At 44.4% G+C, this 288,358-nt stretch overlaps 1 protein-coding gene across 2 annotated transcripts; it reads left to right on the plus strand.

The window, feature by feature from the left end:
• Window positions 1–49,607: 49,607 nt before the first annotated feature.
• On the plus strand, window positions 49,608–180,742 carry CNIH3 (cornichon family AMPA receptor auxiliary protein 3). Of its 2 annotated transcripts, XM_019976977.2 has the most exons (6): window positions 49,609–50,762; window positions 106,348–106,416; window positions 114,306–114,353; window positions 163,639–163,751; window positions 170,441–170,584; window positions 179,432–180,742. In XM_019976977.2, the coding sequence occupies exons 1-6, from the start codon at window positions 50,682–50,684 to the stop codon at window positions 179,457–179,459; spliced, it is 483 nt and encodes a 160-aa protein (XP_019832536.1). In that variant the 5' UTR covers window positions 49,609–50,681; the 3' UTR covers window positions 179,460–180,742. The 2 variants fall into 2 exon arrangements, with proteins under 2 accessions (XP_070624133.1, XP_019832536.1); XM_070768032.1 differs by lacking the exon at window positions 114,306–114,353 and having other exon boundaries at window positions 49,608–50,762.
• Window positions 180,743–288,358: the final 107,616 nt, after the last annotated feature.

Raw genomic sequence — 288,358 nt, forward strand, 5'->3', positions numbered from 1 at the left:
CATGCAGAAGATAAATCTGGTCCCCTTTACTCCATTTTAGCTGCAACTGGAAGTCAAATAGTCTACAGTTATCTTTTTATCTTTAAGTAGTATATTTAAATTTACATTTCCTAGTCTATCAACTCCAAAAATGAATCAGTGTCTTAACTCTTCCTAAGAAATTCAAAAACATTTGCACTCTGATAGTACCTCCCCCCTGGATCTCCTGTTTTTGGCACATTCTGAAATTTTTTCCCTAATGTATTATCATCAAAAGCTTATTATTTTAAAACTGTGTAACTCTTCTTCCAAGATATTTATAATGATCTCATAATGTGTTGTAACTCTAGTTACCAGTTAAGATTCATTTCTATGTTTAACTGAATTCAGATCATCCTAGTTTTTTATTTAGGAAAAAAAGCTACTTTGGCTTCTTCCTGCATAAGTTCATTATTTTGATTGCAAAATCCACTGTTGAAGGCAGCTTGTGCCATTTACATCAGTGAATTTGCATTGGTTTCTATTATTAGCTTTTAGGCTAAGCACACCTAGAATGGATCCGTCTCTCTGGATAGACTCATATTGACCAATTTCATGAGCGATTCAAAAGGAATCTAGTATGATATTTTGTTCATTTATAATGAAAAATTTAAGTCCTTTTGGGACCAAGGTACATTCTCTGGTCAGTGTGTTGTGTCTCAATAGGAAGGTATACTCAGAAGGTCAAATTTTTTCCAAAGCTTCTAGGTTATTCTGTAATCACAGCAAAGTAGTTGTGGGGGTGAGCTGCACTTTTAAAATAGTTAAGGATATCAGGTTCAGAGCACCAGTCTCTACTGGAGAGATGTCCCCACTATGTGCACCCAGAATCTGTGGGCCAAGGTGTCTGCTTTCCTGCGTATCTTGGGTGGGTCCCCACAGTTGCCTCTGACATTTGTTTAGTCTGTTTCATTGCTAATTTAATGCCTTCCATGTATATACCAATTTAATTGCTTCAACTTTGGATCTGTAACAATACTGAAAGAATTTCCTTATTTATCCAGTGTTTGTTCCTAGCAATATTTTATCTTTAAGGTATTTTTTAAAACATGCTGAATCTCATTAAGACTTGAGTGTTAGTTTTACACTTTCAGTTTTGGGGGAACTTTGCAGTTGCCTCTCAGACAATGATCTCCTTTCTTGGAATGCCTACCTGTTATTTGTGACTTGTTCCCACCTTATTCTGCTTGTTTCTTTTTAAACAATGGTCTTATTGTTCCCAATTGTCAGGATCTTGAGAGATGTCCTATATGTATTTGCATTCTGCTTAATAGTTAGTACAGCATCTTATACAGAGAAAGTATTTAATAGGTATTTGTCAATTGGAATAAAAAGATAGATTTCTTGATCTCCTTCTGTTCTTTGCCATCTTAATGCCCAGATGTAGACTGATGCCCTATGTGTTTTTTAAAAAGGAGATTTGGAAACCTATTTGAGTCCACTTGATATTACAAGGTGGGTTTCCTGGATGGCTCAGAGGCAAAGAATCTGCCTGCCAATGCAGGAGACACGGGTTCGATCCCTGGGTCTAGAAGATCCCCTGGAGGAGAAAATGGCAACACGCTCCCATATTCTTGCCTGGGAAATCCATGGACAGAGGAGCCTGGTGGGCTACAGTCCATGGGGTTACAAAGAGTTGGACATGACTTAGCAACTAAAACAGCAAAAAGCAATGTTATAAGGCATGAGTGACTCAAGTCATAGGAGAAGGCAGACGTGGGTGAATGGGAAGGAAGGGAACTACTAGTTCAAGAAGGAAAATACAAATGAAAATGCCAAGACAGGTATTACTATATTGAGCATAAAAGTTTAAGTTTTTCAAATAAAGTCATTATATCGATGGTTCAGAGTCTATCAGAGCAGCATTACTTAGTCTTGCCCACCCTAAAAGCAGCCTCCCTGACAACAGAACCCAATTATTTCAGCTACAGTTTAGAGGTGGAGTGAGGTGACAGGCTTCTAATAGGGGCTAATCAGTTCTGCCCACGTTCCTGTATGAAACTGTGTTCAGATGAAACTCAATGGGTTTCAGTGACAATGAATAGTGAGGTAATGCCCACTGTGTGTGGCAAAGAGACTGCAGTTTCACTGGCCATCAGTGAGGTCAGGAAAGCTGGCAGAAGGGGATGTAGGAACGTGGACATGCATCCCCATTCATTCACATCAGCTCTGGCCTTCTCCTTGTTCCCCCCTTTCCAAGGCTCTGCCCAGGGTCAATCACCTCCTGACCCACGTCTTCCACTCCAGGTGTGCTGGGGTAGGTGTACTTGTTGTACATTCCCACACCACGCTATGTTTCCATACTACCCCGTGCTTCCTGAGACTGTAGCCCTAAAACCACTGAACCGTAACTGCCCATTTACTTCATTGTCTCTCTCAGGGGTAGGACTGTGTCTTCTTCATCTCTGAATAAAATGCTGTTGGGCTGCACCCCACAGGCCTGAAACCCTTGTCACTGCCCAGCCACACAACCGAAGGAAGAGCCTAGAGATGGCAACTGAGACCTCAGTGATCTATTGGATAGGGAATGTTTAAACTTCTGAAGCAAGGTCCTGGGGTGACCGTGTAAGGCAGACAGCAGACAGGACACAGCAGCAGTCTTTGCTGCTCTGGTGGAGGAGAAGGAGTCTATAGTGGGAACTGACATCAGGTTGGCTCACCAGTTACCAGGGAAACCAGCAGAGTGGCACATCCCTCATAGCCCCTCCGGTTAATCACCTGGGCCAATGTTTTCCCTTTGATAAACTATCGTAGTGGCGCTGTTCTGATCTGAACAGTGATTGATGAGGACAACCCCTGGCTGGGGCCAGAGGGCAAGTATGCAGGCAGGTACTGATTAGGAGGGAAGGTCAGTCGTGTGACTAGGGTGCAGGTGAAGCAGAGACTGGTTGGGAAGGGGATGCACAGAGCGCAAGAGAGCCACCAACTTATTTATTTATGGCTGTGTTGGGTCTTTATTGCTGTGTGCTGTGTGAGCTTTTCTCTCATTGTAGCAAGTGGGGCTACTCTGCAGTTGCAGTGTTTGGACTTCTGATTGCTGTGGCTTCTCTTGCTGCGGAGCACTGGCTCTAGGGCGCACAGGCTTCAGTAGTTGTGGCACGTGGGCTCAGTAGTTGTGGCTCTTGGGCTCTAGAGCAAGGTTGTGATGCATGAACTTAGTTGCTCTGAGGCATGTAGGAGCTTCTGGGATCAGGGATCAAACCTGTGTCTCCTGCATTGGCAGGTGGTTTCTTTACCACTGAGTCACCAGGGAAGCCCTGAGAACTGCCATCTTGATTGGCCTGACTGTACAAATGCTTAGCACACTGTGGTGGTGATGAGTGTTCAAGATGTACCTGTAGGAAGACCATGAGGATTACAGGAGGATGGGGTGAATTTGAGATGCTCGCTCACCTGGCTGTTATAGGACAGGCACATCCTTGATGACAGAGATGCTAAGGCTTTCTCCAGCCTACAAATATTACACATCTGGAACTCTAGGCACAGGTAAGTTGAATGCAGACTACCCTGGGATTTTTACTATCGTAGATACTCGGTTGGAGAGAGATGTGAAAGTGTGCTTGCTTTACGGGGGCTCTCAGGAGCTTATTTGGCTCTTCTGGACACGTGGACTTCTCACCAGTTGGCTTGTTTCCTGCCATCTTTGCCTAGTGGTGCTGCTTAGCCTGTAAGATGCAGATTGGTTTTCTTCTCCCCTGGCAAGAATTCCTTGCTGTTTCACTCCCACACCCAGATCTGGTTGGGAGGCCTCCAGTGGGGGGTGGCCATGTTGTGAGTTAGTTTGAGGTTTGGGGGACCCAGCTCATTCACCAGGTTTTGCTCTCTTTAGACTGTGGGCATCTCTCCACTCCCACTGTCCTCCTACCATAGCGCCCCCTACTAAAAATCTGTGCTCCTCTCCGAGGTAGTGCTCCCTAAAATTGGGTGTATGTTCTTCCAGTCTTTTTTCTATGCATTTACACATGGAACATCAAAAGTGGAGTTCAAATTCTGTTTTTTCTTCTTTTTACAAATGAGGTCATACTACAGATTCTTTGGTTCTAGGGTCTTTCTTCCTTCTTTTATTTCCTTTCTTCCTCCACTTCTTTCCTTCCCTCTCTCCCCTCCTTCCTTCCCTCTCTCCCCTCCTTCCTTCCTCTCTCTCTCCCTTCCTTTCCCTCCTAACAAAATGGATGTTTATAAGGAATTATCTCCCTCTGCTAAGGGCATATAAACTACTTAATTTGCATTCAAATAATTGTCACCTCTGTAGGAAGCATCCATTTGCTGCAGGTCAACTATGCAGTTTGTTGAGGATTAATTAACCGTGTAGTTTTCCAAAGTTTCTCTCTTTTCTCTCCATAGGCACAAATAATCCACCTTGAGGGGAGGGATAGAAAAGCATTTCAGAGACCGAAGGGCAAGAGTCTCTGTTGTGAACATGCTGTTTGTGCCCTGGATTTCTTGTTCTCTGCTCAATTCCTATCTGTTCCCTGGCCTTGAACACCCACTACTGTTCTGCCTGGAAGCACGGCCTGACCTTGCCTGGGCGAAACCTGATTGAAGAAGCGTCTCTGCCTGCCTTTGTGCACATTCACCTTGGAAAGATGTAAAAATGATCAAACAGTTGGATAGGGTTCTTAGGGCAGATCCACGTTTCTGTGAATGAATAACATTTATTCAATATTTACTCTGTGCCAGGCATAGTTATAAATGCTTTACATGTATTAACTCAGTTAATCCTCCCAACCTTTTACAGTGGATTCTATCATGCTCCTTATTTTACAGATAAGGAAAATGAGGCTCAGAGAGGTTGAGCCACTTCCCTCAGGATGCACAGTGAATTATGGAGAAAAGATCTGAACATGAGCAGTCTGACTCCAGATCCTGTGCTCATAGTGTGGAAAGTGTTGCCTCCAGATGTAATTACAGTTTAATGAAGACCAACAACATTTCAGTCACTGTGGGAAGAACTTGGATTCGGTAAGGCCTTTAATGGTCCTTTTTTGCAGATTCAGGACAAAGCTGGCCAGTGCTGTTTTAAAGATCTAGGAACACTTCCTTTGGAGGCTCCATCCTACATCATTTAAAAAAATAAAATGTTACAGGAAATGTAATTTTTTTTGGCTGTAAACACTTGGAAGACCTGTAAGAAATAATTTTGCTTTCAAAGCAATCAAGCTATGAACAATTTACTTAATTCACTATTGGCTGTAGTTTCTCATTTACACTTGGAATTTTTGTGAAGAAAGAAAGCCTAAACTGCAGATTGTTTCTAAGCATAATGAAAATTTTATGAATATTAATTTAACAAATGAGGCTGACATAATATTACATTTTGTAGGCATGTAATTAAGTATTTATTGATTGTGGTGTTGTAGTATTCTTTTCATAGTTCATATATATATATACATATATATGTATATATGTGTGTATATATATATATACACATACATACACTTTTAAAAAATAATCCTAAACTTTTCTCTTGCCCTTGAATGGACTTGTAGACCCAACACTGTGGCTGTGAGACCTAATGAATATTTTGAATCATTCATGTTCCTGGCCATACTCCATATCTGCTTGTTCCTCGCAGCTGATCATAAGTAGGCAGAATAACTGCCCCTCCACCCCAGGTGGCTCTCTGTAAGGCCCCTCCTGCTCCAGATGTGTTGCTCACTGGCAGCTGGTGAAGTTTTACAGGGACTCAGCTACGACTGGTGAGGAAGAGTGGCTATAACTTACAGCAGACCCAGCGTGTTGATTTTATCACCACGTGCTCCCTCATTCAGTTCTTCCAATCCATTGCCTGCAGTCTTGAGGCATTCGCTTTCTTTCCTTGAATCACGCAAGGAGAAACTGCCCCACCCGTCGCTGGGTTTTCCAGTCTTTTTGCATCGCTCGCCCCTGTCTTTGTAATGGCTCCTCTCTGCTTGACTGTGTCCTCTGCCAGGTCGTCTGGAACAGCACAGTGGTTGCAAGGTGGCTTTGGAAATCAGACATCCTAATCCTCACAGCCCACTTGGTGAACGGTCGCAGAGGTAGAATGTGGGGTGGAGCCTGTGAAAGGAGATGAGGAGCACCCAGGAACCACTTTTCTTACTTCATATTATCATTTCAACCCTGTGCTGCAATTTCTGAAAGATGGAGGTATCATTTTCAGCTTTTCAAGTCAGCTAATTACACTGCTGTGAGCTAGTAAAATAATTAATAAATGTTAACATTTGCATGTCATTTTAATTAAGAAATAAATGTCTTTAAATGAAAAAGTGCCTGCCAGCTTATACATTAATTACCGGAGTACTGAAAGTACCCTTTGCAAGGTGGCTCCCAAAGTACCCTGGGAAAATGAGCTGTCAATCACTTTTTGCTTGTATGAGTCACAGTGATGTCTTTCTTTGGAGTTCAAACTGCCAGCCAGGTTATGAGAGGGGGTGCTAACCCTGATAAGAGGAGAACAGTCATCTTAATTCTCTATATAGTTGGGGTGGTAGCAGACAATTGGGGCTCTATGCAGTTTTACTTCCATGGATGTTTCTGTTAATAATACCTTCTGATTTCTACTTTTTTATCATAAAAGGAAGTGATAGGGTCTTTCCTGGTGGTCCAGTGCTTAAGAATCTGCCTGCCAACGCAGGGGACGCAGGTTTGATCCCTGGTTTCGGAAAATCCCACATACCGTGGGGCAATTAAGCCTGTGTACCACAACTGCTGAGCCCGTGCTGTAGAGCCTGTGCTCTGCAACAAGAGAAGCCACTGCAAGAAGCCTGTGTACCACAGCTAGAAAAAAGCCCACATGAGGAAACAAAGACCCTCCTCTGTCCAGGAGATTTCCAAGGCAAGAATACTGGAGTGGGTTGCCATTTCCTTCTCCTAGGATCTTCCCGATGCAGGGATCAAACCCAGGTCTCCTGCATTGCAGGAAGTGTCCTGCATTACAGGAGGATTCTTTATTGACTGAGACACCAGGGAAGCCTGATGAAGGCCCATCATAGCCAAAAATAAATAAATAAATAAATAAGAGAAAGAAAAGTTGAAAAAGAGATGGCAATGCTTTGTCATATCATGAAATTAACTTCTCTGTGCTTGGTCTTCTATTCTTTACATTTTGCCAGGGTTTTCACACAGTCCCTATTAGATAATCAAGTGTAGGCTCTCAGGAGCAGGAATTAGGTCTATCTAGATTGCTCCTCTTTTATAAGATTTTCTCATTTTTTATTTTAAAGAAACATTTTAAAAGCTGTGAAATATAACACAATTAAGAAAAATGCATGAAAGTTAAAAGATTTTAAAAGTTATTATATGGCAAATACTCAGGTCAAAAGTAGAGTGTTGCTAGCATATCAAAACCTCATGCTTATCTCTTTCTAATTTTCTATCTCCCTGAAGGTAACCATCATCTTGACTTTGATGGTTATCATGTCTTTGCTTATTTTTCCCCAGTAGTTTTGCCACTTAAGTGTGAATCCCTAAACACCAAATTTTACTTCCACTTGTTTTTGAACTTTGTATAATCCTGGAGTAGGTTTCACTCAGCACTTGAGAAATTCATCCATATTGTCAGCTGTAGCATTGACGTATTAATTTTTACTATAGTACATCATGGAAGAACTCGACCACAATTTATTTATCCATTTTTACTCTTGGTGGACATTTGCCTCATGACAATGATGCTGCTGTGAACATTCTTTCTTGTACATGTCTTTTGGTGTGCATCTTATGCATATGTGATTCTATTTCTAGGTAATTCCAAACCTATGATGAAATTTTTGGGTTACAGGCTGAGCCTATTAGTAGTCAAGATTGTAAACGGTTTTCCAAAGTGACTGAACCATTTTGCACACTCTTCAGTAACATCAGGGACCTTCTGTTGTTCCATGTTTTCTCCAGCACTTGGTGTTACCAGATTTTTTTAGATTTAACCATCCAAGTGAGTGCTTAGTGATATCTTGTTGTGATTTTAGTGTATATTCCTGTCTTGATTAATGATATTAGGCACCTTTTCATAAGTTTATTGGCCACTAGGGTATCCTCTTTGGTGGAACATCTTTTCAAGTCTTTTGCCCTTTTTTTCTACTCAGTTCTTTGTTGTTGTTTTTTTTTAATTTTTAACTGACTTTTAGTAGTTTTATTTATAGTCTGGTTATGATCCCTTTATCAGTCAAATGTATTGAAGCTACCTTCTCTCACCCTGGTTTGTCTTTTCACTCTTTTCTGCCTTCCAAAACAGAAGTTCTGAATTTTGATAAATAGAAGTTCTTAATTGCAATGTATTCCAATGAATCCTTCTTTTCTTGTGTAGTCTGTAGGTTTCCTTTCTTGGTCGTAAATGGATTCTCTTATATTATTATTGTTATTTTTAAAAATAAATTTATTTTTGGCGGCATTGGGTCTTTGTTGCTGCACGTGGGCTTCCTCTACTTACTTCCTCTACTTCCTCTAGTTGTGTGCGTGGGCTTCTCTTGTTGCTGATCACAGGCTCTAGGTGCATGGGCGTTAGTTGTTGCAACATGTGGGCTCAGTAGATGTGGCTTAAGGGCTTGTTGCCCAGGGTATGTGGAATCTTCTCGGACCAGGGGTTGAACCCATGTCCCCTACATTGGCAGGCAGATTCCCAACCTCTGGACCAGGGAAGTCCCCTCTTGTATTATTTTTAAAAGTTTAAACTTTTTTGCCTTTTTCTTTTCATATTTAGATCTACAGTTCACCCAGAACTAATCTTAGTGAATGGTATGAGAGGAAATAAAGTTTTTTTTTTTCCTTTATGTCCAATTGATCTAGTCCCTTTATTGAGAAGACTGTCTTTCCCCCATAACTCGGATATTTATGCTGAGGTCACAGTTCTCCCAGGCTATTGCCTATCAGTGCCTGAGCACAGAGGGTACTAAAGCCTAATTTCTGTCCATGTGGGATACCTCTAATGGGGGTATTTGCTTGGAGACTACTCATCGACCTACTGAGACTTTCTCAGGACCCCACTGTGGTCAGAGGCTCTTCGTACCCAGGCTTCCTTCCACCCCTCACAGGTGTCAGACCTACAGGGGGTCCAGAGGCTCTCTCCACCTTCTGCCACTCCCTCCCTCTCTCTTTATCCTTCATATGCTGCTGTCCCTCTCCCTACCATTGCCCTCCCCCCACCCCAGTCAACATCTTGCAAATCTAATCCCATCTTGGCTTGGTTCCTTGGAGGACCTGAACTGATACAGAGTGGGAAGATCTTCAAGTAAGAGACAGTCATAATTCAGTGTCAAGATGACAAAAAACTGGGCTGAGTTCAGGGCAAAAGAGACTGGATGAGGAGAATGAATTGAAGGACTTTCTGAAAATAGAGTGAGTGGAAACTGTGCTTGACAATGTGAAGGGCAAGGGAGGGGGTGGAGTTGAAGGTGACTAAGACTGATACTAAATCATTGCGTCATGGAGGTGGAGCTCATTCCAGGGAACCAGCAACGACACTTCCCTCATAGCTCAGTTGATAAGGAATCTGTCTGCAACGCAGGAGACCCCAGTTCGATTCCTGGATCGGGAAGATACACTGGAGAAGGGATAGGCTACCCACTCCCGTATTCTTGGGCTCATTTCCTCATGGAGGTGGAGCTCATTCCAGAGAACCATCAATGACACTTCCCTCATAGCTCAGCTGGTAAAAAATCTTCCTGCAATGCGGGAGACCTGGGTTTGGTCCCTGGGTCCGGAAGATCCCCTGGAGAAGGAAAAGGCTACCCACTCCAGTATTCTGGCCTGGAGATTGTATAATCCATGGGATCTCAAAGAGTCAGACACGACTGAGCGACCTTTGCTTTCACTCAATGACACTAGTTCTATGCTAATTAAGGGATTATTTTGTGATAAAAAATTAATAGCAATGTTAAATTACATTTGTATTGGATCTAACAGTTTACTGAGTGCCTTTGTACTTTATCTCCCTTTTTAACAATAGGGGAGGAGGGGAAACGTGTAAGGGAGGTCCTCTTTGTCTTCCTTTTCGTGTGGTCTTTACTGCCACCCCTCTCACTTCTTTTTCCAAGGGCTGAAGATTCAATTGAAGGAATTGATCAGGTAAGGCCATTTCTAGTCAAGGTAGTGTAGTTGCTACCTTTTGGTCAAGGTAGTGTTAGCTCATGGCAAGCCTGTGTATGGTGGGAGAGGTCTTAAGGCAATGTGATGGTTGGAGAGGGGAGGAGGGTCTGGGATCTATGTTGATTTGGTTGGGAGACACCATATTTCAGAATACTTAGGGATGGTGACTTCACATAGGGAGCTAAAATGCTGATTTTTAGGGGTCATTGTCAAGAAGTGGAGAGAGACATGAAGGAAAGTGGAAAGTGTCAATGAGAGGGAAAGACCATTATAAGTGGATCAGCAGAGGGACAGTAATGTATTAAAATGTTTAAACAGGGTTGCATGGAGTATGCATGTGTGTGTGTATACATATATTCTAACCTCAGGTACGGTAATGAAAAAAAGAATTAGATGGAGAGAAGAGAAGTGTGAAAGATGTATGGAATTAGAAAGATTCCAACGAACTTTAAGATCCTTAAGACTGGCAGCCATTAATGTAGGCTCAGTCAGCTGGTCCATCTCAAGCATCTCCCGTAGCTGCTAGGCTCTACAGATGCTGTGTCTGGGAAGAAAGCTAGATTTTGAAGTTCCTTTCCATTCTAGGATTGGACAGACAGGTATTTATTTAAAAGAGCCATATGGTTCAAGGGAGTTTCTAAGTTTATACAGTTGGGTACCAGGTTTCAGTCTAAATTTGAGCTCTGGCTTTCTGCTTTCCTGTTGGCCCTGGATTGAGAATAGCCTTTCATTTACCAGCCATCTGGTCCCTCCAAAATCTCTCCTGCTGAGTGGTGTCTCCAAATATCTTCCCAGAGAGAGGACAGAATCTCCAATAAAATCTGGAAGGTGAATGTATATTTTTCCACTAGGGGATCCATAGGTGGAATCCTGGGGCGGAATAGGTCTCCATGTTGAAAGGGTCCATGTGACATGAATCACATTGATATTGATTTGATAGAGTGGGCTCCCTTGAGCAGTCACATGTTGAAGTGTGCCCTGTATGGGGAGTTCATGCCTATGCAGGCTTGGTGCTAATTATTCATCATCTAGCATCAATAAACATTTATAAGTGCCTGCTATGAGCAGGGCAGTGGTGGCACAAAGGGGCAGAAGAGTCCCATCAGAGATTGTACACATATTGTACCGTATGTACAACGTCACACCAGATTGTACCATATCATTTGTTAGAAAAGATGACAAAACTAGAGAACAATTTAGCTTTGGCCGTAACAATAATTATTTTCAGGAAAATAATTCATTATTATCTCCATCAGTACCACATCTGGATAGAAGAGGTAAAGTTGTCACCAGGGCTTGTAGAGATGAAAGTGAAAGTTGCTTCATTGTGTCTGACTCTTTGCAATCCCATGGGCTGTAGCCCACCAGGCTCCTCTGTCCATAGAATTTTCCAGGGAAGAACGCTGCAGTGGGTTGCCATTGCCTTCTCCAGGGAATCTTCCCAATATTTCCTGCATTGGCAGGCAGATTCTTTACCACTGTGCCACCTGGGGAGCCATCAAAGGGGCTTGTAGAGATCAGATCAGATCAGATCAAATCAGTCGCTCTGTCATGTCCGACTCTTTGCCACCCCATGAATCATAGCACGCCAGGCCTCCTTGTCCATCACCAACTCCTGGAGTTCACTCAGACTCACGTCCATCGAGTCAGTGATGCCATCCAGCCATCTCATCCTCTGTCGTCCCCTTCTCCTCTTGCCCCCAATCCCTCCCAGCATCAGAGTCTTTTCCAATGAGTCAACTCTTCGCATGAGGTGGCCAAAGTACTGGAGTTTCAGCTTTAGCATCATTCCTTCCAAAGAAATCCCAGGGCTGATCTCCTTCAGAATGGACTGGTTGGGTCTCCTTGCAGTCCAAGGGACTCTCAAGAGTCTTCTCCAACACCACAGTTCAAAAGCATCAATTCTTCGGCGCTCAGCCTTCTTCACAGTCCAACTCTCACATCCATACATGACCACAGGAAAAACCATAGCCTTGACTAGATGAACCTTTGTAGAGAACTTAATGTTAATTACGCAGTTAACTTTCTCTGCTTTCCATACCCTGGCCTTGACAACCCAGCATTTTGGACCTGGTGAGAGCAGGTCAAAATGAATTCAAGGGCTAACTAGAAGAGGATGCATGGATGCTTAATTGCTTCAGTCATGACTGATTCTTTACGACCCCATGGACTGTAACCCGCCAGGCTCCTCCGTCCATGAGAAGTTACAAAATGGGCCCATGGGGCCAGAGATGCTGAAAAGAATTGAACGGAGCTGTTACCACGTGGTTTGCTGGGGGAAGTCTGGAGTTTGGGGGCTGGGGGTGGAGACGTGAGTCTCAAGCCCGTCCTTCTAAGCACCAGATGGCAGAGCCACCTCACTGCACTCTGCCTGCTGCCTGGCCCATGTGCCTGCATGGTGCTGGCCTGCTGTGTCTCACACCAGGATGCCTTTATCTGCTAGGAGGAATAAGTATAGTTGAAACAAATGCATGGCAATACCTGGATGGATACAGCTCAATTGACTCCTGACAGGTCTCTGGCTAAGAGAGCCTGAAGCAGTTGCAGTTCTAGAAGAGCAAGTGGGGAGCAGAGGGGTGAGTGGGTAGGATAGTGTAGGACTAAGCACGTGATGGGTAGACTCTTTTGTCTCCTCTTACAGATGCCCCTAAGTCTGTGTGTGGGCAGGTCTGGAAATGAAAAAAGTAATTTCTTCCATTCAGTAGAGGTATGCTGTGCTGTGCTTTGTTGCTGAGTCATGTCTTGATTCTTTTTGACCCCACAGATTGTAGTTCGCCAGGCTCCTCTGTCCATGGATTCCCCAGGCAAGAATACTGGAGTGGGTTCCCATGCCCTCCCTCCTCCAGGGGATCTTCCCAACCCAGGGATCAAACCCAGGTCTCCCGCATTGCAGGCGGATTCGTTACCAGCTGAGCTACCAGGGTAGCTCTCAAAAGAGGTATTCTCATCACCAATAGTCAGGCTGTCAAGCTGGTGACCATTCCCGGATATATTCTTTGCAATGCTGGAGACTTCTCTTCATATACGTGTGTGCATGCTCAGTCGCTTCAGTCGTGTCCAACTCTTTGTGACCCTGTGGACTATAGCCCGCCAGGCTCTTCTGTCCATGGGATTCTCCAGGCAAGAATACTGGAGTGGATTGCCATGCCCTCCTCTATGGGATCTTCCCAACCCAGGGATTGAACCTGTGACTCCTGTGTCTCCAGCATTGCTGGAGGATTCTTTACCCACTGAGCCACAAGGCAAGCACCTCTCTCTGTACAGCAGGGGAGTTTCTAGGAGTTGAAGACCTGAGTGTATGGGAGGGGCCACGCTGCAATAGTTTTTCTCTTGCAAAAATTTTAAACCAGTCTTTACTTGTAATTTCAGTTTGTACTGTCCAGCTGCATTCCTTGAATCACTGTCAGGTCCCAACCAGACCTCCCAGCTGGCATCATCCTTGCAGCCAAGCGCAGGAGAGGGCGGTGGATGGATTATGCCCTCTGCTCTCCAGGACTAAGGCTGGACATTTTCTGGGCTTGTCTGGTAGGCATGATCCTAAGGAGAGCATGAACGCAGCTCCACCCTTCTTGCATTCTTTGCTCCAGGCCCTCCGATCCATCTAGTATCCAGAAGGAAACTTAGCTCGCTCCAGAGCCTCCACACCTGCAATTCCCCAACTTGGGGCTTTCTCTCCTTGCTTCTTATACCCACTCGGTTAGGGGAAGCACACTGACTGAAACCACCTACCTTGGCCAGGCACCTTGGTGACCATTTGCGTGAGTTATTTTATGACAGGAGGTCCTCGTAAGGAACATGGAACTAATATGCCACCACCAACCAGAAGAGTTTGGGAAAGGTCAAAAGGTGACACCACTGTTTGACTACCTCCCAGAATCCTTCTCGCTGACATCTGTCTTGGCTGAGCAATGTGTGCGCCACTAGGAAGGACTCAGTCAGAATGATTGGCCAGAAACAGCCTGGAAACTAACACCATCGCCATAAAACCCGAAACTTTGAGCCACGTGGCAGAGCAGTTCTCCTGGCTTCCCTTACCCTCCTGCTCTCTGCTTGTGTGCCCCTTTCCCATTAAAACCTCTTGCTTTGTCAACATATGTGTCCCTTCAGACAATTCACTTCTGAGTGTTAGACAAAGCCCAATTTGGGGCCCTGGAAGGGATCCCCCTTCCTGCAATGATGTCACCACATCGGGTTAACTCCTACTCCTCGTTAGAACCGGAGGTTAGTATTGAACCCTCTAGGAAGGCTGAGTCAGCCGGCCCGGGGCCTGTGCTCTCATGGCCGCCCTGCTTCTCCTCTTTGTGTGCCCAGGTGCTCAGTTGTGTCCACCTCTCTGCGGTCCCCTGGACTGAGCTCACCAGGCTTCTCTGTCCATGGGATTCTCCAGGCAAGAAGACCGAGTGGGTTGCCATTCCCTTCTCCATGGGGTCTTCCTGACCCAGGGATCAAACTCGGGTCTCCTGCATGGCAGGCAGAGTCTTTATCATCCGAGCCACAGGGAAGCCCCGTTTTACACATGACAGTGCAGATATGTCAATGCTGTTCTCTCAATTTGTCCCATCCTCTCCTTCCTCCCTCCCTTGTATCTTGTCTGGGGCTCTTTGTATGACAGATGTTTTCAAACTGATTTAGGGACTTCTAGCATGTGGGCAATGGCACCCCATTCCAGTACTCTTGCCTGGGAAATCCCATGGACAGAGGAGCCTCGTAGGCTGCAGTCCATGGGGTCGCTAAGAGTTGGACACGACTGAGCGACTTCACTTTCACTTTCCACTTTCATGCATTGGAGAAGGAAATGGCAACCCACTCCAGTGTTCTTGCCTGGAGAATCCCAGGGACGGGGGAGCCTGGTGGGCTGCCGTCTGTGGGGTCGCACAGAGTCGGACACGACCGAAGCGACATAGCAGCAGCGGCAGCAGCAGCAGCATGTGGGCCACAGTACAATCCAAGAGCAGGCATGGAGCAAGCCATTGGCTTTCCTCCTTTCTTGCCTGTTGTGTACCGTGTGATGCTGTGGAGGACCAGGCTGAGACTTGCAGGCATCCCTTATGCCTTGATTTTTATTCCTTTCACCATTCAGCTGTGGCTTCTTTCATAATGGTTTCACCAAAGTACCATTTTCCAGTTGAAAAGAGAGCTAAAGAGGTAGAAATCAAGATACAAGAGAGAATGAAACACTTCTGGATACTTATTTTTAGTAAAATTGGCATAAATAACTAGATTGTAAGATTGGGGACTGGGAGCGAAAAGACTTATTTGTCTCTGTCTTTGAATAGATCTGGAATCTGATCCTATAGTCTTCCATCTACCAAGTAGTATTGGAGTTACGAGAGAGCCACTATTTAGTTTTGCTCAATTTTTTTCTAAAATATTTATAGTGAAACAAGAAGTAGAAGAAGAATGGGCACCTAGCATCTGCCAACCACTGTGCTGTGTATTTTACTGGGTCATCATCTCATTTAATTGTTTTGATTAAATATTGAGTAGCTTCAAAGAGTTGGCAAAGTGTCTCTGCTTTTGAATATGCTATCTAGGTTGGTCATAACTTTCCTTCCAGGGAGTAAGCGTCTTTTAATTTCATGGCTGCAGTCACCATCTGCAGTGATTTTGGAGCCCAAAAAAATAAAGTCTGACACTGTTTCCACTGTTTCCCCATCTATTTCCCATGAAGTGATGGGACTGGATGCCATGATCTTTGTTTTCCGAATGTTGAGCTTTAAGCCAACTTTTTCACTCTCCACTTTCACTTTCATCAAGAGGCTTTTGAGTTCCTCTTCACTTTCTGCCATAAGGGTGGTGTCATTTGCATATCTGAGGTTATTGATATTTCTCCCAGCAATCTTGATTCCAGCTTGTGTTTCTTCCAGTCCAGCGTTTCTCATGATGTACTCTGCATATAAGTTAAATAAGCAGGGAAGAATTGATGCTTTTGAACTGTGGTGTTGGAGAAGACTCTTGAGAGTCTCTTGGACTGCAAGGAGATCCAACCAGTCCATTCTGAAGGAGATCAGCCCTGGGATTTCTTTGGAAGGAATGATGCTAAAGCTGAAACTCCAGTACTTTGGCCACCTCATGCGAAGAGTTGACTCATTGGAAAAGACTCTGATGCTGGGAGGGATTGGGGGCAAGAGGAGAAGGGGACGACAGAGGATGAGATGGCTGGATGGCATCACTGACTTGATCGATGTGAGTCTGGGTGAACTCCAGGAGTTGGTGATGGACAGGGAGGCCTGGCGTGCTGCAATTCATGGGGTCGCAAAGAGTTGGACATGACTGAGCGACTGAACTGAGCTTCAAAGAGTATTCATAAAATATATGTGATGTGTAGAGAACTATAATAGTGGACACCTGTGTTCAGCTTTACTTTTGAAATCCCCTGTGTGCCTCCCCTGGCAGCATCCTGCTTCTTCAGATGTAGTCATTTTTCTTTCAGCTTCTGCCAGTCTGGGAGGTGTGAGATGTTATCCTGTTGTGGTTTTAATTTTTCTTTTCCCTCATTATGAATGACGTGAGCACATTTTCCTTTGGCTATGGCTATTTGTATTTCTTTTTCTGCAAAGAGCAGGTCTTTTGCCAATCTTTTTCTATTGGGATCTGTATCTTTTTGTAATAGATTTGTGGGAATTCTTTGTGTATTTTAGATACTACGGGCTATAGACTGAGTGTTTGCTCATGCTCAGTCACTCAGTCGTGTCCAACTCTTTGGGACCTTTTGTACTGTAGCTCGCCAGGCTCCTCTGTCCATGGGATTTCCCAGGCAAGAATACTGGAGTGGGTTGCCATTTCCTACTTCAGGGGATCTTCCTGACCCAGGAATCGAACCCATCTCTCCTGCTTTGGCCAGTGGATTCTTTACCGCTGAGTCACCTGAGAAACCCAGATTGAATATTTGTGTCCCTTTAAAATTCAGATGTTGAAGCCTAATCCACAGTGTGATGATGATTGAGGTAGGGCTTTTGGGAGGTGATTAGGTCATGAAGATGGAACCCTCCTGAATGGGATGAAAAAGATATCCAGGAGAGAGCCCTGGTCCCTTCCATCGTGTGAGGACGCAGGGAGAGCATGACTGACTAGGACTAGGAAGTGAGTTCTTACCAGGCAGAGTCTATAGCCACTTCAATCTTGGACTTCACAGTCTCAAAAATGGTGAGAAATTAATTTCTGTTGTTCGTAAACCATTCAAACTGTGGTATTTTGTCACACAGCCTGAATGGAGTGAGACAATAGCCCAACTATATGTTGCAACAAGTAGCTTCTCTTTTCACTCTCTTTACATGTTTTTTGGTGAACAGGCATCATAATTTTAGCTTAGTACATTTACCAAACTTTCCCTTATATGGTTTAGCTTTTGGTGCCATTTCTGTGCAGTTGAGGTTATGAACATATGGGCTGTATTATCTTCTAAATGTTTCATAGTTTGGCCTTTCATGTTAAAGTCTTCAGTTTATCTGGAATTGATTTTTTTTTTTAAGTTGAACTATAGTTGATTTACAATAGTATGTAAGTTTCGGGCATATAACATAGTGATTCACAATTTTTAAGGTTATATTCTGTTTATAGTTATTAAAAATATCAGCTATTTCCCCTGAGTTGTACAGTATGTCTTTGTAGTTTATTTATTTCGTACACAGTAGCTTGTATCTGCTAATCCCCTGCCCCTATTTTGCCCCTCCCCACTTACCTCTCCCTTCTGGCAACCACTAGTTTGTTCTCTTTGTGAATCTGTTTCTTTTTAGATTCCACATATAAGTGATAACATACAGTATTTGTCTTTCTTTTTCTGACTTTTTGCATCAAGCATAATACCCTCCAAGTCCAAACCCATCCATGTTGCAAATGGAAAAATTTTCTTCTTCTTTTTTTAGTGAAATAATTAGAAAGTATTTGCAAGTTATTGCAAATAGAAATCCTGCTGTGACTATTTCAGTGAATAAACGAGCATTTTCAAAATAGTATATCAGATAATTTCATTCTTTTTTGTGACTGAATAGTATTCCTGTGTGTGTGTGTGTGTGTGTGTGTCTAAGTATTCCATAACCCTAACCTGGTGGCTCAGTGGTAAAGAATCCACCTGTCAATGCAGGTACATGGGTTTGATCCCTGGGTCGGGAAGATCCCATGGAGAAGGAAATGGCAACCCACTCTGGTATTTTTGCCTGGGAAATCCCATGAATAGAGGAGGCTCATGGTGTACAGTCCATGGGGTCACAAAAGAGTTGGACACAACTTATGGACTGAAAAACAACAACAATTCACAACTGAGCCATGTAGTATGCTATGATTACTTTTTCTTTGCTGTGAAACTTTTTGCCTTGTTGGGCTGGTTAACATTCTTTGTACTTAACATTAATTCATTCTCCCTACTTGCTCCCAGTGTATGAAGCTACTCTTACCATGTAACTACATGAGGTAACTTTTTCAGTTTCCTCTTTTTGATGATTCTAGAGCCTCTGGCCTTCTCTAGACTAGATTACTTATGCCCTATGTGTACTGAACAGCCACTATCTTGATGACTTTTTTCACCATCATCTCAGAAATTTCCTTTGTCTTTCTTTTGTGTCTGCTGTCTTAACCAGGATCCTAAAATTTCTTGAAATAAAAAAGGCATGATCATAGGGGAAAATGTAAATCATTGCTCCAGTTCTTTTACTCCATACTGCTGCTGCTGCTGCTAAGTCGCTTTAGTCGTGTCCGACTCTGTGCGACCCCATAGACGGAAGCCCACCAGGCTTCCCCGTCCCTGGGATTCTCCAGGCAAGAACACTGGAGTGGGTTGCCATTTCCTTCTCCAATGCATGAAAGTGAAAAGTGAAAGGGACATTAAGGTACTCCATACTATCTCTTACTTAAAAGCCTTTAACTGGGATTTCTCGAGTGGCCCAGTGGCTAGGACTTTGTGCTCCCAAAGCAGGGGGCCTGGGAATTGATTCCTGGTTGGAAAACTAGGCTCAACATGCAGCAACTAAGATGTGGCAAAGCCAAATAAAAAATAAAAAATAAACTTTTACTTTTGTGTCCCACTTTCATAGGTCTCTACCATCTGCTAGTTAATCTGACTATAGATTTTGACTAATTGACTGGTACAAATAATAATGAGACACATAAATTACTCATTGCTCTTGAGACCATGATATGAAGAACCCAGAGCATTTGATTACCTCCTAATGTGGGGATGGAAGAGAAGTAAATCATACTTCTCTTTTGAGGCCGTGCTACTGTATAGGGTTTGCATCATGGGGAAACATAATTATCACTCTTACGAACCCACTAGTTTGTTATTGAATAGATGGCTTTTTAAAGGTGACATGCATCATTTTTCTTTTCTTGAAGGATGATTTAAGGTCATATTTAGCTAATCTACTTTGCTAAGGATCTTTAGGGATAACATTTGAGTCATTCTAAGCCTGGAGTTTGAGACAGACTGTTCATATCCAAATCACAATGGGATAACGAGGACTCTGGGAAGCCTCGAGAGGAGGGAACTGGAGCTGCATGTCCTGGATGCCTTTTCACATCTCTGGAATCAGACGAAACTTGCCAGGATGTAACATTAAACATTTATCCATACAGAAGATAGGGTAGGCGTGTATAAAAAGGGAATGAAAATTGATTAAGGTGAATTGGGCAAAGGGATGTGGGAGGATGGGAGGAGCTGGTTCTTCTTCAGAAGATCTTCGCATTTTCATTCATAAAGTTAGCTTTCTATCTGGTTATCCTGATATCCTGAGGTTCTGGGGTTTTCTTTATCCTCTCTCTGCACTTACTCCAGCTGTGCCTGAGTTTATTTAACTGCTTTTTATAGTTGATAGATAGCCACAGGTGGACAGGTCTTAAAATGTGTTAATGTACTGACATAAAGTTTTAGAGGCAAGCGTTTTCTTATTATGATAGAGATAGGTGTGGCCAGGCTTTTCTTTCATAGGTTTGGCTGTGTTAAGTATATTACATAAAAATAGAAAAAAAAAAACAAACATAATTTTTTTTCTCCCTGATGTAGCTACTAACTACTTTAAAAAAAAAAAAATCTAATCTCTTGATATACTTTTTTTTGCCATGTGCAGCATGTGGGATCTTAGTTCCCCAACCAGGAATTGAACCCACGCCCCCTACTGTGTAAGCATGGAGTCTTAACCACTAGACCATGGAGAAGTCATGCAACTGATTAGTTTTAATCTGAAATAGTGGTGATGGGTATTGAAACATCTGGGGTGATGTCCTTTATGCAACAGACCTGAGTGAATCACCACAAACTTTTCTCCTTACATATATATGTAATGAAATGAAACTTTATTCACCCAAATTCCTTTTGGTATGAAGGAATATGTCTTTAGAAGAAATATTTTGAGAAGCCTGTTGAGGTCAGGGTAGTGGACCCCAAATGGCCTTTCAGGAATCAAAAGATATTTCAAATGCTTTCTAAGGAGGCTGAGTCCTGCTAATAAGAGGACATTCTTTTTCTGAATATTGGGATGGTCAAGCTGAATGTTAGAGATTAAGAGCTATTCTTAACCATAGAAGGGAGAAAAACTGGACTTTAATACAGTTTTCATTTATCTGTTTATTAATTCAGACATTTTTTATTGAGTCCTTCCTCTCTTTGTAACTCAGATGTGTGACTTCAACTCATGTATTGCTGGGTATACAGCATGTGCCCAGTGTAACAGAGGCCTCAGAAAAAATGTAGCACATCTGCCTGAGAGATTGGTGGTCTCCATAAATAGACTACAGAGAATTCAAAACTCACATACATTTTAAAAAACATTAAACTTTAAAGAAATTGCTCTGGGTCCCTTGAGTCTGGGCACCTAGACACTTCCACCTTCATCACATTAAGTACTTACCTTCCCTAGGCACACACGAAGTGCTCTGAGAATGCAGAGGACAGAGAACATTTCTGGTAGTGGACACACTGCAGAGTGACTGATGCCAAAAGCTCAGCTTCTCTGCACTGGTCAAGTCAAATCTCAGAGACAGAGTTTTAGGTGAAGTAGGAAATTGGATTAAAGATTTACTGAGCATGGCCCCGCCCATCAGAACAAGACCCATTTTCCCCCTCAGTCAGTCTTTCCCATCAGGAAGCTTCCATAAGCTTCTTGTTCTTCTCCATCAGAGGACACACAGACTGAAAACCACCATCACAGAAAACTAACCAATCTGATCACATGGACCACAGCCTTGTCTAACTCAATGAAACTATGAGCCACGCCATGTAGGGCCACCCAAGACGGACGGGTCATGGTGGAGAGTTCTGACAATATGTGGTCCACTGGTGAAGGGAATGGCAAACCACTTCAGTATTCTTGCCTTGAGAACTCCATGAACAGTGTGAAAAGGCAAAAAGACAAGACACTGAAAGATGAACTCCCCAGGTCGGTAGGTGCCCAATATGCTACTGGAGATCAGTGGAGAAATAACTCCAGAAAGAATGAAAAGACGGAGCCAAAGCAAAAACATCACCCAGTTGTGGATGTGACTGGTGATAGAAGCAAGGTCCAATGCTGTAAAGAGCAATATTGCATAGAAACTTGGAATGTTAGGTCCATGAAAATTGCAAGTGGTCAAACAGGAGATGGCAAGAGTGAACACTGACATTCTAGGAATCAGCAAACTAAAATGGACTGGAATGGGTGAATTTAACTCAGATGACCATTATATCTACTACTGTCGGCAAGAATCCCTTAGAAGAAATGGAGTAGCCATCATAATCAATAAGAGTCTAAAATGCAGTACTTGGATGCAATCTCAAAAACGACAGAATGATCTCTGTTTGTTTCCAAGCCAAACCATTCATTATCAAGGTAATCCAAGTCTGTGCCCTGACCAGTAATGCTGAAGAAGCTGAAGTTGAACTCTTCTATGAAGAACTAAAAAACCTTCTAGAATTAACACCCCAAAACGATGTCCTTTTCATTATAGGGGACTGGAATGCAAAAGATGGAAGTCAAGGAACACCTGGAGTAACAGGCAAATTTGTCCTTGGAGTACAGAATGAAGCAGGGAAAAGGCTAATAGAGTTCTGCCCAGAGAATGCACTGGTTATAGCAAACACCCTCTTCCAACAACACAAGAGAAGATTCTACACATGGACATCACCAGATGGTCAACACTGAAATCAGACTGATTATATTCTTTGAAGCCAAAGATGGAGAAGATATATACCATCAGCAAAAATAGGACCGGGAGCTGACTGTAGCTCAGATCATGAACTCCTTATTGCCAAAATCAGACTTAAATTGAAGAAAGTAGGGAAATCCACTAAATCATTCAGGTATGACCTAAATCAAATCCCTTACGATTATACAGTGGAAGTGAGAAATAGATTTAAGGGACTATATCTGATAGACAGAGTGTCTGATGAACTATGGATGGAGATTTGTGACATTGTACAGGAGACAGGGATCAAGACCATCCCCAAGAAAAAGAAATGCAAAAAAGCAAAATGGCTGTCTGTGGAGGCCTTCCAAATAGCTGTGACAAGAAGAGAAGCAAAAGGCAAAAGAGCAAAGGAAAGTATACCTGTTTGAATGCAGAGTTCCAAAGAATAGCAAGGAGAGATAAGAAAGCCTTCCTCAGTAATTAGTGTGAAGAAATAGAGCAAAACAATAGAATGGGAGAGACTAGAGCTCTCTTCAAGAAAATTAGAGATAGATACCAAGGGAACATTTCATGCAAAGATGGGCTCAATAAAGGACAGAAATGGTATGGACCTAACAGAAGCAGAAGATATTGAGAAGAGGTGGCAAGAATACACAGAAGAACTATACAAAAAAAATCTTCACAAACTAGATAATCACGATGGTGTGATCACTCACCAAGAACCAGACATCCTGGAATGCAAAGTCAAGTGGGCCTTAGGAAGCATCACTAAGAACAAAGCTAGTGGAGGTGGTGGAATTCCAGTTGAGCTATTTCAAATCCTAAAAGATGATGCCGTGAAAGTGTTGCACTCAATATGCCAGCAAATGTGGAAAACTCAGCAGTGGCCACAGGACTGGAAAAGGTCAGTTTTCATTCCAATCCCAAAGAAAGGCAATGCCAAAGAATGCTCAAACTGCTGCACAATTGCACTCTCTCACATGCTAGTAAAATAATGCTCAAAATTCTCCTAGCCAGCCTTCAACAGTACGTGAACCGTGAACTTCCAGATGTTCAAGCTGGTTTTAGAAAAGGCAGAGGAACCAGAGATCAAATTGCCAACATTTGTTGGATCATCAAAACAGCAAGAGAGTTCCAGAAAAACATCTATTTCTGCTTTATTGACTATGCCAAAGCCTTTGACTGTGTGGATCACCACAAACTGTGGAAAATTCTGAGATGGGAATACCAGACCACCTGACTTGCCTGCTCAGAAACCTGTATGCAGGTCAGGAAGCAACAGTTAGAACTGGACATGGAACAACAGACTGGTTCCAAACAGGAAAAGGAGTACATCAAGGCTATAGATTGTCACCCTGCTTGTTTAACTTATATGCAGAGGACCTCATGAGAACTCTGGGCTGGATGAAGCACAAGCTGGAATTAAGATTGCAGGGAGAAATATCAATAACCTCAGATATGCAGATGACACCACTCTTATGGCAGAAAAGTGAAGAAGAACTGAAGAGCCCATTGAAAGTTAAAAAGGAGAGTGAAAAAGTTGGCTTAAAACTCAACATTCAATAAAGTAAGATCATGGCATCTGGTCCCATGTCATCACTCCATGGTAAATAGATGGGGAAACAGTGGAAACAGTGGCTGACTTTATTTTTTGGGGCTCCAAAATCACTGCAGATGGTGACTGCAGCCATGAAATTAAAAGATGCTTGCTCCTTGGAAGAAAAGTTATGACCAATCTAGACAGCATATTAAAAAGCAGAGACATTACTTTGCCAGCAAAGGTCCATCTAGTCAAAGCTATGGTTTTTCCAGTAGTCATGTATGGATGTGAGAGTTGGACTATAAAGAAAGCTGAGCACCAAAGAATTGATGCTTTTGAAGCATGGTGTTGGAGAAGACTCTTGAGAGTCTCTTGGACTGCAAGAAGATCCAATCAGGAATCAGTCCTAAATATTCATCGTAAGAACTGATGATGAAGCTGAAGCTCCAATACTTTGGCCACCTGATGGGAAGAACTGATTCATTTGAAAAGACCCTGATGCTGGGAAAGATTGAAGGCGGGAGGAGAAGGGAACGACAGAGGATGAGATGATAGGATGGCATCACTGACTCAATGGACATGAGTCTGAGTAAACTGGAGTTGGTGATGGACGGGGGTGGGGGGGCCTGGCGTGCTGCAGTCCCTGGGGTCACAAAGAGTCGGACATGACTGAGTGACTGAACTGAACTGAGGAAAGGATAGCTTTACTGCATTGCCCGGCAAAGGGGGGCACAGTGGGCTTCTGTCTTGAAAAACTATGTGTCTCAACCCTGAGAGGATTTGATGAGGGGTTTTATGGCAACCCAGGCTTGATCCCTGGGTTGGGAAGATCCCCTGGAGAAGGAAATGGCTACCCACTCCAGTATTCTTGCCTGGAGAATTCTATAGGCAGAAGAGCCTGGCAGGCAACAGTCCATGGGGTTGCAAAGACTAGGACAGGACTGAGTGACTTTCACTTTATAGCAACAGTTCAAGGGTGGGGTTGCTCATAAGATTAGGGTGTGTGTTAGTAGTAGCAGGTAACGCTTTTTTTATTCTGGCTAAGTTCCCCTACCTGGGATCAAACCATGCTCCGGCACTGGGAGCACAGAGTCTTAACCACTGGTCCGGCCAGAGAAGTCCCTTAGGTAATCTTAATGGTTCCTTTAATCTCTGGTGCCCTTGATCCTGCTTCAGGTGCTTTCTTGGCTGCTCCTTCTTTGATTAACAATAACTTGAATTTGCGCTTTGGAACTCAGGAAGGTCCTGGAGGCTGGAGTTTTGCCTACAGGAAATGGTGGGGTGAAGACGGGGAGATAAAAAGATCTCCTTGCCTGGGAGCTCCACAGGGCCTCATTCAGTTTCATGACCAGAGAAGTCTTTATCAAAGCAGAATTTGAGGTGAGTCTCAAATAACTAGGAATGTTTGTTAGGGAACAGTTGGTGAGTGGGTGTTGGGGTGGGTGGGGACATGCTAGGTGAGGGGAGGCAGTATTCCCAGCTCAATGGTTGAAATGCCAGCCAGGGAGTAGACCAGTTTGGCCAGACTGTGAAAGAGTGAGAGAAAAGATCAGAACTGAGTATGAGATCAGTGGATGGGAGCCAAGTAAATATCAATTTTCCTGTTCACTACTGGGAATTTCTGAAGATTTGGAACATTATTAAAGAGATGCTCTAGACAGGTTAACTGAGAGATGCTATGCAAAGGTGGAGGGTGAATTTAGAGATCAGATTGTTTGAATCTGAAAGTTGCTCAGTTGTGTCTGACTCTTTGTAACCCCATGGACTTAGCCTGCCAGGCTCCTCTGTCCGTGGCATTCTCCAGGCAAGAATACTAGGGTGGGCACCCATTCGCTACTCCAGGAGATCTTCCCAACCCAGGGACTGAACTCAGGTCTCCTGCATTGGCAGGCAGATTCTTTACTACTGCACCACCTGAGAAGCCCTACAATTGCAATACCCTACTTTAAAAAACATCTTTTAAAATTAGAGTATAGTTAATTTACAATGTTGTGTTACTTTCTTCTGTACAGCAAAGTGATTCAGTTATACATATACATATATCCACTCTTTTTAAGATTCTTTTTGCCTGCGGGTCATTACAGAGTATTGAGTAGAGTTCTGTGTGTTATGCAGTAGATCCTTAGTAGTTATCTATTTTATGCATTGGAGAAGGAAATGGCAACCCACTCCAGTGTTCTTGCCTGGAGAATCCCAGGGACGGGGGAGCCTGGTGGGCTGCGGTCTATGGGATTGCACAGGGTCAGACACGACTGAAGCGACTTAGCAGCAGCAGCAGCAGTGTGTATGTCAATCTCAGCCTCCCAATTTATCCCCTGCTACCCTTTCCCCCTGGTAACCATAAGTTTGTTTTCAAATTTTCCATTTCTTTCTTAGATTGACAGGTTACTTTTTTCATCAACATCATTATTTATTTATATATTTTTCAAATTAGAACACGTTAGTTTTTCCAAATCACTTGCAAGTGCCTTAGCCTCACTTATTACCCTTTCTTGGGAAATAAATCCACTGAATCCTTAGTTCTTTGAGATCTTTGTGGGCAAATTTTAAAAAGGATTTTTTTTTTGTACACTATTATTGCTTGCATCACTCAAGGTTTCAAAAACATTTTATTATAATAATTTCCAGCTTCTTTTTTTGTCCTATTGTCTTCTTTAAAAGAGTTAAAATATACAGAGAAAAGACATTAAGGAAAAAAAATCTCAAGTTTACTTTGTATAGAGGCTCACAATCCCCATAAATGCTGTATGATTATTTGTCCTTGGACATCCTTAGAATAATGGGAAATTCAGAGATAATGTTATGCCTGGTGATATTTAAGATAGTAAGGTACTTCTTGATCTTAAACAAATTGAATTTAAGTCTTGTTTGGGGACTAGAGGAAAAAACCACTGGTTTTTATCACAAATCCTTCATGTCAGAGCAAACAATGTTTCATTAAAAGGCAGAGAAAAAGTGCTGATGTAGATCCTTCCTTTTTGGGAAGCTGATCCTTTTGGTCATAGAACAAAGACTGGTAAAAATATTCACATTGTAGTCAACAGGACTGCAGCATTTGAATTTGATGAATAGTATCTATCATTTGAGATATATATGTATATATCTGGCTACATGATTCAGCAGTTTGATTTGCACTGACTCTTTTGAAAAAAGCGAAGCATTCTTTTGTGGTTGAATGTGTTTCTTTGAAATATTTCTAGTTTGTGGTCTAGTTGCTGGCATGGTGTTTCCTTCAGCCTTATGGGAACCTCAGAATGTCAGTGTGGATTGACCCAGCACTAAGTCTATGATGATAAGACCATGGGACTTAATTAGGGTGGGAACAACACAGCTGCATCTGCTAACATCAGTCTCAGTGGGTCAGGGAAGAACCCCCAGGCCTGCTGGCGTCTCCTGTAATCTGTTCAGTTCAGTTCAGTCAGTTCAGTCACTCAGTCACGTTCGACTCTTTGCGACCCCATGAATCGCAGCACGCCAGGCCTCCCTGTCCATCACCAACTCCCAGAGTTCACTCAGACTCATGTCCATTGAGTCAGTGATGCCATCCAGCCATCTCATCCTCTGTCGTCCCCTTCTCCTCCTGCCCCCAATCCCTCCCAGCACTGGGGTCTTTTCCAATGAGTCAACTCTTCGCATGAGGTGGCCACAGTACTGGACTTTCAGCTTCAGCATCATTCCTTCCAAAGAAATCCCAGGGCTGATCTCCTTCAGAATGGACTGGTTGGATCTCCTTGCAGTCCAAGGGACTCTCAAGAGTCTTCTCCAACACCACAGTTCAAAAGCATCAATTCTTCGGCCCTTAGCCTTCTTCACAGACCAACAAAGCATTAATTCTGCCGATAAAAAATTGTCAAACTCTCCACCTGGTTCCACAAGAATGAAGTCGCTAGGCACTGCAGCTGTTGACCTTCAACACCCACTGAAAGGAGTTCAGAGTGTAGATCAGAAGAAAAGAGGCACTCTGTGCTCTACAAAAAACTGGCAGAATAGGACTTCAGATAGTTATATTTTCAGGAGAAGATTTTATGGACCCAAATTCTTGCATCTCCTCATATCTAGAAAAGCACTAAAACAATTAATGGAGACATCTGCTCCTTGTGGCTAGCATCAACCTTCTGCCAAAATGTGTGCTTGACTGCATGCAACTCCCATCACCAAAATCACATATATACTGACCTCCTCCTACCTCATTGGGGCAGTTTCTTAGAGCCATCTGAGAGTCTGTCTCCCAGGCTATAGTCTTCATTAGGCCTTAAATAAATCTTAACTCACGGCCCTCACGTTGTACATTTTTTCGGTTGACAATTCACACGAAAGATATTGCAGCACCCTCTACTCTCAGTCTGCAACACCATTTCCTTCCCACTAAAATCTCAACTCAGTGGGTGGCATATCACTCAAGTCCTTTAGAATTTGCTTCAACTGAGCTTTCCAGCCTCACCTGCCACCACCCACCAGTCATGCCAGACTCCTCACCATTCCTGAAGATCCACTCTCTTTTATGCCTCTGTTCTTTTGCCCTTTGTCATGTCATTCCTGCCCATGTCCCTTGGTCAAAATCCTACTCAGCTATTTTTCAAGGCCTGACTCAGTGTTGCCTCTATCATGAAGCCTTCCAGACCCCCATAGTCATTCAACACATACATAATGAGCATCTACCATGTGGCAGGCATGATGCTGATGTTGTGAACAAAGATGGATAAGACACAGTTCCTTCAGGGGATCATATATGTGCTGCCATAGCCCATACAGTAGATGTGCTGGGTAGTATATGAATGATATTCAATTAAAAGGCAGTTCTTTCATGACTAAATGTCCTGAGCTTCTGTACAGTTTCTGTGCAGCTACAGCTGTCCTGTAGCTACACAAACACTGAATCAACATCTCAAGAGAGGCTGTGGGGGGGTGTGGGGGTGGGGGTGGGAAGGGGATAGCCTATGACAGAGGATCATGGTTCAGTTCTAAATTTCATATTAGAGTTTTTGAATCTATAACCAGGCAGTAGTCTTGAAGGCTAGACTTTGCTGAAAGGGCTAAAGACTCACATTTGGCCCTTGCTTAATAGGAGGGAGCCAGTCTGAACCTCTGCAGATCGTGGACTTTTTTACTATGAATATAGAAGGAGCTCAGGATAAGAGGTAAGGAAATCCTCACCTCATAGAAAAAAGGAAACTCCCCTCTCCCCCACCCTGCTCCCCAGTGCCTGGGGAGGGGGGAGAGGGGAGAAATGGGGCAGCTGATATTATAACTTATAATAAAAGACATGTATCTTGCCTTTGTCCACATTTTCTGGCTCATAGCTCCTCAAACACTTGAAATTTTCTAAGCAATACAAGCAATGAGAACATTTTATGTTACAATATATACACACATACATATATGCATATTTTGCCCTCAGTTCCTGAAATGGCTTCAGAGATATAAGGATGAAATAAATGTCTTTTTATTCATTACCAGCTCCTTTATTTATTTAAAAAGTATTTATTTATTTGGCTGCCCTGGGTCTTGGTTGCAGCATGGAACATCTTTAATTGCAGCATGTGGGATCTAGTTCCCTGACTAGGCATTGAAACCCAGCCCCCGGCATTGAGAGTGTGGAGTCTTAGCCACCAGATCATCAGGGAGTCTCTACAAGCTCCTTTGAACCACAGCTGAGTTTAGATTAACAGGGTGACTTTTGGAAAGCCCTCTGGTAATCTAGGGGTAAGGGCTGGTTGGCAGGGAGCTAACCATGTGATTAGAGGGTTAGAACTTCCAATCCCACCACCTACCTTGGGGAGGGCAGAGAGGCTGGAGATTGACTTTGATCATCAGTGGCTACTGATTTAATTAACCATGCCTATGAACTATGCCTCCACAAACATCGAAAACTTCCAAGTTGGTGAACCAGAACACATTCGCGTGCACCCCACACTGTGGAGACAGAAGCTCCTGTGTTTGGGATCCTTCCAGATTCACTCTATGTATCTCTTCATCTGTTCATTCATACCCTTTAGAATCCTTTGTAGCAAACCGGTAATCTAGGAAGTTAACTGACTTCCTGGGTTCTGTGAGCCACTCTGCTAAGTCGCTTCAGTTGTGTCTGACTCTGTGTGACCCCATAGACGGCAGCCCACCAGGCTCCCCGGTCCCTGGGATTCTCCAGGCAAGAACACTGGAGTGGGTTGCCATTTCCTTCTCCAATGCAGGAAAGTGAAAAGTGAAAGTGAAGTCGCTCAGTCGTGTCCTACTCAGTCGTGTCTGACTCCTAGCGACCCCAAGGACTGCAGCCTACCAGACTCCTCCGTCCATGGGATTTTCCAGGCAAGAATACTGGAGTGGGGTGCCATTGCCTTCTCTCTAGACAATTAATTGAACCCAAGGAGAGGGTCATGGGAACCTCCGATTTATAGCCTATTGATCAGAAGCACAGGTAACAATTTAGACTTGCATCTAGACTTCCCCATCTGAAATGGGGAAGGCTTGTGGGACTGAGCCTTCAACATGTGGAATCTGACACTATCTTCAGGTAAATAGTGTCAGAATTGACTTGAATTATAGGACACCCAGCTAGTGTCTGCAGAAGAATGAAATGAAGGCTTAAAACTCATAACGATCATCTTAACAGCTGCAGAAAAAGCATTTGGCAGTATTCTGCAGAACTGCTTAATATGTGGAAATCCTCCCACCCTCCCTATCCCTGACCTTGCATTTGGTGATCAGAAGCGGCAGTAGCATTCAGAGTATAGTGTACAATGTATATGAAAACAGTAGGCAGAGAGGGAAGTTTACATGGGAATGATCTGGTTCTCCCAAGTGGGCTCAAGATCTGGACCTCAAACCTCTAAAGGGAATTGAGTAATTACCAGGTGATCTGGGGACTCTGGGAACATTAGAGCAAATACTCTGTCTGCTTCCCTGGGAGACTGCAAATCTCTTAGGAGCCCTGTATCTGATAACTGGTGTTTTTATAAGAAGAGAAAACAGAGAAAAACACAGGGAAGAAGGCCATGTGAAGGTCAAGGCAGAGATTGGAGTGTTGCTGCTGAAAGCCAAGGGACACTGAGATCTACTAGAAACTGGAAGGGGCATGGAAGACTCCTCCTGCAGGGACTTCGAAGGGCCATGGCCTTGATTCCAGATTTCTGGCAGTCCTAGAAAATGACTACCATGTAGAGCTGTGGAGCAGTGTGGCTTATGAGAGCAACCAAGGTGAGTGGCTTATGAGACTTGGCATTTACATGGGCCTGAGTGAGAATATAGACAGGCTGAAGGAGCCAAAGATAGAGAAGAGTCAGGGATGGGATAAAGGAGGCCGGAGAGGAGGGCCAGATACCCAGGACTTCAGCCCTAGCAGGGAGCACTGCAACCCAGAGCACTAAGAGAGGTCAGTCACAGCAGTGGACACTGGGGTAAGAAATAAGTGTCCAGAGGAGACCAGAAAGACCTCAGTAGAGGACACCAACAGGTTAGGAAGTTTCCTGCTGCACCTGGTGCCATATTGAGAAGGAATTGGGTATGTGGCTAGACTAGAGCTCCTTTGGAAAGGGGAAGAGAACTGAAAGGGAATTTGAACTTGGAAAGTGAGTGAATCTTTACCTGAAAGTAATGTTTTTAACCTAGAAGAACCTGAGGTTTTTTGTTGTTGTTGTTATTTTTTGATTGCACTATGCAGCATGCACGATCTTCATTCCCCAACCAGGGACTGAACCCAAGCCCCCTGCAGCAGAAGCATGGAGTCTTAACCCTGGACGACCAGGGAAGCCCTGGGCCTGAGTTATCTCTTCCTGAAAAATTTAAGATTTGTGTATGTGTATTGTCACCGGGAATTGAGCGTAAGGTAAGACTACTTATAGAAAGTATATTTCTAGTTTCTGCATATTTGAGTTTTAGTGTGTAAATGTCAACTTCACTCCCACTCCACCATACACACCTACTTCACTGTGTTTTTCTCCCCGTGTTTGTTTCCTTCCCTGAACTGTGAACTCCTTGTAGGCAGAGGTGATGTGATAAATCTTTGAATACGTGTCCCCAAGACCTAATGGTACAATATGACACAAAATATGTCCTCAGGAAACATTTGTTGAATGAATGAAAAAATTCAAAATGATTAAATGATATTTAAAAAATTTTTTCCTCAATGTGTTTTTGTCAGTTTTAGTTTTTAATTATTTTTCTAGTTTTATGGAGATGTAATTGACATTGTATTAGTTCTAGATGTATACCATCACGATTTGATATTTGTATATGCTATGAAATGATCACCACAGTAAATCTAGTTAATATCAGTCAACCTCACATTGTTATTGGAGAAGGAAATGGCAACCCACTCCAGTATTCTTGCCTGGAGAATCCCATGGATGGAGGAGCTTGGTGGGCTACAGTCCATGGGGTCGCAAAGAGTCGGACACGACTGAGCGACTTCACTTTCACTTCACATTGTTATACATTTTTTTATTATGATGAAAACTTTTAACGTATATATTGGCAAATTTTGTATATGCAGTATTGTTAATTATAGTCACCATGCTGTACACTGCATCACCAGAACAGATTTGTCTTATGACTGTAAGCTTTAACCCCTGATCACCGTCACCCATTTTTTTTTTCAAGTTTTAATGAGTGTCTAGATTTTCTTAGAGCCTTTGCATTGGAACTGTGCACTGCAAGAGTAGAAGTCTGGGGATCAAGTTCATGGTCCAGGCAGAGCCAGAAGGATGGCAGTGGCTTTAGCTGTGATGTCTGAGTGTGAGATCCATTTACGATCTCTCCACGCTCAAGAGTCATGGCTCTATGGCAACGTGTCCTATACCTGTGAATAAATCAGGAATGGAGGAGAGGAAGTTTTCTAAAACAGCACAGTTTCTGGTAATATCTTTGCTGCTACTTAAGAAGTATTTAAAACTTCCACAAGTGCAAATTAATGCAGATGTAAACAACCGTACAGACAACCAGGAATTTGACAAGCAGAGGTGTCTGCCAACATGTCCTGAGTAATTAACTAGATTTTTACACTTTCTTTATTTTGCTGGCAGCACGAGGCAACACTTACTTATTTCTTAGCTCTGACTCGATGCTGCTGATTCTGAGTGTTGAAAGATTTTGAATTTTATTGGCCAGATTCTCAGGTTGTGGAACTTACTGTGAGAGTAAAGGCTGATTCTAGAAACTTCTGTTCTCGATTCTGAAGCTGGTTTAGCATTAAGCCCTGGGCCAAGCCACTAGCTTCTTCCTGATCCTTTTTTTTTTGCGCGGTGGGGAGGGGGGGCATTTTACATGGGATCATTCTGTGTATCAGTTTTCCAAATCTCTGTGAGAATTGATTAAAAAGGCTGAGCTCTGGTGATGAAAGTGGCTGAGTGAGCACAATCATTGCTGTTCAGAAACCTTGAAAATGCCCAAACTTCCTTTTCTGAGTTTGGATCTGCTTTTGCCTCACCTTTGCCTGGACATTAGAACAATGGAATAATTCTCAGGGACGGAAACTCAGTGCATTGCTCTTCACAGGCTCTGCCACAGAGGGTCACTGAATTCCTAGCATCTCTGTGCTCACATCTTGTTCAGGGGCACTTTGAAGGTATAACAGATCTCGTTATTATAAGTCTACATTCTGAATCAAAATAACGGTTTAGTCTCCTTAGAGGAGATGGGGTTAAATGAAAACGAGTTATATACCTTTCAATGTGCAGGCAAAAGTGATTTTTGTCCCATAAACTGCAGGCTGCCCCCTTTTCGAAGCCATCTCTTGGAGAGTTTGGCCAGGATTGCTTTTTGGATTTTTTTTTTTTGCCAACAGTTGGACACATATCTCTGATGGCTGCTCTATAGCTTAAAGTGATATTCTACCCCAAACTCAAGTTATCTCAGGGAGGAGAGAAGATTTTTAACCCAGAATACACACACAGCTGCCCAGCCCCAGGGAAGGACTCCTTGGCCTGCGTTAGAGAGCTGCTGAGGCCAGCGCAGCAGGTAGGGATTAAAAGCGGTCAACACACAGTTTGGGAAAAAGAAACTAGAGACAGAATTAAAGTTTTAAAGATGGGAACAGGCAACTCAAGACCTCTTGGATCAAGAGCCCTGTTCCTCGGAGCCACATGACTTTTACTTAGTGTCTTGGCATGCAGAAAGTGCATCTGCTGTGCTATGATAAAATCAGCCTCCTGTGTCCCTGGTCATGTCTCCCATTTTATTGGTTACTTTGAACTATCTTTGTTATTTTCTTGTTCAAGGGGTGTCACCCAGTTAGAGGTCATAGACCCGCATATGCTTTGGGAAAACATCTTGGTGTGTGCACAAGCAGCTTTCTGAACTTGCGCTGATCCGGCATTCCAAGGTCCACACTGTTTTTCCTTAGCTTAGCAGGGCACAATGACCCCAACTAATCAACCCGATGTACTTTTGTTTAGATTATACTGTATTGGTGTATTTTGCTTTTATTCTTTTCCCATGGTGTGTTTTTTCACGGCTTAGCCAAAGCAACAGGTGGCTGATTATTAACCCCTGCAGGGAGCTCCATGGGGTATTTCTTTGAGTCTCTTCCCATCTCACCTCCACACCTCAGTGTGGCACGGGGGTGGACAGGAGTTGAGGAGTGGTTTCAGGCAACTCCAAATGGAGGCTTGCCAGTGGAATCTTATTCTTTTGCTTGGAGGTTTGAGAATTACCAGTATATCAGCATATTTACTTTTAAATGCCAACACAGTACTTGGCAGATGGTAGACCATGAATAAATGTTTGTTAAACAAATGGGAAAATAATGAAAGCCTAAATACTACAATTGGCCATTTGAAAGATTTTGAGGTTACCTGTTCTTTGGGGTTGTTTTACCTCTATAACTTCCTCCCCTCTCCAGGTAACTGCTTCCATCTTTTAAACAATTAAAAAAAAATTTATCTTTTGGCTGCACCAAATGGCATATAGGATCTTAGTTTCCTGACTAGGGATTGAACCTGTTGCCCGCTGCATTGGAAGTGCAAAGTCTTAACCACTGGACCATCAGGGGAGTCCTGTCCATTTTAATCTTCAATGTGAGGGTGTACTTATGCCACAGAGTCTTCCTTTCCATGGCTTTGGCTCTTCCCTTCCATCTCTCCTCCCAGGTGGTAGGTACTGGCTGAATTTGTGATGGCAGTTTTCAGAGCCTCTGGGGACTTCTGAGGCTTCATTTATGCCTTACATTTCCCCATAACATTTACAGGGGTCTTGTGCAGAAACAGCACCTCTTCTAGAGTTGTTTGTACAGAAACATGATGTGGGAGGCACTTGGAAAAGGTAGACTCTAACTTCTCTTGAACTTGTTTTTATTTAATCCAGCTTGGCACTCAAGGCCACCAAACCTACTTTTCTAATTAGGCTTCCCCCCTAAATCCTCTATTAATAAACTCACAGCCAAGCTAATCTGCTCAGTGACTAATGAAATAGCACACAGGTTGGCATCCTCCACTCCATCACCTCCATAAATCCTGCCTCCCTGCTCTTCCAGGTGTGGCTAAAGGATCAACTCTTTACCTAGCTTCCCCTCTCTCCCAGCCACCGCCCTCTCTGAGCTGTGAAGTCATTTAGGACCTGCACTAATCTGAGGCAGTTAGTCCAGGCCTTTTTTTGAAGTGCAAGGTTTGAAAACCAGCTCTGTGCTCAGGTTGCCTGGGTTTGAATCCCAGCTCTTCCACTTACTAGCTGCCTGTTGTTAGTAAAGTTACTTAACTTCTCTGTACCTCTGGGCCTTCCAGATGGCATATGGGAGGAGATTGGTCTCACTGGGGCAGATGGGTTTCTTCGAGGCCTGTTCCAGAGGATCAGCAGAGACCATAGGCTAATCAGGTCTAACTGTCTTGGCATCTGCTCCCTGCCCTGCACACCAGGACATGAAGGTTGGCACAGTCCCAGCTGGAGCCCTTCTGTTTGTGAGGCTCCCTGGCCCTGAACTGTACAACAGCCCATTTTCACTCTCAGAGGCTGAGCTGCCAGGTTTCCTCAATCTCTATCCAGGAGGTCCACATCCCTCGGCCTCTACCTCTGAGGCTTAGTGAGTGGGCTTTAGAGTCAGAGCTGGACGTGGATCCTAGCAGACCCTGCTGTCTGCTGTGTGACCTTAGGTAAGGGCCTGACCTCTTTGAGGCTCAGTTTTCTCATTGATAACATGGAGACGATAAATACCCACATCACAGAGTGTGGGAATGAGAGGAGAGAGTGCATGGCAAGTACTTGCTCAGGATCTGGCACCCCTCTTTTTTGAATTTCCTTCCCTTTTAGTCACCACAGAGCACTGAGCTCCCTGTACTATACAGTAGGTTCTCATTAGTTATCTATTTTGTGCATCAGTTCGGTTCAGTTCAGTTCAGTCGCTCAGTTGTGACCTCATGAATTGCAGCACGCCAGGCCTCCCTGTCCATCACCAACTCCTGGAGTTCACTCAGACTCACGTCCATTGAGTCAGTGATGCCATCCAGCCATCTCATCCTCTGTCGTCCCCTTCTCCTCCTGCCCCCAGTCCCTCCCAGCATTAGAGTCTTTTCCAATGTGTCAACTCTTTGCATAAGGTGGCCAAAGTACTGGAGTTTCAGCTTTAGCATCATTCCTTCCAAAGAACACCCAGGACTGGTGTATATATGTCAATCCCCATCTCCCAATTCATCCCACTCCTCCAGCATTGATTATTAATAACCACTATTTATCAATACATTCACAGAATATCAGATATCAGAATATTTTCAAAGAATATCAGTACTTTCACAGAACACATAAACAGTTGCTATTGTTATCTGGTGGGGTCATTGTCACATGTGGTGCTCATTCAGATGACACTTCAAGGACTTGTTTTGTCCAAAAGTGAAAGAACTTCATTCCAAGTATGTGCATGATGGTGTGTGCATGTATGTTTACAAACACTCTGATCTTTGTAATGGTTTCAGATATCCTTTATAAGAATCAACAAAATGGAATAAGTGACACAGCTTTAATCAATAAAAATGAAAGTGTCAGTAGAGCACAGAGGTGTGGAAAGTTTCAAGAAGAGACAGGACTCTCAGAGCACAGTGAAGAAAGGAAATCATGACAGTGATATTCAGACTTCATAAAATTAGGTCTAACATTAATCTTGTGAGTTACAGACTCATTAGCTGTGGGGCTAAACTTAGTAGCCTCAGATTTTCTGCAGAACGCCTGAAATTGTTATTAAAGACAGCACACCCGCTCACAGCAGGTGGGAAGCATGGGAAGATATTTCACATCTGATGGAAACACTCAGGCCCTCAAATCTATCTGAATTAGCAAATGGAAAAACAGGAATGGCAACACATAGTTTCCATGTTAGTAGTAACGCTGGCCCTGTCTGGAGGCATCCACTTTTGTGCTTTACGAGGATAAAGGCAGACTCCAGCATGTACCATTAACCGCCTCCTGAAATCTCCTCAGTTTCTGAGTAAGACAATTTCCCCTGACACCACAGCTGCCTCTTAAGCAGTATTGTTAAAATAGGTGTTGTATCTCCAGGTGTGAAAGGAGCCAGGGCCAAGAACAGAATGGGGTGTTTCTGACAAAGGCTCATTGTTTGCAATCTGTTTACAGTGCCTGTTTAACAGAGCTAATAATAGCAAAATCACAATTTCCACAGAAGGCCGCGTTGGCAGGAAGATGACATTTCGGTGAGTTCAGAACATGAGCTGGAAGCTGCTTCCCATTCCTCTCCCTCCCTAACCCAAGGACTCTCTGGAACCAGTTCTGTGGTTTCCCAGTCCCCCTGGTCCTCCCTGGTCCCCCTCTGTCCTTCTCCCCACCATTTTGGCGAAAATGTGGCTTCTGTGAAAGGCTGGCTCCTGTCTGCACAGGCGAAGCTGGCTTATACCTGGCGTTCTTGTCAGAATTGAAACACATCTGCAGGGCGTGATGAGATAAATTAATTTGCCTAAAGTCACATAGCTTCAAAGTGGAAATTGAAGCTCAAAGCTTCCTGGCTAGTTTGTTGTCTGATTCAATTCAGTGAAAAATACTCCTGTTGAACATGTTCTATGTCCAAAGCCTCGTGCTAGGTGTCTCTATAAGTATTTGCAGTTCTCTGTTAGGGTTCTTATCAAAGTCATAGATGGCTCTGTTCGTCTCTGTTAGATTCTTACGGGCATGGATTGTGCAATGTTTTGGGGGACAATTGGACTGGTAAGTGCTCTTAGGTAAATAAGTAGGAAATAGACTCGATCCATCTGCATGTCATCAGTGGGCAGACTTAAGTCAACTACTCGACTCGTGACAGTGGTACTTGCATCAGTCCATCCACCCATCTATCCATCCACACACATACACATCCCTTTCTTGAATCCTTACTAGACATCTATTATACGCCAGACACTGGGAGGGATAATGGTGATTCAAAGAAGAAAGTCTGTGAATCTTTGACATAGAGAAAATCTTTATGGCAAAGATGTCCCAGTTTATAGAGGGAGATAGATATTCAACATGTAAAGAGTTGAATTAAACAATATATATATACATATACATATATATATATATATATATATATATATATATAACTCATATGTACGTGTTAGTCACTCAGTTGTGTCCAACTCTTTGTGACACCATGGACTGTAGCCCATGAGGCTCCTGTATCCATGGACTTTTCTGGGCAAGAATACTGGAGTAGTTTGCCATTCCCTTCTGCAGGGGATCTTCCTGACCCTGGATCAAACCCAGGTCTCTTGCATTGCAGGTGATTCTTTACCACTGAGCCACCAGAGAAGCCCCTAAAACTCATATATATATATAACTCATATATATTATTATATAACAATATATATGTAACTCAATCCCTTTGCTGTACAGCAGAAACTAATGTGACATTGTCAATAAATTATACTTCAATAAAATAAAATTTTAAAAATTGAATTATAAGACAGTGTGGTTCAGTTCAGTTCAGCTCAGTTGCTCAGTCATGTCTGACTGTTTGTGACCCCATGGACTGCAGCATGCCAGGCTTCCCTGCTCATCACCAACTTCCAGAGTTTACTCAAACTCATGTCCATTGAGTCAGTGATGCCATCCATCCATCTCATCCTCTGTCATCCCCTTCTCCTCCTGCCTTCAATCTTTCCCAGCATCAGGGTCTTTTCAAATGAGTCAGTTCTTCACAACAGGTGGCCAAAGTATTGGAGTTTCAGCTTCAGCATCAGTCCTTCCAATGAATATTCGGCACTGATTTCCTTTAGGATGGACTAGTTGGATCTCCTTGCTGCCCAAGGGACTCTCAAGCATCTTCTCTAACACCATGGTTCAAAAGCATCAATTCTTATGCATTCAGCTTTCTTTATAGTCCAACTCTCACATTCATACACGACTACTGGAAAAACCATAGCTTTGACTAGATGGACCTTTGTTGGCAAAGTAATGTCTCTGCTTTTTAATATGCTGTCAAGGTTGGTCATAACTTTTCTTCCAAGGAGCAAGCATCTTTTAATTTCATGGCTGCAGTCACCATCTGCAGTGATTTTGGAGCCCAATAAAGTCTATCACTGTTTCCATTATTTTTCCATCTATTTGCCATGAAGTGATGGAACCAGATGCCATGATCTTAGTTTTCTGAATGTTGAGTTTTAAGCCTACATTTTCATTCTCCTCTTTCACTTTCATCAAGAGGCTATTTAGTTCTTCTTTGCTTTCTGCCATAAGTGTGGTTTCATCTGCATATCTGTGGTTATTGATATTTCTCCCAGCAATCTTGATTCCAGCTTATGCTTCATCCAGCCAAGCATTTTGCATGATGTATGCTGCAGAGAAGTTAAAAAAGCAGGGTAACAATATACAGCCTTGACGTACTCCTTTCCCAATTTGGAACCAGTCTGTTGTTCCATGTCCAGTTCTAACTGTTGCTTCTTGAACTGCATACAGATTTCTCAGGAGGCGGGTTAGGTGGTCTGGTATTCCCATCTCTTGAAGAATTTTCCAGTTTGTTGTGATCCACACAGTCAAAGGCTTTGGCATAGTCAATAAAGCAGAAGTAGATGTTTTTCTGGAACCCTCTTGCTTTTTCTATGATCCAACGGATGTTGACAATTTCATCTCTGGTTCCTCTGCCTTTTCTAAAACCAGCTTGAACATCCGGAAGTTCAAGGTTCATGTACTGTTGAAGCCTGACTTAGAGAATTTTGAGCATCACTTTGCTAGCGTGTGAGATGAGTGCAATTGTGCTGTAGTTTGAACATTCTTTGGCATTGCCTTTCTTTGGGATTGGAATGAAAACTGACCTTTTCCAGTCCTGTGGCCACTGCTGAGTTTTCCAAATTGTACTTATATGAAGTATCTAGACCAATCAGATTTATAGAGACAGAAAGTAGAATTGTGGTTGTCAGGGCTGGGGCAGGGAGAATGGGGTCTTACTGTTCACTGGGGGTGGAGTTTCAGTGTGGGAAGTTAAAACAATTTCTGGAGATGAATAGTGGTGATGGTTGTATACAATGTGAATGTACTCAGTATCACAGAACCAAATGCTGAAAGATGGTTAAAGTGGTGGATCTTATATATGTTTTAAAAACAACAACATCCTTTACACAAACAGGGTGGTAAGTATTCTGATGTCTGAGGACAACTGAGCCCTGGAGCCCAAGCCTGGCCCAGACCTCAGAGCCTTTGTGTCTCTGATTGTGGAATGGGGCTTGGGTGGCTGTGGGAATCAGAGCAAATGGAGGTATAAGATCTGGAGGTGTATCTTACCTAAGCTATAAGGGAGTTTGCTTCATTACACACTTCTTTCTAGAAGCCATGAGTTCTATCTACAGTGGACACCAAATTAAAAAGGCCACTTAGTGGATAAAGGGACATTTGCAATGGTCTATCACTACAAAACAAACAACCACCAAACTTAGTTACTTAAAACAATAACCACTCTTTCTTTGCTCATGGCTCAGCCCTGGGCTAGGCTCAGCTGGGTATTGTCTCTGCTGTATGTGGTGCTGGATGCAGTTAACCCATAGGTCTGGGGTTGGAAGAGTCAAGTTGGCCTCCCCAAAAGTATGGGGAGAAGTGGGGACTGGCTAGGCCTCTCTGTTATCATGAAATAATATACTTAATAATTCAGATTGATTTTTTATTACTTTCAATCCATGGAGCTTTGCAAACATCATTTGGCAGAATGACAGCATTTAATAAATAGAAACAACTTAAAAATTCATTACACTGCTGACTCTTGTCATCCCTCACTTTACATAATTTACCTAGATGTTTGAACAGCCTTCTTAGAATTTATAATTTGTTTTGTTTCAAGTGGTATATGATATTTCTTTGTTTCTCTAAAGCTTCCTTTATTTATCCTTATAGGCTTTATTACTTTTATTAATTATAGAATTAAATCAATTTAACAGAAACACATTTCTTATAAAGTCATGGAAAGTGTGACTATCACTATTAGAATATGGTTTATTAAGGCTAATTCTCTAATTTTTTTCTACATGTTTACTTTCCTTTTACAAGATACATCAAATGAATATAAAAATTTTAAATTCTGTGGGGGTGGGATCAAGATGGCAGAGTAGAAAGATCCTAAGCTTGTCTCCTCCCATGGACACAGCAAAACTACAACTACATATAGAAGAGTTTTCCAACACAATGTTCCAAAGTCTGAGATGCAGCAAAAGCAGTTCTAAGATGTAAGGTTATAGTGGTACAGGTCGAACTTAGGAAACAAACAAAAAATCTCAAGAAAATTATCCCTATACCTAAAGGAACTAGAAAAAGGTAATCAAACAAAGCCCACAGTTAGTAGAAAGAAGGAAATAATAAAGATCAGAACGGAAAAAAATGAAATAGAGATTAGGTGGTCAAGAAGTACAAACTTCCATTTATAAGATAAATAAGTACTAAGGATAAATCAGTACTAAGTACTTTACATCCTTCATTACATCATCCAGGGGTAATTGAATACAATGACAGTGTCAAATTAAAAACATTTAGAAATATTTCTAAAAGTTTGACTGAAATAGGGACTTTCCCCTAACCTACAGGCACTAGTACTGTCTGAACAAAATGTTTCCATGAAACTATGTCTTATTGACACTGTTTTTCTTAAACATCGGCAATAAAGTTTGGTTATTATTTTAAATATTATTCTAACTCCACAAGATCAACAAAATTTAAAATTTCTTGTTTTAAAATAAATTTTGATATGCTTTTATATGAAACAGTTGAAGGTTCATAGAAAGTGCATGTTTTACTTTTTTGATTTATAACTTTTAAAATAAGCTGTTTTCTCATTTCAGTCGGTATATGTTTTCCAATAAGTGGGAACATAAATCTAGAATGTAATGTATTCTTATATAGATACTGTTCTTTTTAAAATGACTGTTGAATATTTCATGCTGGGAAATGCTTGATTATGCTCAAGCACATGCTGGCTAGTGTTAATCTTTTTTTAAAATATGTATATTTATGTGTTTACTTGGCTGCGTCCTGGGGGATCTTTCGTTGCCTCACAGACTCTAGTTGTGGCACACAGGCTCCAGAGTGTGGAGGCTCAGAAGTTGCGGCGTGCAGGTTTAGCTCCTCCGTGGCATGTGGGATCTTAGTTTCCTGACCAGGGATTAGACCCCTATCCCCTGCACTGCAAGGCAGATTCTTAACCACTGGACCACCAGGGAAGTCCCTAGTTAATCTTTTAAAAGGTACTTCCTGAATATTTTAAATCATTTAATCAATATTTTAATTTTGAAGATACTGTTCTTTCAAATATGTTATAGCGTGAAACTGATCTTTTGATTATTTCATTGATAATTACAATTCTTTTTATTGAACCTCAAGCTTTGGCAAAACGTGATTGCCACTCTTTTGAATATCTAAATCTTTTAACAGTCAACTCAGAGCACCATTTGCATCCTATATTTATTTTCCTAGCACTGATGAGACACTCATATTTTGAAACAATCTATTTTGCATTAAAGAAATAAAAAGTATTATGTGAACTTGTACCAATTCTTGCACAGTATAAAAATGTTCAGGTCATTTTGAAATCTACACAGTAGATATTCTAGGCTACATTTCTTTATTAATATTGTTTATTCTTTGCAGACTCAGAAGATTGAGTTGTATGATATTTAAATGGAACATTAATGAATGTATCCATTCTTGGTCCTCTTTTTTGTTCTGAGAGTTTTAAAAGATATTTATTGATAAATTCTTGAGTTTATAAATATTGAAACACTACATTTACCACTTACACAAACATTACTATGCACAAATATGACTGAAGTAGCAACTAATTAGAATCTGTGGCAACCACATGATTCCAGTATAGTGATAAACAGGGATGTCACCTGCATGGTGTGCTTTGTGATAAATAAGCATCTGAGAGTCCTGTTTATCAATGGTCCTTGTGACATCCTATGACAATTGACCCAAATGAATGAGTTTAGTTTAGAATCTTTAATTATTTATTAATTTTACTGTTTGCTGCAGTAACTGTCATTGTACTTACCAACTGGAACAGAAATCTTTCAAGAGTATCACAATCACTACAGTTATACCAGTGAATATTGGCCAAATAAGTTGCAAAGTGGAAAGTAGAAGGTCTTTGAAGTCAAGTCAAGGGTTCTTCCTGATTTGGGAGAGATTCTGCGAGATGTCCCTGAGGAGAAAAGATGAGAGAGGAGAGAGAATGGCTTTGGCAGTAGCAAGAAGGAAGCAGGAAGCAATGTCCTGCAGACAGTGAAGAGGCAGAAGTGCGTGTTCTGGAGGAGAGGAGACCCATACAGTGTTCATGCCAGCAACTCATGGAAGCGGCGGGACCTTAGAGACATGGCAGTGTGGTGCCCAGGGAGGCTGGAAAAGCCAAGCAGAGGAGCTCCCAGACACACCACCTAGGAAGAACAGAAGGCCAGAGGTGAAAGAACCCATGACCAGTTCAGTTAGGATGTCTCAGCAGGAACCAGTTGGGCTGATGACCAAAGCCCGGTGCTTTGATGCTACGTAAGCCCCGCAGAAGCTCTATCCAAACTCGTGCGGGAACCCCACTGAAGGCTGATGGTGAATTTCCTACTAGTCCTACAAGCTAGACAGGAAGTCCAATTGGATTTAAATTATTTTAAGGAAAACGAAGAAGTGATTCATCTACCAGTCACGAGTCTACAATTGATAGCCAGCTTCTCCACATGTGTGAATGTGTGCCAAGCAAATTAAGTAGACAAATTCCTAGGCTAGATAATGCTAACTTAGATTTTTGAGGGCATACAGAGCAGCAAACATTGGAAACCAGTGAACAAAGTCACCATGCTCAGCCCAGAGCTGTTAATAGCAGGCATTCAACTTAAAAAAAAAAAAAGGATTGGTGAATAAACTATATGCAAGCAAAAGGTTATAATGCTTTGAGAGATGAGGGGTGAAGAGAAAATCTTTAGATCGCTGTTTGAACAAACCAGCTATAAAATACAATTTGGGGACAATTAGAAGCACATACAGCAAGACATTAACAGTTGTTGAATCCAGGTGATACATAGTTGAATATTCAAGCTTCTCTTTTCTTTGCTGTTCTATATGTTTGAAAATTTTATAATTTGTTGTTGCTGTTGTTTAGTTGCTTAGTCGTGTCTGACTCTTGTGACCCCATGGACTGTAGCCCACCAGGCTCCTCTGTTCACGGGATTTCCCAGGCAAGAATACTAGAGTGCATAGCTATTTCCTTCCCCTGACCCAGGGATTGAACCCGAGTCTCCTGCATTGGCAGGCAGATTCTTTACCACTGAGCCAACAGGGAAACCCCAAATTATATAATAAAAGCCATTAAAAAATCCAAATTCTCAGGGCATTCCAATAACCAAATTCACCAAAGAGAGAGAAACAGAGAGTCTTGGTGAGGTGGATTAAGTGGGCATATCCTCTGTCTGGTAGGGATTTGAGGAGTATTTGCATAGTGGCTGGGGGAAAAGCTGGTGAGTGGGGTTTACAAAGGAGGATGGGCAAAGCTTTCTGGGATTCTGACAGTTTGGCTGGGAAGCAAAGGAGTAACTGGAGTAACCACACCAGCCCTGAAAGGTGCAGAGTTCATTTATGTGAAGCAGTGAGGACATGTCCTGTGCTGTGCTGAGTCACTCAGTTGTGTCCTACTCTGTGCGACCCCACGGACTGTAGTCCGCCAGGCTCCTCTGTCCATGGGATTCTCCAGGCAAGAATATGGGAGTGGGTTGCCATGCCTTCCCGTTGGGGATCTTTCTGACCCAGGGATTGAAACTGTGTCTCTTATATCTGCTGCACTGGCAGGCATATTCTTTACCACTGGTGCTACCTGGGAAGCCCCAGTAAAGAGATACTTTCAAAAAATTTTATTTGTTTGTCTGGGCTGGGTCTTGGTTGCGACCCAGGGGACCTTTGACCTTTATTGAGGGATATTTAGTTGTGGCATGTCGGATCTAATTCCCTGACGAGGGATTGAATCTGGACTCCCTGCATTGGGAGCACCGAGTCTTAGTCACTGCACCACCAGGGAAGTCCCAGGATATACTCTTGAATTCTGTGCTAAATGAAGTCTGGTCAGATTTTCCTATGAGTGGAATGGGGTTGGTAATGGGATAGAAGGGGCTCACAGCCCACTTAACTGAGCTTCCCATGGATTCAAAGACATACTTCTTTAAACTTTGACTGCTTCTCTGACTGATGCTTATGGGTCAGGTGGAGAGGGAGGGTCAGGGGAGGAAGAAGCAGGATAGGGCTGAGGGTTGGAAGAAGCTTCATGATGAACCAAGTCTTCAGTCATGTGGGGACATGTTATATGCCTTCACTCTTGAGAAACTGAAATGTTACTATTCATAAGAGAAGGAAGAAAACCAAAACTAACCTATATACATAAGCTTGGGAAGAGGTTAGGAGGCTAACCTAACCTGTATAAAGAGGTTCAAGGTCCATTGGAAGTCAAAGCTTCTGCCATCTTGGACCTAGTTGGTTCTAACCAGTTTATATCATATCCTCAAGGGCTATGTCATTCATTTATAGGATGTGTCCTGCCCACTTTCTTCTGTTTCAGGAGGCCCAGCTATGTTGTCAATGGTACTTGCTTCCTCTGTCTCTTTAGCTTTTCCATTCTTAATGAGATGATTTCCTTCTTATGATCATGAGACTGCTGGTGTATTTCTAGGCATCAGGTTTGCATTCCAGGCAAAAAGAAGTCTATATCTTAGAGGTTCAAGCTGCGTCACAACGGTCACTCTTACCTGTACAGAGGCTGGGGAAGAAAAAAATCAAGTAATTGGCTTTTCAAATATCTACAGCAGCTAAAACAATATAGGTTGGCAGGATATTATGATTTATAAGAAATATATATATTTGGTCATTCAAATGTCCACTGTCCTGACTCACTGCTCCAAAAACTCTTAAAATATCCTGAGAGATAAGAGCAGTGTGAGCATCTTTTGTTATAATATTTGGTCTCTTGTCCTCAGTTCCTGAACTCACTTCAGAGCCAGAAAGGTGAAATGGTGTCTTGCTATCCATAACAAGCTCCTTTCTACAATAACTGGCTTATGTTAATGATGTGACTTTTGGAACACTCCTAAGAAAGGGGGCTAGTCGAGTGGGGAATCAACTATGATTAGTTTCTGACAGTGGGATTGGTCCTACTCCCTGATTTCTGGGAAGGGGAGAGGGGATGGAGGTTGAGTTTGTCAAAAATGGCCAAGAGCTTCCAGGTTGCTGAACCAGAACACATCACTGTGGGTGGTGCATCCCAAACTCCATGGTGACAGATGCTCTTAAGTTCGAGAGCCTTCCAGATCTTGTTCTATATATCTCTTGATCTGGCTGTTCATTCATATCCTTGAATATCCTTTGTAATAAACTGGTAATCTAGTAAGTAAACTGGATTCCTGAGTACTGTGAACTGCTCTAGCAAATTAATCAAATCCAAGGAAGGGATCATTGGAACCTCCAATCGGTTGCCAGTTGGCAGAAGCAGAGGTGATCGTGTGATTGGCATCTGAACTGGAGACTGGCTTGTGAGACTGAGCCCTTAACTTGTGGAATCTGATGCTATTAAGATTTGAGTTGAATTGTAGGATGCCCAGGTGGTTTCTGAGGATTGCTTGGTGATATGGGAAGACCCCTCACATTGGAATTGGGTACAGAACACTTTAGTTGGTCACTCAACACCCATTCCTAATCACTTTATTCCTTGCCTTCCTGTACTGTGTCACATGCACATTTATTTTATTTTTTTAAAGACATTGGCTTGTGGAGGAGTTATGTACTACTTCAGCAATCAGCCTGGGAACTTTATGGGTCCTTAGGAATGCCCACAAGAGATGGGGACTAGATAGTTGTTGAATAACAGTAACTGCCTGGGATCTTATTTTCTGAAATTCTACCACTGTAGTCACCTTTACTAAGATACCACTTTATAACTGATAAAATGAGATACAGCACGGCTGAGGAATGGGCAAGAAAAATAGAGCCTGTGATATGGATGGATACTTGAAAGTCAGAGTGGTAGGATAATTAAATTTTCCTTTCATGTACAGGCTTCTGATTCTGGTAATGCTGGGTTAGATAATTCAGACCAATCTTCCTGCTGCTGCTGCTGCTAAGTCGCTTCGGTCATGTCCGACTCTGTGTGACCCCATAGACAGCAGCCCACCAGGCTTCCCCGTCCCTGGGATTCTCCAGGCAAGAACGCTGGAGTGGGTTGCCATTTCCTTCTCCAATGCATGAAAGTGAAAAGTGAAAGTGAAGTCGCTCAGTCATGTCTGACTCCTAGCGACCGAGTGGACTGCAGCCTACAAGGTTCCTCTGTCCATGGGATTTTCCAGGCAAGAGTACTGGAGTGGGGTGCCATTGCCTTCTCCGGACCAATCTTCCTACTGAACACAATTTTAAAAGCTGAATGAAATATGTGTATATATATATATATTTATATATTTTTAAAAGCACCAAACTCAACAAAGGAGTAAGGAATTACTGAAGCCAAGTTCTGAGTGGTCAGGAACCCAGAGAGGCCAGACTAGCACTTCGGCCAGTTTTCTCTAGAGACATTTGCTAACCTAGAGGAGATGGCTGACAGGCTGGGTTGTGCTTTTAGTGCTTTCCAGGGTAGGGGCAAAAGTCAGATTCCAAGGACCACCATGGTTTAAAACTTGATAACCCACTTGCTTTGGCTTGGGATCTAAAGTGATTGCTCCACTTGAATAAGACTGAACCAGAAATAAAGACATCCTTCACGCAGATCATAGTTAGTAGGTTAGTCCACAAAATCTCAGTCTCTGAAACTGGATCCAGGTAATTTTAGAGTGCTCATTTCCCCCAGACACTTGGCAAAAGAAGTATAAAATTTTCCTTGGAGAAGGATAACATCATCTTAGAAACCTCAAATTTCCACAAAGAACATCTCAAAACAAAGTTTGACATACAATATAAAATTACTAGAGAGATGAGATGCTAGGATTCCATAAGAAGGAACCAGTAGAAACAAAAGATAATACATTAGCCTTACTACTACTACTACTACTACTACTACTACTACTAAGTCGCTTCAGTCGTGTCCGACTCTGTGCGACCCCATAGACGGCAGCCCATCAGGCTGCCCTGTCTCTGGGATTCTCCAGGCAAGAACACTGGAGTGGGTTGCCATTTCCTTCTCCAGATCAGCCTTAAGGGTCTCGAAATATTTGAATGATCAAATTTCCCTTTGAGATTGTTGTATTGTTCTGGTGTTACAAAAATTTATGAAGCATAATCACAACAATTAAAAGAAATAACTGATATAAAATAAACAGCAAAAAACAGAGCTAGAAATACACCACTTTTGTGTTAGTGGCGTCTGAGAGTGGCAAATAGCGTTTGCTTCATTTTTTTCCATCTCTGTATTTCCAAATTTTCTTAAAGAAACTTTATACTCAGAGACATATTTAGGTGAAAGATAAAGTGGCAAAAAATATAACAGGGCAGGGCTGAAGTCACAGGTGTGCAACTTCTACAGTTGCAGGGCTTGGGGGAGGGTGTCCTGTACTCAGACGGGCCTCAACCTTGGTTTAATAATCTGCTGTTCCTATGTTGAAAGTCTCTCTCTGTGCTGTGCTTAGTCTCTCAGTCGTGTCCGACTGTTTGGGACCCCATGGACCGCAGCCCGTCAGGCACCTCTATACATGGGGATTCTCCAGGCAAGAACACCGGAGTGGATTGCCATGCCCTCGTCCAGGGTTTTTTCCCAACCCAGGAATCGAATCCAGGTCTCCTGCATTGCACGCGGATTCTTTACCAGCTGAGCTACCAGGGAAGATCCCCATCCCCCATATATATTTAAATAAGAAGCCCCATATTTGCATTTTGCACTTGGCAGTGCAAAGTATGTAGACCCAGAGGCAATTAAATGTTGACCCTTAAGCAGATAAGAAGACCGAGATTTACAGAGGCTAGGAAGGGTGCAGTTAGAATGGGGTTTGACTGCAAAAGCACAAGCTTTTGACAGATCCACTAGACCAACGCCAATATACACCGAACCATTGCTGCCGCATCTCCAGCCCACAATAGTCCTCAAAGTCTAGCTTCCTCAATCCCAAGGTCAGACGGCGGGGGAGGGTGAAGGATGCGAAGGAAAGATGCTCACAGAGAATTTGCAGGGATGCGCTGCAAGCGCAACCTGAAGCATTATGAAATCCATAGCTGGGAAAATCCACTGGACAACCCTGGGGTCCAAAAGATTTTCCTGTCTCCCCAACCAACACAACATCAGCATCCTCAGCCCCTACAATGCCCACCCCAGAGTAACTGCGAGATCCGGGAGAAGCCGCAGCCTTTAGGTGCGAGGTACACACATACCCTTCCGCAGCTTCCCACCTCCTCCAGACGCACGTGTTTAAAGAGTCCCTGCTCCTCCCCACCCCGCCCCACCTCGGCACGGCCGTCCCGTCCCGCCCCGCCCCACCCGCGCTGCTGGCCTCAAGTTTCCTCGGAGAGGCCGGCGCGCACAAGTGAGGCAGCCTCGGCGACCGAGCGCCCAGCAGCGCTTGGCCGCCCACCTTTCCCCGGCCCCGTCGCCGCCGCAGTCTCCACCCGCCGGGGAGGGCGTGCTCGGCGGAGCCGGAGCCGAGGGTGGGGCGCCAAGAGGGAGGGGACCCCGGCCGCGCAGCTTCAGTGCTCTTAGCGGCACAGGCAGCAGCAGCAGGTGGAGCGAGCTTCGCGGTGAGCAGCTCTTGGCCTGAGATCCACTCCAGCGGGCCTGCTGGGCTGGAGCCTGTGTGGCCGGGCTCCTGTGCCGCTTAGACACAGGAGACACTAGAGTCCCACCCCTAGTTTCCGGGGAACTTGGATTACCAAGGTTGGTGGGCCCGGGGGCCGCCGGAGCCTGGCGCGCCTAGGAGCGCACGGCAGCTCTGGAAACCGCATCCGGGGCGCAGGGCCAAGGAAACCTCGCTCTTCTCGGCTACCTAAAGACCTGTTTCCCCGGGAAAGAGCCTCTGCTGGATCTGGGATTTGGGAGGAGCTCGGGGTCGCCCCCCTCCCCCGCCCCCTTCCCGGGCACCTCGCTGGACGCTCTCGGTTGGCGCCCAGGTGGCGCGGGAGGGTCCTGAGAGGCGCTCTCGGCTCTCCTGTGCCGCTCAGACGCGGGAAGCAGAGGGGGCTCTTCCCTGGGATTCCGTGGCTCGCGTGGTCCTCCGAGGAGTCCTCGCACCCCCGCGTCGTGTTGTCTCGAGAAGCTGGCTGGTTGGCACTAACTGCAGAAGTTCGCTATTGATTTGGTTTCTTCTTCGATTTGGGGACAGTTCCCGCCAACGACGCGCGACGCACCTGTCTTCGCGGAGGAGCTGGCGTCTCAGGTCGCCGGAGCCTGCGGGAATCCTGCCCCTATCCCAGCCCCGCACGGCTCTCCGCTGGCGTGCCTCCTTCCTAGCCACTGGCCTCGAGCGGAGGGTGCAGACCTGGCTCCTTGCTGTCCCCCGCCTTTTGAGGGAGTGCGGTCCTCCAGAGGGACTTCGGCCTCCTAGGCGCTGCTTGGTGTGTTGGTGTTGGGGTGCGCGCGGCCCCCCGCCGGCCGGCCATGGCCTTCACTTTCGCTGCTTTCTGCTACATGCTCTCGCTGGTGCTGTGCGCTGCCCTCATCTTCTTCGCCATCTGGCACGTGAGTAACCGGCAGCGGCTTCTAACTCTTTTCTTGCGCCCCTGGCCGCCTCTTTCCCCAGGTCCTCTGGAATGCCGCCTCACTTTCTCCACATCGCGAGTGTGGGCTGAGAGGCGGCCGGCCGCTGCGCACCCGCGGTTAGACCCTCTGCCGCCGCCTGGTTGTCCCGGGCGGGAGATGGTTCAGAGCATCCCGAGGCCGGCGCGCCTTCGGTGCCCTCCTACTGGCGGCAGGCGGAGGGACCGCCGGGCCGCGGGGCAGGGCATCCTCGCCAGGGCTTGGCCTTGTGTCCCAGGCCCCGGGATGAGCAACCTTCCCCCAACTTCCCGTGCCCCCTCCTCTCCTGCCCGCGGGGAGGCGAAGGAGAAGCGCCACCATGGGCCCGGCAGTTAGTCAAGTAACTATAACAACTAAACATTTAAAATGTCAGCATCTGTGGTGGGTTGCGTTTCCGCATAACTGGAGGCAAAGTGGAAACACGACGGGAGCGCCTTGTAAGAGGAAGTAGGGAGAGGCCGGGCCAGGAAGGGGAGTGGAGGGAAACCAGGTGATGCAGGTGGACAAAGAAGGGGGTGGGCCAGTGAGGATGAGAGAGAAAAGCGAGGACCAGGGAGGGAGATCGGAGAAAGACACGCATGAATGAGGCTGTGGAGGAAAGTCTCGCAGAGACAGGTGGAGGGGAGAGTTTCCTCCATCGCCCTCCTGGGGTCTGAGCCAGTCAACTCCTGAAAGGCTTTGCGATGGCACACCTCCTTTCCTTTTGGCGAGATCCCCGGCATCCCCAGTGGGCACACACTTGCCTGCTGCCCTTCCTGGGGCTGCATCAGGTTGAGGGCAGTCATAATGAGTCCCGACTCTGCAGGTGTGGCTTGGGAATAGGGGACAGAGTGCTTCTGAATAGAAGGAGGGAGAGAGAAATGAGGAACGCTGGTTCTCTTACAGAGATGCACAACATGGGACATGGCTAGTTACTCTCAGAGCTTCCTTCTCTGAGGTTGTTTAAGCTCCCCGCCCTCACCATCAGAGACTTGTTGGGAAGAATAGCTAACGTCACACATTTTAGGAACACCCCGGTGCTGCCCAGCAAGTCAGGTGCCAGGGAAGGATGCTGAGATGAGTTCCTGGAGTCATGGTTCCCATGAGCCTCAGAGAACATGCATCTGGTGGATTGAAGACCAGGAGAGAATTTCGTGGTGGGTGGGATGAAGATGTTTTGTACAAATGGTTTCCAGAGTGAGAGGATTTCTTTGAAAACAGAACTAAGTAGCTAGAGCAGCCTCTGTTACAAGGCTCTCTGACAGGGAGGAGCAGGAACCCCAGGAGGGGGAAGACTTCTGACTGTGTCATCCTAGGGAAGATGTTTAGGAAAGGCATCTCAAAAGTGAGAAAGTTGACCTGGATGATCTCCAAGCTTCCCCTTAGGTCTAAGAGGGGTTAAGTGTGTGCATCAGTTGACCTATTAATCTAGGGATGAGAGAGAAGAAATTCATACGTGGGAATTTCGGGGCTGATCAAAAATCCTGCGAGTGAGAAGTGATGGGATTTTGCATCATCTCTTCCTCTGTGGGGAAGGCTGGCTCTATCATACAGTGCAGAATGGAGCCTTGAAGTTGCTGGCACTCATTAAGGGAAAACAAAACTTAGGTTAAAAAGGGGTGCAGAACAGATCATGCTCAAACATGCAACAGACCTTTCCTAATGTGCTTTAAAGGAGCTTGCGGTACTTCTTGAGATCAAGGGAGTTGTTTGCATTCTAGAAGACTAACTACCCCTCTTTTTAAGAAATACTTCATTTGCTGTTTCTTTACATTTTTGCCTTGGCCAGGGGGTGGCAGGTACCAGAGAGCTTCATCAAACTTCATCAGGCTTAGAGAGCTTTGAATTAGCCCCTGAAGCAAAGCAGGTAACCAGAAAGAATAATTTTCTCTCACTCGGGAAGATAATAAATAATTCAGGAGTAGGTTAATTAAATGGATGGTCTGAGCAGCTGGTTGACTGATAGACATTTGACTCAAAACCGAGCATTATTGCAATCCCATGTTGGCCTCTACTCTTCTGGTTTCCAGTGCCCAGCCCCCTGTCGAGGGGTAGCTGGACGTGGTCAGGTTCAAAGTCTGGGTCAGGTCCGGACCTCCTTCCTGACCTGGCAAGATTCCAGTTTCTGATGATGAAAAGAGTTTGTGCTCTTTGAATTCAAATTACAGTAACAACTCCCAAGTCTCAGCCCCTTTTCCTTTCCTAGTCTTTTCTGTCACCCTCTCTGCAAAGAAAACAATACAAAGCCACAACTGCATTGCTTTGGTTCCTGAACACTGAAAGGGGAAATCTGAGACACATCTACACAATCTGTGTACCCATTGTGTGTGGGGGGGTGTTGGTTATATGGTGATGATTATTTCAACCAAAATTTAGTTAGCCTGTGTTATACTGTGTTTTCTTTTTTTCCAGCGTCTTATGTTCCTTATACATTTCTTGATCTGACAAGCCATATTGATTGCTTACTACATATTGACATCCTAAATAATGACTTGGGCACTTAACAATTTACAGCAGTTAAAAGACCTGTCCCCCTGCCATGTCTGGGCTGAAGAAAAGAAGATGGTTCTTCTTACCTAATTGTACATACTTAGGGACAGTAAGAGTAGTTGCTGTTTGCTGAGTGTTTGTTGTAGGCCAGTCTTAGGGATTTACAGAGGACTCCTCAGGTGTATCTTCAATTGCTTACCTGTCTCCTCTTGCAGACAGGAAGTCTGGAAGCAAGGATGGATGTGGCCAGTCATAGCACAACTCAGTTTTTAAAAGTGACTCTAGGTATTTTTAAAAGAAAATTTTAAAGCCAGAATTTTTAAAGCTTTCAAGTTTTGCTTTTTACTTTGAAAATTTATCTGCATTTGTTTTCAAATGGAAAGATTTCACATTACTGATTAATTTATGCTATACGAGCCACTGTCTTTGAGTATATTTGTTACATTTAGAAGATGCAGAATAAAACTGAGGATTTTTTTGTCTGTGTGGCTTTGCATACCATCAGATACATGGTCCCTTATTGCCCAGGCAGCCTTTTTGTCCTTGCAACTGACATTTTACAGATGAAAAGACTATATGAAGAGGTTATGAAACTTGCCTAAGGTTGCACAGCTGGTGTGCATTAGAGCATTAGAGTGTTTAGCAGAGTCTCAGGCTCTTATGCCCATGTCCCTTTTCTAACTCTCGTCACTGTCTTTGGATTGTTTAGCTTTGATAATAGTGAATAATATTCCTATCCAAAGAATTATCTTTTTATGTATAGATGAAGTATTTGGAGTTGGAATTTCTGATTAGAGTCACAACCACAGGAAGACGACACCAAACATACTGTATATCCTTTTTAAAAAGAGAAAATTCTATTTCATTTTTTGAAAAAAATATATATTTTTTCTGTTTATACAAGTTCATTGCCCCGAATTTTGAAAGGACAGGTACATAGTCATGGACCAAAATCACTGCTAATGTCATCATCCAGAAGAGGTTTGGATGTCTCTTCTTCCAAATATTGTGTGTGTGTATTTTTAAAAATGCAGTTGGGTGTTTAGAAGGGGAAAAAGTGTTCTAAAGGGTTTCAGATGTGAAGTGATGTCTGTTTCCAGCCAATATCAAATGAACAATGTTACTCGCAAGAGCCCTCTCAGCTCCAGCTTGGTTGAGCCTGTTTGCAGACTGTCTCATTTATATAAACACAGATGAAACCATTCTTTGAAAAGATCGAAGATTCATACCAGTTATTTCAGATTTTTAGTTAAAAAAAATGTTTTTTAAATATCTAGAGTCACTTTTAAAAACCGAGTTTTGCGGCATACAACTAAAATTAATTTCCAATGATATTTCTTTGGATTCACAGCAGCATTTGCCATTGGAGAGTTTTAACAGGCCCCAACAGAGGATAACAAATAATGCTGACTGAGGGGCAGTTTTTCTAGGTGAAATATCTTTATGATTGAGCCTTCAGCCAGTTCCAGCCTGTGTCACAGGGAACTGAGCAGACCTCTCAGTTTCTCAGATTATCCATCTGGAAATGAAAATAATGGGTTTACGTGATATGGTTGGATGCCTGGGCCTGTCCCTTGAGGATCCTGCTTTGATCTGTCCAGATGGGGGTGCTGCCCTCTTCGCTCTGCCTTACTGGTCTCCACTGTCTGGAGTGTTTGAGGCATCCCCATCTCCTGCGGTATGTCACTCTTAGATGTGATGTTCGCACATCCTTCTTCCCCCACTCCCCTCCTCTCTCATCCCCCACCGTGTTCTTCCTCCACTGCCTCACAGCTAACAGGACGACGCTCCGTAAGAGCAGGGGACCCTTACTGCTTATCATGGTTTCTCTGGAGCCTGGAACAGTGCCTGCCATGTAGAAGGGGCTCAGTAAATCCTCATATAGCTTAATGATGAGGCTGGCAAATATTTTTAATTTGGTGTAGAAAGGCAAATAGAAGACTTTTTTTTTTTTTTTAAACGTGTTGGCTGTGTGGGATCCTAGTTCTGGACCAGGGACCGAACCTGTGCCCCTAGTGACGAAAGTGTGAAGATTCAACCAGTGGACTGCCAGGGAAGTCCTGAAGACGTTCTTACATATACTAAAATACAGCCAAAATATAAACTATAAAACTCTAAAAAAGATCTCTAAACCGAGATTAAGCTCTTAGACTCTAATGGAGCCACCAGTGTTTCTGTGCACAGCGTCAGAGGCATTGAGAGCCTTAGAGAATCTTGGTTGGCACATGCCCTGCTACAGGGCACGGGATTGCAGACTGAGGCTGGGATCTCAGGAGAGCTCTCGGGACAGTGTCCACAGCAGTTTGGTGCTGGGGGCCTGCCGCATGGTAGTGTCTGCCTGCCTGCAGTTGGCCTCCGACTCTTCCCATCTCATGGCCCCAACTCCACAGGTAGACTCTGTTGCCTCCCAGAAACGTGCATTTTATTCCTCTTTCCACAAGGAAAGACTTCTACCCTCTTAGGTCTAAATTCTGCATATTCTTTCACTGTCTCGTTCAAATCTCACCTTGTCAACTCTACTCACTCCAGCCTACCATAGGCTTCTAAGAAAGCTCATGTAGCTCACTTTCTCATGTGTGTGTAGGACACTTTCACGTGTGTGTCCCGAACTCTCTCAGTAGGCACTGTTAGACGGGAGGGTCCTTATCTGTTCATGTCATGCATTCACAGAACTTAGGAGGATACGGTGACCACATGGGGATCATGTGGCTGGCAGTGGGTGGTCTTCAGATTGACCATGAAAGGAGGAATGAAAATCACCTCTTTGGTAGCCTCGTTTGGCTCATTGACTCAAGAGTTTACCCTTTGAGATGTAGTATATATATATTATGGAATATTACTCAACCATAAAAAGGAACGAAGTCAGATCATTTGCAGAAACATGGATGGACCTAGAGACTGTCATACAGAGTGAAGTAAGTCAAAAAGAGGAAAACGAATATCGTGTATTAACTCATATGTGGGAAAATGGTACAGATGAACCTATTTGCAGGGCAGGAATAGAGATGCAGATGTAGAGAATGGATGTGTGGACAGGGTGGGGGGTGGGGATGAATTGGGAGATTGGGATTGACATATATACACTACCACGTGTAAAATAGGTAGGTAGTGATAGCACAAGGAGCTTAGCACGGTCCTCTGTGATGACCTAGGTGGATGGCAGGTGGGAGGGAGGTCCAGGAGGGAGGGGATATATATATTTATATACGTGTGGCTGATTCACTTTATTGTACAGCAGAAACTAACAACATTATAAAGCAACTGTACCCCAATTAAAAAAAAAGATCTTACCCTTTGAAGAAAAGAGGAAGCCTGTGGCTCTGGTGACTGTGGTGGCCGGCCTTGAGAGCAGGGCCTGGGCCACAACCCGGTGGCGCTCTGGCTGGGTGCTGTCAGTGCTGGTGAGCTGGCAGCTGCTCCTTATATTTGCTCCGAGACTTGACCTGGAAGGGATGCACCAGCCAGGTACCGCTGTCACAGAGGTTGGCTTCATCTTTGAGGGGCTGGCCTCTTACTGCAGGCTCGGCACTCCTGTCTGTGTTGGGGCGCTGAGAACAGAACCATCACCACCTGACCCTGAGGCCATCGTCACAAATAAACAATTCCATCACTCTAGCTGCAGGGCTTGTAAGGGCCTCAGTTACACACAGGCAGATAGAGGGCAGGGACTATCTTCTCTCTTACCTGAGCTTGTGTAGACACTGATTAAGTGTGTGTTGAATTGGATTGGAGATTTCTGTCCAGTCTCCATCATTTAGTTATACCAACCCAGCTTTAGACTCAGGCTGCCTGGTCAAGCTGTTTTCTCTAGTTCTGTCCTGTTGCTACCTTTTGCTCAGCCTTCTCTGTGTTTCCCTGGTTACCTGAGAGAGAAAATGGGATTACACCTAACCCTGCAGTTTCTACTTTGGACTCTCTCTGGCTCCTCTCATTGTTCAAAGTGATTAAATTTTTTTATTGTGGTAAGATAAATTGGCCATTTAAAAATCATTTTTAAGTTTACAGTTCAGTTGCATTAAGTCTCTTCATGTGATTGTACAACTGTCACCACTATCCATCTCCAGAATTTCCCATCATTCCACACTGAAACTCCATACCCGTTAAACAGTAACTTCCCGTTCCCCTGTCCCCTCAGCCCCTGACAACCACCATTTCACTTTCTGTCTTTAGGAATTTGACTATTCTATGCACCTTATATGGGGCTTTCCTGATGGCTCAGACAGTAAAGAATCTGCCTGTAATGTAGGAGACGCGGGTTTGATCCCTGCGTCAGGAAGATCCCTTGGAGGAGGGCATGGCAACCCACCCCAGTATTCTTGCCTGCATAATCCCATGGACAGAGGAGCCTGGTGGAATACGGTCCATAGGGTTGCAAAGAGTCAGCTTTGACTGAAGCGGCTTAGCACATGTACCTTATATAAGTGGAGTCACATAGTATTTGTCCTTCTGTGTCGGCTTATTTCACTTAGTGTAACATCCTCAATGTTCATCCATGTTGTAGAAGGTGACTACAATTCATTACTTTTTAAGGTGGAAGATATTCCAGTGTATGTGTGTACCACATTTTGTATATACATTCATCTGTTGGTTCCACCTTTTGGCTGTTATTGTGAATAGTGTTGCTGTGAACATGGGTGTGCAAATATCTCTTTGATACCCTGTTTTTCATTTTTGGTGTATACTTTATTGACTATGCCAAAGCCTTTGACTGTGTGGATCACAATAAACTGGAAAATTCTGAAAGAGATGGGAATACCAGACCACCTGATCTGCCTCTTGAGAAACCTGTATGCAGGTCAGGAAGCAACAGTTAGAACTGGACATGGAACAACAGACTGGTTCCAAATAGGAAAAGGAGTACATCAAGGCTGTATATTGTCACCCTGCTTATTTAACTTATATGCAGAGTACATCATGAGATAGGCTGGGCTAGAGGAAGCACAAGCTGAAATCAAGATTGCCAGGAAGAATATCAATAACCTCAGATATGGATGACACCACCCTTATGGCAGAAAGTGAAGAAGAACTAAAAAGCCTCTTGATGAAAATGAAAGAGGAAAGTGAAAAAGTTGGCTTAAAGCTCAACATTCAGAAAACGAAGATCATGGCATCTGGTCCCATCATTTCATGGCAAATAGATGGGGAAACAGTATAAACAGTGGCTGACTTTATTTTTTGGGGCTCCAAAATCACTGCAGATGGTGATTGTAGCCATGAAATTAAAAGATGGTTACTCCCTGGAAGGAAAGTTATGACCAACCTAGACAGCATATTAAAAAGCAGAGACATTACTTTGTCAAAAAAGGTCTGTCTAGTCAAGGCTATGGTTTTTTCAGTGGTCATGTATTAATGTGAGAGTTGGACTGTGAAGAAAGCTGAGCGTAGAAGAATTGATGCTTTTGAACTGTGATGTTGGAGAAGACTCATGAGAGTCCCTTGGACTGCAAGGAGAACCAACCAGTCCATCCTAAAGGAGATCAGTCCTGGGTTGTTGAGGTCCTTTAATGGACTGGAACCTGGTGGTCTGGAGTCAACAATAAGACAGTAAAGGAGAGAAAGAGGCTGATATTCCTTGGTTTATGCAGAAAGCCAATGAAGCCCCTGGTACGGGGCTTGCTCTGTTCACAGCGCCCTCTCAATGGGGTAAAGGTGCAGAGCGCCTTCTCAAGAGGGTCTTAGAAGCCTGGGCAGGAAAGTGAACTCAGAGGGCCTCTGCGCTCCAAAGAAATAGCCTGAGAGAGAGAGAGAAAGAGAAAGAAAGAGAAAGAAAGACACAGGGACCAGAGCTCTGATGGAGCAAAGGTGTTTTATTCAACATTGTGTAGGTATTTATACTGTCTTACAAGATAGCTATTTTTAGAAGAGATAAAATCAAAACTTACAAGTTATCAAGAAAACATGAGGTCATCCATATGAAAGAGAGAGATGTAAATAACCACTTTTACCATATGGTTCATAAAAAGGAAGAGGGTACTTATCACTGTATAGAAAAACTAACAAAGGAAATGCCTGGATTCCTCAGTCCCGGGAGAGGCTTGCCTCTCCTCTTAATTCCTGAATATTCAGATCCAAATATTCAGATCCAATTCAGATCCAAAACAGCACACAGGAAGCCTCCTGTTAAATGCTTCCTGACACTGGGTGTTCATTGGAAGGACTGATATTGAAGCTGAAACTCCAGTACTTTGGCCACCTAATGCAAAGAGCTGACTCATTTGAAAAGACCCTGATGCTGGGAAAGATAGATTGAGGGCAGGAAGAGAAGGGGATGACAGGATAAAATGGTTGGATGGCATCACCGACTCAATGGACATGGGTTTGGGTGGACTCAGGGAGTTGGTGATGGACAGGGAGGCCTAGCGTGCTGCGGTTCATGGGGTTGCAAAGAGTTGGACATGACTGAGCGACTGAACTGAACTGATCCCACAAGTGTGTTTAAAAGCAGAGACATTACTCTGTGATCAGAGGTCCATATAATCAAGGTTAAGGTCTTCCCAGTGGTCAACATGCAGTTGTGAGAGTTGGACCGTAAAGAAGGCAGAGTGCCAAGGAATTGATGCCTTCAAACTGTGGTGCTGGGGAAGACTCCTGAGAGTCCCTTCGACAGCGAGGAGATCAAGCCAATCAATCTTAAAGGAAATCGACCCTGAATATTCATTTGGAAGGACTGATGCTGAAGTTGAAGCTCCAGTATTTTGGTCACCTGATGAGAAATGCTGACTCATTGGAAAAGACCCTGATGCTGGGAAAGATTGAAGGCAGGAGGAGAGGGTGTCAGAGGATGAAACAGCTGGATGGTGTCACTGATGCAATAGACACGAACTTAGGCAAACTCTGGGAGATGGTGAGGGACAGGGAGGCCTGGCATGCTGCAGTCCATGGGGTTGCAGAATTGGACACAACTGGGTGACTGACTGAACAATAACCCACAAGAGGAAATGCAGGAACTTTTTCAACCAGGAACTTCCAGTCCTCAGTCTTTTCGGCACCAGTTCTGCCTTTTCTTGACTCTCTGGCCCCTGTCTGTTGCTGCTGTCCTCCTTGCTCTAGGATGGACCAACAGCAGTGCCCCAAACATCCTGGGTTTATTTGCTTGCTTAAAAATCTGGTCTGTTTTGCTACATTACTCTGGAATCCTCAAGTCTTCTAGGTGAATAAAATAGTTGCAGAATCTTTCTTCAAGCCTTAGCATGGAGTCCTAGTTGAACCTTATTGAGAAGTCGTAAATGCTCCTTAAACAGATTTTACCGGATCTGGGGTTTTGCTGTCGCCCCATGACCACAGCCATTTCTTCCAAAGGATTTCATCAGGAAGAGCTAGCAGTGTGTTCTGAGACTTTCAGCCTAGATGTGTGAGGACTGAGAAATGTACCTGATGTTGAGAACAAAGGGATCTTGTGCAAAAATTTTTTGTTGTTCATTTAAACCTTTGCATTTCTGCTCATAAATCTATGGGAAGCCCAAAGGCCCAGCACTTCTTTCGGTGGCTGCCAGGGAGGGGAACCAGGCAACTTTACCTGGGCCGAAGACTCAAGTTCAATTTTACCCCTAAACTGGGGACTGCTGGGTCATGGAAATGAAGAGGTTTTAGCTCACTGGAAGACAGTTTGGGGGATGACTCAATTTCCTAGTTTCTTTAAGTTGTCTTGGGTCACAGAAGTGGTTTTAAAAAGCAAACCAGACTTATAAAAATGTAATACACAGACACACACACACTTGTGCGCATGTGCATACAGTTACCACCACAACAAAAACTCTCCACAGCAATGCAGATCCCACCTTTTCTTGGCCATAAATTTGGGGAGGATGGAATTTGCTTTCCTCTATCTCTCTGGGGGTAAGGGTGGCTGCGGGTGGTGGGCATCCCTGTGTGTCCATTTGCAGTCCCCACAGTTGGGGTGGAATGCCTTAGTGGGAGCTGTTAACCACACATCCATACACAACCGGTGACTGCTGCTTACCACCCAGAGGCTCGGGATCAAAGGCCCCCATGCCTGTTTGCATGGTCTGCTCTTGAGTACGTACAGCACCTGGGACTGCCTGTGGGGTGAGGTCCAACTTCTGTGATGCCATCTGGCTGGCTGGAGCCATGACCTCTGGCCCTTTTCAGTGTCTGTAAATACCATAGACAGGTACTCCGGACATGTTTCCAACTGAATGACACACCCACTTCCTTCCTTTGGACTTCCACTTCCTTCCTTCTTTCCTCCTGGAGAGGGAGACACTGCAGGCCAGGCAACTATGAGTCCAGGGTTCACCCCTTGCCCACCCTCATTCCTCAGCTTCCCCATTCACATCCTTTTCAGGTTTTGGCTTCCCATTTATATTGGTGGTTCAGACCGTAAAGAATCTGCCTGCAGTGCAGGAGACCTGGATTCAATCCCTGGGTTGGAATCCCCTGTGAAGGGAATGGCAACTCACTCCAGTATTCTTGCCTGGAGAATTCCATGGACAAAGGAGCCTGGTGGGCTATAGTCCATGGGGTCGCAAAGACTTGGATGTGACTGAGTGACTGACACTTTCACTTTCACCCTCCCTGGCCTGGCACTTGGAGCTCAGCCCCTGGACTGCCCGGGTTGCTCTGGGCTGGCTGGAGCCTGTGGTGGTTGGCGAGTCCCTGGCGTTAGGGATCCAGGCCTTGATGGCTCTGTCTCCCTCCTTCCTTCTTCCCTTTCTCTGCAGCTTCCTTCTATTCCTTTTCCTTTGCATAGATCTTACTCTGCCAGAGCCCGCACAGTATTTCTTAGCTCAGCTGGAAGGCCTGAGTGCTGGGATGTTAGCTGACACCACCTCCCTCCCCCAGGGCATCTAGAACTGTGGGCTGATATTTCCAGAACATTAGCTTTAGGTATCTTTTCTGTTTTTGTGTTCACATGGTCCATTTTGACGATGGGATATAGCTCTCCTGCTGGGGAAAAATGCAGGGGAGGAGAGCAGAGTCTTGGAGCTGACTTCCTTTTCTTTTTTTTCCTTATTGGTAACTGATTCATGAACCCTAAAAAAAGAGTTGATAACAACATAGCCAGCTAGCAATAGCAGCCCAGATGGTCCCCTATATAATAGAGGCATTTGTATCCTGGATAAAAAAAATATATTGAAATGTGTTCTGCAAATCTTACTGAGAAAAGGAATTAGCAGCAACTGCATTCAGGTATTGTGGGTATGAAACTAGCCAAATGATTCTAGTTTTCCAGAATGCAGAGATTAAGGAATGGGAACTGGGAGGTGGAAGGCTCAGATATGGAGACTCAGTGGGGGAAGATGGGTTTGAGGGCATGGCACTGCTCTGGCTGTCGGCCTGAGGTAGCCCACCCTCGGGTTTGTCGGGGGAGAGGGATCCGATCTGATCATGTGTGTGTGGACTTGGAGCTGCACGTCCGGATTTATGTACACCTCCCACCTGGGAGGCTTCAGAGCAGCTGTAGGCAGACCAGGGCCAAAGAGAACAAGTATGCTCCAACTGTCTCTAAATTCTACATGGACTGGATACACAAATGATGCTTCCCTTGTTCCATAGGCCCAGTGAATCCCCTAGGCCTGCCTGAAATATTTTTTTCTTATAAGTATTTATTGAATCTGTTCCAGTGTTGCTTCTGTTGTTTATGTTTTGGTTTCTTGCCCCTGAGGATATGGAATCTTAGCTCCCCAACCAGGGATTGAACCTGTACCCCCTGCATCTGAAGGCAGAGTCTTAATTAACCACTGGACCTCCAGTGAAGTCCTGGGCCTGAGATCTCTATGGAAGTTTTATTCTTATCAGATATCCTAAGCAGGCCATCGGGTGGGGCTTGGAGATCTTTGAGAGGCATTCTGAACTGTGGTGGCGTCAAGGCTACCTTGGAGGATGAGGGGTGGGGGGAGGGCATCCGTAACCGTCAGTGAGTGGGAGTGTGTGAGGGGTGGTGGCTGAGGAGGGCCGGCCTCTTACTGCACGTGGAGTTGCTGTCTGGAGTTGGGAACTGGGGCCAGATGCCGAGGAACCTAAAGCCACTTCATCATTAGCAGACCGTGACTTCTTTGGGATAATTTTTCTTGGAGGTTCTGGAGAGTGATGAGGAAATTGAACTGAAGCCAATCAAGCATATGTGCTGACTGGAGAAAAATGACTGGAGAAAAATGTGTCTGGGCTTGACATCCTTTTCTCTCACTGGTTGGCAGTTTTAGAACCGTAAAGCCTGCCCTAGAAAGGGGCTGGTGGCTAATGGGGCTGAAGCTGCTGCTGAGTGGAGCTCTCAGCAAGCTGCTCTGGGCTTTAGAAAAGTCCCCGCATCTCCCCAGGCCTCTTGTTTTTCTGTGTGTAAAATGAAGATGCTGAGTAAAGTGATCTCTGTCTAGCCTCCTATCCAGCTCCAGAATTCTGTGGTTCTTCCATTGCCTGATTCATGCATCTCATCTCGTCTGAGCAAGCACATACTTGCCACGTGCATCTTGTATTTCTCTTCTTTTTCTCTTGTCATGGTTTTTCTTTTCTGGTGGCCTTCCTGGGCATTCAGTGTCAGATTTCTATGGAGGGAATAATTAGTTAAGGTTCTTAGATATCAGGGCTGCTGCTGCTGCTAAGTCACTTCAGTCGTGTCCGACTCTGTGCGACCCCATAGAGGGCAGCCCACCAGGCTCCTCCGTCCATGGGATTTTCCAGGCAAGAATACTGGAGTGGGTTGCCATTGCCTTCTCTGAGATATCAGGGCAGTCCCCCTTAATCAAAGAAATACTTTATGGAAATGGAATTGGAATTCTCGTAGGATGGACAGAAAGCCTTCAAAACTAGATTTGAAGCAATAAGATAACTTCGATTTTGATCACTGCCCATCTTTTTTCTGTCCCCGATACTCCGGAGAGGGTTATAGACTGAGTCTGGGTCGGTGCCCCTGTGGGCTGTAGTGGTGAGTAGAAGTAACACAGGGATCTCCCAGCCTCCCCAGTAGAAGGACAGGCACCTGGGTTTACCCTCCCACCTGGACTCTGCAAAAGGTGTGTGTGTGTTTTAGTTGCTCTGTCATGTCCAACTCTTTGTGACCTCATGGACTGTAGCCCGACAGGTTCCTTTGTCCATGGAATTTACTAGGCAAGAATACCAGAGTGGGTTGCCATTCCCTTCTCTAGGGGTTTTCCTGACCCAGGGGTTAAACCTGGGTCTTCTACATTGCATGCAGATTCTTTACCTCTGAGCCATCAGGGCTCTGCATCAAAGAGAGAGGTAATTCTCCAGAGGAAATCAGACTGGTGTAGAAAAGGGGGTGTGAATGTTGAGTGACCAAAGAAGTGACTGATGTTCACTACTTGAGCCCTTCAGTTTAACTGTCACCTCCCCTGTAATCAGAGAAAGCAACATTTTCTCTAAAGTAAAGGTTAACTTGTTGCCATAGGCCCCTGTGATATGTTATCCTAAGTGAGCTGCCGAAAAAGATCTTATTTATCTTCATTCCAGCCTGATGAGGAGCTGCTGTGCGCTGGCCAGGAGGATGGACTTACTAGACTTGTGGTCCTGAGTGTGTTTCCCTGACTTGGGTAATGACCGCCCACTGCCTCTTAATAAAGTCTCCATTGTCTCACTGTTAAAACATTGGAGGCAAGGTGATGGAGCCTGCAGCTTTCACAGAGACCATTTGGATGAGGACTTAGCAGGAATTTAAAAAGCACATGCTCTAGAAGGAGGAACAGCAACTGTGTGAAGGAAGACTTCCCTGGTGGTCCAGTGGTTGAGAATCCACCTTCCAGTGCAGGGGACGCAGGGCCGATTCTTGCTTGGGGAACCAAGGTCCCACTTGCTGCGGGGCAACTAAGCCCTCGTGTCTTAGCTAGAGAGCCCAAATGCTGCAAAATAAAGAGTCCATGAGCTCTGGAGCCTGCGTGCCATGGCTGAAGAGAAGCCTGCACTCTGCAATGAGGATCCCAAGTGCCTCAACTAAGACCCAACTCAGCCGAACAGAAACATAATAATAAAAAAATAAAAACAAAAGTGATGTCTTGCCAGTTTGGTGTCTTCCAGGCTGTTTAGCCCCAAATTCTGAGCATACATGGTAGAGTGAGGCCCAGCTATTCCTTTTCCTCTTGGGAAAGCAAACCCTTCCCCTCAAATGCCTTCCTCTTTCTGAAAGCCCCCCACGGCCCCCTATCTAGACTGGGCTGAGCAGATGTGTTCAATTACCGTTCCCTGCTCCATACAGAGCCAGGACAGGGCCCCCTCCCAAGCCCTGTGTGAACCACTTAATATGCCCCCCTCTGCATTCCTACCAGGAGTCACTCTCTTACAATTAGCAAAGTTGGCAACTTCCACCCCTCTACAGAGTAAGTTATTTTGCTCTGTAAATGAGAGGCAGCATCAGTTGTCTCCCGAGGGGAGAGGTGATATTATGGCTCAGAGCTGAGTTGTGTGCTGGCACCTCTGTTAAAATTAGCTGCTCCGCTGTTTCAGGGTTGTCGTGAAGGAACCGATGAAGTTTGATGTGGCAGGATTATTAAAGCCAAGGGAGAAATGATTCTAGGACCAGCATGGTGTTTTCAAGAGGTCAGTCCCACTGAGCTGTGGGAGGCAAGTGAAGTGCTGGGCCTGGGGCGGGGACATTGACCTTGGAGAGGAGATGCTGGCAGGACCACACGGAGAATTTGATTGCTGGACCTGCTTTTTAGTCCATGTTTTCCCTTAATTTTTCAGTTTTTCCTTTGTTATATCAAAACTCCGAGTGAAATATCTTTTTGTTAAAATGCTTTTCTTAAAGATTTTTTTTCCGATGTGGACCATTTTAAAAGTCATTATTAAATTTGTTACAGTCTCATTTCTGTTTTGGTTTTTTGGCTGCAAGGCATGTGGAATCTTTGCTTCCCAGTCGGGGATCTAACCCACCCCTGCTGCATTGGAAGGTGAGGTCTTAACTACTGGACTGCCAGGGACGTCCCTCAAGGAGAATATCTTATTTAAGAGAAAAAAAAAAAAAAAAGTGGAAACCTGAGCCAGTAAAGAGTCTGGAGTCCAGGCTCAGCCAGTTGTTGCTGCTGCTGCTGCTGCTAAGTCACTTCAGTCATGTCCCACTCTTAGCGACCCCATGGACTGCAGCCCACCAGGCTCCTCCATCCATGGGATTTTCCAGGCAAGAGTACTGGAGTGGGGTGCCGTTGCCTTCTCCGCAGCCAGTTGTTAGGAAGAGTCAATTGCTATGCATTGGCCCTCGCTGCCCTCTACCTTGCTTCGCCTGGAAATAAGGCAGAGTAGGTTGGGTTTCGTTTACAGTTTGCTGGTTTGTTTTCTATTTGACTTACATTGATGACAAGGGATGGAGCCACATACTCGGATAGGCCTGGAATCCCCACACCTAAAGGCACCTAAGATCATCTGGTCTGTCTGTACGTTTGGAATGAGGTGCTTTAATGTGGAGAGGTGAGGTCATGGCCAAGCCCAAAGCATACCTCTAGATTTCCCAGTTCCCCAGCCGGTTCTTCCTCCAGTCCAGGAGGATTTGATCATGCAAACCTGTCCTGTTTTTATCACAACTGAAATAGAGAATAACAGTGTGTCTCCTTGACCTTCCGGAGAAGGCAATGGCACCCCACTCTAGTACTCTTGCCTGTAAAATCCCATGGACGGAGGAGCCTGGTGGGCTGCAGTCCACGGGGTCGCTAAGAGTTGGACACGACTGAAGCAACTTAGCAGCAGCAGCCTTGACCTTCACAGCTGTGCAGACTAAATCTTCATACTTCCCCCACAACTCATTATCAGATTTTATGATGTTTGGTTGTTTTCTAGGTGGGCTAAAGAGAACACTGGTAACTGAATTAAGAAAAGAGGGACACGTGATATTTTGTCAGTCCCCATATTTAAGATATTGCGTAGCTCTGGGAAGATGTGAGTTAGAGGGTTGTTTTAAATTTTTTCATTTACTAAAATTACTTTAGGGACTTCCCAAGTGGTCCAGTGGCTAAGACTCTGTGCTCCTAATGCAGGGAGCCAGGGTTCCATCCCTGGTCTGGGAACTAGATCCCACATCTAAAATATCTCACGCTCTGCAGCAAAGATGGACGACCTCACATGCACAACCAAGACCCAACACAGGCAAATGAATAAGTGAATAAATAATTAAAAAAGAAAATGAAATACTCTGGGGCTTCCCCAGTGACTCAGATGGTTAAGAATCTGCCTGCAATCCCTGGGTTGGGAGGATCTCCTGGAGAAGGGAATGACTACCCACTCCAGTTTTCTTGCCTGGAGAAATCCATGGACAGAGAAGCCTGGAAGCTATAGTCCATGGGGTTGTGAAGAGTCAGACATATTTTTTAAATAAAATAAAAATTAAAAAAATATTTAAAAAACTATGTTAAGAGGTGTCTTTTCCCCTTGTGGCCAGAGGCTTATTTCTGTCTATGAGGCCCAGCCTCATATATATTGTCATCCTGTTTATTTAACTTATATGCAGAGTACATCATGAGAAATGCTGGACTGGATGAAGCACAAGCTGGAATCAAGATTGACAGGAGAAACATCAATAACAAGATATGCAGTTGACACCACCCTTGTGGCAGGAAGCGAAGAAGAACTAAAGAGCCTCTTGATGAAAGTGAAAGAGAAGAGTGAAAAAGTTGGTTTAAAATTCAACATTCAGAAAACTAAGATCATGGCATCTGGTCCCATCACTTCATGGCAAATAGATGGGGAAACAATGAAAACAGTGACAGACTTTATTTTTTGGGCTCCAAAATCACTGCAGATGGTGACTGCAGCCATGAAATTAAAAGACACTTGCTCCCTGGAGGAAAAGCTATGACCAACCTAGACAGCATATTGAAAAGCAGAGACATTACTTTGCCAACAAAGGTCTGTCTAGTCAAAATTTTGGTTTTTCCAGTAGTCATGTATGGATGTGAGAGTTGGACTATAAAGAAAGCTGAGCACTGAAGAATTGATGCTTTTGAAGCATCAGTTGGTGGTGCTGGAGAAGACTCTTGAGAGCCCCTTGGACAGCAAGGAGATCCAATCAGTCCAATCTAAAGGAAAACAGTCCTGAATATTCATTGGAAGGACTGATGCTGAAGCTGAAACTCCAATACTTTGGCCACCTCATGCAAAAAGCTGACTCATTGAAAAAGACCCTGGTGCTGGGAAAGACTGAAGGCAGGAGAAAGGAATGACAGAGGATGAGATGGTTGGATGGCATCACCGACTCAATGGAAGTGAGTTTGAGTAAGCTCTGGGAGTTGATGGTGGACAGGGAAGCCTGGTGTGCTGTAGTCCATGGGGTCTCAATGAGTCAGACACAACTGAGTGACTGAACTGAACTGAACTGAACAAGGCCCAGCCGCACGTGTCATCCTGATTTAGCATCTGATTCATAATGTGTGCTGTGCCTGGTGCCTCTCCCCAAGCCACCTGACATGTCAGTTCATCTCTCTTTGCGTTGTAGTCTCTTTAGTCATCACACAGGGGAGTCTTTTCTTCTTCATGGTGTCCTGAGTTGGGATCACTTTTTCTCCAGCTTTCATGCGAGACATCTTGGTCATACATTCTCAGGGTTTTGTTTAGCTCCCGTCCCTCCCTTGCCTTGAGAACGTCTTTGTAAACCATCAGTGAAGCCACACCCTTCCTCCCTTCCTCTGAGTCAGTATTAAATTAAAGGACAGTATTAAAGGACACAAAGTCCTGAGAACAGTGACGGCTGGCTTGCTGGTCACACTGTGACTGTGTGACCACCACCCTCCCAGCTGGGTGTGGACAACGCTGTGGTGGTGTGTTTTGGGGTGAGGGTGAGCCCTCTGAGACCCTTTGCTGTCCTAGATTTTCAGTTGATCCCTTTGGTCAGCAGCACGTGTGACCCCTGCCTTTCAGAAGACAAATTGGATTGCTTGTGATTATCAGTGCTTTTCAAATGGATGAATAAGAAGGACATACAAAGCAAGTGGTACTTCCTGTTTGGTGTTATGTCTCTGGGCTTCCCTGGTAGCTCAGCTACCTGCAATCAGCTACAAGAATCCACCTGTAATGCGCGAGTCCCGGGTTTGATCCCTGGGTTGGGAAGGTCCCATGGAGAAGGGAATGGCAACCCACTCCAGTATTCTTGCCTGGAGATTTCCATGACAGAGGAGCCTGGTGGGCTACAGTCCATGGGGTCACAAAGAATCAGACATGACTGTGTGACTTTCACTTCACTTCATAGTGTCTCCAAGATAGAAACCCTGTTTTCAGAGTGAGATGGGGAGACTGCTTTGCAGCCATGTCTGGGGAGGGGGTGCCAACATGATGATGGATGAGGAGGGCCTGATCTCCGTCTTAGACCCAGGACTCATGAGTGTAGGCTCTGCTTCATGAGGCTTTACAGTCAGTCTGGGTGATGCTGAACCACCTGGAAGAGGAAGGGCAGTGTCTGCAGAGGATGTTGAACAGTTGAAAGGCGCAGGGAGATGCTGAAGGGGCAGAGGAAGGTGATGGGGCTTCAACCTGGCCCCTGCCTCCCGGCTGGACAGGGAGGAAGGGGTCAGCCTTCTGTGGAAAACCCGGTAGGCTCCACCCCCCACCCCTAACTGTGCTCTGCCTACCAGGGTGCTCATCCCAACAGTCAGGGGGATTCCCTCCACCTGTTGCGGACCCTTCTTCCCTGTGTCATGTCAGGCCTGACCTTCTGAATCTGGGCTTCAGAACTTGCCTCCTCTTTGCCTTTCCCGACTTTACCAGCCTCGTCTCACTGCTCTGGGTCTCACTTTCCGACTCTGTGAAAGGAGGTGCCTGGGCTAGTGGTGCCTACAGATGCCTGACCCTGGGGTGTTATTCTCAGCAGCGAGGGGCCAGGACTCGGAAAGCTCCCAGGCGACTTGGACTTTCAGGCAGCATTAGGAAGCTGCAGCAGGCACTGGATGGGATCTCCCTGATGGTCCATGGCTCTTTTGAGTCTTATTCTAGAAAGATTCCTTTCCAGAGCACCGTGTTAAATAAAGTTAATCACCTTGTCATTCCTTTATTCTCAGTTTGGTCCCACATGTACACTTCTAGCATGTAATCTTTTTTGTTTTTTGAGGATAATTGCTTTATAAATTGTGTTAGTTTCTGCTGTGCAGCAGTGAGAATCAGCTCTGTATACATATATATCCTGCCTCTTGCGTCTCCCTCCCCACACCCCCATTCTACTCCTCTAGGTCACCACAGAGCACTGAGCTGAGCTCACTGTGCTGTGTACCAGCTTCCCATTAGCTATCTGTTTTACACATAGCATGTAATCTTTCTATTTGCAGTTCTATTAATGTTTTCTATAGCTCCATTTTTTCCCTTCTCCAGGAAGTTTCCCAGAATTTGCTTCTTACCTGCTGGTTTCTGTTTTGACTCAGGTTCTCCCTAGGCCCTCCAGGTGGTGTATCTTGTTTCACAACAGAGAACAGCTTTTTCTGTTTTGTTTTTGCTTTATGTTTAAGGATCTACTTGCATTTTCTGCCCCTTATTTATTTTTTATGACTTTTTGGGGTTGTTGTTTTTTGTTTATTTATTTATTTTTCGGCAGTGCCATGTGGCAGGTGGGACCTCAGTTCTCCTACTGGGGATTCCCTGCATTGAAAGTGCAGAGTCTTAACCGCTGGGCTGCCAGGGAAGCCCCAGCCTTGACTGTTTTGATGAGGAGATGTGTTCTCTCAGTTGTTTGGTCTGTGAATTTTCTTTCCCCTGTAACAGAGTGAACTCCTGACTGTTCTCCCCTCTCGGCAAGGGGCCTGATCATCACTATTGATCCTTGACCTCTGTCTTTTATGGGACATTAACAGCACTGCTCTGTTCTCTTCTTGAAGTGGACTTTCAAATACAACAAGCCCCCTTATCTGACACTTTTGTGAGTCAGACATTGGTGGGGTCCACCTGTCCCCACCCCTACCCAGTAGCCCCAGGCCCAAGTGGCTTCAATAGGAAAAGGAGTGACATCGGCTGCCTGCTTTGTGGCCTACAGTTTCTTCTCCTTTTTTAAAAAATAATTTATTTATTAATTTTTGGCTGTGGTGGGTCTTCATTGCTGCTTGGACTTTTCTCTGGTTTCACCGAGTAGGGGCTCCTCTTTGTTGCACTGTGCAGGCTTCTCGTTACAGTGGCGTCTCTCGTGGAGCACAGGCTCTCAGGTGCTCAGGCTTCAGTACTTGCAGCACATGAGCTCAGTAGTTGCGGCTCCTAGCCTCTATCGCGTGGGGCTCAGTAGTTGTGGCACACGGGCTTAGTTGCTCTGTGGCATGTGGGATCTTCCGGGATCAGGGATGGAACCCGTGTCTCCTGCATTGACACGCAGATTCTTATCCACTGAGAGGCCTGCAGTTTCTTTTCGCTCTCCACGTGTGTTGAGTGCAGGCTGAACACCTCTGCTTTGTGACAGTGACCTACCTCCCCAGCCTCAGCCCACCTCTCTGGGCTGTGGTTTTTCCCATCAGTAAAGTGAGGCAGTGGGCACGGTGACAGCTGAAGCCCCTTTCAGCTCTTAAGAGAGTGAGCCCCACTCACTGTTCGGCGCCCTTAACAACAGGTGCCTGCAGAAGCGACTGATGAGAGCTGCTTAGAAAAGGCCTTTCTTTGCAAAGGATGTTGGTGTCAAGTCTGTCTGGGGAAGCCACATGTGCACTCTGGTGATTCAGACTCCTGGAGAACCTTTGTGTCTCTTGGTTCCTGTGATCCTCTGAATAATTTATTTACCCCTTAGCATCCCCACTGCCTTTTCCAGCTCTTCTCTGCTCGTTAGTGTCTGTGCCCTGAGCGGGCAGGGGCCGGAGGAGCCAGGGAAATGAGGATGAATTGGTGGAGTGGGGGCAGCACTGGGCCCAGGGACAAGAGGTTTGGGTGACGATGGAGGATCTCCTCCATCATCTGCTGGGATGCTCAGGGACCCTGAGTGGTCGTTAACGGGCAGGGCTGTTAGGGGTGGGCTGGAGGCTGCTGCTTGCTATTTCCTAAGCAGCAGATCCAAAGGTGAAGGGAGAAGGAACACTCAATTGTGAAGAGGAGTTGGAGGTGTCACGTTTCCCAAGAAATAGTTGACATTCTGGGAAGATTACACTGAATTGTTGTACTTTGCATGTGCTATATTTGCTTCCTTGATCAGGCAAGTGCAGTTCCCTAGGGCCTCTGAGACTTACCTTCGGTGCAGTTGGGATATGAAGATGCTGCAATTAGAGTCTTTGGGGGAACAGTGTGGTGGTGGCAGAGTCACTGAAGGGGGCAGCCTGGGCTCAGCCTCTTCTGCAGACCCAGGTACCACCCAGAGGCTGCCTGGTACCTGCTACATCGAAAGTGGTTTAGCCCCGCCTGTAGGGTAGGCCTGCAGCACTTTTGAAAGGAAGACAGAGAAGATTCCCTTCCCGGGGAGCATGCCTCCCTGCTCACCAGTCATTTCTCAGGGCTGTGCCCAACACGACCATGTACCATCCAAGGGGGAATCCCCCTCCATCGTCCCCAGCTGGGCTCTGGAGTCCTGCTTTTATTTAGTGATGCTGTCTTCTTCCCAGGTACGCTGGGAGAGCTCCTCCTTGCCTCTCCATCCCCCAAGCCTGTGTACAGAGAAGCAAGCCCTTCCGGTACCTCCCAGCCTTTGCTTCCTCTTCCAGCCACCAGCCCAGGACCCCAGTTTGGACCACCAGCCCCGTGACTAATCAGCATCGTGACATCTGAGTAGAACGTTGCTGAGAGCACGGTTTCCACAGCCGTGGCCTCTGGGCTGGTCTCTGCAGTGGCACATTTCTCAGATGAAGGGCAGCCAGCTGTCAGAGGCCATGGGGCTCTCCCCGAAGCACGTCTCCTTTTCCCTCTGTCACTTCTCTTATGTTCCAGCATCTTTCTCACAGGAGGGGGTATTGGCCTGTCCCACCTCCAAATTCGAAGCTGCCACGCCCCACTTTTCTTTCCCACCAGTAGTTAATGGAAGATAAATGGATTGCATTCGTGAGATTCATGGTGACAGCTAACTCCCCTTCACATTACCTGAGATTAGGACCGTGAGCCCCCCGGTCTAGTCTGCTCTCTTTCCCCTGCTCTGTCTCCTTCTCTGATGATGGTTACTTGATGAGAATGGAACACTGAGTTGTCTTTGTAAAACTGATGAAAGCTATAGGTTCCATTTCTCCAGCATCTTGTAGTCATTCCATGTGGGGTCTCCCTTATAGGCAGAGTAAGTCCCTTACATATGAACCTTCAAGTTGCAAACTGTCAATGATGTGAACATGCATTTGGTTCCAGGAAGGAACCAGAACCTGTGCCATCAACATCAGGCATGGGTGAAATTAACAGCTTGCCCTTGGTCTCCTGTTGCTGACGATCCTTCAGCTCTACCAGCTCCCACCTCTTCTCCCTCCTCAAGTCAGTAACTCTTTTTGCCTGTTCACTTGATGTCAGCCCCTGTATGCCAGCTAATGTACTGTACTACTGGACTTTTCGAGGTACTGTTCAGTTCAGTCACTCAGTCGTGTCTGACTCTTTGTGACCCCATGGGCTGCAGGACGCCAGGCCTCCCTGTCCATCACCAACTCCTGGAGCTTGCTCAAACTCATGTCCATAGAGTCAGTGATGCCATCCAACTGTCTCACCCTCTGTCGTCCCCTTCTCTTCCTGCCTTCAAGGTACTTCAAGGTACTGTACTGTACTGTAAGATTAAAATGTTTTATTTTTTTTTTTGTTTTTGATGTTTGTGTGAAAAGTATTATAAACCTGTTACAGTACAGTAGTATGTAGTTGATTGTGTTAGTTGGCTACCTAGGCTAGCTTTGTTGGACTTATGAACAAACTTGACTGTTCTCAGAACAGAACTTGTTTATATGTAGGTGACTTACTCATATTCTTATATTCTCAAATTTGAGTGTGCATGTGAGTCACCAGGAAATGTTCATGAAGTTCGGATTAATTCCTGCCCTTGGGGATTCTGGTTTGGGTGGGAGGACTGATCATGCTCAGTTTGGGTATAAGGATTTGCTAGAAAATGAGCTTTTACCTGGATTGCTGTTCTCTGCGAGGATGGGAGGATATTTGCTGTGATGATGAGCTAATATTGATTAAGTACTTAGTCCACCAGGCAGCATCCTAACTGTAGTGACTCATTTAATCCCCACAGGGTCCTCTTGTGCAGATCCTGTTGTTAGTTCTATTTTTAGATGAGGAAATGGAGGCACAAAAACCTTGCCTGTGGTCACACAGGTAATACGCCAAGCCAGTAGGGATTCCAGGCAGTCTGACCCCGGAATATGGCTCCTTCTCATGTGCTACCCCACCTCTCTGCTGTACCTTTTGGGTAACTATGCCAAACTCTCTGTGTTCTGTAGGGAGAGATTTTTTTTTTTTTTTAAAGAAAATGATTGGTATTTCTGAGGAAGATCCCCTGGAGAAGGAAATGGCAACCTGCTCCAGTATTTTTACCTGGGAAATCTCATGGACAGGGGAGCCTGGTGGGCTACATGTCCTGTTCTAGCAAAAGACTCAGACGTGACATAGCAACTATACAACAACAGCATAGTCCTAGAACTGTATGTACGTGTGAGTATCTCTGATGAAAGAAAATGCAGAGGTGGTTAGGTCATCCGTCTTGAGATAGAAAGCCTGAGCCCTACTCAGTACTCTGTAATGACCTATGTGGGAAGAGAATCTAAAAAAAAGTAGATGTGTATGCATATGTGTAGCTGATTTACTTTGTTGTACACTTGGAACTAACACATTGTAAATCAACTATAATCCAATTAAAAAAAAAAAAGAAAAGCCTGAGCCTATGAGGTTAGAGGTGGGCAGAAGGAGTAGTCAGGACAGTGTGAGCAGATTCTACTCTGCGCTCTCTCTCGAGAGCTCTTGTCAATACAGCTGGACATAAAAGTCAAGATGCAGGGCCCCCAAAGGGTTCCTATTTTTGCCAGTGTCAGCCAGCTGCCACCTGGCAGCTTGGACCAGTCTGTAGGCCTTTTGTGGTCTTGGTGGCTGTAAGGCTGGCATTTGGAGAGTGTGCATTTTGGTTTTAGCTTTTATATTCCTTTCCTTAAATGCATATAGTCCTTCCACAATCATCAAGTACCTACCAAGGGTCCTGGGCCTCAGGAATATAGGGAGGAAGAAAATACAGCCTGCCCTGAAGGAGGTAGCAGTCTCTTGGAGAAGACATATATAATAGGAACAGTAGCACTCCAGGGCGCTGGTTGCTGCCTCCACAGGGAATCTTATTTGCAGTGTCTCTGGGACACTGGTTCCAGCCACATCTACATGGAGCTCATTCACACTTAAGGAAACTGGAGAAAATGCAGAAAGATGTTAAATATAACCACACTGGGCCTGCCTTGGGCCCTGCAGGCCCATCAGCTTGCCAGGAGTGATCCAGGCAGGACAGTGAGTCCAGGAGGCAGGACCAGGTGAGGCAGGAGGCCAGGCGGCCTCCCTTCTGTGACCCCCAATGTTGGGGGCACCTGGGATGGGAATCCAGCCCAGATTAGCAGCTCCAGGGTTTCCGTAGCTGGAAGGTGGGTACTGGTGCAACCCTGGTGAATGCTGCTGGGGCCTTTGGTCTGGGTTGGAGGCTGAGTGACTCTGGGGGCCTCTTCGACTGGACTTTCTTCATGAATGTGGGGCCGATTCTGCCTTGCAGGCTCTCAACATGTGCTTGGTGACTGAATGTGTAGAAGAGACTGTAAATATCTCTACTGGATAATTTCACATCCAGCGTGGCAGCTATGGAGATGGATTACAGCATATCAGAGAGAGTGGGGTTGGACCAAATGATGTCTAGGGGACCTCTTGACTCCAACATGCTGCCTGGCACACAGCAGCATGTGTCTGTTGAAACAAATTCTACAGTTTCTGGAAGAAAAAAAGCATCCACATAACCCTTCCCCACTTATCATTGTTCTCATCCATTTTTCATTAAATTTCTCCTGGCTGCTGCAGGTGGATGACTATCCTTTACGCTGAAGACACCTGACTGTTCAAAACAGCCTTGCCTTCAATTTGAAACCCATGTTTTTTCTCTGAAATGCTGTAATGCCTATCCACTGCCACTAGAGGGCTGAGGTTTTTCCAGAGCAGCCTCCAGTTCAAAGGTTTGCCTACTGGGAAATCTGGACCGTGGGCAAAGACCCTGATGTTGGGAAAGATGGGAAAGATAGAAGACAGGAGGGGACGGGGATGACAGAGGATGAGATGTATGGCATCACTGATTCAATGCGCATGAGTTTGAGCAAGTTCTGGGTGAAGGACAGGGAAGCCTGGCGTGCTGCAGTCCATGGGGTCACGGAGAGTCGGACACGACTGAGCGGCTGAACAACAACAACAAGGCAAAGGCCAGTTCTGAAAACTCAAATGAGCAATAGATGTTTAAGCAGCCAAACGCCTACACATCTGAGCTGGAGGCGCAGGGGGATGGCGGGGGCTCCTGTGTCAATAGCCCCTGTGTGGCGGTAGCTGAGGTCTCTGTGCAGCTAAGGGAAATGGGAACATGTTAGAGAACTTGTGTGGGCAGTAGCCACGGGGGTGGCAGTGGCTGCCTCACCACTTTGAGCCATGAACAAACATCCGAAGTTCAATTATTTCCACCCCCCCCCCACTGCCTCTATCCCCAAATGGAAGAGTTTATGTTGTAGCTCATGTATATTTATTTTTTTCCCCCAGTCATCCTTCCCTGAAGGAGTTAATAAGGACTGAAATGACCAATGAACAGAAAGCAGTGGGGGAGATGTGAGGAAAGAATGGACCGTTTAATTCATGGATCAGATAATCTCTTGCCCTTGGCAATGTGCAGGATGTTTTCAGCCCTGAGCTGGGCAACCCTTTAGGGAAACCAGTTTTATTTAATTCTGTTCATAGTTATGTTGAGCACTTGTGTATCTGTCACTGTGTTTGAACTTACAGGAGACATAACATGTAAGATTAAGGCCCCATCCTCAGGGATCTTGGAGTCGAAGATAAGGCGGCTGGGGATCAAAGCAAAGTCGCTGAGGTGAAACAGCAGTGCCTGGGCCTGAGGATTGGGAAGAGGCAGAAACTGGCTAAGCATTTGCTGGCAGAAACTTGGTTCTGTGTGGCCAAGCCTGTGGCAGGAAGTTCTCACCTGAGACTGAACTGATGGCAAGAACCAAAGTGGTGAGCTGGGTCAGAACCCCTAGAAGAAAGTGAAGCTGAAAAACTTGGGAGACCCTATACGAAATGCACTATCAAGCCATGTAAACACTTGAAGGAAAATTTTTTTTTTTTGACCAGACTGTGCAGCATGTGGGATCATATTTCCCTGACCAGGGATGAACCTGTGCCCCCAGCATTGGAAACATGGAGTCTTCACCACTGGACCACCAGGGAAGTCTCAAGGCTTGAAGGAGACTAATGCGTATTACTGTGTGGAAGAAGCCAATATGAAAAGGCTACATACTGTACGATTCTAACTCTGACATTCCAGGAAAGGCAAAACCATGGAGACATAAAATCATCATTGGTTGCCAGGGGTTGCAGGTGGGGAGGGATGAATAGGCAGAGCACAGAGGGTTTTTAGAGCAGAGAAACTCTCTGTTTGATACTCTAATGTGGACCCATGACATTGTACATTTGTCCAAACCCGTAGAACGTACAACGCCAAGCATGCACCTTAGTGTAACTGTGGACTTTGGGTGCTTATAATGTGTCAAGTGGACCACTCTGCTGGGGGATGTTGTTAGTGGCGGAAGCTGTGCATATGTAGGGACAGCAGGGAAACCTCTGTGCTGTCCACTCAATTTTGCCAAGAACCTTAAGCTATTCTTAAACAACAAAGTCTTAAACAATCTGGGGGAATATGTGTTAACCTCAATTCTGGAGAAGACACAGGCTGGGATGGGGTGAGACTCCCCCAGAGCCAGAAGTTTATGGCTTGGTAGCAGAGTGATCAAAGAAAGAAGTTTGGAACCAAGTGGGGTGATGGAGAGAGGAGGAAACATCTTGGAAGATGGTCAGACCACCAGTGTAATGAGCAGGTACAGACTGGGTCTGGGTGGGTCAGGCTGGCTTAAGGGACCAGTGGCAGGTGAAATAGAGAAGAGTTAGAAGTAGTTTAAGTCTTGGAGCCCCTCTGAGGGCTATGAATTCAAAGGTAGGACGAGATTTCAGAGAGGTGTGCTGATGAGTTCTTTTCTGGGCGTGTTAGGTTTGAGGTTTTGAAGGATCCTGGGAAGGAAACTTTGAGTCTGGAGCTGGGGAGAGGGTGAAGATGTCCAGCTAGGAGTTATCAGTCTAGAATGGTAGTGGAATTTGTGGGAAGAGATGAGATCACCAAAGGGAAAGAGCATGAAGACAGGATGTTTTCTGTTCCTTTATTCATTCACTGGATGTTTGTGTAGCACCAGGAATTGTAATAGGCAATCCTCATTCTTCAGAAGCTAAGAGCTAAGAGCACTTTTTGGGCTTGAGGAGAAATTTGCCTTATTGAGGTGATGTTGGAGCTAGTGATGGGGGAGTATCTGAACTTTTCATCACTTCTCCCTGGGATGTGGATATGAGGAACAGTAAAGCGCACCGGGGAACGAGGATTCACTTTATGAGGACTCAGGCCTGTGCTCAGGGCTCCCGGTGCAGAGAGCTCCAGCACAGCTGTGTGGGGGCCCACACCTCGCGGTTTATCACTGAACTGGGAATCTCTGCCTCCTCTTAGCTCAAATCCAACTTTGATCACCAGTGTGCGTCCGCACCCACAGGGTGTGATGGAGAACTGAGTAAGACAGCGGGGCGTTCGGCTCCGGAGAGAGGAACGTCCTGTGAGGGCTTGTTGAGCTTTCAGTGCCCAGTGACCTGGCCTGCCAGGAAGCAGGGCCTGCTCACGTTCTGCAGTCAGGTTGGTAATTGTTCCTTCCTCGGTAGGAGGAGCAAGAAAGCCCTCAGCCGTTCTACAGTGTGAGCTCCAACCACCACTACGAAATGTGGGAAGTAACAGGCTCAGAACTGATTTGTTCTGAGTTGTGAACAAGCCACTGTTCGTTGTTTCTTGAGTTTCTTCCTTTCAGAATCCCTGAACGTCTTCCTTTTCTTTTTTTAAATTAATTAATTTTGGGCTGCACTGGTGCCTCTGGTTGCAGCGCATGGGCTTCTTATTGTTGTGCCTTCTCTTGATGGGCTCAAGGGTGCTCTGGCTTCAGTGGTTGTGGCACACAGGCTTAGTTGCCCTGCAGCATGTGGGATCTTCCCGGACCAGGGATCAAACCCGTGTCCCCTGCATTGGCAGGCAGACAGAATCTCTCACCTTCTTAGCCAGTGTGTAAGTGGTAGGGCTTTCCATATTTATTGTGCTCACAGATTGTGGTAGAAAGAGGCCCCAAAGATGTCCATGCTCCCTCCCTGTGACCTGTGACTGTGTTACCTCACGTAGCAGAAGGGACTTCCACAGATGTGATTAAATTAAGGATGCAGAGATGAGGGGACTGTCCAGGTGGGCCCAGTGTAATCACAAGGTCCCTTTTAAGAAGAGACAGGAGGACCAGAATCAGAACAGGAGAAGTGATGAGAGAAGCAGAGTTCAGAGGGATGCCATGGCTGGCTGAAGCCCACAGCTGGGGATTGCAGGCGGCTCGACACGGGGAGAGAGAAGGAAGCAGATTCTTCGCTAGAGCCTGCAGGACTCTCAGCACTTGATTTTAGCCTCTTTGTGACCCATTTTAGAATTCCAGCCCTCAGGACTGTGAAATAATACATATTTGTTGTTTAAGCCACTAAACTTGTGGTCATTTGATACAGCAGCTATAGGAAATGAATATACCAGCATGCACCTAATTTCCAATATATACCTACATAGGTGCTCAGTTTATTGGATGAATACTTTAAGCCCCAAGCTACGGTTCTCAATGGTGTTTTCTCAAATCTATTGTTCTGCTATAGTTCAGTTGCTCAGTCGTGTCTGACTCTTTACGACCCCGTGGACTGCAGCATGCCAGGCTTCCCTGTCCTTCACCATCTCCTCGAGCTTGCTCAAACTCATGTCCATTGAGTCGGTGATGACATCAACTGTCTCATCCTCTGTCGTCCCCTTCTCCTCCTGCCCTCAATCTTTCCCAGCATCAGGGTCTTTTCCAGTGAGTCAGCTCTTCACATCAGATGGCCAAAGGATTGGAACTTCAGCTTCAACATCAGTTCTTCCAATGAGTATTCAGGGTTGATGCCCTTTAGGACTGACTGGTTTGATCTCCTTGCAGTCCAAGGGACTCTCAAGAGCCTTCTCCAGCACCACAGTTCGAAAGTATCATTTTTTTTGGTGCTCAGCCTTCTTTACAGTCCAGCTCTCACAACCGTACAACAACTACTGGAAAAACCATAGCTTTGACTATACCGACCTTTGTTGGCAGAATGATGTCTCTGCTTTTTAATACACTAAGTGTGTCATAGCTTTCCTTCTAAGAATCAAGTGTCTTTTAATTTCATGGCTGAAGTCACCATGCACAGAGATTTTAGAGCTCAAGAAAATAAAGTCTGTCACTGTTTCCATTCCACCCCCCCACCCCGTTCTATTTGCTTCATTTGGGTGGGTAGAGACTTGGGGGAAACTGCCCAAGCAAGGAAATCCCCAGGTTCAGTTCAGTTCAGTTGCTCAGTTGTGTCCAACTCTTTGGGACCCCTTGAACTGCAGCACACCAGGCTTCCCTGTCCATCACCGACTCCTGGAGCTTGCTCAAACTCATGTCCATCGAGTCGGTGATGCCATCCAACCATCTCATCCTCTGTCATCCCCTTGGATCCGTTCTCTAATCTGGGCCACCCAGCGGAGCAGTCCTGAGAGGGCTGTTCAATTGCCTTGGCTCTGTCTTGCCCTTCACTGCTTCCACACTCTCTTCACTGCAAATCCAAATCCAGGAGATTTCCATGAGTTCAGAAAGCCAGGTGGAGTGATAGCTGCACGCGAATGTTGTGCTTAACAGAATCTTAGTCGTCTGGGAATTGGCAGGAATTTAGTGAGCGAGGTGTAGCGGTGAGTGGAGTCAGATGGGCATTTGGCTCAGGAGATAGGAGCAGTGGGTAAGGGCTTGTTGAACAGATGTGCTTCCTGCACTCAAGATGCTCACACAGGCCAGCAGCTGATGCTCGGAATGATCTACAGAAGTGCTCTTGTGTCTGGGTGGCGGCTGAAGTTCTGCTTTGCACAGAACCTAAGTGTCCTGAAAAAGGTGAAGCCTCCAACACAGGGCCTGGGGCCATGCTGTCCACACCCTCAACCAGCTTCTGAGGCCAAGGAGCTCTTCTGGGTTGGGCTCAGGGTAGGGGATCTGGGTGGATAAGGTGGGGAGCTGGGAAGGGTGGGAGAACCTCCCCCCGGAGGACTTTCTGGAGTGTAGAAGAGGCACTCCCTGCTTAAGTAGTGCTTTTCAACAGGCTTGCTGTGTCCCTGGATCCAGACCAAGCAGGGCGGTTCATTGAACACACACTTCCAAAAAGTTGCACAAACTATGCAATTTGATTTTAAAAACTTAGAATTAGGCCTCTTGAGATCCACGTGTAAATTTTTGCAAATAAGCACCAGAGCCACATGACCTGGCCCAGCCGCCTCGCTCTGGACAGCGGCCCCTGACCCTGCTGCCCCTGTGTGTAGCCCTGTTTTTGGCTCTGGGACTCTAGACTGTAATGTTGGCAAAATGTGGGTGGTGCAGGGAAGGACTGTTCCCACAGCCACGACAAAAACAATTCTTTTAGAGCCTTGGCATGCTGTTCCTAAAAACTTTCTATTCACATGAGGTTCCAGAGGCCTTAGAATTTTCACTTATTTATTTGACTTATTTTAGGCTGTGCTGGGACTTCATTGCTGCACTTGGGCTTTCTCTGGTTGCGGTGGCTCTTCTTGTTGCAGAACATGGGTTCTAGAGCCTGGGCTCAGTAGTTGTGGTGCTACTGAGTGGGGCTAAGTTGCCCCACTGCATGTGGGATCTTCCTGGACCAGAGATTGAACCTGTGTCCCCTGGATTGGCAGGCAGATTCTTAACCACTGGACCACCAGGGAAGTCCCAGAGGCCTCATAAACTCTCTTCTTGGAAGTAAGAGGTTAGGAGATTTGCTAGAACCCCACTCCTGGGATGGTGATTGAAGAGGAGGCTCTTTGTTGGTGCTAGAATTCGGGCAAGTCTCCCCCAAGCTTTGTTTAAGATCTGGGCTCCCTTTTCCTGCAAAGGTGACTAGGTAGATATGGACCCACCTGCCTGTGTTCAGTGTAGACACTAACGTGATGGGGTCTTCTGGCCCAAGTCAGAGAGAGAACACTTTCTCTTTCTCCCTCTTCTCACACATGCAGGTCAACATTGAATCCAATGCAGATCCTCTATGATGTGGTTTACTTGGTTGGAGGTAGGGAGTGTGGCATGATGGTAGAATTAGAAAAGCAGGGGAATAAAAAAATTAACATAAAATAGCTTTGAAGGGTATTTTTTCTGACTATATGAATAATTCATACTTAATAAAAATGCAGATGATGCAGGCATGGTATAAGGCCACCGCACAGTGATAACCTGTATTAGCGTTCTGGTGACTATACTTTCATGTATCTTTTTATGGACACACATAGCATAATTTTACATAAAAGGAATTATATGAAATTACATCATATATTCTATTTTTTTCATCTCCACTTTAGAAAGTTCTATTTTTCGCCTCTGTTCTTGTTCTACTGTTCTGTCCACCCGTGGGCACTTGCCTTCCCTTCCCACCACTGTCACCTCCCATACTCAAGGTCACTGGTGTTGGCAGCCTGGTGGGCATCTGCCATATATTTCTTCATGGTCATGTAATCACATACAAACACAAATACTCCTTAAGGGAGTGTCTTGGATTTGGTTTGAAGTTTTTCTGCATCCTGCTTTTCCTGCTGAGTAACAGCTCAAGGAAGCCGTTCTCAGTTCATCTGTGTAGCTCCAGCTTGGGGTGGCATCAAAAGCCATGAATTGGACCCATCACTGCTTAGGCAGCCATTCTCTTACTGATAAGCATTCACTGTGTTTCCAGTTTTTTTGCCATCTCAGACAGTGCTTGGACATCTAGTCTTACCTAGTGGTGCCTTGATTTCAAGAAGCTAGAGCCCCAGAAGGAGAATTGCTGGGTGAAGGGGGTGTTTGTTTTCATTAACAGTAGATGTTATCAGATTGCTTTCCAAAGGCTGTGTCAGTTCACATTTTCACCAGTAGTGGGTGGGGGTTCCTTTTTCTCTGCTTCCCCAACAGCAGTTTACTTATCATAGTTAAATTTCTTTTTCAGTTTGATAGGGGTCAAATAATATCTCACCGTTACCTTCATTTGCATTCCTTTGCTTATCAGTGAGGTTGAAAAACTTTTTTAATGCTATTGACTTGTCGGCTATTTCATCTTCATTTAAAAAAAAAATTAAATTTATTTATTTTAATTAGAGGCTAATTACAATATTGTATTGATTTTTTTTTAATGAATGCTTTCATTAAAAAAAATGTATCTATTTATTTTTGGCTGTCCTGGGTCTTTGTTGCTGCGTGGGCTTTTCTCTAGTTGTGGTGTGCAGCCTTCTCACTGAAGTGACTTCTCTTGTTGTCGATCATGGGTTCTAGAGCACAGGCTTAGTTGCTCCCTGGCATGTGGGAACCTCCCAGATCAGAGATCGAACCCGTGTCTCCCACATTGCATGTGGATTCTTTTACCACTGAACGACCAGGGAAGCCCCTGTTGGCTATTTCTGCAAAGAAGTATTGCATGGAATTTTGACCTTTAATTTTCGGGTTTTGTAGGGTTGGGAAAAAACTGGTGTGTGACCTCACCCAGACCTTTCTTCCCTGGTCAAGAGGCTTGATCAGATAGGAGCATGCAGGTGATGTCTGTGTTGAAGCAGATCAACAAGGGAGACTGGGGTCAATGCCTGGACTGGACTCGACATCAGGGGATCGGGAATAATGTGGCTCCAGTCCTCAAGGGTCTGCTGCACAAGAGTCAACAGGTTTGATGAGTTCAGCAGCTGTAGGCAGGTTGCTGAAAGTGAGGTTGGAGCAAGTGTCCATTCCAGGTAATCAGTCCTTTTGCAGTCAGCTGGACTCTAGCCAGTTGCTTGGTATAGGAGGAAAGGGTGTGGGGTAAGGAAACAGAATTAAAGCCCCTAGGAGCAGGGAGACAAGGGCTAAGCAGTGCTGGGGCCTTGGCAAGCACACTCCTGTTACAGCAAGCAAGTCCTATACTGGGCAGGGTGGCTGAGGAAGGATCCTTGTTGTACACACCATGTCCCCAAAGAAAGAACAGGAAAGACATCAGAGCTGCCCCACACAGTCAGCTCTGGACTTCCTTTAGAAACCAAACCCAGGGAAGCAAAACTTAGTCCAGGTTGCAGCAGCTGATGTGGCTGGGGCTGCTGATGTGCTTCATGACCCTGGTGAGGATTGCTTAGGAGGACCTGAGCTTCTGTTCTCCACTCAAACCTATCTGGGCAGGTCTTAGCAGCTCTGGCTGTGCAGGGGTGGAGAGGACAGAAGTGATGGAAATGACGCAGAAGCAGGAATCACTGGAAATTTCCTTTGCTCATGGCGAGGAAAGGAACATGAGGAAGGGAAAACATTTTGTGCCTACCCAGTTGAGTGACTGGCCACATTTCTGTAGCTAAAGTAAATTATTAATTAGGTTACATTTCCCTTCAAAATCATTTTTTGGCTAATCATGTTTCAAACCGGGAAGACCTCATCATTTGAAGTGACTGAGTTTATTAGACATTTCATTTACATTTTATGTTTTTCTTCCTTAAGTTGTGGGTTTGCATTTCTTAAACCAGTATTTTACATGGGGAGCAACTGGGTTTCAGATATTTCTATCTTTTTATTGATCACTTTTAACACTTCTCTCAGGAAGGCAGCTGGTAAAGAAAATATAAGACTGTCTAAGGCTTTTGCTCTGTGGATGGTGAAATTGTATGAACTCAACATAAACTCTCAGTTACTGTTGTCTTTCAACGCTATTGCAAGTCAATGTGAACCCAGAGGCTTCTACTAGGTCATATATTTGTTTTGAACAGAGTAAGGCAGCTGTGTTCCAGCCCCTCTTCCTTTTTAACCTAAGCTCAAAGATTTGAAGTTGCTTTTGGATAATCTAGGTGCATGTCTCCTTGGTATGGAGCTTGTCTTTTTTTTTTTTCAATAGGATTTTCTGTATGCTGATGATACAGTTTTTTCTTTTTTTAACTTTGGTCATAAGCTAACAGTGGCCTCAATAGGCACTTATTTTAGTCATTGTGTGAAACCTAGTTCTAAAACCAGCATCAGCAGATGTCCTGTAAAATTTAATTGGTTACATTCAATAGCGCCATAGAGCGGGTCACTTCCTTTAGTTACTTTGGGCACACTTTGCAAATAACTCATCCTGGAGAATTCATTAGAAAGATGTTTTATTCAAAGGCTGCTATTTCACAGGTGTGTTACTGAGATTTAAAAAACAAACAAGCAAACAAACATATTCCTCTGCTGAGCAATTAGTTAACTAGTAGTACTGGCTTTGAAATTTATCTAGGCCAAAATGATTCCATTCTGTATGACATACAGAATGTTGAGAACTTGATTAACCATCGATTCACATGCTGGAATGTATCTAGAATATTTATTTGTTTGTTTTGGTGCCAAATTACTTTATTTGAAGGAATGGTACTGAGGAAAGAGTTTAAGTAGATGTTTTGGTACTAGAGTGTTTCCTTGTTTAATTTTTAGAAGTATGCGTGTGCATTTAGTTGCTCAGCCGTGTTTGACTCTTTGCAGCCCTATGGACTGCAGCCCACCAGGCTTCTCTGTCCATGAAATTTTCGAGGCAAGAATACTGGAGTGGGTTGCCATTTCCTTCTCCAGGGGATCTTCCCAACTCAGAGATCCAATCTGAATCTTCTGCATCTCCTGCATTGCAGACGGATTCTTTACCACATTAGACCTGGCCTAACCCTCAGGTCTCTTGTTGGCTCTATATTGGTCAGGATTGCAGTAGAAGACAGATGACACATTCAGAGGAGGTGATTAAGGATGGTTTAAAATTTATAGAAGAGGAGTTGGGTTAAGAAACCAACACGGATAGTGAAGCACCAGGGTCAATCAGAAGGGGAAACTTACCACTTCCAGTCTGGAGGGGCAAGTGGGGTGCAGTTGCCAGAACTTCATGAGAATTGTGGAGGTGAGGGTGCCTCCTGAGGGGCCTGTGGCCTCAGGTGGAGGGGCAGAAACACTGCCTAACGCAGGTCCAGCAGGAAGGGACCCTGGGAATAAGTACCCTGCCAGTGCCTCCTATTGGCCTGAAATAATAAGAAGCCAGAGGGCAAGGAGAGCCAGGTGGTACATTTCTTAGTGACTGAGCATAGGGTGGAGGAGAGCTGAGTGGGATCTAGAGGGGTAGATGGAGACTTTTCAGCACAGCTCACCTTCAGGTGGAAGGAAAATGGACATCCAGGCAGGAGAGAGGAACCTGGCTAGAATCCTTGGTTTTCACAAATCATTGTCAGTGTTGCTGGTGGCCACTGGAGCTCCATGTAGTAGGAGAACCACAGGATACCTGCAGTGGGGGTCCCTACTGGGAAAACCAGCCTCTTCTTATGTGTTCTCCATCTGTTCAGATGCCTCAGTGGGAGATAGATTCATGGAAGACTATTTGCAGAACATGCAAAATCTGGACAGTATGACTTGTTTTTACTGAGTCACACTTCATGTTGAGTTCTCAGCCATCACTGAGTGTGGCTCCAATGCCAGTCTACCTATTGCTGTGTATGCCCTCTACTGTGACTTAAAATATGTGCGATAAATAACTTAGGTGTGAGTCTTGGGGATAGTCTGGTTCCCCTGAAGAACCCTTTTTCTTTCTGGACATCGAGAACTGCGTAGCTGATTTCTCTTCCTATCTTAATTTCGGGGAAGCCTAGATCCAAATTTTCAAGCCCCCTAATTTGGCTTCCTTTGGGTCCTAGAGTTTGTGTATGTTTGTGTGTGTGCATGCACATGTGTGTGTGTGTTTCCTTCTCTCAACTTTTACCTTTCATTCAGATTTGAATTTTTTCCTGGATCTAACTTTTATTCTCATTTTTTTAAACTATTTTAGGTAGTTCTGATAAGCTATCTGAAATAACTTCCTATAAGGTAGAGTATTCTTACACATTTTGAATATAGGTAAATTCAGTTAATCACTTAGGGAGTCTGGAGGAGAATGGTCTAGACGGAGGTTCCGAATCCTGGGACCTGCCTCATGATGGATGGACATGTGATTGCCCTCAGGAAACTGACCTCTTGAATGCTGGAGTTCCCTAGGGCTCCATCTTTGGTGCAGAGATAATATTTCCTTAAGTGTATGTGAGGGTAGGAGAAGGATGTCCCTCACTTTGTCTGCAAGAAGCATTGGGTGGGTGAAAGTGAAAGAAAGTGAAGTCGCTCAGTTGTGTCCGGACTCTTTGCGACCCCATGGGCTGTAGCCTACCAGGCTCTTCAGTCCGTGGGGTTTTCCAGGCAAGAATACTGGAGTGGGTTGCCATTTCCTTCTCCAGGAGATCTTCCCGACCCAGGGATTGAACCCGGGTCTCCTGCATTGTAGGCAGACGCTTTACCATCTGAGCCACCAGGGGTGGTTGTGCTCAGTTAATGAAGTATTTATGTAGGTATCTTGAGAAGTTTAAAATGCTTCCTATTTGTCCATGTGCTCATTTAACATTTATTGCAAGCACTGGGCCATGGATACAAAGATGGGTAAACTTGTTCATTTATCCTTTCGGTAGAGATTTGTTGAACATCTATTGTGTTGGCCCTAATCCAAATGGTGGGAAGGCAGCTGTATAAGGAAAAACTGAGATTTTTCCTTCTGTTGTGTTTCCTTTACAACTTCATTTCTGGTCACCAAGTGTGTGGAAGCCCCCTGCCACACACATCCCACGTAATTCTCTGCAGAAATCAACTGGGTGTCCTACAGTTTAACTCAGTTCTAGCACTGACTGCCTGGAATAGTATCAGATTCCACAGGTTCAAGGCTCAGTCCCTCAAGATGAGGCTCCCTGGTGGCTCAGATGGTAAAGAATCTGCCTGCCAATGCAGGAGATGCAGGAGATGTGGATTTGATCCCTGGGTTGGGAAGATGCCCTGGAGAAGGAAATGGCAACCCTCTCCAGTATCCTTGCCTGAGAAATCCCATGGACAGAGGAGTCTGGCAGGCTACAGTCCATGGAGTTGCAAAGAGTCAGACACGGTGACTTAGCGACCAAACAACAACCCACAAGACGGTTGCCATTTCAGATGCCAACTGCAAGTAGTGGTCCCCAGTTTATATGTAAATTACCTCCTACTTGGCTACAAACTGGAGGTTCCCATGACCCCGTCCCCCTCAGGTTTGATTAATTTGCCCCAGCGGCTCACAGAACTCAGGGAAACACTTCTTTTATTTACCAGGTTATTAAAGAACATGATAAAGGATATAGATGAACAGCCAGATAAAAAGATAACAAAAATCAGGCTCTGGGAGGGCCCCGAGCACAGGTGCTTCTGTCCGTGTGGAGTTGGGGTGCATCACTTTCCCAGTGTGGATGTCTTCACTAATCTGTGAGCTCTCCAAACCCTGTACTCTTCGGATCTTATGGAAGCTTCCTCACATAGGCATCATTAATCATTTACTCATTCCCAGCCCCTCACTCCTCTCTGCAGAATGAGAAGCTGAAAGTTCCAAGCTTCTAATCATGACCTGGTCTTTCTGGTGGCCAGTCCCCATCCAGGAGACAACCCAGAATTTCTTCAATAGAATGAAAGTTGCTCCCAGTCACTTTGGAATTTATAAGAGTTTTAGGAGCTCTGTGCCAGGAACAGGGGCAGAGACCAATATATTTACTTTCTATTATCTCACAGCAATGATGAACAGAACAGCGTCTCTTCTCACAAAGCAGTTCATCCTGAAATCCCAGAGGCACTCATAACCAATGGGGTTCTTTGCATGAATTATTTCTGTATGGGGGATGTGTGGAGGCTCACTGTTGAAATCAAAGCTATGTCTTCAAATTAGGGTTTATAGATCTAAACTACTGTTAAAGGGGACTTCGCTGGCAGTCCAGTGATTAAGACTTTGTGCTTCCCTTACAAGAGGTGAGGGTTCAATCCTTAGTCGGGGAACTAAGGTCTCACATGCCGCTTGGTGTGGCCAAAACATAAAATAAATTTAAAAGAAACCAAGATTAAAAATAAATAACTTTGTTAAGGTTGTTTGTATTCACACAGAGGGGCTTCCCATCCTAAGTGATGCTAGTGGTAAAGAATCTGCCTGCCAGTGCAGGAGACATGAGAGACACAGGTTCGATCCTGTAAATAGGAGACCTGGGTTTGATCCCTGTGTCGGGAAGATCCCCTGGAGAAGGGCTTGGCAGCCCACTTCAGTATTCTTGCCTGGAGAATCCCATGGCCAGAGGAGCCTGGCAGGCTACAGTCCATAGGGTTGCAAAGAGTTGGACATGACTGAAGCAACTTAGCACACACACACACACATTCACAAAGAGATTTATAGGTTTTTTCCCATTCTCTCAACACCATGGAATGGCATCTACAGGTAAGAGTTAAAGACAGTGATAAAGTTGAGGACTATGTCTGTAGTTCCTGAGGAGGCTAATATGCTGGGCTTTTCTTGTACAAGGGATGCTGCAGGTACATGATGTGATAACATTTTCCAAGTCTCACATAGCACGTTAGAGCAGAGAGAAAGGTAGTTTTCAAGTGGTTCTGGCCATGCTATCCTCATTTTGACTTGGCAGATCAAGGGCAGGGCTTGTGTTTTGACAATGTCCCTATAAAAAGCCGACATGCTTACTGTTCCTATCCAATGTTCAGAAATGCTATCTGCCCCCATGTGCTGGTTTGGCATACAAGGAAACTGAGGCACGATCAGGCAAAGAGATTACCCAACATCATAGTCAAGAGCAAAGCCCGGACCCAAACTCAAGTTCCTGAGTCCCACACAGGAAGGTACCCTTTCCCTGAGCTTGGGCTGTTTACCTTGTATGTGCCTGCAGGTACTGAGGGTGGGGAGGTGGGCTATTGATACACGCTTGCTGTGAGGTTATCCACCCGCTTTCTCCCCTGCTCTGGAAGGACTGCCAGCAGAGGCATGGCCTGGGCGTTTTGGTTTCATTCCCACTTGATACTGTAGTTGCTATTCTTCCATTGAATTATTTCAATTATTAAATGTATAGTGCCTGGCTCTTAAGACTTCTCAAGGCAGATGGTGCTGCTTTGAAAGCCTTAATAAATAAAGTGTTTAGGTATTCCTCTGGTGGGGAAGTCTCTCTGCAGGAGAAGATCATTCCAGCAGGCATTTGCTACCTGAAGTGTTGTTGCAAGCCCTTGGAGGTTTCTACAGAGAGTTATGGCTAAGCCTTCCTTCGCTGAACTCATTCATGGGTGTGTGTAGTTATGGAGGAAATGACTCCCAGAAAAAGGCTTTCCAAGGAAAGAGTCTGCCCATTAGGTGCACTACGGAGGCTGAGTTGAGGGCATTTGATCAATTTTTTCTTCATGATTGATTCCACGTTTGGTTTTGAAGACTTGATTGTTAAAGCCTAACATTCTAGTCCTGGTACAAATCCTTCTAGATTGGGGAAGGAATTCTGCCTTTGTTTTTTTTTTATTGAGGTATCACTGACTTACAATATTGTGTTAGTTTCAGGTGTACAGCAAAGTGATTCAGTTATATATATATATAGTTTTATGTATATATATAAAAGAGTACATATATTCTTTTTCCTTATAGATTATTACAAAATATTGAGTGTAAGTATCCTGTGCTACACAGTAGATCCTTGTTGGTTATCTATTTTATATATAGTAGTGTGTATATGATAGTCCCAAACTCCAATTTTATCCCTCCCACCTCCTTTCCTCTTTGGTAACCATAAGTTTATTTTCTATGTCTATGGGTCTGTTTATGTTTTGTGTATAAATTCATTTGTATTTTTTTTAGATTCCATATATAAACAATATCATATGGTATTTGTTTTTGGCTTACTTTACTTAGTAGGACAATTTCTAGGTCCATCTATGTTGCTGCAAATGACATTATTCATTCTCTTTTTAATGGATGAGTACTATTCCGTATTATTTATATATATATTATAATGTGTGTGTGTGTGTGTGTGTGTGTGTGTGTGTGTGTGCGCGCGCGCGCGCGCGCATGCGCATTTGTGGCTGTTCAGTCACTTCAGTTGTATCTCTTTGTATCCCCATGGACTTCAGCCCACCAGGCTCCCCTGTCTGTGGGATTCTACAGGGAAGAATACTGGAGTGGGTTACCATGCCCTTCTTAATATATACATATGTATGTGTGTGTGTATCTATCTATCTATATACCACATCTTTATTCATCAGTCAATGGACATTTATTTAGGTTGATTCCACATTTTGGCTATGGTAGTTAGTGCTGCAGTGAACAATGGGATGCATGTATCTTTTCAAATTATGGTTTTCTCTGGATATATGCCCAGGAGTGGGATTGCAGGATCACATGATAGCTCTATTTTCAGTTTTTTAAGAAACCTCCATACTGTTCTCCATTGGTGGCTGCACTGATTTACATTAGACTGGGAAAGGAATTCTAAAGTCCCAAGGATGTTCCTCTCTGGGCTATTCTTGGGATATACAAATATTTGCATAGTCATTTTCATCTGACTTGCATATGATTTACACATGCCTTCTGAGACAAGTCTCATCCAGGCAGTTTGCAAGTTGAAATTTAATCTCTTCAAGTTAGGGTTGCCCTTCCCGGATTTCTCTCATCTCCTGTTATGTCACATGGAGTTGCTATTCCACTCCTGTCATTGAGTCCAAGGACAATGTCCTATTGTCTATCTGCTGCCCCAGGGACAATGTTTTTTCTTCTGTCTGCAGCTCCAAGCATAATGCCTCACAGAGTAGGGGCTCATTAAATATTCAGTGAATGAATTAATAACTCTGATCCCTTTTAGTTGACTCTCCATAGCCTAGTCACTGGGCTTTCCTGGTAGCTCAGTGGCAAAGAATTCGCCTGACAATGAAGGAGATGTGGGTTTGATCCCTGAGTCGGGAAGATCCCCTGGAGATGGAAATGGCAACCTGCTCCAGTATTCTTGCCTGGGAAATCCCATGGACAGAGGAGCCTGGTGGGCTACAGTCCATAGGGTCACAAAGAGTCAGATGTGACTTAACAACAAGTGAAGTCACTGGTGTTGGAGGACAGGAAAGGACTAACTAGACAACTAAAATCTCATAAAGAAAATGGAAAATAACATAAGAGTCTATCTGTGTGTCTTGGGAACAAGGAAGAACTCCTTTTTTAAAAAACTTCAAAAAATATAAAACATAAAGGGAAAATTTGATTTCCACTCAATGAAGGATACTACAGTTAATAGGTGATGGATGAGAGGAGGTATTCAATATGTCTAAAACTGAAAGAAGATTCACATCTACAGCACAGTAGCAACAAGTTCGAATCAAAAAGAAAAATAGCAACAACCACATAGAAAAATGGGCCTAGCAGCTAAGCAGGCAATTTACAGAAAAGAAATATAAAAGGTCTCCATTATATGGAGAGAGGCTCTATCTGGAGAAAGCAAGTTAAAACAACAAAAAGATCACTTAAAACCTATTAGACTTCAAAAGGGGGAAAGCTGGATGCTGCTAGGTGTTGGCAGGCAGGTAGGTTGAAGAGTCCTTAGCACCCCACAGCGGGGTGCAGCCCCTTAGGAGGGTGGTGGCGGAGTGTGTGCGTGCTTAGTTGCTTCATTGGTGGGCGACTTTTTGCGATCCTGTGGACTGCAGCCGCTTAGTACTTAGTTCTATTAAAAAAAGCCATAAACCTCATGGCCCAGAGGTCCCATTCCTAGGTATAAAGCTAGAGGAAATGTCAGACCAATCCCTAAGGGAACATGCATGGGGATTTTGGAGCATTATTCGATGTGCAAAGGTCATTAGTCTGTGTCTCTCCCTGGGAGCACCGATAGACAAATGGTAGAGGCTATACCTGTGGAGCCCTGTAGCTACTTTGCTAAGTGCAAGAGGTAAGCAAGAGAATGCGATACAGTTAGGTACATTAAAAATGTGCACACACAGGGGACTTCCCTGTTGGCACAGTGGATGAGAGTCTGCGTGCCACTGTAAGAGATGTAGGTTCGATCGATTTCTGGTCCAGGAAGATCCCACATGCTGTGAAGCAATAAGCCCATGCACCACAACTACTGAGCCAAGCTCTGGAGCCTGGAAATTGCAGCAACTTAGCCAGTGTGCTGTAACTACTGAAGCCTGAGTGCCTAGAGCCCATGCTCCACAAGAGAAGCCACTGCAATGAGAAGCCCTTATATCACAATGAAGAGTAGACCCAGCTCACAACAACTAGAGAAAATCCTGTGCAGCAGTGAAGACCCAGCACACATGCAAACACACACACACACACACATGTACACAAACATATGCACATTTTGTAAAGATATAACAAAGAGAAAGATACCCATTAAACATAAACTGATAACCACCTCTAATAGAAGGAAAGGCTAATGGGAGAAAAGGAAACGAATAGATAAATTAGTAAAGTAAGAGAGGGCCTTGCTCAGATCCGTGATGACAGTGTGTTATGAACCAAGGAGTGTGGTTAATTCACCCTCTGCTTCTGAGAATCTCAAGCCAAAAGAAGCAACCCACCACCACCAACTTAGAAAATTTTAAGTTCTGTCCTAGAGCTTGGGGTCTTGCATCCCTTTATATATATCCCACCTTTAATTTGATTAAAGAGTTCACACTCACATTTGGAAAAGTCAATGTTTTGCTTAATAGGCTGTTGTGCCCTGAGGCTGTTGCTTTTTCGAAGTTAACATGAGAATGAATAAATTTAGTGCTAAAGAAAAAATTATTCTGGCACTTGTTAAAGTGGTAAGGGAGGCTTAATCAGGGCTATTGCAATAAGGGAGATAGAGTGGGCTCAATTATGAATACAAGGACAACAGAGATTTTTAAAAATATTTATTTTAGTTTTGGCTGTGTTGGGCTTTAGTTGTGGCACATGGGATCTTTTATTGTGGTCGGTGAGTTTCTCTCTAGTTGTGGCTCACAGGCTTGTTAGTTGTGGTGCAGACTTAGATACCCCGTGGCAGGTGAGATCTTAGTTCCCTGAGCAGGGGTGGAACCCACATCCCCTGTTTTGCAAGGTGAATTCTTTTTTTAAAAAACTAATTAAATTCATTGATTTTTAATTGAAGGATAATTGCTTTACAGTGTTGTGTTGGTTTCTGCCAAATGTCAGCATGAATCAGGCAAGGCAAATTCTTAACCCCTGGACCGTCAGGGAAATCCCTGACAATGGGGATTTGTAGTCAATAAGCATGGTAAAGGGGTTGGTGATGAAAAATCACTAAGATGAGACCTTATGGGTGGGTGGAGAGGTTTACTAAACTGACTTACTAGCATTCTTACTGAAGACAGGCCAGGGTGATCAGATATCTAGAGTAGGGATTCTCTCAACCAACTTAGCAAAACTAGACTTGGTAAGGATAGACGCAGAGCCCAGGACTGAAGCCTGGCTGAGAAGAGGACTCAGGAGACCTTGGTCAAGTGACCTTGGTCACTGGGAGAGCCCTGTGCCTTGTCTGCTTTCCTTTCTATGGCATCTCCAACTCCTACCATGGTGCCTGGCAAATGGTAGATCCTAGTAAGTATTTATAAGGAAGAAGAGTGATGGATTCCCTGCTGGCTGGGTGGTGAAGAATCTGCCTGCCAATGCAGGAGATGCAGGTTCCATCTTTGGGTTGGGAAGATCCCCTGGAGAAGGAAGTGGCACCCCACTCCAGTATTCTTGCCTGGAGAATCCCATGGACAGAGGAGCCTGGTGGGCTGCAGTCCATGGGGTTGCAGTGAGTTGGATACGATTTAGCTACTAAACAACAACAGCTGTGATAAGGATGGATCTTCCTGGAAGATTCTCCGGGGTGTTAGAGCCTCCCTGATGCATGTTCACACTTACCCTTGGACATGTGCGCCCCCAGAACTGGGCGCACTGGCTGTGGGGCACTGCAGGCCTGGGGGCTGGAGGGGGCACTTGCTTGCCCTAAGAAACAGAGGACATTGGAACCAGAAGGGAGGAGCAATTCCAAGAGCTGTGTGGGAAGCTGATGGCCAAGACCCAGAAAGGTGTCTGGAAGGTCACCAAACCCTTCAAGCCAGAAATTGCTCCTGAAATCTCAAGTTTGAGAACCAAGGATGGCAGAGCAAGTGCAAGTGTGGTAGGAGAAAGGGGGAACCTGAGGCTGCCAACAGTCACTTAGACTCTGTGGTTCCCAACTTGCATCACATAGCAGGTTATGGTACTGTGGGTGCTGGCTGGGTTAGGGGCTGAGTGGAACAGGGGCCTGTGGCCTGCTTGAGTGAGACCAGGAAGACCTCAGAATGCTGCCCGCTGCTGCCCTCCTGTTACCGAAGAGCTTGTACTGCTTGCTGTGTGACAGGCCAGTAAATTCAAAGACAAGTCTTTGGGAAAAGGGATAGTGACTTTATTTGAAAAGCCAGCAGACGGAGAAGATGTTGGACTAGTGTCCCAAAGAATCATCTTTTTTTTCCCTTAGATTTGTTTTTGATGTGGACCATTTTAAAAGTCTTTATTGAATTTATTACAATATTGTTTCCATTTTATGTTTTGGTTTTTTTGGCCACAAGGCATATGGGATCTTAGCTCCCCAACCAGGGATTGAACCCACAGCCCCTGCATCGAAAGGTGAAGTCTTAACCAATAGACCACCAGGGAAGTCCCCCAAAGAATCATCTTACCCAAGTTAAAATCCAGGCTTTCTTTTATACTAGTGGAGGAGGGGGTATGGCTGGTTATTGCAGACTTCTTTGTGTAAGAATCTTTTGTTCTTGAAACTGTCCCTGTAGGTGTTTAAAGATCATGACTTTCCGGTAAACCTCCAACAAGACAAATGATATCCTCTGTTCTGCAACTTTTTATCTCTGTGTGAATGAAAAAGGGTTATGCCTCTAAAGGTCGGAGCCTTGAGGATGGGCTGTCCTGTACATCCCAGGCTACATGCGGCATTCTTGTAGTGAAAGCAGAGTGGAATACAGAGATTAAAGTAAGAGAAACATTCAGAATGGAGTGGGATTTGTTCTTCCCTGTTCCACTCCCACCCTTCCCTCACTGCGTGTGTTCTTCAGAGGGGCTGCCTCGCCCACCCCAAGTTAGCAGAACGTGGGGGCCTTCTCCTGACCTCCTCCCTTCTGGAATGTCCCCTGGCTGAAGCTGTGCCTGCCTGGTCTCCTGTTCTCTTGGCTCCCATGCCAGACATACCTGGCTCTGGGGCGTCTTTGTTTTTTGTTAATTAGATGAGCACCGGGGAAACAATGTCAAAACTGACTGTGTCTGCACTGGCACAGGCAGTGGCAAATAGGTTGTGTCCTTGTGTCCCCAAGTGTACTCGTCATTTGGGTCCAGGGGTTGGTCTGGGGGCTGATGTCTGCTTTCGCAGCTGATGTGCTGATCCCAGCCTCCTTCCCAGTATACCAGTGCTCAGTCTCCCACCGGGGACAGGATGGGCCCTGCCACTTTCTCATCCATGTGTAGCCTCAGAATGGTTCCACACCTACCTACATCCTCCTCCCCTAAAGTGGCTGGGTTTTTCTGGATCCAGACTGTGCTCAAGGCCAGGGAAGTGGAGTCCTAGCATCTGCATGCTGGTAATAACTACAGTAATAAAAATAACAATATTTACTCTTGCCACTAGGCATTGTGCCCAGTGCTTTTATGGACATTATTTCCATTAGTCCTCACAGCCACAATAGGAAGTGGGAACCATTACTGTCCCGTCTTTATATTTGAGGACACTGTGGTTGGAAAGGTTAAACAGTTTGCCTGCCGTCTCACAAATAGATGAGGTGGAGTTTCGATTTGAACTGAGACTTTCTGACTCACAGGCATAGGCTTAACCATTCTACCATGTGGCGCCTTCTCTGTAACGGCAGTTCACTCCTCATCCAGCCCCATCTTTATCTCTCCTGCTCTGATGCTGTGATCTGTGGCACCTCATTTCACACTCATGGTGCCGTGTAGAGGTAGGGATGGTTATTATTTCCATTTTCTGAATAAGGAAACCACAGTCTGGAGAAGTGAAGTGAGATTTGCCCAAGGTCACACAGCTAGTCTTTGCAGGGTTAAGACCCCACTGAGCCCTCCTCCAGGTGTGGGCTTCTTGCCTCTAAAGAGACAGCAGGAGGCGTGGAGTTGATGGTGGCTCACTTAGCGATGGTGCGGAGCGGGCTGTGGGGCCGGCAGAAGTGGTACCCATGAGTGTGGAGCTGATGCTGCTTTCTTCCTGGGGGTTCAGGTGTGGCTTAGCAAACTGTTGCCCATAGCCATTTAGAATCCGTGAATAGAACCTTTAGGATGCTTCAGCTGCTCCAGCGTCAGACATAAAACCAACACTAAACTGAAGCCATCTGTGTTACAACCAGTAAAGCTGTTCCCATCCCCCTTCTCCCTCCCATCCAGTTGAACTCCTGACTCTCAAAAATGGCCCCAAGGCTTGGGCAGTGGTTTGAAGGAATTACTCCTGTTGGGACAAGACGTGGAGAAGAAGTTAAAAAAAAAAACCAAAAACCTGACTTCTTTCTAAATTAGAAGTATATTCTAAGCATGACTTTAGGGAACTTACAAGGCATGTGGTGAGTGTAAATGCCTGTTTCCCCAGGGAAGGTATATATTTTGGGTTGGAAATGCTTCTGTTGGCTTCTTTCACACTAACCAACTTTCACTGATAGCACCCCATGCCCTTCTCTTCTGGTAAACATCTTAGGTCACAGCAGCAACAATTTCAGATATTTTGCAAGTAGAGTGTATTGGTTTCCCAGGGCTGCCTTAACTAATTGCTACAAACCCGGTGACTCAGTAGGAATTTATTTTTTCACAGTTCAGGAGTCTGAAAGTCTAAAGTCAGGGCATGTCCCTGCTCCCTCTGACAGCTCTAGGCAAGCTCCTTCCCTGTGACTTCCAGCTTCTGCCGGCTCCTGATCATCCCTCGTGCTCCTTGGTTTGTAGCTGCATCATCCCCACCCGCCATTTCTGTGTGGCCTTTTCTGTGTCTTATAAGGATGCTGTCACTGGGTTTAGGGCCTCTAATCTAGTATGACCTCATTTTAACTGATTATTTCTGCAGCAATTCTATTTTCAAATAAGGCCATGGGGACTTCCCTGATGGTCCAGTGGTTAAGAAAATGTCTTCCAATGAAGGGAACGTGGGTTCGATCCCTGGTTGGGGAACTAAGATCCCGCATGCCACGGGGCAACTAAGCCCGAACGCCACAACTACTGAGCCCATGTGCTGCAGCTACAGAAGCCCGCAGGCCACAGCAGGGACGCAGCCCGGCCAAAATTAAAAAAACACAAACAAAAACGAAATAAGGCCACATTCTGAGGTTCAGCCCACAACATGGAGAAATCAAAAAAGAAGGTCTGCCCAGGTGGCCCTACTGCAGACAAGAGTCTGAACACATATCTGGGTGAAAGAACTGTCCCTGTTGATAGATGGTCAGTAGACAGAACTTCTGGGGGTCTCAGGCCATGTGCCCTCCCGTTAGAAAACTTTGAACAGCTCTTCTCGTGTCCAGTCACTCTCTGGGTTGGGTTAACCCAAAGTCACCCTCTGGCTTTCTGGGTCTGACTAGCCAGGATTCCTGGTCTTTCCTCATACTGCCTCTGAGCACTGACTTTACATTTGAGTGATTTAACGGCCTCGCAGGAAGGACCAGAAGATCATCAGCTTGCCACCTGCTCCCCAGTGTGCACACACGGCACTGCTTTCCCACACTGACCTGTCTCGTATCGTCCCTCTTGGTCACACCCCTTCGTTGGATTGTGAACCACAAGCGGCCAAGGCACTTAGTTCTGAGAGTCACGTAGAGGCCACGTCACCAAAGGAGCAGTTGGGCTGAACAGGGTCTCTCCTCTCAGGTCTGCTTTGAGGAGTGGGTTATTTGAGTCCCACACAGGTAGGATTCTTGGTCAGTCCTGCTCTGGGCCCCATCCCCTCCCGCTGTCTCTCTCAGTCACTGGGTTTTACCTGCTGTGGCCTTTCTGCCCCTCACCCATGATGACCTTGTTCCCCCCTGGGGCCTCTGCAGCATAATAACTTCCTTCTTTTGAAACTTTCTGTGTCTGGTTCCTGATCACTCAGTCTCTCAGCTGAGATGGTACCTCCTCCAAGAGGCCTTCCTTGACCACCCCCACCCCCCCAGTTTTATGTCTCCATATCACCTTGTTCTTTCTTCACACAGCCTGGCATTTTCAGATTTTTGTTTGTTTGTTTATTTGTTGATTCTGTCTTCTGCCCTTGTCTGTGATGACAGAGACCTTGTCTTCTGGTTCACTGCTATATCCTAGAGCCAAGACCAGTGTCAGGGACATCGTGGGTGCTTAGTGAAGAGTCTTTGGGGCATCTTCAGTAACTCAATACTTTCTTTTTAGGATTTCAAGTCACAGAGAGACAACCACATGGAGTATGTAGACAACTGCATGGTGCTACATGGAGCATCAGCTGATCAGGATTCAGAAACATTCTGTTCTGCTCAACATTCTGTCCCTCTTGAGCAGCGTCCCCTGCACAGCGCAGTCCCAGGCAGGATTGTAGGCAACCTGATTGGCTAAAATGTTTGTCATGCAGCTGGTGGAAGAGCTGCTTGTCTTGCTGTGTCTCCACTGTCCTGCTGCTGCCTTGTCTAGTCTTTTCTGTGTTCACTCAAAGCTCCATCTCAAAAATTTGTCAAGAGAACAAGGAAGGAAGATTCCCTATACAAGAAAGTGAAATAAGCAGTGAAGGTGACTCTGATATCAACCTATAAGTTTGACAACTGTGATGAAACTGGCTAGTTATAAGTCACACACTATCCAAGCTCATGTAATAAGAAATAACCTGGTAGTCCTAAATCTATTAAAGAAACTGAATTTTTAGTGTAAACTTTCCCTTATGAAAACTCTAGATTTTAGGAAAAAACCTAAGAGAAAATCTTTGTGGTCTTAAGAGTTCTCAGATCCAGCACCAAAAATACAATCAATAAAAGAAAAACTGATAAATTGGATAAACTGATAAATATTAAAATGAAAAACTTTTGCTCTGAGAAACATCCAGTTAAGAATGAAAAGACATGATACAGAAAAGAAGAAAATATTTGCATATGATACGAATGAACTTATTTACAAAACAGAGACAGACTCATAGAAAACAAATTTATGGTTACCAAAGGGGAAGTGGGGAGAGGGATAAATTAGCAATTTGGGATTAGCAGATGCAAACTACTATATATAAAATAGATAAACAATAATGTCCTACCTGTAAAGCATAGGGAACTATTTTCAATATCTTGTAACAAACCATAATGGAAAGAAACATGGAAAAGCATATATCTATATATGTATACCTGAATCACTTAAACCAGAAACTAACAACATTGTAAATCAACTGCTGTTGCTACTGCTAAGTCGCTTCAGTCGTGTCTGACTCTGTGCGACCCCATAGATGGCAGCCCACCAGGCTCCCCCGTTCCTGGGATTCTCCAGGCAAGAACACTAGAGTGGGTTGCCATTTCCTTCTCCAATGCATGAAAGTGAAAAGTGAAAGTGAAGTTGCTCAGTCATGTCCGACTCTTTGCAACCCCATGGACTGCAGCCCACCAGGCTCCTCCATCCATGGGATTCTCCAAGCAAGAATAAATCAACTACACGTCAATTAAAATTTTTTGAAAATTTCAATTTGCATAACTGACAAAGATTTGTATTCAGAATATACAGAGAACTCTCAAAAATCATCAATAAGAAAACAAAGAGATCAATTTTTAAAAAGTTGGGCAAGTGATTTGAACACACTTCACACATCACCAAAAAAGACATACATATGACCATTAAGCCCACAAAAAATTGCTCAATATCATTAATTATTGGAGATATGAGATATCTCTACACTTCTATTGTCATGGCTAAAATAAAAGAAACCCAAACTGACAATACTAAGTTTTGATGAGGATGTGGAGTGATTGGAACTCTTTTATGTTACTAATGGGAATACAAAATGGTACGGCCACTTTGGAAAACAGTTTCTCCATTTCTTATATAAACATACAGTTAGTTACCACATGAACCAGCAATACATGTCCTATTTACTCAAGAAAATTGAAAACACATTTGCATGAAAACTGTTACGCAGATGTTTCTAGCAGCTTTATTCATAACTGTAAAAAAACTGGAAAAACCCACATGTTCTCTCTTTTTTTTTTAAAGAAGTTATTTATTTGGCTGTGGTGGGTCTTAGTTGCAGCACGCGGGATCTTCAGTCTTTGGTGAGGCATGCGGGATCTTTGGTTGTGGCATTCCAGTTCTTAGTTGCGGCACTTGGGGTCTAGTTCCTTGACCAGGGATCGAACCCAAGCCCCCTGTATGAGAGTTTGGAGTCTTAGCCATTGTACCACCAGGGAAGTCCACCACGTGTTCTTTAACAGGTGGATGAGTAAACAAACTTTGGTCATCTCTAGTGGAATACTACTCAGCAACAAAAAGGAGCAAGCTAATGATGTAGCTGGGTTGCACGGGGGAGCAGAGGCTCAGGTAAGCTGGCCTTTGGATACAGCTGAATTAAACCGGTCATCCTTTGATCATGGCATCGTCATCATGCTTTTCTCACAGTCCATCACTGATGCTAATGGCATGGCTCCAGATAGAAATCTGTGGCACCAAAGGGCTCCACTATCCTGTACTGAGTGTTCTGTTCTCAGATACTGGCCAGGAGTCTGGGAGTGGTAAACTAGGAACTAGTGCTAAGAAGCTGCTGCTGCTGCTGCTAAGTCGCTTCAGTCGTGTCCAACTCTGTGCGACCCCATGGACGGCAGCCCACCAGGCTCCCCCCAGAGGGTAACCCAAACCTCACAGCTTCTGGGAAGCTTTGTTTTTGTTCCACAGAGATAGGTGCTCATCCCACCTGTCCTTGGACTGTGTTTCCTTCTCTCTGTGTGTACTGGAGGTAGGGTGACTTAATGGTAACTGTATAGGTTTTAGTGTCAGAGAGGCTTTGGTTTAAATCCTGGCCCCAAAGCAGTGATCTTGGACAAGTAATTTAATCGCTTTTGGTCTCAGTTTTTTAATTTCTGAAATAGGGACAAAACTAGTACTTATCTCATGGGGTGGCTGAAGACTTAAATGATAAAAAGCATGTTTAGTGTGAAGCCTAGAGCCCAACATGTAAGCATGCACTAAATGGTAGATATTATTATAGTTGTCTTGTTAATAGTACTTATCGCATTATAGCATGATGATCTGTTTACATGCTTGTCTTCTTTTCTAGACTTGTTGAGGACAGGAGCTGTATTTTGTTGATTTTTGTACCTGCAGGGGCTAGCCCAGTGCCTGTGGGTAAAAAGTGCTCACTGAATGTCAAGTGAATAGATGGATTGTTTAGTTAGTAGTTAGCGGAAGGCAATGGCACCCCACTCCAGTACTCTTGCCTGGAAAATCCCATGGACAGAGGAGCCTGGAAGGCTGCAGTCCATGGGGTCGCTGAGGATCGGACAGGACTGAGCGACTTCACTTTCACTTTTCACTTTCATGCATTGGAGAAGGAAATGGCAACCCACTCCACTGTTCTTGCCTGGAGAATCCCAGGGACGGCGGAGCCTGGTGGGCTGCTGTCTACGGGGTCGCACAGAGTCAGACACGACTGAAGCGACTTAGCATGCGTGCATGCAAGGGAGGGGATACTGAAAGCCTTTCTGTCCATTACCATCACCATTATCAGAAAGCCCATGAAGTAATTGTTATCTCATGGAGCTTGAAGGCATAAGCTTCACTCTGGCCTTCCTTTTTTCACAGCTTCCTTCAAGTCGGGTCCTGAGATGGGCTGTGGTTGCCTGCTGTCAGACTCAACTCAGCAGCTTGAAACCCCCTGGGGCTCCTGTCTAGCTGCTTCAAGCATCAGCCGCCTTTGTTCCCTTCAGCCCAGACTCACATCCCTTTACTTAGATAGGGAGCGGTCTGGAGGCAGGAATCACGCGGGTTTGTGTCTTCAGTTACAGCGGTGATGTGGGGGGCTTGATCCCTTTTCTGAATGGACTACCAGCCTCTTTGGGGAGCTTATATATGTTGTATCAACAGTAATGGGGTTCTAACGCCATCCAGAGATTTTTAGTTGACTAGATGAAATCTGATGAATTGTCTTTATAATTAGGTACATAATGAGTGGAATGCTTGCTTATGTCAGCCTGCTGGGATCTAGGAGGGCGATCTTCAGGCTCTGCCCTTGGTTCTGCTCAGTTTGCATTTATATCTGGGGATATAGATGTAGATGTTGAGCACATTATGTTCATTAACATTTGTAGTTTGGAGACATATCTCAACACATTGGACCAATAGGGAGGAGTTAAAAGGGATAAATGTCAGTTACCGCTTTTAGGGACCAATAATCCAATAATGGGTGTGTGGAATGAAGTGGGTTTAGTTTAACTGAAGCACATAAAAAAGACCTGGGCTGTTATGTAACGCAAGTTCAGTATGAAACCAGGCATATGATGTGTCTACAAAAAGGCTAATGCTATCAGGTCACGTTAACAGAGGTACAGTTTACAGAACAGAGGAGGTGAGTGGTGCTTTTACTCTCTGAGCCAACTGACCTCACCTTGAGTATGGTGTTTAGTTCTGACAGTCATGTTTTAGTAAAGACGTTTACAACTGTAATGTGACTGAAGGACAATCAGAAGGGTGAGATAATTTAGTGCCAGTTAACATAACGGCTGCCCACTCCAGTATCCTAGCATGAAGAATTCCATGGACTGTATAGCCCATGGGATCACAAAGAATCAGACATGACTGAGTGACTTAAAAAAAAAAAAAAAAAAAAAAAAATATATATATATATATATATATATATATATATATATATATATATATAATGGTTGGAGAGATTTAGCCTGAAGAAGGATTTGCTGGGTTCACCATAGCTGTCAATACTGATAGGAATTCCTTGTGGAAGAGGGATTCAGTGATCCTCTGTGTCTCTAAAGCAGTGCATTACAATAGAACCTTCTGTGATGATGGAAATGTGTTATATCTATGCTGTTTAATAGCTACTAGAAAGATGTGACTTTAAGCAATTAGAATGTGGGAACTGAATTTTAAATTTAATTTTAACTAATTAAAATTAAAATAGCCAAATGTGGCTACCATATTGGACAACATGCAGCTCAGAGGAGAAATAAAAGAATAGAACAGAGGTTAGCAAGTTTTTTTTATTAAAGAGCAAGATAGTAACTATTTTGAGCTTTGCTGCCCATATGGTTTCTGTTGCAGCTACTCAACTCAGCCATTGTGGTGCAAGAAAATAGACCATGTATAAAAGAATGCATGTGTCTATGTTCCAATGAAACTTTATCGATGGACACTGAAATTTGAAATGATCTAATTTTAATGTGTCACAAAATATTATTCTTTTAATTTTTTCTGTTATTCTAAAGATGTAAAAACCATTCTTAGCACACAGGTTGTGCAGAAATGAGTGGCCAGCTAGATTTGACCTGTGGGCTGTGGTTTGCTCACACTGGCTTAGCATGTGGGTGTAAACCTTAGGGAGTTATATGTGAGTTCAGTTAAGGAAGATAATGATTAATTAGAGGTAGCCAGGGATAGAAGGAGCATCTTCAGTAACTGGTGAGTTTCTTGTTACTAAAGCTTCAGGTATCAGCTGGATAATGAACTATCTGGCAAGGGATGATACAGAAATGTGTCTCTCTAATATTACTTACACTAGAATTCTCCCCTAATTCTGTAGGAGTATTAAAATCAGAGTGACATGTGACTGAGCTAAAATCATACCTGCTTTTTTAAGGGAAACAAGTCATTTTCCCTCACTCGGTACTTGCTCTCAACCCCTGCTGCTGGAACAGGGACTATTTTGGACAGGGGCACTAGCTTCACCATTTCAGCAATTCTCCCGAGTGTTCAGGGACCCCTGGGATATGCCTTCCTGGGGGAGTTGGTTTGTCCATTTGTGTGCAGCCCAGGACAGGTCCTGAGACCCTTGCACCCTAGGAGAGGACACCCTACTGGCTGTACACACCTTTGTTCTGTTATTGAGTCCCTGGTGACACCTGGGGGACAAAGTGGTGGGGGTTAGGAAGCGTCCCTTCTAGCTAGTTCTTTCTGTGGCTGGGTCATGCCTCACTCTGTGACTGGAGAAGGGCACCTCTAATATTTTCCCCTCCAGACAGATAGGGAAACCATTGCTTTCTGGGGACCTCTGAGCTTCTGTCCAGAATGACCTTGAGAACTCAAGTCCAATGGAGTAAGCTTGACACCTTGATTGTCCAGGAGCTGATCATCCAGCCTTTGAATGACTAAAGATTCAATTGTTCCTAGTATTGTCAACTCTGCTTTCTTAATTTTCTCTTCTCCCTTTTGCCTGACTTCTATCCATTAAACTTCTAATCAGCATCTCTGCCAGAATAAACAAAAGTAAAAAATAAACAACTTTTTCCTTCAGGAGAAAATGGAAAGTGCTGGTTTCAAGTTTTAACTTTGTGAGTGTGTGTACCTTTATCCAAAGCCCAGCCTGCTCTCACTGTAACAAAGTTTTCTCTACATTTTTATGAAGCACTGGAAACTTAAAAAAACCTTTATTTGGGGGATTTAAAAAATTCAGATAGTTGACATACAACATTGAGTACATCTAAGGTGTACAGTGTATGGATTTGGTATATTTATGTTACAATATGCTTGCCCCTTTCACCTTAACTAACACCTCTAGCCCATCACAGTTACCATTTTTTCTAGTACTTGAAACAATTAAGATCTAGTCTCTTAGCAAGTATAATGTTTATAATAGAATTTTGTTTTCTGTTACCACTGTACAGTGTATTAGGTCTCCAGGACTTATTTATCTGCTATTTTAAATATGTACCCTTAAACAACATCCTTCTCATTCCCCATGTAGGGGATTTTCAGGCATATACAATGTAGACAGGAGAGTACAGTCAACCCCAAGTGCCCCTCACCAGCTTTGACAGTGATTCCTGGCCAGTGTCGTGTCACTGGCACCCCTCTCCTGCCTCCTGAGTTATTTTGGACCACATCTATAGGAAGCTTTCCACTTGGTGAACTGACTCATCTTTGTACTAACATCTTGACTCTGTGTTTTCCATTTCAGATAATTGCCTTTGATGAGTTAAGAACGGATTTTAAGAGCCCCATCGACCAGTGCAACCCTCTTCATGCGGTGAGTTGTGGGTGACTGGAAGGGTGGTGTCCTTCCAGGCCACCCAGGGCCTGTGAAGGAGGGTAAGGTTTTGATGAGTAGGGTGAGTGAAGCACATACTTGGCCCTGGCTGCACCTCCATGTCTGGTTCAGGGTGGTAGTCCCTGAGGCTGCAGAGGTCTCAACTTATCCTGAAAAGTCAAGTATAGCAGTCCCAGTACCTGGGTGGGAAAGCTCTGTGTGCCGTGGCTGTGGATTCCTTGTGGCCCCGTGTTAGTGGGTCTTGAGCAGGGAGAGCGGCTCCAGGCTGTCCATCACATTGGTGGATGTGGGAGCATCACTGTGGTCATCCCCACTCTGTACTTTGCCAGGTTTCTCAGAGGGAAACTTGCAGGGGGTTAACATGCACAGCTCATTTCACTGTATCCATCACCCAGGGAGCATTCATCTTGGGAGGCTGTCTGGGTTTGAGGTCGGTTCGCCTTCCCCTGGGAACCTGATGTAGTCCAGTTGTCTGGCCCTGGTTCAGAATATGAGAAACCCCCTGCCCCTGCTGCTCCCTGAGTCCTCCTGCTCTGTCTGGCTTGTCAGGCCATGACCACTGCTTCCACGTGCCTGGAATGGATGTAGGAAGAAGCCTCGACATGAGCAGAGGAAAAGGACCTCGTGTCTGCAGAGTCGGGTGGATGCTGGCTATCCACTCCTTGGCTCAGTGCAGCCCACGTCCCAGAGCCAGGCACCAGCCAGGCCTGTACAGAGCCTTTTCCAGACTCTTCTGGACCAGAACTCAAAGGATGGAGCTCATAGTTCATGCAGGTCTGTCTCTCAGTCTAATAAGCTCAGTGAGCCTGCATTGTGTTGAACTTCCCTCCAGGCCCTGGTTTCCAGGACTAAGGCAAGTTTTTGTTTGAGTAGTTCTATTGATAGTTTCAGTTAAAAGTTGTAGAGTGAATGCCAGGATTTACTAGTGTGACTATACATATATACACACACACACACATATATAGTATATATCTGTGTGAATATTAGTATTAACCTGGAAGGCTTTAGTGGCATCATTTAGTGACATAATTCTCTAGTGATAGGGACAAAGAGGTCTGTTCTCCTTAGCTGTGGGCCCCCTGAAGAGAGTTGTATTCTTCGGGAGGTACTAAAAGACCAAGGGAACAGGCTTTGGTGTCCACTTGTAAAGTACAGGGTTATTATTGGATTATTATTTAACAGTTATTACTGTTAAATTTTGGGTGGGTTTTATTACATTCCAACAATACAAGAGAAGACTCTACATATGGACATCACCAGATGGCCAATACTGAAATCAGATTGATTATATTCTTTGCAGCCAATGATGGAGAAGCTCTATACAGTCAGCAGAAACAAGACCCGGAGCTGACTGTGGCTTAGATCATGAACTCCTTATTGCCAAATTCAGACTTAAATTGAAGAAAGTAGGGAAAACCACTAGACCATTCAGATATGACCTAAATAAAATTCCTTACGATTATACAGTGGAAGTGAGAAATAGATTCAAGGGATTAAACCTGATAGACAGAGTGCCTAAAGAACTATGGATGGAGGTTTGTGACATTGTACAGGAGGCAATGATTAAGACCATCCCCAAGAAAAAGAAATGCAAAAAGGCAAAATAGTTGTCTGAGGAGGTCTTACAAATAGCTTTGAAAAGAAGAGAAGCAAAAGGCAAAGGAGAAAAGGAAAGATATACCCATCTGAATGCAGAGTTCCAAAGAAGAGCAAGGAGAGATAAGAAAGCCTTCCTCAGTGATCCATGCAAAGAAATAGAGGAAAACCATAGAATGGGAAAGACTAGAGATCTCTTCAAGAAAATTAGAGATACCAAGGGAACATTTCATGCAAAGATAGGCACAATAAAGGACAGAAAATGTGTGAACCTAACAGAAGCAGAAGATATTAAGAAGAGGTGGCAAGAAGACACAGATGAATTATACAAAAAAGATCTTTGTGACCCAGATAATCACAATGGTGTGATCGCTCACCTAGAGCCAGACATCCTGGAATGTGAAGTCAAGTGGGCCTTAGGAAGCATCACTATGAACTAAGCTAGTGGAGGTGATGGAATTCCAGTTGAGCTATTTCAAATCCTAAAAGATGATGCTGTGAAAGTGCTGCACTCAATAGGCTAGCAAATTTGAAAAACTCAGCAGTAGCCATAGGACTGGAAAAGGTCAGTTTTCATTCCAATCCCAAAGAAAGGCAATGCCAAAGAATGTTCAAACTACTGCACAATTGCATTCATCTCACATGCTAGCAAAATAATGCTCAAAATTCTCCAAGCCAGGCTTCAGCAGTATGTGAACCATGAACTTTCAGATGTTCAAGCTGGATTTAGAAAATCCAGAGGAACCAGAGATCAAATTGCCAACATCAGTGGGATCTTCGAAAAGCAAGAAAGTTCCAGAAAAACATCTACTTCTGCTTTATTGATTATGCCAAAGCCTTTGACTGTGTGGATCACAACAAACTGTGGAAAATTCTTCAAGAGATGGGAATACCAGGCCACCTTCCCTGCCTCCTGATAAATCTGTATGCAGGTCAAGAAGCAACAGTTAGAACTGGACTTGGAACGACAGACTGGTTCCAAATTGGGAAAGGAATACGTCAAGGCTGTATATTGTCACCCTGCTTATTTAACTTATATGCAGAGTACATCATGAGAAATACTGGACTAGATGAAGCACAAGCTGAAATCACAAGATTCCAGATCACAAGCACAAGATTGCAGGGTGAAATATCAATAACCTCAGATATGCAGATAACACCACCCTTACGGTAGAAAGTGAAGAACTAAAGAGCCTCTTGATGAAAGTGAAAGAGGAGAGTGAAAAAGCTGGGGAAAAAACTCAACATTCAGAAAACTAAGATCATGGCATCTGGTCCCATCATTTCATGGCAAATAGATGGGGAAACAGTGGAAACAGTGACAGACTTTACCCTTTTGGGCTCCAAAATCACTGCAGATGGTGACTGCAGCCATGATTAAAACATGCTTGCTCTTTGGATGAAGAGTTATGACCAACCTAAACAGTATATTAAAAAGCAGAGACATTAATTTGCCAACAAAGGTCCATCTAGGCAAAGTTATGGTTTCTCCAGTAGTCATGTATGGATGTGAGAGTTGGACTATAAAGAAAGCTCAGCACCGAGGAATTGATGCTTTTGAACTGTGGTGTTGGAGAAGATTCTTGAGAGTCCCTTGGACTGCAAGGAGATCCAACCAGTCCATCCTAAAGGAAATCAGTCCTGAATATTCATTGGAAGGACTCATGTTGAAGCTGAAGCTGAAACTCCAATACTTGGGCCACCTGATGCAAAGAACTGACTCATCTGAAAAGACCCTGATGCTGGGAAAGATTGAAGGCGAGAGGAGAAGGGGATGACAGAAGATGAGATAGTTGGATGGCATCACTGACTCAATGGACACGAGTTTGAGTAAACTCCGGGAGTTGGTGATGCACAGGGAGGCCTGGTGTGCTGCAGTCCATGGGGTCGCAGATTCTGACATGACTGAGCAACTGAACTGAACCGAACTGAAGAAACTATATATATATATATATTCAGTGGTGATTTAGTTGCTAAGTCATGTCCAACTCTTGTGACCCCATGGACTGGGGCCCACCAGGCTCTTCTGTCCATGGGATTCTCCAGGCAAGAATACTGGAGTAGGTTGCCATTTCCTTCTCCAAGGATTATTCTTGTGTTTCCTACATTGCAGGCAGATTCCTTACTGCTGAGCCACCAGGGAAGCCCCATATAGACACACACACACACACACACACACATATAAAACCTAAAATTCTCATAACTCTGTGAGACAGGCCTCATTTGCCCAATTTAGACTCTTATCCAAGGACTCAAAGTTCATGCGCAGTGAAGTCAGAATTGGAACCCAGGTCTGCTTGTGTTCTTACCACTTACTCTATGTTGTAGAAAAAGAGATAGATCTGATTCTTTAAACACCTGTTTTTATAATCCCTTGATTCTGTGAAACAGAGCCTACCCTTTCTAAGTCAACCGTGTGAAGCAGAGTTTTGTGGCAAGTTGGAAGAATCCCTAAGATCTACTTTAAAACTGACCTGTCTTGTGAAACTTGTCATTATTTAAAATTCATTTTGTTTCCATCTGCCAGCCTCACCACCCCCCAGGGGTAACTTGGCTCCTCCAGACCTGAAAGGGTTGCACCTCGGGCCTCCTTTCACTCTGGATGTTTTTGTGGTTGGCACCAGCATCGCACACCTGGCCCGTCAATATCGACCAGGTGCACAGAGCTGCTCTAGGCTGAGAGGGTGCTTCTGTTTGGAATGTCAGGGAGTCAAGAGCCTGTTTTGCTTCCTTCTGGTGGCTTGGGCTCAAATGAGAAAGTGGCTCACTTAGAATACCCAGAGTTCCTTGTGTCCTGCCCCTCAAATCCAATCATGTGAATTCAACACCAAGGTGCAAGAGGGTTGATGAAACCAGGAGACAGGTTCGTGATGCCCGTTTCCATCTTACCTTGACAGTTTTCTTAGTTCGGGCAGAACAAAGAAAATTAGGACCAGTGTATGTCCAATGGGAAGCTTCTGCACAAGGTCAGTGCAAGGACAGAACCTGCACACAGTAGGTGCTTAATAACTTTGTTGCTGAAAGAATGAATGACTGTTAAAGGGTGAGGTTGCATAGCAGAGAAGCTGAACCTCAACTTTTTATTCCTATGATGAAAGCCACACTTGTTCACAGATATAGAAAACAAATTTATGCTTACCAGGGGTGGGAAAGAGGGGGGATAAATTAGGAGGTTGGGATCAACATAAATACACTACTGTGTATAAAATAGGCTTCCCTGATAGCTCAGTTGGTAAAGAATCCACCTGCAATGCAGGAGACCCCAGTTCGATTCCTGGGTTGGGAAGATCCCCTGGAAAAGGGAAAGGCTACCCATTCCAATATTCTGGCCTAGAGAATTCCATGGACTATATAGTCCATGGGGTCACAAAGAGTCGGACACGACTGAGCGACTTTCACGTTCATATATAAAAGATAACTATTAGGACCTACTGTATAGCACAGGGGACTCAATATTTGTAGTAATGTGGGAAAAGAATCTTAAAAAGACTGGATATATGTATGTATGTAACTGATTCCCTTTATTGTACACCTGAAGCTGACATAGCATTGTAAATCAACTATACTCCAATAAAAGTTTAAAAAAATAAAGCCACACATCTAATCAGTCAATGAATTAATTAAGGAGTCTGGGTCTCAAAGACCAGACATCTTATAGACAAACTAAAGCCCTTAGCTTTGTAAAGGACTCCTGTCTGATACTTTTTAAAGCCCTAATGCAAGAGTATTAGGCACATTCCCCCTGGATTTTATGATGTTACTCCCTGGCAGGAACTTAAACTTTGGATGCCTAATTTAACTCATCCTTAAGCTCTCTGGGCCCCCATAGAGCCTCTGCAGCAGCATCTCAGGCTCAGGTGGCTTGACAAAGCTGCTTCACTGGTTGCTAACTGTAGTCCTGGACAAATTTGTGCAAACAGCTGCTGATTGGTGTGGAGTATTTCTAAATGAACACACATGAGGTCCACTGGTTCTTTAGATTTAAGCTCTAAATACTGTGGGACCCTTTGGTTGACCACCAGTCCCCGCTTCCAGCCAGTGAGAAGAGGAGGAATGCTTTGTTTCTACTCTGAGTTTCTCATGGTAACCCTTTCCCTTTCCTTTTATCAGCGGGACATTTAATATCACTGTAAAGTAAGGAGAAATGTTGTCCTTCAGAGGATCTGGCTTGCTGGAGAAAGAGCTCGCGTGTGTCCTGAACTACCCACCCCTTTCATCCTTGGGATCTCACGTCTTTTCACATGTTCTCCATTTAGGCAGCCTCGATGCCCAGCTGTGTGTGTGTGCATTTGCTTGTACACGAGCAAGCACACATGTATGTTGAGGAGGATGTGGTCTGTCTTCCTAGCCCTGTGGACGCTAATTTGTCCTGATGTGGGCTCTTTCCTCTGGGCTTAAAGGATGCACAGGAATTGCTATATTTGTGATTTAATTAGAGAAATTGAAGTGGCCCAGCCACCTGTCTTCTCGAGATCCAGGAGGAGCCTCATTATCATCATGTCTACCGCAACCAAATTGCCTTGGTAATGAAGCACCAGGAGATGCCACAGCTGTGTTCAGGGTGGTTTCAGAGATCGCGAAAGTCACTGCAGGAAAGGGGAGGCAACGTTCAGTGTGTGAGCCTAGCATCATCACCTGCCCACCCCTGGGGCATTTTTCCATGGCAGTGAGCCAAACTCTAGAGACGGCCATCTTGAAAATTCTTAGCCCGGGGGCACTGCTGGTGTCTAATGAGTGGGAAGATTGCTTCCTCTAAATACAGTCACTTTAGAAAAATAAAGTCAAGGGCAGAGAGCTTCCCCATCTTATTCACTAATCAGGCACATATGCTCTTGGAGACTTGAATGGGAAGCCCTCCAGGGGGTCTGACTCCAGGCTTCAGGACATTCATGAGCACGTGGTCCCTATTCTTTAGTTTGATTGTCTTACAGGGACATGGAGGTTGTAGGAAAAAGAAATAAAGAAACCTGTGCTGGGCTGAAAAGAAAGCTGAACCCCATGCTGTTTGCTGGGGAAGTTGGGTTAAGAGCAAATAATTGTGACAAGATCAGTAGAGAAAAGCTTGAAACTCTTATTTCTTTCAGTTTTATTAAGATATAATGGGCAATAGCAGTATATTTAGTTTCAGGTGTATGGCATAATGACTTGACTTGCAAATGTTGCAAAATAATTGGTTAACATTGCAAAATAAATGGTTAGCATCTATCATGTCGTATAGACGTGAAAGAAAAATATTTTCCTTGTGATGAAATTTTGGGGATTTATTCACTTAGCAACTTTCAAATATGCCACATAGCATCTTAGCTATACGTGTTATGTTATACATTACATCCCATTATTTGCCTTATAACTGGAAGATTTTAACTTGTGATCACCGTCAAATTCCCTCTCTACCTCTGGTAACTGCAAATCTGATCTCTCTTTCTGTGAGTTTGTCTTGTTCTTATTGTTTTGTTTTTGGATTACACAAATAAATGAGACCACACAGTATTTGTCTTTCTCTGATGTTTTATTTAGCATAGTGCCCTTGAGGTCTGTCTATGTTGTCACAAATGGCAAGGTTTCCTTTTTATGGCCGAATAATATCCCATTGTTTATGTATATACAACTGATTTATCCATTCATCTGTCAATGGACACTTAGGTTATTTCTATGTCTTGGCTACTCTAAAAAAGCTGTTATGAACATAATGGTGCAGATATTTCTTCAGTATAGTAATTTTGTTTCCTTTGGATATATCCAGAAGTGGAATGCTGGATCATGTGGTACTTCTATTTTTAATTTTTTGAGGAACCTCCATACTGTTTTCCATAGTGACTGTACCAATTTACACTCCCACCAACAGTGTAGGAGGGTTCATTTTTTTCCTCACAGCCTCACCAGCACTTGGTATCACTTGTCTTTTTGATGCTAGTCATTCTAACGGATGTGAGGTGATATCTCATTTTGGTTTTAATTTGGATTTTCCTGGTGATTAGTGAGATTGAGCACCTTTTCATGTGCCTGGTGGCCATCTGTATGTCTTTGGAAAACTGTTCAGATCCTCTGCCCATTTTTAATTGGTTTATTTGTGTGTTTTTGTTTTTTTTTTGCTCTTGAGTTATATGAGCTGAAATTCTTCTTAGCAAAAGGTCGGAGCTTGAAGGTCACGGCTGGGAAGGGTCTGTAGTGGACTCTGCCTCCTCCACTAGGGGCTGAATGAGGGGTTTCTCGTGTTTTTCCAGCAGAAGACCTAACCTCCCCTCTCTTTTCTTTCTTGTGCCTCCTGATAGAGGGAACGGCTGAGGAACATTGAGCGAATATGCTTCCTTCTGCGAAAGGTCAGTGCAAGTGCCCCATGCCAAAGCGTGGATGATCACATGGTCACGGGTGGTCACACAGTGAAAGGGACTGGTGAGGCTGAACGCCTGCTTCGGTCCCTGTCTCCCCACGAAGGCAAATGATGGTGGGGGAGAAGGAGGTGGGAGCAAGTGAGTTCTTTGGAAACCTCCAGAGACAAGAGGCACTAATTAAAAGGGGTGGCCATCAATCAAAGTGTCAGGACAGCACTGGATATTTGCAAGTGCCCTCTGGTTGGATTTTGAGGTTCTTTATCTTTGCTTGATGATGGATGGCCTTTACAGCTGATAACTGCTTCACAGCCTTTGTTCCTGTCTGATGCTGGGCTCAGAAATGCTCCCGCCTGGCTCAGCCAAGTTTTTAACTGGTTGTTGGGTTTCATTTGAGGTTTCAACCTGCCACTCAGCTTTGCAGTTTGATTGACAGCATCATCAGGAGTGTTGGAGGGGTGGGATGGGAGATATTATTAAAGGGGGAGCCAGACATTCAGAGAGTTTCTCTGAATGAATGGTCAGTAGGTCACAGCTGCCCTCAGCGCATTCAGAAAGCACACGTGTGCACGCATATTCATGTATGCATGTACAGCTTAAGCTTAGTATTTAGCAGGGCTCTATGATGTAGCTGGGAGACCCCTGTGACAGAGAGATCAGTCTGCCACTCTCCAGTAAGGAAAGCATGTACTTTTTGTAGCAAAGTGTGGAGAATAGCAACTTGCATGTAAAACTAAGTGTCCATTACCTTGAGCCAAGGGACATCCCTGATCTCTATTCAGAGTGGATGGGCTACAGGCTGTAGGAAAGCCACCCGTCCACCCAAAAGGAGTTTTTGAGCTTTATGTGAATAGGAGAGAAATCAAATGCCATGCCAACATTGATGGAAGGGAAACAATTTTGCAAGCTTTTGATTTTTTTCCCTATATTTCAATAATGATGCCTTTCATTGGGAGAGAGAGCTTAATCAAGAAGTCAGTTATTTTTCTAGCTAATTACTTGTCCTTTACTGTTTTTCAAGAAACTCAGTATGTCAGGGTTCTGCATCTGCTATGACAGAGCAGGGAAGTAAGCTCAGATAATGAAAATACTAGTGATCCAAGGAATAAAGAATGATTAAGAAAATAACATATGACATTTGGTGTTAAGGGGCTTCCCCGATGGCTCAGTGGGTAAAGAATCCACCTGCCAATGCAGGAGACACAGGAGATATGGATTTGATCCTTGGCTTTGGAAGATCCCCTGGAGGAGGAAATGGCAACCCACTCCAGTACTCTTGCCTAAAAAATCCCATGGACAGAGGAGGCTGGCTGACTACAGTCCAAAGGGTCCAAAGAATTGGACACGACTGAGCACACGTGCATGCATTTGGTTTTAAGGGTGATTCATGAATTTGTAGATTATTTTCACAGAGAATGTCTTAGACACCAATAATCCTCTCCAGCTGTCACTTCCATAGTCTCCAGTTTATTTTTTAAGGCTGATACCCACGGTCTTTCAACTCCAAGTCCCCGCCCACCCCCCACCCTTTTAAAATGTACCATCCTGAATTCTCTGGCAGAGCAGTAACCTCAATCAGTCACATTTGAGCCTTGCTCACTTTTTTGTGTTGCTTGACCGTTGACTCTAGCCAGACAGCATGCAGTAGCCTGTGGCTGCCTCTGCCAAGGTCCTATCTTCCGGCCCTGTGCTCTACAGCCAACCGTTACTCACCTATTTCATGCTTGGTTGTTTGTATCTGTTAATCCCATGCACCTAATTTGTCCTTCCCCTCCTTCCTCTCTCCTTGGGAAACCATACATTTGTTTTCCATGTTTGTGAATCTGTTTCTGTTTTGTATATAGGTTCATTTGTCTTATTTTTTAGATTCTATGTAGAAGCCATATCATACAGTATTTTTCTTTCTCTGTCTGACTTACTCAACTAAAGTATAATATTTTCTAGGTCTATCCATGTTGCTGCAAGTGGCAATATTTCATTTTTTATGACCAATTAATATTCCATTGTATACATATATATATACCATATCTTCCTAAGCCAGTTGTTTATCATTAGGCACTTAGGTTGCCTCCATGTCTTGGCTATTATAAATAGTGCTGTGAACATTAGGGTACCTGTATCATTTTGAATTCGAGTTTTCATTTTTCCTAGGAGTTGGGTTGCTGGATCACATGATAGCTCTATTTTTAGTTTTTTAAGGAACCTCCATACTGTTGTCCATTGTGGCTGCACCAATTTACATATTCCCACCAACAGTGTAGGAAGATTCCCTTTTCTTCCTTTTACCATCTCCAGCATTTATTACTTATAGACTTTTTAATGATAACTTTTCTAACAGGTATGCGGTGATAACTCATTGTGGCTTCTTTTAGAGAAATTGTATTTAAAAATAGTTTATATTGGCATGTAATTGATTTGGGGGGCTTCCCAGGTAGCTCAGTGGTAAAGAATCCACCTGCCAGTGCAGAAGATGCAGGAGACGTGGGTTCAGACCTTGAGTTGGAAAGATTCCCTGGAGGAGGAAATGGCAATCTACTCCAGTATTCTTGCCTGGGAAATCCCATGGACAGAGGAGCCTGGTGGGCTACAGTCCATAGTGTCACAAACAGTCAGGCACAACTGAGCAGGCATGCTCAGTAAACAGTTGATTTATAATGTATTAGTTTCCGGTATACAACAGAGTGATTCAGTTATATATATATAACTGAATATACTGAATATACACGTATCTATTCTTTTTCAAGCTATTTTCCCATTTAGATTATTACGGAATATTGAGTAGAGTTCCCTGTGCTATATAGTAGGCCCTTGTTGGTTATCTATTTTAAATACTGTAGCATATATATGTTAATCCCAAGCTCCTAATTTATTCCTTCCCCCTTTCCCCTTTGGTAACCATAAATTTGTTTTCTGAATCTGTTTTCTGAGACTTAGAAAGTTCATTTGTATCATTTTTTTAGATTCCACGTATAAATTATATCATATGATATTTGTCTTTATCTCTCTGAGTTACTTCACTTAGTATGATAATCTCTAGGTCCATCCATGTGCTGCAAATAACATTATTTCATCCTTTTTTATGGCTGAGTAATATTCCATGGTATGTATACACACACACACACACACACACACCCCTTCTTTGTATATCCTTTCCTCTGTCAGTGGGCGTTTAGGTTGCTTCCATGTCTCGGTCATTGTAAATAGTGCTGCAGAGAGCATTGGGGTGCATGTATCTTTTCAAAGTATGGTTTTTTCCAGAGATATGCCCAGGGGTGGGATTGCTGGATCATATGGTAACTCTATTTTTAGTTTTTTAAGGAACTTCCTTACTGTTCTCCATAGTGACTATACCAATTTACATTCCCACCAAACAGGGTAGGAAAGTTCTGTTTTTGATGATGGTTAACCTGACAGATGCAAGGTGATATCTCATTGTGTCTTTGATTGCATTTCTCTAATAATTAGCGATGTTGAACACTTTTTCATGTTCCTGTTGGCTATCTGTATGTCTTCTTTGGAAGAATGCCTATTTCGGTCTTCTGCCCATTTTTAAACTTTTTTTTTTTTTTGCTACTGCGTAGTGTGAGCTGTTTGTATATTCTGGACATTAATCCCTTGTAGTTCATATCATTTGCCCATATTTCCTCCCATTCCATAGGTCGTCTTTTCATTTTGTTGCTGGTTTCCTTTGCTGTGCAAAAGCTCTGAAGCTTGTTTAGATCCTGTAATAGTCTTTTCATTTCTTCGTTTCAGCAGTGTCCATGACAGAGCACAAAACTTAAATCTTACCACATTTGCTACTTACATCAGGTTTGTATTTTAAAATCGAATTTAACTCTTTACTGTATTCATTATTGACACAGAAGGTCTCTAAGCTCCAAGTTCTATCCCCTTCCTTTCCTCTGTGTTTCTGTCCTCTCCCCTCTTTGTAGTCTATATTTAACCTTACAAATAAATTCTCTCTACCTGTTCTGGACAGGCACTGGGCACATGATGTAGGGCGGTGGCAAAGTGTGCAGGCTTCTGATACTTCCCGCCTGTGCCCGGATTCTCTGTGTCACCCCCAGTGTGACTCTGAAGTGGGGGTGATAAGTTCATCACCCTCCTCATGGAGTTGTGAGAATTAAATGAGATGATACATGTGCGTCTAGCTCATAAATACTCAGCACATACTAAATGTTACTCTTATTATCCTGACCCTTAGCTGCTGCCTAAAACTTCTTATAACATCCCCAAGCATACCCACGGTGCTGAAGTAACCCGGGACTGGCCACAGCCCCTCACATTTTGTAGGGGTGAGGGTCACTTGCCATTTAAGCGGAGTCACGGGGCAAGAAGGCCTGCCTCCTCCCTCCCTTTCTGAATGGGCTTCCAAGTTCAGATTCCCCAGCTGTGAGGACGTGCTGGGGGAGGTGGGGAGGGTGAATGGGTTTCTTTAGCACCACCACCTTCTGGGAACTGTACCTTCCAAGAAATTTCTTGGAACTCGTCTCTTAAGTACCCCGGACTGTGATGTATCTCAGCAGTTGATTGTTGTTAAACCACCTCCTCAGCTTTCTCGGGAGAAAGGAAGGAATTTTCAGAGTGGATCCATTTTTAGCTCTATAATTATCAGAAACTGTGTTCTTTGGGTAATTGTCTGAACTGCAGGATTCTTGTGTCAATTTGTGCTTATGATTCATCTTCTCGTGCCAAGAGCCACTTGCCCTCCCCACCAGGCGTGCAGTCCCTCTGAGGGTCACTGTCAAGTGTAGAGAGCCGGGTGGAGTATGGAGAGCAGAGGTTGGTTAGACGGCTCTTCTCAGGAAGGGTTCTCGTGTGGGGGAGATTGACTAGGGGCCTCCTGTTGCATCTCCAAGTTCAGGGACTGGTTAGAGGAAATGAACTTAAATGAGAGCCTGAGAGTGGCATAGAATGAAGAGAAACTTCGTTCATAAGCAGCTGTCATCTAACCTTGGGGTTGTTCATCTCAGGGACTAAGAGATGTTCACCTCCCTCAGATGAAGTTAGCCTGATGTCTGGGATGGTTTTGAGTTAGACTGAACCTGCCTGAGAGGCTTTGGGATGTCCCTTTGGTTTGACAAACCTTTGATTCTCCGTTTCACACCCCTGATTTCCCCAAGACTGTGTCTAGTCTCTCTGCAGGTTTTCTGACTGTGGTGGATGTGAAAAGCTCTCACAGATGGATAATTTTACTCTTTCCATTGAGCAGTCACAGTGGGATGTGAAAAAAGAGGATAAGTGGGGCGGGGGGGTTGGGAGTAGGTGGGGGTGTTGAGTTCACTGCTGCTACTGCTGCTGCTAAGTCACTTCAGTCGTGTCTGACTCTGTGCGACCCCATAGACGGCAGCCCACTAGGCTCCTCTGTCCCTGGGATTCCAGGCAAGAATACTGGAGTGGGTTGCCATTTCCTTCTCCAATGCATGAAAGTGAAAAGTGAAAAGTGAAAGTGAAGTCGCTCAGTCATGCCCAACTCTTAGCGACCCCATGGACTGGAGCCTACCAGGCTCCTCTGTCCATGGGATTTTCCAGGCAAGAGTACTGGAGTGGGGTGCCATTGCCTTCTCCGGTTCAGTTCACTGGGGAAGTATAACCAGTCTGGTGCAGGGGGCCAGGTGCTCCAAGTTTAATTCTGGAAAGAACAAGTGGTGGTAAGGCCCCAAGTGTAACAACTGATGACCACTTGGGCCCCTCCCTGTTCCATGCTTGTCAGAACCACACCTCTGTCTTAGGGAGGGCATCATGGTGTGACCTGAAGCCGAATGGTGTGAACCTGGGTTCACTGCAGAAATTCTTCCACGTGGTGCTGAATGCAGGATCTTGGAGGAGTTGGGAAATTAATATGACACTTCTGTAGTCCAAAGTCAGTTTGTTAAGTAGGAAGATTCCATTATTGTTCCAAATTCTTTATCCTCCCCCATATTCAAGTCTGGCTCTATAATTGGCAGGGCCCAGGAAAAATGAAAATTTAGGGATCCATGACAAAAATTTATTAGTAATCTTACACAGCTGACAGCAGAGCGTTCAGCCAAAGGTGGGGCCCTCCTGAGGGTAGGGCCCAGGTGCATCTGCATGGGTGGCACGTTCTGAAGCTGGCCCTGCCTGCATCCTTTGCAGATGATTTTGCAGTTCTTCCTGCTGGAAGCAGAGTAGATTTCCCCTCCCTGCTGATGTGGGGTTCAGCCATGTGACAGGATGTGTTCACTGGAATGAGAGAGGACTTGTGAGTGTGTACTGAGACATTAAGAGTAACTGGACATTTCTTCTTCCTTTCTTGCACTTCTGACATCACCAAGGCCAGCCCACTGGTGCAAGGAGCATGGGAGACATGAGATACAGCCCTGAGCCTACCTGTAGCCCAGAGCCAAACCAACTAGGTGACGTGACACCCAGTCAACCTCTAGACGCATGAACAAATATAAATGTTGTTTTAAGCCACTGAATTTTGGAGTGATTTGTTATGCAGCATTATTATGACAATAGCTAGCTGATACTACTATAAGCATCTCCCATTTTTATAAGGTGGTGGGGGGGAATCTTTTTATTTTTTAAGAGATTTCATTCTGTGGCAGAGATCAGCCATTTGCTGACTCTACAAATTTATAAATAGACACTTTCAAACTCTGTCCCAATTTCTTTGACCTAAGAGGAGGCTACTAAATGCGTTTATATACCAGAACTTGGAGAAAGACTCATGTCACTTTGGAGCACAAAATTTGTCATTCATTAACTATGTGGAAGAAGGGCAAAGGTGATGCCTTTTCTGTAATCACTGGCACTCCCTGCCACAAGGGATTCGCTTGATTTCCAGTCTTTTTAGCTGTTAATGTATTTCTTCCTGCAGGGCTCTGGAGGGAATGGTGTATTTTCATGGAGAGACATACTACTGAGAAAAGGGATGCAGAAACTCAGAGGCAGATGAGTGGAATGCCTTGGAGAGACCATCCTTGGCTCAGACGTTTTCCAGATGAGAATTCTCTGTGGCTTGGGGAATGTCCAAGGCGTGACAATACTGCTTACCTTTCTTGAATGACTACTGTGTGCCTTTAAAAGGATTGACTCTCTTAATCCTCACAACAGTTCTATGAAGTAGCCACGATTAACAGCCCCAGTTAACAGGTGAGAAAATCAGGCTCAGAGAGTTTCAGTACATGTTTCCTGGAGTGTTTTAGGTCATAGTTGGTAGAACTGGGATTTGAAGGCAAGTCTGTTTGGACACAGTCCACAGTTTCAGTCTCCACACTGAAGGAGGAATTGTCAGTTCTCTTTGAAACACACTCCTTAAGGACCACCACTACAGCAATACTGCTCAGCTATTTTAAAGGGAAGATACAAATACCAAAGCTCCAGAGGGCCTCAGGGACCCTATCATATGCTTAGCTCACCGTGATGGGGCCAAGCGGATCTCTTTAAGGCTCTTTTCTAATTCTATTTAATTTCTTGGTGGGATTGTTCACCCCTGGAGGGAATGTTTGAAGAAAAGTAAAAATATCCTGGAACAGAACTTGCAACTAGTTCAGAAACTGTGTCTCATGTATAATTTATTTTCAGATGCCTTCTGTGGCAGACTCCTTGTTAGTCAAAGGGAAAGGGGGAACATTTTACTCACTGTGTAGATAATGGTGCTGTCACAGGGTTGCTGAACCAGAAGCTGGAGGAAGAGCTCTGTCCTCATTTCACTCCACTCCCAAGCCCGCAGCTGGAGAAACCAAGGACTTCACGACAGCTGCCTTACACACTCTTGTTGTTCAGTTGCTAAGTTGTGTCTGCCTCTTTGCAACCTCATGGACCGCAGCACACCAGGCTTCCCACATGGGCCCTGTCTTCTCACTCTAATCTGGAGGAGCTGGTTGGCCCTGTCCTTATTAGGTCTCCATTGCCACGATGATAGCTGCTCACGTCAACCATGATTTATCTTTTTTGTAAGTCCTTGAGTGATCTGGTAGTTCCACTGATCTTGGCTGGGCTTGTGGGGAGAAGAAGGTGTTCTTCTGGTCTTGGCTGGGCCTCATTCATATATCTGCCTGCAGTCAGCAGGCTGGTAGCTAATCTAGGATGCCCTCAGCTGGGGTGGCCCATCTCATTTTCCAGAGACTATTCCAGACTTATTCTTGTGGTGTCATAGAGAAGCAAGAGAAGTGGAAACACACAAGCATTTTTTCAAGCTTTGGTTTTCATCAAATCCTGTGCTCAGTTGTGTTCAACTCTTTTGACTGCATGGACTGCAGTCTGCTAGGCTCCTCTGCCCATGGGATTTTCCAGGCAAGAACACTGGAGCAGGTTGCCATTTCCTTTTCCAAGGGATCTTCCTGACCCCAGGAATCAAACCCATGTCTCCTGTGTCTCCTGCATTGGCAGGTGGATTATTTACCTCTGAGCCACCTGGGAAGCCTGCATCAAATCTTCTAGTGTCTTATTATTGGCTAAAGCAAGTCACATGTCCAAGCCCAGGGTCACAGTGGAAGGGACTACAGAGTTCCAAGGCAATGAGCGTGGATCCAGGGAGGCCATTAATTGGTACCATGACAGTGAAAAGTGTTAGTCAGTCAATCATGTTGACCTCGTTGTAACCTTATGGAGTGTAGCTCACCAGGCTCCTCTGTCCATGGAATTCTCCAATACTGGAGTAGGTAGCTATTCCCTCCTCCAGGGAATCTTACCAACTCAGGGGTGGAACTGAATCTCTCGCATTGCAGGCAGATTTTTTTACTGTCTGTGCCACCAGGGAAGCCCAATTGGTGCCATAAATGCCATCACGTCCTTGCTGCTGCTGCTGCTAAGTCGCTTCAGTCGTGTCCAACTCTGTGCGACCCCATAGACGGCAGTCCATCAGGCTCCCCCATCCCTGGGATTCTCCAGGCAAGAACACTGGAGTGGGTTGCCATTTCCTTCTCCAATGCACGAAAGTGAAAAGTGAAAGTGAAGTCACTCAGTCGTGTCCGACTCTTAGCGACCCCATGGACTGCAGCCTACCAGGCTCCTCCATCCATGGGATTTTCCAGGCAAGAGTACTGGAGTGGGGTGCCATTGCCTTCTCCGATCACATCCCTACTACTTAATTATCTTATAAACTGGAAGTTTATACTTTTTTGATCACTTTTATCAAAGTCACTCTCGTTCTTCTGATAATCAAAAATCTGATCTCTTTTTATTAGTTTTTTGTTGTTGTTCTTACTGTTTGTTTTTCGATTACACATGAAAATGAGATCATACAGTATTTATCTTTCTCTGTTTGACTTATTTCACTTAGCACAGTGCCCTCAAGTTCCATCATGTTGTCACAAGTGGCAGAATTTCCTTCTTTTTGTGGTTGAATAAATGTGTTGTTGGAATAGACTCTTGAGAGTCTCTTGGACTGCAAGGAGATCCACCCAGTGCATCCTAAAGGAGATCAGTCCTGGGTGTTCACTGGAAGGACTGATGTTGAAGCTGAAACTCCAATACTTTGGCCACCTTATGCGAAGAGCTGACTCATTTGAAAAGACTCTGATGCTGGGAAAGATTGAGGGCAGAAGGAGAAGGGGATGACAGAGGATGAGATGGCTGGATGGCATGACCAACTCAATGGACAGACGTTTGGGTAAACTCTGGGACTTAGTGATGGACAGGGAGGCCTGGTGTGCGGCAGTCCATGGGGTCACAAAGAATCAGACACGACTGAGTGACTGAACTGAATTGAACTGAATATTCCATTATAAACATATATCCTGGAGGAGGGCATGGCAACCCTTTCCAATATTCTTGCCTGGAAAATCCGCATGGACAGAGGAGCCTGGTGGGCTAGAGTCCATGGGGTTGCAAAGAGTCAGACATGACTGAGCGACTAGACATATAAACATATATACTGCAAGTGCTTTATCTGTTCATCTGTCAGTGGACATTCTGGTTGTTTCCATGTCTTGGCTATTGTTAAAAATGCTGAACATGGGGGTGCAGGTATCTCTTTAACATAGTGTTTTTATTTCCTTTTGGATACATACCCAGAAGTAGAATTGCTGGAGCTCACTTATGTGATAGCTGCATTTTTAACTTCTTGAGAAACCTCCAGACTGTTTTTCATTGTAGATGCGCCAGTTGACAATCCCACCAACAGTGCACAAGGGTTCCCTTTTCTCCACATCCTCTAACATTTGCTATCTCATCTTTTTTGATGCTAGTCATTCTAACAGGTAAAGTGATATCTTATCCCTTCCCTTCAGAAATATGGTAGATTGATGGCAAGGTCAGCTAGCTCACGGGTCTGGTTCCAGAGCCCATGGTTCCACTCCCTTTGCATTTTGCTGTCTTGGTCTATGGGAGCTGGTAACCTTGCTCACCTTTTACAGAGCTTCTGTTGACCCCAGGAATCAGTCTCTATGAGTCACTCACCAAGAATGACCATCACTTAGTTCCCCTGTAGTCTCCATGGGCCACGTAGACCAGAAAAAAGAGGTTAGTCAACTTCTTTAATTCATCCGCAAAGCAGATTCTCGAAGGCTGACCCAAGCAGACTTATGGATTCTCAGTAGTTCTGCTATGAGAAGTCACAAGTCATTGACCGTACTGATAGAGGTCATTTGGTTTTCTGCCACACCTTCTCCTTTGTTTAATATACAAAGAAACTCCAGGTACTTTAGGATGTGATGGAGGCAGGTAAGCAGTTTACAGGTCTGACTGTGAGTAAAAGATACAAGGGAGCCCGCTCTGTCTGAGAGGAGCTCGTCTGGGCTGAGGGTGGGATGGGAGAGGACCGTGCTTCACAGAGGTGTCTGGGGACCCAGGCTCCTCCCGCCTTCGGAGCTCTGCCATCACTAGGGCATTGTCTTGTCCATGTGGTTCACGAGGGCATCACACCATGATGTCATTTCAAGCAGCAGTGTGGGTGGGTAACAGGAAAAGGGCCGCTTCAGAGAAGGGCATGACCTGGAAGCTGTGCACATCACTTCCACTGAATTCACCAGCCAGTTCGCAGGCAAATGGCCGTATCCGGTCTTTTCTAACAGGTTGGGGGCGGGCTATATGCTTAGCGGGGGGCAGGTTGGGGGCGGGCTATATGCTTAGCTCCAGATCAGGGATTTTATTTCAGAGAGCAGGGGGAATGGATGCTGGAGGATAGCTGCCTTGGTCTCTGGGAGAAATTCAGTCAGCAGAGTGGCCAGTGCAGGGCACCCAGCCAGTGTCCGGCACCCTGGAATTCCAAGGGCAGTGTGAGGTGGGGACTGGGGACGGGGGCAGAGAGACTCAGCATTAGAGGTTGAGGTGACGTCTGGTGGTACCTAGAGGAGCCTGGACATGGTGGGGGTAGAGAAAGGAGCCAGGGAGTCCTGGGTATTGGCCTTGATGAGCGCCAGTGAGAGCAATCTGAATTTCTTCATTCATTCAAGGAATTCATTTAGACCTGCTGCGTATGGAGTCCTGTGTTATGTGCTGATGAGTGTTTGTGCGTGTGTGTATCTGTGAGATGTGTTGCTTGTGAAGACATCAGTCCAGCTCAATTTTTCTCTGATTTCCTGCCTGAGTCTGAAACCTCTGATCTCACAATGCCTCACATTACAGTCACTCATACACCTTGTCTTCCACGGTTGATTCTTGAAGGCAGGGATCATGTCCTCCTAATTTTTGTGTCTGCTGCGTTGCCTAGCATGGTGTCTGATTCATGTTAATTAGCTAAATGGATTAGTGAGCATGAGCCCAGCAACCACACAATGGCTTGGATTATTATTTTCTTAATGTATGCAGTAGAATTATCACTGCTGAGCACGGGATTAAGGCAAGTGAAGGAGACCAAAGGAAGGTCTGTGGCAGGTGTGACAGGCTTTGTCTTGTCAGAGCATCCCACTGAGCACAAGAATGGATGTTTTGGGTTGGCCAAAAAGTTTGTTCAGGTTTTTCCATTATATTGGCTAGGAAACCCAAATGAACTTATTGGCCAACCTGATGATTAGTGGGCTGGTTCTCAACCTTGGCTGCACGCTGGAATCACCTGGGGAGCTTAAAAAGTACTGTTCCTGGATCCCACCCCCAGCGTTTCTGTTTCAGTGTTCTGGAATGCAGCCTGGGCATTGGCAGGGGTGGAGGGGGTGTTGAAAAAGCTCCCTAGGTGATTCTAATGTGTAGCAAGGCTGCAGATCACTGAGTTGAAGGGTAGACCAGGCTTCAGCAATGCAGGTGAGGAGGCATTTTCTCTTGCTTGGTCCCCCAGAGTATGATTTAGAGAGCCGTAATTTTCTAAATGGTACCAGAGTAAAAGCAATAATTTACCAGCAGGTGCCCAGGTGGACTAAAGGAGTGAGGGCCTAACTTCCTGCTTCCTGGGAGATGCTCAACCCAGTGGGAGATGCCTTGCAAGTAACAGGCATTTCTCCGTGTGAGCTTTGCTTCTAGCTGCTGCCTTTTGCAAAATGCAATAAGTGAAAATTCTGGTTTTCAGCCCCCGAAATGTTCACCCTTCCAGATACTCATTCTTGCCCTTTCCAAACTGCTGAAAAAGCAATAAACATTTCTGGGTCACGTTTCTGGGCCACAAAATGTGCCAGTGTTACCAAATCCTAATGGTCTCTGATTCCCTGTGGTTGCTGTCCAGTCTCTGTCTCTCCCTACAGTTAGAACCGGGTACCAGCCTCCGCCCAGGCAGGGCCCACAGGGAGAGCCCTGAGACTCAGAAGAGAACTCCTCTGGGCTCCCCGGCTTGTGCTGAATTGATTCCCATGCTCCAGATGCATCTGCTCCCCACGGAATAGCTGTATTGCTGCATTATCATGCTGGCTCCATTCGCAACTTCTGTGGGATTTGTTATTCTTTAAGAGATTTGGGGCATCGGGCCTCCTCCAGCACAATTTCACTGACTGATTCGTAAGCTGTCTCTACGGCACAGACAATTACAAAACACATGGGGTTTTGTTTCATTAGGATAAGACCAGCCAATAGACAAGAAAATGCACTGAATACGGTAAATGTGCTATACAAATGCAAAGAGCCATTATTACAAAGGGACAGAAAAGCCATGCTGTTCCCTTTCTGTGTCTGCCACATGGTCCGAGCAGTGATGAAATTCTGGAAGACAGTGGTCCCCGATTATAGCACAGGGAGGTGGGTGGGCAACACACGGCAAAAACAGCTCTGCTATTGTGGCCTTTCTCATGGTGACATCACTGCCCTTACCACTCAGCGCATCAGCATAAAGTGGTATCACTGGTGTCCTGGTAGGGACTGAATAAGGGGGCCACTTAAGCAAGATCCCCGCTCTCGGGAATGTATACACTGTTCAGATGACGTCAGCAGGATGGACTGATGAAATATCCAACAACGCCTCTCCTGTGAGGGTCTGTATAATCCTCTTTGTATTAACCATCACACAAATGTATAACTGTGCTACTTCAAATGCCTTTTGATAGTGTTGATGCCAACTGTTAATAAAAACCAAAAATGAGGGACATTGGATTGTTTTGGAGTATTTAACATTTAAGTTATTCAGTTATTGACGAAATACTTCGAGCCCCAATATTGTGAACGTGAAAGGAATGCAGTGTGGGAGGGCAAAGTCAGAAGGACGATTCTTTGTAAAATGTTTGTTTTCCTTAGTCAACTATAATGTTGGTGAGGGCGGGGCCCTTGTTTCTTGTTCCCTGCTTAACACCTGACCTAGAAAACAGCACCTTTTCAGTAATTCTTTGCTGGCAGAATGGCTGGATATGCTCTGTACTTTACCCACAGTCTTGGGTTTATTCTTGGATTTATTCATCAACTCTGTGAGGTGGCGATGGGGACCTGAGGCCAGAGGGCTTACATCACTCAGGTGGGGAGTGCTGGGTCTGGATTCGAATCCAGCTGTACTTTCAAACGCCTGCCCTTTCTAGTAATTTTTATGTCTCCGTGCACTAGGGATTAAAAGCATGTTTCTCTGCATTTCCTAGGACAGTTCCATACATGGAGTTTGCAGAGCACACTTGGATACCGCCCTCTGACCACTGGCATTTATCCGTTCAGGCGATCCCCTGTCAGCCACAAGCATGTGTGTGCCCTGCCTTTCTCCAGTCTGACTACAAGAAAGAGGCAAAGGTGTTAACAGGGTGGGCTTCTCCTGAGGCCTGTCTCCTTGGCTTGACTTCTTTTTGCGTCCCCACCTGGTCATCGCTCTGTGTGTCTATGTCCTAATGCCTTCTTCTTGTAAGGACACCAATCATATTGGAACAGGGTCCACTGTTGTGACCTGATTTAACCTTAACTATGGCTTCCTGGATGGCTCAGTAGTAACGAATCTACTTTCCAATGCAGGAGACATAGGAGATGTGGGTTCAATCCCTGAGTAGGGAAGATCCCCTGGAGGAGGAAATGGCAACCTGCCCCAGTATTCTTGCCTGGGAAATTCCATGGACAGAGGAACCTGGCAGGCTACAGTCCATGCGATCCCAAAGAGTTGGACACAACTGAGCAACTGAGCACACACACGTACACACACCCATTGATTTAAAGACTTACCTCCCCAAATCCAGTCACATTCTGATCTGATTACTGGGAGTTAGGACTTTAACATGTGAATTTGGGGGGAAAACACAATTCAACCTGTCACAGGATCCATATGGGTACCAGGAAAGAGTTTTTATGGCAGCGACATTCCCTTGGTTAAGAGCAGTGATTGGCCTTCCCTTGAATTCTGCTCCTTGACAAATAGCAGAGTGAAAGGTGAGCCCCTGGGTTTAGATTTCTGGAGCATTTTCTTACCACGCACAAGTATTATCCAGGGAAAGAGAAGGCAAGACTGATTCTTTCTGTTGGATTTTATTGGGTGTTTATCAGAATAAAAAGCAAGCTTGTTCTGAGCAAAGCCTGTGAAGAAGTGCTCCTATCATTGTCCAGGAGAGATGCTCCAAACAGAAAGAACAGGGCCTGGCCTCTTCGAACTGTCACACCCCTTGCAGGGAGGTGCGTGTGGAGCCAGTCATCCAAGCGTAGAGAGTTGACTCAGCACACGCTGGACAAGGCTGGGGTCGTTCATCATTCTAATTAGCTTTGGCTCCTTTCTCCTCAGCGGGCCCAGGGTCAGGACCAAATCCATGTATGCACTGTGAGCATTTACAGAAGGGCCAGTTACTGAGGATGGCTGAAGTTTTATAATTATTGTAGCTATTTTTTGTTTGTAGGACATCTTTTCCCAGGAGATCCCAGGCACTTCCCTGCCCAGAGGCTGTCACTGGGTAGCAGGACAGTGTGACCCGTTCCAGAGCTGGAGGAAGTCATAAAGAACACTGCCCACCCGTAGTGCAGGCTGCACACAAAAGTCACTATATGCACAGCTCTAGGGAAGGTTGAAGCAAAGCAGAGAGTGACAAGGGGGCTTGGGTTTTTTCTTTGCTGGAGGAGGTGAGCTTACCTAGACTTTGAAGATTGGTCTTTAGTGACTTAGGGACAATTTTTTCCATGACAACAATGTTTATTAAATTACTGTATGTGGCCTAGAATATGCCAGATGTCGTCGTGCAAAACGCTTGCCTGGTCATCTCACTTAATGCTCATCTCTGATGTGGGTGCCATTCTGATGTAGGCATCACTTTGGTCCCCTTTTGCCAGTGAGCATATTGAGGGCAGAGGGATTAAGGAACTGAAGCTAGGACATGCAAAGCCAGGACTTGAATCTAGGTCATCTTTCCCCTGGGCTCAGTGGTAAAGAATCCACCTGCCAGTGCAGGAGACTCCAGTTCAATCCCTGAGTCGAGAACATGCCCTGGAGAAGGAAATGGCAGCCCACTCCAGTAATCTTACCTTACTTACAGAGGAGTCTGGCGGGCTACAGGATCCTGAAAGAGTCAGATACTCTGTGGGTTTTCTTCATTGATGATTTTAATTGTAGATGTCGTATCTCCTTGTTTTAACTAGAAAATGATGCTCAGTTAATTCGAAGTAAATATTAATAAGCTCCCAACTCCTCTCTATTCCTGACTCTCTGACATAACTAATGTTAAAAGCTTGGGTCTCTGCTCCTACGTCCATGCACAAACACAGACAAAAGCACATAAGCACACACACACACATATGTGTACATTCACTCAGAGTTGGCCTTTTGCCTTTTTTCCCCAGTAATTGAAAAAGATTTTTTCTGTAACTTTTTCCCCCACATACCATTTTATTATGGACAACCCTCTAGATTAGTAGAGTCTGTAGATCTGTTTTAAGAATAATCACAAACTCTCATAGTATTCCACAGTGAAAGTGAAAGGCACTTAGTCATGTCTGACTCTTTGCAACCCTATGGACTATACAGTCCATGGAATTCTCCAGGCCAGCTGGAGTGGATAGCCTTTCCCTTCTCCAGGGGATCTTCCCAACCCAGGAATTGAACCCAGGTCTCCTGCATTGTGGGCAGATTCTTTACCAGCTGAGCCACAAGGGAAGCCCAAGAATACTGGCGTGGGGTAGCCTATCCCTTCTCCAGCGGATCTTCCCGACCCAGGAATCTAACTGGGATCTCCTGCATTGCAGGCGGATTCTTTACCACAGTCCACCCAGTTTGTTCAGTCATGTCCATATTTGTGGACTTTCTGTCTCTTTTCAGTTTTGTTGATTTGGCCTATATCAGTAACTCTGCAATAAACACCTTTGTGTGTTTATATCGCAGGAGTGAGATTATCAGGTTAAAAAGGATATGAATTTGTACTCTTAAAATTTTGCTGGATTACTTTCCCAAAAAGGTTGTGGTCAGGAAGTTGTTCTCACAGACCTGAGCTTCTCAGTCTGGGCAGCACATTGAAGTCTCCTGGAGAGCTTTTAAATTCCAGGTCCACCCATAAGAGTGTCTCACTTAATTAGCCAAGGGGGCACGGGCAGTGGTGTTTGCCAGAGCTGCCCAGGGGCTTCTCATGTTCCACCAGGGTGGAGGGCTTCTGAGAGCGATCCTTGCAGACTCCAGGGTCCTTTCTTCCCTCTCACTTCCCTGTCTCTCCCCTCATCCCTTCCTCTCTCCTCAAGGCCCTCTCCTCACAGGTCAGCGGAGTTTTCACCAGAAGCTGCAGGTAATATCCTTCCCCCAGCAGCCTCCTTCTAGTCACTGCCCTGGTCCCACAGAAACACACTGGTTGGAAGGGCTGACGTTAGCGCTTGCAGCACGTCCCCTCTGGAGAGCCTTCAGGACCTTTGAGAGCCTTCCAGCTCATGCCAATTTGGAACGCTGTCTCTGGGAGAGAAGGGGCTGTGCATCACTTCTCTTTCAGGGCCAGAAAAGCGAGGATGTGCTGCCCTCCTGCTACGTAGGTGATGTCATTTTCATCCTGCAGTCTACAGACCTTCCATTCTTCCACCTGCATCCCATCCCTTATCCCCTGCAGTATGTGTACTGGCGCAACCCACACGGCTGCCTCCAGAACAGCAGCCCAAGGCCTCACTCGACCACCGGCAAAAGCCAAAGCTCTCCAACTTCAGCCTTTCGTGGCCTGATTGGCACACAGCTCTTCACTGCCATCCACTGCTCACCTTGAATCAGAATGGGTAGAATGCCCCACGGGCTGCCGTAGGGAGCTTCAGAGCAGCGGTGACTCGGGTGTTTTATACACAAGCGGTGTGTGTGTGTTTGGCAGGGGGCTGGGGTGTGGGTGTGCCTGGTGCTTACCTAGTTCTGCTGAAATGCCCGTGGGGTGCTGACCCAGCCCATGGCCGATGTTGGGGCTGGTAGAGTCCTGTAGCTGGCCACCGCCTTTGTCAGGCCCACATAATTATTAACCGTGATATCTAATGTTTGCAAAGTACTCTGTTTTTCAAACTTGGCTGCACACTGGAATCCTTGGGGAGTTTTAAGAAATTTTGATGCCTGGGTTCCATCTCCAGAGATTCTGACTTAATTGGTTTGGCATAAATCCTGGGAGTCAGGATTTTTAAAACCTCCCCCGCCCCGGTGATTATAATACACAGTCAAGTTTGAGACTCTTTGCCCGGCAGGATTCAGCATTCAGGTTCACTACTGCATGTAAGTGCCCCGTGTGGCCTGGCTGTTGTGGCCCAGTGGGTCCTGGGGCCGACTTCCTCCTTGACCCTGCGCCTCCCCTCCCTAGCGCAGGGCTGGGTGGGGTGCACAGACACCTACCTGGTCCTTAGCTCCCCCCAAATCTCCTAGCACCTCCAACAGTCGGCAAAGCCTTTCAGCTGCTGGGATGCATAGGCTTTTAGAGGTCAGAGGTGTTTCCAGCTCCAAGAAAAAACAGGGCAGCACTTTTCATGCCTGCCTGAACCAAGGCCCTCTCCACAGCGTTTCATAAAATGCTGAGGCCCTGGCCCCACCCTCTGAGTTTCCAATATAGTGGTGAGATTTGCTACATAGGAACTTACAAACATTTTTTTTTCTTGGGGGAGGGAGAAATGTCAAATGGAAGGGAACGTTTCAAGAGTAAAATAATGAAAAATTCATATAGATGGTCTTATTTACAAAGCAGAAATAGAGACAGATGTAAAGGACAAACATGTGGGTAGTAAGGGGGAAAAGGGGAGTGGGATGAATTGGGAGATGGGGACTGGCACATATACACTACTGATACTATGTGTAGAACAGATAACTAATGAGGACCTGCTGTAGAGCGCAGGGAACTCTACTCAGTGCTCTGTGGTGACCTAGACGGGAAGGAAATCCAAAAAGGAGGGGATATAGGTATGTGTATAGCTGATTCACTTTGCTGTTCAGTAGAAACTAATGCAACACTGTAAAGCAACTATACTCCAATAAACTTTTTTTAAAAGAGTAGTATGCTGCTGCTGCTGCTAAGTCGCTTCAGTCGTGTCCGACTCTGTGCGACCCTATAGACGGCAGCCCACCAGCCTCCCCCGTCCCTGGGATTCTCCAGGCAAGAACACTGGAGTGGGTTGCCATTTCCTTCTCCAATGCATGCAAGTGGAAAGTGAAAGTGAAGTCGCTCAGTCGTGCCCGACTCCTAGCAACCCCATGGACTTCAGCCTACCAGGCTCTTCCATCCATGGGATTTTCCAGCCAAGAGTACTGGAGTGGGGTGCCATTGCCTTCTCCAAAAGAGTAGTATAATGAATACCTATAATGTAGTCTTCACCAAAAGTTATCACTCACCATGTTTGCTGTGTCTGTTCTCCCCGCCCCCTAGGTATGTAGCTTTTTTTTTTTTTTTTCCTGGACCGTTTAGTTGCACATGTTATGACATTTTACCCCTGAATACTCTCTCCAGCATAACCACACTACCATGATCACACCCAAGGCCATTGTCATCATAATGTTATCTATTAATAACAGTTGTCTGTAGTCACATTTCCTCTCTTTTCCCAATAAGTTCTTTATGGTTTTTAAAAAACATCCAGGACCCAATCAGGTAGCACACACAGCATTTAGTTGCCATATTTCCCACTTTCTCCTTTAATCTGAAAGAGACTCTCCATTTTTTTTTAATGACACTGACTTTTTGGAAGCATCTATGAATATGGGTAATTTTTTAAAGTTCGCTGGACATTTCCAATGGGCAGCAGGAGGGTTGAGGAGCCTTGCACCAGAGGACTATGCGAGGTGATTTCCCCACAGGAAGGTTTATGTGGAGGCTGCCCCTTCCTGTTTCTCAGTCCTCAGAGACGGCTGCCCTGCTTGCTGTTTACAGCCTGCTGCACAGAGCACAGCCCTGCCCCACGATGTTTATTTTTAATTGATCTGGAGTCACCAGCCCCTGTGATCACTACCTTCTCTGGTTGCCCAGCATCCTCATCTCCTCCTTTCCTTTCTCTTCTAGCATCTCCTGTGCCCTTTCTGTGTTTTGTATGCTGGATTTTCAGGGTCTAATTGCTTGATGCAGCCTCACCGAAGTGGGTGTGGCAGGGGTGTGTCTGATTTCTCCTTCAGCAGCTGCAGCGGGTGGTGGAGAAGTCTCTACAGAGGGGGTGGTTCTTCTTAGGCTGCCTGCTTCCCTGCTCTAACCACACCCAACTAAGCTCCATTCACTTTCCCTCTTCCTGCTTATTCTTCCTTCTTTTTTTTTTTTGGCTGAACCTACCCATTCTTTAAAATTCAGCTCTTGTCACCATTTCTGGGAAGCCTTTTGCTTCCTCCCTTTGTTGGAGTCTTGCCCCTTCTGCAGGGTTCCACAGCCCCTGGGCTGATGTCTACCCTAGGGCTTACCAGGCAGCATTGCATGTCCCTCTCCCCGACTAGACCATGAGCTGCTGAAGGACAGGGACGGAGTCTGTTGTAGATCGAACTCCCTAGACCCCAGCATGGTGCCTGCACTGTATGGGTGCCGAGTCAGTGCTCAGTGAGTGAATGGTAATGGAAGTTGGACCCAATTCTGAGACTCCAGTAGTCACAGACTTCTGGGTTAGAATCCTAGAATGTTAGAGCTGGGAAGGGCCTTTGTGAATTCCGGTCCAGCTCCTTCCCTGAAGATAAATGAAAGTGCGGAAAGACAGAGATGCAGTGTCCCCAAAATGGCAGAGTGAAAGCTAACTCTGTCCCCTCTTTACCCTGAGTCCTTTCCCCCTCCACCCACCTTTATTTCATTGGGTTATTTATTCACTTCATATTTCCAAGTCCTGTTGACTTTCCATCATTCACAGATGGATAATCCTTCATATTATTGTCTACCGCAGTATCTAAACTCCAGTTGGCTATCTCTCCCTTCTGACCATGGGAAAGAGAAGTCCGTTGGGAAAGAAAAGTCCGTTTTAATGCGAGTATAAACCAGATGTACTCAGAAGAGTAGATTTGTTGGATGAAAACCAACAATCACAAAACCACTCCTCAATCTAGAATAAAGGCTCTGTGCTTCTTTGGAACATCACAGGGACCCCCTCTACTGACGTGGACAAGCGACAGTTCACCATCAAGTTCGCAGACGCAGTTTTTCTTTTCTCCTTTCTCCTTGTGCAATTGGCCAACCAGCAGTGGGAGTCCAGCGGTGCTGGCTGTGGTACAGCTGCCTGTGGTACATTCAGACTCCCAGGCCCCACCCAGATCTACAGGATCCTGGTCTGGGTTTTAACAAGATCTCCAGGGGGTCTGGATGCACATTATTTTGAGCAGCACAACTGAGACCCCGATTGTCAGGTACAGAGCTGACTGGCCACACTGTTCTTCAGTATTCTCTGAGCGCCTGCCATGTAGCCCTGAAGGAAGGAGCAGCAGGCGTGAACACCTTGCCCCAAAGACTTGCCTGTCCCACCTCGTCAGTTCCCCTCTGCTGACTCATTATCCAGCTGGCCTCTCCCTACAGGGGGTCCTCACTGCTTGCAGCTGGCCCCTGACTTATCCCTACACCACTGCCTCATTGGGTGCAAGTGGCTTTCTCCACTGTCCTTCAGCGTCCAAACTGCTCTGCTGTTTCTCAACAGTGACCACTTTCGCTTGTGAGTAGATGGAGCCCATCAGCGCCAGGTTCCCAGGTTCCTGTCTCTTTCCTGCTCTGCTTTCCATCTTTGTCTCTCAGAGCCTTCTCTACCTCCAGGCCCCTCTCTGCTGCTTCCATGGGTTCCCTTGACTCAGTCTCCTTCTGACTCAATCTGGAGCATATCCAAACTAGTTCCCTCTTTCCGGAGTACCTTCTTTCTCTCTCACAGCTCTTTTTCCCTCCATCTTTAACTAGTCTGCCTTATTCTAAACAATTTCACTGACCTTGGTAACCCTTCATATTGCCAGCCCACACATTTCTGCTTTCAATTCTTGCCAAATTCTGGGAAGTCATCAACACCCCTGCTTGCACTTCCTCATTCCTACTTGTCTCTGAATTCCTTGCAGTTTGCCAGATGCTTCTTTCATTCAATTGAAAATGATATCTTGAAGGTCACCAGTCAGTCAGTTCAGTCGCTAAGTCGTGTCCGACTCTTTGCGACCCCATTAATCGCAGCACGCCAGGCCTCCCTCTCCATCACCAACTCCCGGAGTTCACTCAGACTCATGTCCATCGAGTCAGTGATGCCATCCAGCCATCTCATCCTCTGTCGTCCCCTTCTCCTCCCGCCCCCAAACCCTCCCAGCATCAGAGTCTTTTCCAATGAGTCAACTCTTCCCATGAGGTGGCCAAAGTATTGGAGTTTAAGCTTTAGCATCAGTCCTTCCAAAGAAATCCCAGAGCTGATCTCCTTCAGAATGGACTGGTTGTATCTCCTTGCAGTCCAAGGGACTCTCAAGAGTCTTCTCCAACACCACAGTTCAAAAGCATCAATTCTTCGGTGCTCAGCCTTCTTCACAGTCCAACTCTCACATCCATACACGACCACAGGAAAAACCATAGCCTTGACTAGACGGACCTTTGTTGGCAAAGTAATGTCTCCGCTTTTGAATATGTTATCTAGGTTGGACATAACTTTCCTTCCAAGGAGTAAGCGTCTTTTAATTTCATGGCTGCAGTCACCATCTGCAGAGATTTGGGAGCCCTCCAAAATAAAGTCTGACACTGTTTTCACTGTTTCCCCATCTATTTCCCATGAAGTGATGGGACCAGATGCCATGATCTTCATTTTCTGAAGGTCACCAGTGATGTCACAAATCCAGTAGATTGACTTCTTCATTCCTATTCCCTTGACTTTTCTATAGTGTGACATTACTAGACACTCCTTTTTTTTGACTTCCTGACACAAGACCCTCTTAATTTTCTTTCTGTCTTGTGTCCACTCATCTCTAACTCCTTTTTGACTCCTCTTCCCTCTCCAAATGCAGACGTTCTTTCATGTTCTGCCTTTGACCTTGTTTTCTTCCTGTTCTATACTAGGAATTGCAGTCAGCAGTCTATGGGTCATATATGGCCTGCCAATTTGTTTTGGTTGACCCTTTTAATATTTTAAGAATCTGAAAATTTGATACAAAAATCTGGATTTTCAGCTTCTTTTGGGAAAATAATTGCAAGGGACCTGGCAGTATTGGAACCATACCCCTTAAGGCAACAATCAGCTGAAGTGAGGTAGTGATGATGCCTTCAGATGGGAAGTGCATTTTTCTCCTGCTCTGTCTTCCTCTTGAATTCCAGGCAAGCATTTGAAGCCATCTGTTGAGCATCTTTACCTGGTTCTACTTCTTGTACCTCAAGGAGTGCTAATGAATCACACTTCTCCACCTCTTTGGGTTGAACCAATTGAGAACAGACATGAGTCTAGATGAGGATGAAAATAGTGTCCTATCCATCCAGCTCCATGGATGGTCAAGGTAGCATTCCATCACCTTCAGTAATGAATACCAAAGAGGGATGGGCTCAAGGCTTGTGTTGCCACTTAAGCAGGCTTTAGACCTTGGCCACATAAACCTACCACAAGTTTGCAGGAGTGGAGGAAAAGAATGAATGAAATTTAGGGACAGGCAGTCCCCAAAGCAAGAGAAGCCAGGCCACACGCTTCCTCCCTAATACTTCCCTAAGATGTGGAAACTGTTGGTTGAATTCCTATTTTATGGGTTGGGGCAGAGAAAGGAATTGAAAGGCTCAGAGTTCTCCCTTTTGTCACCTGTCCATAAACTTACATCTACTTCTGCTTTATTGACTATGCCAAAGCCTTTGACTGTGTGGACCACAGCAAACTCTGGGAAATTCTTAAAGAGATGAGAATACCAGACCACCTGACCTGCCTCCTGAGAAATCTGTATACAGGTCAGGAAACAATAGTTAGGACTGGACATGGAACAACAGACTGGTTGCAAATAGAGAAAGGAGTACGTCAAGGCTGTATATTGTCACCTTGCTTATTTAACTTCTATGCAGAGTGCATCGTGAGAAACGCTTGGCTGGAAGAAGCACAAGCTGGAATTAAGATTGCCGGGAGAAATATCAATAACCTCAGATATGCAGATGACACCACCCTTATGGCAGAAAGCAAAGAAAAACTAAGAGCCTCTTGATGAAAGTGAGAGGAGAGTGAAAAAGTTGGCTTAAAACTCAACATTTGGAAAACTAAGATCATGACATCTGGTCCCATCAGTTCATGGCAAATAGATGGGGAAACAATGGAAACAGTGACAGACTTTATGTTTTTGGGCTCCAAAATCACTGCAGATGGTGACTGCCACCATGAGATTAAAAGATGCTTGCTCCTTGGAAGAAAAGTTATGACCAATCTAGACAGCATATTAAAAAGCAAAGACATTACTTTGCCAACAATGATCCATCTAGTCCAAGCTATGGTTTTTCCAGTAGTCATGTGTGGGTGTGAGTTGGACTATAAAGACAGCTGATCGCCAAAGAATTGATGCTTTTTTTTTTTTTGAATTGATGCTTTTGAACTGTGGTGTTGGAGAAGACTTTTGAGAGTCCCCTGGACTGCAAAGAGATCCAACCAGTCCATCCTAAAGGAAATCAGTCCTGAATATTCATTGGAAGGACTGATGTTGAAACTGAAGCTCCAATACTTTGGCCACCTGATTCGAAGAACTGACTCATTTGAAAAGATTGAAGGCAGGAGGAGAAGGGGACAACAGAGGATGAGGTGGTTGGATGGCATCACCGACTCAATGGACATGAGTTTGAGTAAACTCTGGGAGTTGGTGATGGACAGGGGGGCCTAACGTGCTGCAGTCTATGGGGTCGCAAAGAGTTGGACACGACTGAGCGACTGAATTGATAAACTTACTATAGATTTACAGCCTACTCTTTTGGTTAATCACCTTGGTTAATTGGGACATTAGCTTTCGTGCCACTCAGGTTTACTACCACATCTGTTACTGGTCTGTGGATTCTATTTCTGAAGTGCTTCATGAATTGCAACTCTCCTTCCCCAGGCCATTTCCTCGAGAGCTCTGGCTCTCCTTCCTTTTGCTAGACTATTGCAGTAACCTCCTAGGTGGGTTTTTCCCTCTGGTCTTTGGTCTGCTCCCTAGCCCTGCTCCTCAGTTCACTCTGCACATAATCGTTGGAGTGATCTAAGCCAATCTTTACCATATATGACTTTTTTATCCAAAGTCTTCTTGCTTTCGCTTAGTCATATCCAACTCTTTGCGACCCCATGGACTGTAGCCTGCCAAGTTCCTCTGTCTTTGGGAATTCTCCAGGCAAGAATACTGGAGTGGATTGCCATGCCACCCTCCAGGGGATCTTCCCAACCCAGGGATCGAACCCAAGTCTCTTGCATTGCAGGCTGGTTCTTTACCAACTGAGCCACCAGGGAAGCAAAGTCTTCTTGGGGTCCCAACTTTAGAGAATGAATGACCAATACTTAGCATTTCTTTTAAGACCCTCTTTGATTTCCTACCCCCTCTTCTAACCTTATTGAAATCTACTTCTTTTCACTTATCTGTTCCCCATTTATTGAGTACCTACTATGTTCTGGGGGTTGTGCTGAGTACCATAGATAGATAAGACTGTGACTTCCTTTCTTTGTGCCTTGTCTTACACTATTTCATCACTTGGATGTCCTCTGTGGGCTAAAATGCTGTCTTTCAGTTTCAACTCAAATGTGGCCTCTTCCATGAAATCTTCAATAATCCACTAAAGAAGCGTCTGCCTTCTCTGTCTGACTGGCTCTTTCAGTGGTCTTCCTACATAATGATGTCTTATTTACATATCTGACTCCTTTCCTGGTCGCAGTCTTCCTGGGGGCCAGTGCTACGTCTTCTTCAACCTTGAGTTGGCTGTGGTCCTATGCTGTCCTGGTACACAGGAGGCACTCTATTGATGGGTTGATAAAATCACATTTTCTCCAAAGTAGGAAATAGAACAAACCCAGAGAAAAGTGTTTAAAAACACAAATAAATGAAGCATGATCCTAGGTGTTACTAAATATAGCTTTATAGAGATGAATATGTCGTGACTAATTAAAAACAAATCTGTTTTGAAATAAAGCAGCACATTGACATTAAATACTGTTTCTTCATCTCTTTTCATTCCTACTGCAACCAGCTTAGTTTTTTTTTTTTTTTTTAATGTCTTTACTGTTAATAATCAGAGATTTCTCTAAAACCAGATGCCAACTTTGACTGATCTGTCTGTCATAACAGCCAAATTTTTCCCGCTGACATTGCCATATGTGTGTCCCTCCCATCCTTGGAGGCCTTTGATTGTTTCTCATTGCCTGTTGCCTCCAGTCCCGACCCCTTCACCTGGTCTTCTTGGCCCTCTCAGGGGCCTTTTCTAGGCTGTTGTCCTACTTCTCCCCAGCTTGAACCCAGGCCAGCCAGGTAACCCCCCTCCTCTTAGGTGCATATCTTCCCTAGACTCTAAAGGCACATCCACTTCTGTGAAATCTTTATCATTTTGGCTGAGGGTAAATTCTTCCACCTGTCGCCAGTAGCAGCTGTTTCTAGACCTGGTTGCTCATCAGAGTCAGATGCATAGCATTTAAAACCCAGATCCACAACATGTATACACTACTATATTTAAAATGGATAACTGACAAGGACCTACTGTATAGCACAGGGAACTCTGCTCAATATTATATGGCAGCCTAGATGGGAGGGGAGTTTGGGGAAGAATAGATACAGTATATGTATGACTGGGCCCCTTTGCTGTCCACCTAGAACTATCAGAACATTGTTAATCAGTTATGTTGTTTAGTTACTCAGCTGTGTCTGACTCTTTTTGGCCCCATGAACTGTAGCCTGCCAGGCTCCTCTGGGATTTTCCAGGCAAGAATACTAGAGTGGGTTGCTGATTCCTTCTCTAGGGGATCTTTCTGACCCAGGAATCGAACCCAAAACTCCTGAATTGGCAGGCTGATTCTTTACCACTGAGCCACCTTGCTATGCTATGCTAAGTCACTTCAGTCGTGTCCGACTCTGTGCGACCCCATAGATGGCAGCCCACCAGGCTCCCCCGTCCCTGGGATTCTCCAGGCAAGAACACTGGAGTGGGCTGCCATTTCCTTCTCCAATGCATAAAAGTGAAAAGTGAAAGTGAAGTCACTCAGTCGTGTCCGACTCTTAGCGACCCCATGGATTGCAGCCTAACAGGCTTCTCCATCCATGGGATTTTCCAAGCAAGAGTACTAGAGTGGGGTGCCATTGCCTTTTCCACTGAGCCACCTTAGAAGCCCCAAAATAACATGGGGCTTGAACCCATGGCCCTGGGATTAAGAGTCCAATACTCTACCAACTGAGCTAGCCAGGTAATTGGCTATACTCCAATATAAAATAAAAAGTTGTTTTAAAAAAATCCTCTTAGAAATAAAAAAATATCCAGATCCAGATTGTGAAGTGGGGTTGGAAATCTGCATTTTTGTGATGTTCTAACATAGTATTCTGATGTGCAACAGTTTTGGGAACCACTGACTTTTGGGGTCCTACAGTCGCACGATCAGATCTTACACTGCCTTGTGTTGTATTTATGTATCTATCTGACTTGCCCCTCTAGACTCTCCCCAAAGTCGGGACCATGCCACTGAGTCATCTCACCTTTGTATCACCTGGCAGGATATCTCACTCAGAGTAGTTCAATAAATTGCTCAACCAGTGTTGTTTGAATGCATGCATGCACATGTGAGAGACTTCTTCAGTGAGATGGGACTTGATAGGCAAGAGGAACCTGAAATGCAGACATGAGTTGAAAGAAAGTTCAAGTGGAGAGAGGAGCTTTAAATTTCAATATTTTGTGCAAAAAGCAGATGATCATCCAAACTCTCAGGAGTCACTTCGAAATCTGTTTGCTTCCAGGGTCAAAATATTGCTCACAGATGGAGTTAGTTTCAGTTTTGAGAAAATGCTCATCTTTATAAGACTTTCCAATGTGTATCCTATTATTTGGTTGTATCATTTCTGGCTTTATGATGAACAACTGGTTGTTTTTAAAATAGAATGTTTCAACTCTTCCAGTATGTGGTCCCTAAGGTTGCTCTGGCAACCACCTTGAAAACTCTGGAAAGCTTTATCCTAAGTTTCCAAACTTCTCAGATTTTCCAGCTGCCACATTGATTTTTAGCAGTTGCTTTGACTGAAAGAGTAACATTAAATAACCTTAATTAATTTAGCTAAATCTAAAATTCCTTCCACCTCCCCCTCTTCCAGCATTCTCAGCAGTATTGTCCTGTATGCCTCTTTTGACTGTAGCGGTGTTAAACCCTGGATCTTCAGGGAAATACGACCTTCAGTAGTGAGTTAATCATGCGTCAAACAGACACTGCCTGGGAGACCTCCCTCTGCAGTTATTTAAAATATCATCACTGTACCTGTGGTTTCCAGACCCATCTCTGGTTTTACTGAAAAGTCAAAGGGAGGAAAAAGAGTCACTGCTGAGAGGCATGTGTGGTTTTGATTGTCACGACAAAGTCTCTGCACAGTTCTCAGGAGTCTTGTGGACATCACGGCTCTTGCCTTGTGTTGATTGTTCAGTATGCATTGGTTCATACACTGGCCCCTGTATATGGAGGGCAGGGAGGGAGCGAAGAAAAAGGCAGCCCACTCCAGATTGGTAGGTGGCAAGTCTAATTACAAGGCTGTCCTGTGTGAAGACAAGGTGTGAGTGGATCTCCACACCTGCCCCGAGAATCTTAAAAGTTTATATAGAGGCCTTAACTGGGTTAGTCATGTATTCAGTCCACAGGGTCTCAGTAACACCTTGCTCTCTCTTGGAACAGGCCCCACTACAAGAGCAGCAGGCAGAGGACAGGGGAGGGGGTGAGGAGCCTTGATGCCCCGGGCCAGCTCAAGGGTCAGCCAGTGGTCCCACCCTCTAGTTGATCTCCTCCATCACTTCCTCCTTCACAACCGGCTCTTACAATCTTGTATGTCCCCCTTTCCATAATGTGCCCTGAGTGGTCAGCAAGGGTTTTCCTCAGCATGGAAGGGGCTTGTTGGGAGGCTGTCTGGCTGCATTGAAAACTGATGCCACAGTCTAGACAAGTGCAAGAAAAAACACAGATCAAGATAATGATTCCTAAACTAAATAACATTGTGTGTGTGTGTGTGTTATCAAGAGCCCTTTTGGAGCTCAGACTATGCCTCAATGGCATATTGATTATTTTGAAATTAAGTTACTTAAGAAATGGCTGATACAAGAGGGACAGTTTCACCCCTCTCTGTTTCCCTGCAAAGCAGGAAATTTCTCTCATGTCAGAGGTGAGCTCTGTGCATCTGAGTGTAAAAGGACACCATTATCGCCAGAGACTGGGAATTTAGGGCTGAGAAGCCTGGTAAACATGCCTCGTTATTGCTTTCACTTACTACCCCAAGCCCACACAATTTAGATTCTTCACTAATTAAGCACCCAAAGCTTAATTTCTTTGTTCTGTCAATTCCTCCCTCATTTATTGTTTCTCTAGGGAGGATTCCCTGGAGAAGGAAATGGCAACCCACTCCAGTATTCTTGCCTGGAGAATCCCGTGGATGGAGGAGCCTGGTGCGCTACAGTCCATGGGATCATAAAGAGTCAGACGTGACTGAGTGACTAATACACACTTACTGTTTCTTGGTCTAAAAAGTGTAAAAACTACCTGCTTTGTCCACGTCTTAGATCCCACTTCTATAAGACCTCTGTGCACATGAGTTAAAATTTCTTTTTCTCCTGTTAATCTGTCTTGTGTAAATTTTTAGTCCAGCCACAAGAACTTGAGAAGGGTAGAGAGGGAAATTTCCCCCTCACCAACAGCCATATGATCTGAATCACTGATTTATGAAGTCTCCTAGGCTTGGGGTCAGGTCACTCAGGGCATTCATTTGTGTCTTTATGTGATTTAATAGTGATGATGTATTGGCGAACTCATCAGGTATGAACACACTACCTTCTGTTTCGATAATGGCATGGGTGCCTCCTTATGATATATGTCCAAGGCAGTTCTATTTTGGAGGACAGCTTTTCTCATTGTAGACATTTCAGTGTTCATTTAAGGGCAGGCTTAAATTATTTTAAGGCTTAAACACTTTGTTGGCTTAGATCATTTGAGGTTTGCTCAGAGAATTTTGTCGGAGAAGGCAATGGCACCCCACTCCAGTAGTCTTGCCTGGAAAATTCCATGGACGGAGGAGCCTGGAAGGCTGCAGTCCATGGGGTCGCTGACGGTCGGACATGACTGAGCGACTTCACTTTCACTTTTCACTTTCATGCATTGGAGAAGGAAATGGCAACCCACTCCAGTGTTCTTGCCTGGAGAATCTCAGGGACCGTGGAGCCTGGTGGGCTGCTGTCTATGGGATCACACAGAGTCGGACACGACTGAAGCGACTTAGCAGCAGCAGCAGAGAATTTTGTAAGGCTTCTAGACACTTTATACTGTCCTCTAGGCTGATAGAGGGGACGAAGATGATGGCCAAATGATCATACCAGTGGAAAACAGAGTGTGTCCCCTCCTTGAGGAGAAAGAGATTGGCAGTTTTAGGACTTGACCTGGTTGTATGTACCGTACATGTCTGCTGAAGGAGGCAGAACTGACAGGTGTGAGGAGGTGGACACGAATGGGATATGCCAGACCAAGACCCTCAGTTTCTCTCCTCTTTCGATGGTGCATGTTCCGTTCCAGCTGTAGTGTGTTTTCACAGATCCAGCTTGCAGTAGGACAACAGGATCCCACTAGAGTTATCCCTTACCTGGGGGTGCCAAGTACCTTACCCATCCCAGTGGGATATCTCATTGCAAATTCCAGTAGGTAACTTCTTTCCTAGGTGTGATGAGGCTTGGTGTTCTCAGCAGCATAGCATGTTGATCCATGGTGAGAGTCGGGGCAGTGGCTGTTTGCTACAATTTCCACGCCTTTATAGTATTGGGTGCATTGGTAGGTGTCCCCAGTCTGGCACATGGGGCGACAGGCTCTACTGGTTGATCATTCAAATCTATTAAATCCTGGAAGAGCACTTTAGTCTACTCAGCCAAGATAGTTTTACTTGTTAGGAATTTTAGCTGCTGCTTTAATGTTTTATATTTTCTTTCTGTTAATCCCGTTGTTTGTGGGTTATAGGGGAGATGAAACCTCCATTCAATGCTGTGTTCTTTTGTCCAGTCTTGCATATCATGACCTTTGAACTGTGACTTCTGATCACTGTTCCATGAGGGTATCTTTACGTGGTACTGTTTCTTGAGTTCCTTGGCGATGGTAGCCTGATTTGCATGACAATAGGGAAAAGCTTGGGTTAAGGCAGATGTAGTGTCCACACAAACCAAGGCATATTTAGAATGCTGTCTCAGAGTGGGGTGGCCAGTATAATCAGTGTGCTAGTCCCTTGATGGTTGGGAATTCTGTGGATGACCCCAACTTCCTTGGCACTTGAGTTGGGCATAGTTTTGAATACACAGGACATGCTGTTACTGCATCAAACTAGTCATTTCAAGGGTGGCCTTGCATCCTTGGTAATGTGTGCTGTGGTAGCTTCTCTGTGTATCCAATCTGCTGTATAAACTGGAGAGTCAGTTGCTAGAGCTCATACCCGAGCTAGGGCATCAACTTCCTGGTTGCTATGGCTGTCAGTGCCAGGTGCGTGGAGGGCAGTTAAGAAATGCCTCAGGCTCTTGCAGATGAACCCAAATGTCTTTCCAGTTATCCTGCCCCAACAAGGGTTTATTTATGATCATCCATCCCTTGGCTTCCTGGGTTGTTAACAGCCTGGACTCATGAGTGATCACCAGCCAAACTGCTCTGAGTTCAGCCTATCGGTGGTGTGGTTTATTCCTGTTTCTAGGCATCTGTATACCAGGCATCAGCAGGAAACTCACCTATTCTCTGTTGGCCATAGAGGCTGCTATAGGCATAGAGGTCATTTGGAGGATATATATATTTTACAGGGCTTAGTAGCACCTACATTTTTAGAGAGAGTGGGCTGCATCAAATAAGCATGCTATTGAGTCAAAGTGGGATCCATGGCAGAGGTAGGTCAGTGGAACATATTCCAATCTATCCCTTGATAGGAAGGGATGTTATTACCATGATATGTGAGGCATTCTACTTAGAGGAGTATTATGTACATTGCTAGGAGCTGTTGCTCTATGGGAGTGGATCAAGTTTGTGCCCCCTTTTAAAGCTGGGGCAAAATCCTTGGGGTACTCGCTCCTTCCCTGGTCTCTGCCATAGCGCCCAAACATACCTTCCAGAGTCATAGATATATCTAACTCAATGGTAGCCCTGCTGGGGAGTTGTCCAGAGCTTTAGAATTTTTGCCTTCTCAAGGTGGCTTCTTGCTGTGATGCCCAATCCCACATGTGCCTTCTCTTTCCCAGGCAGGTCAGGGATGGAAGTGCTGTGCCAGGTGGAGAATAGAAGTCCTCCAGATCCCAAATCCTTGCAAAGGCTTGCATCTTTTTCATGCTCTTAGGGGTTTTAATAGGCTTGCATCTTATCAATCACAACTTCTGGGACAATAAACATCTTCTTTAACCAAATGATTCCCCCAACCTTTAGGGCAGTACCTGGACCTTGAATTTTCCACATGTCTACCTCGAATCTTCTCCCTCACAGGTGTTCCAGCAAAGCCTGCAGAATGGCCTGCAGCAGAGGCAAGTCTTCATATGTTAACCTTACGTCAGCACAAATAGGCACATTTTACTGATGTGGGGAAGAAAAACAGGCTGGGTCTCGGGTTACCATTCCGGGTATATTGGGTTGGCCAAAAAGATTATTTGGGTTTTTCTGTAATGTCTTATGGGAAAAATCCCAGTGGCCTTTTTGGCCAACCCTGTATTATGGTGCTGTGCCTCATGGGAGTGCTTGAAAGCTCCACTGCTGTCTCTACCGTATGAAGGCAAATTGATCTTAGTTTCTCTGTGAATCTCCTTGAAGAACCTTTTCAGGAACATTTATATTAATGACACATATTTATATAAAAAAACCTAAAGAAAGTTTAGCGTCATTTCTCATTTGATTGTTTTCCATGTAACTTAGCATACCAAATAAGCCTAATATAAACCCAAAGTAATTTCGAAGTCAATAAGACTTCATTTAGAATTTGATTTTGGGATTTAAAAGATTTTGCCCAAATTTAAGTTTGTAAAAAATATCAAAAGGTTTAAAATGCTTGATTAAGTAGGGTCAGAGTTCATTTTGAAACAACACTTAGTTATCCATTTAACCAAAGTGACAACTAAGACGTCAAAGGCAAATGCAGAGTAACATAGTTTTATATATATATATATATATATAAGCTTAGCTTTTTTAATAGAGAAGATTTCACTTTCTCAAGACCTGATAAAGAACAGGAAATTATTTTTTATAAAACACAGAATCTTTGCTTTATAGGCAGATTACTTAAAAGGTAAAGAAAAGCATTTCTAATCATATCACAAACAGGCCAGTAGTCCAAAAAGCCTTCTTCCTTTTAGCAGATGAAAGAAAAAGTGAGTTTGAGTTTTATATAAGTCCATTATTGATATTAAAGCTTATTTTTTTCTTGAAGCCAATTAGATAGAGCTCTTTAATAAAATAACTTTGATAATACTTTCCAGAGATAGAAAAACATCACGTGCATAACATATATATGCACAGATACCGAAACATACAGAGACCCCATAGCTTTCATTCCAAAACTTTAGCCATGAATTAGGTTCTCCTTCACATGGTTAAAGCTTTTTATCCAATATTTGTGAGGAAGACTTTTAAGATTTATATTTGACTAATACAACAAAGGTCCGTCTAGTCAAGGCTATGGTTTTTCCAGTGGTCATGTATGGATGTGAGAGTTGGACTGTGAAGAAGGCTGAGCACCGAAGAATTGATGCTTTTGAACTGTGGTGCTGGAGAAGACTCTTGCGAGTCCCTTGGACTGCAAGGAGATCCGACCAGTCCATCCTAAAGGAGACCAGTCCTGGGTGAAGGAAGGACTGATGCTGAAGCTGAAACTCCAATACTTTGGCCACCTCATGCGAAGAGTTGACTTATTGGAAAAGACCCTGATGCTGGGAGGGATTGGGGGCAGGAGGAGAAAGGGACGACAGAGGATGAAATAGTTGGATGGCATCACTGACTCGATGCACATGAGTTTGGGTGAACTCTGGGAGTTAGTGATGGACAGGGAGGCCTGGTGTGCTGCAATTCATGGGGTTGCAAAGAGTCAGACACGACTGAGTGACTGAACTGAACTGAACTGAACTGAATACTGTCAAGGAGGCTGTGAACTAGATTTTGGGCAAGGGAGCTTCTATATCACTCTATTTTTAGAAATACTTATTTATGTTTGACTGCGCTGATAGTTGCAGGGAACAGGGGTTACTCTCTTAGTTGCTCTTAGTTGTGAGATCTTCCCCAACCAGGAATTGAACTGGTGTCTCCGGTCCTGCAAGGCAAATTCTTTACCACTGGACCACCAAGAAAGCCCAGCAGTCTATATTTTAAAAAACCTTTCTCCTCCTTTTTTTCCTTCAGTCTTTGTAGGCAGTGACTTAGTTGTTCTTTGGGGTGTTTACATTTCAAAGACATGATAAGATTTACAATTTCAAGGGATGGAGAAAGAGTGCAAGTTTGCTCCTAGGAGTTTTGGGGTGTATTTATCTGTTATCAGAAGTCTAGGGTAATTGCTATTTAAAATTTCCTTTGTATTAGGAGTTGGATTACGTGGGGGCACTCTGTCTGTTTTATTGTCAATTACTGTAATATCCTCCCCTTCATTATCCCAGCTTCTCCAAGGATTCTACCTCTAGTATCTAACCAGGCTTTGTCACACGTGCTCAGATATTAATCTGTGGCATCTTGTGCCCTCCTGGCTTTGCAAAATCTTGTACTAAAGTCTCCAATTTACTAATCTTTTCTCCCACCTTATCTGCTAGCCCCCAAACTAGCAAAATAGTAGACAGTTGCATGTTTTGTTTTGTTTTTTTCTAATTTCTGCTCTTCTTTCAACTCCCTAACCTAGGCTTTAGCCTGTAGTTGGGCATCGATGGCCACTGGCCTACCCATAGTAAAGGCCATTTACTGGGGCAGCCATTCGCTTCTCTTTGCCACAGTGTGCTCTGCATAGTGTTCCAAGCAGATGCATTAAAGCAGTGGCATTTTCAGAGTGTACTCATACTCATGCAGGGGTCCACAATCATCTGACATATAGGGCACCCCTCCCCACTTAGAATTTTTTGGCCAGTGTGGGGTTTCCTTCACAGATGCCTCTTTCCTAAAGCCCATTTCTTTAGTCTCCTGGCTGGCTCACCAATTTTTGGTTTGAAAATTAATCTTTGTATACATACAGAGAGCAAGGAGAGACTATTGAAAGAGGTATATCACTCTAGATTGATAGATGGCAGGTTTAATAAGCAAAACATAAATTTAAAAATTTATTTATAAGGCTCGTCTTAGGTGGCTATAAAATGAGTAGATCTCTGCACCCGACCCACCAGAATCTTAAAGTTTATGTAGGGGTTCAGTCGTATATACAGTCCAGATGGTCTCAACAGCAGCTTACTCTCTCAAGGCTACATCCTTGGTGCAGCTGCCACTATGGCAACAGGAGGCTGTGTGTATCTTGCAAGGACAGGCGAGGGGTTGAGAAGCCTTCAGGTGCTCAGATCTGGCTTCAAGGTCACCTGGTGGTCCTGTCCTTTTGATGACCTCCTCTAGTGCCTCATCCACAATATGTGATGTGTGTGTGTCCAGGGATTTACATCTGTGAGTCCACATTCAGTCCACATATATGACCACTTGCCCAAGGTCATATAGCCCTGATCAAGTTACTTCTCTGAGCTTTAATTTCCTGCTCTGTAAGAGCTCCTCCTTCAGAGGTTGTTGCAAGGAATAAATGGATAAGGCAGTAAACACTTAACATAGTGGTTAGGGCTGAATGTACTTTGCTGTGCTTAGTTGCTTAGCTGTGTCCAACTCAGTGTTCCCATGGACTGTCCCACCAGGCTCTTCTGTCCATGGGGATTCTCCAGGCAAGAATACTGGAGTGGGTTGCCATGCCCTCCTCCAGGAGATCTTCCCAACCCAGAGATCGAACCCAGGTCTCCTGCACTGCAGGTGGATTCCTTACTGTCTGAGCCACCAGGGAAGCCCATGAATACTGGAGTGGGTAGCCTATCCCTTCTTCAGGGGAACTTTCCAACCCAGGAATCGCACTGGGGTCTCCGGCATTGCAGGCAGATTTTTTACCATCTGAGCTACCAGGGAAGCCCTAGGGCTGAATAAACATTAGTTATTATTATATCAACCAGCATATATGCTTATAGCTGGCTTTATTGCAAGGAGAAAAGTATGTGCTATTTTCTACCCAGTATGAAATCTGTCTTTTTAGTGCTTTGGTCTGACTTTTGATCCTTCCATTTCAGTGTAATTTTTAGTTAGTCTGAAACGCATAGCATTAATGTTGTGTTTGTTCTAAGCAGTCTCTACAGGGCCTGGGCTCCCTGAAATTAAAGCAGCCTCCAGACATCAGCTTGGGAGTCACAGACAGGATAACACCAGCCCTTATGTTTTAGTCAAACATTTCCAGAGTTCTCTATCAGCACAGCTTCGCAAAAATATATACTTTCTTAAGACCCTCTCATTCCTTAAACTCACTGCGAATCATCTTATCAAGACAGATTTCTTATAGGCACCAGGGAAAATGTGAAAGATAGTGACGAGTCAAGAGGAGGCGTGTACTGGCCCATTTCCTTTGCTCTTTGCATGGAAGTAAACACACGCTGGGGATCCTTACTTTCCAAGGAGTGTGGAGAGCTGCCTGCTTTGCACTTCTCAGGTGGCAGCAGGATGTGTTTTGAAGGACTTGTTTGTGCCTCCCGCACGTTCGCTCTGTGAAGTGGTATAAGTTCTGGCTGGCCCAGGCTCTGATACAGGCTAGCCCCTGAATAATGTCTGTTGAATGAGTGGATGGAATGAATGAGCTGGCCACAATTGAAATTCCATAGAGAAGTGATTAGAGGGACCTCAGGATCACTCCATTCATCCACTCATGGATGAGTTATTATCAAACACTTACTCTAGGACCCCTGGCAACATTATTCCTCAGAACTGCAGGGGCTACAGAAGAAGCACGGGCTGTCGCCAGCTTTTAAATGGATTGTCTGCATTCCAGAAATTCACCTGAAAGTTGATTGTTTGATTAAAAAAACAAACCCTTTTCCACCTGCCGTTCAGTCTTTGGGCTAATCCAGAGATTCATGTCACCTTATATGGTGAAGGATGGGAGCACTATTACTGTAGGACTTGTCCATATCCATAGGAAATTTTGTTTATCTCATGTGCCTTCCTGAAAACAGACAAAAACAAAGCCCTTATCCCCATGCGCCTAGCTATTGCTCTTCACCAGGCTCTTTTTCACAGTGAATGAAATGGCTTCCCTGTCCCCGAATCCAGTGGGCATCTTTCCCTCCCATGATGTTCATCTCCCCCAGCAGTGTTTGGCTGCCCATTTCTCCTTCCACCTCCAACCACCAAGATCCCCTGGCTTTACGACCCTGTGCCCTCTGGTCCTCCTCCTGCCTGTCTGGTTGCCCTTTGTTGTTCGCCTCGTTGGCCTGCTCACCCCTTGAATATTGGTGAACCTAAGGACTTTAACCTGGACTTTGTTCTTGATCTCATCTCACTCTGCACTCTCCTACCAGGCAATCCTAATTTCGTTTACCATCAGTGTTTCTATAGTCTCCAACTCCTTCTTCTGAGGACCAATCCTCCACACTCAACTCTCCTACAGACTTCTCAACCACTGGCCAGTCCTGAGCCCTTATTTTACCCCCTGCAAAACATTTCCTCTTCCAATGCTACTCATCTCAATAAATTTCATCACCTAGCTGTTGAAGATTTCTGAGAGTAATCTTTTCCTCTCTTCTCTCATCTAATCATCTAACACCTCAGCTGGCTCCCAGCTTGAGTATTCTGCTTTTCCTCATACAGCTAATCTTCTACATCTCAACTCAGAGGCCATCCTCTTCCAGCGAGCCCTCCTTCAACTCCTCATTCAGAGTGGATGTTTCTTCTTTCCTTTCTTCCTTCCTCGCGCTGCTTTCATGCTGCCTCTATACCTCAGCTCTCATTTGTTGTGCTGGAGAATCCGTGGTTTCCATGCTGGAGAATCCGTGGAGACACGCCAGTCTCCCCCAGCGAGACTGCTTTGCATTCACTGCCTAGTAAGGGCTTATGGGCTTCCCAGGTGGCGCTAGTCATAAAGAACCCATCTGCCAGTACAGGAGACATAAGAGACGCAGGTTTGATCCCTGGGTTAGGAAGATCCCCTGGAGGAGGGCTTGGCAACCCACTCCAGTATTCTTGCCTGGAGAATCCTATGGACAGAAGAGCCGGATGGGCTACAGTCCATAGGATCACAGAGTTGGACACCACTGAAGTGACTTAGCATCCATGCATCCAAGGGCTTATAATAAATATTTACTGACTGAGTGCAAAAGTGGAGCTCTTCAGCTCTGGAAGGCTTGTCAATCACTTATCCCTCTGCCCTTTTCATTCTAGAACTTTCCCTTCTGTTTGTCTCTCTCCTCTCAAACAATCTGAACTTTTGCCTAATCACTCCCTGTATTCTGAACACGAAAATTCCCACTCTTCTCATCCCTGGCTTAGAGAAAGAAAGGAAGGAGTGGGTAGCTACAAGTGTTAGCTTAAGATGTCTTTGAATTGCCAGCTAGTTGTAGGAGAATTTTGTCCCTTTAAAAATATGGCATTATTTGAGAGCGTGCTTTTATTCTCACCTCCTCCTTGAGTGGGCTTATAGGTAGTTTAGTAATTTAACAAGCATGTGAGGAAACTGGAAGAGAGGCTTTTGAAATTCAAGTGTGTCTTGAAGCTGCATGAAAATGGTGATAAAGGCAGGCTGGGAGGTTTGGGCCGGGCAGGACTGGAACCCCAAAGGTTTGTTCCGAAAACAAACCAGTCATCTCCCAGGTCTAGAAAGTCCACTGAGACACAGGGAAGGCCAGAGATGGGCAGGAGGAGATTGTGTGTGACATTAGAGGTCTGGGGGTCAGCTGCTGGGGACAGAGAGAAGATACTGGGAAATAGAGGCCACGAGGTTCTGGAGGGGAGAGGAGGCTCGAGAGGTGACCTCCATCCCTGGAAGATGCCAAGGCTAACCCTTCAAGGTTGGACACCATGGCCTTGGTTTCTCAGGGAGCCTCATGGGGATTCTCCCACGTGGCAGTGGCTTGGAGAGCCGGGAGCCAGACACTACCACCCTTATCTGCATATACTACCTGCCCAGACTCAGTCCATGAGCAGTAGTTAGTGAGCATTACTCTGTGAGCGCTGGACTGTCACCGCCCTGCTGGGAGACTGGAACCCGGGGTCTTGAAAATGGAAGCCTCTGCCTTTTGTGTTCTTCAAACTCTTGGCTATGAATCTCAGCTCCAGTGTTTAAGAACATCACCTGGGATACTTCTGAAAATCGCAGATTCTTGGCTGGAGAGTTTATCTTAGCAAGTAGATGGGTGTAAACTCAGAAATCTGCATTTTAAACAAGCGTCCCAGGTGTTCTGCTGCAGGTGGCTGGAGGGCCCTCTTTTGGGAATCAGTGGTAAGCAGCCATTTCTCAAACTTTACTGTGCATACAGATCCCCTGGGGATCTTGTTAGCCTTCACCAAGTTCTTATTCAGCGGTCTGGATGCAGCCTAAATTCTGTGTTTCTAACAAGCTCCCAGGTGGTGCTGATGATGGTCCTATGACCACACTCTGAGGCCTGAGGTTCTCAGCGGTTCACCTGGGCGCTGGTTAGAAAGGCAGATTCTTAAGCCTCACCCAGACCTACTGAATCTGAAATGCTAGGTGTGGGGCTCAGCCATCTGCATTTTAGCAAAACCCTCAGGTGATTCAGAAGTACCATACCATTTGGGAATCACTGCTGGATAATGGTGAAGCTTGAAGACATGGGCTGGAGAGGGGGCTGGTGGGAGTGTCGGGTCGGTAGAGCAGTGGCCTCTTCCTCATGGTGTTGGTCATGCCCACTTTCCTCCTGCGTCCCCAGCACAGGGCAAAGTTAGTGGGGAACTGCCGGGGGACTGGGCTTCCTGGAGCCCATGGGAGTCAGGGTGGAACTTGGTCCCCCAGGAGCACTCGGGACTGAAAGGATCAGGCAGCTCCCAGGAATCAGGGCAGGGAGCGGGAAGCCAGAGCAGTGTGCAGGGGCAGGGCTGGTGTGTAGAGCATGTGTGACCAGGGGGAACGGGTTTGTCATGGCTGTGTCCCAGGAGAGGCCTCGGGGCCGAGCTGTCAACTGGGGCTTCTCCCTCCAGGTGGCCAAGAGCAGGGGACAGTGGGGTGTGAGCTGTCTTCTTCTCTCCGTGGGCATTTTCCTCTCTCTGTGGCCTTCTCCTCATTCAGAGCAAGGCCCCTGGGTGCTAAGAAAGCAGCAGAAACTTCCCCAGTATGGATTACAGATGCTCAGGAAAGGTGGGTGAAGGAGAGGATGGGAGGAAGCCAGAGGGCCCTGTGGGGTTGGAAAGTGGGAGCCCTGCAGAGGAAGCCCCGCCGTGGTAGAAGGTAGTGCTCTGTGACTCCCTCCCCACCTCTGTGCCCTCTCACCTCCTGGCCTCTGCAGGCCAGAGGGAAAATGCTGTGTCCAGGCCCTGGGTCACTCAGGCAGAGTCTCCTTATCTTACTGTCTCCCCTTATTTCCCCTGTGTTCCTGCAGAACAGGCTCATGGGGGAAATGATCAGTGCCTGGTTCCCTTGAGGCCTGGCTCTGTCTCCTGGGATTGGATGTGAGGGTCTGATCCTGACTGTGACAAGGGCAAAGCAATACTTGGCCCAGGCATTTGGGAGACGTGCTGGCAGCAAAGAGCACAGAGCCACGCCTGCAGTTCCTGGTGTGCATACAGTTGGCATCTGTCAGATTGATTTTATGGTGACTTTTTCTTTTTCTTTTTTTGCAGTGTTGTATTAGTTTTTGGTGTACAGCAAAGTGATTCAGTTTCAGTTCAGTTCAGTTGCTCAGTCGTGTCCGACTCTTTGCAACCCCATGGACTGCAGCATGCCAGGCCTCCCTGTCCATCACCAACTTCCAGAGCTTGCTCAAACTCAAGTCCATTGAATCAGTGATGCCATCCAACCATCTCATCCTCTGTCATCCCCTTCTCCTCCTGCCTTCAGTCTTTCCCAGCATGAGAGTCTTTTCAAATGAGTCAGTTTTTTGCATCAGGTGGCCAAAGTATTGGAGTTTCAGCTTCAGCATCAGTCCTTCCAATGAATATTCGGGGTTGATCTCCTTTAGAATGGACTGGTTGGGTCTCCTTGCAGTCCAAGGGACTCTCAAGAGTCTTCTCCAACACCACAGTTCAAAAGCATCAATTCTTCAGCTCTCAGCTTTTCTTTATAGTCCAACTCTCACATCTCTACATGACTACTGGAAAAACCATAGCTTTGACTAGATGGACTTTTGTCAGCAAAGTAATGTCTCTGCTTTCTAATATGCCGTCTAGGTTGGTCATAGCTTTTCTTCCAAGGAGCAAGCGTCTTTTTATTTCATGGCTGCAGTCACCATCTGCAGTGATTTTGGAGCCCAAGAAGATAAAATCTCTCACTGTTTCCATTGTATCCCCATCTATTTGCATGAATTGATCAGACCGGATGCCATGATCTTAGTTTTCTGAATGTTCAGTTTTAAGCCAGCTTTTTCAGTCTCCTCTTTCACTTTCATCAAGAGGCTCTTTAGTTCCTCTTCACTTTCTGCCATAAGGGTGGTGTCATCTGCATATCTGAGGTTATTGATATTTCTCCCAGCAATCTTGATTCCAGTTTGTGCTTCATCCAGCCCAGCATTTTGCATGATGTACTCTGCATAGAAGTTAAATACGCAGGGTGACAATATACAGCCTTGACGTACTCCTTTCCAAAGTTGGAACCAGTCTGTTGTTCCATGTCTGGTTCTAACTGTTGCTTTGTGACCTGCATACAGATTTCTCAGGAGGCAGGTCAGGTGGTCTGGTATTCCCATCTCTTGAAGAGTTTTCCAGTTTGTTGTGATCTACACAGTCAAAGGCTTTGGCATAATCAATAAAGCAGAAGTAGATGTTTTTCTGGAATTCTCTTGCTTTTTCTATGATCCAATGGATGTTGGCAATTTGATCTCTGGTTCCTCTGGATTTTCTAAATCCAGCTTGAACATCTGGAAATTCATGGTTCATGTATTGTTGAAGCCTGGCTTGGAGAATTTTGAGCATTACTTTGCTAGTGTTTGAGATGAGTGCAATTGTGCAGTAGTTTGAATATTTTGGGGCATTACTTTTCTTTGGTATTGGAATGAAAAGTGACCTTGAAAACTCACGTTTTCTAGTCCTGTGGCCACTGCTGAGTTTTCCAAATTTGCTGGCATACTGAGTGTAGCACTTTCACAGGATCATCTTTTAGGATTTGAAAAAGCTCAACTGGAATTCCATGTCCTCCACTGTCTTTGTTCATAGTGATGCTTCCTAAGGCCCACTTGACTTTGCATTCCAGGATGTCTGGCTCTAGATGAGTGATCATACCATTGTGGTTATCTGGGTCATGAAGATCCTTTTTGTATAGCACAGGGGTACTATATATATATATTTATATATAGATTCAGTTTATAAATATATATATGTTTCCCAGGGGGTGCTAGTAGTAAAGAACCTGCCTGCCAAGTCAGGAGATGTGAGAGATGCAGGTTCGATCCGTGGGTCGGAAAGATCCCCTGGAGGAGGGCATGGCAACCCACTCCAGTGTTCTTGCCTGGAGAATCCCATGGACAGAGGAGCCTGGCAGACTACAGTCCATGGAGTCACAAAGAGTTGGACATGACTGAAGTGACTTAGCACAGCACACACAAATTACACAGTGTGTGTTTGTGTAATGTATATATGTAATATATATGTTATATGTATATAAAACACATATACTCTTTTCAGATTATTTTTCCATTGTATGTTATTACAAGGTATCGAATATAGTTTCCTGTGCTATCCAGTCGGTCCTTGTTGTTTATTTTATATATAGTAGTGTATATCTGTTAATCTCAACCTCCTAATTTGTCATCCCCACCCCCCAATTTTATGGTGACTTTAAATTACAATTCTAATTGCATTTTTATTTGGCCAAGTTGCATATGTACCAGAGTCATCTGCTTTCCCCATAAAAATCCTGGATAAACATTGATGCAGAATCCAGGAGGTCAAACAGCTTGACGTGCCAGCATCATCAAATAGGCAACACTCCAGTTGGCCCAACCCAAGTCCGAGCTGTTGGGATGTTCCTCCTTAATTGTGCCATCTGTGGTTGGGATGCCAGCCCTCTACCGGAGGGAGCAGAGGCTGCAGGGAAGCCTTGCCTCTGCGGAGGCTGACTGGCGAGTCTGGGCGGCCCTCCTCGGCCCGTCTGGTGCAGGCCCTTGCCTCCCTGCTGCGGGGGAGCACCCTCTCCAGGAGAGCTTTGCTGTTGTTGTTCAGTCACTAAGTCTGTCCGCCTCTTTGTGACCCCATGGACTGCAGCATGCCAGGAGAGCTTTACCCAGAGCAACTAAAGAGAAAGTGCCTTCCTTTGAGTAAAGGGACTAAGACAGAATAAGGTTTCCTGACAGTGCCTGGATGCTTTTTTATAGTCTTCCAGTTTAGCAAAATCCCAGGTTCCTGAGCTGCCATCCTGTGCCTCTTATCCTGCAGTCTCCTCCTCCTCATGTGAATTATGTGCACGATGGTTCATATGGGGACAATTGGAGAACAGATCCCCATGCTGGACATTATGAGAAGATTGCCTCCGCCCTGCTCATCCCAGAAGGGCATCTCTGTTTTAGGGCCAGTCTGGTGTGGGCTGGGCAATCAAATGAAAGAGACATTATCTTTTCTTCTTCTTCATAGTCACTGGCTCCTGGGGAAGATAAACCTCAGGACAGACACACAGGGAACTGGGTTGTTGTTGAAAACAGGCGAGGACTGGGGCAGGCTGCTAAACAGCTGTGGGTTTTTCTTCCCATTTGGTGAAGCTGGAAGCTTGGTTTAATCAGAGAAGGGGAAGGTCAGAGGAGATCGGATGGAGACTCAAGAAACTAAATTGGGTTCTGGGACATTTCACTTGACACGTTACCTGCCTGAGCATGGCAAATAGCTCACATGTGACCATTAACAAAGATAATGATCACTTTCATCTCCACAACGACATCTTTCTTTCTTTGATGTTTCTTCCGCCTTGAGAGCACTGTCACAGGACACCCTGAGTCCCTTCTAGCAACTTTGTCGGTAGGTTGCACATGTTGGCATTTACAGATGAGGGAAATAAGCTTTTCTCAGTATCATACCGTCGATCATTATGTAACTGGTAAGAATTTATATAACACGTTGAGATAGTGGGCTAATATTTTTAGCTCAGTGTGATCACAGCAGAAAAGCTTATTGTCTGAGTCAACAGGGTTCATTGAAAGATGGGTGGTCTCATAGCTGACACTCCCTTCAAGCTACACGCAGCCCTGGGACCTTCCCCGTGGCTTCTGTGTCTTGGCTCTTAGGGTGTTTGGCCCTAGCCAGGCTTATCCCAGCCCCTCAGAAATCCTGCCCCACTGGGATGCTGGTGGGAGCCAGGAGTGCATCCCACTGCTAGGGATGCTTCGTACCACCTCTCCACCTTCGCCATCTCCTCCTCCCCAGTCTTAGGGAATCCACTCTCTCCCTAGGGAGCTTCATTCCTTTGCTTCAACTCCAAGCATTCCCTCTCTCTTTTCTCTCCCTTTAGGGGTTAGAAGAACTTCTCTTCCTGCCCCCAGGCCCTTCTCCACCACAATGAAATAAGACAGACATCGATACATTATTATAGTATTCTCCCATCATGAGTAAAGGTTATTCAGTTCAGTTCAGTCGCTCAGTCGTGTCCGACTCTTTGCGACCCCATGAATCGCAGCATGCCAGGCCTCCCTCTCCATCACCAACTCCCGGAGTTCACTCAGACTCACGTCCATCGAGTCAGTGATGCCATCCAGCCTTCTCATCCTCTGTCGTCTCCTTCTCCTCCTGCCCCCAATCCCTCCCAGCATCAGAGTCTTTTCCAATGAGTCAACTGTTTGCATGAAGTGGCCAAAGTACTGGCCACAGCTTTAGCATCATTCCTTCCAAAGAAATCTCTGTGGGCTAAAGCAGCTAATGAATGGATACATGAATGAATGAGATGATGCTTAAGTAGAAAGAAAATAAAATTCCTGGGGAAAACAGGTGGTGGATGAAAGTTTAGAGCTGAGCTGAGTGTGGCACATATAGGAAGAAGAGGTAGCTGCTCTGCTGGACAGAGCAGTGTCCAGGGACAGAAACCTGCTAGAAAGTTCTTGCACCAGCCTTGGGAGAATGTGCTGGGGCCCATTCTCCAGTAGGGGAAGTAGACCAGTAGGGGAAATTTAAAAAGGGAGAGCAAATCCAAGTGGCTGTGAAGAAGAAATGGCAAGATTTGGAAACTGTGGGGTGAGAAATGGATAAGACAGAGAAGCCAGAGATGGCTATTGTTAGCAGAAATTGGACGTTTAGGAGATAAAGTTTACAGGTGCTGGGAGGAGATTGAGCTTTCAGCACCAGGTGGTTGCAAACTATCTGGATGGAAGCATCTGCCAGGAACTGGAAATTGAGGACTAGAATCTGGGCAGGGAGTCAGGATAGGTGATCCTCATCTATCCATCCTCTTAGAGGCCATGGAAGAAGCTGGGGGTGGTGGTGGCGGGGGTGAACCCTTTGAGGTCTTCACTGACAAGTGTCTGAGCTTTGCTAGTGTGCTCCGAGAATGTCACCTGATACTTGACCTCTGCGAGCATCAGGGCAGGGTGGAGTGGCAGGAGGCTGTGCTGTCATCGTACTCTCATGACCAGCCCATATGCTGCAGTTTATGATGGCGACACACAAAGGCTGCAGCCCTGGGGGATGAGAAAGCTGGGTCCCAGCAGGGGGGGAATAAAATGAACATTTACCCGGAACTTGGCTCGCATCAGGCCTGGCCTTAATCCACTCAGTGGTGACTAAGTAGCCTTTTAGGTGGGCTTGTGAAGAACCCGCCCAGGTGGTGACTGTCACCTCTTTCTTTTGTCCCATCATTTCCTGTTCCTGGAGGGCTGACTTCTAGCTTCCTCGTGTGGTTAGGTTTTACTCATCCTTTCAAGTTTCCTGGATTCCACCTTGATGACGAAACCTTCCGTGAGCCCCCTGGTTGGAGTGAATTGCAGTCTTTACAGCAATCTCACAATACCTGTATTGAGACCACTTATTTAGTATTTATGACTCTGTAAAGCAAGGCGTAATGAGACAGGAATTCAATAGACTGGGGCCTGTGTGAAGCAGTTCCTCTGTTTGTTGTATGAAAGAATGAGATTGGCACCATTCAACAGCTTGTCTTATGAAGGAAACAGTATTTTCCATTGAAGGGGATGACTCAGGATGGTGGGGGGACAGTCAGTGCTCCCCTCAGTGTTCCTGTAGTTGGCCCAGGAGGTTCAGGGACAGTCTTTGTAGAAGAGTGAGATAAGCAGGGTTGGGATGGGGCAGCTAGTCCAAACAGCCCACACGGAAAATAAGCATTGTGCCCACTTGGTGATCATTCAGCCCCTGCCTCAGTGTACCCAGTGCTGGTGAAAGCAAGGGCGGGCTGCTCATCAGGAGGAGTCACCACTTTGCTCTTCCCACTGATTACTCATTCTGTACCAGACAAGATGGGTTAAATGATGCTATGGTAAGAAACAGCTCCCAAATCTCAGTAGCATAGAATGCAGTGCAGTGGTTAAGACTGCAGGTGGATTGGAATTCTGATCAGGGAACTAAGATCCTGCATGCTGCATGACTTGGCCAAACAAACAAACCAAACAACCATAAAAAACAAAACCAAACACCCAACAAAAACACAAACCAAACCAAACCCTCCAAACTGCATTTCTTTCTTGTTCATGCTGGGTGTCCATCCCTGGCTGCCCCAGCACCTCTCTCCTCACTTATGGCTTCAGGATGATGGAGGACCCCCCACCCTAAGTGTGTTTTGCTGTGTCATAGGGGAGAGAAAGAGACCCCAGAGTGCTTTGTCTTGGCTGGTAAATTCTCCAGCCGATTCTGCTCACAGCCCTTCAGCCCCACCCAGTGACATCCCAAGGGCAGACGCAGGAAGTGTGAGGGGCGGGGGCAGGGGGGTGGGAGTGGAGGGGAGCCGGGGTGGGGTTGGGGGGTAGGGGGCAGCAGTAACGCCCACTGTGCAGGTCCGGAGCACGTGGCCTGGCCAAGGTTCAGTGGGTCCAAGAGGAACAGTCCCCGCCACAGAACAGGGACCTCCTGGGGAAGCAGGAGAAAAACAGTGCGTGGACATAAAGGGCACCCTTGCTGTCCCACCTGCAAGGGTGCTGCTCAGTGTTAGGCAGAGGCAGCAGGGAGAAGCCACCAAGAGCAGCACGGATTCTCAGCTTTTATCCCCTGTGCACCCAGGTGGCCTCCATTAAGCAGTTCTCCTCCGTGTGGTGACAGTGACGAAGCCTCCCTGCTCAGAAGGTTGCAGCTTCCACTATAAATCAAGCTCCGAAGAGAGAAGCAGTGATGGTGATGAATAGGGGGGCCTGTAATCAGTCGGAGATTTGTCACTGGAGCTGCAGACGGGGATGATCCAGGCCCGTAGTGGCTGTCTCTTAACATGTTAATTACCTCGGCATAAGTGTCTGAAATTGATGATTAAAAAATGAAGAGATGTAAGTAGTAGAGGTCACAGCCACTGCCCCCTGGAGCTGGCAGGCTGAGAACTGGAGGAGGGAGGAGGGGGGTTTTCTCTTTAAGCAGGAGGAGGTAAGGAGGAGCCTTGGCTGGGCACAGATGGGGTTGGTAAAGATGGCTGCAAGGTCCTGGGAGGAGAAATGATGGGACATACCCCCTCCTACCAGATGGTCCAGGCTCACAGGGGCTGGCTGTGCCCAGTTCCCCCACTGAGGTCACTGCTGGCTCTTGTAAGTTGATTCTAGGATTACTGCCTGAGAATTATAAGATGTGGGTCAATGCAGTTCATTCTTCTCTGGACTTGAGAAGAAAGAAGATGCCACTTACAAAATGCATTTCTTCCACATGTGCCTCTGCATGTATTTATTCCAAATGCGTGTCCCTCACTATATCTGTCATCTGGGGCAGTTGGCTAATCTGACTAAAGTGAGAGACGAAAGAGACCAAGGTCGTGTGCTTTCCCCCAGATGGGACAGTTAGAGGCAGTTTATTTCCCATCCAGAGGAATTTTGGTTTGTGGCCACAGGCTGCACACCTGATGCCACCCAGCCATGCTCCAGCCATGTGCGCATGGTCAGTTCAACTGATTTTGTCAAATACTTGCTAAGTCTCTACTAAGTGCAAAAAAGCACTGTGCAAATGGAGATGAGAAAAGAATAGAAAATAGAGTTTGGCCAGGACAGTTTATAGACTTGTGGAGTAGATCCTGGAAGAGATCTAGGTGTGTTGAGAGGTGGGAGGAACGTCATGACTCCATCACGGACCTGGAGAATCCCCTGGGTGAGGGTCAGAAAGCATCCTGCGGGGCTGAGACCTTTAGGGAGGAGGGGACAGTGTGGTGGGATGGGCAGAGCTTCCATTAGAAAGTGGTGTTTGAGACAGGTCTTGAAGGATGGTTAGACTATGCTAGCTGGATCAAGGCATTCATCATGGTCTAAACAATGCCCAGAGACTAACCACCCCCCGTCCCGACATAGATGTATACATTCATTAAATACTCATTCATTAAATATTTATTCCTCTATGAGTGAGAAAGATGGTGCATTTATATCTCTGTTTTAGGGTTTCCTTGCTACTTGCTTGGGTACCAGATTTCTCTTTTATAGTCACTTTGATTTCTGTTTCAGCTTTACTTTCTGTTAAGATGTAACCACCCTTAGGAGGGGGTGGTTCACAGTCGTTGAGCTCTTTTTACCATTTATACCAGTGTGGGTAGATTGGGGTTGGGAGGTTTAGTCTTCCTGCTGGTCACCTTCTACCGTCTGATCCTTCTTGATCTGGACCAGACTCTTTTCCCTCTGGAGGCTAAAGTTTCCCTCTTTTATCATTACATGTCGTTCTTTTCAGGTTCTTCTGGATCCATCCACCATCAAGCAAAATGCCGTTTCCCCAAGTCTCCTTTATTTGAACTAAATAGTTGGATACAACTGAAGTGACTTAGGACGCATGCACACATATTAATATTTGCTTTAGGTTTGTGAGTCTCTATATGTGAAACAGGAGCAGGGCAGTTGTTGAATCACTGAAAACCCTATCAGTGTTCTTCCAGTGGGTCCTGCCCGGGGTCAGACATCACAGGGGCTGGATGGCCTCTTCTGCTTCTCCCAGGGGGTCATCCATGGGTGACCCTCTGAAGCAAGTGCCCTGTTCTGGTATGTAGGGTACTGAGGGTCTCTGTCCGTTTAGGGCTAGGTATAAAGCATGGCTCTGGTCACATAAAGAGGAGAACTTACCAGAAATGGCCGGGGGCAGTGACTCTGTGATGCTGTGTGGGGGTAGGGGCTGTGTGTCATCAGCATGTTGGAGGCAGTATCCAGGCAGACATCAGATGCTGTGGAGGCCGGAGTGGGACTTCTCCTCCCTCTCACTCAGGCCTGTGTCTCTGCTTCCTCTTCAGCTGGTGCTGCCAGAATATTCCATCCACAGCCTCTTCTGCATCATGTTCCTGTGTGCTCAGGAGTGGCTCACCCTGGGGCTGAATGTCCCTCTACTCTTCTATCACTTCTGGAGGTAAGTCTGCTTGGGACTGCTCCATCCTTCCCTTTCCTGCTCAGGCAGCCTGCCATGTAGAGATGACATCCCCCACATGGACCAGCCAGCTGTGCCTTCCTCTCACCCCTTCCCAGGTTACCCTTACCCCAAAGCCTTCTCTGCAAGTTGCTCTCAGATAGCAGTCCAGTAAGGGAAGGTTCTTCCTATAGATTCCACTAACCACAGCCTCAACCCTCACAGATCAGCATTAAAGGCTTATATGCAGAGTACATCATGAGAAACGCTGGACTGGAAGAAACACAAGCTGGAATCAAGATTGGTGGGAGAAATATCAATAACCTCAGATATGCAGATGATACCACCCTTATGGCAGAAAGTGAAGAGGAACTCAAAAGCCTCTTGATGAAAGTGAAAGTGGAGAGTGAGAAAGTTGGCTTAAAGCTCACCATTCAGAAAACGAAGATCATGGCATCTAGTCCCATCACTTCATGGGAAATAGATGGGGAAACAGTGGAAACAGTGTCAGACTTTATTTTTTTGAGCTCCCAAATCACTGCAGATGGTGACTGCAGCCATTGGAAGGAAAGTTATGACCAACCTAGATAGCATATTCAAAAGCAGAGACATTACTTTGCCAACAAAGGTCCGTCTAATCAAGGCTATGGTTTTTCCTGTGGTCATGTATGGATGTGAGAGTTGGACTGTGAAGAAGGCTGAGCACCGAAGAATTGATGCTTTTGAACTGTGGTGTTGGAGAAGACTCTTGAGAGTCCCTTGGACTGCAAGGAGATCCAACCAGTCCATTCTGAAGGAGATCAGCCCTGGGATTTCTTTGGAAGGAATGATGCTAAAGCTGAAACTCCAGTACTTTGGCCACCTCATGCGAAGAGTTGACTCATTGGAAAAGACTCTGATGCTGGGAGGGATTGGGGGCAGGAGGAGAAGGGGACGACAGAGGATGAGATGGCTGGATGGCATCACTGACTTGATGGACGTGAGTCTCAGTGAACTCCGGGAGTTGGTGATGGACAGGGAGGCCTGGCGTGCTGCGATTCATGGGGTCGCAAAGAGTCAGACACGACTGAGCGACTGATCTGATCTGATCTGATAGCATTATTCACAGTAGCCACAAAGTAGACAAAACCAAGGCTTCCCTGGTGGCTCAGCAATCTAGAATCCGCCTGCCAATGCTGGAGACATAAGAAATGTGGGTTTGATCCCTGGGTCAGGAAGATCCCCTGGAGAAAGAAATGGCAACCCACTCGTTTTCTTGCCTGGAAGACCCCATGGACAGAGGAGTCTGGCTGGCTACAGTCCATGGGGTCGCAAAGAGTTAGACACAACTCAGTGACTAAAAAACAACAACAACAAAGACACAACCCAAATGTCCATCAAAAGATGAATGAACAAATGAAATGTGAAATATCCTTACAATGGAGTGTTACTGAGCAATGAAAACCAATAAAGTGCTGATACATGCAACACCATGGACAAAGCCTGAACATATTACAAGTGAAAGAAGTGAAGTGAAAGTCGCTCAGTCATGTCTGACTCTCTGCGACCCCATGGAAATTCTCCAGGCCAGAATACTCTTTTCGACCCCATGCAATTCTCCAGGCCAGAATACTGGAGTGGGTAACCTTTCCCTTCTCCAAGGGATCTTCCCAACCCAGGGATTGAACCCAGGTCTTCCACATTGCAGGTGGATTCTTTACCAGCTGAGCTACAAGGAAAGAAGCCAATCACAAAAAGCCATTTATAAGAAATGTCCGAAATAGGCAGATCTATAGAGATGGAAAGTGGAGTGGTGATTGCCAGGGGCTGGAAGGGAGTGGGAGTGAGGAGTGACTGCTGATGGGTACGCTATTTTCTTTTGAAATTGATGAAAATGTTCTGAAATTACATACTGGTGATGTTGTACAATGCTGTGAGTATGTTAAAAACCACTGAATTGTATACTTTTAAAAGGTGAATTTTTTGGCATATGAATTATATCTTAATAAAAATAACCCACCTACCAGATGGGCTACATTTTCTGGGACAGTTCTGATTTTAAATGTTCTATTCCCTGCTAAGACCATGCATCAGATCATATGATTTGGGCTTTTTGTAAAAGAGAATCACCATATGGGTATAGAAGGTGGGTTGGGGGTGGGGGAAGCGTATACCAAAGTAGTAAAAGATGCAATTGTACAGATAAATGAGCCACACTTTTGATCCCCCACAAACATTTAATCATTGTCATCATACCATACAGTATAACCTGTATTTAGTCACGTCTGGAACATTCACTCCTTCATTTAGCAAACATATGGAAGACACACTATGGGCCAGACATTGTGGGGGATTCCAAGATGAATGTAAAATATAATATTACCTTCAAGGAATATATACCCTAGTGGTGGAGGGAAATATATTCTTACCAGGTGTATGAGGAGCATGGGTAGAATGTAGAGGAATGGAGGGGCAGCACTGGGAAATCTGGAAAAGCACATTCGAGGTTAAGGGACTAGCCTGTGCAAAGGCTCAGAGGTAAGAGAGCTCCTGGTGTTCTGGGGAGCAGCGGTTGTTCAGTGTGGTTGGCTGTGGGGTCCTGAGATGAAAGGGAGCAGAGATGGCGTTGGCAGCTGGGGATCAGGTGTGGAGGGTCTGAAATGACTTGGCAGGAAGTTGGAAACGTTTCTTCTGTAGGGAATGGCTCTCTCTCAGGAGCTTTCCAGGAGGAAAATGACATTGCCGGATCCGATTTTTAGGATGGTTGACCCTGACAGCAGCGGGAAGGCTGGGTAGGAGGGTGAAATTTTAAGGACGAAATCTAATTAGGAGGTTCTGGTGAAATTCCAGGTGGAAAGAATGAAGGCTTGTCCCAGGTAATGGAAGTTGGGATGAAGAGAGAAGAGGGGGAGAGGTCTGGAGAGGTAAACTGGACATAATTTGGCCAATAATTGGAAACAGGAGGTGAAGAAGAGGGGGCATGTCAAGGCTGGGTTGCTAGGAGGTGACCAAGAGCAGGATGCAGGTTTAGGGAGGAATGAAGATGATTCAGTTACATACGAAAGTCCTTTTATGTAAAGGTAACCTACTAAAAGCTACCCCACGTCCGAGGTCAGGGGCAGAAGCCGGGAGGACCCCATGCCCAAGGGGAGGCAGCCAAGAGGAGCTACCCCACGTCCGAGGTCAGGGATTGCAGTCGTCTCACACGCTAGTAAAGTAATGCTCAAAATTCTCCAAGCCAGGCTTCAGCAATAAGTGAACCATGAACTTCCAGATGTTCAAGCTGGTTTTAGAAAAGGCAGAGGAACCAGAGACCAAATTGCCAACATCCGCTGGATCATCAAAAAAGCAAGAGAGTTACAGAAAAACATCTATTTCTGCTTTATTGACTATGCCAAAGCCTTTGACTGTGTGGATCACAATAAACTGTGGAAAATTCTGAAAGAGATGGGAATACCAGACCACCTGACCTGCCTCTTAAGAAATTTGTATGCAGGTCAGGAAGCAACAGTTAGAACTGGACATGGAACAACAGACTGGTTCCAAATAGGAAAAGGAGTACGTCAAGGCTATATATTATCACCCTGCTTATTTAACTTCTATGCAGAGTACATCAGGAGAAACGCTGGACTGGAAGAAGCACAAGCTGGAATCAAGATTGCTGGGAGAAATATCAATAACCTCAGATATCCAGATGACACCACCCTTATGGCAGAAAGTGAAGAGGAACTAAAAAGCCTCTTGATGAAAGTGAAAGTGGAGAGTGAAAAAGTTGGCTTAAAGCTCAACATTCAGAAAACGAAGATCACGGCATCTGGTCCCATTACTTCATGGGAAATAGATGGGGAAACAGTGGAAACAGTGTCAGACTTTATTTTTCTGGGCTCCAAAATCACTGCAGATGGTGATTGCAGCCATGAAATTAAAAGACGCTTACTCCTTGGAAGAAAAGTTATGACCAACCTAGATAGGATATTGAAAAGCAGAGACATTACTTTGCCAACAAAGGTCCATCTAGTCAAGGCTATGGTTTTTCCTGTGGTCATGTATGGATGTGAGAGTTGGACTGTGAAGAAGGCTGAGCGCCGAAGAATTGATGCTTTTGAACTGTGGTGTTGGAGAAGACTCTTGAGAGTCCCTTGGACTGCAAGGAGATCCAACCAGTCCATTCTGAAGGAGATCAGCCCTGGGATTTCTTTGGAAGGAATGATGCTAAAGCTGAAACTCCAGTACTTTGGCCACCTCATGCGAAGAGTTGACTTATTGGAAAAGACTCTGATGCTGGGAGGGATTGGGGGCAGGAGGAGAAGGGGACGACAGAGGATGAGATGGCTGGATGGCATCACTGACTCGATGGATGTGAGTCTCAGTGAACTCTAGGAGTTGGTGATGGACAGGGAGGCCTGGTGTGCTGCGATTCATGGGGTTGCAAAGAGTCGGACACGACTGAGCGACTGAACTGAACTAAACCGAACCTACTAAAATCTGAATTTAAAGAGAAGTCAAATAGAAACATTATGGTGTTGAAATGGATTGAGTACCCACCCCGAGACTTTTCATGTCTGCCTCGTCCAATATCCACAACAAAAAGGTGGGTTGTACACACAGGTCACAAAGACTTACCAAGGTTGAGTCACAACCCAGCATTACTCAGCTGGGACATGGCAGGTCCATTTCTGTAGGGAACACAGGTCATGTCCTTGTCACCTGACGGCTGGCTCTTCTCCCTCTAAAAGTCATTTATCCCAAAGTTCTTCAAACACTTCGTTGTTAATCCAGGGTATCAAAAATGTGATTTATTTGCCGAAGTTTGGTTAGTGCACTGATTCTTAGGGCTCTCACCCCTCCACAAGGAAGGGAGGGAGAGCCAGCCATGCCGTTACACTGGAACATTTCTGTGTATAAGGAAGTGACTGCAATCTTCTTGCCAGTAGGAAGTTAGCCTTATGTTTTTGAATCCCTGACAGATCTAGCCTAGTTCTGGCAGTTTGTAAGTACCCAGAAAATGAAAGAAAAAGGATTGAGGAAGGGAAGTGTCCTTTACAAATCAGAGTCCTTGAACCCCCCTCTCTTTCCTTTCTGCCCACCTCTCCTCTCCGAAGGTCCAGCCCAGCGATGTTTCTAGGGCAGTTAAAGCCCCCTCTGCTTAGCTCTCAGTTCGCTTAATTGCAAGTAGAACAGCAGGACTTTTGTTCAGCATCTGTTCTTTGAGATTATTTGGACCCATCACTTCACACAGTTTTCACAGCAGCCCTTTGGAGTAAGCAGTTTCAGTCCCATTTTACAGATGTGAAAGTTGGGGTTCAGAGAGGTTAATGGCTGACCCAAAGAAGCTCAGTCCCTGAGCCACTCAGCCCCCCTGCCACCCTTGCCTCCACTTAATGATGTCACCTGGGAACAAGGCCACAGCAAAAGCAAATAGGTTTTGAAATCTGCTCCAAGGAAGAGGAGCGGTGAGTGGCCTGGAGGGCTGTGAGCTGGCAGATGTCATTGAATCTGGCTTGTGATTTCCTCTCGGCACAGCGTGGATGACAGATAATGTCAGCGCAGTCCTCTGAAGGGGATGAAGAGGGAACTGAAATACCAGCTCCGGGAGTTGCTGCATTACGGGGATGCTCTTCAAAGCCGGTGTGATTAAGCCCATCAGACCCCTCGCCTGGTCCTCCATTTCCCTCGAGGACCACGGCGGGACCCAGAGCCTCACAGGAGCCACTAATTTGCACCCGGCTTCCTGATTCCCTCACCAGGCTGACAAAAAAGCAGCTGCAGAGCGATTTCAGCTGCACTTTGTTCTTTGGCTTTGAATGAGGTGCTGGCTGAGACCCTGGGGGCAGTGTCTTTGTAAGGGCCAGACAGATGGACAGCCTCAGGGGCAAGACTCACCTCCTGCCTGACCACTTCCCGAGGTCTCACCCAGCACAGCTGGAGTCTCTCCCCTCCTGTGAGCACAGCGGGTTCACGCTGCGCCAAGGCGATGTTTTGAAGATGACACCAAGTCTGCATTTGCCCCCTCCTCCCAGCGCTCTCTGGGTTCACCCCATTTCCCTCTGGAGCAGCTCTCTGCCTGCAATGGCCGATGTTCTTTTTATAATTTTCGTCCTTCTCTCAAGGAGAAAATTACCTGTAAACTCCTCCGCACTCAAGTGGGAATGTGATGTCCCTTCCAGAGTATCTGGGATTTTAAAAGAGGGTCTGGGAGGAGGATAATCCAAAAGGAATTGTTTAATCCGAAGTAATGAATATTTATGGTAAAATTATGGTACAGCAACACTGGGAGGCAGAGATGCAACTGACGTCCACACACACCTGTGCCCCTAGTGATGCCCAGATCTGTACACATAACAGACACCACCACCCCCCCGACCTGCCCACAACACAGACCACCCTTCACCCACCCACATCCCTGGAGAAAGGAGGCTCTTCCTGGTACCTCCCAAGTGACATGGTTTCCTTCTGTCACCTGTGTGTGGGGCGAATGTGACGCTGGTGGATCTGCATACTCGGGTGTTACCACCTGCTGGAGGATAGTGGTTGAGCCACTGTTTAGTGATTCCTGGGCTGTATTTTGGGCAGTGATTCTGGCAGAATGCAGATGACTGCTTGGCAGTGACTCCTCAGAGGGAAGCCAGGCATCAGGAGGACTCAGCCCAGGTGACTTCCCATGTCCCTCCCAGGTCTCAGAACCGATGACGGCCTGTCTGCTCTCCCTGCAGGTATTTCCACTGTCCAGCAGACAGCTCCGAGCTCGCCTATGACCCACCGGTGGTCATGAACGCAGACACCTTGAGTTACTGTCAGAAGGAGGCGTGGTGTAAGCTGGCCTTCTATCTCCTCTCCTTCTTCTACTACCTTTACTGGTGAGTTTCTGCTCTTCTTTATGGATTTGACTCCTGTAGCAAGTGGAGGGGATATCAGGCCTTTGAGCATTGGAGTCCTGGCCTGTCAGGGACGGTTGGAGCCATCTAACAGTTTCTGTATGAAGGAGAGGGAGGGGCACAAGGTCCTACCTTGCCAGCTGACAGGTTCAGCCTTTGAGCTACACAGTGAAAACACATTCTGCCAACCCCTCTTAGGAGATTGTTGGTAAAGTGCACTTGGTTACTCCTCCGTAGGGCTCCCTGCCCCCAGCAGCTCCACAGCTCAGACAGTCAGTTCACCAGTGGCCGTGGATGCATAGCCTTATCGCCCCTTGACCCCCAGTTTCATGTGAAAGCATTCTTGGGGACCATAACAGAGACCCCCTGGGGCAGTCACGCTTCACAAATGGGCATTTTGGGTCCTTAAATGCTTATACTCACAATTCTCCCAATATTATGTAACACCACTCTAATTAAATAAAACATGCTGACTTTGTAATTCTGTTTCGAGAGTCTCCCCTCTTTTCACTTCACTTCTGAGTAGAACATCCTAATGAAGTGGATAGCTATAAACAGACTGTCTTGTGGTTTGATTCCCCAGGAAGTGCCTTTTCTGAAAATGTCTCCTCCTCCTTCCTGTTCCTTTTGGGCTCATCCCTGAGGTGTCTCACCTGTCACTTTGCTCTCCTGTCCCTCTCTGCACCAGGCCACAATATCTCCAGGTACCCAGCGCTATCCTCAAAGTGGTCTGGTAGGCAGTAGCTGGGAGAGGAAGAGGGGCCTGCCTTGGAGTTTGGGTTAGGCTGGGGCAGGCAGAAAGCAGCTGCATTTACCCAGTATTTAAACAACCCAAACAAAAAGTGGGCAGAAGACCCAAACAGACATTTCTCCAAAGAAAACATACAGATGGCTAATAAACACATGAAAAGATGCTCAGCATTACTCATTATTAGAGAAATGCAAATCAAAACTATGATGAGGTGTCACCTCACACTGGTCAGAATGGTCATCATTGAAAATCTACAAACAATAAATTCTGGAGAAGGTGTGGAGAAAAGGGAACCCTCTTGCATTGTTGATGGGAATGTAAATTGATATAGCCACTATGGAGAACAGCATGGAGATTCCTTAAAAAACTAGCAATAAAACTATCAAATGACCCAAAAATCCCACTATTGCACATATATACCCTGAGGAAAACAACAGAATGGGAAAGACTAGAGATCTCTTCAAGAAAATTAGAGATACCAAGGGAACATTTCATGCAAAGATGGGCTCAATAAAGGACAGAAATGGTATGGACCTAACAGAAGCAGAAGATATTAAGAAGAGGTGGCAAGAATACACAGAAGAACTGTACAAATAAGATCTTCACGACCCAGATAATCACGATGGTGTGATCACTGACCTAGAGCCAGACATCCTGGACTGTGAAGTCAAGTGGGCCTTAGAAAGCATCACTATGAACAAAGCTAGTGGAGGTGATGGAATTCCAGTTGAGCCATTCCAAATCCTGAAAGATGATGCTGTGAAAGTGCTGCACTCAATATGCCAGCAAATTTGGAAAACTCAGCAGTGGCCATAGGACTGGAAAAGGTCAGTTTTCATTCCAATCCCAAAGAAAGGCAATGCTAAAGAATGCTCAAACTACCGCACAATTGCACTCATCTCATACGCTAGTAAAGTAATGCTCAAAATTCTCCAAGCCAGGCTTCAGCAATACGTGAACCGTGAACTTCCAGATGTTCAAGCTGGTTTTAGAAAAGGCAGAGGAACCAGAGATCAAATTGACAACATCCGATGGGTCATGGAAAAAGCAACAGAGTTCCAGAAAAACATCTATTTCTGCTTTATTGACTATGCCAAAGCCTTTGACTGTGTGGATCACAATAAACTGTGGAAAATTCTGAAAGAGATGGGAATACCAGACCACCTGACCTGCCTCTTGAGAAATTTGTATGCAGGTCAGGAAGCAACAGTTAGAACTGGACGTAGAACAACAGACTGGTTCCAAATAGGAAAAGGAGTATGTCAGGGCTGTATATTATCACCCTGCTTATTTAACTTCTATGCAGAGTATATCATGAGAAACGCTGGACTGGAAGAAACACAAGCTGGAATCAAGATTGCTGGGAGAAATATCAATAACCTCAGATATCCAGATGATACCACCCTTATGGCAGAAAGTGAAGAGGAACTAAAAAGCCTCTTGATGAAAGTGAAAGTGGGGAGTGAAAAAGTTGGCTTAAAGCTCAACATTCAGAAAATGAAGATCATGGCATCTGGTCCCATCACTTCATGGGAAATAGATGGGGAAACAGTGGAAACAGTGTCAGACGTTATTTTTTTGGGCTCCAAAATCACTGCAGATGATGACTGCAGCCATGAAGTTAAAAGACGCTTACTCCTTGGAAGGAAAGTTATGACCAACCTAGATAGCATATTCAAAAGCAGAGACATTACTTTGCCAACAAAGGTTCATCTAGTCAAGGCTATGGGTTTTCCTGTGGTCATGTATGGATGTGAGAGTTGGACTGTGAAGAAGGCTAAGCGCCGAAGAATTGATGCTTTTGAACTGTGGTGTTGGAGAAGACTCTTGAGAGTCCCTTGGACTGCAAGGAGATCCAACCAGTCCATTCTGAAGGAGATGAGCCCTGGGATTTCTTTGGAAGGAATGATGCTAAAGCTGAAACTCCACTACTTTGGCCACCTCATGCGAAGAGTTGACCCATTGGAAAAGACTCTGATGCTGGGAGGGATTGGGGGCAGGAGGAGAAGGGGATGACAGAGGATGAGATGGCTGGATGGCATCACTGATCGATGGACGTGAGTCTGAGTGAACTCCGGGAGTTGGTGATGGAGAGGGAGGCCTGGCATGCTGCGATTCATGGGGTCGCAAAGAGTCGGACATGACTGAGTGACTGAACTGAACTGAACCCTGAGGAAACCATAACTGAAAGAGGCTCATGTACCCCAATGTTCATTGCAGCACTATTTACAGTAGCTAGGACATGGAAGCAACCTAGATGCCCATCAACAGATGAATGGATAAAGAAGTTGTGGTACATATATACAATGGAATATTACTCAGCCATGAAAAGGAATGCATTTGAGTCAGCTCTGATGAGGTGAACGAACCTGGAGCCTATTATACTATGTGAAGTAGGTCAGAAAGAGAAAAACAAATATTGTATATGAATGCATATATGTGGAATTTAGAAAGATGGTTCACATTTGCAGGGTGGCAGTGGGGACACAGGCATAGACTAGACATGTGGGCACAATGGGGGAAGGAGAGGGAGAGACGAAAGAGCAAAATGGCAACACGTACATTATCATATATAAAATAGACAGCCAGTGGGGATTTGCTATGTGACACATGGAGCTCAAACCCAGTGCTCTCTGACAACCTCAAGAGGTGGAATGGGGTAGGAGGGGAGTTCAAAAGGGAGAGGACATATGTATGTATACCTATGACTGATTCATTCATGTTGATATATGGCAGAAATTAACACAGCATTGTAAAGCAATTATCCTCCAATTAAAAATTTTAAAAAAGCCAAGCCATGCTTTGAGCTAAGAGCTTGATGTATATTGCCTAGTGTATGAGCTAAATGTTATTATTGCCCTCATGTTGACAATGAGAAAACTGAGTCTGAGACATTAGATCATTTTCCCACAGTCACAGCTCGTAGTGACAAAGCTGGAAGTCCCTCTCAAGTTCAGTCCCAAAGACTGAGCTCTTAACTGGTGGCTCTTAGAAAATCTTTGTTGTTGTTTAGTTGCTTATTTGTGTTTGACTCTTTGCGACCCCATGGACTGCAGCACACCAGGCTTCCCTGTCCTTCACCATCTCCCGGAGTTTGCTCATACTCATGTCCATTGAGTCAATGATACCATCCAACCATCTCATCCTCTGTCACCCTTTTCTCCTCCTTCCCTCAATCTTTCCTAGCATTAGGGTCTTTGTCAATGAATTGGCTCTTCCCATCAGGTGGCCAAAGCATTGGAGCTTTAGCATCAGTCCTTCCAGTGAACCTTCAGGGTTGATTTCCTTTAGGGGAATCTTTAGGAAAGTCTTTATCGAAATGTGGTCTTTGGATCTTCTGCCTTAGGATCAGGGGGTGAAGAGGGTGTGCTTTTTAACAGAGCAGATTCTTGGTCTCAGATCTGCTGATTCAGAATTGCAGGGCTACACATCATCCTGGAGATGCTGCTTGGTCCACCTCCTCTCGTCTCTGCATCCTCAGGGTCCAGAAGACTCAGAAGCGCTGCATCTATAACTCCTTCTGGAATAACTCAGCCCTGGAGGTGATTCAGAATATTCTACCACATTCTTTTTTTTTTTTTTACCACAGTCTTGTTGGAGTCAAGGGTTGGTTCAGGCTCAGGGTGACACTTCTGTCCTCTTCCTGGATACAATGTCCTGGTCCATTGCCTATTTCAATTTGAAAGGAGCCTAAGGGTCTCTGAAGCCTCTCTGGAGCTTTTCAAGGTGCCCAGCAGATTGGCCCAAGTGTCTTAACGAAAGCTGGCTCAGACTGCTTTTTATCTTGGGAAGCCTGCAGAAGGTGACTCAAGGTTTCATGGGCTTAGCGATTTGCTCACCTTGGGCTAACAGAGAGGTTAGGTTTCCTCGCTGGAGTGTGCTCAGCTTCCTTGTGGGGCTGTGGGCAGTCCCTGCTGCTGAATCACAGGCGAGGGGCCTGGCCCCAGAGGCAGTGTTGTCCCTCTTCAAAGCCAGCAGAACAAGGAGAGAACTTTCCCCCGATCCTGCCCTGTTCACTGGGGATCCGCTTTAGTCTGGATGGCAGATCAAGCTCCCTCATTTCAGTTTTGTTGCAGTAACTGCTGGAACGTAAGGTGCTGGAGGGAAGAAGGCATAGGGGTCCTCATGACTTTGCTGTCTGTCTGCTGAGCTGTGGGGCAGTGCTGGGGCTCCTGCCTGTTAGATGGCTGTGATCATCCTGTAACTGACCATGTTCCAGACATTCTGTCTGATTGTCTGTCCTTTAGTTCAGTTTGACTCTGCCTTTATGTTACATTCGTTAATGACTTCGTTTGCAAAACAAAAGGGGAAACAACTGCTTCTCCCACCTCACTGTGACCCTGAGTGGCAATCAAGGTTCTGCCTTCTTTGTTGAATCTGACTTCTTGGTGCTCTTCAGAGCTCCTTACAGACCCTGTTTCTCATATCTCAGGGGCTCCCAGCTCCTTAGATCCAGGGCTTGTGGTGAGCACAGGACTGTCAGCCCAGGCCATTCTCACAGGGACAGAAGGGGACCCATGTGCACGGAGAGCTGCTTCTGAGTCAAGCACAATGATGGACTCGAGTGACAGCCACTGGGAACCCTGTAAAGGAGGGGCTTTGGATTTTACAGTTTGAGGTTCCCGATGGGTTCCTAATGACATCATGGAGATTAAGAAATGTGTCGAAGGTCCTAACTGACAGTTAGCAGTTGACCCCGGAGCCTGGACTCTGCCCCCTATGCCACGTGAACCACCCCAGCATCCAGTGCCACCCCCTCTTCAGGTTGCCTTGTGGAGCAGGAGACCTTTGCAGGTTACATGTGATGGGGGTTGTGCATGTGTGCTAAGTCACTTCCATCGTGTCTGATTCTTTGCAAGCCTATGGACCGTAACCCACCAGGCCCCTCTGTCCATGGGATTCTCCAGGCAGGAATACTGGAGTGGGTTGCCATGCCCTCCTCCAGGAGGTCTTCCTAACCCAGGGGTCAAACCAGAGTCTCTTTCATCTCCTGCATTGGCAGGTGGATTCCTTACCACTAGTGCCACCCAGGAAACCCCCGGATAGGGGCTACTTATTTAATATTAATACTTTTTTTCTCCTTTGCTTTTTGCGTCCCTTCTTTTCACAGCTATATGTAAAGCCTCCTCAGACAGCCATTTTGCTTTTTTGCATTTCTTTTTCTTGGGGATGGTCTTGATCCCTGTCTCCTGTACAATGTCACGAACCTCCATCCATAGTGCATCAGGCACTCTGTCTATCAGATCTAGTCCCTTAAATCTATTTCTCACTTCCACTGTAAGGAATTTGATTTAGGTCATACCTGAATGGTCTAGTGGTTTTCTCCACTTTCTTCAATTTCAGTCTGAATTTGGCAATAAGGAGTTCTTGATCTGAGCCACAGTCAGCTCCTGATCTTGTTTTTGCTGACTGTATAGAGCTTCTCCATCTTTGGCTGCAAAGCATATAATCAATCTGATTTTGGTGTCGATCATCTGGTGATGTCCATGTGTAGAGTCTTCTTTTGTGTTGTTGGAAGAGGGTGTTTGCTATGACCAGTGTGTTCTCTTGGCAGAACTCTATTAGCTTTTTCCCTGCTTCATTCTGTACCCCAAGGCCAAATTTGCCTGTTACTCCAGGTGTTTCTTGACTTCCTACTTTTGCATTCCAGTCCCCTATAATGAAAAGGACATCTCTTTTGGGTGTTAGTTCTAGAAGATCTTATAGATTCTGGGCTCCAGAATCACTGCAGATAGTGATTGCAGCCATGAAATTAAAAGACACTTACTCCTTGAAAGTGGAGAAGGCAATGGCACCCCATTCCAGTACTCTTGCCTGGAAAATCCCATGGCTGGAGGAGCCTGGTAGGCTGCAGTCCATGGGGTCGCTGGGAGTCGGACACAACTGAGCGACTTCACTTTCACTTTTCACTTTCATGCATTGGAGAAGGAAATGGCAATCCACTCCAGTGTTCTTGCCTGGTGAATCCCAGGGACAGGGGAGCCTGGTGGGCTGCCGTCCATGGGGTCGCACAGAGTCGGACACGACTAAAGCGACTTAGCAGCAGCAGCACTCCTTGGAAGGAAAGTTATGACCAACCTAGACAGCATATTAAAAAGCAGAGACACTACTTTGCCAACAAAGGTTCGTCTAGTCAAGGCTATGGTTTTTCCAGTGGTCATGTATGGATGTGAGAGTTGGACTATAAAGAAAGCTGAGCGCTGAAGAATTGATGCTTTTGAACTGTGGTGTTGGAGAAGACTCTTGAGAGTCCCTTGGACTGCAAGGAGATCCAACCAGTCCATCCTAAAGGAGATCAGTCCTGAATATTCATTGGAAGGACTGATGCTGAAGCTGAAACTGCAATACTTTGACCACCTGATGCGAAGAGCTGACTCATTTGAAAAGACCCTGCTGCTGGGAAAGATTGAGGGCAGGAGGAGAAGGGGACGCTACAGCATGAGATGGTTGGATGACATCACCGACTCAATGGACATGGGTTTGGCTGAACTCCAGGAGTTGGTAATGGACAGGGAGGACTGGCATGCTGCGATTCATGGGGTCACAAAGAGTCGGACACAACTGAGCAACTGAACTGATTGAATATTAATACTAATGCTAATATTAAAATCAAAACCAATAGAAACTGGTTAGTCCAGTGAGGATTCTGCCTGTTCAGCATAAAGGCCTTTTAAAATTAAGGGTGTAAACCAGAATGATACTAATACCTAAGGAGCACCACCCTCCTAACCAGTTGCTCTGGGTTGTGCCTGCCTCCCCTCCTGTTCATTTCTCTCACTCTGGTTATGTTATTTATGATGTACTTGATGGCAGAGACTTCATCTGTTTCATTCATCTCTGTATCTGCAGTGCCCTAGTTGTGCCCAGCACATAGTAGGTGCTTGCTCAATCCTTATTGTTGCTACAGCTTAACTACACCCTCCCTCAGTGCAGTGGATGGGGCTGCATACTCCATCATTGTTTCCCAGCACTGAGAATAGGGACTGGCACTCAGGAGACACTCAATAAATACTGAATGAACGCGGGAAGGAAAGTGAGTGAACACATACTGTGAGGCTCAGTGTTATAACGGAAGGAGCACTGGTTTTGGTTTTGGGACGTGGCTCCTCGCCTTGCTGTGTGACCTTGAGTGATCCGCTTTTCAGCGACCCCTGTATTTCCCCATGTCAAATAAGACCGCTCTAGCTCCAGACCTGACCGGTGAGGCTCTGTGAGCATGAGGCGTACCTCGTTCTCAAAGGCAGAACTTGAGCTTCTCAGAAGGGCCTTGCTGGGGCTTTGCAGCTGGAGAAGGTTAGAAGCAAAATTCTTCAGTTTCATTGTCTTTGGTTTTGTTTCTTAGATTTTCCTTTCTTCTCTCTATATTGTAAAAGAGTTGTTTTTCTTTCTGCCAGATAAAGTGTATATTTTGGTATAGAAACTTCTTCCTTGTTGCAGAATTAGCTTGCAGCCCTTTCTAAGAGTACAGGGATGTGTGACCCCCTCCTCAGTGGTGTTAGAACACCACCGTAAGACACATACTCTTAATGCATGTTTAATGCCTGGACTTTGTTAAAAACAAGAGGGCCAGGGAATTAACCAGCTACGAATTCATTTAGTTTGTGAGCCCAGAGGGCCTGTGTTCACACACACGTCCCTACAGTCATGATGGTGAGCTTCTCCCCAGCACTGACATATTAACCAGCATAATCTGGGAGCCCCTGGACATGGCCATCACATATGCATGTGGCAGCTGGTGGCATAAAGAATCCACGGCACCCCGGACCCCTGGGGACCTGTCCTGCAATTGCAGAAAAGAGGAATAGCAGCCATAATCATTATCCTGTTGAGAATAATGAGAGACGCTCAGAGCAGTCATATCTCTCATCCAAGGGGCACAGTGTGGCCTCGTAACAATGGTTACACGAGGTGGGAAGTAGAAGAGGGAAGAGTTTGGGGAGCAGATAAGTTGCTCTAGTGACAGGAATGAAAAAGAAGCCAGGGGTCTGGCTTCTGGAAGGTGCCTCTTTTAAGGGCCGTCTAAGTCCTTTGCAGGCTCCCACTAATGCCGTCTTTTTTCCTCTTCTTTTTGCATCCAGCATGATCTACACTTTAGTGAGCTCTTAACTCGAAGACCACGCACATTCACAGAGACTGAGATGGGAGAGGCCCGAGGCTGTGCAGTCCATCCTGCTGGTGACGGGAGCAGGGACCAGTGTGGGGATGTGACAGACAGAGATGGGCAGATACTCGGAATTGGGAGCCGGAAGCAGGCAGCAGCCAGCGCCCGAGCCAGCCCGCTGTCACACGTGTGGTCGCCCTGTGTACCAGTCTTCCGCGTTTGCACCCCACACTTGGCCTGTAGATCCCTTCTGGGCAGCAGGGGCATGTGAGGTGATGAAACACGAAACCTCTTCTGAACGAGAATTGCTGCTTCCTGAATCCCCTTTATTGAAAGGCTCCCTGAAGTTCATGCTGCGTTCCTGGTCTGTGGGTGTGATGGCTGGAAGGCTGGAGGGTGCCCTCTGAGGAACTGGGTGACCCAGAGTCAAGGCTGCATCTGTGGGACAGTTTGAAGATCTCAAGGATGTCATGGACTTACCTGAGACACTTTCTTCCAAGCCCTGGCCACGCCCTTCACTTCGATGGGCGGGGCCTGGAAGGTGTGCAGACTTGCCTTGGGCTGTAACCAGCCTTGAGTCTGCAAGGGTGTCTATTTTTCTGCTCTGCTTTGTAAGAGCCCAGTGATGTTGGGAACTGAGTTTGGGGGCGGTATGTTGGTAAAGAATTATGGCCAAAATCAGGAGTGGGGGCTGGGAAGTGGGAAGGGGGGGAATTGTAGGAAAAATGATTTTTTAAAATACTGATGACATGTTCAAAGTGTTAATTCTTCGCCACCACAAACTGTACTGTTTTGTTGTCATCCCAAACGATCACAGGGCCATTGGAGGCGAGTCAATTAATCAACACTAGTCAAAACTACTAACTTTTAAGGCTTCCCAAACAGTCCCGAGGCCAGAAAGAGCTGGTGTGGCAGTTCTCTGCTGTGGGCATCCGACTGCTGAGAAGTGAGACAACATAACTATAGCTGCATTGATGCTGCTGCATCATTCATGCTGTTTGGTTCAACACGAGGACATTAGTTCATTTAGAATTTTCCATTCGACATTCTCTCCTTCTTGGGTAGGAGTTGTACTCGGGGTTGTAAATAATGACAAGGCTGAGATTTTTATTATGTTTAAATTGGGCACCATGATTTTGACCTTATTCCCCCAACTTCCCTTCTTTTCTTGTGTTTGACATACACAGGCTATTTATACATGTACCAGCTTCCATCTGAAGTCTGTGACTCAGGTTTATGAATGGTGTTTGTGTAACATGTATTCTGTGTTTAAAACGCTGAGATTGCTTGAGTGTCTCGCCTACCTGGCTGTCTCATTTTAAACCCGTTACAGGCTGGCTTCATCTCTATATAGATGGTAAACTGGTAGGTGGAGAAAGCAAAGTTTCAAAAAGACACGTTGCTTCTAAAAATTCTACAGAAAACAAAATGTAGATTTATGCTTTGAGGTTGAAGGTATGAAACCAGAGGATTCAAGGCAATATTTTTGGGATCAGGCTTCCCCTTGGCTCAGTAACTGTGGTTGGGGTGGAGAGTTTCCTTTAGGGCTGGTTAGTATCATTTCTGATTCGATTCCTGAGATAACCGGCTACCTTCAACCAGAGAAACCAGTCCTGGGTTCCAGGCTGCAGACAGCAGATCTGATCCTACCGCCATCTTGAAAATGCAACTGAGAGCAGAGGATAAATGGTCCGGGAGCTGTTGTTTGTTTTTATACTTTGCCTCTTTCCAAAGCAATTTGAAATGACATAATAGCAGATACAGATGTGAAAAGACTGTTAAAATGTAAATAGCAACTTCCAACTTAAAAAGGAGGAGGACACAGAGATACGGGGCTTCCTGAGGGACTCTGTTTACTGGGATTGAGTGTTAAATATGATATCATTTCTCTTAACAGTAAATAATAACAATTCACATTTTCATAGTGTTTTGCATTTTACAGACTGTTTTTACATCTCACTTGACTTTCCTCACATTCCTATGACGTTGATATGATTCTTTTTCCCATTTTCTAAGTGAGGAGACTGAGGTTCAGAGAGGGTAACTGTCTTACCTATAGTCACACAACAATCCCAGACCTGCCTTTGACCCCAGGTTGTCTGACCTTAAACCCCATGTTCTTTTCATCACACCTGAGAGCTGGGAAAGTAGCTAGGATCCTATTAAGTTTTGATTAACATTAACTTTCTGAGAGAAGGAGAAGATTTTTAAAACAGAGTTATAGAGGAAGCACCTGATTTGCTTTATTTTCATGGGCCAGCCTCAGACTTGCTTTATCATGGGCAGTTCTTCTCTAAGGTGGTTGTCTAAAAGCTTTTAAAAACTTCAAATGTCTCTTGGGCAGTTGTTATGTTTATGAAAGAGAAACATCCAAATATTTCTCCCCCACGAGTTGTGACTGTGAAGAAATGCCAGTGGTTGTTGGGAGTTTGAGCCAATTTTCAATTCCTGGGAGAATTATGATAAGATCAGAGTAAAGTACACAGTTGGTGGAGCCATTTTGTGTGCTGAGCTTTGTGCAAGACCTCTCCCAACTCTCACAGTGATCCTACATGGCAGGTTGCATGTTCTCAACCCCCAGTTTACAGGTCAGGAAAACAGGGAGGCTCAGGGCAAATGAGTCTTTCTTGGATGAACAGCCAGACCAGAGCTTAAGGCTACAAATAAATGGCCAGATAATAGAAATAGCTTAGTAATTGAGGAGTTGGGCATTATTCTATAAGTTTCATGTGCTTCTGTCTGATCCTCATGAGAAAACCATGATGTCGATATTATCTCTGCTTTATTGATGAAAAATGTCCAGAAGATGAATCACTTGCAGAGACCCAGAGCTATTTAATAGTAAGGGGTGTGTCTATCGCTACAGCTGGAACTGAAGCCCAGGTCTACCTCTTCTCACATAGTTTTTCCTTCTTGAGTATCTTTGTCACTTGTCATTTATCCCACAGAAATTACCAAAAGGAGGAAGGAGGGTGAAGCGGAAGAAGCAGCACCCTGGATCAGTCACAAAATGAACGTCACCCTTGGGTGATGGAGAGCTCTTCCTACCAAGCATGTGTCTGAGCATCAAGGAGGAGAGGCACAGATGTCACAGGGGGGCATCCATGCTGACCTGGTGCCCGTTGCCTTAGGGAGGCAGGGCTGTAGGCTTGGTGTGGCTGTGCCCTAAGGGTCAGAGTGGCACCTGGCGGGGGAGGGGTGTCATTTAATTTTACTTTTCACTTTCATTAATGAAGGGAACAGTGGCACCCTCTGCACTGACATTATAAAGATTAAATGAGTTCACATCTGCAGAGAATCTAGAAGAGTGCCCGGCACATGGTAAACACAGCTCTTTGTAGGAGGTGGGTCTTGCTCGCCATCCTTTTCTCTGCCTGGTGCCCACCCAGGCCAAGGTCTTCTAATGGGAGGGAAGTAACCTGGCCATGGGAAGGAGTGGAGATTCTTCTACCCAGCAGCTACCCCCCCTGATGTTTCCATCTGTAGTCCCCTAAGTGGAGGTCAGGCTGGGACCTGATACCTCTTTTCAATGCCATGTTCTCTGGCCAATCATGATAACAACTGCTGTCGAGTATTTGCCCTGTGCCCGGCATTGTGCAAAGCATTTGACCTGCAAAGTGTCACTGAATCCTTACAACAGTGCTGTGTGGCAGGAGCTCTTCCTGTCCCCAGTGTATAGTTGAAACACTAAAGCTCATAGAGGTTAAACAAATGAGCAAGTGTCACAATTACTAGGAAGTCACAGAGTGTAGACTCCAGCCCAAGTCTAGCTTCGACCAGTTTTTTTTTCAAGCACTCAATTTATCAACACAAAAATCCAAGTTGGAAAACAAGGCTTTTACAAATTGTGCAACAAAGGAAAAGTTTTTGCCCTTGGGCTCCAAATTCTAATCCTATCCTGACTGGATGACCTCTCTGAACCTGTTTCCTCCTTTGTAAAACTGCTATGATCCCTCCCATCTTAGGGGAGCTGTGAGAGTGAGAGACAATGGACAGAAAGTGCCTGGTTCAGTGCCCACGCTTCATAAATGCCCAATGAATTGCAGCCATAATAATACAATTTATTAGGCAAGTGGTCTGGACAATCCCCTTTGTTCCTCTGCTTTTCTGTAAAATGGGAACAATTAAGCATTCTCAGACGACAATAGGAGTTAAATGAGGAAACGCAGATAGACACCTTAGGTGGTTCTGGACCTCGGCAAGAGCTCCACCAATGATCATGGGATTCACCTGAAAAGGTACGTAAGATACTGTGACTAGTATCTCTTCATTAAAAAGAGAACCTCACAAGAGCTGCCAAAACTGCCAACAAGAAGTCACATCAGATTGGAGCCGAAAATTTCCATTCAGCTGCACTCGGTCAGACTCTGCCCAGAGTCGACAGAGCCGCAGCTCCTAAGCTGTGGCAGTGCCTGGCCCCCAGAATTGGGCTGGGTTCCTTCTTCTTAGAGATGTGGGGCAGAAATACCCAGCTTCTCTTCCTATCTCTGCTTCTGCTTTCTCTGCCTACCTCTTGGGCAAGCTGAAACCTCTCTCCAGCTTGTCTGGCACAGTCTGAGGACACATGCTTAGGGGGTGCAGACAGATCTGGGTATTAGTCAAGGATCTGCCACTGCTGTGTGGCTTTGTAGCCTCGGCCATTTTTGCCTTCCTGCAAGAGACGGCAAGGGAATGAGAGAGTAGAAAACGGGATGAAGAAGGGAGAAGAGAGGAGGCGTTATCCTGAAGTACGGCTCTGCTCACCTCACAGGTTTCACAGTGAACAAGTCCCCGTCAATGACTGTTGCTTGTTTTAATCTTTATTTTTATTTATTTGGCTGTGCTGAGTCTTAGTTGTGTTGTGCACAATCTAGTTCCTCAACCAGGGGTCAAACTTGGGCCTCCTGCATCGGGAGCTCAGAGTCTTAGCCGCTGGACCACCAAGGAAGTCCCTGAATGACTTTGGGTGTGTGTTAGTCCCTCAGTTGTGTCCAACTCTTTGTGATCCTATGGACTGTAGCCCACAAGGCTCCTCTGTCCATGGAATTCTCGAGGCAAGAATACTGGAGTGGGTATCTGTTCCCTTTTCCAGGGGATCTTCCCAACCCAGGGATCAAACCCATGTTGCCCACATTTCAAGTAGATTCTTTACCATCAGAGCCTTCAGGGAAGCCCAAATAAATGACTTTGTAATAGAAAGCATTTGAGCATGGGATCTTGTAAGAGCTTCTTAATCTTTCTGAGACTCATTTTTCCCATCTGTAAAGTGGGGATAATACCTCCTTTTGAGAGAGGTTACGGTAAAGTGATTATGTATGTAGAGTGTGTACAGAGAGCCTATCTCATACTGGGTGCTCAACAGATCTTGCTTCTCAGAGCTCTGCTCCATTCCTCCTCGCTTCACAGAGTTGAAGGGAGGATTATGTCACATAAGACGGTAAAACGTTTCTCATAGTAGCACATGGCAACATTCAATGAATCTAAGCTTCCTTCCTCTCCACCCTCTATCCTGGGAGCAGAACCGTCCCAGGCATGGGTAACAGAGCTCAGCTCTCTCAAGCAAATCTCCCCTTTCCTTCCTATTTTTAGGCTTCGTAATTGCACCAGTGTTGAATAAAGTTGTCACCATTATGACAGTTTTGTTCTCCTACATAAGAGATGAATGCAACCAGCAAAATGCTTTGACAACAATTAATTGCGCTCACGCTGTGTCATTGCACAGATCTGTTTCATAACCTTTTCTTTTCTTGGACTTGGGCTGATCTGTTCTAAACCGTGTGCCGGCAAATGAAGTTTAGATCTCAGAGCTGCCTCTGCTGCAGAGGACTAGGCAGAAGGCTGTTATTGCTGTAGGTGTTTGAGGAGGCATCCTGGAACATGCCCTCATCCAGGCAGAGGGAAGTGTGAGCCGAGAGGAGAGGTGATTCTTCAGGACACAGCCAGGTGTTTCTGGGGAAAGATGGGACAGGTGTTAGTGTCTTCTTGATTAGGAACCAGGAGCTGTCTTGTTGCCAGGAGCTCTGCATGTGATGCAGTTACTTTGCATAGTGGCATTTGCAAGGGAGAAAGCATTCATACTGACATCTCTGATTGGGTTTCAATTATCAATCCACTCACAACTGGGAAATATATACAGGGTCAATACAGCCACAGAATACTATCATCCATGCTTTGCTCCACCACTGCTATGATCTTCTCTACTGTTAAATTCTGTTAAATTCTGCTGGGACAGCTCTGGATGCCCCAGGAGTGTCTTCCTATGCTGTGAACTTGACCACTTGGACACCTTGTGATGCCCACCTTTTCTTCCTCCCCAGCTAGTAGTGTGCTTGAGCTGGCTCATACAGGCTTATGAGAACCGATCACTACATTTTTAGGGATTTTGCTAAATGGTTGTTAAACACAGCTATCATTAACACTGGCTATGTAAGCTTAGAGTTAAATTCATTAAATTAAAGGCAATGGCACCCCACTCCAGTACTCTTGCCTGGAAAATCCCATGGATGGAGGAGCCTGGTGGGCTGCAGTCCATGGGGTCGCTAAGAGTCGGACACGACTGAGCAACTTCACTTCCACTTTTCACTTTCATGCATTGGAGAAGGAAATGGCAACCCACTCCAGTGTTCTTGCCTGGAGAATCCCAGGGACAGGGGAGCCTGGTGGGCTGCCCGCTATGGGGTCGCACAGAGTCGGACACGACTGAAGCGACTTAGCAGTATCAGCAGCAAAACAAAGGTAAAATCTAGTCAAAACTCCTAATTATTTTATTACGTTTTGCTGTGACCTATGCTTCTGAGATGATGTCAGTTGCATCTGTGATGGAAACACTGTGTAACGGCACACTAGTTTGCACCTCCTCCCATTTTTGTGTCCAGTGATGTCCCAGTTTAGCTTTCAATCAGCCATGCTGGGAGGATTTACACCACAGAATTTGGCAGATGCTACAGAAGAGGCCCGAAATTGAGGAAATTGAGGAAATTTTCTAGACTCTACAAGGTACAGCCATCCCTCTCCATGGGCTGGAAATCACAGCAGAATCCAATGCCTGGCCTATGGACCAGATACCTAAGAGATGGCTTAGAACCCTGCTGCCTGGGCAACCAGTCTTTAAAATTAGCAGTTCTTCATATTGATTAATATTTCACGATTAGATTAAAAATGGGGCTTCCCCAGTGGCTCAGTGGTGAAGAACCTACCTGCCAATGCAAGAGAGAAAGTTTCATTCCTTGGGTTGGGAAGATCCCCTGGAGAAGTAAATGGCAACCCACTCCAGTATTCTTGCCTTGCGAAATCCCATGGAGAGAGGAACCTGGTGGGCTACCGTCCATGGTGTTGCAAGAGTTGGACACAACTGAGGGACTAAACAGCAACAACAAATTAGATTAAAATAACTGCACTATGGTATCTAGCCCTAACTAACTAACATGGTTGCAAGTGCAGTGGAAAACTTAGCACTGAAGAGCCAGCGGTGGCTGTAGCACTTACCTCTTCTAGGTAAAAATAAGAAACTGAGGCCTGATCACATTCCTCATTTGAGACACATGCCACCTAGGTGTGGGTTACAGGGGGAGAAGCTCCATCACAAGTTTCAACTTCACAGCTCGGAGAAACCCACTGCCTTCTAGACCCGAGTGTTCAGCACCCCTTGGATGATGATACTTTCTAGGGAGCTAAACAGAGGGCACCCAAGGGTGCTGGTTCATGGATCAGCATCAGCCTGGAAGGTGGAAGGTCATCCTGAAACAGGTGTTGTGGGGCTTTGCACTCGACTCTGTCCCGTGTGACATTTATTGCTAATGAACTTCCCATGAAGGCACCAGATCCGTTCTGGAATGCATGCATCCCGAGCAGGGTATCTAGAATCCATTTCATAGGACTGGGCACAGAAGCTTCAAGGATACTCTCTTCAAAGAACCGAAGGCTCCAGAAAGGCTGATGGTAGGATTTGGGTGGGGGGAAGTCTTTCCCCACCCCTTATTCTTCATTTGGGGCTGCAGCAGTTCCTTCTCAGTGAGGACTCTCAAGAGGTGTCATGTGGTACCCATGGAAACTGGGCTGAGTGCATCAGCAGGCTTTCCTAGACCTACCTGGGCAGAGCCTGCAGTCATGAGCATCACAAGGGATGACGGTCTCTGAAATGCAGCAGGAGAGACTCAGAGAGAGGTGTGGGACAGAGCTCTCTGGGCTCGATGGTGACAGAGCAATGAGTATGTATTATGGGATGGAATGGGTTCCACATATGGAACTAAACATTGCAAGTAACATGAAAAATTTGGGCTTGCTCCAAACTGGACAATGACACTAACGATAATCCAAATAATTTGAATGTAAGAATAAATTGAAAGGGTTGAATTGAGTATCACGTAGGTTATAAACTCTTTGAGGGTAAGTATTTATTTCAATAGTTCCAGAGTTAGGCTTAGTCTTAAAAGTGTTCTCAGTCGCTCAGTCTTATCCAACTCTTTGCAACCGTATGGACTGTAGCCTGCCAGCCTCCTCTGTCCATGGAACTTTCCAGGAAAGAATACTGGACTGGGTTGCTACTTCCTACTCCAGGGGATCTTCCTGACCCAGGGATCCAACCTGTGTCTCTTGGGTCTCCTGCATTGACAGGCGGATTCTCACCACTGAGCCACCTGGGAAACCCTTAGTCCTAAACAGGCCACAGTAAATATATGTTGAAGTAAATTGAAATTTGGATTGCTTTTAGAATCAGCAGGAGGCAGAGATAAGTCCTACAGTCAGTAGGAATCACTGTCCTGGGAGGAATGTAGGAGGGAAGAGTGTTAAAACAACGGGGAGGCCCGCGTCCTGGAGAGGTCTTGCTGGTTCAGTAACAGGAAAACAGGCAAAGACCCAGACAGAGCGTCTGCAGGTTATTTACCCCTGCAAAGCTCCCTGGGCTCACTCTCCTCCAAATCACTGAAAAACACAGACTCAAAGGAGCAGAGACAGCTGGGTCTCCAGAGTAACAGAGTGACTAACACTGAACTCCATCACCTTCTGTACCTGTAACAGTTGAGAAACCTTGGGGGAAAAAAGCCAGGTCTTTCTCTGACTGTTGTTTTTTTGGCTTGTGAGACTCTGGCTCATGGAAGCAGCTATGGGGAGGAACATACAGAAAGCCAAGCATGGTCTCCTGGGTACCGGGCAGGTGTCGGAAAGCCATCATCGGCTCAGCCCTTGTGTGGTGCTTCTGGCAGAAACAGGGCCCTCATGGCTCCTGCTCTGCCCTCAATCTCTGGGAAATTTTCCCAGCTGGGGCTGTGAGGGGACAGGAGTAGGTGGGAGCAGAGTGAGTGCTCAGGGAGTATGGCTTTCATGCCAATCACTTCTCCAAGGTTGTCCTTTGTTCAGTGTCCAATATTTGGGGTGTTGTTAAGTCTGGTCTCAAGGGAAACAGAAGAGAAGGCAGGAGTGAGCTGGGTGATGGATGAGAATGCATTCCGTTTTGATGTTGTGTAAGTCAAGGTGATTCCAGCTGTGGTGCAACAGAGTCTGGTTCTGTTTTTGATGTTTGATTGCTGACAGCTGCCTTCCCCCTTTTCCCATATCTGAGCAAGCTGATAAGAATGTCAGAATGACATTCCCAGTCACATAACACCTGGCTTGTTTGGGAGCTTTCCCTGGTTTCATCCACTAACCACAGTAAATGCCTGAGTCAGTCACCCTTCCTCACTCTCCTAAGCCATCTGTAGACCTTCTTGGGAGCCTGTCCTGCTTTCTCCTGAAAGATTCAACCTGTGACTAATAGATCACTTCATGCCCTCTTGCGCACACGTAGCATCATCAGTGTTAGCATCCAAACCAACTTTGGAGCTGGGGGTTGGTCACCACCCCCCCCCCACCCCCGCCGCCACCCCCCCCACACCTACCCAGGAAACCAAAGCATGGTAACACATAAATCCTGAATACAATGGAAGTTTATTTTGGGTTCACATCCTAGTTCAATGCAGGAGTTCCCAGCCAGAGGGACTCCCACGAGCTCATTCAGAAGCCCAAGCTCCTTCCATCTTGTGGCTGCTCAACCTATTCAAGATCTTTAGAATCCTTTCCATGCCGTCAACAGATGGGCAAAGAACAGGCAGTGTCACATGACAGGTTCTGCAAAGTGTCAGTCAGGCTTGGTACTGATCCACATCACTTCTCAACTTTCCTTTGCTTAGAACTTGGTCATATAGCCACGCCTACCCACATGGAACACTGGGAAATGTAGTTGAGGTGGGTTTTGGTGAATGTGTAGTAGTCCCCACCACAGATATGTTGACTCTGAAGATCAATTGGTCATTGAGGTGAGATATTTAAAAGGAAATAGGACAGAGAGGTCTGAGGCAAAAGTTCTGGGCTAGAGTTATGCAATGATGAGTCTAATTTCTAGGCAATGAAAGGGAAAGGGAAAGAAAAGGGAAAAGAGGTTAATTCTATTTATAATTTTCATTTTGTTTGATTTTCGTCTTTGAGGATTGCCTTCTAGAAGCTCACTAGCGTTAAGTGAGGTGTTGACAGGGGGAGAAATAGAGCAGGAAGATATAAAATGCCATCCTTTGAAATTAGAATCAGCAGCTTGTCTACACACACACACACACACACACACACACACACATGAGTGAACATCTTTTTTTTTTTTTTTTTTTAATGATCTGGCCCCTCCAGTTTCCTGCCCTTCTAAAACTCCAGTGAGATGATGAAGGAAGTGGCAGGCTAATTGGAGAGAAAAGTGAAGGAAAGGCAGAGTAAGTAAAGGAGAGAGGAAATCAGTTTGCTATTTTAAGGCTTAGAATGTGTTCCTATAAGTCATTATGATCTCCTTGCCAGTTAATTTCATTTCAAATGAAGTTAAAAGGTGATCTGATAGGTGTCATTATCTGTGCAAATAATGCATAAATTCAGATGAACTCAGAACCATGATATAGCATGTAGGAGGATTCCAAGGTCTGACAAGGTGATAATTACCAGGACTGCACTGAGGCTGACAGCTGGTATTGGAGTGATTTCTTTTTTACTGAAATAATCTGTGTGATTAGGGAAAAAGATGCCTAAATAAAATTAATCTGCAGCATTTGGCAGATCCATATTGCTCCAGTGCAGACCAAGAGAGCTGTGTGTGGATATGTGTAGAGATGGCAGAGTCTGTGCCTGATTTAGAACTTCACAGTCAGGAGACTCTCACATCTAGCCAATGATGAGAGCTGTTCAGATATGCAGAGCCGAATGGTATGTTCAGTTCCAGAAATCTGGAGAAACCTGAGGTAGAGAATCAGCATACACTTCACAGCCCAAGTCAGCTCCTTTGTAGTAGCTCCTGCCTCGCTCAGGCTGGCGATGTATTGCTGCATTAACTGGTTACATCATTCTGCAATCTCCTCTCCCACTGCCTTGTCCCCAGATGGATGGCAGCAAATGAAGATGGAACATAAGTGTTTGTCTGGTGGACTAGAAGGAAAGATTATGTCTTTTGCAAGCACTAAATGATTGCTTTATGGTAAGTATACTTAAGCTGATGGAATATCTTCTTCAACCTTGAAATATATATAAGCTTATAAAATAAACTCATATGTTTCAGTATAATGATAACAGTGAATGGATAGATAGAATGTATACTAAAAGATTAGTACTTGCAAGTTAATTTATCTATTTATTCATTTGTTTATCACTCATCTATTCCATAAGAATTTAGAAAATATCTGCCATGTACAACACTGAATATACAAAAATGAATAAGATGAAGCTGTTGCTCTCAGCCTTCAAGGAGTTCACACATTTCTCTACCTCTGTCTTCATCCATGCATCTATCCATGCATGCATGCATCCATCAATCCCTCTGTCCATCTATCCATCAATCCAAGATGCCTACTGGGTCTTTAGTGGCTCTCAGAGATTCAGCTGTGCCCCAAGCCTCAGTGTTACAGCTCTTTGAAACTCTGAAAGTCCGTCCCGTAGTTTATTTGTGCACTTGATGTTTGTTGTTCCTCCTCCTCTCTGCTCTGTGCTTTCATGCTGCCTGGACAGCCCTTATCCCAACACTTTAGTATGAAAATAAATCCTTGCCCCATCACTGGTTTCCATCTCTCCAATTCACGTGTCTCAATTATTTTGTGAGTTTAGTAACTTTACGTAAGATGGAGGAGAAGCAAAGGAAAGAGTCATGTCATGGAGACTTTGACCTTCACCCCTTTCCTCTCCCTTCTCTCACCCTTTTTGTGTTTCTCCTAAAGATATAAAAATGTATGACTTCCAACCCTCTCTACCCCAACACACACAAACACATGCATACAACTGCTACAATCTCACACTGAGTAAGTCATTCTCTGGGGGCTCAACTTTTACCCCAAGTCAGTTGGTCAAAAGGCACTGACTTCCACAGGGCATGTACTTAAAGGCACCAGATTCAATTTCAGGAATATCTGAGAGCAAGAAACCAGTGGAAGCCGAAATGGGAAGGTGGGAAGCAGTGATCTCTCTCATCCCTGCTTCTTTCTAGTTCCTTTCTTTCTGCACGTGTTTGAGGCCTAATATGGTCATCTCAGGCTCCAGTTCCACAAACTTTTCCCTTCAGCGTTAGCAACAACAATAATAACAACAATGTATACTTTCTTAATATATTTTATAATTATTATTATAATGGCTAGCATTTCTTGAGCAATTATAGTTTATGTTCAAGGTTAAGTGCACAGCATACGATTATATTTAATTAAAAAATCATATGCTTATTTTGGCTTCTCAAGTGGCTCAGTGGTCAAAGAATGTGCCTGCCAATGCAGGAAACTCAGGAGGTACAGGTTCAATTCCTGGGGTGGGAAGATACCCGGGAGAAGGAAATGGCAACCGGCTCCAGTATCGTTGGCTGGAGAATCCCGTGGACAGAGGAGCCAGGCAACTATAATCCATGGAGTCCCAAAAAGTCGGACATGACTCAGTGACTGAGCATGCATCCATGCATGCTCATTTTACAAATTAAGAGACTGAGCACAGTGATGTTGAAGGTTACCTGGTTAGAACTTTCCTGTCACTCATTTTACTTTTTTTTTTTTAAAGCAGAATCTCTCTGTTACTGCCAATTAGGTTTTCATATGTGGCCAGGAAGATTGATATCATAGTACAGAGGCTGTTCCTTCTGAGGCTGTGGGAACCACATAACAAACTAGATGGAAAAATTAATCATGACAGGAAAGTTGATTTGCATATCTGCTGGAGTAAGTGATCATTTGGTTAAGCTTAAGACTTTGCCTTAATTGCCACCATTAGTAAATAGAAATCTATTTGCACAATGTGCAGACAGCAGCTAACAGAATGAAAAGTACTATGAAATATTTTTTCTCAGAATATCAGCAGTTTAAATGTATGCCACTCTTTTTTTGTATTAAAATTTGCCATCTTGTGGCTTGTCTTATAGCTACTGAAGAAGCCGGGGTTTTTGAAAGTTGACACAAGGAAGAATCCAGAGGAAGGGTGGATGTGTATTTCAAATATACATTCAGCTCCCTTTGCCAATAAGTGGGAAGATAATGAGCCAGAATTTTCCCATAAAAAGTAGAGAAATCATTAAACTACCAAGGGCTACATCCCACTCATTATATTATTATAATATTATATTATGATCTGATTCCATATATTTATATTTGTATTGTTTCTGGTGAATTCTTATTCACCAAGCCAATGAATAGCAAATTTGGATAAGCTGGATCAATTTCCGAGATATAGGAGTGTTCACCCATAAGTTCAACAAACACTTGTTGAGCTTTGGTGTGTGAGATGTCATGGTGTGGCCATGGTGTATTCAGAATTCATTCAACATCTTCTGATTGTATTTATTGAGTCCTTTTTAGCTTTCTGACACCTAGGTAGATGCTTTGAAGGTTTAAAAAAATAGGGAGTATGATAAATAAGACAAGCTTCTTGTTCCTGAATGACCTTGAAATTGCATTGAGAAACAAAATTAACATGAAATAATCAAGGAACAAAACAAGAAAGTCTTTTTTAATTTCTTCAACATAATGGGACTTTCTCTGAATTCTTCTGGTTTATACATGTTCAGACAAACGTCTCTGAAAATGAACTACAGCAATGATCCCTGAAAGGATAGTCTTAAGAGAGTCATTCAGTTCAGTTCAATTCATTTGCTCAGTCATGTCCGACTCTTTGTGACCCCATGGACTGCAGCACGTCAGGCTTCCCTGTCCATCACCAACGGCCAGAGCTTACTCAAACTCATGTCCATCAAGTTGGTGAGGCCATACAACCATCTCGTCCTCTGTCCCCTTCTCCTGCCTTCAATCTTTCCCAGCATCAGGGTCTTTCCAATGGGTCAGTTCTTCACATCAGGCAGCCCAAGTATTGAAGCTTCAGCTTCAGCATCAGTCCTTCCAATGAATATTCAGGACTGATTTCCTTTAGGATTGACTGGTTGGATCTCCTTGCAATCCAAGGGACTCTCAAGAGTCTACTCCAACACCACAATTCAAAAGCATACATTCTTTGGTGCTCAGCTTTCTTTATAGTCCAACTCTTTCCACACATGACTACTGGAAAAACCATAGCTTTGACTAGATGGACCTTTGTTGGCAAAGTAATGTCTTGGCTTTTTAATATGCTGTCTAGATTGGTCATGTTTTCTTCCAAGGAGCATCTTTTAATTTTATGGTTGCAGTCACCATCTGCAGTGATTTTGGAGCCCAAGAAAATTAAGTCTGTCACAGTTTCCATTGTTTCTCCATCTACTTGCCTTGAAGTGATGGGACCAGATGCCATGATCTTTGTTTTTTGAATGTTGAGTTTTAAGCCATCATTTTCACTCCCCTCTTTCACTTTCATAAAGAGGCTCTTTAGTTCTTCTTTGCTTCCTGCCATAAGGGTGGTGTCATCTGCCTATCTGAGGTTATTGATATTTCTCCCAGAAATCTTGATTCCAGCTTGTGTTTGGTCCCGCCCGGCATTTCGCATGATGTGCTCTGCATAGAAGTAAATAAGCAGAGTGACAATATACAGCCTTGATGTACCCCTTTCCCAATTTGGAACCATTCTGTTGTTCCATATCCAGTTCTAACTTCTTGACCTACATACAGATTTCTAAGGAGGCAGGTAAAGTGATCTAGTATTCCCATCTCTTTAAGAATTTCCCACAGTTTGTTGTGATCCACAGCCAAAGGCTTTGGTGTAGTCAATAAACCAGAAGTAGATGTTTTTCTGGAACTCTCTTGCTTGTTCTATGATCCAATGGATATTGGCAATTTGATCTCTGGTTCCTCTGCCTTTTCTAAATCCAGGTTGAACATCTGGAAGTTCACGGTTCATGTACTGTTGAAGCCTGGCTAGGAGAATTTTGAGCATTACTTTGCTAGTGTGTGAGATGAGTGCAATTGTGTTGTAGTTTGAACATTCTTTGGCATTGCCTTTCTTTGGGATTGGAATGAAAACTGACCTTTGCCAGTCCTGTGGCTACTACTGAGTTTTCCAAATTTGCTGGCATATTGAGTGCAGCACTTTCACAGAATCATCTTTTAGGATTTGAAAAAGCTCAACTGGAATTCCATCACCTCCACTAGTTTTGTTTGTAGTGATGCTTCCTAAAGCCCATTTGACTTCACATTCCAGGATGTCTGGCTCTAGGGGAGTGATCACAACATTGTGGTTATCTGGGTCATTAACATCTTTTTGTACAGTTCTTCTGTGTATTCTTGCCACCTCTTCTTAATATCGTCTGCTTTTGTTTAGGTCCATATAATTTCTGTCCTTTATTGTGCCCATCTTTGCATGAAATGTTCCCTTGGTATGTCTAACTTTCTTGAAGTGATCTCTACTCTTTCTCATTCTATTGTTTTCCTCTTAATTCTTTGCATTGATCATTGAGGAAGGCTTTCTTATGTCTCCTTGCTATTCTTTGGAACTCTGCATTCAGATGGGTTTATCTGGGCTTTTCTCCTTTGCCTTCAGCTGTTTGTAAGACCTTCTCAGACAACCATCTTCCCTTTTTGCATTTCTTTTTCTTGGTGATGGCCTTGGTCACTGCCTCCTGTACAGTCATGAACCTCCATCCATAGTTTTTCAGGCACTCTGTCTATCAGATCTAATACCTTGAATCTATTTGTCACTTTCACTGTATATTCATAAGGGATTTGATTTAGGTCATACCTGAATGTTCTAGCACTTTCCCCCTACTTTCTTCAATATAAGTATGAATTTTGCAATAAGGATTTCATGATCATTAAGAGTGCATTTTTTGTGGTACAATCTCTGAGAATACCAGGAGTTTATAGTAGAGGCTGAAGAGTGGGAGGGAGGGGTGGGAGGCTTCTTAGGGGAGATTCACAGGGGCAGGTGCACTCACAGGGGCTTGTTAAGACCCCGGAGAGTAAAGGTGGATGGGATGCTAAGGAAGACAAGAAAGGAGTGCTCTGGAGAAATTCCCACCACTCTGACTTGGTTTCACCCTGGGCAAGACTTTTTCTGTCATGCACCTCACCCCCGACACACCTCTGAGCAAATCCAGAGCTAAACTGATTGCTCTGATGCACATTCAGGTTCAGATGAGGCCAGGTTAGAGTCTCATGGGCTCTGAACCTGCAGCCCATACAGCCCCCTGGATTCTAAATATGAGACTTTGACCCAGAGTTGGGACCTGACTCTCAGAACCTTTGGTTTTTCTCTGGCTTCAAAAGGTAAAGCCAGGGCCCATCGTGGTGAGAGCTCAGAGCAGAGTGACAAGGGGATTTCAAGGTGAGCACACAGCCTAAAGGGACAGGTAGTCTGGAGGAAACAGAAAGATGAAATAAACACGATTCTTAAGCATATCAAAGGTCTTACACCAGGCCAGAGCCTGGTGACTAGCGCTGATTTCTCTGAAGGGCTGTGACTACACTGTCATAAAGTTTGGGGTCAGTGCTGTTGCTCTAGTGCCTATCCTGACATGACTGATGCCTCTGCCCAGGCACCACCTGTGAGGGGACCTTCAGGATTCTCCTCAAGTGGCCAGCCACCCCAGTTTTCCCTGGACTTTCTGTCCTCAAGGGATTCCTTGGTGGCTCAGATGGTAAAGGATCTGCCTGCAATGTAGGAAACTCAGGTTCGACGCCTGGGTTGGGAAGATCTCCTGGAGAAGAGAATGTCTACCCACTCCAGTATTCTTGCCTGAAGAATTCCAAGGACAGAGGAGCCTGGCAGGCTACAGTCCATAGGGTCATAAAGATTCAGACATTAACTATATGTCAGGATGTATGCTCAGACGCTCAGTCATGTCTGACTCTTTGCAACCCCATATACAATAGCTCCCAGGCTCCTCTGTCCATGGGACATGGCTGAATGACTAACACTTTCAGTTCTCAGACTGAGACTTTCCTGGGCAAGAGCACCTCCTCTTGGTACTTATGTTTGGACTCAGCAGCTCACCTGGTCCAGGCTCAGGTGTGCTCCCCTCTACCACTGCCCATGGCGGGCCCAGGATCCCTAAGATGACCCCCAAGACCCTCAGTCCCATGGGTGAGTTGAACAGATAGGGAATTTACCCAAGACCACATGGTCTGGTTGCTCAGAGAATCCAAGCACAGCTGGAACCAACGGTGCCACCTACCAGGCCTGCAGGTCACCCTGGGGAACAAAACGGGAGAGTGAGCAAGTGCTGGCATGAGAAAGATGACAATAAATGGACTGATTCTTCTGTTCAGTTGTCCCAGCTGGGAAAAGGAAATGGGCGGAGCCACAACTTTGCTCTGTGTCTCTCAGGCTCACACGGTGAACTTATTTAGTCTCTCGGCTTCTGCAGATGTGTCAGGCATAATTTCTGACAACTCACAAAACTAATTCTCTGCTGATAACATTTCTAAAAGGGCCCAATCTCTTTGGAATAATTTTAGTTGTATCTCAGACAGGAATGATTTTTTTAAAAAAGGGTTTTGATTACACATAAGCATTTCTACACGCTTGGCACCATGCTAAGTACTTCACTGGGATTATTTTGCTAAACCCTCAGGCTTAATCCTTCAGGCGAGGTGCCATCACCCTCCCTATATTAGCAGGTGAGGACACTGAGTCAAGGAAACAAGGTCACACAGTGTAAGCAGGGCACCTGGCTGATGAGTTTGGCCCCAGAGCCCATGCTTTGCATTGTGCGCTGCATGGGCTAACCCAGCAACCGAAATGAGCTTTAGAGACTGAATTTTATCTTGGTGTCCAGGAGACACCCACCACTCTTAGTTGGCCCAAATGGTCAAATGAATAACCAGCACCTTTTATATTTAGCTGATTTTATAAGAAACTATTGAAATACCTAAAAATAGTGTCTCTGTTTTTGGTGATGTTGGTTCTCAATTTGAAAGGTAAGGACATGGTGACAGAGAGGTGAAGCTATGATTCTATTTAAAGGATCATTACTCTGGTTTTGAATAATGTAAGACTACGCTGGGATGAGGGTTTACTAGGTTAAATGCTATTTTTCATGCATATAATTGAAAAGAACTAAGTTTGGGCTGTCAGAGGAGATGAGAGAGCAACTCAGGCCTGAGCTTCTTGCTTCATGAAACTCACAGCTACATGCTCTTGCTGGGACTTCAAGTTCCCAGACAGGATGGAGAAAAATAAACTTGACCTACTCAGGACATTTATCTTGAAAACCATAAGTGGTTGAACCAAACTAGGCACCTCAGATCACATCTTGTCTTAGTCTGTTCGGGCTGTTATAACAAAGTATCATAGACTGAGTGACTTATAAACAACAGTCACTTATTTCTCACCAATCTGGAGGCTGGAAGTCTGAAATCGGGGTGCCTGCAAGACTGAGCCCTAGGGACACCCTTTTCTGGGTTGAGGATTACTGACTTCTTGTATCCTCACTGGGTGGAGAGCAGAAAGATGCAAGTTCTCTTGTGACTCTTAGAAGGGCACTAATCCCATTCATGGGGGCCCCACCTTCATGACCTCATCTAACCCTAATTAGCTCTCAAAGGCCCTACCTCCTAATACCATCACATTGAGGGACAGGATTTCAACATACTAATTTGGGGGATATACAAACATTCAGTCTATAATATCCCCGTGATGAAACCTCACAGCTGGATTGCCTAAACCAAACAGGATTGGGAGCATCTGGGCTGTCTGATGTGGATTCCAACTGTCAAACTGTTAATTCCCAGTTCAGAGTGGGTGAGCTATCCCAAGGGCACCTTTGTGGCCATTAAGAAAAGTAACCCACTTGCTGAGCACTGAAGAATGAATGCTTCCAAATTGTGGTGCTAGAGAAGACTCTTGACAGTCCCTTGGACTGCAAAGAAATCAAACCAGTCAGTCCTAAAGGAAATAAACCCTGAATATTCATTGGAAGGACAGATGCTGAAGCTCCAATATTTTGGGCACCTGGTGTGAATAGCTGACTCATTGGAAAAGAATCTGATGCAGGGAAATATTGAGGGCAGGAGAAAAAGTGGGTGACAGAGGATGAGATGGCTAGATAGCATTATGGGCTCAATGGACATGAATTTGAGCAAACTCCAGGAGATAGTGAAGGACAGGGAAGCCTGGCATGCTGCAGTTCATGGGGTCGAAAAGAATCGGACATGACTTAGTGACTAAACCACCACAACAACCTACTTTTGGTGGATGTGGCTCCAGATGGGTTGGTTTTCAGTCCCATTTCTTCTTCCACCTACCTTCTCAGTCCTGCACCCCTCAAGGGCCTACATGGTAGCTCCAGTCTCTGGGAAAACCTGAAAGCCTTTAGGTTCAGCCCCTTTCTGGGTCAGGTTCTCACAGGGTTCAAGGATATAAGAATGAGTAAGATAGTCTTCTCTTTCAAGAGCCAAGCAAGATCCTCACTCTGCTGAGGGAAGCAGACACATCAGCCCATGAAGCAATGCAGTTGTGAGCAAGACATGGCCTGGGAATAGGGGAGCTGGAGGGTGGGAGGGGAGGGACTAAGGAAAGCTTTCTGGAGGAAGGGGCATGAGGGCTGAAGTATGTACCTGGATCCTCTATTCAGAAGCACCTGAGGCTCCACAGAGTTAAGTGTGGTTAAGAGCTTAGGGTCTGCCATCGGCTGGAACTGAGGGTCAGCCTTGGCTCTGTCACTTACTACCTACACAACTTGAGCAAGTTATTTATCCTTTCCAAATCTTGGTTTTGTTATCTGCTAAGTGGAAAAACAATAATATCTACTTTTATAGGGGTGTTGTGAGGATCAAGTAAAGTAATGGATGAGAAGCCCTTCATGTCATGGTGCTCAATGGATGGCATTATTATTATTATTGTCATAGGTAGTTTTGCCCAAAGGCCCCTTCTGATGCATACACTGATGTAATCAGAAGGGAAAGGGTTTTGAGGGTAGCCTAGGTGTCAGTCTTGTGTGTAGGCGGTCAGAGCTGTGATTGCAGGAGGGTCAGGGTCACCAGGGGCTTCCCAGGTGGCACAGTGGTAAAGAATCCACCTGCCGATGCAGGAGACCCAGGTCAGGAAGACCCTGGGTCAGGAAGATCCTCTGGAGAAAGAAATGGCAGCACACTCCAATATTCTTGCCTGGGAAATCCCATGGACAGAGAAGCCTGGTGGGCTACAGTCCATGACGTCACAAAAGAGCTAGACATGACTGAGAGACTGAGCATGCACGCACACACACATAGTCACCAGAGCCCTCTTGATCACCTGAGCCCCTTTCCACTCTCGGGGCATGGGAATACATTCAGCACAGGACAAAACCTTCCATTGTGCAATCAGATGAGTGTTAACCAGTAGACCATCCCAGAGATTTCAGAGAAGAAAATTCACTTCAAGCTTCTGTTCTCAGATAGTTTCTATGGTAGAAGGTAGAGAAATGGTAAAAGGGTAAAGAGAAAAGAAGTTGGGGACCGAGAATCAAAATTCAGAGGAATTTTGGATTTGTTCAGGTGAAAACTTGGTGTACAGAGAAAAACAGACCACAGCAGCTGACAAGGTCACTCCCTAGGTGGTTGGATGGGCCTGTCCCTCCAGACGCCAGTTGGGTCTGGTCTGAAGACCCCTCAGTCTTCTGAAGGAGCCAATTCAGGTGGAGCTGGGAGTCCAGGATCCTTAGGAAGCTCTTGCTTGTCTTGCTCCCTCTCTTGGTCAGGTCAATCTTCTTGTTTTTCCAAAGCTGAAGCCCAGGGATATGGGGACAAACATTCTATTGTCAACAGAAGCCTGAAAGATATGGCGCCAAAGGGCTGGGCAGAGGGGTGAGTCTTCCCAGGTGATAGCCTTGAACTTCTGCTTTTCAAATCCCTTTGATATTTTCTTCCAGCATTTCCTCCTCCTGCGGTAAAGTATTTCTCTGAATTATTATCTGTGTTTTCTTGCAATGGACTCTGGGGAAATGACTCAAGAATTGCAGTTGAACCAAGGAAACTTCTTTCTTCATTTCTTACACTGTCCCAGCAAAGATCCTGGCTCTGGCCATGTCACCATCTTGTCCATTCCAGCCCGGGCCTTCTGGTCTCCTGGTCTCACATGCCCTTAAGTTGTGCTTCAACACCTCGCTCTGTTTGGAGCTGATTGCCTTCTGTCCTTTGAGACCAAATGGCATTATATAACTCACCTTTTGCAGGTGAGCAGGAAATATCATTTTACCGGAAGGGCTGAACTGTGTCAAAATGGTGACGTCCAAAATGTAGAAGTGGTGGGTAAAAATAAGCCATGCTCATTAGATAGCTCCCTGCCCTACATAGCTGCCCAAAAACTCACGTCTCGCTCTGTCCAAGTGTAAATAGTCTCCTTATTTAGAAATGGCACAGTGGGAGGTAAATGAATCGGCTAGGACAGACCAGTCATAACTCATCACATTGAAAAGCTTAAAAACTCTTTATGGAAAAATTCAAATGCCTATCAGTTGTTGAAAGCCAGGCTCTGTGCTAGGAGCTTTACATACATTATCTTATTTAATCCTCCCACCAACTCTGCAAGGTTCTTCTTGTTTTATTTAGCAGATGAGGAAAGGAGGCTCAGCAAAGTTAAGCAGCTTGTTTGCGGTCATGATAGGTAAATTGGGAGTCAGACAGTGGTCACTCTTGTCCCAAGCCTGTATTCTTCTCACTAGACCCTACTGCTCATGACTGGCCAGATGATGAAGTTATCAGGCACATTTGAACACCTCATCCTTTATTATTGTCAGGAAATTCTTGGTCTGATCCTTGACTGTAAGGTGCCCCACAGTGAGGCTGCTTATGAAGGATAAAGCATGAAATTAAATTCCCTCGCAGGACTTCCCTGGTGGTCCACTGGCTAAGACTCCATGCTCCCAAAGCAGGGGGCCCAAGTTTGACCCCTAGATGGGGAACGAGATCCCACGTGCCACAACTAAAGATTCTGTGTGCCATAACAAAGTCCCAGCACAGCCAAATAAATAAAAATAAATATTAAAAAATTAAAAAAAAAATCCTCTCACCATGGTTGAGTCCATCCTGACTTTCCCAAACCCTAGACTCTTTGCCTGGTTCTTGTTCTATAAATGATGGTCCATATGACAGAGATACCATTGGTGTCCTGCTTGCCTCTGTTCACTAGCCTTTCCTTGATTTTCTGATAATAATGACTTTCGGTATTTTTTTTTAAGACTTATAATTTTATTTTATTGTCTTTTTGGCTGCACTGAGTTTTTGTTGCTGCACAGGGGCTTTCTCTAGTTGTGGCGAGTTGGGGGCTACTCTTTGTTGCAGTTCATGAGCTTCTCATTGTTGTGGCTTTTCTTATTGTGGGGCACCTGCTCTATCTAGGGCACTCAGGCTTCAGTAGTTGCAGTATGCAAGCTCAGTCGTTTTGGTTTGAGGACTCTAGAGTGCAGGCTCAATAGCTGTGACTTAGCTGCTCTGACACACGTGAGATCTTCCTGGATCAGGGATGGAACCATGTTCCCTGCGTTGCAAGGCAGATTCTTAATCACTGGACCACCAGAGAAACCCGACTTTTGGGATTTTGAAGCAGTCCATCATGCAAGTCCACTTCAAGCAGTCCAACAGTGCTTGCAATCCTGTCCAGATTCTGAATCAGAAATCAGGCAGAGTAGGGTAGATGTAGGCCAGATAGCGTCTTAGTGTGGATAAGGACTAGACTGGACAACATTGCTTAGTGAGAGCAAATGGGTTTCTGTTGCACATTGTGGGAAGCAACATCTGAGCTGGAGATTAGGTTGCAGGAAGTCTATTGGGGAATCCTCATGTGATCTACAACCATAGGAGCAAATGGAAAGAAAGCAGGGTTGGCAGAGAGGAAAGAAGCAATGATGAGGGCCATTCAGAGGTCTCAGTTGGAGCACAGTTGCTCTTTATACTTTTATATAGGCCAGTCTAGGACTCAGGCTACCCGTGGAAAAGGGTGTGACTTTGAAAGATAGCTATATTCAGTTAAAGACAGTCCCTAGAGAGGACTATTGGCTGAGGGCTGTCAACGAGCAGCATCTACAGCAGAGGGGGAATAGTTGTTTTGTCCTCAAAGAAAATCCTGGCCACTCATAAGAGTGTCCACTACATGAATCTACTTCTTTATTCAATTTCTGGAAGCAACTTTTCCATAATGCTTCCAGGCTTTTTTTCCTGGCAAAGGCATAGAAGGAAAACATTAGTGGGACAAACTACAGCCCCATCATCACAGGAGCTGATCTTGAGACCACAGCTGGTACTCACTGTCTCCCTCATCCTCAGAAAACACCTCTACTGGTCTAAGTGGCTATCCAGGTGATGTGATGAGACTCTCATCCTTGATGATGTTTTCTCTGGGTGCCATGCCTTCCTTAGGCTATGGTTGCTAAAGTTGTCCATTTACCATGAAAATTGGTCAAGGGAATGCCAAGAGAGGCAAAACAGATTACCTGGGCACCAGATTCCTTTGTATGCCCAGTGTGCCAATGTGTTCAGCAGCCCTACCTCCTTCTACGGGCCAGAGTCAATTTCTCTTGCCAAGATGGTAACTTTACTTCTTGCCAAGTTCCTTGGCACAGTGAGCCCCAAGTAACCTGGTAGTAGCCATTACTTATAGTTCAGTGGTTCTTTTGTTATAGTCTCTGGTGGGAATGGACCCCCTCCCCAACCTGGAAGCTGGACCTCTAAACCAGAAAAGCCCAAAGTTGAGGAGATGGGAAATACCAAGTCTCCAATGGGTCACCGGCAGTGACAGTAACTGGAGCCATGTCACTACAGCTTCCTACTACCGAACCCTGGGTTTAGCAGAGCTAGGGCTGGAAAGTGTGAATCAGGGTGGATCAGGGTTACATAGACTTCTTCCCCTTTTCCATTCCCACCTCTTTCTCTGACACCCCCGCACCCAATTCTCATACAAAAGCAGTCTGTCTCTGGAGGAACAGGGAGGGTTTGTACTCTTTGGGGCTAGTTCATTCCTAAGAGGAAAAAGAAGCAACTGAACCAGGCATGGCCACTGTGCTCTTGCTGCTTTGATCAGTGTAATATCCTTCCTCTCCACCTTGACTGACGGCTGAGAATGTTATGTTAATGGAGCTCCCTCCACACAGAAGGAAACATCGAGGGTTGTAAAGAAGCACTTCCCTCTTTAAATAAAGTAAGTTTATTGAGCACTTACTTTATGCCAAGGGCTTCCCAGGTGGCACTGTGCTAAAGAATCCACCTGCTAAAGAATCCAAGAGATGTGGGTTCGATCCCTGGGTTGGGAATATCCCCTGGAATAGGAAATGACAACTCATGCCAGTATTCTTGCCTGGAAAATCCTACGGGCAGAGGAGCCTGGCAGGCTACAGTCCATGGGGTTGCAAAGAGTAAGGCATGACTGAATGACTGAACACACACACACACACACGGTATGCCAAACTCCAGGCTAAGTGTATTTCTTCAGTTATCTTCACAATAATCCTTTGAGGTGGGGACTATTTTTGCCTCCAGTTTACATAAATATAGTGAAGCACATAGAAGTAAAGCGATAAGCCAAGAATCAAACCCAGGGACTTCCCTGGTGATCCAGTGGTTAAGACTGTGCTTCTACTGCAGGGGGTGCAAGTTCAGTCCCTGGTTGGGGAACTAAGATCCTGCATGCTGCAGCCAAAAAGAGAAAAAGAAAGAGACAAACAAACCAACTTTCTTGAACTGAATAAAGATGAAATACAACATATCAACTTGAAAATTTATATAGGAAAAGTAACAACAACAGCAAAAAAATCAAACCCAATTAGTCCCAAGGCCCAGGCTTGAAACACTATTCCCATGGCTCTCAAACTGGTAAACATAAGAACCATCAGGGGTAGTTTGTTAAAACTCAGGTCCTGAACTCACATTCAAAGATCCTGATGGGCCTGAAGCAAAGCCCAGGAATAGGAATTTTTAACAAGGTCCCATCTACTCTCTGCAGAGAAGAACATGACTTAGTGATTTGAGACCCAGCTTTGAAAACTGTTTTGTAATGGTATTTACTTCCTGCTCATTTGTAAGCCCCTTGCATGAAAATAATTTGTTACTACTAGTTGAGCATATTTTCTGTTCCCCCTGCTGGAGGGGAGGAGGGAGCACAAGGAAATTTACTGGGCTTTTGTGGAACATAAGTAACCAAAGGTAATTAGAGCACACCACTGACTGAAGGGGCTCAGACCCCAAAAGCAATTAGCATTTAAAAATGGACACTCGACTGTCAGTTTGGCCTGAGTGATTAGTAAAGGATTTAGATAACTGTGGTGGTAGAGAAGAGTCAATTCTGGGAGTAAGAGTGTGAGGAGCTGCCTAGAGAAAGCACTTAAAGGAAAAAGTTTAGACACCGGGAGCATTAGGAAAAGATGCTATATGGGAAGAAGCAGAAGCAAGGGAAGCATCAGATTGTAATGGCAGTGAACAGTACAGAGAATGTCAGTTTCCTCCTAGAGAAGGGCTCAAGCCCCCAGACCCTGAACTCATGCACACAAGAACACAAATGATCCACAGAAAGCCTGAGGAACTGTGAAGATGAGACAAGGACCATGGATCAGCAACACCAAATGGATGTTTCAACAGCATTTATTGCCTATCGGCATCATGCCAGTGCTTCAGATGCAGAGAGAAATAAAATCTAGTTCCTACCCTCCATAAGATACCCCCAGATGTCCAGTGTTAGGGGAGAGAGCTTAAACATTTTCATTTCTTTTGTAGGGAAGGAAATATGATTTTATTCTATTCTTCTAAGTTATAGCTTGGGTCCCTTCTTTCTTTCCATTTCCTCCTATGGATGTAGATTCTAGTGGAAACCTCGGAAGACAAAAACCTGCAAAAACTGGTAAGCATGGCTCAAGCATTGAAAAACTGTTAAAGTGCTTGCCACCTAAAATTTGCCACCCAAAACTCTCACATTAGGAGAAGTTGGTCATGGAAAATGAGTTAGATCAACACTAGGTCACTCAACAACCTCAAGACAATTTCTGTGCAATGAAACATACTATAAAACATTGCACTATTCCCAGCCCGGCAGCACATCACTTTTAGGTATTAGTTTGGCTCTGAGAGACTTAAAGTCTTAGCTAAATAAGTAAACAGAACTCTTAAATTCCAAAGAGTTGAACACAGCACCTTTGGCACACTTGCCTATTTCATGTCAAAGAACTGTGGTCCTGGAACTTATAAATATCTAGAGAAATGTTAAAATCTTACTTGGAAAAAAAAAAAAAGAGAGAATTATAATGGCTGTAATGGGGAACATTATAATTAGACAAGATCATTCATTTAAGAAGTATATTTGAAAGCAAGTTTTCCCAAAACAAATCAAACAGAATGGGATATCTATTTTAATTGCTGTGCAGAAAATTCCTAAAGCCTTAAAATTACAAAATGGCTTCATTGAAAGGGTCATTACAAATGGCTAATGAAAGATTAAAGATACAAGCAGAGAAAAGATTATCTAAAACAAAAGACTATAAGATTCTCATAACTCCTGCTCCCCTCTATCCTCCTTTATTTTAATATTCATCCTGGTAATCCTGTCTGAATTGTCTTTTCACTCTAAAGAGACTATGAGAATGTAAACAACAATCCATCAAGTTAGTGGCCTTACAGATACCCCATATCACCTCAAGTCAGGGCCCCTGAATGGGTTTTTCTCATAACTAATGGGATGGCAACCCACTCCAGCACTCTTGCCTGGAGAATCCCATACACGGAGAAGCCTGGTGGGCTACAGTCCATGGGGTCGCAAAGAGTTGGACACGACTAAGTGACTTAACTTTCACTTTCAACTTTCTAATGGGACTCAGAGATTTTTCTGGTAAACGTCTATGTTATTCTGATCTCAGGTGGCCTCCAACATTGGTATAAGACCAGATGTTAGGTGGAGGCTTCTTTATGTGTGATATGCATTACCTAAGGTTCAAGTCCCTGAAGTTTAGCTGCCATCTGGGTAGTGAGAAGGACCTGGCATAGTCCCTTCCAAGACAAGTCAAGCTCAGGCTTTGTTTTCAGTAATTCCCAAGAAGGGTGGGAAAAAATTAGAAATGTTCATTTGGAGAGCTGTAGGCAGATATCTGAGGAAACTAGAAGAATTCAGAGCCCAGTCCAGTCATGGGTATATAGCAAAACCTCAAAGGCAATCAACATGACCAGAATCCAACATCGACGAAGGAGCAAACACAGTTTCTTCCCTCTACAATGACCTCAGTTTTTTTAAACAAAAGATAATCACAGCAAAAGTAAATTGCTACCATTAAACTTGGCCTGATTATCTACACAAATGCAGCAAGAACAGTGATCAACCACATAAGATCTTTTCAAGACTGCTTTGCTGGAGCCTTCTAAGCAAAGTATCAGGTTTCTCCAAGGGACTATATTGTCTCTGTAAAAGCCAATCTCAGTTCCTTAAAACAGTCTGGTCATATCTGAGTATATCCACATCTCCCAAAGATGACATTCCAGCCAAAGCCTTAGTGGTATAGCCAATGTTTCCAACTGTGTCTTATTAAAGGAGAAGAGGTCCTTATTGAAATTATGCAAATAATTAACTATGTTAGCCATGAAAAGAAGTCAAGGGACTTGATTGGTGTCCAGTGGTTAAGAACCCACCTTCCAACGCAGGGTACACAAGTTCAATCTCTGGTTTGGAAAACAAGATCCCACATGCCACAACGCCACTAAACCTGTGCATAGCAGCTACTGAGTCCCCGAGCTCCAGAGCCCATGTGCCACAACTAAGACCCAAAGTAAATATATATGGAGAAGGAAATGGCATCCCACTCCAGTATTCTTGACTGGAGAATTCCATGGACAGAGGAGCCTGGCGGGCTACTGTTCATGAGGTCGCAAAGAGTCAGACATGACTGAGCGACTAACACACACACACACACATATTTTAATGAAAAGAAAAGTATAGTCAAGAATTTCTGAATTCTGGAGTGATCAGGTAGGGGGCTGATGTTTCATCTATGCTTACAAAGGTATGCTTTACCAAATTGCTGTAGGTAGCTTAAGAGAAAATGTTTCCTTAAGGAAACTTATGTCTGGAAAAACAAAGCATTAAAGAACCAGCAATGTTTCAAACGAGAAGTCATAAAAATTGAGTCCCATGTTGTTAATTCTTTTTCTGTTTGAATCTAGTTTTTCCATTAGTTCTGGAAATTCTTACCCAGTTTGGTTTTATGCTCTTAAAGTTTTCAGAAACCTCTACATGTCAGTTTCTTTTCTATGAATCTCCTTGAAGATGCTTATACGAACACACCATAAAGAAAACTTACTATTCCTTATTTGAAAATGTTTCCCATTTAATGTAACATATCAAATAAGCCTAATTAGTTTAATATCTCTGCAGTTAAATAAGCAGGGTGACAATATACAGCCTTGACGTACTCCTTTCCCAATGTGGAACCAGTCTGTTGTTCCATGTCCAGTTCTAACTATTGCTTTTTGACCTGCATACAGATTTCTCAGGAGGCAGGTAAGGTGGCCTGGTATTCCCATCTCTTGAAGAATTTTCTACAGTTTGTTGTGTCCACACAGTCAAAGGCTTTGGCGTAGTCAATAAAGCAGAAGTAGATGTTTTTCTGGAATTCTCTTGCTTGTTCTATGATCCAATGGATGTTGGCAATTTGATCTCTGGTTCCTCTGCCTTTTCTAAATCCAGCTTGAACATCTAAAAGTTCATGGTTCACGTACTGCTGAAGCCTGGTTTAGAGAATTTTGAGCATTACTTTGCTAGTGTATGAGATGAGTGCAACTGTGTGGCAGTTTGAGCATTCTTTAGCATTGCCTTTCTTTGGGATTGGAATGAAAACTGACCTTTTCCAGGCCTATGGCCACTGCTGAGTTTTCCAAATTTGCTGGCATATCGAGTGCAGCACTGTCACAGCATCATCTTTCAGTATTTGAACTAGCTCAACTGGAATTCCATCACCTCCACTAGCTTTGTTTGTAGTGATGCTTTCTAAGGCCCACTTGACTTCACATTCCAGGATGTCTGGCTCTAGGTGAGTGATCACACCATTGTGATTATCTGGGTTGTGAAGGTCTTTTTTGTATAGTTCTTCTGTGTATTCTTGCCACCTCTTCTTAATATCTTCTGCTTCTGTTAGGTCCATACCATTCCTGTCCTTTATTGTGCCCATCTTTGCATGAAAATTTCTCTTGGTATCTCTAATTTTCTTGAAGGGATCTCTAGTCTTTCCCATTCTGTTGTTTTCCTCTATTTCTTTGCATGGATCACTGAGGAAGGCTTTCTTATCTCTTCTTGCTATTCTTTGGAACTCTGCATTCAAATGGGTATAGCATTCCTTTTCCCGTTGCCTTTAACTTTTCTTCTTTTCATAGCTTTCCCAGGCAACCTTTTTGCATTTCTTTTTCTTGGGTATGGTCTTGACCACTGCCTCCTGTCCAATATCATAAACCTTTGTCCATAGTTTTTCAGGCACTCTGTCTATCAGATCTAATCCCTTGAATTTATTTGTCACTTCCACTATATAATCATAAGGGATTTGATTTAGGTCATACCTGAGTGGTCTAGTGGTTTTCCCTACTTTCTTCAACTTAAGTCTGAATTTGGCAATAAGGAGTTCATGATCTGAGCCACAGTCAGCTCCCAGTCTTGTTTTTGCTGACTGTATAGAGCTTCTCCATCTTTGAGAAAGACTGAGGGCCCATACACATGGGCTTCCCAGGTGGCACTAGTGATAAAGAACCTGCCTGCCAATGCAGGAGACATAAGAGACGCAGGTTCCACGTCGGGGTCAGGAAGATCCTTTGGAGGAGGGCATGGCAACCCACTCCAGTGTTCTTGCCTGGTGAATGCCATGGACAGAGAAGCCTGGCAGGCTATAATCCATAGGATGGTAAAGAGTCAGACATGACTGAAGTGACTTAGCATGCACACATCCATATACATAAACATACATTCAGAAGTAAACAGAGACCTTATAGCTTCCGATTTCCAATTTTAGCTGTGGATCCGGTGCAGTAATACTGTTGCAGGAAGGCGGACCCCTTCAGGACCTGAAATTGGGCTCTTGTCTAACACTCAGAAATGAATTGTCCGAAGAGACACATGCTGACAAAGCAAGAGATTTTATTGGGAAAGGGCGCCCGAGTGGAGAGCAGTAGGGTAAGGGAACCCAGGAGAACTGCTCTGCCGCATGGCTCGCAGTCTCGGGTTTTATGGTGATGGGATTAGTTTCCGGGTGGTCTTTGGCCAATCATTCTAATTCAGAGTCTTTACTGGTGGCCCACGCACCACTCAGCCAAGACGGATGTTAGCGAGAGGGATTCTGGGAAGTGGACGGACACGTGGTGTCTCCTTTCAACCTTTCCCGAACTCTTCCGGTTGGTGGTGGCTTATTAGTTCCGTATTCCTTAACAGGATCTCCTGTCATAAAACAACTCATGCAAATGGTTACTATGGTGCCTGGCCAGGGTGGGCAGTTTCAATCTGTGTGCTTCCCCTAACAATACTGAACTCACCAGTTATAAAAGACATTGGATCCAAATTTTTTTTTTTTTTTGGCAGATGAGATAATTAAAAGTTACCTGCTTAAATGGCTAAAGCTTGTTAATAATTGGAGGAAGACAGACTTTTTTATTCACCTAAGCTTCAAAATAACCTTTCCCCCTTTTGTTTTTCTTCTGATAAGAATTACCTCCCTGAAGTTGGTATTTCAAAGAGATGACCTAGATAAGAATTCCTAGAGGAATCAAGTAGAATATTTACACCTGAAAGGCACAGGAAAAGAATAGAAGTTCCGGTTAAGAAGGACTTTTGTTTCCTAAGGGCAGAAATTTTTTTTACAATACCTACAGGTTTTTTAAGATGAATAGGCCAGGTTAATTGCTAAAAAGGACAAGTAGGTTGCAGCTTAAATGCCATCAAAAGTTGAGCTGCCTATCCAACCACAGTATCTTCAAATTGCCTCTTTATATCAGAGAGAAGATTTCCACCTAAGATGGAAATCAAAAGACATATGTCCTGGATTTAGAGCTTTTGTCTTTGAAATGTTTTAGTAAATCTTTTCACAAAGTCTTTGGAAGACTTTTTTTGCTCCTCTGGGTACACAGTTTTATTTCAGCTTAAGGGAGGAGGCCTAAGAAAAGTTTCTATCAGGTTCTGAATATCAGCTTTCCATTTGTCCAGTTTCTGGACACAAGGCTACTTTGAAAAAAATCCTTTCAAATATCTTGTCAGTTTTCAGTTGGGAAAACCAGTGACTATTTCTGCCAGTATTGAAGAACTGAACTCTGTCAGCCTTGAACTCAAGAAGCATTCCCTGCCCAGATGGAAGATAAAAAACCACATATTTCTCATGCTTGAAGTCAGGAGCCCACCCTGACCACACATGCGCAGAAAGGCTTCTTGGAGGTAAAAAAGGGAGTGATCCTAACTGATGCTCACTATCCATAGGCCTCTTTAATAGAATCCATCTTGGCTAAGAGATGTGTGTGCACTTGGGAGGATCCTGAGGTATATCAGAGATGGACTCGGAACCAGGCAAATCAAAACGATGGGCAAAGGAAACCTGGAAGAAATGTCCCTGTTACTGAGTCCAAGCTCATCCTGCTCGCCGCAAGACAGGCCAATGAATCCAAGAGACGACATGTTGAGGCAAGAGACTTTAATCTGGGAGCCTGCAGACTGAGAAGATGGCAGGCTAGCGCCTTAAAATAACCATCTTATTGGGGTCTGGATGCCAGGTTCTTTTATAGATCAGAGAGAAAGAAGCAGTAAGGAACGACGAAAGTCAAAGGCAGCGTAGAGAGGGAGATGAAGTGGGGAAGTAAAGCGAAAGGGTCTTCAGTCTTGTAAATCATCTCCAAGGGAATGTCCAGCTTTTGAAAGGGGTGTGTTCATTTCTTCTGTTCACAGATGGGCAGGGACAAACTATCTCTCTATGAGCTGAATAAAGGCACTTTAATTTGCAGTCTAGCAGAGTGGCAGGGTCCTCCAGGCAAGCCATTGAGTATGATTATAATAACAAAAGCAATGGAAAGCAAGTCAAAGAAACGGTTTCCAACATGGAGTCAGAATTGGCTTTCTCCCTCCAACACCCTCATAAAAGTAATTCAAGCTACCACAAGGGCAAGACTCTCACTTTCCCTCTGAGTCTGTGCGTGTGTCTATCCACCCATACTATACTCTTTTTTTCCTACTAATAAATACTTTATTTGTTTCACTACTTCCAGACTTTGTGGGAATTCTTTTTCTGCAAAGCCAAAGAGTCAGGGCCTGGTCACAGACCATTGGTCTAGTGGCTAGGATTCTGTGCTCTCACCCCTGCCGTTCGACTTAAATCTCTGGCTGGAAACTGAAGTCCTGCTTCAAGTCGATTAATGAGGAAGAGAAGCAGCTGACATATGACATAGAATGCTTCTACACAAGACGTTGGGTCAAGACTTCCCATTTTAATAAAACATAAAACCCTTTCTTTTCTTTCTTTCCTTTACTCTGGCATTGGCATGTAAAAATAATGCCATCACCCTGTACATTCACTGCCGGAAGGGATGGTGGTGGTGGTGGTAATCTTTCAAGACTGCAGGATTTGTCATAAAAGAAACTGTGATATGTCCAAGATGCTGAGGACCCTGTGGTCCTCACTATGACCGATTTTTCTTCTATTCCCGATGTCATCATAATCTTGTATTTCTGCCCATTACAAATTTCACCCAGATTTTCAGTGCCTCAGTTTATCTGGAATAAACTCAGCCTCCTTTTGTGTCAGACTCTGAGATTCTGTGGGTCCACTTCCCTGTTTCTGGTTAACAACCCCAAACTTGAGGATCTTTGTTTCCAGGCTCTACACAAAGAAAGGGACACAAGGCAAGGGTAATAAGAATAAAACCACCTGTGACTTTTCCAGTCTTAAGCCACAGACTCAAATGGAAATTACCGAGAGGCATTCATGATTCAAAATGAGTTGCTTTGGCTAGGAGTAAGTGAAAATAAGTCTATGACCAGAAACCTTTCTTAGCTCTTGAATATATTGCAGAATCTACTGCTAAAGCGGGAGCTGCCGAACAAAAGTCCTTAGACTCTTTGGCCAAAATTGTACCTAATATTAGGATATTATCCCTGATTATCTTTTAGCTGAGCAAAGAGATGTCTGTGCTGAGGCCAACATCAACTGCTGCTCCTGGATTAACACTTGTGGGAAAATTGAGGCTCAGGTACAGAAGATCACTGAGTGAGCCACTGGCTTAAAAAGGTGACTCCTTCAACAGGGTCTTTCTTGAACTTATTTGATTTTGGTTTCGCTTTTGGGACCATGGCTCTGAAGTGAGCTCCAAACGTCGGGAATTACCCTGCTTATAACAATCACAGTCGTCTCCCGAGTGCATTGTATTCTCTCAAAAGCTTTCAATGCCTGTTTGGAGGTGCTCACCACAAAGCAAATGTTCTTTCTAAGGCTGAAACGTCAGAAAGGGGACAAAGAGAATAACCAACTTAAGAAATGTGAATCTGAAGTCCTGACCTATGAAGATCATAGAGATTCAGCAAAAAATGTCATGTGACTACCACACAGAGGATCGGTAAAAGCTATAAGAAATAGAGACAAGCAGCGGGAGTGATGCGAGTGCCTTTAATTTTAATCTCTCAGTTAAAGTGAGAGTCTGATCAAAAGGGAGGAATTATTTTAAAAAAGAAGAAACAAAGAAAAGGAACAGCAAACACCAAATGGAGTCAACCTGTACTAAGTCCCAGGTCAGCAAATCAAGACTTAACACCTAACCTAATGGAAGTGTCAGCCTCTGCTAGGAATGCGAACTTAAACTGGTCAGTCTGGAATTTCCTGGTCAGCACTACTGGGGCAATCCCAATAGGCCTGTTCTGTCCCCCATAGGAAGGTGACCTTGACTGAAACAATCAGCTTTTTTTTTTAAGCTTATCGTGAAAACTTTTTTCTAATTGGAGGATAATTGCTTCACAATGTTGTGTTATTTTCTGCTGTACAATGTGAGTCAGCTATAAGTATACATATATCGCCTCCCTCTAGATTCTCCCTCCTACCCCCCAATCCCACCACTCTATGTCAACACAGAGCACCGAGTTAAGCTCCTTGTGTTTATTAGAAACTTCCTTTTCCTGCCCTCTTCTGCCTGTAGAATCCTTCCATTTCATACACCTCATCAGAGCTCCATTCCATTTGTTAGATGGAAGGCTGTTTGATTCATGAATTATTGAATAAAGCTGGCTAGATCATTAAATTTACTTAGCTGAATGCTGTTTTTAAGAACATGTATTACTCATGTATACATCAGAGATACCCAAGGGAATATGAGTGATTCTCAGAGGTGGCTTAAAACTGCAACTTATATAGCATCTTCTTCTACTAAAGACAAAGGAAAGAAAGGTATGTATGTGGTAGGGATGGAGGAGGATCTGAGGAGGTGACCAGGAAAAATATAGGTAACGAGAGAATAATACAAATTTAGGCCCATGCCTTCTCCATTGATGAAGGTTTCAAGTTGTTGGGGATGGGGGCTGATTAACCTTTGTCCCTCCTAGTAGAGAGGGTAAGGGGTCATGTTGGTAAATTTATGTCCTGCTTTTAGGCAAATTGTGTGAAGGACAGAGAGTTCTTATTTTTGCTTCTTCTCAACTTCTTTCAGCATAAAATAATTCTAAAGCCTAAGTGGCATCTTTTGGGGTGTCATATTCAGCTAGACTTCATTTTCATTTGTTTGTTGAGTGAAAAAAAAATTATAGCCTTGAAGCTGAGAATTACGTTTTGTTTGATGAAAACTTGCTGAGGGCTTAAGCCTGGGAGGCAGCCTCTCATATAGCTCTGAGAGAGTGCTCCAAAGTGGTTAAGGGAGAAGCCAGGATATATGGGTAGTCAAACAAACAAATGAAAAAACAGGCAGTGAGCATCAAAAAGATTACTGCTAATTAAAGAAAACCAGACATCTCAGGTTAATGAATTTAGTGCTTTACTATGTATGGGAAAATGCAAGAGTCTAGGCTTATTAGGGGAACCACTGACCAAAACCACCTGCCCTAGCCAGGCCCAATAGTAACCATTCACTTCAGTTATCTTACAACAGAGGTCCTGGTAAGGAATATGGAACTAATAAGCTACCACCAATGAGAATTTGGGAAAGGAGAGAAGAGATGCCAGTCCATATGTCCTAAAAACCTCCCAGACTCCTCCTCACTGGAATCCATCTTGGCTGAATGATGTGCATGCCACTAGGAAGGACCCTGAGTCAGAACAATTGGCGGGAGACAACCGGGAAACTAACCCTATTACCATCAGACCTGAGATTGTGAGCCACGTGGCAGAGCAGTTCTCCCGGCTTCCCTGACCCTTCTGCTTGCCACCTGCATGCCCTTTCCTAATAAGAAGTCTTTAGTCTCTTGCCTTGGAAGGGGTCCCCCTTCCTGCAATAGGCTCATTGAAATCATTCCTTTGACATTCATCTTAACTACTGAGGGCCAGTATCCTATTTTTCTTCTTGAATCCCCTCAGGTTGCACAGTTGAGGCAGCTATGGTGCATGATGGCTTAATGGTTGCTACATCCTCTGTTTACTGATATGGCAGGTGACATTTTTTGTCCACATATTAACCAAGTTTTGTGGTTTTTTTGAGCACTCAAGATAGACTTTGTTATTTTTTAAAAATTGAAGCACATTGCTTTACAATGATTCAGGAGTACAGGTGTATATACATATATATATATCTCTCTGAAGGGGGCACTAGAAGAGTGTTCAGTTCAGTTCAGTCGCTCAGTCATGTCTGACTCTTTGCGACCCCATGAATCGCAGCATGCCAGGCCTCCCTGTCCATCACCAACTCCCAGAGTTCACTCAGACTCATGTCCATCAAGTCGGTGATGCCATCCAGCCATCTCATCCTCTGTCATCTCCTTCTCCTCCTGCCCCCAATCCCTCCCAGCATCAGAGTCTTTTCCAATGGGTCAACTCATTGCATGAGGTGGCCAAAGTACTGGAGTTTCAGCTTTAGCATCATTCCTTCCAAAGAAATCCCAGGGCTGATCTCCTTCAGAATGGACTGGTTGGATCTCCTTGCAGTCCAAGGGATTCTCAAGAGTCTTCAACACCAGAGTTCAAAAGCATCAATTCTTCGGCACTCAGCCTTCTTCACAGTCCAACTCTCACATCCATACATGACCACAGGAAAAACCATAGCCTTGACTAGATGGACCTTTGTTGGCAAAGTAATGTCTCTGCTTTTCAATATGCTATCTAGGTTGGTCATAGCTTTCCTTCCAAGGAGTAACCATCTTTTAATTTCATGGCTGCAATCACCACCTGCAGTGATTGTGGAGCCCAAAAAAATAAAGTCTGACACTGTTTCCACTGTTTCCCCATCTATTTCCCATGAAGTGATGGGACCAGGTGCCATGATCTTAGTTTTCTGAATGTTGAGCTTTAAGCCAACTTTTTCACTCTCCTCTTTCATTTTCATCAAGAGGCTTTTGAGTTCCTCTTCACTTTCTGCCACAAGGGTGGTGTCATCTGGATATCTGAGGTTATTGATATTTCTCGCAACAATCTTGATTCCAGCTTGTGCTTCTTCCAGCCCAGCGTTTCTCATGATGTACTCTGCATATAAGTTAAACAAGCAGGGTGACAGTATACAGCCTTGACTTACTCCTTTTCCTATTTGGAACCAGTCTGTTGTTCCATGTCCAGTTCTAACTGTTGTTTCCTGACCTGCATACAGGTTTCTCAAGAGGCAGGTCAGGTGGTCTGGTATTGCCATCTCTTTCAGAATTTTCCACAGTTTATTGTGATCCACACAGTCAAAGGATTTTGCAGAAGACTGTTAATCTGTTTTAAATTGCAAGTTTTCCCAAAGGAGCCTGAAAGAAAGTGAAAATGTGAAAGTGTTAATTGCTCAGTCATGTCTGACTCTTTGTGATCCCGTGGACTGTAGCCACCAGGCTCCTCTGTCCATGGAATTCTCCAGGCCAGAATACTGGAGTGGGTTGCTATGTCCTCTTCCAGGGGAACTTTCCTACCCAGGGATCAAATTCATGTCTCTTGTATTGACAGATGGACTCTACCTCTAGCGCCACCCACCTAGGAATCCCTCAAAGGAGACTAACCACAATGAAATGGCTTGTGATTTCATACTTTGCTTCATCCCACGACAAAATCCAGGTTTCTGCCATGTTAGCAAAAAGCATGGGGAAAGGTGTCAGCCTTGGACAAAAGAAAGGGGCAGAATCCGAGTGCAGCACAGATGTGGGGCTCCTGCTCGATTGCCTCTTCTGTCCATCTTTGAGATGGGCTGTGTCCCTGGCCTTTTAGACCTGAGCAGAGAAGAAATTTCAGGTCTGGTAGCACGTGTTAGCACTCCTCATCTAGGAGATGAGGCTGCCCTGAAGCTAAGTTATGAGGTATGGATAACTCCTGTTTCTCTGATCTCTGATCTCTGTCCACGTTCGTGTTCCCCATCCCACATCCCAGAGTGTACTACATACCTGCTTTCTGGGGGCTGGCCTTCTTCACTCCACCTTTCGTTTCCTGTTCTCAACAAAGCTGCTTTCTTCTTTCCTAGACCCTCAGTCTCCACTCAGCAAGGAACATTCTGAGCATGAAGTTTAATTAAGGTCTTGTTAGTGTTCCATGGAAACTGAAGGTGCTAACCTTCCGAGGGTAGCACACTTTAACTCAGACCCTGGGTCCCAGACAAACAGAACATCTCTAGTTTGGAACTTTCAACATGGAGATTGGTGGGTGGGCGAGCACCAGCTCTCAGAAGGTATTTCTGGAATATTTTAAGTTTCCCCAGAGAAGCAGTGTCGTTTCCCCAAGGAACTGCAGTCTGGAGTCAGTAGTCTGAGTTCTGCCTGGGGCAAGTCGCTGAAACTCCCGGAGCCTCATTTCTGCTATTTGTAAGATGGAGAGGAAACTTACTAAGTCAAGTCACCCAAATTGTTCCCAGTGAAAATGAGATGCGAAAGTGTTTGTGAACCAAGAGGCATGCTTTTCTTACAATGTGGGGATGCTGGCAATGGCTGTGAAGTGCAAGGTGTGGGTGGGTGGGTGGGGAGTGGAAGTGGGTGCAGGTTAATCTACAGCATTCAAACAGGCTGCTGCCGGGAATCCTCACACCACTCGCTTAATCGCTTTCAGCTTGCGATTTAAGGCAGCCAGCGCAGTTCCCCTCCCTCCTGCCCTCCTTCAATCACCCCTGTCTCACTCAATGAGAGGCTGAGTTAGGAATGAAAAAGCTCACTTTGTAGGAGTGCAAGGCTATTTCTGCTTCCATGTCTCATCCCTCCTCATTCAAAAAAGAAGCAAATAAATATTCAGAAACATTGTTACGGAGAGAGGGAGTTCACCTGCTTGCAAGGAGGCAAACAAGAGCAGGATGCCAGGGAGGTAGCTCCGCATGTAGGAAGCTGGGTTGGTGCTGCTGCCCTGGGGACCCTGTGTGACTGCCTCATTTGGGCTGAGCTTAGCAAAGAGTGGACAAGCTTGGTAATTATTCAGAGACTATTAAGCACATATTGCTTGTGGATTAATTAGTTTAGAGGAAGGAAGGGATTAAGTGGCCCCTTAAGGTGATGGGAAGCTTTAAGATATGGATGGCAATTAATCTAGGCTATTTGGTAAATTTGTAAGCACACTTAGCAAATAAATCTAATTATTATGGCCATTATGGCTGGACGTAACTGCCCCTGGTCTTAACACAAGCAGGGCCACAGTCCCAAGGACTTGTAATTCACACAAAATGTACGTGGCGTTTCTCAGACAGTGTGAAAAGGAGGAGAGATGAGCAGAAGGAATTTAGAGAAGAAAAGAGGAAAAACCAGAGAGGGCATAATAACATCCCTGATTAAAATTCAGCAGAGAAGCATAAAAAAATTGAAAAAAGATTGAAATACTGAGAAGACTGTAATAATTTAAGCCCCAGATGAAATCAGTAAGCAGATACTCCATTGCAATGAACACAATGAACCTGTATTGACTTTAGAGTTAATTTTCATCTCAGTTGAAGAAGCATTTGGTCTTTACTCAGTCATTTGTGAGATGACACACGCATTTTGATTCTGTTGATCCCAGGTTTCTGGAAAGTGTGCCCTTACTCAATTTAAACTCTGACACTTGAGGAGTTATCTGTTGGGCAGGAGGGTAGAAAGCCTTACCAACTACAGCCAGTTAATGTTAAAGGTCCTTCCAATAAGCCATCTCATTTAAGGCTATATGAAACCCAGAGAAGAGGGCTGATAAAATTGGAACATATGGTCTGCCCAGGGAACAGCAATGATATATTAATACCCTTCATTTATAAATGGATTTCTCCTAAGGAAGGTTTTTTGAAATTAGTAGTTTTCTACCCCTGGAATTGCCAAGGGCATTTTTAAAATAATAGGTAAATAAATGCCCCATGACCCCATCTCTCAAAGATTTTGATGTCATCGATGTAGGATGGGTTGCTCTGGTGATCTTAGGGTATAGCTAAAGTAGAGAAATGCTGATTTTAGAAGTTTGTCTTATTGTACTTCCTGAGGGCAGACACTGAGCTCACCTTTGCATGCATGCATGCTAAGTCACTTAAGTCGTGTCCATCTCTTTGCGACACTATGGACTACAGCCCACCAGGCTCCTCTGTCCATGAGATTCTCCAGGCAAGAATACTGGAGTGGGTTGCCATGTCCTCCTCCAGCGGATCTTCCTGACCCAGGGATTGAACCTGCATCTCCTGAGGTTCCTGCATCGCAAACGGATTCTAAGGAAGCCCAGAGGGCTCACCCTTAGAGTTTCACATTCAGCAGGTTAGGGGTGGGGCTTGAGAATGTGCATTTCAAACAAGTTTCCAGGTGATGCCACTGCTGCTCAACCTCAGGCCCCCACATCAAGAGCCTATCGATCATATTCTTTATGGTACAGTTGATAAGCTTTCTGATGGTTAGACATGGCCATGCCCGGCAGCCTGTCAGGGTGATCTGTGGCTATTCCAGCATCCTTTTGGACAGCCTCCCAGGATCCTCCTAGAGTTGCTTCAGACTGGCTTCTTTGCTACTCTGGCCTACCTGGCCCCTGACCACCAGCTTCTCTTGCTCACAAAGAGCATTTGGATGTGGGTTTTTACTCTGGCTCTCCTGGCCCTGACTCTTGGCAGTTCTTCAGGTCTTGTCTCAGTGTCCCGTCTTCTGACTCTTTATACTCCAGACAGCTCAGACTGGAAGCCTGTCCCTGGTTTCTGTCCCTGGAGACCTAGTGCTGCCTCATTTTCAGCCCTCCTGGCCCTTTTAGGGAGAGGAGGGTGGATGGTGACCATGGAAGTAGTGAAGATATGAGTGCTTCTCAACATTGTTCTCTTGCTTCTAACCACAGCCTCGTCTATTTTTTTTTAGACTTTATTTTTAACTTTGGCTGTGCTGGGTCTTCATTGCAACACACTTGCTCTAGAATGCATGGGCTCAGTAGTTGTGGCATGGGAACTTAGTAGCCCCGACACAGGTGGAGTCTTACTTCCCTGATCAGGGATTGAACCTGTGTCCCCCTGCATTGCATGGCAGATTGTTAACCACTGGACCAGGGAAGCCCCACCACAGCCTCATCTTCACAATAGCGATCGTAATGGTACTAACAGCTGATGCTCTTTGAATCCACACTATGTGCCCGGGATATGATATGCTAAATACTTACATGGATAATCTCCTGTTGTATTGTTCTTGTTTTCCCAACTTTACTGTATGTTACCTGTGGCTGGGGATCAGGTCTTACATAGATTGCTATTGTAACCAAATGGAGCTAATGGTCTTATGTGGCTTTTGGTCATACCATCACTTTATGATATGCAGTAACTTCTCTCATTAATTTGAGATGTTAAAAGAGAGAGGAAAAATATTGATCTAGGTAACTATGCCATGGTCACTGCTATGAATGTCCACACCACTCTGGCCAGCTGGGAGCTTTGTTGTTGACTGTCTTTCCTCTTGTGTGGTTGATACACCTCTGAGGCTGCAGTGCTGAAGGCAGTGTCGGGGGGGCGGGGGAGTGAGGTGAGTGGGAGCGACCTGGAATGCATCCCTTCACAACTGTAGTAGGGATGCTCCACACTCTGTAGCAAACCCTGGGAGAATGCATTGAAGCAGCACGTAATAGCTAATTCTCTCTTAGTCTTCATCTGAAACACAAGAAAACCCAGGACTCATAGCCATGGTGTGGTTTAGTGGATCAGCAAAGACCCTCACATTATTTGGCAGTCAAGGCTTCCAAAACTGCTCCCGTCAACTCTTCAGGGCAGCAACGACTTATTCTAAGGTACAGAGTGAACTTGTAGTCTCAGTTCTAAAGTCATGTTTACATATTTAGCATTTAACATGGGACTCCTTCTTAGAATGGGTTTAGGCTCTTTCTGAGAGCAGTTTCTGAAGGGCTTTCTTGTAGAAGTGGATTATGAAAATTGACTGAGGTGATGTTCAGGAAAATAACAGTATGCAAACTCGTCAGCAGCTTTTAGTTCAAATAAAAGAGGCTGTGTATGTATGTGTGTGTGTGGAGTGGGGGGAGGTGACAACATTTGATTCTTCCACTAGATTAATGTGGAAGATGACCTCTTACTGACTAGAGATAGCTGTCTGCTGTGGACTAAGTTTTTGCACGCATGCATTCTCAGTCACTTAGTTGTGTTCGACTCTTTGGGACCCCATGGGCTATAGCCCACTTGGCTTCTCTGTCCATGGGATTATTCCAAAGAATACTGGAGTAGGTTGCCATTTCCTCCTCCAGGGGGTCTTCCTACCCACGTCTACTGCGGCTTCCGCTTTGGCAGGAGGATTCTTCACCACTGAGCCACCTGGGAAGCTCTGTAGATTGAATTATGTTCCCCCACCCCGCCCCAATCCAGATTCATATACGGAAGCTCTAACCCACAGTGTGATGGTATTAGGACTTGGGGCTTTTGAGAGATAACTGGGTTTAGATGAGGTCTTGAGGGTGAGATCCTTATGATGGAATTAGAGTCCTTATAAGAAAAGACCAGAGAGTTTGCCCCTTCTCTCTGCCTCATGAGCACAGCAAGAAGGCAGCTGTCGACAAGCCAAGAAGAACATTCTTATCAACCACACAGGCACCTTGATCTGGGACTTCCTCTAGAACTGTGAAGAAGAAATGTCTGTTGTTAAAGCCACCAGTCTATGGTATATTGTCATGGTGGCTTGAAGTGTCTTAACATGTGTGGGGAGAATTGTAACCAATTCCATTTTCAGTCTGGTCTGTCAGAGGGTGCATGTAGGGGACTCTTTGGGTGGAAAGAACTGGGGAAGTATTTCCTAGCTACTCCAGAGTCCTAGAAACTGACCTCAGGCCTTCTCTTCAAATAGCTCCCTCAGTCTACCCAGGTGAACAGGCCTCCTGTGAACTGAGGCAGCTACCTGGCTAACAGGGAGAGACCTCTGGAGACCAGTCAGCTTGAAACCCTGGCAGTGTTACAATTTAGATTATCAGATAGGCCTGGACATGGTAGAAAGGAGCACCATAATCAAAGTTTTTGTATTCTATTTGGATTAGAATGAATGAATAAACAGAATGAGAAGGACCCTGGAGAAAGGCAACAAATTACATGTATTTTTTAAAATATAAATTTGATTTATTTATTTTTGGTTGTGCTGGGTCTTCACTGCTGCTTGGGCTCCTCTCTAGTCATGGTGTGCGGGCTTCTCTTGGTGGTGGCTTCTCTTGTTGCGGAACACTGGCTCTAGGTGCTTGGGCTTCAGTAGTTGTGGCTCTCAGACTCTAGAGCACAGGTTCAGCAGTTGTGGTACATGGGCTTCATTGCTCTGCGGCATGTGAGATCTTCCCAGATCAGGGACTGAACCTGTGTCTCCTTCATTGGCAGACAGACTCTTTACCACTGAGCCACCAGGGAAGCCCAAATTACATGTATTTTAAAAATACTTTCTCTATAAAACTTGGTCCCCTTACTACTCAATATTTGTTATGCTCAATTGTTTTAGGCTCCCTTAAATTAAGAAAAATTAAAAGACACAGAATTTTCAGAATTTTAAGGAGCTAAAGTTTTCTTTGCTGTTTCAATTTCTCTGAGCTACAGAAGGTGCGTAGCCTTCTACCTATTGTACAAAGCAAAACCAAATGAAGAGAACAGAAAAAGCAAAAGGCCTACCTCACTGATGAACACAGGCAAACACGTTCTAAATGAAACATGAGCACAAAAAATGCAGTCCTCCTCTCCACAATGCTGTAGGGTCAATGCTGGAAGGGACTATTCAATATTAGCGAATTTATTAATAGAGCCAATAAGAACCTTGGTGATGTTGAGAGGTATTGGGATTATGAAGTGGGAGTGTGGGAAGGTTTTGAGCAGAGTGGAATGATGTGATAAATAGCTTAATAGGATCACTTTGGCTGTGGAGAAAAGATTGAAATGAGGCAAGTGAAAGCTGGGAGATGAGTTAGAAGTGTGGTAAGCAGAATAAGATCCTCCCAAAGATGTCCACATTTTAATTCTGGAAGCTGTGGATATGTTATTTTACAGGCAAGGGGAATTAAGTTTGCAGGTGGAGTTATGATCGCTAATCAGCTGACTTTGAGATGGAAATATTACCCTGGATTTTCCAGGTTGGACAAATGTAGTCACAAAAGTCCTTATAAGTGCAAGAGTGAGGCAGGAGATTGAGAAAATGATGCAGTGTGGGAAAGACTTGATCATGAGCCAAGCAATGCAAGTGGTCTACAGGAGCTCGAAAAGGCAAGGACCCAGATTCTCCCCTAGAGCCAGAAAGGAAAGCAGCCTTACTGACATCTTGAGTTTAGACCACTGAGATCCATTTTGGATTTCAGACCTCTAGAACATTTGTGTTGTTTTAAGCCACTAAGTTTGTGGTAATTTGCAATGGAAACAAATACAGGCTTGCTACTTCAATAATCCAAGTGGGAGTTGATCACACCTTGGACTAGAGTGGTGGCTGAAAATGTGTTAAAAAGTGATTAGATTCGGGACTTTTCTGAGGTCAAGTCAACAGGATTTACTGGTAAATGCAGGGCTGATAAACTGAATGCAGGAGATGTCAAGGTGATTCTTAGCTGAAAGCACTCAGGATTTCCAGGGAGATGGAGAATTTGAAAAAGTCCCCCTGGAAATAAACAACTTTCCTCTTCCCTCTCCCAGCCCCTGCACCCATCACACCCAAGGATCCCTGGTCCAGACTAAAAGCATGCCAATTGTGTCTGTGGGCCATTTTTTCTAGATCTACACCCTAAGCTAATCCTGAAGATACTGCTACATGATGATAAGAGTCACAAAGAAAAAGTTAAATTATGAGATTTACAGCATTTTCCCCATGCCCCTGACAGTGAAAGAAAGAGAATCATTGAATCTTCCTCCCCCTCCCCTTCTAAGAGAAAGTTTGAACTTGTCAGCTCAATGCCTGGGCTGGAGCATCTAATGGGAGAGGCCAGAACTTTTCCATCAAAAAGGAAGCAAATATCTGGTGAGCGAGAGAAAAAATAGATCCAAGAGTCGGGGGTGTGGGGGTGGGGGTGGGGGAAAGATGGGAGCCAAAGGAGTTGAGAGTCACTTGGATGAGTTATAGCGGAGGGTTGGCAGCGAGCTGGAAATGAAATGGAGAGAGAGTCTTTGAACAACAAGGTGGAGAAGCAAGATTGAGAGGGAAGAAAAAGAAAGGATTTTAAGACACGTTGCTATGGTTTAGAACTATATCCTCTGTGAGATTCTTTAAGAACATCAGTAAAAATTGGAATTGCTTTTAAGTGCAAAGTGGAAAAACTTCTCATGTCCTGAAATATATTTGTTAATACTGCTGTGCTATCCTCTCCTTTCAGTACTGTGAGTTCTCAGATCCTTAGCCCATTACATTTTTTTCCTATGTGCTAAAAAGTGGAATTATGTTGCTTAGCCTTGAAACTGTGTCCCCTTTCAACTGCTGATGAAAACAATCTCAGCAAGATGAAAAGTTCTCAGTTTTCTTGATACTGTTCTGCATCATAAAATAATCCTTGCAAATGGCAAAGGAGACTTGTAAGGAAAAAACCCTGCAATTTTTTAGTTTAATCATGTATTTAACCAATAAATCATCTAAAAACTGAATAAATGATTAACCATTATTTATTGAAACAATTCTCTATTCTTTTTTTTTTAATTTATTTTTTAATTGAATTGTAGTTGATTTACAGCCCTGTTTTTCTGGTATATAGCAAAGTGAATCAGTTATACATACATACATACATACATATATATATACATGTACATATATACTTTCTTTTTCATGTTCTTTTCTATTATGCTTTATTACAGGATATTGAATACAGTTCCCGGTGCTATACAGTTAAGACTTTGTTTTTAATCTGTTTTGTATGTATTAATGTGTATCTGTTAATCTCAAACTCCTAATTTATCCCTCCCACCTCCCTGTTCTGTGGCAACCTCAAGTCTGTTCTCTGTATCCTTGAGTCTGTTTCTGTTTTGCAGATGTTTATTTTTGTCATATTTTAGATTTCACATATAAATGATATGTGATATTTGCCTTTCTCCATCTGACTTGCTTCACTTACCATGGTAATCTATAGGTCCGTCCATGTTGCTACAAATGGCATTATTTCATTTTTTTGGTAGCTGAGTAATATTCCATTGTATATGTGTATATATATATATATATATATATACACACACACACACATATGTATGTATATATATATTACACATAGTCTTTATCCATCCCTCTGTTGATGGACACTTAGGTTGCTTTCATGTCTTGGCTATTGTAAATAGTGTTGCTATGGACTCTTTGCTACCCCATGGACTGTAGCCTGCCAGGCTCCTCTGTCCATCGGATTCTCCAGGCAAGAAAACTGGAGTGGGTTGCCATTTCCTCCTCCAGGGGATATTCCCGACCCAGGGATCAAACATGGGTCTCTTGCATTGCAGGCAGTTTCTTTACCATCTGAGCCACCAGAGAAGCCCTGAACATTGGGGTACACGTATCTTTTCAAATTATAGTGTTGTAGCCACGCGTTCCGGGAAACAAACTCACTCAGAAGGACAATGCAGATAGTGGAGTGCAGTTTATTACACCGGCGGGCCCAAGGCAGAGTCTCCTCTTAGCCAAGGACCCCGACCAGCAGCTGTGAAAATCTTTTATACCCAACGTGTACGTGTCTGAACCCACCACCCCAAATTCCTTGAGACTTACATAAACCAAGGAAAATACAATCCCAGTAACCCCATCATTCACGTGCTATGTGCTCATGTGCTCAAACAGTCAAACAGTTAGCCAATAATCAATAAACCCAAGGTTATACTCCTATAGATACAGAAAAATTTATGGCCTGTCTGGAGGAAGGGGTGATTAGCATATGTTTTCTCTTAGGTGATGAGTAACCTAGATATGATCTTCAAGGTTCCCCTCTCTGAGGGGGTCTTATCCTTCTGTTGTTGTTTTCATAGGCACTAAACGCAGAGTTCATAGTCCATTGGAAAGGTGGCCGAGCATGATCAGCATGAACAGGCCTAAGATGGAGTCCAGGCCCTATGAATTCCTTCTTCAACAGTTTTGTCCAGATATAGGCCCAGGAGTGGGATTGCTGGATCATATGGTGACTTTATTTTAGTTTTTTAAGAAGCTTCATGTGCTTTTTTTATAGTGGCTGCACCAATTTATAGTCCCACCAACAGTGTAGGAGAGTTCCCTTCTCTCCACATTCTCTCCAGCATGTTATTTGTAGATTTTTTAACGATGGCCCTTCTGACTGATGTAACGTGGTAGGTACCTTATTGTAGTTTTGATGTGCGTTTCTCTAATAATTAGTGATGTTGAATATCTTTCTGTGGGCCTGTTGGCCATCTGTTTGTCTTTGGAGAAATGTCTATTTAGGTATTCTGCCCATTTTTTTTTTTTATTGGATTTGTTGTTGTTCTTGAGTTGTATGAGCTGTTTGCATATCCCATGCTCTTGGATTGGAAGAAATATTGTTAAAATGGCCATACTGCTGAAAGCAATCTACAGATTTACTGCAATCACTATCAAGTTAACAATGACATTTTTCATGAAACTAGAACAAATAAATCCTAAAATTCATCATGGAACTGTAAAAGGTCCTGAATTGCCATAGTAATCCTGAGGAAAAATAACAAGCAGGCAGCATAACCCTGTGAAGTAACAGCTTATTTTTCAGTGGCAGCCATCTCCTAATCTGTTGGCCTCACAATACCTGAGTTATAATAAAACCTACCTTTTTAAGACACTCTAGCCAAGTGCAGGACATGTAAGAGTACCAATAAATATTCATGAATAAATGATCATTGAGATGGGCAACTCAGCAAGTCAAGACTCTTTCGTGTAATTGCAAGAGTCCAAAGTTATGGCTAAGATTAACTTTACTTTTCAAATTGTATTTGGCTATGTCCTTCACCAAACTTACCAGACCAAACCACATAAAAGTCTAGGAAGAGCAGTGCATGCTAGGAAGAGGACTTGCATCAAATTTTTGATTCTCTACAAGATTGAAAACCACCATGCCCCTTCCATTATCAAATCAATTCATTATTCTCTCAGAAAAATGAATGTTCCCCCAAATTACAGAACCTTCTGCAGTGGTCCTCACTTAGATGACTGGTGGGAGTTTGGGTTTATTTTTCAGGAGCTTGAACATATTCCACTTGAATTCACAGTGCTGTTCCTACACTTCCAAGGTGGGCTAGCTCCCAGGTCCAGTCTCTTTTCAAAGCTACCAAAGTACTCAAGAATGTTGCAGTCATCTTTATGGGGAAAAAAAAATCACCAAATTGCCAAACCAAATGTGACCAATGCAACAGCTATGAACTAAAGAAATAATTATCTTACATTGAAAGTCATTAGGTGCTCGACATCACTAGTTATTCGAGAAATGCAAATCACAACTTCAATGAGGTATCACATAACACTGGTCAGGATGGCCATCATGAAGAAAACAATAAACAATAAATGCTGGAGAGGGTGTGGAGAAAAGGGAACCCTCCTACACAGTTGGTAGGAATGTAAATTCGTGCAGCCACTGTGGAAAACCATATACAGTGTGGTGTCCTATCCCAAGGCCACAGGTTGTAGGCTTTGTACTGAGGCTGCTGAAGCACAGCCCAGAAAGAAGGTCATCTCCAGAACTGGCTGAACCCCACTGGAACCACTAAGCCCCCCTGATCCATTGGCCAGCTTTCTGACCCCAAATTATGCAAAAACACCCACCCTAATAGTTACTCGGTAGCACCCTACTGCTGCTGCTGCTGCTGCTAAGTCGCTTCAGTCGTGTCCGACTCTGTGCGACCCCACAGACAGCAGCCCACCAAGCTCCGCCGCCCCTGGGATTCTCCAGGCAAGAACACTGGAGTGGGTTGCCATTTCCTTCTCCAATGCATGAAAGTGAAAAGTGAAAGTGAAGCCGCTCAGTCGTGTCTGACTCTTAGCGACCCCATGGACTGCAACCTACCAGGCTCCTCCATCCATGGAATTTTCCAGGCAAGAGTACTAACCAGTCACCTAATTCCAACCCTCCAGCAGGAGTTTTCTTTGTTTTGAGACTATAAAAATTGGCTTCTAATCCACAAAAAGCATCAGCTCTCCCTGGCCTGTCAGGAGGTGTCAGCCCACTATGCTTGCAATGCCCATGTTATCTCTGCTCTTTGTTCTTAGTATACTTGCTTCTTTCTCCAATACTGTGTCTGGAAATTGTTTTACAACCTGCATTGGACTGCCATGACATGTGGGTTGCTTAAAAAATGAAAAATAGAGCTACAATACAATCCTTCAATCCCACTCCTGGGCATATACCCAGAGAAAACCATAATTTGAAAAGATACATGTATCCCAGTGTTCATTGCAGGACTATTTACAACAGCCAGAATATGGAAGCAACATAAATGTCCATCAACTGATGAATGGATAAAGAAGACGAGGTATATATATGAATATTATTCAGCCATTAAGAAGAATGAAATGATGTCGTCTGCAGCAACATGGATGGATTTACACTGAGTGAAGTAAGTCAGACAGAAAAAAAAATATCGTACGATATTGCTTACATGAAGAATCTAAAAAATGGTACAAATAAACTTATTTATTGTCAGGAAGCATTTAACAGGAGGCTTCCTGTGTGCTGTTTTGGATCTGTCAGGAATTCTCTGTTCCTTATTAATTCCTGAATATTCAGGAATTAAGAGGAGAGGCAAGCCTCTCCTGGGACTGAGGAATCCAGGCATTTCCTTCTAGTTTTTCTATACGGTGATAAGTACCCTCTTCCTTTTTACGAACCATATGGTAAAAGTGGTTATTTACAACTCTCTCTTTCATATGGATGACCTCATGTTTTCTTGATAACTTGTAAGTTTTGATTTTATCTCTGCTGAAAATAGCTATCTTGTAAGACAGTATAACGGAGAAGGCAATGGCACCCCACTCCAGTACTCTTGCCTGGAAAATCCCATGGACGGAGAAGCCTGGTGGGCTGCAGTCCATGGGGTCGCTAAGAGTCAGACACGACTGAGTGACTTCACTTTCACTTTTCACTTTCATGCATTGGAGAAGGAAATGGCAACCCACTCCAGTGTTCTTGCCTGGAGAATCCCAGGGATGGGGGAGCCTGGTGGGCTGCCGTCTGTGGGGTCGCACAGAGTTGGACACGACTGAAGTGACTTAGCAGCAGCAGCAGCCTGAATGAAAACCAGGAATCCTAACTGTGAGACCCCCAGAGGCTAGAGTTTACAAGCAAAGTTCCCTGGTTTTTCCTCCATTTGAAAGCAAGAATGTTTCAAGGAGGCAAAAACTGTAAAAACAGGTACAAAGTTGATTATTAGAGACACAGCACAACAAGTGGGAGACCACACAGAGAAACAGGCTCTTTAAAACAGAAGCAAGGCAGAAATATACCTCCCAGAGAGAAAGGGTATGGGTGTCCTCTCTAATGAAGAGGAGCACAGTAAATCAGAAGCTAGGTAGAAATACACACCAGAAGAGGAGGACAGACTTCCTGAAGGAGGAACTCAGGAGGTGATGTAAATCACTTGTATAGCACACTCCTTCTGGGTCTTTGTTTATATTTCGGCCAATTATCTTGTTTCTTTCTTGCATCTGACTTGTCCTAGGACTCTCCCCAGGAACTGTGTGCAACATTTTGCTAAACTGGATCCCACCATAGAGGCCCGTGGTGCATGTCCACACTTATTATGGGGTGGTGCCCCCTCCCATTTTGTCTCCCAAGAAGCCTTCCTGTGCATGTGTAGACGGCGAAGTTTTCCTTGACCTCAGGAGTGGGCACCTTATCTCTTTACTTCAGCAGAGCTCAGCTTCTGCCACAAGCTTTGTCCTTGGAGCGTCTGGGTGAGAACAAAGCTTCAGATTTGTTCCACTTGACGAACACCAGCTGTCCAGCCCAGGGGCCTGTCTATCTCCTACATCAAGATCATTCGGAAAAAAACATTACAGAAGATCACAGAAATAATAAAATTAAATCCCTGTTCCTAATAAAATCTCTTTTTAAAAATTAGGAATAAATGGATAATTTCTTATTCTGATTTAAAAGTATCAGGCTTACCATCAACCAGCATCCTATGAAACAGTGAAATAATGAAAGTTTCATCAAACCAGGCACAGAAAAGGAAACCCATAATCACCATTTTAATTTATTTTTTCTGGAAATTCTGGCCGATTTGGTAAAAAAAAAAAAAAAGCTTATTATTTGTGGATAGGACTGCATCTATAGAAAACTGAAAGGAGCAAAATTGGAAAAAATATGAAAACTAATGAGCTCAGTAGAATACTGAAAGCATTATAAATATATAAAAATCAATAGCTTGCTTTTATAAACGTTAAAAACAAGCTATAAAATATAATAAAAACTGGGATCCTGATTACAGTAGCAAAAAAATATGAAATGCCTGCAACCAACCTTAACAAGAAAATTGAACAATGTATTAGAGAAAACTACAAAATGTTAATGAGAATTAGAAAAGAAAACCTGGATAGAATTATGGAATATCATAATGATGTCAAGTCTTGCAATTTCATTATTCTGTTTAATGTTATTTAATTCAATAGTATAATGTGATAATTTCATAAGTTGAAAAAAAATAATTCCTACTTTCATCTGGAAGAATAAGCAGTCAAGAAGAGCAATGAGTTAGGGAGGAAATATTAACTTACTAGAAACTAAAATTAAGAAAACTTCAATAATTAAAAGTGAGATATTTGTGCAAGAATAAGTTAAGGTACTCTTGCCGTGAGCCACCGTGGTCCTCTGTATTTTCTTTATAGCTGTTATACCTATTGATGTGTTAGTGACAGTGTTAGTCACTCAGTTGTGTCCGACTCTTTGCAACTCCATGGACTATATAGCATGCCAGGTTCCGCCCTCCATGGGATTCTCCAGGGAAGAATACTGGAGTGGGTTGCACCATTGTATAGTTAATAATTGGTTTATTTGTTTAGTAAATTTGCTGTCTTTATGAATGTATCCTTAAGACCTGGTACAGTGTCTGGCACAGAGCAGCCATTGAATTAATATTTGCTAAATGAGTGAATGGATAAATGAAAGGAGAAAGCAAAGAAACACATCCTATTACATATAGGCATCTTATCTCATTTAACAGGAAAGAGAATATCTGCAATAAATGGGCATAGGGTAAGTGATTAGGAATTCAAGAGAAAAATTCTTCTCTTTAGTATGTGGAATACATACTAAATTAAAATTTTTGATGGACTAAGTCATTAAATATAAAAAATTCAAACTACAGAAAAAAATGATACTTACCAACTTTCCAACCTTAGAATAGAGGGAAAGACTGACATTCACAAAATAAACTTCTAAAAACCATTCTAGGTCCAACAAATAAACAAATCCATGTTTATTATCCATGTTAGTTGTGCAAACAAATAAACAGATCCATGAAAATTAAAACTTTCTATGTTGAACAAAAAATGGCAGATTATAGTAGGAAACGATGTATGTCAAGATCCTTAAAAATATTTACACTGTTTGATATAATAAAAGAACAGTATGTTTGGATGGAAAGAAAGGAATTTTAAAACGAAAGGATCTCAGTTAAGCTTTAGTGTTACATCTTAGAATAAATTAATGCCTGAATCTTTGTGTCTTCATTTACAAGATGGGGCTATTATTATTTACCTGAAAAAAGTCATTGTGAATAAGAGTAATATAAGTAAAATTCCTGGAGACTAATGAGTGCTCAATAAGTCATCAGTATTTTTATTAGCCATTATTACTATTTTGTATCCAAAAATTATCTGTCTCAGAGTAAAGCTAACATTGCTTTAATTAGCTTTATACACAGAAGTGTTGACATGGATTATTTATAGTCAGAAATATTCTAAGTGCCTTCCCACAGGGAATGGCAACAGAAATTATGGCTCTTCTCACTGGGATATCTTGCAGCCATTAAAATGAATGTTTTTGTAGGTTATGTAATATCATGGAAAAATGCTCATGGCAAGGTTTAGTGGAAAAAAGCTGAGTAAGACTACAATTTTATAAAAGGAAAAAAAGTATGAATAATAGCCTGGAAGAAAAATTGCTGAAATGTTAACAATGACTGTGATTGTGAAGACTATGGATGGTCTATTTTCTCATATTATCTTCTTCATTTCCAATATTCTTTAAGCTAATATGAAATATTTTTTTAAAAATCTACAAAAGTAAAGACACTCTGAAAAATTACATTTGTAATCTGGATATTATTTAAAGAGTTAGTCTTGGGCAACATGACTGAGGCTATGATACTTCTCAGCCCCTGCAAAGGGGGAGGAACTCTAAAGTTCTAAAACTGAAGACTTGTCAGTGACTTCATCTATTATGAAAATCACTGAGGACTCTGATGGGGACCACAGGGGAAGCGTCCAGAAGCATTGGCCAACCAGAGCTTATTCCTGGAACCAAATTCAGGAAAATGGATAAGCGCCCTCACCCACTGCACTCTGGGAAGAACAAGCTCCTGGATTACAAACATGTGAGTGCTGTCTGCCTCTGAATCTGTCTTTTCCTGCCTCCTTTTCCCTTTCTTCCTCCTCACCCTTATCATCCACCTCCCCTCAAAAGCTGAGTTTAACAAAACAATCCAGTGTAGAATGTAAAATAAAACAGTGTTTCTGTTTTCTGCTGAAACAGGGTTTCAGCAATAATGGGCACATCCTTCAATGTGATCATCTTACTATTGGCAATCAATCCCAATGACCTAAACAGAGAGATGTGGGGAAAGATGTGTTTAAGAAGCTGTTGATAGAGGCTTTCCTGGTCATCCAGTGATTAGGAGTCTGTCTTCCAATGCAGGGGACATGGGTTCTACCCCTGTCTGGGATCTAGATCCCTCAGGCCCCGGGGCAACTAAGCCTACACGCCCCCAACTACTGAGCCTGAGCATTGCAACTAAAGATCCTGAGTGTTGCAGCCATTGTAGCCAAATAAATTCTTTAAAAAAAAAAAAACTATTTATCCTAAGGAAAAACAAACAGAAGGTATAGTACAATAGCAGGGGGCTGGTTGAATAAATTAATGCTTCTCTATATGATGAACTCATATGTAGCTATTAAAATTGTTTTGGAAGAATATTATTATAAGAGTTAAGTGAAAAAAGCAATATAAACTAAACTGTATATGCAATAGAACTCCAATGCAGGAAAAGAAAGACAAACAAAATCCCCACAGATATCTGAATATGTGAATTTAAGTTAACCAGGGAAATACTACTCCAGTAAGTTAAAATAGTTTTACCTGGGTGGCATCATGTTGCATGATAACCCATTTCTTTATGCTTTCTACATGTTTTTAGGGTTTCTTTTTTAACAATAAGCATATATTATTTTCAGATATAATGAAAATGAAAATATTCTCTAACAAACAAATTAGTAGTTATTATGGAAATAGGAGAATTTTTGTTGGTAAGATTAAATTCTAAGGAGAAAATGATTGCTTTTCTTGGCTCTTCAGTCCTTTTTACCTGGGTCTCCTCACCAGCAGCAATGACACCATCTACTCAGAATACTTAGTGAATGTGTTAGGAACTTCAATATGCCCTGACATTCAGTTCCTTGCTTTAATGATGAGTCTATATGTAGGTTCATTTAGTGCTTATGAAAAGATTTTGTGAATTGTTTTACCGCCTATGCCTACCTTCTTGGGCTTCCCTGGTGGCTCAGATGGTAAAGAATCCACCTACAAGGCAGGAGATCTAGGTTAGATACCTGGGTTGGGAAGATCTCTTGGAGGAGACCATGGCAACCCACTCCAGTATTCTTGCCTGGAGAATCCCCATGGACAGAGGAGCCTGGTGGGCTACAGTCCACGGGGTCACAAAGAGTCAGACATGACTGAGTGACTAAGCACATGCCTTCTTTCAGAGACAACTGGATTTTTCTGCATCGGCCCTGGTGAATACCACCTGCCAAAGATTGCTGTGGAAACAGATTTTGACCCCCAATCAAAATGTTGGCCCCATGAAGGTAAGGACTGTGTTTGTCTTATGGCTTTATGTTCAGCAATCAGCACACCTACCAGTATTCATAGGAATCACTTAGTAATATGTGAATAGATTTTGAATGAGTGAATCAATGAATTAATATTTGTTTGATAAATGAAGGAAAAATTAAACAGAAAAGAGTGGTGTGTTAACACCCCATTACATTTTTAGGGGGATGGGAGACAATTCTTTATGAATCTCTCACACTCTTCTCAGCTAGGTTTTAACAACCAGTTTACTCAGATTTGTTTACATTCCAGGAGAGTAGAGAGAATGTTTCCTTTCATGGAGAGAGTCCAGGACAGTAAAGATAAAGACCTCTCTCTCCCCTTCTCAGGGAAGATTTGTTTATATTGCAGGGTAATAGATATCCTGTCTCCTAGGGGTGTGGGGTGAGGGGAGGATAAGGCAGCTCAGGGTTCCTCGGGGGTCAGACACCCACTCCTTGCATGATATTCAAGTGTGCCTGCCTCTGCGTCGCCCCCATGGGACTTGGGGAGTAAGGACCTGATGCAAACAGGGAGCTTACACTGTCTGCTGCGCTGTGCATAATAAAACGTCTAAATCTATCTGGACTGACTGTCTTCTTGCTGGCCAAAGCTATGGGGCTGTGAGAAGACAACCTGTCTGTTACTCCCGTGCTGCTGCTTAGTGAATACTTGACAGTTGGACACACTTATTATTGCTTTTGTTTGGTGGCCATGGTCTGAGTTAGCAAGAGTGGATTAGTGGAAGTAGCCTGAGTATGTGTGTCATTACTTTGTCGAATTAGCATGTAGTAAGTGGGATCCATGGTGCTGGATAGTGAGCTGAGTTCAATTTAAAACAGACCACAAGAGAAATTGAAATAGAGGTTTAGTCCTCCTGGGCAGAAGGAAGTACCAGGCACACTGCAAGGGGCCACATGGGGAGGTCAAGGCAGAGTTAGAGGGAAAGGCAGGACCTGGGGCACGTGCCTTTATTAGGGTCTGTGGGTGTAGGGCTTTGGAGATCCTGGGCTAGGCCCTGATTGGTCAATACAAACCAAAAGAGCAAGGTTTTGGTAAACTCCATTGGGAGAGCATGGCTTACCTAAGGGGCACCTGAAGGGAAAGAGCTGGGGGGCAGGGGAGACTTGATCACAAGGACTGTTGAAAAGTCATATCAGGAACTTAACATTCACTTGTGACTCTGTGGCTGCTATCCAGGGCTTGTGAACAAAATGGAGGCAGAGGCAGCAATACTGTCAAGTAACTTGGCTAAACTCTCCATGATGCGCCTCGTTGTCAGACAAACTTCTGTTTTGTGACTTTGGCTAAATTGCTTAATGCCTCAAGTTCCTCTATCTGTAAAATGACTTTCTTATAACGTTGCTATAAAGATTAAATATAAAGCACCCAGCCTAGTGGCAGGCACCCAATAACACCACCCTGCAAAAGTTAATTTACCCTCTTTCCTATAAGCCCAGAAGTCATATATTACAATTTACTTAAATAGCCACCCTATACAGACTACTCTTTCATGACTTTTAATCTACAATTTCCACTTAGAAGAAAAACCCTTTTTTTAAAATAGTCATTTAAAATTCTTGTTAAATGTAATTATAGATGCTTTTTCACAGCCATATTAAAAATACTTTCATTAAAAAGTTATAAATATGGAAAATCATGCAAGAAATATACAAACTAGTTTACTGTGCAAATGAAAATTTTATTTATCTTAATTCCCCAGAGGGGAGGGGGAGAAGGACTATTTATTAAGTGACAATCTCCAAGCCACTTTATTTGCATTATCTTATTTAAATTGGTCAGCGGTTTTCTATTTCATTATTTTGCAAATGAAGAAGCTTCGGCTCAGAGATATTGTAACTTGTACAAGTATACAGAGTGATGAAACCAAAGTTTGAAACTTGGGTCTATTTGACTTTAGAGCATGAAGTCTTTCTTTTACAAGTTTTAGGAGCTGATCTATAGAAAGTATCCACTCTAAGCCTTAAGACCTCGGCTCCTCATTCCCTGCCCCCTTCCTTATCTTTCCTTGGTATCCCAACTGTGTCCTTCTTAATGAATTATGACTGAGTTCCCCATTGTCCTCAGAATGGCAGCACCTTGATTCCTCTGGTGTGTAGGGTTCCACCTCCTCCCAAATATTGAATTGCATAATTTCATATGCAAAGAGGATTTAAAACTTTTTTGGTTTGCTTGCCTGTTTTTGCCAAAGGAGTAAAGAGGATCTGGTGATAGAGCCAGGGGTGAGAGTGATAGTGGAGGGGCTACGTGGCATCCAATGGACCTTGGCCCTTTTTATTTATTCATTTTTGCCCTAACTTCTGAATCTTCTTGTATATTTAGGACTTCCACAGTGTGAGGGGAGAAGTCTAGCCCACTGTTACCCTGGCCTTTTTGCTGCCTGTGTGTGATGCATGACTGAGGCCTGGGCAGTCAGACAAACCCTTCAAGGACTCTGCACTGGGAACTGGTGAGCAGGAGGAGGCTGGGGCCAGAAGCTGAAAGATTAGTGTCATTGAAAGACTTTGTCCCTGTCTGGGAACCATCAGTATCTTTTGGGGGTGAAGAAACACTAAAACTCATAGTCAGATAAGGGGCTGTCCTTCTACTCCGCTTCTGATTGCCACCGCCCTGGGCATGTCTGGTACCCTGAGAACTCCAGGTTCATCAGGGAAAGCGGCCCGAGTCTATAGAGGTATCTTTGTATCCTCCTGGGGTTCAGCCTCAGTAGAGGGGCCAGGAGCCTCAATGAGGAGCTGGGGCAGAGAACATGAGCAAGTGTTTTCTGAGCACTCATGAGATGCTCTCCCAGGGAGGGAGGGAGACTAGGGGGATTCAAAGGGGGTGATTTCTGTGTAAGCAGGAGGCGAAGAGTCATGTACTTTATATAGATGAGGTCTGGGATAGTCAGGTGACCTATACATTCAAAAGACCTCTTAACAACAATCCTGCCAAAGAGTGGGCTTGAAGTAGTAAAAACTGATTTCACATCCCACCTCTGGCACAAATAAGGTGTGTCAGTGAACTGTGGCAGAAATGGAGTCACAATGTCCACATCTGTGAAATGGGCATAATAATACACCTTCATCTATAATTTGTAGGGCAATCATGAATAAATGAGAGTCTATAAGTCAAAGAGCAAGACTTTTAGTGGGGGAGCCAGGATTTAGGTACCAGCTACATGTGTACCTTAGAAAACATTTACTACGTTAACCAGTGCTAGGCAAGTGAGAGGTAGCTAATGGAAAAAAGCTAAATTAAAACAATTTATTTATGTATTTATTTATTTTTGGCTGCAGTGGGTTTTTGTTGCTGCACATGGGCTTTCCTCTAGTTGTGGCGAGAGGGGGCTCCTCTCTAGTTGCAGTGGACGGGTCATTGAGGTGGTTTCGCTTGTTTGGAGTACAGGCTGTAGGGCACACAGGCTTCAGTAATTGTGGTGCATGGGCTTAATTGCTCTGAGGCATGTGGAATCTTCCCAGACCAGGGATTGAACCTATGTCCCCTGCATTGGCAGGTGGATTCTTAAACACTAGATCTCCAGGGAATTTCGTACCCAAATGTTTTGATCTCCTAACATTTGCCTGTAACACATATTTGGAGCATTCCAACAAGGAGATCCAACCAGTCCATTCTAAAGGAGATCAGTCCTGGGTGTTCATTGGAAGGACTGATGCTAAAGCTGAAACTCCAATACTTTGGCCACCTCATGCGAAGAGTTGACTCATTGGAAAAGACTCTGATGTTGGGAGGGATTGGGGGCAGGAGGAGAAGGGACACCAGAGGATGAGATGGCTGGATGGCATCACCGACTCGATGGACATGAGTTTGAGTAAACTCCGGGAGTTGGTGATGGACAGGGAGGCCTGGCGTGCTGCAATTCATGGGGTCGAAAAGAGTCGGACACGACTTAGCAACTGAACTGAACTGAACTGAACTAGTAATTCTGTCCTTTTGGCTGAGAAGTCTTTGATTGGAAACACAGTAGAGTGAATGTCTGCTTGGTTGTTTTTGAGGAGGGCACAGCATCCCTTCTTTAGAATTTGCCTTCCCAGACCTGATGGGTTCTGATGCAGCTACTCATTTCAGTACTCAGACTCCTGACCACAAGAACTATATGTGGTCCAGACAATTAGAGTGCTTCACTCTTTCTGGAATCCAGTCTGGAACAGAGACACTCGGGGTCAAAGCCTCCGGTATCGTATTTAGTGGCTGTACGTTAGAGAAATGGAGACCACAGGCTCCTGCCCGCTGAGGCCTGTGCTATGTCTTGTCTGCCACTCTAAAACCATTTCTTCAGCTTTTCCTCAGCATGCATTCAGTAACGCCTGTCTCCTATTTGTGTTAGAGTTTACTTCTTTTGCTCAAAGTAAAAAATATCCTTACAGAGTGATTTTAATTTGTGTAATGTAGGGGAAATGTCACTTAAAATGAAAACTGTAAAGAAGCTTTTGGTTTTAGAGAGGAGGGTGGTTTCGAGATGATGGGGAGGTATTTCTAAGTCACGTCCCTTTCTTCTTACAGAGGCTGGAGGGAGAGTGAGGAAGAGAAGGCAGGGCATCTCCTTGCAAAGCCACGCCTAGTGGGCACAGAGATGGACTGAGTAGCTCTGCCTAGCAAAATATGAGAAGTATCTGGAAGGCGGTAAGCAAAAAGATGGTAGGAAGCTAGAAATTAGGGGTAAAGTGGCCAGAGGAATCTTGAGAATAACACATTTGATGTTAAATAGTTTGAATTATTTCACTGTGAATTCAGTATCCATTTTACCATGGATATTTGTCAGCTATGAACAAATTTCTGTATGACTAAATGTGTGTGTGTGTTAAGGAACAGGCCTAGGATCTATGTCTGGCATGATGTGGTGTAGAATAAAGATAGAAAATATGAGAAGGCAAGATGATCCGTACATTGAACCACTTCATACCACAGGGTACATGCTCATTTACCCTCGAGAAACTGGGTGGCGAGCAGGCTACCCCTGCAAGTGGTTTCGTTTTAATCTCAGAGAGCAGAGTGCATCAGCTAACATCTGGTTTTTACGCCTGTATTCATAGTCAGCACACTTGGATGGGATTTGGATGAGACAAAGAAAAGCTTAGAAGAGAAGTAGGGAAGAACCTTGTTCCTCTAGAGCAGGGGCTGGCAAACGACAGCTGCTGGTGTAAATACTTTCACTGCAACACAGCTCATTCGTGTGTATCATTTCTGTGGCTGTTCTCACCTATACAGGCAAAGGTGGTTTGCCACAAAAAACATGTGGACTGCAAGGCCTAAAATTGTTACTCTCTGGTCCTTTAAAGAAATGTTTGCCTACTCCTGTGGAGAAGGCAATGGCACCCCACTCCAGTACTCTTGCCTGGAAAATTCCATGGATGGAAGAGCCTGGTAGGCTGCAGTCTATGGGGTCGCTCAGAGTCAGACACGACTGAGCGACTTCACTTTCACTTTTCACTTGCATGCACTGGAGAAGGAAATGGCAACCCACTCCAGTGTTCTTGCCTGGAGAATCCCAGGGACAGGGGAGCCTGGTGGGCTGCCATCTCAGGGGTCACACAGAGTCGGACACGACTGAATCGACCTAGCAGCAGCAGCAGCTCTAGAGACCAAAAAAAAAAAAAAGCTTTTAGGAAGAGACAGACTTTGGCTGAAGGTATAAAGAATGTCCTACATATTTGGCTCATAAGCCTGAGTTGAGGTGACAGTTTATTTCAAGAGAAACCAGGTGAAATCTAAACCAAGTACAGGAATGCCTTTTTATTCTATGTATTTGGCTGTGGCAGGTCCTTGTTGTGGCACATGGGACTTTTAGGTGCGGCATGTGGGATCTAGTTCCCTGAGCAGGGATCAAACCGGGCTGCCCTGTATTGGGAATGCAAAGTTTTAGCCACTGGACCACCAGGAAAGTCCTAGGAATGTCTTCAGAAAAACTCTAGTTTATGAATTTCTTAATTCTCTTCTTCTCTTGACTGTCATTAGAAGCAGTCTGATAGACAGTAGAGGGCATCAGTTTGGGATTACATGTTCATAGACTTGTACCCTGGCTCTTCAACATACTGGCTGTGTGATTTTGAGCGATTTGCTTGACTTGAGCAATTTGTGATATATATCTATTTTCTTACTGGTAAATGTGTAGAATAAAGTTCATTACATGGGGCTGTTATGAAAACTAAATGATACAATGCTCAGTGTGCCTAGAATTTTGAAAATTCTTCATTCACCCACCCTTCTCTTCCTGCCCTCAACTCTTTGCTGTACTTTGGGCATATAATGGAGGGCTTCATAATTAGCCAAGTGTCCCCAAGTTCGTCTTTTTGCTACTAAACAGTCATAACTATCCATTGTTTGACTTCATGCCAGCCAGGAGATTAGGACAGGCTGAGGGAATAATAATGTTTAGATCCACCTGGAGTCTTCATATTATTCCAAGGAGAGAAGGGAAGTCAGACCTGCCTGGTTCCCTAGGAGTTCCCCAGCCTTCTGAGTCCAAATTCCCACTTCTGGACCTCAGTATGTAAGTGGGGAGGAGGAAACCAAGGTCAAGAAGGGTTTTAGGCTAGGCCTGTAGAAGGGTCAGAGGCCCAGCAGCAGAAAAGCCCAGACTAAATATTTAAGATAATTTGGGCTAACACCTTCTCTTTGGATTTGTGGTGGTGGTGGTGGTTTAGTTGCTAAGTCGTGTCTGACTCTTGTAACCCCATGGACTGTAGCCCGCCAGACTCCTCTGTCCATGGGTTTCTCCAGGCAAGAATATTGGAGTGGATTGCCATTTCTTTCTCCAGGGGATCTTCCTGACCCAGGGATTGAACCCAGGTCTCCTGCACTGCAGGCAGTTTCTTTATCAACCAGGCTACCAGGGAAGCCCAGGTTTAAAATCTGAGATATGACATGGGAATTGGTTTCTGTGACTATAGTATCTCTGCTTGAACAAGGCTTCCCTCATAGCTCAGTTGGTAAAGAATCTGCCTGCGATGCAGGAGACCCGGGTTCGATTCCTGGGTCGGGAAGATCCCCTGGAGAAGGAAATGGCAACCTATTCCTGTATTCTTGTCTGGAAAATCCCATGGACAGAGGAGCCTGGCAGGCTACAGTCCATGAGGTCGCAAGAGTCAGACATGATTTAGCAACTAAACCACCACCACCAAGGCAATACCCAAAATTACCCCCTACCAAGAAATTACCTACCCACCCGCCTTCTGGGAAAATACCTTACAAGCTAATGTGCTGGGTTTCCCTGGTGGCTCAGAAGGTAAAGAATCTGCCTGCAATGCAGGAGATCCAGGTTCGTTTCCTGGGTTGGGGATATCTCCTGGAGAAGGGAATGGCAACCTACTCCAGTATTCTTGCCTGGAAAATTCCATGGACAGAGGAGCCTGGTGGACTACAGTTCATGGGGTCGAAAAGAGTTGGACATGCCTGAGTGACTGACTCATGTTCACTAATGTCCCTGAAAAGCTTGACCTCTTAGACATGACTATATCACAGAACTACCCTGCCTTCTACCTTGTTTCCATGTTAGGAGAGAAAAATGCTTCTCTCCCACCTGACTGTCAAGCCAGCTTTCAGTATGCTGAAGTTAGAAGAACCCCAGTCTGCTGGTTGAAGTTTTAAGTCCTCTTCATTTTTGAATGCAAGTTAAGATCTCTTCAGGCTCATAAAACTCATTGTCACCATAAGAATGCTGGTAGCCACCACTGAGTTCTTGCTAAGCATCAGTTGTTTCACAGGGATCTCTATTTTTTTTTAAACAATTTTTTTTGATGTATTTATTTAATTTATTACACTATTGCTTCAGTCTTACGTTTTGGTGATCTGGCCGCAGGCAGGGCATGTGGGATCTGAGTTCTGGACCAGGGATCAAACCTGCACCCCTTGCATTGGAAAGCGAAGTCTTAACCACTGGACCACCAGGGAAGTCCCTGGATCTTATTTATAATCTACATCACAAGTCAGATGGGCTGGACTTGTTACCTCCATTTTAGAGACGATGAAATTGAGGGTTGAAAAGTTAAATCTCTTGCTTAAAACAAATGTGGTGAGGTCTGGTTAACTCTAAAGCCACACTCTGAAGCTCCCTTGTCACATCTATATTAATTTTGCTCACAAAGATCTAGATCAGTGTTTCCCTAACTGCCTGGTGTTTCCCTAATCTCCCCTGGAGATTCTGATTTGGTGGATCTGAGCTGGGTTGGGAGAATTTAGGATCTGACAGGTGATTCTTGTCGTCCAGAAATCTAAGAATTTGTCATCTAAGAAATTTGGGAAGCACAGGTAGTCATCAAATTCCTCCCTCCCCCCATAGTCCCAAACTGTGACTTTTATGGGGAGGCTAAAGTCAGGCATGTATATGAGACACGAGGCAAGAGGCTTCCTGAGACACCTGCCCCTATAAAATCCAAGCATAAGGAGATGAAAAAGCCCAAGTTTGATAACAGCTCCCATTTCTTATGAGCCTGACATGATTTCCTGGGGATCTGAGATATATAACATGGACTAGTAACTGTGACTGGGATAATTGTGATGAATTAGCTTAATTAGCTTTTGTGGACTGACTTTAGCAGATGCCAGCTGTGAAAATGGCCAATATAAACTAGGCAGGGCCTCAGAATGACTGAGGGAAGTAGATTTCTTGGGCTGTAAGAGCATAGTGGGCTCAGTGACATGGGTGGTTGTAGGTGGTTGCAATGATGCAGCTGCAGAGAAGATGCCAGGTCCAAATGCTGAACAGACACAGCTGGACCTGAGCAGGTCGGGGTGGTTTCTTCCCTACAGGGTATCCTTCCTTATAGGCTGCTAAAGAAATGCTGGAGTATGCCAGTATATCAACAGAAAGGACAGGGAGAAAAGATTTTTAAAAGGCTTTAATTTAAATTCAAACTTATGACATGTCTTTCAAGTGGCAGCAATTTGAAAATAAAGACAAAATCATAAAACATTCATCTCCAGGCAGAAAACTGGCCTTTCAGAAATAAAATAGAAAATAAAGGGATGTGGGGCCAAGGGAATTTTGTTTAATGTTCTGAATGGACAAAACTAACCTTCCCCCCACCAAAAAAAAAAATACAAGATGAAACAAAGACAGGAAAAGAGAGAAAATAAACAACAAAAACAATAACAAGGAAACAATAACCAAGTAATTTAAAAACAGAAACAGATTTTATGTTTTTAAAAACCTGAACCTCCCATCGAAAAAACAAGAAGAAAGGAAGACAATAAAAGAGAGAAAATAAACAACAAAAACAATATCAAAGAAATAGTAACAAAGTAATTTAAAACAGAAAAAAATATTTTTGCTTGTCTAGAATGAAAACTGTTTGGTCCTACTACCATTCAGATCATCTCCTCTATTGGTGCATGATTCTATATCGATTCAGAATAAAAGGATGTATCTGTTAGAATTAGGTCCAAATGTGTACAACAAAAATAAACATATAAGTAGAAGTGGCTTCAAAAGAGAGTTTAGTTCTTGCCATCATGAAAGAAGTCCAAATGGAGACAGTCCAGAGCTAACGCAGTGGCTGTTCACAGCCTCAGAGACCCAGGCTCCCACACTGTTTCAGTTCATCCATTCCTTCATCAGCATCTGTCTTCTTCCCCCCAAAAGATGGGGGCTTAACTCCATGATGGCTTAAACTCCAGCCATCGTGTCCACATTTTGTCCTCAAGAATAAGAAAGAAAGAGAAAGTAGCAAAGAGCATGCGTTAGCTAACTTTCAAGGAAGGTTCCTGAAAGTTACTCCATAGCACTTCTGACCCCATCTAACTGACCAGCATTTAGCCTCAGGGCCATATTTAGCAGCAGTGGAGAATGGGAAGCTGGTCTTCAGTCACACACGTGCACAGCTGAAAATTAAGGATGTAATCACAAAGACAGAAGGGGTGAATGGATAGCAGAGTGGGCAAATTGTTTTGCCACAAAATGTAATGTTCTACCCACAAGGAAACAGCTTATGGAAGCTCTGGGCTTGGTAACCAATGGGGATCTTAGAATAAGCCTTTCCTTTCTGGCCCCGCCCCCTCACCCGAAGCAGGAGTCTTGAGGCTAAAAGAAAATGCTCTTGCCTGATCTTTCTCTGCACGGCCACCCCCACAAAGCCTCTAATCAGGTGCCTCAGACAAACTTTTGCCATGAACTCCAGAAGGCTGTGCAGACTACTAAGTTTCACCTACATCCTGGGAGCAAGTCACTGATTCAGAAAGGAAGGTCCCATCTGCGCACTGCCAGGTGTGTTCCGGAAGGTGGGTGCTGTCCTGGGGCGTTGGTGATTCCACTGCTGAAACTTCCTGCCGTACCAGCTGGGCTGAGACCTGCAACTAGCACTCCTGCTGTAGCAAGCATTATCCCACCTTGTTTTCTCTCGCCCAGAGTGTGAGAACTGATCATTTAGCTGCCCTCAGTAGGGCTGAGAAGGCAGTAATGATGGGATGGCTGGAGGAGGAGGGCTGCACAGCTCAAAGGGTTGGCTATTCAGGTTAATAAGCACATCCAGTGAGCTTTTACTCTATGCCAAGCACCATTCAGTTTTTTTTTTTTTTAATATTTAATCCTCACAGTAAACTTGGGGTGAAGATGGACTCATTGTACCAGTTTTGCAGATGAGAGAACAAAGTCTTATAGAGGCTACTTGTTCAAAGTGAACTCAGCTAATAGATAAGTGATCCAGTCAGGTTTTAAGCCCTAGGCCCTTCTGACCTCAGAGAGTACCCGTTAGCCCCTACACGATGCCCTCTAGCATTTGTAGGGAGCTGCTCAGAAATGCTCATCCTTTCTCGATGCTTTCACATCGACATGTAGGCAGAGCACAGGTACACGGCTCCAACTGGGATAAGGGTCATAGGCTGCGTTTTGTGTTGTTGTATAGGAAGCCAGAGGGAGACGTGAACATCTGAGCAAAATTGACGCTGACTTATTGCTCTAAATAAGAATCTGCCCAGTGTAAGCTTGAAAGTGGCAACTTTTTTTTCCTCCCTACTTCATTGCCACCTCTCTTGCTCTGCTGCCTTTGAGCAGTTGTCAGTGATGCTAACAAGCTGGCAGAGGATGTCAGGAAAGAGATAATTTATTCCCCATCTCCAGCAGCTGAGGATAGCACCTCCCCAATGACAGACACTCTTCCTACAGAGAGAAAGCAGCAAACCCTGGCATCTAATGAGTGGCCAGCTGGGGTTTCATCCCTCATGCTCACGTGGTGAAAAGGAAAGGGGAAGGTTTTATTTCTAGATACATTTCGGTGCTGTCTGAAAGATGTTGGCTTATGAGGCACAAAGGCTGGCTCCTGGGACCACCATGAACACTGGCCCCACTGTTAAGACAGCTAGTGCTGAAGAAGGTTCTGGTCCACCCACCCCTGGAACTTCTTCGAAGACATCAAAAGAGACTGGCTTAGAAAAGTAGAGAGCTTGTTTTCATTGTTGTTTATTTAATTTCTGTTCTTTTTTTTTTTTTGTAATACAATTTGTCTCTTGTTTAGGTAGCCGTCTTCCTTATTACCAGTGGCCAGGCAATAGAACCAAATCTGTGGTGGTTCTGGCAACTTTTTGGGCCAATGAGTACACATCATCAGAATAATAACTTTTTGATAACAATTCTCTAGTCCAGATCAGTTTTTCTATATAGTTCATAGTGTCCAGAAGTAAAAACAATACATTCATGTTGCTCAGGAGTTCTTTCTGGAACTGAGACCTTAAAGAAATTTCTACCGTGGTTCTTTATAAAGTGGCCTCTAATATAATGAACAAGATGTTTAGTATTAAGATATTGTCACGATGAGGGTTGCTAGGTTAAAATAAAACTATAGAACACCAATTAAAATTGAATTTCAGATAGCAATGAATGATTTTTTAGTTTAAGTATGTCCTGTGAAATATTTTCAATATTGCTTCTACTAAAAAATTATTGGGGACTTCCCTGGCAGTTCGGTGGTTAAAATTTCTGATGCAGGGGAAACGAGTTTGATCTTTGGTCAAGGAGCTAAGATCCTGCATGCTATATGGCATGGCCAAAAAATAAATTAAAACAAATTATTGGATACTACATAATCTCCCTTATATGTGGAGTCTCAAAAAGTTAAACTCGTAAAAGCAGAGAGTGGAATGGTGGTTGCCAGGGGCTAGGAGTGCAGAAAATGGGAAAATATTGGTTAAGGGTACAAAGTTTCAGTTATGCAGGATGAACAAGCTCTGAAGATTAAGTGTGCAGTATGGTGGCTGCAGTTAATAATACTATATCATATACCTAAAACTTGCTAAGCAAGTAGATTTTAAGTGTTCTCACCACATATGCACACACACACACACACACAAAGTAACTATGTGAGGTGCTGGATATATTAATTATTTTGATCACGATAATCATTTCATAATGTAAACATATCAAAATATCACATTGTATACCATAAAAATATATAATTTTATTGCCAAAATAAGTTAAATTTAAACAGTTTTAATGTTTATTTGAAATTCAAAGTCATTGGGGGTCTCCATATTTTATTTAGCAACCGGACTTGATAAATACACCATGGAGACTCATAGAGCTGCTTTTGTTTTGTTTGTTTAACATTTTATCTTCACCCACATTACACACCCACAAAGTGCAGGAAGTCAAACAGTTCGATGTGACTTGCTATAAAAACATGGTTCTTTAACTCTTCTCTTTCTTCATTTCCTGCAGATCCAGAAACAACTATTTTCAGTTCCTCTACCTGGATTTTTTCTGGCAAGCGAAGTATAGCTTCATTTCTCTAACCTCGATGCTGTACTGCTACATCTTGATTTCTCAGTTTCAGACATTATCTATTGACATCCTTCTATGGAAAAAGAGAATTTTAGCTTTCACCACCTTCTGCAAGCTAACTGTCCTTCTCACAAGCTCCCAGTGTAGTTATATGGTCATTTTGATCCAATCAATAGTCAGAATTTACATTATTATGACCAGGTAAACCCTATTCACAGCGGAGCCATTTACATTTCCTTTGTGGCATAACCTTTGGAATCTATTTTTGTTGTTGTGGGGGGTGGGGTGCGTGTTAATAATGGTCTCTGCTGAGTTTTTAAGGTACTTACCACTAATTAGTCCCCAAGCTCTTTCCCAGTTATGTAAATCTGTCAATTATTCAAAACACAGTGGGTATTCTAGCAACTTCATCTTCTCAGAAAAAAATTTCACCCCGTTTCTTACCTCTGACTTGAATTGATTGATCCCCTGGTCACCTGCACAGCTTCATCCTGGGATTCCCCCCTTTATCACCATTTGGGGCACATCTTTTTCCTCTTGTACAGGTTCACCTATTCCCTGGAAGCAGTGTCTCCTGTTTCTCCGGTCACTCCCTCATCTAATGTGGTATGCCCTCTGATAAGCCCTCAGTGACTGCTTGCTGAAGGAAGAGTGGATACCTCCATGAAGACTCCTGTGCAGGATGAAGACTCCGGCGTCTTGGAGTGTCACCACAGGGGCCTTCACCTTGCTTAGCACGTGCTGCGGTAGCTATCGCAAAACTCTGGATCCCACCTTCCTACTCCTGTCTCCAGCCTCCTTGGCTGGTTGGCCTTCTGGTCTCCATAGAAGTCAGGATCTTCATTTCCCATATGAAATGTCAGGGCAAATAGTGTTCATGAGTTAATTGGAGAGTGGCCCCTGGGTGGCAGGTAGGATGCCAGAATGTCCTGCTGGGTTGGGCACTGCTGAGGGACACCTAACCCCTCATAATGGGTGGAATCTCACCTCGATACTGAAGTCTTGACTCTCTCCCACTGTTGCAAACCAAACTGTCTGAGTGAAGAGCCTTTAAAATGTCATTAGAAGCAGCAGGCACTAGGTGCCGAAACTGCAGTGAGAGTGATGAGTAATGAAGGTAATAAGACACTTGCTCTATTTATTTGTTTTCTCTTCTTCTTCACTAGTGATTAATTAAATAAAGTGCCTAGCAATTTAATGCTCTGCCTCTCTCCTAATTGGATGTGGATGGTTGTAAAAGGGATAGATTTATTTCCTATTTCCAAATTGTAGCCTGACAGGAATGCTTCTGCTTTCTGATCCCCACTCTCATTTTTCTCTTTCATCTACTTTTCCTCATCTGATAGAGTAAGCATCAGGCAGCATGCAATCTTAAGCACTTCCACCATGATACCACCTGGCCTGACCAGATGTGACGGCTGCATTTATCCAGCTAAGAAAACAACATGGCCTGGCTTCATGATTGCAACAAAAAGTTTTATGGTTCAAGATATCCACATAGATCAAAACCCCCCCTTTTTTTTTAAAGAGGAGGAGGGACTTCCTTCCTTGGAGATGAAATGTGAGTTATAAATAACAATAGGATTATATACAAGTCCACTTTTTTTGGATTCCATAGTGAGAACAAAGGTTGGTCCAGCCAATTTTCTATAGTAGGTAGAGAGACTGAGGCAGAGAATTCATATCTAGGTGAGAGAAACATGGAAAAATTCCTCTGGAACAACATAATTGGAATGAAAACTGGAGCCCTGCTCGTGGCTGTGTAATTAGAAATCATATTCAATGAGCAATTATGATGAACACTGTCATTTGCCATCTATTCAGGGGAAAATAACTAATATACTTACTTGTGTGGGATATCGCTCTGCTGGCACGCTGTAGTTCATGGGGTTGCGAAGAGTTTGATGCAACTTAGCAACTGAACAACAACTTGGAGGGAAACATCTTCATGAAATTAATTTCTTTCACTAACAATTAGGATAGTCTTAGCTGCCATTGACTGTCAATAATAGTCCCAACATCAAGGTAATAACTGTTGGGGAAAGTACTTGTTAATTCTGCAGCCAGTTTGAGAAATTTCATCTTTCCCTCTAAGCAGGTCTGACAAAATGGTTACTAATACTTTCTGAGAGAAGAGGAAGGAAAAAAAAAAACAGAAGAAGAAAGGTTTTAAAGGGTGAATGGTGGATTACAGCAAATATCAGATTATGTTGAGAGGGAAAAAATTTCCCTTCTTCCTGTCTAGGTTCTGTGGCCGGTCTAATTATTAAATTGATGCAAGGCACAATTGTACTCATCTCACACACTAGCAAAGTAATGCTCAAAATTCTCCAAGCTAGGCTTCAACAGTATGTGAACCGAGAAGTTCCAGATGTTCAAGCTTAGAAGAGGCAGAGGAACCAGAGATCAAATTACCAATATCCATTGGATCATAGAAAAAGCAAGAGAATTCCAAAAAAAGCATCTACTTCTGCTTCATTGACTATGCTAAAGCCTTTGACTGTGTGGATCACAACAAACTCTGGAAAATTCTTAAAGAGCTGGGTATACTAGACCATCTGACCTGCCTCCTGAAAAATCTGCATGCAGGTCAAGAAGCAACAGCTTGAACCAGACATGGAACAATGGACTGGTTCCAACTGGGAAAGGAGTACATCAAGGCTGTATATTGTCACCTTGCTTATTTAATTTCTATGCAGAATACATCATGCAAAATGCTGGGCTGGATAAAGCACAAGCTGGAATCAAGATTGCAGGGAGAAATATCAACAACCTCAGATATGCAGATGACACCACCTTATGGCAGAAAGTGAAGAGGAACTAAAGAGCCTCTTGATGAAAGTGAAAGAGGAGCATGAAAAAGTAGGCTTAAAACTCAACATTTAAAAAACAAAGATCATGGCATCTGGTCCCATCACTTCATGGCAAATAGATGGGGAAACAATGAAAACAGTGACAGACTTTATTTTCTTGGGCTCCAAAATCACTGCAGATGGTGACTGGAGCCACGAAATTAAAAGATGCTTGCTCTTTGGAAGAAAAGTTATGACCAACATAGACAGCATATTAAAAAGCAGAGACATTACTTTGCCAACAAAGGTCCATCTAGTCAAAGTTATGGTTTTTCCAGTAGTCATGTATGGATGTGAGAGTTGGACTATATAAAGAAAGCTGAGTGCCTAAGAATTGATGCTTTTGAACTGTGGTGTTGGAGAAGACTCTTGAGAGTCCCTTGGACTGCAAAGAGATCAAACCAGTCAATCCCAAAGGAAATCAGTCCTGAATATTAATTGGAAGGACTGAAGCTGACGCTCCAATACTTTGGCCACTTGATGTGAAGAATTGACTTATTGGAAAGACCCTGATTCTGGGAAAGATTGAAGGTGGAGGAAAAGGGGATGACAGGGGATGAGGTGGTTGGATGGCATCACTGACTCAATGGACATGAGTTTGAGTAAGCTCCGGGAGCTGGTGATGACAGGGAAGCCCAGCGTGCTGCAGTCCATGGGGTCGCAAAGAGTTGAACACAACTGAGTAACTGAACTGAACTGAACTGACTGAAAGCAGATTAGCATGAGAAAAAACAAATTTAGTTTCATATGTATGGAAGTCCTAAAAGGATATAGGTCCAAATAAAGAAGCTTTTATACCTTTTAAATAAATAAACAATAAATATCTGAAGAATTGACAAGGCAGAGGGGTTTGGGCTAGGGGTAGTAAATGATGAAGATACAAAACTTGTTTTTACAGCCTTCTTGGTCCTAAATCAACCTTTCTCTTGTGATAAGGATGTCTCCCTTTCTCCTGGTACAGGCAAGGTACATTTCACATGGAAGATTTATCTCCTGCTTTTATGAAAGAAGGGCGGGTGGTGGGGGAGTTCAGAGCAACCTTTCTGCTTTTACTGTTTTCTTTGACTCCTGCAGCTTAAGATAGTCAGTATGCTGGGGTGCCATATTTTAGTGTAACATGTCCTGAACCCCATCAGTGGCAAAACATATTTAGCTATCAGTTCAGTTCAGTCACTCAGTTGTGTACAATTCTTTGCGACCTCATGAACTGCAGCACGCCAGGCCTCCCTGTCCATCACCAACTTCTGGAGTCCACCCAAACCCATGTCCATTGAGTCAGTGATGCCATCCAACCATCTCATCCTCTGTCGTCCCCTTCTCCTCCTGCCTTCAATCTTTCCCAGCATCAGGGTCTTTTCCAATGAGTCAGCTCTTCGCATCAGGTGGCCAAAGTATTGGAGTTTCAGCTTCAACATCAGTCCTTCCAATGAACACCCAGGACTGATCTCCTTTAGGATGGACTGGTTGGATCTCCTTGCAGGCCAAGGGACTCTCAAGAGTCTTCTCCAACACCACAGTTCAAAAGCATCAATTCTTTGGCGCTCGGTTTTCTTCACAGTCCAACTCTCACATCCATACATGACCACTGGAAAAACCATAGCCTTGACTAGACAGACCTTTGTTGGCAAAGTAATGTCTCTGCTTTTGAATATGCTATTGAGGTTGGTCATAACTTTCCTTCCAAGGAGTGTTTTAATTTCATGGCTGCAATCACCATCTGCAGTGCTATGGTGTTATTTAAAATAATGAAAAACCCAGTAAAGGCCAGAAAATTGAGAATGATGGATATACCCAGGTAGAGATAAACCAGCAAACCACCAGGAGGTCTTGGACAAATCTCTACCTGGCATGAGCTTGTCCACTTTCTGTCTTTACTCACACTGGGTCTTTGGTCAGACACACCTTCCTTCCCAGCAGAGGATGAGATGGTGGGATAGCAGCACTGATTCAATGGACATGAACTTGAGCAAACTCTGGAAGATAGTAAGTGATCAGGAGGCCTGACAGGCTACATACAATCCATGGGGTTGCAAAGAGTCAGACACAACTTAGCAACTGAACAACAAAAACATTCTCATTCCCTGCTCTAGTTGGCAGGAGGGTACTCCCTATTGGATGCTTCTTTCAAATGTCCTTTCAGGTGAATCCCATTCCCCACTCCCCCACCAAGATGACTGGGTCCTCCTCCTGTGCATCTGCAGCATCTGTACCCATCTCAGATCCCACTGTACTGTAGTTACTTGTGCTATCTCTGAGGTCATTTTATTCATTTTCATAGCCCTAGAAAATGTCATGATGCTTGAAAAGCAGTAAATATTTAGAAAATAAATATTGAACAATTTAATAAATGACTTTAATTATTAAATAATAAAAATAGCTTGCTTTTGAATTGTAGTCTATAATTTTCAAAGTACATCCACACACATTACCTCATTTGCTTCTTGGAGCCTACTGTGAAGTAGGCAGGACAAGTGTTAGTATTAAATAGGGCTTAAAAAGCAAATTCAATCACTTCTTAAGCTTAGAGAAGAGATGACACAGTCCAAGTCACATTGATTATTGCACAATGAGAAAACCACTGGGGAACACTATGTGCTTGATCAGAATCCCTTTTTGGGGATTCTAGAAACAAATTCTGGGTCATCCTTCCAATTATCTTTGGTTATGAACAGATGGCCTTGTTTCCTAAGTCATGAATTGTGAAGTCTAGGCACACATATATAGAATTACTCTTGAAATTATAAATCTAGTAGTAATGACCTAAGACTGAAAAAAAAAAACTATGTTCTGGCTCAGGGTGTGAGGTATGGAGAGTTTGAGGCTATACTCACTTTCCATCATTCATCCCTCTGGGGGTCCAGGAATTTGGGTTGTCAAGTACTGAGTCATACTCGACAGTAGAGAAGGACCGTATTGGAGTGGAGAGACCCTCAAAACATACGCTGGACTTCAATGTAGCTGTTTTTATTCTTGGGTATAAAAAGATGCTATAAAACTAAGAAGAGAATGGAAGAAAAAGGAAACACAATTTAATTTAATAAAGTAATGAGCACTTGTACTTTTCGCCTGCCTACTATTTATCCCTCCTTTTCTGAGAATAGCTCTGATTTTCCCTTGGAGAACCACTTCACTCCATAAGGTTTTGGTGAGGTCAACCCCCTGGTAGTTGGTACCAGGAATAACCGTATAACCTCGGCCTGGCCAATGAGTACCTGCCATCTCCTTAGCCACAGTGATGGGTCCAGGAATCTGCACATGATTCAAATTTCCCCAAGGAGACTCAGTTTTGAGGCTCTATTGAAACTATTGGGATGAAGAAGCTCTTCTTCTCCTAGAATGCTAGCTAAAAGGAGAGTATAAACCAGGGGTTCATTGTGGATAGGTCCTGTTTGAGGTGAAGCCAACAAAGAGGAAAGTAGACCTGGGAGATGAGAAAAGAGATGTATGGGCTTGATCTGAATGACCTTCTTTAGTCCCTAGGTATAGGTGTACCCAATGTCAGTTCTACTTTGGATTTTTCAGTTACATGACCTAATATTTATGTAATAAGCTCATACTTTCCTTCTCTCCAATCAGTTTTGGAGTTATAGTTTCTTTCTTTGTTTATTTGTTTTTGCAACTCAAATTCTGATAGAAGCTTGCAACTTGGAGCAGTATGGTGGGAAAGACAAATGAAACAGATGGAAAAGTTTGGCTCATATGCTTATATGAAGCAAGATTCAGTATCTCACAGAACCCAGGTGGAAAACAGGAAAAGAAAGGAGATTAGAATTATACGCACCTTAAAAAGACAGCGTGGGTGTGTATAAGTGTAGGGGCAGGAGAAGTGACACAGCCAGTCACATGGAAATGTTATTCACTGGAGCTCCAGGTGGGTGTTCTGCCAAGCGGCACGTATGGGAATGGTTTGTAAAGACATGTGGTTGCCATAGTCAGTTAGAAAATAGTAAAATATAAGTGCTGTTGCTGTGCTTGTATCCAAGCAGCATTTTGTTACGATCTGGTTATAAGATGTGCCTCTGGAATATGGATGTTTACCTTATGCAAATTATATTAGTGACTCATTTCTTTCACATATAAAAGAGGTAAACAGTGAGTTTTGTTAACTGCGCTGACCAAGGATTCTTTCCCTGGGGTTTATGGCTCATGGTTATGCCTCAGTTCTGTGAATCCTTTGAAATTATGTGTAAAAATTGCATATGTGTGCATTTTTCTGAGGAGAGGGTCCAATTCTCCAAAAAGTAGATGAACGAAAGAGTTGATTGGACCTGGAGTGGACACCTGACCCATGTTGACCAATCAACAGCCACTTCCTCCCTTGAATTAGGACTTAGAGTGAGCAACTTCCTGCCAATCTCTGAGAGAGGCTGGCAGTGAGGAGAATAAACTCAGAAGCTGTGGGCTGCCATGAGGAGGGAAAGCAGACACTGTCAAACTGCAGGGGGAGAAAGTAGGAACTGATGTCACAGAATATGAAAGCATGAAGACAGGTGGACCCAGAGACAGACCGTGAGAGCTGTTCTCTGAGCCGCAGCAGCTTGCTGGTTCTTGGTTCAGGTATCACATGATGCCTTGAAGCCTGTCTCTACCTCTGCTTTGCCATCTGTGAGATGCTCTTGTGTCTTTCCAGGACATTTACTTTTTTTTTTTTTTTTAAGCTGGTTCCAGTTGGTTTCAGTTATTTGTGAATAAAGGCTCTCAAATAAGACAAGGAATTACAGTAAAGAGACATCAGAAGATCCTTGCTGGACGAGGAAGGGGAGAAACAAGTGGGGGCTCTTACATGCATTGTCTCATTTAATCTTCACTGAATTCCTGCCATTTTCCACCTGAGGAAATGCAGTCTCAGAAGGGTTAAAGGTCCTTCTCAAGTCACAGAGCTAAGAAAAATTTATTTATATTATGGTGCAATTTAATGAATACAATTTTATTTATGGCAATATCAATAACTCTCTAGTGACTTGGTTAGTAATGTTGGCTTCTTTCTGGGCAAAATGAATGCAAATTGACAAGTGAAAACTTCATGGGTCTTCCATTCCTGGAGCCCCTGAATTTTCCAAAGAACTTTTCAACTCTCTTTCCAATCAGGAATCATTTGTTCTCTTTATTTAAAAAGTTAATGGTATCTTTTTTGCCATCTTTAATAAATATGTTTTTCATTACAAAATATATTTATATATTCATTACACAAAAGTTTAAATACAGGAATATAGAAATTGGAAGAAAGACTACCAGCCCAATCATTGCTAACATTTAGATATATTTCCTTTGAATATATTTTATTATACATACTTTAGTTATTTTGGATTTGTTTTGTCTCATGTAGTTGAGACATTCTGTGTTAAAATTGTGTTTTACAAAATTTTTGTTGTTGCTAGAATTTAAACTTGTAGACAGTTTGGTTACTACTTGTGCTACTATTTTTTCTCCTGTTACTACTACTATTTTTACAAATGCTAAATACTGTTATCTAAATGTAGAAACTTGTCTTATGTTTACAAAATGCTTTCACTTGTATGATGTTTATTTAAAATTTGTTTTAATCTAATTTTGGTAAGAATACTTAATATGAGATCTACCTTCTCAACAGATTTTTAAGTGTCCATCTAGGGTTGTTGTCTATGTGTATAATGTTGTAGAGCAGATCTCTGGAGCTTACCCATCTTACTCAACTGAAATTTTTGCTCATTTGTTTATAATTCCCCATCCCCTCTCCATCAGCCCCTGGCAACCACAATTCCATTCTTTGGTTGTATGAATTTGACTATATTAGATACCTCATATAAGTAGAACCATGCTTTTGATGTCTCTGTCTGACTTTGATATCATGGTAACACTGGCCTTGTAAGTGCGTTTGAAGTGTTCTCTCCACATCAGTTTTTTTTTGAAAGAGTTTGAGGAGGATTGCCATTAATTGTTCTTCAAATTTTTGGTAGAATTTACCAGTGAAGCCCGCAGATTCTGGGCTTTTCTTTGTTGAGAGGTTTTTAATTGCTGATTAATATTATTCAAGTCCTCTGTTTCCTCAGTGATCTGCCTGGACCTTCCATCCATTAGTAAAAGAGGGGTATCGAAGTTTCCTGCTATTATTGTATTTCTCTATATTTCTCAATGTTTGCTTTCTATATTTAGGTGCTCTAATGATGGGTGCATATATATTTATATTTGTAATTGTTTAATATTCCTAGTGAATTGATCCCTTATCATTGTATAATGTCCTTTTTTGTCTCTTGTCACCATTTTTGACTTAAAATCTATTTTGTCTGATATAAGTGTAACCATTCTTGCTCTCCTTTGATTATCATTTGCATGAAGTATCTTTTTCTATTTCTTCATTTTCACACTGTGCATGTCCTTAAATCTAAAGTGATTTTAGAATTGTAGTTGGATTATATGATCTTAACTAATCTTCATAATTCCATAAATAATGCAAATCCTTTTACATTTCCATTTTGAAAGCAATAAATTGGGGCTTATAGAATAAATGACTTGCTCAAGTCCATGTTTAGTGAGAGAAAGAACTGGGACTAGACCCAGTCTTCTCATTGGTGGTGCTATGCTGTTTCCATAGAACCACCCACTGCATCTCTTCATCCCATCCTCTCCTACGTGCACAAGAGAAGCTGCCAGATGCCTCAAGTTCCTCAAGGCCCAAAACGAGGAGTCTAGTTTCTGGTGTAAAGACCACATAATTCCTTGGGAACTTCAGATACCATCCTGTACCTGTGTTCTTAAGTCTTGGTGGCTACATGCTCAGATACTTGAGGTTACTCAGATACTTCTGTGGTTAATATGTTATTGTGGTTCTGGCACTCAAGAGTATTACATGGTATTATCTATCCTTTTTCTTGTATCATTTGTTAGTGCTTTATTATTAAGTGATAAAAAGTTAGATGATATCTATCATATCTTTGTGGTTGTCATGGAGCTTAACTGTGCATCTCAGGCTGGTAAAACCAACTGAGACAATAGTTGGATGAGGAGGAGTTGCTTATTAATGTTAAAGTGAGACAGAGTTCTTCTGCAGGCAGACCAAATGACGCTTTCCAGTGGGAGGGATGATGGGAGCATAACTACAGTGCCTAAGCATGGCAAGTGAAAGTGAAAATGTTAGTCGCTCAGTCGTGTCTGACTCTGCAACCCCATGGACTGTGGCCCTCCAGGCTCCTCTGTCCATGGATTTCTCCAGGCAAGAATACTGGAGTAGGTTGCCATTTCCTTCTCCAGGGGATCTTCTTGACCCAGGGGTTGAACCTGGGTCTCCTGCATTGCAGGCGGTTTCTTTACTGATTGAGCCACCAGGGAAGATGCCAGCATATCCCATATTCCAAAGTATGTGTTCAGTCACCTCAGTCCTGTCTGACTCTTTGTGACCCCATGGACTGTAGCCCACCAGGCTCCTCTGTCTATGGGATTCTCCAGGCAAGAATTCTAGAGTAGGTTGTTATGCCCTCCTTCAGGGGATCTTCCCAATCCAGAGATCGAACTCACATCTCTTGTGTCTCCTGTATTGCAGGCGGATTCTTTAGTGCTGAACCACTGGGGAAGTCCATTCCATAGTATAATCAGGGCCGAAATGTTCACGGAAGCTTACAGACTCCCAGAATATGCTATGTAGTTTCTTCCTATGGAGAGACAATATAGAAATTAGGAGGGGACATGTTGGAATTTGAACAAACCAGTGGCTTTTATATGTTTTCTTGGCATGATCCACAGTAAGAAATACGTTATGGCTCATATGTGTGTGTATAAATGAAACAGAAGTCTCAGCAAATAATACTTTTATTACACACTATGTACCCCTAAGTGCTCTGATAATTCCATTCCAATCCAATCCTTTAAAATAAATGTGAGTTGTGACCCACTGAGTAAATTTTACTATGCACTAATCCAACATTAGGTCATACCTCTCAATTTGAAACATTCTGAGATAAATCTTAGTTGAAGCTCTGCTACTCTACAACTTCTCCATCAGTAAAAGGAGATGATGACATTTTTCCTATAGGTGGTTGTTTTAATGAAATGCCGTCTGTGGTCACTTGACAAGCTCTGTGCTTTGTTTTCTCACTGCTGTATCCCCAGCACCGAGTGCAGGGTGTGGTGCATAGTTGGCACTCCATATGTGTAGTTACTGTTACTGATTCCCCACCCCATCCTGCCTGGTTTTAGATAGAAAGATGCAGGCTACATTAGGACACTCCCAGTGATGACCCACTGCAGGAGACTTGAGACTAATCACCCTATGGGCCTTTATGAGGAAAATTTTACAGAAGCTATTCTGATCAATCCATCAGCCAAATCTGAATCTATGGAATGTTTATGAGGGTAAGATGCTGGCAGAACACCAAGAAAGACTCAAAAGAATCTGAGTCAAAATTCTTTTGAGTCTTTCTACTAACTATATTTTGTGTATTTCCACTAACTAGGAGTTTACTTGATTGAATAAACAATACAAAAACACCAAGAGGTAAGTAGAGGTGCAGGACAGGCAAATCAGCACTAAATACTATGTTTTGTGTGATAAAGACTAGAAATTTTTAATTCATAGTTGATGTGATTTTAGTACACAATTGATCTAGAGCATAATGAAATAGCTCCAAGGCATTCATTAATGATTTTTCAGTGAATTTATATGTTATCAGCCTCTATGACATGTAGGTATTTCTTCCTTAGTCCACAGACAATGAATTTGAGGATTCCGAACCATGTCAGTTAGCTTAAAGCTCAACATTCAGAAAACGAAGATCATGGCATCTGGTCCCGTCACTTCATGGGAAATAGATGGGGAAACAGTGGAAACAGTGTCAGACTTTATTTTTTGGGGCTCCAAAATCACTGCAGATGGTGACTGGAGCCACGAAATTAAAAGAAGCTTACTTCTTGGAAGAAGAGCTATGACCAACCTAGACAGCATACTAAAAAGCAGAGACATTACTTTGCCAACAAAGGTCCGTCTAGTCAAGGCTGTGGTTTTCCCAGTAGTCATGTATGGATGTGAGAGTTGGACTGTGAAGAAGGCTGAGCACCGAAGAATTGATGCTTTTGAACTGTGGCGTTGGAGAAGACTCTTGAAAGTCCCTTGGACTGCAAGGAGATCCAACTAGTCCATCCTAAAGGAAATCAGTCCTGAATGTTCATTGGGAAGACTGATGCTGAAACTGAAACTCCAATACTTTGGCCACCTGATGTGAAGAACTGACTCGATAGAAAAGACCTTGATGCTGGGAAAGATTGAAGGCAGAAGGAAAAGGGGACAATAGAGGATGAGATGGTTAGATAGCATCAGTAACTCAATGGACATGAGTTTGATTAAGCTCCAAGAGCTGATGATGGACAGGGAAGCCTGGCGTGCTGCAGTCCATGGGGTTGCAAAGGGTCAGACACGACTGAGCGACTAAACTGAACTGAACTGAACCATGTCAGGGAGACACTGAAGCCTTATGCTAAGAGAAAGGGTCTTAGGGTCAGAGGGTAGTGGGTTTGTCCAGCTCTGATGCTCACCAGCCCTGTGGTGTTTAGCTAGTGACTTGACTTTGTGGTTTTGCTTCTTGCAAAATGTGACTGGTACTGTCTATCTCATGGTGTTTTTGGAGGGTTAAATGGATTATGATCTGTAAAACTCTTAGCAGAGTTTCTGGCCAAGAGTGAACTCTTGAGGAAGTTGGTTGATACTCTTGTGGCTTTGCTGCCCTTTGGGGTCCAAGGCCTTTGTTCGTGCTCAGTCAGTTCTGTTATGCCTGACTCTTTGTGACTCCATGGACTGTAGTTTGCCAGGCTCCTCTATCCGTGAGATTCTCCAGGCAAGAATACTGGAGTGGTTGCCATTTCCTCCTCCAGGGGATCTTCCCAACCCAGTGACTGAACCTGCATCTCTTACATCCCCTGCATTGGCAGGCGGGTTCTCTACTGCTAGTGCCACCTGGGAAGCCCTTTCCAAGGCCCTCAGCAGCAGAAAATTAAAAAAAAAATGTTATACCAGTGGGTGGGTGGTCTCCTGCTGGCCTCCAAAGCACATGGTGGCATGGGTCCTTCCAGAAGCCCTGCAGCTCTTCTCAGACATTATTCTGGGAGAGAAGGCAGTGGGAATTGTCTTCATGGTGGAGGAGATCTGGCATGGAGAGGTGGAGGCTTCACAAGCCTTAAGAAGGCAAAGCAGATGAATCACATCAAAAGAACAAACCAGCAAAGGGACTTGGGTTTAAGCTTCAAGTCCTCCTCTTTGTGAGGTCTGTGATCCTTGGCAAGTTCCCAAGATCTCTTTAAGGCCCAGATATCTAATTCTGTCTCTCTGGTGATAACAGAGATAAGGGGGCTTCCCTGGTGGCTCAGATGGTAAAGAATCTGTCTACAATGAAATAGACCCAGGTTCAATTCCTGGGTGGGGAGGATGCCCTGGATGGCAACATTCTCCAGTATTCTTGTCTGGAGAATCCCATGGCAAAGGAGCCTGGAGTGCTATGGTCCATGAGGTCACAAAGAATCAGACACAACTGAGTGACTAGCACACACATACATGAGGACAGTACGATGAGCTACTTTATTTTTGGTGACACAAAGCAGGTGTCATCAGCCTGTGCTTTTTCCTGGAATAGCATTCTGTGTGGACCCCTGCGCACCTGCTCTTGTCTGCCCTCTGTCCCCCTGTCCTGCACTGCTCTGCCCCCCACTTCTTCTCCTTTTCTAGGGCAAGACAGTCAGAGTTTCAAATTTCTGCATGTCAGTCATTAACTAAGGGCTCTCTGGGTGAGATAGGGGGTGCAGAGAGAAAAAGAATAGATTGCCAGTCATTTCTTGCTTCTTTGCTGTGGGGGATGGTCCTTTGAAAAAGAGCAGCAGTTACCAGCTATTGGAAGCAACTTGCATGCCAAAACTGGGGGCGCAGGGAACAGCTTGGCCCAGGGCCTTACACCCGTGCACCTGTGCAGAACCCCACAGAAGCCACAAAGGCAGAGCTTGAACTAAGGCTGAATCTAAGTCTTGCTAGAATACTCCGTGATCCCCCCAGAACATGAGAGGCTCAGGGGCCAGTGAGGAGTGGGTCCAAGGCCTTGGTTCACTCACCAGCTTTCTGCCCTGAGAGGCTGGCTGGAGACAGTGCTCACGCCTCCCAGGTTCTGATGAGGCTGGAGGCTGTCTGCCTGGCTGCACCTGGGGTACAGCTGCTGGCTCTAAAACAGCTTGGCTGCAGTAGGACCTGGGCTTCTGTTTTCATATTCTTTCCTGAGGTCAGTCAAATGCGGCCAAAAGAGGAGACAGAGGAGAGATTCAGAAACAAAGTTTTTTATCTTCACAGGTGCTAGAGACAGGAGGTGAGGCTCACCCTGCAGCGCCACGTGGGAAAGACAGCAGGATGGTCAGCAGGCAGAAGACAGAATAGAGTGAAGGCAAGGTTTAGGGCAGAGCCTTTATTGGGGGAGGGCAAGACAAAGCTTAGGATTGGCTAATCTGAATAATATGGGCAGGCTTTGGGTCATAGGGGTGCCCCTGATTGCCTGGGCTTCCCTCGTAGCTCAGATGGTAAAGAATCTCCCTGCAATGCTGGAAATCTGGGTTTGGCCCCTGGGTTGGGAAGATCTCCTGGAGAAGGGAATGGCAACCCACTCCAGTATTCTTGCCTGGGCAATTCCATGGACAGAGGAGCCCGGTGGGCTGGAGTCCATGGGATCTCAAAGAGTCAGATACAACTGAGGGACTAACACTATTACTTCCTGGTTGCCTGGCACCTGGCTCTGGGATGATAATGCAGAGGAATATTGTCCTGCCCCCAACCTCCAGAGCCACTTGGAGGAGAAGGGACTTTGAATGGCTTAGTCTGCAGATCAAAAACTCCCTTTGACCAGTCTGTAAGAATTAGCAGCCCAGGAAAGGACAGTCTTTCGCTGCCAGAAAGTTTTTTTTTTAAGATGTCAGATCATAATATACCCAAAATTGAAAATATAACAGAGTTTCTCAGCAACAGAGCATCCCATTATCTGTGCTGTAGTTGTCTGGCCGCTTGTGTTTGGTGTCAGCCACCCTGTGCATTCACGAGACCTGGCCCTATTAACGGCTCTCACTCCTGAGGGGCGGCATGTGAATAATAAACTGCCTGAAAATAAAAAGATGTCATTGCTTCTTTCCTGGCTGAGTCTTTACTTGCTTTGTACTTGATAAGGAGATGTGCAAAAAAAGCTGACGGAAAGCATTCTGAGGGAATCTGAGTGGAATACCAACACTGTCAGCTAGAGTGGGCAAACATCTCCATTTTGAGTAGAGAAAATTTAGTCTCAGATCAGTTATATTGTATGGATTACATGGTCAGTGGTGAGGCCAGGACTAGACCCAGAGTCTTCTGATGTCAAGGTCATTACTCTGCCAATAGAATATGCTAAGCAAGGTGTATCCCAACTGAATAGCTAGGTCCAAGCAGATACCCAGGGGGTAGTGCCTTCCCTGGGCAGAAACTGTATTGAAGCTCTAGGTCTGTCACAGCTCCCAGTAATCAGTGCCTTCCCCAAGAACTCCGTGGTGGGAGCTGCTCAAGGCAGGACTTTCAGGGGAGAACTTTCTAGAAATGACTATGTTTGCCATCACTGTGGTAAAACATCAATCATGCCGCAGCTCCAGGGCAGAAGTTTCACCAAACAAAGTGGTCCTCCATCCTTACCTGAGGGATCTAGCTGTCAGTTTCTGGTCTTAGGTTCCAGCCTCAGTCTCTTCTGCATGGGTGGCGTTCGGCCTCTATGGGTCGGCTTCTTTGGTTGTTGAATTAGACTGATGGTGACCTGTCTGCTCCATTGCAACTCTGGAAAAGCACTTTGCTTCTTTGAGCCTCAGTTTCCTCATTGTTAAAATGAGAAATTGAGCTAATTGTTCTTCTGGGTCCTTTTCACGAATAAGAATCTGTGATTATTTGCCTCTTGACAGGAACATTATATGACTTATCATTAGAAAACTTGAAAAAAATCAAAATGGCAAGCGTTGCAGAGAAACTACATTATAACCTCAGCTTTAAGGCGGCAGTTGTGTGCTGTCAGTTGAAAAGTTGCATTCCGATCAGTCTGAATTGTCAGGCTTTCAAAAGATGCCTTTTGTTGTTCATATCAGCAACTCACATTCATGCTATATTTTCAACTGTTTATTTCAAAATAATTTCAGGTTTAGGAAAAATATAACTCAAAGACTTTCCATATACCCTTCACTTACATTCTCTAAATGTTGAAATTGTACCACACTTGCTTAATCATTTGTTCTCTATCTTCACACAGACATGTGGACAGACCAATTGACAGACACACACACACACAATTAGTTTTCCAAAATGTTTTAGGGTATTGACTTCTGTATGTTTCAGTGTTTCTTTCCTGAGTATGTGGACATTCTCTTATAATTTATGCAGTTATACAAGTCACCAATTAACATGATTACCAATTTAGGGGAGGATCTCATTCAGAGTTTGCCAGTTCTCTCACAAATGCCCTTTCCCTGGTATATGATCACAGATTGCATTTATGTCTTTTCTTTTTTTATCACAAATGATGTTCACTTTCTTTGATCATGTGATTAAGTTGGTGCTTACAGATTTCTCCATCGTAATGGAGAAATTACATTTTACATTCCTGATTAGTAAGTATTTTGTGGATAGATACTTTGAAACCATATAAATATCCTGTTTCTCATGCTTTCTCCCCCTACATTGATCATTTAGTAATGATTCTAGCCTGGAACAGGCACTGCTGTGGTAGTTTCCAAGTGGCATTTTTGCTACTTTTACTAGTTGGAAGAGTTTGTCCTTTTCCCATCTATTTGTTTAAGTCATTGTGTGTTTGAGGATTCTTTTGTTTTACTGGTTATAATCCATCATTATTTTGCTGCTCAAATTGTGCCATGTTTGACTGGAGGGAGCCTCTTCTAGCGGGCTCCTAGGTTCTTTTGGCACGTCCTCATCCTTTTTTGAACACGTCCTTGGTTTCTGACATCACAAGATACTCCAGACTTACTTTTTATTTTCAGTGCCTCGGCCCCGGAAATAGTCATTTCTCCAAGGGACCCTAGTCCTTCTCATTGGAAAATGGTATTGTGAAATCAAGACCCAGGTATGCTCACTGGTGTTCCCTTTCCTTGGTGTCATTATTTTTAAGCTCCTTCAGTGAACAGAGCTAAGAAGCATGTCTTATATATCTATCAATCTACATACAAATATGTACACATCACACACAGAGGTATCTCCTGCTTTTCAAAAGCTCGCTTTATACTACTTCACTTGTATAAAAGATCTACACTACTAGCTGTTTTCCCATCCTGATAGAAATTAGAAGGGAGTCTTCACTTTTACAGAAAAATGTGAAAACAGTGCTCAGGGATTGTTTTGCAGCCAGTCATTACACAAGCAGCCTGCACCCTGAGGAGTGAGAATGACCCCGACAAGGTCCTTCCTCAGGAACTACGCTCAAGCATCTCTGCATCAAAGCCATAGCTTTGTACTGTGTCTGTGAGCATCTGTACTTTATTTTGATTTATTTTGTGTATCCATTAGCAAGATGTGTTCTAAGGTAATTGCTTTTTGACTTTATACCAATCAGCTTATGAAAGCCTTCATAGGAATCCTAGCTTTAGAATGGGGGTGGGTAACCTATAACCACATACACACACACACACAAAGCACATCTGTATCTATGTGTGTGTGCATGCACACACAGCCATGAGTTCAAGTTTACAATGATATCTTCAGTTTCCCTCCAATACTGCCAGGGTTCACTTGCCTTCCTCCTTTACTTACATGTAAGTTCCCAACAGTGAGAAATCGGTCTCTCTTATTATCTGCAATGTGTCCACTTATTTGCTCAGTCCTCATGTTAATACAGCTAAAGTAGTTTTAGAATTAGTAACCCATATAATAGTGAAAACAGATCTACTAACTAGAGTACAATATTTATTCACAGTTCTTCAAAATATGTTGTTCCTAAGTTACTTATGTTAGTTCTATACTCCCCTCCCCTCTGCCCCCTTTCAGTGTAGTTATCTTATTCATTTGAAGTACAGCAGGGGTCATTTATCTAAGAAAGCCTTCCTCAGTGATCAGTGCAAAGAAAGAGGAAAACAATAGAATGGGAAAGACTAGAGATCTCTTTAAAAAAATGAGATACCAAGGGTACATTTCATGCAAACATGGGCACAATAAAGGACAGAAATGATACGGAGCTAACAGAAGTAGAAGATACTAAGAAGAGGTGGCAAGAATACACAGAAGAACTACACAAAAAAGAGCTCAATGACCCAAATAACCACGATATTGTGATCACTCACCTACAGCCAGACATCCTGGAATGCCAAGTCAATAGGGCTTTAGGAAGCATCACTACAAACAATGCTATTGGAGGTGATGGAATTCCAGTGGAGCTATTTCATATCCTAAAAGATGATGCTATGAAAGTGCTGCACTCAATATGTCAGCAAATTTGGAAAACTCAGCAGGGGCCACAGGACTGGAAAAAGTCTATTTTCATTCCAATCCTGAAGAAAGGCAATGCCAAAAAATGCTAGAAAAGTAATGCTCAAAATTCTCCAAGCCAGGCTTCAACAGTATGTGAACCATGAACTTCTAGATGGTCAAGCTGGATTTAGAAAAGGCAGAGGAACCAGAGATCAAATTGCCAACATCCATAGGATCATCACAAAAGCAAGAGAATTCCAGAAAAATATATATTTCTGCTTTATTGACTATGCCAAAGCCTTTGACTGTGTGCATCACAACAAACCATGGAAAATTCTTAAAGAGATGGGAATACCAGACCTGCCTCCTGAGAAATCTGTATGCAGGTCAAGAAGCAACAGTTAAAACTGGACATGAAACATCAGTTCAGTTCAGTCGCTCAGTCATGTCCAGCTCTTTGCGACCCCAAGGACTGAAGCATGCCAGGCCTCCCTGTCCATCACCAACTCCCGGAGTTTGCTTGAACTCATGTCCATTGAGTCGGTGATGCCATCCAACCATCTCACCCTCTGTTGTCCGCTCCTCCTCCCATCTTCAATCTTGCCCAGCATCCGGGTCTTTTCAAATGAGTCAGCTCTTCGTATCAGGTGGCCAAAGTATTGCAGTTTCAGCTTCAATGTCAGTTCTTCCAGAACATCAGACTGGTTCCAAATTGGGAAAGGAGTACATCAAGGCTGTATATTGTCACCCTGACTATTTAACTTATATGCAGAGCACATCATGCAAAATGCCAGGCTGGATAAAGCACAAGGTGGAGTCAAGATTGCCAGGAGAAATATCAATAACCTCAGATATGCAGATGACACCACCCTAATGGCAGAAAGCAAAGAAGAACTAAAGAGCCTCTTGATGAAAGTGAAAAAGTTGGCTTAAAACTCAACATTCAGAAAACTAAGATCATGGCTTCCAGTCCCATCACTTCATGGCAAATAGATGGGGAAAGAGTGGAAACAGAGACTATTTTTTTGGGCTCCAAAATCACTGCAGATGGTGATTGCAACCATTAAATTAAAAGATGCTTGCTCCTTGAAAGAAAAGCTATGACCAACCTAGACAGCATATTAAAAAGTAGAGACATTACTTTGCCAACAAAGGTCAAAGGTATGGTTTTTCCAGTAGTCATGTATGGATGTGAAAATTGGACTGTAAAGAAAACTGAAAGCCGAAGAATTGATGCTTTTGAATTGTGGTGTTGGAGAAGACTCTTGAGAGTCCCTTGGACTGCAAGGAGATCCAACTAGTCCATCCTAAAGGAAATCAGTCCTGAATATTCATTGGAAGGACTGATGCTGAAGCTGAAATTCCAATACTTTGGCCACCTGATGCGAAGAACTGACTCATTCGAAAAGACCCTGATGCTGCGAAAGATTGAAGGCAGGAAGAGAAGGGGATGACAGAGGATGAGATGGTTGGATGGCATCACCGACTCTTTGGACATGAGTTTGAGTAAGCTCCAGGAGTTAGTGATGGACAGGGAAGTCTGGCGTGCTGCAGTCCTTGGGGTCGCAAAGAGTTGGACACGACTGAGAGGCTGAACTGAACTGAAGGATCATTTATTTCTGTTTTCCATTTGAATTTCCCCACCAGAATCCCTGACGGTTTTGTTTATTTTTTATTTTTTTAGTATATAAGGCATTAACATGATTCTAAACAACAAAACGACATGGAAAGTGTCCTCAGAAAATTGCTGATTCTTCCCCGAACCCCCAGCACCGCCATGTTTCTCACCCCATTCCCATCCTCCCATCCCCTGTGGATAATGAACGTCATTGTATTTTCTGGCTATCCCTTCCTGTGTTTCTTTCTTTCTTCTTCTTCTCCTTTTTTTTATTTTTTTTATTTTTGCACAAATGAGAAGATACATGTAGAGTTTCTAACCATTTTTTCTTCTACTAGAGATAACAAACTATAGATTCTGTTTTGTGCTTTGCTTTTCTCACTTAGCACCACATCCTGGAGAGTGCTTCATTCAGTTTGCAGAGCTCTTTCTTATTCTTTTGTATAGTTGCATGCTTCTTTGTTGTACTGTTATGGGAACCAGTGACCAAAACTTCCCTCCCTGGCCAGGCCCTATAGTAACCACTCTCTTGAGGTATCTTACAACAGGAGGTCCTTGTAAGGAATGCAGAACTAACAAGTTACCACCAACCTGAAGAATCTGGAAAAGGTCAAAAGGAGAGAGGAGATGCCAGTCCCTATGTCCATGGTGCAGAGCAGTTCTCCTGGGTTCCCTTAGCCTTCTGCTCTCTGCCCAGGCTCCCCTTCCCAATAAAGTCTCCTGCTTTGTCAGCACATGTATCTCCTCAGGCAATTTATTTCCAAGGGTTAGACAAGAGCCCATTCTTGGACCCTGGAAAGGGTCTTCCTTCCTGCCACAGTACTGCCTGTGAAATAAAATATGTATTTTATGGCAAGAGAAGAAAAATTTAGACATAGAACATTTTCTCTACTCTTTGCCCTCCTCTCTCCCCTTTACTGTGCACTGTGTGTGTGCATTTTGCATCGGCAAAACCTCCCCATTGACAGAAATACTTACTTAACCATAAACAGCAGCATTCTCCTAGCAGCTGTTGTAGCCACGCATTCTGGGAAACAAACTCACTCAGAAGGACAATGCAGATTGTGGAGTGCAGTTTATTACACCAACGGGCCCAAAGCAGAGTCTCCTCTTAGCCAAGGACCCCGACCAGTTTTTCTGAAAACCTTATATACCCTAAGTGTACATGCCCAAACCCACCTCCCCAGATTCCCTGAAACTAGTATGAACAAAGGAAAAGAAAGATACAAAGTTAACCCATGATTTGTATGCCTTAAGCCTAGGTAGTTAACAGTGGACAATTATCAATAGGCCTGTGGTCATACCCCAATAAGCATAATAGAATTTATGATTCAATTTGGTTACACAGATAATTAGGATACTCTTTCAGGCAACAGAGAGTCTAGGTAGAGCCCTGGGGCTCTTCCTTCCAGGGGGCCTGGTTTTCCAATTGGTATGTCGTTTCCATAGATACTGGGCACATAGCTCAAAGTCCACAGTCCGGCCCAAGATGGAGTCCTGCTTTCAAGATAGAGCCTGTTCTGTCTGTTTCCTCCTTCACATATACAAGACAACTCTTTAAAAGATAACATTCCTTCTTAATCTTGTAAGGGACCATGATAACACTTAGCTCTGGACTGTGTAAACTTAATAATATGTCATATAATGTACAGCTCTCTGTCTCGAAAAACTTATATAACTGTGTTTTGATGTCTAAAAAGGCAGAACAGTTCTCAGAGCTTTCTGAGATGCTATTCCCTGGTTATAATCCTCAATTTGGCTCAAAACAATTTTTCTATTTCTTTCTTGGGTCGACTGATTAATTTTTCATTGAGAGTTATTTATTCAACAATCCTCTGATATATGGGCGTTAGGAGGTTGCTGGTCTGCAGCTGGGACCTGTTGTTCACTGCCAGAGGTCCAGGTCTGCATGCTGTCTACACTTGAGTGTCACCTGCCCTGGATTCCTCACTGTCTGGTCTAGCCCTCTGTGATACTGTGATTTATAATAAACATATATTTGGTCTTTATCCCTGTTCCTGGCACAGAGCTCCTGAAACTCTTGGAATTTCCTAAGTGATAAGAACAATAAAGGTGTGTTGATATTCATAACAAACCTCTTTCAAACACACCTGGGTTTATGTTAATGAGGTGATTTTGGAAAACACTTAAGGGTGAAGGCTGGTTGGCATGGAAACAAGGTGTGGGATTAGAAGGTTGAAAATTTCTCCTCCCCCACCCCCAACTTCCAATGACCAGTGGTTTCACCAATAGTGTCTATGTAATGAAGCCTCCATAAAACCCCCAAAAGATGGCATTTGGAGAGTTTCTGGACTGGTGAACATGTGAAGAGGTGAGGAGAATGGTGTGCCTGGAGAGGGCATGTGAATTTCATGTCCTTTCCCTGTACCTTGCCCTGTGTATCTTTTCCATCTGGCTCTTCTTGAGTTATGTCCCTTTATAATAAGCTGATAATCTAGTAAGTAAAATGTTTCTTTGAGTTCAGTGTTTTTCTGAGTGAGCCACTTTAGTAAATTAATTAAACTTGAGGAGGGTGTTATTGGAACCTCTGATCTATGGTCAGAGCACAGGTAACAACTTGTATCAAAGTGAAGGATGGGGACAGCCTTGAGGGACTGAGCCCTTAACTTGGGAATCTGACACTATTTCCAGGTATGTAGTGTCAGAATTGGAGAAGGCGATGGCACCCCACTCCAGTACTCTTGCCTGGAAAATCACATGGACGGAGGAGCCTGCTAGGTACAGTCCATGGGGCCGCTAAGAGTCGGACATGACTGAGCGACTTCACTTTCAATTTTCACTTTCATGCATTGGAGAAGGAAATGGCAACCCCTTCCAGTGTTCTTGCCTGGAGAATCCCAGGGACAGAGGAGCCTGGTGGACTTCCGTCTATGGGGTTGCACAGAGTCGGACATGACTGATTTGACTTAGCAGCAGCAGCAGCAGCAGTGTCAGAATTGAGTTGAATTGTGGGATACCCATTTGGTGTTGGAGAATTGCTTGGAAGTACTGGGAAAAATACAAAAACTGTAGTCGGAATCAGAATGTTACCCTCCAAGGTCTCAACAGAGGTCAAGGTGTCAGGCCATGTCCAGCCAAAGCCACCTGTGAGCACAGCTTGAGTTTCTGTGAGTCAAAGAGTGGCATCTGCTGGGTTCACTGGCCTGGGGAAGCCCCCAGCCAAGAGTGTAGATGCAAAATGTAAACACAGTTGTGAAGCTGGAGTAGAATGTTAGGAGAGGTGGTAAAACAGGTGCTGAAACTGAAAGGCAGGAAAGATTTGAAGTCAGAGAAACACATCCCGGCTAAAATGGGCAGGCAGAAGTGAGTCTGGCTGTTGAAGTTCTACTTAGGAACTAGACTGTGAGATTTGCTGGGCTGGGACATAGGCTCAAAGCATCTAAACTGCACGTGCTCTGTGTAGCTGCTGATCAGGGAGGTCTGCTGGCTCTGGCAACCACAGCTTGCTGTGCTGTGTTTGTGGACACCCAGCCGGCCTGCCCAAGCTCTCCTGGAATGATACGTATGCTTCTGGCTTCTGTCCCACTCAGTGAGCTGTCTCAATACATCTTGCAGCCCCTCACTGTCTTCACTGTCAGGGCATAAGTGATAGACTCTGCTAGGCTGAATTCTGAGCACAATTATCTTCCATGATTCACACTCACTCCCTGTGGAGCAGACAGACCTGACCTACAGATGAGGTCAGTCAGTTCAGTTCAGTTGCTCAGTCATGCCCGACTCTTTGTGACCCCACAGACTGCAGCACGCCAGGCTTCCTTGTCCATCACCAATTCCTGAAGCTTACTCAAACTCATGTCCATCGAGTCAGTGATGCCATCCAACCATTTCATCCTCTGTCATCCCCTTCTTCTCCTGCCTTCAATCTTTCCCAGCATCAGGGTCTTTTCTAAGGAGTCAGTTCTCCACATCAGGTAGCCAAAGTATTGGAGTTTCAGCTTCATCATCCGTCCTTCCAATGAATATTCAGGACTGATTTCCTGAATTTCAGGACAGATGAGGAGGTAGAAACGTGTAAAGGTCATATGACTTACTCAAGGTCACCTGGCTATTTTTTGACGGAGGGAGCTCATATTCATTAGGTGCAGCAAGCATAGTGCCTAAGGCCCGCTTTCAGAGATCTGTGGAAATGTTTTCCTTTTCATTCCTTTTAAAAATCAGAAGGTGGGGCTTCCCTAGTGGCTCAGTTGTAAAGAATCTGCCTCAATGCATGAGACCCTGTGTTCGATCCCTGTGTCGGGAAGATCCTCTGGAGAAGGAAATGGAAACTCACTTCAGTATTCTTGCCTGGGAAACCCCATGGATGGGGGCTTGGTAGGCTATAGTCCACAGAGTCGCAAAAGAATCAGACATGATTTAGCAACTAAAACAACAGCAACTTATATAATATTGTACATTAACTATACTTCAATAAAAAATCAGAAGGAAAAAATGAAGGAATAATAAATGAATATATAATAATAAATCCAAACTGGATTGTATGAGTCTCTATACCAACACACTTGCAAAATAAAATTTTTAATACTTTTTAATGGAGGAAGAGACTCACGAAGGCAAAAATGCTTAAGGCCCATGAAAGTCATAAGGTGACCCCATAGTGACAGCAAGGACTACAGATCTTTCTATTCCACATGCTGTTTTCCTTTGGTATAGGCTACGTGAGGGTCTAGACAACTCGACCATTGAAAAGCAGGAATCTGAGGGATAATGTCCATGGGGGCCACACATGAAATTGTCTTAAGGGGACCAGGAGAGCCAAAGAGAAGAGGAGACCTCCCTTCACTTGGACCAACTCTTTGCTTTCTTTTTTTTTTTTTTTAATTTATTTTGTATTGGGGTATAGCTGATTAACAAAGTTGTGACAGTTTCAAGTGAACAGCTAAGGAACTCAGCCATACATTCCAAGTATCCGTTTTTCCCCAAACTCCCCTCCCATCCAGGCAGCCGTATAACATTGAGCAGAGTTCCCTGTGCTATGCAGCAGTGAGCCAACTCTTTCTTCATTCACAGGCCATTTGGTATCAGCAGGAGTCCAGGCGATCCAGGTCAGGCGTCATGTGGGGTTGGAGGATTGGTTACCTGAGTGGCAGTGTCAACCCAACATACGTTTTGGGATGTGTTCAAGTCCACATTCAGTTATTTACTCTTCCTTGCTGTGTGGCTTTTGGTTTGAAAATGGAGATAACACTAGTTCCCTCACAGAACTGTTCAGAAGATGAGATGAAGCAAAGTGGGTAAGGCCCCAGGCACTCTGCAGACCCAGCAGATGTAATTTAGCTCTTTTTCTCCTGCTTATGTGCCTGCCGCAGCCTGCACACGGGGTCTCTCTCTCTCTCTCCTTCTTTGGCGACGGCCTGATGCTGTCTGTGCTGATGTTCTTCCTGCTTTCTGTTATACCCAGGGCAAGTGGAATTGGAGAACACTCCACTGGATTCATTTTAGGCTATAAATAGAAGAATTACTGAATTTTTTCCTTCTAAGTCACTTGCATTTACCCCAGCAGTTTGTTACCGAGGCAAGCAGTCCTGAACACGATGGGACATGACAATAGGAAATGTCGCCTGAAGAATAAGCAATTCTTTGTTGCAAAGAACCAAAATAAGCACATCAGGTAGGTACCAAGAGGGAATCTTGGTAGGTTTTCATCAGCCAGTTGGGTGTGGAGAGTGAGTGGTAATTACAAATGTGACTTCCATGTGGCTGCTTGCCATTGCTCTCTGTGTCCTTTTGTTGAATGCTGGCTCTTTGAATGGAGCCTGTCTGTGTGACACAGCGAACCTGAAACAAAGCTGGAAGAGGCCTGTCAACCTGCCCTCCTCCCTGACCAGGTGAGTCCTGCACTTGGAAGGCAGAGTGGTCGTGCCAGCGCACCTGCTCATCGAAAGAAGTGTGACCTCTTCCTGGTCAGGACACACAAAACCCAGATTACATGAGGCAGACGGATCAGTTCTGCTGCTTCACTCAACTCTCCTCACGGGAAGACCCCGCTCCAGTGGAAGGAGGGCAAAACACAGGCTGGGGAGTCCAGGCTGGGACCTTGGCCCTCCTGTGCCCCAGTCAGCTCATCTTCCACCCTGGGTGGTGCATCCTAGGAGGGGGCCAAGAAAGCGTTGGAGGAGGGTTTGGACAGTTTTGTTCTCAGTCCAAATTAAGCTTCTAAAGTACAGGATGACTCGACTTTTCCACCTGTAAAATGGGAGGTTTTGTCAGGTTCACCAAGAAGTAAAAAATAGCCCACAGGTAGGCAGCAGCATCTCTGCCTCCGCTCCGACTCTGCTCCTGCAGTTCTGTTTGAAGTCCGAGTAGACTTTTATCAAGACAAATGCAAACTGGCTCCTTCAGAAGGGCCAATCAAGCACTGGGTGAGCTCATTCACTTTCATGAAGGTTCAAGGGCCCAGGAAGTGGTGTCAGAGTGCACACCGCCCTTCCCCACGGGGTAGGCAGGCCCCTGTCTCCTCCCCACTCTACGGCACCCCTGCAGGGTATTCCTCCTCCTCCTCGTCTTGATCCAAGTTTCCCTCCTGAGCACAGGAGGGCTCTCTTTCTCTCCACAGATAGCAAATACTTTGAGCTTCACTGTAGCTCCTCTGTTTCATTTTGTCATCTGTGGGCACACTTGTGTCAGGATGGCTAATCTTGATTTTATCACAAGGAGTTGGGAGAACAGTAAGTTGTGACTGACTCCTTGTGACCCCCATGGACTGAAGCACACAAGGCTCCTCTGTCCTCCACTATCTCCTGGAGTTTGATCAAACTCTTGTCCATTGAGTAGGTGATGCTATCTAACCATCTCATCCTCTGCTGCCCCCTTCTCCATCAGGTGCTCCTTCCAATGAGAGCACTTAGAAATCTTTTTCTAAGTGTTTTGTTTTTCAGTTTGTGACATGCAAAAGCAATTAGTGAGGCAAGGACAGCTTTTTAAAAAATGAGATAAAATTGAACAAAAACAGTGCAAAATAGATTAGAGTGCCGTGAACAAGAAAGCCTTTGTTGTTCAATCGCCCAGGCCTCTCTCACAATCTCCCAGAATTTGCCCAAGGTCAGGTCCGTTGAATCGGTGATGCCATCCAACCCTCTCATCCTCTGTCACTCTTTTCTCCTTCTACCTTCAATCTTTCCCAGCATCAGAGACTTTTCCAATGAGTCGGCTGATTGCATCAGATAACCAAAATACTGGAACTTCAGCTTCAGCATCAGTCCTTCCAAGATGAGCCTTATATGTTGTTTTATGAAACTTCTGTTTTGATCCTGTGTGTGTGAAAGCCTTGCGTATTGTCTTAAAATTGGTTTCTTATTGAGATCAGTCTCAGAAAGGTTTGAAAATCATGGATTTCACTTCATTGTTTCTCAAACTTTCTTCTCTGGATCATTTGCATTAGAATTCCCTTAGTGTGGGCTTGTTAAAAATGCAGATTCCAGGACTTGTCCACTTGATCCCCCACCTCAAGGGGCTGAGGAATCTGTATTTGTCACAAGTTCCCCAGTTAGTTTAGTTTTATATTTATGCATGTAACACAAATAAGCTGCTCGCTTTGCGCCAGGAACAATTCCTTGTGCTGGATGTGTACTATTATTCACTTGTTAGTACAGATGAAGAGTGTGAGATGTGCAGGGTTGAATGGAGAGCTGGTGTTCAGCCCTCACCCTGGCTCTCAGAGCCGGTTTCCCCAACCGCTACTCTCCACTGCCTCCGCCTGGTGTAGTGAGCACTCAAGCTGGTGATCATTTATTTCAAGAGTCATGGAACAGAGACCAGGAGACTTGTGCAGCAAGGGCCCAGAGTTGTGTGAAAAGTTACTAGAACAGCCAAGACTACAGGCCTACCTCTGTGCTCCTGGGGCTGGGTCTGTGCCTGGAACCCTGCATCTTCCATATCTTGAGGGAGGTTAGGACAAGCTTCTTGAGCAACTTGTTCACTGTGACATTTCTTTTTCCCTCTGTCTGATTCCGTTCAGGCTGCTGTAACAAATTACCAAAAACTGAGTGGCTTAGCACATTATTGACCAGACACATATTATGGCCACGGGCATTAGTTTATGCAAAAATCTCCCAGGTCAATAATGTGTTAAACAACAAATATTTATTTCCCAGAGTTTTGGAAGCTGAGAAGTTCAAGGTCAAGGTGCCAGCAGATCCAGTGTCTGCTGAGGGCCATTTGCCTGGCTTGCAGATGGCCATCTTCAGTTGCATACCTCATGGCAGGGAGAGAGAGAGTGATGCCTAGTTAGCTCTCGTCCTCTTTTTATAAGGACACTAATCCCAAGTAAGGATTTGATATTGGGAGAAGTTTAAAAGGGGCTTCCCTGATAGCTGAGCGGTAAAGAATCTGCTAGCAATGCGGGAGACCACGGTTTAATCCCTGGGTTGGGAAGATCCCCTGGAGAAGGGAATGGCTACTCACTCCAGTATTCTTGCCTGGACAATTCCATGGACAGAGGAGCCTGGAGGGCTAGAGTCCAAAGGGTTGCAAAGAGTCGTACACTACTGAAGCAACTTAGCACACACGCATACACTCGAAGCTTAAAAGACGCTAAACCATTCATGAGGGTTCCACCTCCCAAAGGCATCACTAATCACCTTCCAAAGGCCTCACCTCCTAACACCCTCACACTGGGGGTTAAGATTTCAACATATGAATTTCAGGGACACAAACATTCAGTCCCTAGCACCCTCTCCTTCCAAGCTCAGCTGCTCCCTTGGAAGACATGCTCATTTTTCTCCCAGACAAAGGGAGAATTTTCCCAAGGTCCTGCTTGCATTTTCCCAAGGTCGTGCTACAGAAGGGCCTCATCAGTGGTATCAACTCAACAGCCAGCCAGAGTTGCTGGAAACTGGTACAAAATGCATTTCCTTTCAACCCTTGAAGCTGATGTTAGGAAGGGTCACTTTCATTTCTGCGTGCATGATTTTTATTTAGAATGACTCCCTGGGAGGATGGACTGAGTCACGGTAATTTATTCAAAAATCAAATCCAAACATTCCTCCACTCAGTACGTGTGATTTCCATCACTTTGAACCAGAAAGAATATGCAGATCCAAGTCTTTAAACTTCCCTCAATAGTGAGTCCCTACAAAGCATGTCACATTCGTCCTTGGATTCTATTAGTCCATCCCCTGGCCAGCTTCCTGCTCCTGCTCCCTTCTGCTCATCAGACACTGTGTTCAGGTGCCATGAGGTAAGTCTTTTATCAGTTGAACATCACAGGTTGATGGACTGTGGGTCTCCTGGAGAAAAGGGATGAGGGTCTTGCCACTGCTGCAGTCCCTTCCCACACTGGGGGGATACAAGAGTCCCTGCGATTTCTTTCTTTTTCATGTCTCACCAACAAAGCGTTGTGAAGCTCTTGGCTGTTCTCTCAGTTGTCCAACTTTCTCCAGACCTCATTTACCCACAGTGGAGAGAAACAAAAATAATATTTCCCTGATTTGTGTCCCCAGAAGCACAGGGAAGACAACCAGCTCTATTTAAAACCCCATCGGTTCTTCCTGGAGGTTCTAAGGAGTCTTGAGAACCCACCAAGGTCATGGTTAGCCCACTAGTTAGCCCACGAGGCTCCTATTTCACAGTTACTGCTCCAGGAAGGAACCACCGCCTCACCTCAGAGGGAATGCCCGTGTCAGGAGAAGCTGCTGTCTCCCAAGGCCCACCAAGCTGCCTAGCCTCACCAGGAAAGGCGTCTGTCTAACCCGCAGCCTCCCCTGAGCTGAAATCACTCCAATTCCCAAGCAGAAGTGAGGGTGGTGTCCCTGGGTCACATGGAAGCCCCCTGGAAACTGCCCTTGGCTTCTTCCTGTAGCGATTCCATCCGGGAGTCCAGGAGTCCCCGTCTCTCTCTGCATCCCTTCCTCTCCCCTGAGTCCTGTCCACAATCGCAGGCCATGCAGACCTCCACCTCCCTTGCCAGTTTGCTCAGGCAAATAAGTGCCCACAGATGGCCCAGGCCACAGATCCTCAGACATTTTCAGGCAAGTGTGAATCTGGGTGTGGACCTCCGTTTACCCGGTTATTGCATGTATGCGGGCAATACCCCTCTGAGGAGTTGATACACACAGTGAGGTTCTCATGTCTCCTGGGTAGCAAGCACAGAGCTAGCATTGTAGTTCACGGTTTAATGTAGGAAGCTCAGCCTGTGGCTAGGGAGAGGCAAAGCCTTTAGTGTAGAAATAAGCAGTAGAGGGCGGCACCATTGGTGCTTTCTTGCTGAGATCCATTTAGGAGTATATGGAGTTTCACATCTGAAAACCCAAATACCTAACCAGCTTGTGTGTGTGTGTGTGTGTGTGTGTGTTTGCCTGCTGCACCTGGAGGAACAGGTTGGATACAGAGAGGAGGGAGAAAATTGCAGATGGCTTCCTCACAGTGGCCTAGACTGTCATAGTGGGTGGGGTCACAGGTCACTCTGAGGGCCGGGTAACTCGAGCTGATTTTTCAGCACATTCTCTGAATTCAAATTTGTGCTCCTCAAAGTTCTTCTCCCCACTGAGACCAAAGCAATCTTTTCAAAAGAACAATTCTGATTATGTCCTTCTGGGGCTTCAATCTGTTTGTTTTTGTTTTTGTTTTTCTAATTAGATTCTCGGGAAGTGTTTCTTGAATGAATATTGTTTTCATGACCTGAGGGGTGTATGTGTGTGTGCTCAGTCATGTCTGACTCTGTGACCTCATGGACTGCAGCCCACCAGGCTCGTCTGTTCATGGAATTTTCCAGGCAAGAATACTGGAGTGAGCTGCCATTTCCTCTTTCAGGGAATCTTCTCTACCCAGGGATAGGAACACAGCAAGACTTTCTGGTCTTTTCCTCCATGACCTCTGCCTGGCTTTTGTCTGTGGAAAACCTTAGTCAAAGAATAAGTTTAATCAGAGAAATGAGAACATGCAGAAATAAAGGAAAACAGTCAAAGGAGACCAAATAGTAACAATGTAGTCATTAAATATAGGCAAGGACTATAGCTCATCCCCAAGAGTTATAGGTAATATTCTGAGCCATATCCTTTGAGCTGTCTTATAGGTACTGAAACCCCAGGCGGAAGAAGTTAACTGCATGACTGTACCCAAGACATAAGCTGCCACAGTTTCAAGAATTAGCCTCAAACAAACAAACAAACTTACCCTGGAACTGAAGATTAACTGTACCTAAAACAATCAAGATGATGCTGGTCAGACCACTAATGACCAATTTGAAGATGACTGTCAGAGCTGACTGTGCTGTTTCTGCACGTGGCCCCTCCTTCTGTCTATAAAAGCTCTTGCCCCATTGGTTGCCGGGGTTGGGGGCGGGAGTCAGCCTTTGGACAGATGTCCAGTCCCCCACCCCTAGTTGATGGCGTCTGAAATAAAGCAAACTTTCCGTTTCATCAAGCTTGCCTGTTTATTGGCTTTTGGGGGGCAAGCAGCCAGACCCCAAACCTTTCCATACTGCTAAGTCACTTTAGTCGTGTCCGACTCTGTGCGACCCCATAGACGGCAGCCCACCAGGCTCCCCCGTCCCTGGGATTCTCCAGGCAACAACACTGGAGTGGGTTGCCATGTCCTTCTCCAATGCAGGAAAGTGAAAAGTGAAAGTGAAGTTGCTCAGTTGTGTCCAACCTTCAGCGACCCCATGGACTGCAGCCCTCCAGGCTCCTCCATCCATGGGGTTTTCCAGGCAACAGTACTGGAGTGGGGTGCCATTGCCTTCTCTGAAACGTTTCCATAACAGGATCAAATCCCTGTCTGCGGTGTCTTCTGCTTTGACTGGTGGACTCTTTACCTCTGAGTCACCTGGGAAGCCCTCTCATGACCTACAAATACACAAATATTACTTATACAAGTATTGTTAATGTTACTCAGACAAGCTCTAATCAACAGTTCCCTGGTAAGATTTAAATTTATGAGATTGTAAATTCTGATGCTTAAAACTTTTCCATAGCTTCCTGGGGGCCTTATAATTAGGACCCAAATCCTTAATGTGTCCTTCTCTCCTGAGACGTCTCACTTGGGCTCCCACTCTGAGCCTTCCTTAGCTTCTCACGTGTACTCTGATTCTCCTACCACCAGTTTTTACCTGATGGCTCAGGACTTCTTCCTGCGAAAGATTTTTTTTGACTCCCCAGATGATCTCCGTGTTATACACTCTCATAGTACATATACCTCTCCTTATTATTATCATCCCATTAATTAGTGTGAATCTGAGTCAATATTTGTCTGTCCCACCAGCCAGTAAGTTCTATGAAGTGGGGATATGTCTGCTTGACCTCATTTTTCTCAGTTCTAGATACAGAACACGGAGGCCCTCAACAAATGCCTGCTAAATGGACAACACTGCAGAAGTCATTTAATGTCTTAAAACCTCAGCTACCTTACTTGTAGGATGGAGGTAATATTATCTACCAGATAGAAGTTTTGTGAGAATTCAGGTGTTAAAAAAAACAAAATTCAACCGAGTGAATTTTAAAGATCTGATCAATTTTATTCCAGGTTTTTTGTATCAGGCAGCAGCATCCTATCTCGCAGATAGAGAGGAGCTGTGAGGAGCTGGACCTAAGGTAAACTTACAGGCAGAGGGGAGCCAGACAAGAAAGTTATACCAGCAAAAGGTGGTTTGATTGTGGCAAGGTCACTTTCCCCTGGGGACAGCAGGGGTATATGAGGCAGATGACCTCACTAGTGCTGACCAGGTAATTTCTGATTGGTTACTTTAAGATTTCATGCCTGGGAGAGCTGAAAGTGTAATTAAATGAATTCTTAAGTCTTGCTTTGGTGTCTTGAGGCTTAGTATGAAAGAAATGAAAGCGTTAGTTACTTGTTCATGTCCAATTCTTTGTGACCCCATGGAGTGTAGCCAGCCAGACTCTTCTGATTTCCCAGACAAGAATACTGGAGTGGGTAGCTATTACCTCCTCCAGGGAATCTTCCCCACCCAGGGCTCAAACCCTGTGTCTCCTGCATCACAGGCAGATTCTTTACCATCTGAGCCATCAGGAACTACACTGTGGGCCTGTTGTCTTTAACACAAGTAAATAATGTATAGAAAGCACTTAAGTAAGTGTCTGCCTTCACAGAAGGAGCACAACGTATGGCAGCCATTATTATGTTAATTATCAGCAGGGTAGGAGCTGTAGCCATATTTGAGATAGTATTAGGATATAGCCCTTGCAATACTTTACATCAACCAAGTACCTTTAGAAAGAGCTGGTATCTGCTGTCTGCTCAACAAACTACCACAAAACAGTGGTTTAAAATATTGATCATCATTTATTTTGTTCCTGCGACTGGGGTTTGGTTGGGCTCTGCTCTGCAGCTTTTGCTCAGGGGTTTGCTTTTGGTTGCAGTCACCTAGTGGCATTCTCATTCTGGTGCTAGGGCTAGGACTTACCCAGCTGGGATCTGAATAATGGGAGCTCCTCAGGAATCAATATCTTTCTCTCTGGTTTCTCACTGTGTTCTCCTCACATGTTGGCTTCAGAAGACCTGAACCTTCTTATATGTCCTTGGAATTTCTCCAGGCAAGAATACTGGATTAGGTTGCCATGCCCTTCTCCAGGGAGTCTTCCCAATCCAGGGATCGAACTCATGTCTCTTATGTCTTCTGTATTGATAGGCGGGTTCTTTACCACTATCTCCACCTGGGAAGTCCCATTGGACTGAGGCTCCTGGGAAAGATCAGCAGAAGCTGAGGGGCCTTTTCTGAACTTGTGTCAGAAGTGACAGTACCACTTTGCTGCATTCTGTTTGTCAAGTCAGTCACAAAGTTCCACCCAGACTCAAGGGAAGGGGCCCAAGACCCCATGTTTTGATGGCAAGCAGGCCAAAGGACTTGCAGACATGTCTTACAATCACCACAGTTGTGGAAGGACTCATAATAGTCAGCTGGTGGGGCTCACAGGCTCTGGGCATCCCAATTACATTTCTAGGTTAAATGCCAAAATGTGAACTCACAATTTTAACAACCTTATTTGTTTTTCAATTGCTAAGTCATGTCCAGTTCTTTGCGACCCCATGGACTGCAGCATGCCAGGCTTCCCTGTCCATCACCATCTCCCAGAGTTTGCTCAAACTCATGTCCACTGAGTCATGGATGCTATCTAACCATCTCATCCTCTGTTGCCCTCTTCTCCTGCCCTCAATCTTCCACAACATCAGGTTTTTCCAGTGAGTAGGCTCTTCACATCAGATAGCCAAAGTATTGGACCTTCAGCTTCAACATCAGTCCTTCCAATGAATATTCAGGGTTGATTTCTTTTAGGATTGACTGGTTTTATCTCATTACTCATAGGAGTGGATCTTCCTAGTCAACACTCAGAGTCTTTATTAGGCTCAGAATGAAGGCTGGTCCCTTCCACTGTTAAGACTTGGGATTTGGTGGGACCATTTTCTGAAATATGAGAAGGAAACACAGCTTCTCTTTTCATACTCTTCAGGTCTGGGAGAGGTTACTCCACCATAAAAAGTGGGCTCTATTTTGTTGCCTTTTTATTTGGGTGAGTAGTATTCCCCAAAAGTGCACTGGCAAATACGGCCGGAGAGAGCCTTGAAACCTGAGTTAAAGGTATGGTTGTAATGAGATGAAGAGCACTCAGGGTAGAGAAGCCATTATCAGAAAGCTGGCAGGTGGTGGATGAAAGCAGGCTTGCTGGGAGATGGTCGCACTTTTTTTGCTGGATGTTGATGTTGTTGCTTGGTCACTCAGTCATGTCTGACTTTGCAACCGCATGGAATGTAGCCCACCAGGCTCCTCTGTCCATGGGATTTCCCAGGCAAGAATACTGGTGTGGATTGCCATGCCCTTCTCCTGGGGATCTTTCTGGCCCCGGGATCGAATCCACATCTCTTGAGTCTCCCTCATTAGTAGGCAGAGTCTTTACTGCTGAGCCATCAAGGAAGCCCATCCTTTTGGGTGATTAGGCAACAAATCTAGTGAGCCCCTGAGCTGCCCTGGCTGTGTACTGAGTGTGGGATTGTGTCAGGAGGCTGCAGTCCAGCTTTGGTGGGCTTAAGCTCTTGACATCTTCATTATGTTGAAGACTGTTTCCACTTTCTTCTATCATGTTCAGTCTTAGTGTGTGCACTGGATGTTGTCAGGAGAACCCTTGACTTATTGAGATTGCTCTGAAAGAATTATCTGGATCAAGGGGGGTCTGGTTCATTAATTATACTATTGAGCACTTTCCAAGTGGGTAGAGGGGTGCAGTGGGAGTAACATAGGTGTGACCCTGACCTTGTGGAAATTTCATTCAAGTTGGAGGAACATAAAATACTAAATCTAACAATGGTATGTATGTTGAAAAGTCTATCAACAGATGATTTCATAAGTTATGCTGCAGTGACGGTAATGAGGGAGGGTGCGTACGATTTCAGGGAGTATTTTAGAGTTTTCTTGAAAAACCTCTTGGAAGTAAAGGCTTCTGAACTGAGACTTGAAGAATTAGAAAGCGACTAGCCTGTGAAGACCTGGCTAAGAAAATTCTGGCCAGAGAAAACAGCAAACACAGAGGCCCTGGGATGGGAATGTGGCCCCGCAAGGAAGACTGGGGTGCTAGAGCACATGTAACAGTGGGGAGAGGGTCGAGCTGAGGCTGGACACTCAGGTTATTAAGCTGAAGTTTGTAAGAAGTCAGGATTTTATTCTAGAGGCATGGGAAATATTGAAAAATCAGACCTGTCAAGTTCATGAGTGTGTTAGTTTGGAGAAGAGAAGGCAGGGTATCACACAGTGTCCATTTTCAAAAAGGTACTTTGGGTCACACCAATCTTTTCTGTATAGTTTTACTACTCCAAATGGATAGACCTTGTGATGGTAACCTTTAGAGATCTCAGATGTACGCCATATACCTTTGTATTCTCAATTCCAATCAAGATCTTAAAGCACAGTAAATGTTCTATAAATTTTAACTCCAAAGAACAGAACCATGTGGCTGTAAGTGCTTGACATTGATGCCACATGGGAATGATGGCATAGTAAAGCTATCCTAGAAAGGGACTGGCTTACTTTGGAAAATAAAGAGTTCCCAGAGCTGAGCGCGTTGGAGCCGGAATGGGGTCATTCTTTATCAGGGATGCTGTACCAGTGACTTTTGAACTCTCTAGAGTAGTGTGGATACAATTAGTTTCACTGTGCTGTGCTAAGTCACTTCAGTTGTGCCCAACTTTTTGCAACTCCATGGGCTGTAGCCCACAGACTCTTCTGTCCGTGGAATTCTCCAGGCAAGAATACTGGAGTGGGTTGCCATTTCCAGTTCCCCTATCAATTCTAAATGCCTCCTTTCAGGCATGCACAACTCTAGAGCAACGAAACATGAGCCTGGTGGGCTTTGGGATTACTTGACAGCTTCAGGTATGAAATCAGAAGTGGCGCTCTGCTGCTAGTTGTCTCTGATGACCTCCTACGATATTTTAATAAAATATATTTATTTATTTGGATATGCTGGGTCTTAATTGCAGCATGAGAACTCTTAGTTGTGGCATGTGAGATCTAGTTTCCTGACAAGGGATTGAACCCAGACCCTCTGCATTCCCCCTGGGATATTAAGTCCACAATTTTTCTAAAGGAATATTTCCTGTTTCCATTGAGATTTCAAAGACTTATAGCACTTTAGAGATACTGCTAAACTGAACATTTTACATTTCAGTTTCCTTCCAGAACTCTCTACAGTTAAGATACATAAATTCAGAAGGCAATATGAGTCCAAAAATGTTCATCTGTATTCTGAGGTCCAGTAATGAATTTAAAGAAGCATTATTTCTTGGGAAAGAGGTCAGTATTCCTAGGAAAGCTACTAAAAATTCTTTTGGTAATCCATAGAAGGAAGTGCTGATTAAATTTAATTAAACAAATGCTATCTACTGTTGAATCTACAGAGTACTAAGCTGGGTCCTTTGGGGGCAGCAAAAGAGTTAAATGGCTCTGTTTATTGGGTGCTTGGAGTTTCACTGGGGAGATCACCAAGGGGCTGCAAAACACTGAACGATCATCCAAGGCACATGGAATGAATCATTTGATTCATCTGTTGGAGCAGGCAGAGTTGTGCTCTAGGCAGCTGTAAGCAAGTGTGTGTATCAAATCACCCACCAATGGATCCTTTTGATAACACACATGCCCATCCTTGGAAAAATTTAAAAATTTTTTATTTTGAATTAGCTTCAGACTTACAAAAAGATTGCAAAGATAATAGAGTTTCTGTATATTCTTCACTCAGTTTTTCCCAAATGAGTCTCCTTAGCACACTTATTGAAACTAGGAAATTAACATGGATGCAATACTATTAATCTACCTACAAACCTTATTTAAATTTTGAAAATTGACCAATGAATGTCTTTTTCTGGCTCAGGATCCTACATTGTATTTAGTTCTCATGTGTCCTTGGTTTTCTCCAATCTGCATTTCAAGAAATTCTTATTTAGTAAGCCTAGGGTGGGTCCCAGAAAAGTTTCTTTTTCAAAAGCTTTACAAATGCATGCCCCCCATTAGGAAATCTCGTCTAATACTATTTCAAATATGAAAAATAGTACTATTTCTAATAATATATATTAAGTGCTTTCTGTATTCCATATATTGCTCATTTGTCTTGTATTTTCTACCCCTTTAGTCCTCACAACCCTTTTAGTTAAGTTCTGTTATTATCCAAATCTTTCAGAAGAGGAAACTGGGACACAGAGAGCTTAAGTGACTTTTCCAAATCACATTGTCACACCTTGTAACATCATTGTTAAGTGTTGGAGCTGGGATTTGTCACCCTGCTTATTTAACTTATATGCAGAGTACATGATGTAAAATGCCGGGCTGGATGAAGCACAAGTTGGAATGAAGATTGCCAGGAGAATTATTGATAACCTCAGATATACAGATGATACCACTCTTATGGCAGAAAGTGAAGAAAACTAAAGAGTCTCTTGATGAAAGTGAAAGAGGAGAGTGAAAAAGTTGGCTTAAAACTCAACATCCAGAAAACTAAGATCATGCCATCCAGTCCCATCACTTCATGGCAAATAGATGGGGAAACAATGGAAACAGTGACAGATTTTATTTTCTTGGGCTCCAAAATTACTGCAGATGGTGACTGCAGCCATGAAATTAAAAGACTCCTTGGAAGGAAAGTTATAACCAACCTAGACAGCATATTAAAAAGCAGAGACATTACTTTGCCAACAAAGGTCTGTCTTGTCAAGGCTATGGTTTTTCCAGTAGTCATGTATGGATATGAAAATTGGACTATGAAGAAAGCTGAGCACTGAAGAATTGATGCTTTTGAACTGTGGTGTTGGAGAAGACTCCTGAGCATCCCTTGGACTGCAAGGAGATCCAACCAGTCAATCCTAAAGGAAATCAGTCCTGAATATTCATTGGAAGGACTGATGCTCAAGTTGAAACTCCAATACTTTGGCCACCTGATGCAAAGGACTGACTCCCTGGAAAAGACACTGATGCTGGGAAAGATTGAAGGCAGGAGGAGTAGGGGATGACAGAGGATGAGGTGGTTGGATGGCATCACCGACTTGATGGACATGAGTTTGAGCAAGCTTCAGGAGTTGGTGATGGACAGGCAAGCCTGGAGTGCTGTAGTCCATGGGGTCACAAAGAACTGGACACAACTGAGTGACTGGACTGAACTGAACTGAACTGGGATTTGAACCCAACTAATCTGGGTCCAAAAACTATGAATGATCTTCACCACAGCATTGTGCTTCCTCTGATGGAAAATGCCCCTTCCATGGTTGCAAACTCCAAAGATCTATGGTGTAGTGAATAAAATATGAAACATATAAGTAATTATTGAAGCACTGTAAAAGAATGACATATTGTAACATAATCATAGTCCCAGAGGTCTAACTTGTCAGTACAGATGGTGACAAAATTTCATCAAGGGCTGGCTGGCTGGGAGGGTCATCTCTACGAGAAATTTTATGATGATGGTAAGGTCTGAGAGAAGGAGAAAGTGAGCTCTGAGAGGCAGAAGGAGACAAAAAATCACTAGATGGCAAGCTGGCATATCCAGAGAGAACTTCTGCCTGGGAGGATGTGGAAAGGCCCCTTACAAAGGACACTGAATTTGGCTCAGGATTAAAGATGGTTAGGATTTTAAGAGGCCAAGGTGGAATCCAGGCAGTAACAAAGTCTGTGTTGGAAGAGGGGCCCTGGAAGGGAGACTTCAGTTTAGTTAAAGAGAAGCATCCCGTGTAGGAAAGGAGGGAGGTAAAGCCAGAGAGAAAAGTCAGGGTGAGACAAGGGAGGACTCTCAGGTGCCCAGTTAAGGTGTTCAGACTTGCCTGGAGGGCTGTCAGGAATTGTCTAAAGTTTCTGAGAAGAGGGTGCTTGTGTGGACCAGTAGTGCTGGGGTACTTAGCTGGCGCTCTTTCTGCTTGTTTAGCTGTGTGGAGTCTCAGTTGTGGCATGCGGGATTTTTGCTTTGGTGCGTGGGCTCTTCTTTGTGGCATGTGGGGCTCTCTAACTGTGGGGCATGGGCTCAGAAGTTGTGGCACACAAGGCTTAGTTGCCCCGAGGCATGTGGGATCTTAGTTCCTCAACAGAGATTGAAGCCGAATCCCCAGCATTGGAAGGTGGAATCTTAACTACTGGACCCCAAGGGAAGACCCTAAGCTGGTGCTTTTTTTTTATCAGATAGGTTTGAAGATAGAGATGCTGAAAGCCAAAATGTCTTAGGAGACTATTATAAAGTTTAGGTCATAAAGTTGAGTAGGGAGATATCAATAAAGTGGAAATGCAGTGAAAAAATGGATGCACAGGATTGTAAAAGAAAAATCAATAAGAAAGGTGGTTGGTATGATGGGCGATTGATGCTATGAATATGGAAAAAGAATGGAATCACTTAAGAACAGGAGAAGGGACAAATTTGGAGGGGAAACAGATGGGTTTGGAGTGATTAAATGTTGAATTTGAGCCTCATGTGTCAGATGCTGGGCTAGATGATTTGGTGACTTCCAAGGTGAATCGGGCATGTATACTCTGTCCACAAGAAACTCTGGTCTAGTAAGTAAATTAAGACATATTCTTAAATAATTATAACACAAGGTAGAGAAGGTACATGTGAGTAACTAGAGAGGTGCAAATGATGAAGTCCGTGAATTCAAAGGAGGAAGAAATCCCTTCCAGCTGCAGCGATTATGTACAGAATCATTTTAGTTTGATTCTGAAAAATAGGTAGGAATGGCACCCCACTCTAGTACTCTTGCCTGGAAAATCCCATGGACGGAGGAGCCTGGTAGGCTGCAGTCCATGGGGTCGCTAAGAGTCGGACACGACTGAGCGACTTCACTTTCTCTTTTCACTTTCATGCATTGGGGAAGGAAATGGCAACCCACTCCTGTATTCTTGCCTGGAGAATCCCAGGGACGGGGGAGCCTGGTGGGCTGCCATCTATGGGGTCACACAGAGTCGGACACAACTGAAGTGACTTAGCATAGCATAGCAACAGGTTGAGAGAAGAGTACTTCAGGCTGAGGAATGCCAGGAACAGAAACATAATGAGAAAAAGTGTGAGTTTTGTTGCCAGATCCCAGTGGTTTATCTTGGAGAACAGTATACATTTTGGAGGGGATGAAGCTGGAAGACAGTATGGAGCCAGCTATAAAGGGCTTTTCACTTTAATGTAAAGAAATCAAATATAAAGAAGTGCAAATTTTAATTCATAACCCCTGAAGAATTTTGAACCAGCAATGTCAGAGAATGAGTTGGCCATGCAAACAGAAGATCCAGCCAGGTGATTGAACAAGGCAAGAGATAATGAGTCTTCTACCAGGATGAAGAGAGTCAAAATTGGGAACAGGATCCATTTCCGGGAGATTAATGAGCAGAAGTGTTCAACAAAGTAAGTTAGCAAGCCGGAGGGTGTCCACATGGAGTAAACAGCCTATTTGCAATTTCACAGTGTACTTTAGAGGCTTTAGTTTTGAGTCAAATTCAGTGATGCTGGCCAATCTTGAATGTGTTTCATATCTTGTGTTAATTAGCTTAGGTTTCCTTGCTTTCCAAAGCTTGAGCTTTCACAAACATGGCTAAGGACTGTGCTGAAATGCTGCCTCATTCTCAGTAGGAAGCTTTAAACACATCCAAGAGAGCTGTTGGTTGAAGTGCCCTGAAATGCATTCATCCAATAATTCTATAAGTAATTTTATCAAGTGAAAGTGTTTACTGCCTTGCAACAAAAGTTTGCTTCAACTGACCTTCAAGGAAGTTGGACCGCCTCCCATGTCAGCCATGAACAGATGGAAATGTGTATGCAGACAACAAGAGAAGAATTTACTTTGAAAGCTCTTGAAAAATCACATCTCCTACCAGTGTCAGAATAAGTATCAATGTAAGATCACGCTCTGCGCTGGCATAAAAGATAAGAATCTTGTCTTACTCTTGACAAACAATGGTTTTTGCAAATGAAAACATATGAACGTGTGCTCTATTTTCTCCATAAGGTTACTGAGGATTTTCATTCTAATGTTAAACATTTAAGTCAAAGAGCAAAAAACCCCAAATTTGAAATTTGAG

Source organism: Bos indicus, chromosome 16 (genome assembly GCF_029378745.1).
Source record: "Bos indicus isolate NIAB-ARS_2022 breed Sahiwal x Tharparkar chromosome 16, NIAB-ARS_B.indTharparkar_mat_pri_1.0, whole genome shotgun sequence".
In the NCBI taxonomy this organism is placed as follows: domain Eukaryota; kingdom Metazoa; phylum Chordata; class Mammalia; order Artiodactyla; family Bovidae; genus Bos; species Bos indicus.

Excerpts from the sequence above, each read along its gene's own strand:
- CNIH3 (XM_019976977.2), top strand. The coding sequence starts at position 50,682 with ATGGCCTTCACTTTCGCTGCTTTCTGCTACATGCTCTCGCTGGTGCTG. Across the intron at positions 106,417-114,305 it reads AGTGCAACCCTCTTCATGCG|AGGGAACGGCTGAGGAACAT; the intron begins GTGAGTTGTGGG and ends GCCTCCTGATAG. Across the intron at positions 170,585-179,431 it reads TTCTTCTACTACCTTTACTG|CATGATCTACACTTTAGTGA; the intron begins GTGAGTTTCTGC and ends TTTTGCATCCAG.